This window comes from Phallusia mammillata, chromosome 5, assembly GCF_965637545.1.
Source record: "Phallusia mammillata chromosome 5, kaPhaMamm4.hap1.1, whole genome shotgun sequence".
Lineage (NCBI taxonomy): Eukaryota > Metazoa > Chordata > Ascidiacea > Phlebobranchia > Ascidiidae > Phallusia > Phallusia mammillata.
This window is the reverse complement of record NC_137256.1, coordinates 19,003,869-19,279,212: the sequence shown is the minus strand read 5'-3', so window position 1 is coordinate 19,279,212 and position 275,344 is coordinate 19,003,869. Positions and strand designations below refer to the sequence as shown.

General features: G+C 36.7%; 25 protein-coding genes, 4 long non-coding RNA genes and 1 pseudogene across 38 annotated transcripts; 24 read left to right on the top strand and 6 right to left on the bottom strand.

Moving 5' to 3' along the window:
• The first annotated feature begins 1,332 nt into the window (after positions 1–1,332).
• LOC145229663 (digestive cysteine proteinase 3-like) lies at positions 1,333–4,172 on the top strand. The gene is made up of 5 exons (XM_080094997.1): positions 1,333–1,399; positions 1,646–1,788; positions 2,157–2,261; positions 3,710–3,811; positions 3,981–4,172. The coding sequence occupies exons 1-5, from the start codon at positions 1,333–1,335 to the stop codon at positions 4,170–4,172; spliced, it is 609 nt and encodes a 202-aa protein (XP_079951123.1).
• Positions 4,173–9,873: 5,701 nt separating this feature from the next.
• Positions 9,874–16,830, top strand: LOC145229662 (cathepsin R-like). The gene is made up of 7 exons (XM_080094996.1): positions 9,874–9,937; positions 10,066–10,211; positions 13,707–13,853; positions 14,047–14,229; positions 15,791–15,983; positions 16,063–16,192; positions 16,710–16,830. Exons 1-7 carry the CDS (start codon positions 9,874–9,876, stop codon positions 16,828–16,830), a joined length of 984 nt encoding a protein of 327 aa, XP_079951122.1.
• A 2,001-nt stretch (positions 16,831–18,831) lies between these two features.
• LOC145229661 (procathepsin L-like) lies at positions 18,832–21,330 on the top strand. Its single transcript, XM_080094995.1, has 8 exons — positions 18,832–18,895; positions 19,093–19,235; positions 19,428–19,577; positions 19,733–19,909; positions 20,085–20,267; positions 20,441–20,639; positions 21,017–21,140; positions 21,225–21,330. Exons 1-8 carry the CDS (start codon positions 18,832–18,834, stop codon positions 21,328–21,330), a joined length of 1,146 nt encoding a protein of 381 aa, XP_079951121.1.
• Positions 21,331–41,532: 20,202 nt separating this feature from the next.
• LOC145230397 (cathepsin 8-like) lies at positions 41,533–46,590 on the top strand. 2 transcript variants are annotated; one of them, XM_080095823.1, is made up of 5 exons: positions 41,533–41,648; positions 41,716–41,763; positions 42,347–42,489; positions 43,087–43,281; positions 46,352–46,590. In XM_080095823.1, exons 1-5 carry the CDS (start codon positions 41,534–41,536, stop codon positions 46,553–46,555), a joined length of 705 nt encoding a protein of 234 aa, XP_079951949.1. In that variant the 5' UTR covers position 41,533; the 3' UTR covers positions 46,556–46,590. The 2 variants fall into 2 exon arrangements, with proteins under 2 accessions (XP_079951949.1, XP_079951950.1); XM_080095824.1 differs by lacking the exon at positions 46,352–46,590 and adding an exon at positions 43,453–43,936.
• A 4,550-nt stretch (positions 46,591–51,140) lies between these two features.
• Positions 51,141–52,096, top strand: LOC145229962 (cathepsin L-like peptidase). The gene is made up of 2 exons (XM_080095310.1): positions 51,141–51,271; positions 51,561–52,096. The coding sequence occupies exons 1-2, from the start codon at positions 51,174–51,176 to the stop codon at positions 51,673–51,675; spliced, it is 213 nt and encodes a 70-aa protein (XP_079951436.1). The 5' UTR covers positions 51,141–51,173; the 3' UTR covers positions 51,676–52,096.
• Positions 52,097–62,574: 10,478 nt separating this feature from the next.
• Positions 62,575–66,515, top strand: LOC145229659 (cathepsin 8-like). The gene is made up of 8 exons (XM_080094994.1): positions 62,575–62,638; positions 62,767–62,912; positions 63,052–63,138; positions 63,913–64,059; positions 64,239–64,421; positions 65,507–65,699; positions 65,799–65,925; positions 66,395–66,515. The coding sequence occupies exons 1-8, from the start codon at positions 62,575–62,577 to the stop codon at positions 66,513–66,515; spliced, it is 1,068 nt and encodes a 355-aa protein (XP_079951120.1).
• Positions 66,516–70,224: 3,709 nt separating this feature from the next.
• Positions 70,225–71,156, top strand: LOC145229658 (cathepsin 8-like). The gene is made up of 3 exons (XM_080094993.1): positions 70,225–70,354; positions 70,598–70,727; positions 71,039–71,156. The coding sequence occupies exons 1-3, from the start codon at positions 70,225–70,227 to the stop codon at positions 71,154–71,156; spliced, it is 378 nt and encodes a 125-aa protein (XP_079951119.1).
• A 1,823-nt stretch (positions 71,157–72,979) lies between these two features.
• LOC145229657 (crustapain-like) lies at positions 72,980–75,895 on the top strand. The gene is made up of 4 exons (XM_080094992.1): positions 72,980–73,046; positions 73,293–73,435; positions 73,882–73,983; positions 75,704–75,895. The coding sequence occupies exons 1-4, from the start codon at positions 72,980–72,982 to the stop codon at positions 75,893–75,895; spliced, it is 504 nt and encodes a 167-aa protein (XP_079951118.1).
• Positions 75,896–81,144: 5,249 nt separating this feature from the next.
• On the top strand, positions 81,145–88,375 carry LOC145229656 (cathepsin R-like). Its single transcript, XM_080094991.1, has 7 exons — positions 81,145–81,208; positions 81,337–81,482; positions 85,252–85,398; positions 85,592–85,774; positions 87,336–87,528; positions 87,608–87,737; positions 88,255–88,375. The coding sequence occupies exons 1-7, from the start codon at positions 81,145–81,147 to the stop codon at positions 88,373–88,375; spliced, it is 984 nt and encodes a 327-aa protein (XP_079951117.1).
• A 1,999-nt stretch (positions 88,376–90,374) lies between these two features.
• LOC145229655 (procathepsin L-like) lies at positions 90,375–92,873 on the top strand. Its single transcript, XM_080094990.1, has 8 exons — positions 90,375–90,438; positions 90,636–90,778; positions 90,971–91,120; positions 91,276–91,452; positions 91,628–91,810; positions 91,984–92,182; positions 92,560–92,683; positions 92,768–92,873. The coding sequence occupies exons 1-8, from the start codon at positions 90,375–90,377 to the stop codon at positions 92,871–92,873; spliced, it is 1,146 nt and encodes a 381-aa protein (XP_079951116.1).
• Positions 92,874–98,468: 5,595 nt separating this feature from the next.
• On the top strand, positions 98,469–101,625 carry LOC145229654 (crustapain-like). The gene is made up of 7 exons (XM_080094989.1): positions 98,469–98,532; positions 98,753–98,895; positions 99,010–99,117; positions 99,320–99,502; positions 100,190–100,382; positions 100,673–100,802; positions 101,496–101,625. Exons 1-7 carry the CDS (start codon positions 98,469–98,471, stop codon positions 101,623–101,625), a joined length of 951 nt encoding a protein of 316 aa, XP_079951115.1.
• Positions 101,626–106,108: 4,483 nt separating this feature from the next.
• LOC145229653 (cathepsin 8-like) lies at positions 106,109–109,402 on the top strand. The gene is made up of 7 exons (XM_080094988.1): positions 106,109–106,172; positions 106,335–106,477; positions 106,718–106,933; positions 107,084–107,266; positions 107,424–107,610; positions 107,771–107,966; positions 109,258–109,402. The coding sequence occupies exons 1-7, from the start codon at positions 106,109–106,111 to the stop codon at positions 109,364–109,366; spliced, it is 1,098 nt and encodes a 365-aa protein (XP_079951114.1). The 3' UTR covers positions 109,367–109,402.
• A 2,070-nt stretch (positions 109,403–111,472) lies between these two features.
• Positions 111,473–115,637, top strand: LOC145229515 (small ribosomal subunit protein eS7-like). Of its 2 annotated transcripts, none has more exons than XM_080094870.1 (6): positions 111,473–111,556; positions 111,911–112,064; positions 113,377–113,520; positions 113,938–114,002; positions 114,587–114,737; positions 115,539–115,637. In XM_080094870.1, exons 2-6 carry the CDS (start codon positions 111,918–111,920, stop codon positions 115,611–115,613), a joined length of 582 nt encoding a protein of 193 aa, XP_079950996.1. In that variant the 5' UTR covers positions 111,473–111,556; positions 111,911–111,917; the 3' UTR covers positions 115,614–115,637. The 2 variants fall into 2 exon arrangements, with proteins under 2 accessions (XP_079950996.1, XP_079950997.1); XM_080094871.1 differs by lacking the exon at positions 111,473–111,556 and adding an exon at positions 111,575–111,700.
• Positions 115,638–116,717: 1,080 nt separating this feature from the next.
• LOC145229514 (uncharacterized) lies at positions 116,718–119,263 on the bottom strand. The gene is made up of 4 exons (XM_080094869.1): positions 118,838–119,263; positions 118,293–118,392; positions 117,828–117,995; positions 116,718–116,939 (listed from the first exon to the last, which is right to left on the bottom strand). The coding sequence occupies exons 1-4, from the start codon at positions 119,092–119,094 to the stop codon at positions 116,778–116,780; spliced, it is 687 nt and encodes a 228-aa protein (XP_079950995.1). The 5' UTR covers positions 119,095–119,263; the 3' UTR covers positions 116,718–116,777.
• Positions 119,264–125,717: 6,454 nt separating this feature from the next.
• On the top strand, positions 125,718–139,738 carry LOC145228538 (uncharacterized). Its single transcript, XM_080093613.1, has 13 exons — positions 125,718–126,004; positions 126,556–126,675; positions 127,081–127,159; positions 128,609–128,767; positions 133,350–133,523; positions 134,029–134,109; positions 134,402–134,482; positions 137,098–137,192; positions 137,988–138,248; positions 138,480–138,665; positions 138,922–138,993; positions 139,081–139,123; positions 139,495–139,738. Exons 1-13 carry the CDS (start codon positions 125,768–125,770, stop codon positions 139,551–139,553), a joined length of 1,647 nt encoding a protein of 548 aa, XP_079949739.1. The 5' UTR covers positions 125,718–125,767; the 3' UTR covers positions 139,554–139,738.
• Positions 139,739–139,771: 33 nt separating this feature from the next.
• Positions 139,772–141,715, bottom strand: LOC145228542 (phosphopantothenate--cysteine ligase-like). Its single transcript, XM_080093617.1, has one exon. It carries the CDS (start codon positions 141,471–141,473, stop codon positions 140,529–140,531), a length of 945 nt encoding a protein of 314 aa, XP_079949743.1. The 5' UTR covers positions 141,474–141,715; the 3' UTR covers positions 139,772–140,528.
• On the top strand, positions 141,584–151,990 carry LOC145228539 (mitochondrial enolase superfamily member 1-like). 3 transcript variants are annotated; one of them, XM_080093614.1, is made up of 14 exons: positions 141,584–142,087; positions 142,265–142,373; positions 142,479–142,594; positions 142,872–142,958; positions 143,040–143,107; positions 143,236–143,306; positions 143,375–143,457; positions 143,528–143,562; positions 143,626–143,713; positions 143,992–144,126; positions 145,746–145,917; positions 146,562–146,661; positions 151,068–151,149; positions 151,210–151,990. In XM_080093614.1, the coding sequence occupies exons 1-14, from the start codon at positions 141,998–142,000 to the stop codon at positions 151,315–151,317; spliced, it is 1,344 nt and encodes a 447-aa protein (XP_079949740.1). In that variant the 5' UTR covers positions 141,584–141,997; the 3' UTR covers positions 151,318–151,990. The 3 variants fall into 3 exon arrangements, 2 of the variants coding, with proteins under 2 accessions (XP_079949740.1, XP_079949741.1); XR_013860094.1 differs by lacking the exons at positions 141,584–142,087; positions 142,265–142,373; positions 142,479–142,594; ... (8 more) ...; positions 146,562–146,661; positions 151,210–151,990 and adding exons at positions 148,005–148,583; positions 148,643–148,848; positions 149,061–149,608; ... (2 more) ...; positions 150,079–150,244; positions 150,311–150,472 and having other exon boundaries at positions 151,068–151,131; XM_080093615.1 differs by lacking the exons at positions 141,584–142,087; positions 142,265–142,373; positions 142,479–142,594; ... (9 more) ...; positions 151,068–151,149; positions 151,210–151,990 and adding exons at positions 148,005–148,583; positions 148,643–148,848; positions 149,061–149,608; ... (1 more) ...; positions 149,976–150,020; positions 150,079–150,136.
• On the bottom strand, positions 151,817–158,846 carry LOC145228540 (zona pellucida sperm-binding protein 2-like). Its single transcript, XM_080093616.1, has 10 exons — positions 158,676–158,846; positions 158,154–158,214; positions 157,265–157,436; positions 156,421–156,578; positions 155,883–156,051; positions 154,736–154,806; positions 154,317–154,485; positions 153,570–153,749; positions 152,600–152,708; positions 151,817–152,046 (listed from the first exon to the last, which is right to left on the bottom strand). The coding sequence occupies exons 1-10, from the start codon at positions 158,746–158,748 to the stop codon at positions 151,919–151,921; spliced, it is 1,290 nt and encodes a 429-aa protein (XP_079949742.1). The 5' UTR covers positions 158,749–158,846; the 3' UTR covers positions 151,817–151,918.
• A 1,372-nt stretch (positions 158,847–160,218) lies between these two features.
• Positions 160,219–165,822, top strand: LOC145228543 (armadillo repeat-containing protein 1-like). Of its 2 annotated transcripts, none has more exons than XM_080093619.1 (7): positions 160,219–160,444; positions 160,891–161,012; positions 161,395–161,498; positions 161,932–162,059; positions 162,399–162,515; positions 163,950–164,055; positions 164,447–165,822. In XM_080093619.1, exons 1-7 carry the CDS (start codon positions 160,304–160,306, stop codon positions 164,614–164,616), a joined length of 888 nt encoding a protein of 295 aa, XP_079949745.1. In that variant the 5' UTR covers positions 160,219–160,303; the 3' UTR covers positions 164,617–165,822. The 2 variants fall into 2 exon arrangements, with proteins under 2 accessions (XP_079949745.1, XP_079949744.1); XM_080093618.1 differs by having other exon boundaries at positions 161,929–162,059.
• Positions 165,823–167,025: 1,203 nt separating this feature from the next.
• LOC145228544 (enoyl-CoA hydratase, mitochondrial-like) lies at positions 167,026–168,344 on the top strand. The gene has a single exon (XM_080093621.1). The coding sequence runs from the start codon at positions 167,104–167,106 to the stop codon at positions 167,974–167,976; it is 873 nt and encodes a 290-aa protein (XP_079949747.1). The 5' UTR covers positions 167,026–167,103; the 3' UTR covers positions 167,977–168,344.
• Positions 168,345–168,420: 76 nt separating this feature from the next.
• LOC145228537 (NACHT, LRR and PYD domains-containing protein 12-like) lies at positions 168,421–186,739 on the top strand. Its single transcript, XM_080093612.1, has 19 exons — positions 168,421–168,490; positions 168,677–168,833; positions 169,048–169,126; positions 169,470–169,670; positions 170,248–171,662; positions 172,321–172,445; positions 172,925–173,100; positions 173,210–173,335; positions 173,954–174,148; positions 174,370–174,465; positions 175,172–175,243; positions 176,319–178,108; positions 178,540–178,698; positions 179,101–179,259; positions 179,578–179,739; positions 181,302–181,463; positions 181,926–182,087; positions 183,185–183,337; positions 185,376–186,739. The coding sequence occupies exons 6-19, from the start codon at positions 172,432–172,434 to the stop codon at positions 185,496–185,498; spliced, it is 3,549 nt and encodes a 1,182-aa protein (XP_079949738.1). The 5' UTR covers positions 168,421–168,490; positions 168,677–168,833; positions 169,048–169,126; positions 169,470–169,670; positions 170,248–171,662; positions 172,321–172,431; the 3' UTR covers positions 185,499–186,739.
• Positions 175,375–179,104, bottom strand: LOC145228546 (uncharacterized). Its single transcript, XR_013860096.1, has 3 exons — positions 179,021–179,104; positions 178,217–178,721; positions 175,375–178,018 (listed from the first exon to the last, which is right to left on the bottom strand). It is a non-coding gene; the product is annotated as an uncharacterized LOC145228546 (long non-coding RNA).
• On the bottom strand, positions 186,571–187,175 carry LOC145228545 (uncharacterized). The gene is made up of 3 exons (XR_013860095.1): positions 186,968–187,175; positions 186,686–186,739; positions 186,571–186,627 (listed from the first exon to the last, which is right to left on the bottom strand). It is a non-coding gene; the product is annotated as an uncharacterized LOC145228545 (long non-coding RNA).
• Positions 187,176–187,521: 346 nt separating this feature from the next.
• On the top strand, positions 187,522–192,150 carry LOC145229652 (uncharacterized; annotated as a pseudogene).
• Positions 192,151–218,898: 26,748 nt separating this feature from the next.
• On the top strand, positions 218,899–220,358 carry LOC145230037 (uncharacterized). The gene is made up of 2 exons (XM_080095392.1): positions 218,899–218,955; positions 219,045–220,358. The coding sequence occupies exons 1-2, from the start codon at positions 218,934–218,936 to the stop codon at positions 219,761–219,763; spliced, it is 741 nt and encodes a 246-aa protein (XP_079951518.1). The 5' UTR covers positions 218,899–218,933; the 3' UTR covers positions 219,764–220,358.
• A 1,031-nt stretch (positions 220,359–221,389) lies between these two features.
• Positions 221,390–224,157, top strand: LOC145229229 (uncharacterized). The gene is made up of 3 exons (XM_080094526.1): positions 221,390–221,867; positions 222,570–222,707; positions 223,013–224,157. The coding sequence occupies exons 1-3, from the start codon at positions 221,575–221,577 to the stop codon at positions 223,494–223,496; spliced, it is 915 nt and encodes a 304-aa protein (XP_079950652.1). The 5' UTR covers positions 221,390–221,574; the 3' UTR covers positions 223,497–224,157.
• A 2,576-nt stretch (positions 224,158–226,733) lies between these two features.
• LOC145229113 (NACHT, LRR and PYD domains-containing protein 3-like) lies at positions 226,734–249,300 on the top strand. Of its 4 annotated transcripts, XM_080094374.1 has the most exons (17): positions 226,734–226,980; positions 227,044–227,118; positions 227,248–227,320; positions 227,524–227,699; positions 228,006–228,131; positions 229,229–229,423; positions 233,471–233,566; positions 233,854–233,931; positions 236,050–237,833; positions 238,591–238,749; positions 239,191–239,349; positions 242,489–242,650; positions 243,266–243,427; positions 243,993–244,154; positions 245,802–245,963; positions 247,386–247,538; positions 248,160–249,300. In XM_080094374.1, exons 3-17 carry the CDS (start codon positions 227,310–227,312, stop codon positions 248,277–248,279), a joined length of 3,705 nt encoding a protein of 1,234 aa, XP_079950500.1. In that variant the 5' UTR covers positions 226,734–226,980; positions 227,044–227,118; positions 227,248–227,309; the 3' UTR covers positions 248,280–249,300. The 4 variants fall into 4 exon arrangements, with proteins under 4 accessions (XP_079950500.1, XP_079950499.1, XP_079950501.1 ...); XM_080094373.1 differs by having other exon boundaries at positions 226,734–227,118; XM_080094375.1 differs by lacking the exon at positions 228,006–228,131 and having other exon boundaries at positions 226,734–227,118.
• Positions 249,301–250,710: 1,410 nt separating this feature from the next.
• Positions 250,711–254,208, bottom strand: LOC145230238 (thiamine transporter 1-like). Its single transcript, XM_080095618.1, has 8 exons — positions 254,095–254,208; positions 253,573–253,718; positions 253,305–253,424; positions 252,859–253,126; positions 251,891–252,128; positions 251,459–251,651; positions 251,188–251,343; positions 250,711–250,859 (listed from the first exon to the last, which is right to left on the bottom strand). The coding sequence occupies exons 1-8, from the start codon at positions 254,206–254,208 to the stop codon at positions 250,742–250,744; spliced, it is 1,353 nt and encodes a 450-aa protein (XP_079951744.1). The 3' UTR covers positions 250,711–250,741.
• LOC145230239 (uncharacterized) lies at positions 252,106–253,598 on the top strand. 2 transcript variants are annotated; one of them, XR_013860610.1, is made up of 3 exons: positions 252,106–252,164; positions 252,906–253,005; positions 253,535–253,598. It is a non-coding gene; the product is annotated as an uncharacterized LOC145230239 (long non-coding RNA). The 2 variants fall into 2 exon arrangements; XR_013860611.1 differs by having other exon boundaries at positions 252,906–253,072; positions 253,535–253,587.
• Positions 254,209–260,822: 6,614 nt separating the features above from the next.
• Positions 260,823–264,241, top strand: LOC145230400 (uncharacterized). The gene is made up of 4 exons (XR_013860643.1): positions 260,823–261,591; positions 261,659–261,817; positions 261,887–261,955; positions 263,389–264,241. It is a non-coding gene; the product is annotated as an uncharacterized LOC145230400 (long non-coding RNA).
• The last annotated feature ends 11,103 nt before the right edge of the window (positions 264,242–275,344 follow it).

Below are 275,344 nucleotides of genomic sequence, written 5' to 3'. Positions count from 1 at the left end.
TATATAGGTCTTTGATGATAGGCAGTGTTTGTCAAGTTACTGTTTCATATAGATTATGTTTTATGATTAACATGTTTTATGGCGGATATTTTGTATCGTCGTTGTTGTGACACTCACTATATCGGCCAGATGGTCAATTTGTTTTCCTAAGTGATCAATGCTTCTTCATTCATTTAAGTAATTAAAGGCAATTTATGCACACAATCTTACAAGTAGTTATGTTACATGACACATGGATTTCCAAAATATAGGATATATCCTTGCGAAACTGGGTGACGATAATTTGGCATGTTGTGATAGGCATACTTTGGACATGCCCGTTTTTCATTTTAGTTTTTACAATAGCTTTTGTAACCAAAAAAAGTTAATGATTACAATTCTAAATATTTTGCACTGTAGCCTGTTGTCACAAGTTGTCAGAACAGTGTTACAACATTTGCATACAAATTCTAGCCTATTGTTGTCACTTGGAATATGAACCAAGTACTGTACGCCTGTGCCGCTCGTTGTCGGCCCCTACAAAACGCGGACGCGTGACAAACTCTGAAACAAAAGTTTGGTTGGTATCGGGTTGTCTTTCGACAGCCAAAGACGCGATGGAACCAATGTGGTACTCCTTGCGTTGCTGGTTGTTTAGGCCAAGCGTGAGTGTAACGCCAGGGTTGACACGCGAGGTAAACAGTCGGGAAGGGATTTGAAAACTACACGTTTGTTTCATAGCAGTATAACAAGAGGTTTGTAGCAGTTACTATGCAGAAATCGTTATTAAAATGAACAGTTAGAAATGTTGTTTAGCTTTCAGCGGATGGGACAGTGCAAGTTTTGCGCAATAATTTGAACCAGAGTTGTAAGTCGGGCCGGGTTTGGACTGGGTTCGGACCGGGCTCAGGCTTAGGTTTGGTTGAACAAACGGTTAATTCAGGCATGACTTTAAATTCTGTGTCCGTTGGTTTTTCAGATAAAATTACCCAACTAAGTAGCTAGTTGCTGGCCTTCACCCCATGCCCAACAGTCCTAATACGTTTTTAATTAAATTATGTACAGTAGTACGTTTTGTAGGCTTTATCTGAAAATACGTTATTTCTCGTTTGGTGACACGACAAAGGACAGTTTTCAGTTTTTGGACTGTCGTCTGATTGCCGTAAAGTAATAATAATAATAATAAAAACGCGGTCTTTGCATCCTACTTTCTGGTTATTAGCTGAGAAAAACCTTGATTGAACACCAAACTGTAGTGTGTGAAGTCATAAGCATATTGCCCAAACAAACATATAACGGAAATTTTTGAAGTACTGATGAAACTCGCTTAAAGAACACAAGAACGTTACAACAATGGAAACCGAACAACCTACTGCACAGCCACATTATATGACGTTTGATGAATGGACTAGAAAATATGGTAATGTTTAAATAAATTTAAAACTATATTTCGGGTTTACGTTTTTACTGCTGTTGCTTATAACCGAATTTGTTGCTTACCGAAAACGATAGCAATAAAAAAACAATTAGGGCCATTTATTTGACACATAAAACTGTTTTAGGAGCACAAACTCCACTAACAATTAAGAAATTATTGTAAAGATTTTGTAAAGGTAAAGTAGTCCACAAACGTGTTGGAAACATTGTGTCAAACCAATATTTTTAGTCAAGAAGTATGACAATGAGAGAGAGAAAAATGAACGCAAAAACATTTGGATAGAGAACCTCAAAAATGTCAAACAACACAACAAAGATTACGAGGATGGAAAAATCCAATATCGAATTCAACTGACTCGGTGGAGTGATCAGGTTTGATATTTAGAAACTATACAAGATAAACTAAAATGAATACACTTTCATATCTGGAATCAGCCTTAACCATCTATGCAGACCAGCGATCACGAAACACTCAAATATAAATTTTAGTACGACAGGATTATTGAAGGCGTCATACTGAATCAAATCGGTCTCACGAGCATTACCACAAGGGGAAGGCATAGGCTAGAGAACTCTAGCCTGTGGTGAGATTTTAATCTGCGACAAGAGCCTTCCTAAATTTGGCGCTCTTTATTGCAACGAAGGTTTCCATAGTTACAGTTGCCATCATAACGTTTATCAGCACGCAAGTAAATCGGTATACGCACAGTAGCAATAACACCAACAACTGTATCTTGCAGACACTGGAGGAATTATCATGGATGAGTGGTTCTGCGCCAACAATACCAGAACAAACTATGTTCCAAGAAACGTACATACCAAACATTCGAGCAAATGTTTTTTTGGTATGTTCTTATTGTCGTTTTCACCCTTAAAATCTTTTGATTTACGTCAGTGCTCTTTTTAATTTTTGAAGACTTTTTTGAAACACAGTATTCTCTTGCACTTAAGGTCTAAGGCAGGGGTTATTTTTATAGCGACCGGAAAAGTATGGCATGTCTAAAGTCAAGTGATGTGACTGTTAAATTTCAAATATTAAGTGACAAAAGAAAGCAATTTTTTGTGCACAATTGAAATTCAGGCCGCGTGCTGTAGTTTAGTGACTCCTGGCGTAAGACAGGGGTCGGCAACCTTTTTTACACTGCGGACCGGTTTTGAACCTGAAATTTTATCGCGGACCGGCCTTCGAAATAACTGCAAATATTTAGCAACAAAAACGCTTAAATTCGTTTATCATCGCCGGGATTCACGGGAAAAATGTTTCAAAGCGTTTACAGTGTTGAACATGAACATATCTGGCCGAAGAAAAGCTTGAGTTAAGAGGCTAAATATCATTTACCCAGAGAAAGTATCACCACTAAAAGTAATAGCCCCCGGGAGTGTCCTGGGTTCGAACCCCGTGAAAAAAATAGCCTACATCAGTGGTTCTCACACTGTTTTTTGATGCGACGAGTTTTCTGGACTTGCGACGCACCTGCAAATAAAAGTTAATGAGGAAACTTATTATTAAAGTGGAGTTTATTGATACAAAAACAAAAAGGCACAAAACGGAACTATTCTGCGACTCCCTTGGAAAATTGAAACGACGCACCACGCAGGGCGTCGCGACGCGCAGTTCGTCGGGACGCGCAACTACCGGCCTACAATAATAAGATTATAAGCGAACAATCGCATTCTTTTCTTAGTTAAGTGGAATAATTGTATGGCACAAAAGACCTGTGATATACATCCAAATTTTACTTTTATACCTCTAAATATTTTGCCACCATAAAATATTGCACTACAAAAAAGGCTTAGTTTGGAAGCCGCTTATTAAAGCCGATTTTTTGAAGGTATCAAATTCATTCTTCTCATCAAATGTCTTTATCAAAGTTATGAGTTATGGATAATTTCTTACTGTGGTTTCATTTCTCTAAAATCTCTTTGCCTGCTATCTATACCAGTGTTTTCCATCATAAAAAAAATTGTATTAGTCAATTGAACGGTGATATTTTCGGTAATAAGCACTCGCGAACATGTACATAACTGACAAAAAACAACAACCTTAAGTTAATTTACTCCGGGATAGTATACCGCAAAAACGCTCAGAATTAATTTGATTAGTGCCGCACTTTGTATATCATGGGAACTACTCAAAGTCGGTTTACTTCGTCACAATCAATATTAATGCATTGATATCTAATTACCCCATAAGATAAACAAGTTTTATCCTCTTTTGTAAATTAAACTACTATCTCTGTGGAGCGCAAGTGACGTGTGAAGAAATCATGTTACGCAAAAACTTTACGTATAGCGACGTGCTACTCTGGAACCAAGAGATGTTGATTGGCGCGAAAGTGAATGTACTCCAGTCAAGGATCAGCGCCGTACTCCTACCTGTTGGATATTCAGTGCAGTAAGTGTTTGAACGACAAGTTTTCCGCTTAACTTTTCCTAAACATAACAATCAAACAAAAGCAGTCTTAAGTCAACGAATAATGTGCAACACGCATTATCTGCACAAACTTTAATATGTTTTACTGCTAAAGATCAATATTTTTCCCTAAACTTTTGTCATGTTTAAGGTTTCCGCCGTGGAGTCACACAATAAAATTGTCAACGACGAATTGGTCGTTTTATCTGTACAGCAGTTGGTAGACTGCATTCCTGACGGGGATAGGCCAGGAGATCCTAGTCAAGCATTTGATTACTTGGTGACAAATGGGTCGATTCTTGAAAGAGACTATCGACAAACTTCCCCGTTCGAGGTGCGTTGAATTTAAGTTGAATTTATCCTTTTTTAAGGTCATGTTTTTTACGAACTCTTTGCATAGTTTATTTTGGACCTATGAGTTACAAAAACGCGTAACTTTGTGTAACTTTCCGTGTAAAGTATTTTAAGTTTGCAAACATATTTAACACAGGATACAATTGAATGCCCACAACATTAATTGACAGGTTGATATTTTCGAGAGATTAAAAGGAGATTGTATTACAGTCAATCAAACAAACTCAAAACTAATACTATGCGTACGCAACTGCCTTGGTCCAAATTCAATTTCTTTTGTATTTACGATCTAAATCAGTGATTCTCAAACGCGACTCACAGGGCCACATGCGGCTCCCAACATATTTTGCGGCTCGCACCAGACCTCAAAAAACCACCAAAGATTGCCATTTTGGCTTTCAAGAAAATAATCTTTAGTGATTTTCTAAGGCCCCGTTTTTTGCGGCTCCTTACACACTTAAAAAACTACCATTTGGCCCCGACAATAAAAAAGTTTGAGAACCACTAATCTAAATCAAACAATCACAAGTTTTATAAAGTCTGGAACTTAATTATATTTCCACTTGCCGAAACTTCCTGTCGAAAACAACAACGCATAGGCAAACCTGTTTGCTAATTTGCTAATTCGCACTCGTTTGTATACTAAACTTGTTTGGTTCTAATGTACACACACGCGCGTTTTTTCTCAAGTAAACATACATATGATGCCACATTTAAACACTTCCAGAATGCAATAAAAATCTTATCTCTTTTTTAGGGAGTAGTTTGAAGCCTAGACACTTTTGCCTATGCTGTTATTTTAAATTGAGGGAGAAACTGTTGGGTTTATGTCCGATGAGACGAAGATATGATGATTACATTTAGGCTTAAATTTTATAAAATGTACAATGTTTTACCTTTTATGATTGCTTGAAGTTTACATACACAGCAGCTTTAACAAACAAAATCTGTGACATCGAAACGTCGGCCTATTACAATAAAGACTGCTGGAAAAGCTAAATATTTTTTTTGAAAAATCTGTGATTACACTTTTGTACAACGTTAAAATGTTTAAAATTAAAACATTTTTATGGATTTAGCGTGGACAATGTCTCACAGCGAGAAAGGATGTTGCGGTGAAACTTACCGGATGGCGCTCTGTTGATGTTAACGGCCGAGAAAATCCAGAAGAAGCATTAGAAACTGCAGTAAGACGAGGACCGGTAGTTGCCATGTTGTTTTTTTCGAGTCCACAAAAATTAAGAGATTTTTCATCAAATGATAAAGGTAAATTGTGGGAATATTCCCCAAACGTAATCGTATGATAACAAATTGATTTTTTCGCTTAACTGAAATATCGTTGTTAAAAAGACATCTTTTTTGATTCCGGCCCTTACGACTTTAAATTATGTCATGCTGTGTTGGTGGTGGGATTCAGTGAGCAAAGCAGGACCAACACCGGAGTTGATAAATTCTGGATTGTCAAAAATAGGTGGGTGTCACAAAAGCGCAAGTATCTTTCACGATCTCAAATTTAAGAAATTGTAATTTTTGTGTGACGGAAAGAATCAGTTGGACGTAATAACCAGTGATACACTGAAGTTTCGGTTGTCCGAAACATTTTAGCCGAATATGTCGGTCGAAGTTTAGGTTTCGGCACGAACTTTTTTGAGAATTCAGCCGGAACCGAAGTAATTGAGTGTTTGAAATTAAAATTTTAAAGATCACAAATTTAGCTTATGGTTTGTGAAAGTTGTTTTGGAGGGTCATAAACGAGTTCCCTCTAAAATCGAACCCCAGTTTAAGAACCGCTGATCTAAATCATCATTTAAAATGATCTCATGTGTCGCAAAGCAACGCAAGTTAAAAAATACGATTTCTGTGTTTGTACGGTATAAAAAAGGCCACCCAAACTTAAACTTTTTAAAAAATATATTTTACGCAACCATGGTGTATCTATTTTTTGAAACACTTGCACTATAAATCACCACATTTAGCTTGGGTGTTCTTAGTTTCGGAACAAGCTAAACGCCGCCTAACAAGCCTAATTAGTCATTTGTGCATGTTTTTTTCTACAACCGTTTATGATTTGTTGATGATTAACTAGGCTATAACCCACACACAGACGGGTAGTTTGTGTAACACTTCATTGATTTTTTTAGTTGGGGCACTACTGAGCACAACTCTGGATACCACAAGATTGCTAAGGACAGAGGCAACCAATGTATGATAGCTGATAATGCAACGTATCCAATTGTGCGTAAAGTTTAATAAAACAACTCTGTATGATAGCTTTTTTCTGTATAATTATATTAGCTAGTTAGTATTATAGCTAGAATCCTTTCCTTACTAATTCGCTTCTGCAAACATGTAATTTATCGAGTAATGCAAACGTGTTCAATTTGATCACAAAATAAAATCACTAGATGTCGCTTTTTCTGAAAATTTGTTCTTGGTTTAAGGTAGCACCCAAATTTCCTGTGGCTAGTTACAGCATTTTCCTAAATAAGTCACTAAACGTTTCAACATAAATGTACATTCCAGTAAATATTGCACAAGTCCAAATTGGGCCGAAGTCTAATAAACCCTGAGTCATTTTGTAATTTAAGAGATCAAAATTCGACGCGTTGCAAATTACTGACAAACTAGACTGGAAATCAGTGGCGACGTGCGACAATTTTGTTTCCATTCCATTCGCTGTTCACAAAGCAGCACCAATTTGTTGGTAACCTAAGGTACCTGCATGTTTGTCCGGCTGGTTTTCTTATGTTACGTATTTCGTGTGGGAAACATGTAGCTTTAGTTTGCGGAATATTGTAAGAGGTGGAAATCGTTACAGGAATTGGATTAGAAACGGGATTGATTCTCAGGATTATTTTGTGCACTGCATTTGTAAGTACTGCGTTTGTTGGGTTAATGTCCCCGATATTCCATCAATCAAATCAGACCTGTAGGTCGGCTATAAATTTTCGGATCAAGTTAAAGTTTGAACGGCTTAAATTTGACCACAAACGCTGCGCTAAAAATGCCAAAAGATTTCAGTGATTGCAAGGTAAAATAACAAATCTAATCACAACAAGCATTGCTAATTTTATCGGATATGACGCACGGAATTATATTAGCCTATCAATTACCAATAGACCGAAATCCATCGAAATGAAAAGGATATCGTGTGTTGATTGAAAATAGACGCCTGGCAGTCTTGAAAGAACACGCTACTAACCTGTTTCAAAGCTAATATCGACCAACAAGCACATAATAGAACTTTTGTGGACGTTTTAGTCGGTTTTCTACAAAGGAACAACTTTTAAACATTCATAAACCTTAATGAAAATGACACATTACTTTTTGCGTTAACTTGTTATTGTATTTACTCAAATGTCGTCTTCTGTAGAGTTAGTGTTTTGGTATATCCTGGCATCAGTATTAGTTCTAAACGAAACAAGCTAAAGGAGCCTGAATCCAGTAGGTATAGATGAACAGTGGTCGCCCTTTTGTACAGCACCAACTGTAGACATTTAAAGTCAAGTTGGTAAAGCCACAAACCCTACAAACTTAAACAATTTTATGTTTAACGATTATGATTTTTTGTTTGACTAAATGAACTGGTAAGGCAAGATAACTCTGAGTACAAATTAAATTGTGACGCAGTAGTTTTGAATCGTTTCCGATGATTAAAAGTCGAAACGATATCCGGTTAAGTCTATAGTATTGAACGTAAGAACTTGGCCGGGAGCAGTAGCATAAAAACAATACTGATTGATTACAACCGATTTAAATTACTTTGTTTTTACAGTAGATTTGGTTTCTTTAGAAATGGTTATCAACTATAAATAACTGGTCGTTGTTACCTAAGTGAAAAAAAATACCTGCCTGCTGTGCGTTTACGCCTTATTGTTTGTGCATTACAAATCACGCGTCATCACCATTGAAACCATGGTTTAGTTTAAGGTTCCGCTTTTTGCTTCTGACAGCCTGACAGAACAGATTGAAATGCAGATAGATGTACAAACTGTGGTGTCGGGCGAAATTGGAACTTTGTATAGGCCTCGATCTAAAAAAGGCGTGTTTTTTTCTGTGGTTAATAATTTATATTTAGAGTTTTGAATTAAGTAGAGATACGTGCACCACCAGGCACGTGGCTAAAACATATCCGGAATATAGTAAAGTTCAAGAGTCGTCCAAGAATTCAGACAAGTTGTTCGACCGGAGAGTCAGCGACACCAAATCTAGGCTAAAACTGTAATTTTGAACCAACCGCAGATATATCCTTGCTTTTTGCCGATTTTTACTGATTTGAGGCTTCTATTTTAACAACGGTCGCTAATTTTATTGAACTACATCAGATATCGAGTTGTTACGTTGGTAGGCAACACGCGATTTAACCGTTTTTCTTTGTTGGTGGAAGCAATAGAATCAGAAATAACGATAAAGAAGTGGTATTTCTGCAGGTGTATGGGTTTTAGGCAGCTTATGGCTTCATATAAAAAAGTTGAAAATGCTTTAACACCACCGCACACCAGGGCAGTCTTAACGCATATGAAGTAGCTCCATAATCGTCAAACGTTTAAACATTTGTAAAATTTGCGTGGCATAAAAACGGGTGCTCCAACGTAATCAAGAGGGTGCTATAAGTATACAAACAGATCCGTTATTTGTGAAGAGCAGTTAACAGTTGGATATTAGCGTTGGTACGTAATGCCAAGTGATCAACAGCACTTGGTTTTTACTTAAAAATGGTGATTGTCTGTAAATAGCATTAAAACCAATATTTAGTTAACAATTGTTTGCCTTATGGTTACCTTATAAGTTTTAATGAATAATGAAACAACTAAGAACAAACAGCTACATCAAATATGTCCCGTGTTGTCAACATGAAATGCAAAGGTTAAGATTAGGGTAGATGCAACAGCTTTAATTAGTAGTTCTTTACATTTTTTACACTCCCGCTTTTGTGAAATTTATTTGTGCCGAAAACCACCAAATTGTAGTGACATAAAATCGATTTCACTTTTTACAAATAGGCCTAAACGTAAGTTTGGCACCATCCGCAGGTGAAAGGGTTTTTTATTTTTTTCAGTGCTGCTGCAAGTACAAGTTTATCGCCATAGTGCTGTTAAAATACATGACAGGACTTATTAAAAAGGGAAATTATTTACAAGGCCGAAACTTGTTTTCAATCATACAAAATAAAAAACGGTTGGAAATTTTAATGCCAACGATCTGCATCACTTGGTTTCACAAAAGAATAAAAAACGCTTGAAAGGGGTGCTTGACTGTAAACGGTTACGTGTTCCAGAAACCCAAAACTCATACAACATGTCCGTTGTACGCCTACGCCTTACAATATTTGATCACGTCACAAACATTGTAACAAAGGACTAGTTAATTATCGTTGGCCTCTGAGCTTTGTCAGCCGTGCGAAACACGTTTAAATGTAGTAAACAGTTGTGACGGCAAACAAGTAAGCCTGACGAAACGAGGAACTTGTAACTCTACATACCTAAATCTCACAGGTGGTTATGTGTTTGCCAAGTGCAATTGTTTAATTTAGCAATTAGTTAAGATATGGACGTCCTCTTGTAATTTATTGCTTATGTGTATCTAAAATCTATGATTTTTTCTTCTATTTTGATTAATAAAGCACTAAAAGTTGTACCTGTAAACGTTTGTATACATAAGACACAAAATTCTACTAGCAAGTGTTAATAATGGAGCAACTGGAAGATACAGAATCCTATTACATGACTTTTGAACAGTGGGTAAAAAAATATGGTAAGTTTAAATCGATTTTAAATATGTGTAAAATTACAGATGCTATGCCATAACTTTATTTATGTAACAAACACATTGACCGGCAAATTCAGTTTTCGCTTCGGTGTATGCAAAACAAATCTTTTTAGACAAGCACTATGATACTGAAGAAGTTAGAGATTCACGCAGAAACATTTGGGCGGAACAATCATTGAAAGTCAAACTACACAACTTAGAATATGATACAAGTAAAGAAACTGGTTATCGAATCCAACTGACTCGATGGAGTGATCAGGTAGGTTGCCTACATTTTACTCTCGGGTGTTTACAAATGTATGTATGTGTATGTCGCTGTGTACGCATTCGGCGCTTATGAATAAATCAAAAAAGAGGTGTTGCATGTGCGCTTTGACATAACAGTATAGCGAAAGAACTATCATGGTTGCGTTGTCAGGCACCACCCACTCTAGCGAAAGCTACTTTAGGAACAACGTTTGATGAGATTTTTTGGTAATAAACAAGATCAAGATGGAGATCTTGTGTTGTCATGCACCTGCATTTGTCAAGGCATTTGCAGGCAAGTAACGAGGTGAAAATGTTCGTTTTGGACTTTGTATTGTTCTGTGACGTCTTAATTGCCATTCTATGTTGCATCGCTGTAGCGAATTTATCAAAGAGACGTGGCCCCACGAAGCGAGCAGTTGTTGTTGAGCTGGGGTTGTGTCGTTTTGACTCCTAAAATTTAGTGTAAGTTTGAATTGGGTACCGACAGCCCATAATTGCAGCAAGAACAGAAAAGGCGTAAAAGTAGTTGCTGAACATTTGTTCTTTTTCCATTCCGGTCCGCGATAAAATTTTCTTTTTAGAACGATCGGCAGTTCAAAAAATGTTTTCGAAATTTGCATTAGCTTAAACATGCTGCTGCTTCAAGTGTTTCGTGTTTGCTGGCGATTATTTGTGTTTTTTGTGATCTCGTTAGCAGTGTATGGAAACTAATTAGCGAAGTACCTTACCATGGGTTAAAGTACAATGGCAACAAAAACATCAAGTGGTTATATAACAGCAGTGTAGGTTGTTGGCCTTTTTGTACAGCACCTACGTAAGTCACCCAAAAGAAAGTGGGTATAGCCAGAAATACCTACAAATTAGAATTAAGATGGTTGGGTTTCAGATTGAATTAAGATAGTTGGGGTTTAGGTTCCGCTTTGTGGTGGTCTGACACTCTAACGGAACGCATTTAGAAGCAAATAGATAAACAACCGCGGCACTCATTGGCAGATACAAGGCAGAAAACCCTTTACAAAGTTAGAAACCAAAGCTTAGATTGTTGTTTCGTTCTTTTGTGTACTTGAATTTGAAATCTACCGGTTAATTTGAGCCCGACGGACACCAAACCAACGGTAGTTGGCAAGTAATTACGTACATTTAAACATAATTCATATACACCAAAACAGTCGTATACCTGTGCTATTTGTTGGCAAGTAGCCTACTACACAAAATATACGTCAAGTTTTGAAACAAAAGTCAAAATAAACGTCAAGTTTTAAAACAAAGTCAAAAGATTAAAGTCACGGTATACTAACTGCTTATGCTTCACATAAGACGAGATGCAGGAAAATAGTATGTTTTAAATCAGATGTTGGTGACATATTGACTTTTTCGGTAACATATTTGTATTTTTGCAATGTTCGTTTTGTGGTTTGTTAAGTTGTCTTGTGATAGTGTTTGATATGGTGATTGTCACTACTGGTATTGAAACAAGATGTTCGTGAAAATATTGACTATTAAGTGGTGTGCTAAAAAAGTTCGAACCAAGATTTGAAATTGTCATCAGTCATAGGTATTTCAAATTCCTGTTGGTTTTGTAATTTTTTGTTATGTATTTGATGTTGCCTGAATTTCAGTAAGGCATTTAATTACCTTCACAACCACACAGCCATTTTTTCTTTGCACTTTTAAATTATATGATAACTGTATAAACCAGTTGAAGTCATGCAGTCATCTTGAACATTTGTATGGGAATGTTTCAAGGGCAATTTGTTACGTCACAAACAAGATTAAAACAACGTAAATATAGTGACCGAACAATCGCCTCTGTTTTTTTTACGTGAAAATGAAGCCACCTTCTGTCGAAGAATTCTTATATATTGGTCTAATTTTTGCTTATACAGTCACAAGATCTCGTATTACATATGATTGTAGAAATACTTTAAGCTCCTCGCGGTCTTCCTGAAACCGCGTGAGGGACCTCTAACGGACCGCGGACCCCACTTTGAGAACCGCTGTTTTACGTGGACAAAAATTGCTGAGTTGGCAATTTGAAAGAATTTGCTGACGCAGCAAATTATTGTCACCTTAAACGCCTATGCTTTGTTGCGCCACTTATCGGAAATTTCCAAACCTGGCTAATGTGAGTTCTTACGTTAGTAGTTCTACCAAAAACCGTGGCACGCACCAAAGTCAGGACACAAAAACCATGGCACGAACCAAAGTCAGAACATAAAAAGCGACTTGATTCTACGTTTGGCAAAGAACAATACCCAATACACCATCATAATGGATTTTATTGTTATGAAGTAACGAACGATTTGCGTGATGCGTAATAAATGCAACTTACTCGATGGAGTAATCTAGTAAATTATAAAATAAACAGCTTGTACTCTGGGGTATTTGCAAATACACGTACTTCCTAGGTTGTATGAGCGCCATATCTGTGATTACAGTAACAATTGTTGTCATGCAGAAAACGACGGAATTATCATGGATGTGTTGCCACTCACCTCCTAGGCCAGCGCAGGCTATACAATTTCACGAGGATCTTGAAGAGCCAATGCTGGTGGTAGGAATCTCGTTTGAATCAGTGATGCACTAAAGTTTCAGTTGACCGAATACGCCATTCTAGTGATAATTTGGTATCAGTCTAGTTCGGTCAAAATTTGGTGTTTCATACCGAAACGGAACTAAACGAAATGACATTATTCGTTCTGAGTAAACTTCGTTCCGTAACCTATATTTTCATTTCGTATCGGCCTGACCGAAATAAATTTATAACGGTATTTTTCGGTATTTCGTTCTTACCCAGCAATATTTCGTTGTGGTCTTTACAATTAACTCTTGAGCAAACTAAGAAAGACAGTTGCAATACACAACACTTGTTGTCGGATAATTGTTATCATAGTCACCATATGGTACATTTTTGGTGTTCATATTTTTTATTATGTCGCAACCACGTGAAATTCTCTTTAACTTTTTTTTGTTTAATGTCCCGAAAGAAATACCGAATTTAAAAATAACGGTAGTTCGTTCTGTTTTGGTGTTTTGAATATTTTTTATTTAATTTTTTCTCCGGTATTTGAACCAAAAATTATTTGTTCCGGTATAACCTAATTTCGTTCCATTTTGGTATGAAACACTGTCGTGACTGCTTCTGGTAACAAAAAAGATCGAATCGGATACACGCAAACTTCGATTTTGTCACCAAGCACTATGCGATGATAAACTCTTCAAAAAAAACTTTTTCGCGGCACATTTGCGATTCACTGGCACAGTACCAATGTGGTTGAGAAATTTTGTGTTTGGTACATCTCTTATAATACGATATTTTGTCATTACTTAAAATCAGTTTTTTCTATGATGCCTACAAAAAAAAACATGTACGAAATCCTGTATTTGCTGCTATAGATTTACATTTAACAAAAAACATCTTGTTTTCTTGGGGCGCACCTTAGCGTTTTTATGATGTTAAGCATGTACAAACCAAATGACTCCACTTGTCATTTTGACAAATCAGGAGCAAGCGGCACTGTTGACTGCAGGTGATGATGTTTTTGATGAAGATTTGTTACGCAATTTGCCAAGTGTTGATTGGCGCGTAGGTAATCACGTCACAGAAGTCAAGAATCAGGAGGAAAATCCTGTATGTTGGATATTTAGCGCAGTAAGTTACTCTACAACTACATTTATTTTTGCTGCTTTATCTCTCCTAAACAAGCACAAACAAACACATGATCATAAAAAGGGTCTGAAAAACGTACATATGCGTGGTAACAATAATATTTTCATAAGTTCCTGAAAATTAAACAGACGGTTGTATATCAGAAAGAGGTGACTCAACTTATGCCATTTTTCAGGTGTCTGCTGTCGAATCACACAACAAAATTCTCAACAACGAGTTGGTCGTTTTATCTGTGCAGCAATTGGTCGACTGCATTAACGGTGGGGACCAAGCGGGTCAAGTTTACCAAGCATTCAACTACATGGTGGAACATGGTTGCATTCGTGAAGAGGGTTATCCACAAACATCACCCTTTGTGGTTCGTTAATCTAAATCAGCTGTTCTCAAACAGGGGTCCGCGGTCCTTTTGGGGTCGGTGAGGCAATTTTGGGGGGTCCGCGAAAAAGTTGAAGTAATTCTATAATCTTGTTTGGCGTCAGTTTGTGCCACTGAATAAGTTTAAATCAAATTAGAAGTAAGAATTGACAGTCTCCGTTGCTAAACAATAGCTTTTATTGCATAACAACTAACATAAATACAATTGTTCGCACAAAATAGTAATGATTTTTTGTGTTTTTTGTGATGTCACAAACTGTCTTTGGATCATTGTTATGCGCAATTTCGCGTAATTAGCTGAAATCCTGCAATCAACTTTCGTTTTACTAAAATACACATTCAGGCTTTAGGATCGCGAGCCCTCGGAATGTTGGCAAAGGCTTTTAAAAAAATAATGAAAAATTTGAGAACCACTGATCTAAATGTTTCTTTTTGCATTAAAAAAAAATCAGAATAGGCTAAGTCTGTGTTCAGGTTTTGCCCTTCTATTAGACTTTTGCACATTCTTTCGTTTTGGTTAGATTAGCCTAGAGCCATATTTTAACTTTTTGCACAATAATGCGTAATTTAACTATTTGAGTTCTGCACATGTCAATATTTGTCAAACATTTTTTTCAGAGTCAAGATTTGTCAAAAATTTTCGTTTTTTGGTCAAAAAAATTGCCCTACTTATGACTTACCCCACTGGCTTCTAAAATGGGTAAATTTTTTCTGCCGAATTACATGAAAATTGACAGCTTGTAGAAATTTCTATTTATAGATGTCAATTGTTGTGTTTTGCCCTATAATCCGACTATTTACCCCTTCTGTCCTTTACAATCAAACCATGTCCGAATTTAATAAGATTTTGATAGTTTGTACTTTTTATTGCATAATTAGTTAAGCACAGTATGGACCACTGTGTTTGATTTAGCAGCACCAAACTTTCTCATGGTTATCTCTTGAAATGCATTATATACAACTTTGCATGTGTGGGGATCCATGGACTTCTTCCGGCAGAAACAAGCTTATTTAGGTTTAAAAAAAACAGTGGCGAATACAGGACCCAACATGAAATAGGCATAGGGAATATATCAACGTTTAAAAATATGTCATATGTCAGCAAGTTATACAAAACAAACAGAGAGGTTCTTTGCATACACTCTGAACGTGAGCAATTTGTAAATGCGAGCGAGTCTCCTCGGTGGTCTGCTACCCTTGACTTGGAATCGCATGGGCTTTTAAAATAAAAAAAGGAAAACAAAGTTAAGCTATGCAAAAGGGAAAATTTTGAACTTGACAATCACCTGACTATAAGAAAATGGCTCAATTTAATTGCTAATGTCCTGGGTAGACAAAAAAAGCAGGCAGTAAATTGGATTATGAAGGATGTTCTGTGATAAACGATTTGTAAACAAACGAACAATTAAGACCATTTGCTTCATGTCAGACTTTAATCTTGTTTCTGAAATTTTTTTAAGAGGATCTGTCAGTTCCTATGGGTTGCTAAAAACAGTTTTATCTCATTGTTTAAGTTAACACTGTTTTTTGCACAATGAATGTAGCGTGGGCCGTGTCAGACCGCAAAAAGGGAGGTTGCGGTCGAAGTTTTGCGATGGAAGTCCGTTGATATTAGCAACCACAGAAATCCGGAACCAGAATTTCAAGCTGCTGTTACAGCAGGACCAGTAGTGACCACGTTGGTCTTTTCCAGTTTGGACAAATTAAGAGATTTTTCATCAATGGATAATAATGAGGGTAAATGTTAGAAATACACTTTAAAATAGTTTAACGTCGTACTAAGTTTTGAAACAAATATTTCTTAAATGTTGTTTAGAAAATATTTTTTCCGATCCCGATCCCCACAATGGAAATAATGTGGCCCACGCTGTGTTGGTGGTGGGATTCGGTTCTCAACCAAACAGGAGAAACGATGGAATCGATCATTACTGGATTGTCAAAAACAGGTATGCGCTTTAATTATGACTTTTTTTCTTGAGGCTTAACTTATCATGAAACATTATTAATAAGGCGGTTAAGTTACTGACCCTAAAAACCTGGTGGCTGACCTAATAAATAATTGAATCATAGGTTATAAGTGGTTTTTAACCTTTTTCATACTGCAGCCAATTTTAGAAACCTTATGCAACTGACAAACTCCTTCCAAATTTCCGTTGTTTAATTACGGTTTACAATGTTTAACCTGTATAGACAGGCATGAAGACACGCATGAATAAACACAAATATATAACATAACCTGCCATCGTTGACGTAAAAATCTTATTCAACTTTACTACCTGTTTCACGTTTGTTTGTCGACACCGATACCCGGTGGCAGTTTCGTGGGGCTAATTATTATACTCCGCATAGACAGTAAAAGCATTCATTCTATTGTAATGGTTATAATTATTTTTTGGTTGCAATAATGACTAATATGCGGATGCTTACATTGTGTAACTAACAACTTATGTTTTTTTGTTTTAGTTGGGGTACTGAGGACCACTTAGGCTTTTTTAAGATTGCTAAGGACAGAGGCAACCAATGTCAAATAGCATCCTATGGAATGTACCCTGTTGTAAGAAGCACTGTGGGAACTGGTGTTTAGATAATATATATATATATATATATATTACAGGGTTGCCTAACCGTCCTTATTTCTAAGATTTGTCCTTATTTTGAAGGGCATTGTCTTTAAAAAATGTATTGCCCTTATTTCCCAGAAATGTCCGTCCTGACTAGTATAAATTCAAAGATTTATTTGAAAACGTTTGTTTTGTTTCGTATGAAAATTTAATTTTTCGGTTGTCCTTATTTTCGGCTCCGTGTCGATGGCAACCCTGTGTATATGTATAAAAGACACACAAAGTAGGAAAAACATAAACGGTATCGCAAAAGACACTTTGTTTGACTTTTATTGCTGAATTAATTGTTTGTAAAATGCTGATATTAAAATTCAATACAACAGACAGGGTTTGATTTTCTGTTTGTGATTGATTTTCGCGACATGCACCAACGCACAACCAATGTATTTGTTTAATTCAGGGTCCAGCAACCTTTTGATAATGGCAACAGCTTAGCGTACCAACACGATTGTGTGTTATAGTACTGATTTGTGCCAGCTGATGTGAGTAGTGGGCTAATTCCAGTTCAGATCTCTATGATATCAGTTATGAGTTTACGTTTATCTTAACAGATATATTCGTGTTTTTATTTCGCGTTTTTAGTACAATTAAATCATCACAAAGTGCAAAAGTCAACAACCGCAAGCATGAAACTTTTAAAAATGTGCAAAATTACAAAAACAAGTTGTAATATGTTGTCCTATATTTTGTTACAGCAAATAACTTCCAGAAGGGCACGTAAAGTCTGCGGACCCCCAACGCAATTTACCATAAGTCTTTTTATGTTTCACGTGTCTTGCATTATACCCTGTCATGCTGTTGGAGCATTTAAATCCGCCTTTACAGTCCTTTAAAATCAATGACCTTTCTATATTGTAGTGGCCAACGCATCGAATTGATAATATTTCTGGTATATATAACTTGACAAATCACTTGTCCTATAAAGTCTATTGTCCATGTGTGTTATGATGTCACAATAGGGAAGACAATCACAAAAAGTAATTGTTTTGGGGTAATAAACAGCGTGCACTCGTATGCAGGATTGTAAAAACGGTTGAGAAACTTAAAAATATTCTTCTGTTGGTTAATGATACTTAACATATTTCCCTCCATGGACCCACTGAAACCATCTCGCGGACCCCTCGGGGGTCCACGATCCCCAGGTTAAGAACCACTGCTTTATTGGCTTAAGATTGACTTTCGAGTAGCTGACATCTAGTCTACTACTCTTGCCCAAATATTTTTCGCAATATTAAATAATAAAGAACAACATGATATTCAGAGTCACAAAAAAGTTGCTTACCAGCACATTTACCTGATTTTAACGTGACTTGTCACTGCAAACTTTTCTTCTGTAACCTGACAGTCGGTAATGTTGCTTATTTTTTGTTTTTTAGAAAGGGGTTAAATTAAATTTATCTCGCTGTTTACAGTAGTAATGGTAATAAAAAGATCAAAATCCACTGGTATAGACTAAATCTGTTCATATCAAATTGGATTCATGTTTTCAATCCGTTTGCACTCTCTAACGTAAATTGTGATATTTATGAAAATGAAACTTGTTGTCAACTGGAGAAAATATTTTTGTTTTTCGGAGCAAGATAATACTATATAATTTAGGTTAATACACAAAACACGTTCAAATTAACGTTATAGTTAATACCACCATATAATTATGTCGTCAAGCCAACAACATCTTACGCCAACGTTAATAAACGTCATTATCACCCACAAAGTTTCATCAGCGTGTGGTTTACAGACGAGCACAAGAGCTAAGAAAACACATGTGACTGACCATGCACTAATAAGTTTTTAAACCCACACTGGAGGTTAAGAACCACGTTATATTACGTACAAACGTAGGTGAGAACATATGGAATATGATTGTTTTTTTCGGGCTATAAAACATGCGTCGCAACGCATGCATTAAGGCAGATTGAAATAATGTTTGTGTGCTGTATGGAATCCATGAGAAAAGCGGAACAATGACTAGTGCCTCAGACCAAGAACCACCGTACCTGAATTTTCAGCAATGGACAGAGAAATATGGTAAGATAAAACCAAACCTCAGTAAAAAAATCTATTGCGAACATTGTTATTAAAATATGCTTTTTATTTGCTTGTAATTTTTTACACCTCAATTCTTTTTGTGGAGTAATATCCTCCTGATCGAGTGTTGTTCTGGCCATTAAAAAGAAACAACATAAAAATATCCATTTTTCTTGCAAAATTATGGTTATGGGCAGATAAAAGATACGAATCTAACCAAGATGAAGAAGAACGTCAAAAACTTTGGTCGGAGAACCTGGAAATGGTGAAACAACACAACAAAGAATACTACGATGGAAAACACAGTTATCGAATTCAACAAACTCGATACAGTGATCAGGTAAGCTTTTTCAAAAACGACCAGCTATCGGATCAAAAAGATAGCCTTTCTTTACAAATTAATGCAATTTTCACAACATATAGTGTGTAGTTTATGAGTGACGCAGCACCTTATCTAGGGCTTGGTATCATTTGTCGCAGTTTAAGTTGCAACACAGTTTACGTTTTTTATATTTTTTTTACTTACTGTTAGTTTGTTATTTTTTCTGGCAAAACCACGATTACACGAACTTTTGTCCTGCAGAAAACAGAGGAGTTATCGTGGATGCGTTGTAAAGCACCACCATCACCAGCAGATGCTTGTGGTTTTGTTAGCTCAAACAGCCAAACGTCCCGCTGTTCAGTGAGTTTATGCTTGTTTGGTTGTTTCCACAACTTGTCAAACCTGCTTCTGCAGTTGTACCATCAATTTGTATTTAAACAAACGCGAAATAAACATTCTTTTATCCTAATGGCATTATTTCCTTTTTACATTTTTTTTACTCTGTTGTCTTGTAGGTGTTGCAAGGATTATCGCGGATTCATTTTTGGCTGATGTCAAAACTAAATTTTATAACAGAAATGTTTTCAAATCTATTAACTCCAAGCCCGCAATGTGTTAACTGGTATGAACGTGGCTGTGTCACTGGTGTGAGGGACCAGGAAAACACGCCCACGTGTTGGATATTCAGCGCAGTAAGCGTCAAATGTCTTTCTTTACACAGATCAGATACACAAACCTAACGGTAAAAATAACATTGTAAAATAGTGAAAAAAAGATTCTTGTGAATCTAATAAATCCAAAAATAACATTGTAAATCGGTTTAAAATAAAGTAGATGCTGTTACAAACAACTTTCATGATGTTGCAGGTATCAGCTGTGGAATCACACAACAAAATTGTCAACGGAGAATTGGTTGAACTATCAGTTCAACAGTTGGTTGACTGTATGCCTGGTGGTGATAAACCGGGACATGTTTATGATGCTTTTAATTACCTTATGAAACATGGTTCAATCCTTGAATCAGATTATCAGCAAAGCAAACCTTTTAGTGTAGGTTAAATGCAAACAAATTTGAAAGACTGTATCGTACAGTTTTTCTACGTTTACATAGCGAACAGTAAAACTAAAAAGTGGATTTAGAATGGGTTGAGGTTTTGTATAGGCCTAAATCCGCAAAGGCACTAAGCGGTTAAACATTTTATCCTTTTATTAAATTAATTTAGTGCGGCGAAGAGTGCAGATCAGCGGGGAAAATGGCAGCTGTCAAACTCATTAAATGGAAGTCAATTGAGATAAAGAATCCAGGCAATCCCGAAAAAGATTTGGAAACTGCAGTGGCACGTGTTGGACCAGTGGCAGCCTGTTTAATTTTTTCCAGTCGTGCCCAAAGTCATAAGCTGTATTCTATGTCCAACTTTCAAGGTAAGGAACAGAAATACGTTTTAAAAAAAGCTATTTTGGTACATGGACTAAATTGTCGTCAGTATATAGCGCAATTTAAATTACTTTATGGTTTAGAGCAGGATCTGTAACTTTTTCCAACTGGGGCAACACTGCCGAACTTTTATCAATCAGGTTTTGGTGGGCTGTCGGTTAGTTTTCGCGGTGTCAAAATTTTACATTGGTGTAGAAAGTTTAGCTTTTTTGTTACTTAACACGTTTAGCTTAAAACAAGCTTAAAATCGTTGCTAACTAATATTACATTTGTGACACACTGCATCTATAGTGAATAATATGCTTTCTATGTTTGTTTAAAACAACTTGTTTACTTTCCCGAATGATCATTTTATTGTTCACAGACATATTCTACGATCCGGGTCCTTGCAATGGTGACGAAGCTCATTCTGTTTTGGTAGTGGGATACGGTTGGCGATACGACCGGGAAAACATGGAAATTAAGAAGTATTGGATAATCAAAAACAGGTATAATCCTAAACTTTGCCAAATTAAGACAAGGGCGAATGTCATGTTAAACTAAACGAAGTAAAACTTTTTCTTGTGATACAGTTGGGGCACTGAACGTAGCTCCGGCTTCCACAAGATTGCTAAAGACAGAGGCAACAATTGTTGTATAGCGTCGAATGCCATGTATCCAGTTATAAGAAGAAAGTGAACGGCTATTTTTTGACCTGGGAATTTTTTTTGCTGTTGTCATTTTAAATTGCACATTCTTTAAAATCGCAATTTTGCTGTACGCGTACTTTTCCTGTTACAATTCCGGTTAATATTTGCCCTTAAATGTTAAATATTTGTGGTTTTAGAGTCTGCACCGATAAATGTATTTTTGGTGACACCCGTCTTTTTAAAGTTATGCCTAAGTTTTGTATTTACTTTATTAAGTTCTGAAATACAAAAATGTAAGAAAGTTTAGAAATGTTTGTCTGATATTTTCAAGCAGTTACAATTTTTGAGTGGTATCTTAGCTAAACATATTTTGCTCTCTAGAGATTAATTGTATTTCTCATAATGAATGAGTTACAATGTGGTAATTGTATATTACGTGTTAAGTGTGTTCAGATTTACTATTTTTTACGGGGTTCGAACCCAAGACACTCCTGGGGACGAATTCCAATGACGTTTTTTTAATGTATGTATTTTGGTCAGGCGCGCCGGACCATTCAGCCAGGTTCCTGCAGACTCCAATTTTTTTTTTGCTCAAGATCGACTTTTCGAGTATACGCCATTTAGTGGTCAGCAATTGCCAAAAAATCTTTCGTAATGTTAAATAACAAAGAACAGCATGATATTGATAATCAAATCACAATAAAGTTTACCAGCACATTTACCTGTATTTACAGCGTCTATAACAGCGGTTCCCAAACTGGGGTCCGCGGTCCTTTAGGGGTCCGTGAGGCAATTTTTGGGGGACCGCGAAGCAGTTGAAGTAATTCTATCATCTTATTTGGCGTCAGTTTGTGCCACTAAATAAGTTTAAATCAAAGTAGAATTGAGAATCGACTGGCTCCATTGCTAAACAATGGCCTTCATTGAATGACAACTATCAGAAATGCAATTGTTCGCGCACAATCGCAATGTTTTTGTCCTGTTTGTGATGTCACATGCTGTCTTTGGATGATTGTTATGCGCAATTTTGCATAACTAGCTAAAATCCTGCATCAACTTTCGTTTTTGTGGAATGCACATTTCGGCTTAGGGACCGCGAGCTCTCGAAATAATGGCAAAGGGACCGTTTTGAAAAAAATATGAAAAAGTTTGGGAACCACTGGTCTATAATCACTGCAAACATGTTTTGTTTATTGAACCATGCAGCTAAAAAGAAATTCAAACAAATAACGTGAGAGAAATCAAATTGTTAAAATAGGGCAGCATTTTGTACTTGGACTTTGTACAAAAATGTAAAAGAATGGGTAAAAAGGGTGTATATTTATCTGTTTTGGTTATCTAGTTTGTTGACGCTGCCCAGCGATTTAAATAAGTACACTTTTTTTAATGGACAAAAACATAACAAGCATTGTAACAAAGCATTTGACACAAGAGATAATTTAAAAAGAAGGAAATTTCTGCGAATACATAAAATGGAACATACAGGCTATATATCAGACTGTACCTTAAATCCTTTTTCTGGTGGCATGGGCACCGTTTATATCAGGGATCTTCAACCTTTTTGGCGCAATCGCCCCCTTTCCAAGGCACCGCCTCAAAATCGGCCCTCTATTAGATTGTTATTTGTACAAAAGTTTTTGAGCAGATGCGGGCGGTTAGCTTCGCCAAGCAACACGAAAGCTTTAATCAAAGCTTCAGTTAACAAATAATTTAATTGCTACTACAACACGCCAACTCTATTTCACGCAATTCTTTAAACGCATCTAAGAAAAATCTGTTCAATCATAGACAAAACAATATTACGATTATGCGCAAACAATTGCCTTCTTTTGTTGAAAAACAATGGGGCATTACTCAGTAGAGGAGAATCCTAAATGAGAAATCATAAATGTTTGGGAAGCGCTTGTGTAGACCAGTGCTCTTCAACCCGGGTATACTGTATACCCAAGTGTATTACGCAACAAAATTAGGGTATACAACTGAAGAAAGGTATACGAAGGGAATACAGCTGAGATCAGTGTTACTAAAGGTCACTATTGCGTTTTTATGAAATGCAGGTCGGCATTGTATCCTGAATTATGTAAGACTGACCTGCTTGTTGTCAATATTAGTGTGTCACTTTCTAGTGATGCGACGATACCAGGTTTTGAAGCGAGTACCGATGCCGAGTACCACATGTATATACTTTCGATATCGAGTACGATTACCGAGTACTTAAAAATCGTGTTATACTTAGTTGTGTATCACTGGCTAATTTATCTGCCGTGGCCGGGGTTAATGCGCTTGCAAAAAAATGTATACTCCACATTATAGCGAAAAAAATATAGGTAACCTGGCGGAACTTTTTCCCGATTTTGTCCTGTCGGAGCAACTATTGGCAAAAAGTTGCCCGTATTCTTATGGTGTAAATCGGCCTTGGATATCGAAAACTAAGATAAAATATTTCCACATCTAGTACGAGTATCGATACCACTAAAGTCGTTCGATACCGGGTACCGGATACCGGGTACTCGTCCCATCACCATCAGTTTGGGACTGTTGCGTCAGTAATGTGAATTATGAAGCAATAAGCACATACCTGGAGAGATTTTGCTTTTAATATTCTTGGAGTAAAGGATTGAGAAAAATGTCATTAATATCTGTACTGAAAAGCTTGTGCACCCCTGTAGGGTATACAAAGTTGCTTGAAAATTGTAAAAGGTATACAACAGAAAAAAAGGTTGAAGAGCACTGGTGTAGACCTATAAAAGCGAAACAAGTGTGAGATAAAGCTTGTCACCGTTGTATTCACAAAGTATGGCCTCTCACCAGTCAACCACACATAGTCTCAAAAAGGGGTGCCCTGTGGTTAATTGAATGCCCAACCTTGCTTTCCAGATCAAGAAAGTACAAACATTCCCCAGTAAACACAATGTATTCAATTGCTTGTAAATTAAAGGTAGCTGAATCTCACAGTTCTTGTACGTATTTATACAATTAGTAATGTTGGAATCGCCATTTTTTAAAGTCAAATCGCCCCCCAACTTCCAAAATTGTCACCATCGCCCCCTCGGTAGACGAAATCGCCCCCGTTGAATAAGTAGAGCGACTAACACTGAGCATAGGCTTAGGCCCGGTCTAACAACTTGTGGTAGGTGGCGCAACGGAGCATAGGCGTTTATGGTGCTATTACGGCAATTTGGGTTTAGGGTAAGAATAATTGCCGAGTCAGCACTATAAACGCCTATGCTCTGTTGCGCCACCTGCCTAAACTTTCATTTTCGCCCATACAAAACATCATAAATTAGCTATTTGTGGTATCTATAAAATGCGAGCCACGTTGTCTGCAAAATATTTCAAGTTTAGTAACGCTTCCACATTGTGAAAGTGATTTTAGTTTGTCAAAATTGAGTTCACTCGCATCAACAACACAAGGTTTAGTTAAAAACATCTACAAGAAAGGGGATTTTAAGTTCGGCCTGATTCAGTTTCGGCCCGCACCTTTTTAAGCGGGTTCGGTGCATCACTAATTAATATCGTAAAATATATGTTACGCCTAAATGCATCTTGAGCTACTTGTTCAAATATAGTTTAGTTAATTTATGATGTTTTAAATCGCGATATTGGAATTTTAGGCATTAACTCCATATACTAAGTTTTCGGTTTCGTCTATAAATATTCAAAAGTTTGGAACGAAAGCGAAACATTGGCAAAACGGCGTTACGTTTTAGTTAGGAAATATAATTAAACCAAAGTTATCAAATAAAGTATGTTATTTAAATGTGTCTGAAGAAAGGGGTTTTATTATTTATAGAGGTTCAAAGTACTGGTCCTGGGCCAGAAGTACACAGTGTGTTTGGAGCCAGCCAACTGTTCCGGTTTACTATCGTAAGGCCACTTTTCACTGCAGAGTTAAAGTTTAAAAATTTTAAATCAAAATGGGGACCAAACCAAGCTTAGTGCTTGTGTCGATCTGTTTTTACACAAGCCTTCAGAAGAGGTTGCTATGACCGCCTTTCGACGTCATTTACACCTACAAAAGTTTCACCATCGCATGGTAAGACATTAGTAAGAACCAAAAACACACATGAGACAGAACTACGTGTCGGTTAGTTTCAAACCCCACGCAATGCGCTAATACGCTGCATTGACAAAGCAAACAGAGGTGGTATTATTGCAATGTATTAAATCTTCCTACTTAAAAGTATCGCGTAATATTGTGGGTGGTTACTACGTACATATCTGTGACATATATTTGTCCTCAAAAGGTTGTGGCTGAAACCGAATATTTGGTCACAAGGCCGAATAGTTTCGGCCGAATCAGGCTGAACTATACGCGACGTTTCTGATTGCTGTTTTCCAATCAGCCTTGTGTTGTTGATACAGGTGAACTCATATATGACACTTCAAAACAACTTCTGAACAAACAATTATTAACATTGCAGACAACGTGTCCCGTGTTTTCTAGATGCAACATTTAGTTAATTACTGAACCGAAAGTGTTTAAACTGAATAGTATCGGATCCTCCAACAGGCAGCATGGTCGTCGACAACCACCGTTTATGCGACTAAATAACTACACATAATAAAAATTCAGAGTAACATTATCAGTCCATTATCGTGGAATATGTATTACGCCTAACTGGTTTCTTCAGTTCCTTGTTTAAATAGAAATTAGTTAATTTATGATGTTTTCAATTGGCGATATTGGAGAATAATAAGGCATTAATTCCATATACTCAAAGTATTCGGTATCGTTTGAATATTCAAAAGTTCGAAACGAAATCAAAACATTATGGCAAAACGGCATACTTAACCGAAATGTTTCGGCCAATTAAAACTTCGGTGCATCTCTATAGTAATTTATTTGAATATTAATTAGTTTGTAAAACTAGAATCATGTAAAAAATTGTAATAATGAACAAAATCATTTTGTTAAAATACGTGGACAAGTTCAAAATTATAAAAGTTTGTTTAGATTTAGAACGATACGTTATGGTTGGGAATAGAATTAAACCAATAACATATCATATAAAGTATGTTATTTAAATGTAAGGGATTTTATTTTTTATAAAAGTTCAATGTGCTGGTCCTGGACGATCTTTAGGCATAAGTATACGAGAAGTTATGAGCAAAGCAAATTATTATGGTATAAGTTCACTTTTTACCCCAAAGTTGTTTTACATGCTTCATTCAAAATGACAAATGTGTTTCATGCTCTGCATGTCGGAGTCAAACTTTACAAACTTAAAACAAAAATGGGACCAAATCAAGCTTAGTGCTCTGTTTTTTACACAAGCCTACAGATGTGGTTCTTATGACCGCCTTTCGACGTCATTTACTCCTACAAACGTTTCACCATTGCATGGATAAGAAAATAGTAAGAACCAAAAACACACATGAGATAGAACTACGTGTCGGTAAGTTACCTACCCAAAATAAGAAACCAGGATCCTTTGCCTGCATGTTGGATTTTTAGCGCTGTAAGTAACCGAAATAAATCTATACAACTTTTTAGATTATTAAGATAGTTTAAATTTCCTTTTACTAAGCCGCATAGAAATTTAGAAGAAAAGCATGCTTACTTTTGCCTCGCTACAGGTTTCAGCTGTGGAAGCACACAACAAAATTGTCAACAAGGAATTGGTTGAACTATCAGTTCAACAGTTGGTTGATTGTATGCCTGGTGGTGACAGACCGGGACATGTTTATGATTCATTCAACTACATTATGGAACATGGTTCAATAAGTGAAAGTGATTACCACCAGCGTTCCCCTTTCCAGGTCGAACATAAGTACTTAAGTTACAGTTTTGAATATCTACACTAGTTTTTATTTTTTGGTGTTATCTGTTTCCTGTCGCCCGAGATGTAACAAACTTAGCCACTCTAAGAAAGTAACAAACTTAGCCACTCTACGAAAGTAACAAACTCAGCCACTCTACGAAAGTAACAAACTTAGCCTCTCTACGAAAGTAACAAACTTAGCCACTCTACGAAAGTAACAAACTTAGCCACTCTACGAAAGTAACAAACTTAGCCTCTCTACGAAAGTAACAAACTTAGCCACTCTACGAAAGTAACAAACTCAGCCACTCTACGAAAGTAACAAACTTAGCCTCTCTACGAAAGTAACAAACTTAGCCACTCTAACGAAAGATCAGTAAATCATTTAGAGGCCAGCAACGGCCTGAAAGCAACACAAAAGGATCAACCTAAGGGCCATACCGTCTTATGTACGGTTTCCGTCCGAACTCTATAATTTAGCTAAAAACTGTCAAACATCGTAAAACTTTTTAACTAAAAATAAACAGAGTCAAAAGCGTGTAGGCTTTTTTGTTTAAAAATGATGTTTAATGTTATTTTGGTTTGTAATGTTTCTGCATTGTTTGAACTTAACATTTTTAATTGCGTCGTTGACAACGTTTCTTGTTTACAAAATTTAGCGCGGAAAGTGCCAGTCAGCAAATAAGGCAGCTGCAGTCGAACTTGCCCGATGGAAATCTGTTGCCATAAGAAACGAAAACAATCCGGAACAAGATTTGGAAAGAGCTGTGGCACGAATTGGACCAGTGGTTGCAACACTTATATTTTCAAGTCAAACCCAGCTGGAAAAATTTTCTGCGTCGCCGTACGATGGTAAAGGAGTAACAATATGCTTAATAAAGAGATAAAGAAAGGGGCTCTTCGTTAGATTTAATTTCATTTAACTTTACATATAACGTCATAAAGATTTGAAGTGCAAAATACAATTTCTCGGGGAAGGGATAAAGTGCGAAAATCGTTGATAAAAATATTCATACGCGTTTGACAACATGGCTGCATCTAGGACATTTAACAAGTGACAAATGAAACCGATTTGTTGCTGCGATCAACCCGATATTTCAATATTTTATTGATGAATGCTGTTTTAATATCGCGCAATATAGGTATATTTTACGATCCCGGTCCTTACAATTGGGGCCAAGCCAAGTATCATGCGGTGCTGGTAGTTGGATACGGTGTTCAGCGGAACAGTGCGGACAACGGAACGGAAAAATACTGGATTATCAAAAACAGGTATAAACCAAGTATATTCAGTTTTTTTTTTAGGTGGTAACCAAACATGACCAATTTCACAAAAATAATTATAATTGTTGTTTGCGAAATAACTACTTGCAACCGGCTCTACTGCCTATTTCTTTCATTAAGTTGGGTTATACTAAAATATGTGGAGAATTTGCATACTTTTGCACCGTTTTTTTTACGTGAACGTCAGTATATCGCTGTCGTTAATGGTTGCATTTTAAACCAAATTTACAGTGAACAAATATATAGCAAAATCTATTGATTTTAGGGCAATCGCCTCTCAAATTTTGTGTTTGTTGGTGAGAACTTTAGGGTACATTACAGGCCCAAAAGACGTACGCCAGTGTAAGTTTAGACTGTTTTTAACTGTATGCAACCAATGCAAAGTAGGCAAAGTGTAATAATACGGTTAAGATAAATTCTATTTCTATTGTCATTTTGAAACAAACAACATGGAGACACTGGCGACCGTCGCTAAAATACGGAGTTGCGGTACAGTCGTTAAATGCGAAAAAGTTGTGCATCCCTGATTTAGATAACAATAAAATTGCTTTTTTGTGGTAGTTTTATCCCCATGCAGTCGATGCGTTCTTTCTGTTGCAGTTTGGATAACCGTATGCTCTTGCTAATACGCTTTGCGATCTTTGTTTTAATGTTCAATCAGAAAATTTATTTTTGCTTTAGTTGGGGTTGTGGCGACGATGATGAAAACTCCGGCTACCACAAGATTGCTAAGGACAAAAACAACAACTGTTCCATAGCATCCTATGCAATGTACCCTGTTGTAAAACGTACTGGTGCATCTGCTGTATAGACATGTATTGTTAATGAGTTCCTCTCTTCTATCTACTCTTCTATATATTAATTACTATATCTGTAACTGTTTTTCCTAATGTATGATCACCGCAACATTTATTTAGGGCAGAGGTCGGGGACCGGTGTTTGCACTGCAGGTTCCTTTAAAGCTTAAATTTTATTACAGACCGGCTTTCTAAAACAACGAATGGTTGTCTATGAAAATTTATTTCACCTCATATAGGTTATTACAACATTGATTTAGTGAGGTTGTTTTAATCGGCTGAACCGGCACCGATGACTACCGACCACTGCTTTTAGAGTTTTTTTTCTTTGGTTCTATTTTCGGAAAACGTGATACCTTAGTTTAAAACTTATTTGCCTCATTTTGCGTCTTGCTTTTTTGTAGTAAAGAAAAGCTATTAATAGTAGAGCTAAAAAAATTGTAGGTTTGCAGTAACCCTACCTGTAGAGACATAAAGTTTTGAAACTTTTCCAATTTTTCAAAAAAGAAACTACTTCTTCCTGTGTTCAAATGTGTTTTTATATTTTTTACATCCTTTCCACACGTAGCCTACAAGTCATAAAAAAGAGATTGTAAACATTGAAAAGCTATTGTCTTAGTTTTTCAGTTGAGGTTGTGACGATAATTCCGGTTTTTAAAGGATTTGAAGGGTATAGAGCAGTGGTCTTCAACCTTTTTTAAAAGCGACCCCAATTTAAAAGAAAATTAAATCAGCATTTACATGCGACCCCATATTTTTCCGATAGGGACCCCATATTATTCCTATTTTCATGCAAATATGCCCGCTTAATTTTCAAGTAGACTTTAGCATTCCGAGTGCATTATTACGCTCAATGTTAGATCCTAAAATTTTGTTTAAATTTGGCCAAGCTAATTCGCGTTAAAGCCCACCAGTTTGCAGAAATCAGTAAATTTATGTATTTTTCCCTGTACCCGCTGCATTATTTTGGACACAATATGTCATTCATGGGGCTCTATCGCGTAACAATAGGTTGGACAACTTGTGGTTTATACAGATTATTGCACCACAATGATTAGATTGTGACACGAAGTACCAAGCTGTACAGCAAAACATGAGCAATGGCTGGGAACTAGAACAAAAACGTATCGTTTTTTGCTAATAAATTTAAACGCCAATTAATTGAATTTATAGCGACCCCCAAAAAAGTTTAGGCGACCCCACATGGGGTCGCGACCCACAGGTTGAAGACCACTGGTATAGAGTAGGGTTGCCACACGTCAGGATTTTCCCTGACATGTCAGGGAATTCATGGTTTAAATTTGCGTCAGGGAGAAATGTTAAAATGTCCTTAAAAGTCAGGAATTTAAGAAAAAAATATAGATATACTAAGAAATAAATGCACCAACGGAGAAAATTTCTGGTAGTTAGCTACAACCGCGTTCAAACCATGAACGTAAAGAGGTAAAAAACTGGGGGCGTCTAAAAATCCGCGTTAAATGCACAAATAAAAATCCGCGTCTCAAGAAAACACAGCGTTCGATGCTAACTTGGGGACGTGGGAAATTTCATTTGCTTTAACTGTGCACCTATAATATGCAAGGAACCAACTAACAACAAAAAGTCGAATTTCGTTAGATATAAAAACGTTTGTAAAGTGGTATTTCACGTCACAGTTTGTGGTTCTGCTTTTTTGTTTCGCTATGTTTGGGCCCTAATTTAGAGTCTGTTTTAATGAGCAAAAGTTGAGATTTCACCTTGTTCTGCACAAACATTCTTTTAGAGCAGTGGTTTTTAACCTTTGGATCGTGACCCTCTTTGGGGTTGTTTGCCATTTTGCTGGGGGGCGCGAAGGCTTTTGACAAACAATAAAAAAATATTTCTCTGCAATAAAAATAGCATTTATAAGCAATAAATAAAGTAAACTAGTCAATTTAAACTTATTCTGTGCTACACTATGACGATTAAAGAAAAACAAATGCTTTATTTCGTCACTATACAGAAGATAATTCAAGTACCACAACGCGGCGTGAGCAAACGAAAGTCGAAACAAGCATTAAAATTGGACAATACATGATTTCTTATACCAAGTAAAGCGTGCCAGTGTGATGTACCAGGATACGCAAGGGTTTGCAATATAGACAAAATGCAAAATCAAACACCTCTGGTAAATCCCGTGATTAGAATAAAAGCATACTCGGGTGGTATTTGTAGGTTCCAAGCGAAATAAATAAAAGGGAACTACCGCGAGTCACAATGGCTGCGTCTACTGTGTCATTTGTAGTTAACCAGGGCACAAAGAAACACGGGACAAGTTAGATCCAGTGTTGAGATCAACAGTGTAGGTGGTACATCCTTTCGCAGAGCGCTTTACACATCGAAAGGCCAGTAGGTGAAGCCATAAAACCGTACACTTGAATTAAGATGGTTTGAATAACGTAAGCAAGGTACGTTGACTGGAGTGCAAGGTCAAAGAAAGCAGGGCAACTGTGAAGCAACTATAGTTGAAATTTTTACGTATCAGAGAAAGAGTTTGGATCTAATTTAAGTCTTTAAGTGCGAATAACATGGCCATCAAAGTGTTGCTTATATTCTTAAAACAGGCTATTACATAAAAGTGTTGTTTATAAGACTGAGTGTTGTTTTTGATAAATGGTTTAAAAAAGGCTTTGTTGACATCTTTTAAACCTGCCAAAATGTAGTGTAATAAGAAACGAACAATATTCTACCAAAGTTGGCAGTTCAAACATTAAATAACCATAAAACATCAGAAATCCCCACAAGAACGTTTTTGCCTTGGCAGCCAAACAAGTTTAAGGCTTATAGTTTGTTGTTGCCTCTGTGATTCACTTGTCACGGGTTTGACTTTGAATTTGCTCTGACATTCGGTACAATCTAGGCCCGACCGTACAAATTTCAAATCCAACAGGGTGTGACCAGAACGATACAGCGTTCAACAAAAATTTTCCACTTGTATCGCGTGCTTTACGGTCGCACAACGAAACAAAAGTTTCTACGGGATCGGTGTTCTCCGGATAACGACCCTTACCATTTCAAAACACAAGAATTAATATACTTGGTAAACTTGTTTCCGACCGTTATAAACGTTAGACGGTATGAGCTGCTATTACGAAGTCTTGTCAAAACAGGTACCGGGCAGTTGAATAATAACGATAGTATATGTTATTACGCCATCTACATTTTATTGTTTCTGCAAATGGCTTGAATAAAAAAAAACTCAGAAAAGAAACTGTAAATAACCAGTTACAATGACCTTAGTCAGAAATGAAAAACTAGAACCTGCCTGTTACACGCCTATAAGCCTTATCATTGTTTGCCTGCACGGTTTACGAACGAAAAACAAACATTTAAACCAAAGTTTCGTTTAAGGTTCCGCTTTTCTGCTTCTGGTGACCTGACAGAGCGTATTGAAATTCAAATAAGTGTAACAACAAACTGTAGTGTCGGACGAAGGTGAAAACTTGTAGGCTGTAGGCAGAGTTTTTAGTTGCTAATGAAAGGTTAAATTGGATTTAGATTCGTATACCACCAGTAACACGTTTGTTTGTTTCTTTTTTCGACTTAGGAAGTTGGTAGCCTGTAGTAGCAAAACCGCTCCAGTTATTTGCTGAGAGAAACACAAGCGACCGCGAGATACGTTGCTAGAATTTACCAATAAATTAATCGAATTTAAGAGTCGTGCTGGAGTTCAGGCACGTTGTTCGACCATAGTGACACAAACTCTAAAATCTGTAATACCGACTACTAGTTATTTACATACTCACTGTTGATATTTCATGATGAAGATCTCGTCGTAGTTAACGTTTCCTAATCCGTTCATGTTTATTTATAAAAACACTGAAAAAAATTGAACCTCTGCCTGGGCACGTTACTCTATGGCAGGGACTCTACGGCAACCTTTTTTGCACTGCGGACCGTTTTCGAAAGTGAAATTTTATTGCGGACCGGTCTTCAAAAAACTACAATATTTAGCAATAAAAACGCTTGAATTAGTTTATCATCCCCGGGATACAACGGCAAAATTTTGCATTTTACCTGAAAAATTATACGGCCCGGTAACAAATTCCTCGGACCGGAGGTTGCCGACCACTGCTCTATGGTACTTACCCATTAAGCGAAACGTATATATTGCATTGCAGGAACACTTTTATTGAGTTATTGAGTGCAACACTTTTAAGGGGAGCTTATGGCAAAAAAAATCACACGGCCAACGAATCACAAACCGAGGCCACGTTAGCCTTGATATTTTGGTTACGACTGGGCAGAGTGACTGCACAAAACTTTCAAGGTAAAAACTGTCAAAGGTTTCTGAAATATTAATCTAACAAAAAAAAACATTAATATTGACTACAGAGCAAGATAAAGAACCACAATATTTATCGTTTGAAGATTGGATAAACAAATTTGGTAAGTAGCATATAAATTTTTGTTTGGCCAATAGATCGTCCGTAACGCATTTGTTTAACAGCCACAAAGCGTTTTGTTAACTTTTGTGCGTTGCTGTATAGACTGTAGCTGTGGAAATTTAAAAACACATTCTTCATATCATATCGAGTCATATCGATGTAATGTTTTTATGTGTTAAATTTGGCAATACTTTTTAGAGAAGTATTATGAATCAAAAGACGTTGAGAACGAACGCAAGATACTATGGGAAAAAAATCTAGCAATGGTCAAACAACATAACAAAGATTATTTTTCTGGAAAACAAACTTACCGCATACAACAGACTCGGTGGAGTGATCAGGTACATTGATTAAATATTGCAAAACTTATTATTGCTATCTCTCATTCGAATTTTGCACTCATTATATCGTTATATTATATCTGAGGTATAACATAACTCTTTGGTAATACATCTTTGGCATTGAAAATATTATTTGTATCTGTTCTAACTAACAGAACTCCAGCAGTAATTTTCTAAAAGCCCAAATTCATTGATACAATTATTGCAAAAATAAGTCGTACTTTTTGTTTAGTCCGCTTTCTTACATTACGACTTTTTTTCACCGCGTGACAGGTAATACTAATAACTTATTAAAAAGTAACGAGCAATTACAAATGATAACTCAGGCCCAGTAAGAACCTAAATCATTTACTTGATCAGATAACAACAAACATTTTAAAACATCATAAAATGACAAACAAAATTCAAACACCTTGTGATGAAGTTGGAATCGTAAAGTATATTTGATTTTCAAAGTTTTGGCAAGTTTTGATAAGATAGCACATTTAGTCGGGAAACATAACAAATCGGAAACACTTAAGTTCAAACAAAAAAAATGCACTTTTAGCTTTTTACAAAAACTTATGCGCACTAGCGATAAGGTTTCATCACCAGTTTCAAGTCTCCGGGTACTTTTGGCAGCATGTTACGTCAGATGTTTTGGTAGCATGTTACGTCAGATGTCTTGTAGAGTTTGAAAGAACTATCGTGGATGAGTTGTTTGATGCCCCCAATGCCAGCAAAGGCTGGATCTTTCCTCGAAAACCCAAGTTCAAATGTTACAGTGGAAACCCAAAATCCCAGAAGTGTTAATTGGCACCAACGAAACTGTGTTACGCCAGTAAGGGATCAGTACGACACGCCAACCTGCTGGATATTCAGTTCGGTAAGTGGTTTAAGAGGTTTCTAGATGTTTACCCAATTGCATTTCAAGTTAAAATACTTGCGTTTAATAGATTCACTTTTATTTTCAGGTGTCTGTCGTAGAATCGCACAACAAAATAAAAAACGGCAGATTAGTTGATTTATCTGTTCAACAGTTGGTGGACTGCATTCCCGGTGGCGATAGCGCGGGACATGTTTATGATGCATTTAATTACGTCAAAGAACGTGGTTCTATTCGTGAAATGGACTATCCACAAACCCGGCCTTTCAAGGTTGGACTCAGATTTTAATTTATCAATTGAATACGATTTGCGTGATTTTACCTGGTCTCGTTTACGATGAAAACAACCGCACTCAAACTTTTTTAATAAGCTATTGCTGCCAGGCATAATATCAAATTTATAGAGCTCTTCTGGCTAATGTAATTTTATTCCGACGTTTCGACGTCCTATGCAGGTCGCCTTCATCAGGGTAAATAAGGCCGAGTGTGATTAGTACAGTGCACGATAAACAAAGGAAAAAAGAATGAAACGCAAGCACGTCACAACGCAACGCAAAAACACTGCGCGATAGCGAATGAATGGGCTAGTCTGCAGATGCCTGTAGCACGCTGAAAACGTTACAAGGCCACCGCATTGATTTCAATGCGGCGTCTTTTGTGGCCCGGGAGCCTGACTACAGGAAAAGACTATTTCTTGAGTCATGGAATATTCACCAACGGGGCAACACAATGAACATCAAAACAGGCGTGATGCTTTCAGCGTGCTACAGGCAATCTGCTTAAAGATTAGAGGCCCAAATCATTCGTTATCGCGCAGTGTTTTTGCGTTGCGTTGTGACGTGCTTGCGTTTCATTCTTTTTTCCTTTGTTTATCGTGCATTGTACTAGTCGCATTCGGTGTTATTTACCCTGATGAAGGCGACCTGACAGGACGTCGAAACGTCGGAATAAAATTACATTTGCCAGAAGAGCTCAAAGCCTCTTTTGCTGATTTGTTTTTTCATAGTCAGTAACAAACTTTCTCTTTGCAAATTTAGCGCGGTGTCTGCACAGCAGATGGAAAAACTGTTGCGGTTGAACTAGAGAAACTTGTTGTGTTAAATTATTTGTGGTTATACCAGATCGGCACTTACACTTTATTTACATGATTTAACACTTGTAACCGAAAAAAATGGACTATCACTGTTATATTGAACAATTTTATTGACAAAGATATATTTTACGATCCTGATCCTATCGATTGGAATCGTGCCAAATATCATGCTGTCTTGGTGGTGGGATACGATTTTCAAACAGAGAACACAAAAAATGGACAAACAACTAACAGCTATTGGATCATTAAAAACAGGTATATTTTTATAACAATGACCTAGAATTGAACCACATAATTGAACATAAAACAGTTTTACCAAACGGAACTAACTAACATTAAAATTACGACTTGGTTTACTAGGTTAGGTTATTTGCAATGATAAGATATTTAACTATGGATCTATATAAAAGACCGATGTTTCAAAGTAAAACTGCAAGACATAATACGCCATCAAACCAATAGCAACGAATCTTCTAATGCAAATTAATGTGACTTTGTGTAGACGTTTTTAAGGCAATTTTCCGAAATCACCAACGTACGTATTTTATGTTTTAGTTGGGGTACTAAACACAATTCCGGTTTCCATAAGCTTGCCAAAGACAGAGGGAACAATTGTAACATAGCAACTTATGCAATGTACCCGTTAGTAAGACACGTAGATGGGCGTCGTAATTAATAGCAAGAGCACTGCATGTACGTATGTGGGAACCGAAGGAGCCCTGGAAACAAACGTTAAGCGTACTGTAACGAAAACGAATCTGTCAGCAAACATAATAATGATGTCCATCGTGTGGCTTCGAATGTTAGAATAAATTTCCCACCACGATGTCAATATTTCGCCACATTTTTGTTCCATTCCCCTGGTTGTTTTTTTATGGTTTAATTCTTTACTGTGGGGATAAACACGTAGTGCATTAGTAGTACAGTATCTTGTATCAAAACAAATCCATTCGCATAGCAGTAGGTTGATTAAGACCATAATTTTAGGAATTAAATGAGATGTCGAATTGCAATGGTGTTAGGCAACATGATGGTTTTACATAAACTTCAACAAAAGCAATAAACGGCCCCCAGTACGAATAAGCAAAACTAATTTTAAACTTTATAAAATTGGTCTTTGTTTTTCAGTTTCTAATTTGCATTCTATAGCAACTAATGCAGTGTACTTTGTTGTAAAAAGAGCTTCAAGCCTGGTATCTCTATCTATGCTACGTTACTTAAAATAGTTTTCTGTCAAAGTAATGCAATTTTCGCCATAAGTAATCTACTTTTAAATACATGTTTTGAAGCTATATGTATTTGTTTGAAAACTTTTTTGATCCCACGTGGTTTAAACTGTTGTTATTTTTAAAGTGTTTCTGTGTCTTTATTTTTGGAATAAAACGTTTTACTTCGTGACTTAAATGAGTTATCGAATTTAGGAGTAGTGCCAGAGTTCAGAAACGTTATTCCTTTGGAGCTTTAGTGCAAACAATGCAAGTAAACAGTCACCTCTTGCGTTACAATATAGATTATGACGTCATAAATATAGCTCATATTGGTCGTCAAGACTGTTTAGCTCATCTGTGGATCAAGTTTCACATATCCGGGCTTTTTGGACGCCATTCGATGGTTTCTGTATGTGGGACAAATTACCTTATTTGTACATAATAAATTTAAAAACAAAAACAAGCAGGTAGGCTAATTGGCGGCCGTTGGTGAAATAAGGATCTGCGATGCGGCCGTCTTAGCGAAAAGGTTGTGCACCCCTGCTTTAGAGGAAACATGGTGAACATTCAGACAAAATCTGGCGTAAAATATAATTTTTAACTTGACAGTTGGAAAATACAGTTTCTACTTCCGGACGTAATAAAGATTCCCTAATATTTTTTTTACTGATAGCCGTCAGGGTTTTCAATCTCATGAGAAACCAATGACTCGCAGGACAGATTTGAATGATTGTGTCTGGCTCTCACCGAAACATTAGTTTGCTTCTTCTTAAAACAATCACTTAATATTTTTGTATAGGATTTCTTCCTGAAAACGATGTTCTTGAACAGAATAATAAATTATTGGACATGGTTAGTAAAGATGAACATAAATACGTAACTGGGATCAGCACTACTATGCAGGCCAGCGATCACGGAACACTCATTTCTAAATCATGGTCCGCCGACTGATTTGGTCTGACGCCTTAGGTAGGCCTGGCGTACTCGAATTGTTAGACATAGATTACGAATTTTTTGTTCTTGAAATTTAAAAATCAAATTCAGTTTTGAAAATAATATTGTATGGTTCAAGAAAACACATTTTAAGTGCGCGACTTTTATGTCAATCAGATATAAAGGTTTCCAACCCTTGGTATCACAAGATCTTTCCCAAAAGTAGTAAGCATCTTGTTGTCAACGATCACTGATTATTAGGGCGATTATTTTTTGACCTAAAACGAAACATTTTGACCTACAAATTGAAAATTTTGACAAATTTTGACTTTAAAAAACTTTTTTTGACAAACTTTTGACCTATGAAAAATTCAAGTAGTTAAATTACACATTATTGTACAAAAAGTTAAAATATGGCTGTAGGCTACTCTGTAGAGCATAAGAATGTGCAAAAGTCTATCAGAAGGGCAAAAATCTAAACATAGACCTAGCCTGCTCTGAAAAGGCAAATGAGCCAATTAAAAATCACTGCCAAAAAACTGCAGCTAAGACACAACGAAAACTAATCAATACATTTGTCTAAACCAGCGGTTCCCAAACTGGGGTCCGCGGTCCTTTAGGCAGGGGTCCGTGAGGCAATTTTGGGGGAACCGCGAGGCGGTTAAAGTAATTCTATAATCTTATTTGGCGTCAGTTTGTGCCACTAAATAAGTTTAAATCAAAGTAGAATTGAGAATCGACTGTCTCCATTGCCTTTGTTGAATGACAACTATCAAAAATGCAATTGTTCGCGCACAATCGTAATGTTTTTTGTCCTGTTTGTGGTGTCGTATGCAGTTTTTCGATGATTGTTATGCGCAATTTTGCATAACTAGCACAAATCCTGCAATCAACTTTCGTTTTTATGAAATACACATTTAGGCTTAAGGACCGCGAGCCCTCGAAATAATGGCAAAAGGACCGTTTTGAAAAAAATATGAAAAAGTTTGGGAACCACTGGTCTACACGAAAGATACATGAAGTAGCATTACTGACATGGTATAAACTGTTTACGAATATATTTGACCTGTGTAAAAACTCGAGTTGCTGGTAAGCATTATGTGTTTCCATAATTTACTTGTTACTGTAGCATACCAGTTGTTGTCATCATATTGACCTGATTACCTTGCGTTGTGCATTGTATTGTTGCAACTAGTGATGTACCGAATCGGCTAAATTTCGATTCGGCCGAAACCGAATATTCTGCGGTTTTGCCAAATAAATTCGGCCGAATCAACCGAATCATTTATGATGTCACGCAAAGTCGTACGCTACGCGTTTGACGTGAAAAAAAAATGTTTATCTACCAGGCAGCGAGTGCAAAATAGTTGTGTTTCGTCCTTATTTCACTTCTGTGGGGTTTAAAATTGCCTTAAGCATGATTGGCAACCTGTCAATGAATTACTAATTTTTTTGACTACCGTGGGAAAAACGATAATGTGTTGAAAAAGATAAACATTGACGCAATTTTCGTTATGTTTGGGCTTTTGAAAGATTGCGTGGACCTTAATAAGCAGAAAAGACACGTTTAACGCTTTAAATTTGTGTTCGTAAAAGATTCGGTTTCGGCCGAATCGCAACAAATTATTCGGCCGAAACCGAATCTTTGCAAAAATGATCGATTCGGCCGAATAAATTCGGCAAACCGAATATTCGGTACATCTCTAGTTGCAACCCGGTTTATTTGCCGGTAGGTTGGTGTGCCAACTAACATCGTTACATATGCTTTGTTTGTCTGCAAATCATGCCATAGCCGATGTAGTGGTCGAGAATCAATTGGCATTGACCATCAATCAATCAATCAATTTTTTATTTGTTTCAGCGCCAAAATATAAATATGACATATAGGTAACACATGTAAAATAGGCATTGAAACAAAAAGGGTGCAGCTGGAGCAACAATTTGCTATAGAGAACCTAAATAACTATTTGTTTTCGCTGAATGGCTGTATAAAATGTGAACACAAGAAGAGAAAGAAAAAAAATAAGCACTGCGTTATACGGTCAATGTTTTTGTAAATGCATTAAGTAAATAATAACATGAATCTTTGTGAAAATACGGCTGTAACAATAAGTTCTTGACTCGTTGGGTATTAGTAAACGGTATTTGCGTCGCACAAGTAATTAACACCATAACACCCCGTGGTATGTAAATAATGCACCACGTGTGGTTCATGCCAATTGCACAGCAAACCTAGGAATTTTGAGGAATGATAGTCGCTCATATATATGTTGCCAGTATGAAAGATTTGCTGTTTCTCATGAAAGCTTTTAAGCCTGTTTTTTGGTGGTTATTTTATCTGGTAATTTATTCCAAACTGCGGTCCACTTGTATTTAAGTGTATTTTGAGCCCGACTTGATGAAACTTGTGAAACGAAAAATTTTTGTGTTGTAGCACCTCTTGTTGCACGTTGATGTATTGCTGATGTGAAAATGAAAAAAAGCCGAATGGAGTCTTTTGTTTATGAACTGAAATGCAAATTTTGCCAATCGATCTGCTGGACGAAATGGCTTGAATTTTAAAGCGCCCTTTGTGCGTGCATGGAGTTGGTGCATTTGCATTTTACTAACAAACTATGACTTTCAGAGTGCTCAATCAATCTATGAATACCAACTGGGTAATCAAAAGTCTTGGACAGATCAAAGTTTGGTACGTTGTTTCTGTACTGTATATGTTTTTGTGGAATAAAATTCTTCGCAGAAAACCGCGGTTATTGCGCGTGTCCTAAACTTGATCCAATAAAACGTATGTTGCTATCACAAGCAGGTTTTCCAGGCTCAGCTCTATAGGTGCCACGCCACATCCGTACTATGGTGTAAACATGACACTTTAGTTTATGTGGAACCAGGCCCAGCAAAAACCCCATCCCAAATGAGATGTTAATGCCGATATCACGGGCCGGTATCTTTTTCACTCGTTGTTTAAAACAAAAAAGGCTTCTAAAGGCGAAATGTGAGAAGTAAGCAGCGACAATTGACGAAGTTATTTGTAACGTAATATTTGGAAGGAACACAGCCTTGGATCATTTTGTATTAGCCTTTGTGGATAAAGGCTGTATGCTGTCTATATAAAGTGTTATAATAAAATTTGTTAACCTCTTATTTTAGAACGCCCTAAAATGAGATTAATGGAGTTAGATGTAAGTAAGTAGCTTGCGTCATTTGAATTTACTGGGTGACTGGATTATAACAAGAAATTTGGAAAATCTTATTTAGTTGCTTATAACATATTATTACGACAAAGGTAAGCAATTTCCAACAATTTATTTCTTTTTTAGTTTAATGAAATTTTACCTAATGTTCTTAATAGTATAGCAAATATTTCCGAAAATAAAGGTTTAACGTCGTTTTGCATTTTGCTGGTCTTTTTTGTATTCATATAAATCGTACTTTTTAAGTCTGTATTTAGTCATTGATAAAGTAAACCGTTTTGAACTGCATGTCATTAGGCCAAAAAAGCAAGTTTAAAGTGGTAAATGTGTTTCTAACGCGCCTAAAGGCTTCCTTGATGTATCACAGGTATGACAAAACACTTCCAAGAGAACGAGTTTATGCCGAAACCTGATAGCCAAGAGACACAGGCAACATGGGCCTTGATAGCTTGGTTAAGTCTCAGCAGGGTCCATCACTTTGAAGGTAAAAGTCACCTTAGGTTAATATTCCATGTCGACTTTTCGGGAATTTTTTTCTTATTTTTTTACAGAAGAAGAACCAAAATATTTATCGTTTGAGGAATGGATGAACAAATTTGGTTAGTTTACATTGGTGTTGAACTACAAATCCACTAATATCTGGCACGTACGGCGGCCAGCAAATGTATCGTCGGATCCTGGGCGGTACTGTGCGCAAAATCAAAATTGAGTCAAAGTCTACCATATCCAAATACAGGGGTCATAATGAGATTTTTAAACATTCCATGTCAATTTAGCTCCATTTACCTTAAACTTTTTTTCCGGTAGCGGGCCTTTAAAGCTCTTCTTCGAAGTCAGACCTTAGTAAAGCTATATTACAATGGTGCACAACACGCCATATAGGTTCTCCACTTTGCCCCCTAAATTGTATTAAAATGCATATGTCTCATAACATTAAGGCCAAATGACTTAATGTTTACATGAACCTTTAATGTTTCAGTTACTGTGACTATATGAAATTCACTACTTTTATTAAATTCTTTCGCTTAGGCTCATATGCTTATTAATGCCTAGAGACATTCGATCTGATCGCGTTGCCGTAAAACTAGTTTGGAGTCTGTAATAAGACATGCTACATATGAATAAAACAGATTTGATTCTGGAGAACGTTTTTGCTTTTAATTTTTTCCCCGTATTATTTAGACAAGGATTATAAAACGAAAGAAATCAGAACTAAACGCGAAAATCTTTGGATAGAAAACGTTGATATGATCAAAAAACACAACAAAGAATACTTGGCTGGTGAACACGGTTACCGAATTCAACTGACCCGGTGGAGTGATCGGGTAAATGTATATTGCTTTTAGTTTTTGAATGTCTTTTGGCTACCTAAACAAAGTTGTAAAGAAAAGTTGTATCCATCATATCCGCATTAACAGTCCAACTATTTCTATTTGTCAAGTTGTTACTAGGGCCCAGCCGATTCTAAACGTTAAATTACTTGGTACCAAGCGGTTAAACCATTTTTTAAGATTACGCTACAGTTTAATTTAAATCAACAACGTTTTGTTTTGAGGTTCATTGTATTGCCCCGTTGGTGAATATTCCAAGACTTCAGAAATAATCGTGCACTGTACGACGCGTATTCAGTGTTATTTACCCTGTATAGGACATCGAAACGTTGGTATAAAAATACAATTACCAGAAAAGCTCTATAAAGTTGATATTATGCCTAGCTTACATATATACACCCCTGTGTTACCGAACCGCTCCAGTTCCAGAGAGTCAGTTTCTGTTTCTAACTTTAAAAAAAACTGATTCCATAAACTCGCCGGCATATAACTTAAAAGTTGCTCTACAGATACCGGTGCGCAATGCATTGGACAAGCCGCGTGGTAACATGAAACTCAAATAGTACTCAAATACAGCATGTTTTTCTGTAGACTTTAGAAGAACGATCGTGGATGAGCTGTCAGATGCCTCCGATGCCATCTGGAGCCCGACCCACAATTCGCACCGACAACGTAATTCCTGCACGTCAAGCAGATAACCCGAGATCTGTTAATTGGCTTTTAAATGGTTGTGTCACTGCAGTGAAGAATCAGCATTATACGCCTACCTGTTGGATATTTAGTACAGTAGGTGTTTTGTGAATATATTCAATGTAAATTCGGTAATTATACCATAAGCTTAAGGTAAAACAAGATCCAGGTCCTAATAAGTAGCCTAAAATTATTTTTACTTTTGAGCATTGGTTTGGATTTAGAAATATATAAAAGGTGCTAAGTGCTATTTGATTTTGTCTTCAGATATCCGCTGTAGAATCGCACAACAAAATCGTAAACAGCAGGCTGAATGAGTTATCTGTTCAACAGTTGGTCGATTGCATACTGTAAGATTGAGGTCTTACGGCCTTTGCGTGTTCAGATTGGATATTAATTGCTCCAGAAGTTGATTGTTTTTGTAGTTTATTCGATTCTACTCAGAGCGAATCCACTTACATCAATTCAATGCAGTACAACAGAATAGTAGTACAAGTAGAATTAGACTGGAAGTAGAATGGAAGTAGAATAACGCTCGGCCTAACTTACTACGTATATATAGATCTAGACAAACCGTCAGTTATTTCAAATATTGTTTACCAACGCTCAACGGTTATGCAATATCAGGCTCTGAAGCTATTGTCCAACTTAACGGTCAGCATCTTAGCAACTCTCCAACCACTGCGCTTTTGTGGTGACAACGCAGTCTGAGTAAACACAAACAACTTCGTACACAACGAGTTAGTAGGGGGAACAAAAGACCGTTACTGCACTCAATCAATCGGCTGTTAGTGGACAAACATTATTTAGGGCGTTGGACAAGATATCAAAAGGGGCTATTCAAATTCAAACGGTTCGTTGCTAGTAAACAACGGCCAAAATTTCACTAGTGGAAAATCCATGAAATTAGCACAAATTATTAAAACTCAAAATTAATACGTTACAATATGCCCCTTGCCAGCAAATGTTTCACTTTATAATATCACAATACAAGAAAAATAAATCATAATGCAATATGAAAAAAAAAAAAAAAATTGTACACGTATTTTAGAAGAAAAAGACAACATTCGATTTTACACCGACAACCAATACGATACGCTTTTGAAAACAACGAATTTGCGTAACGCTCGCGTTCCTGGAAGTAGTTTTTCAATCCAGTGCGTATGTTGAGTTGTACGTCAACAGTGGTGTGGTGAAAATTTAAATGTCCTCCTTCTCTGAACAATGCGAAACGACATCCAAAGTTCACATCTGAAACAATAAAATAAAAAGACAGTATACAGAAAATACAAAGCTATATAGTAGTTTGCTTTGAGCTGGAACAAAATTTTAGGTTGTTTAAGATGAAATCACAAAACGTCACTAATTAAAAATCGCTTTTACTTTATATGTATGAATGCTTCAAAATGCAACAACTTGGCTTAAGGTGGGAGCAATATTCGCTAGATCCCATGGCTTTGCGTGGCAGCCAGCGGCCGGTATAGACATCTGGTCTATAATAAGTAAGGACAACCTGGTCTAGAATCATGAGGCATTGTGTATCCATTTGGAACGCCATCTAGCCAGTAAAGGTGTAGCAACCTTGTAATAATATGTCATGACATGAGTAAAGGCGCATCGCGCAACAATATAGGGCATTCAGCCTCGTGCAATGTAAGGTAAATCATAGCTCAAGTAGTAATTATGTTGCTTGCAGACAATGTGAAAAATATATACAACCGGGCGACTACGCGCAACTGCTAACGTATTTCTCAGAACCACGTAAAGGAATGTGTGCTGACCAGCAGCACGGTGTTGCTACTAAGAGCTAACTTTTCCAAACGAGGGGGGATTACCTTGAGAATAAAGTGTCTCAACTCTCAAAAATCGAGTCTCCACGAAGCTAATGGATACAGAGACAAGTAAAATGCGATAAATAATTAGATAAGTCTCGGAAATAAAAATTCGAATGATATGATGTGTTCACAGCGCTTAGCTCACTTAAAAACATAGTGATGGGGATAGAAAATGACATAATAACATAACATTACTGTTAGGCAAAGCTTGCAAAACAAAAATACATATGAAACTTAACTTTTGATTTTTAAATGAACATCCTTGAAGCTATTGTTCCGTTTCCATTTTCACATTCGTTTTCATACTCCTTTGACTTCATTTCAGAAGGTTTTTGTTTGGTTGAAATGTTTATCAGCTGCCGTTTCGTATTGCAGTTCGTTTGCAAGTCCTTCCTTTCGTCGGATTTTTGATAGGTAATTTCAATATATCACAAAAGGGCGTCAACAAATTGTAAGATTGAATTTAATTTTCTTGGTCAACGGATGAATCCAATCACGTCGCGGTCGCCAAATTGTATGAGATTGAAGGTCTTACAGCCTTTGCGTGTTCAGATTGGATATTAATTGCTCCAGAAGTTGATTGTTTTTGTAGTTTATTCGATTCTACTCAGAGCGAATCCACTTACATCAATTCAATGCAGTACAACAGAATAGTAGTACAAGTAGAATTAGACTGGAAGTAGAATGGAAGTAGAATAACGCTCGGCCTAACTTACTACGTATATATAGATCTAGACAAACCGTCAGTTATTTCAAATATTGTTTACCAACGCTCAACGGTTATGCAATATCAGGCTCTGAAGCTATTGTCCAACTTAACGGTCAGCATCTTAGCAACTCTCCAACCACTGCGCTTTTGTGGTGACAACGCAGTCTGAGTAAACACAAACAACTTCGTACACAACGAGTTAGTAGGGGGAACAAAAGACCGTTACTGCACTCAATCAATCGGCTGTTAGTGGACAAACATTATTTAGGGCGTTGGACAAGATATCAAAAGGGGCTATTCAAATTCAAACGGTTCGTTGCTAGTAAACAACGGCCAAAATTTCACTAGTGGAAAATCCATGAAATTAGCACAAATTATTAAAACTCAAAATTAATACGTTACAATACCCAGTGGAAATCGGGCGGGACAGGTTTATGACGCATTAAATTATGTTGTGGAACGTGGTTCTATTTCAGAAACAGATTATCCACAAAGGTTTCCATTTGAGGTTTGATGCAATAGTTTAAATTTAAAACCGTGTTAAGGTATTCAATGTTATAGTTTGTCAAAATAAACTTTTGCATTATTGAAGTCCTACACATTTTCATTTGTTCAAATTTAGCGTGGCACTTGCACATCGGCGGGAAAAAATATTGCGGTCAAACTAAGGCGATGGAAGTCTATTGAAAACAACCATCCAAGCAATCGGGAAAAAGATCTTGAAACTGCTGTGGCGCGTAAGGGACCAGTGGTTGTTACACTTGTCTTTTCCAGCGAAACCCAACTGTTTAAGTTTTCGTCCATGTCACATTTCGAAGGTAAATAATAAGTCTAATATGTATGCCAAATGTTACATATTTTATGTTGATGGCACAACTGGCTTTGCAATTTTAGAGTTCAATACCTTTTGCCGACTGCTCTAGACTTCCATTTTCACTTGCCACAGACAATTAGGGCTTGCTTTGACCTTAATTAGTAAGTAAGTAAGTTTATTTCGCACGAAATATTTAAACTACAAAAACAAAATAAATTGAAAAGAAGAATGTGGGGGGTAGCGAAAGACTCTGTGGTCACCGTGTCAGCTACCCCTTCTTACACAAAAATTTACACATACACATGCACGCACGCACACTGTACATACAGATTTATGAAGAATATAAGCATAAACAGTGGGGAGTTACCGGAATTTGTATGCAATGAACAGAAAAGTAGCGCAGTATTTAAGTACGTAAAGCAAAAGTTGTAATGACAAAAGTGCATGTAATGAAACAAGTGGTTGCGGTAAGCGAATGTAATTAAATTAAAACAAAAAAGGTGCATATGTGTGATTCAGCAAAAAGTAGAGTGAATGCTGAAAATGAATTTGATCTAAGAAAGCAATGATATGAAAAGTTTGTACAGAATGGCAGGAAAACGTAACAAGCATAAAAAGGTTTTTTACAATGCGTCTCAGATATATTTTACGATCCCTTTCCTATCGATTGGAACCAAGTTAAATTCCATGCTGTCTTGGTGGTGGGATACGATTTTCAAAAAAACAAGATGGGTAATGGATACGACAACTACTGGATCATTAAAAACAGGTAAGCTATTACTTTTAAGTAATTTAGACAGCATTAATTAGGCCTATTACTGCCTTACTAAGTTTACTGAAGTTCATTACTGGCCATTTTTTTCAGAAGTGGAAACGTAGCCTATTAGCATTATAGGAGGTAGATCTACTTTAGCCCGGTTATCAGAGTATCGAAATTGGCAGCCTACACAACATGGAATCATCTCCGATAGAACAAAGAAAAATATTGTAGCCTATAACTGGTTTCAAATATTTCTTGAGGGCATTGTACTGTTTTAGGTAGTCAGTTGATCGATACAAATCTACGTAGGTTTATTCGATTTCAACCGTACTTTACTACTTTATTCCATACCTTTGTTCTTTGTGTTTAGTTGGGGTACTGACCACACTTCCGGATATCACAAGCTTGCAAAGGACAGGGGCAACAACTGTGAAGTAGCATCCAAAGCAATATATCCCATTGTAGAGCGATCTGTTGAGACTGCTGTTTGAGTTTAAAACGAGTTTTGTTCTGTACCGTACAAGCGATAGTTTTTTTGCTTACGTATAATAGATCTTAAACTAAATATGTTTAATACAACAGTTAAATGCTAGCCCGTTCACAGTTAACAGTAACTCAAAACCTGGAGTTACGCTTTTTTGCAAATTTTCTAGCACAAGAAAGACAGAAAAATCGTAGGAATTTTTACGTCGGGTAAATAAGGTATTGATTTTAATTCAAGCGTCCAGGCCATAGAAATTGTGAAGTGACATATGCCTAATGATATTAACATTGTGAACAAATAAAAAGTATCTTTAATCCGGTATCTGATATTTTTTCCTCAGTTAAAACTTGGTTTTAAAGTTCATAGCTTTTAGAGGCTTCCTGGGTATGACCACTGTAGCACAACACCATAGCCATATCTACAAGGTCTTAACCTTTTGTCACGCAATACAAAACTAAATAAACAAAAGTTGTTGTGGCTGTGATAGGACGAAAGACAACCTGTCGTTACAAGTGATTTCGATACCCGGTGTAAGGTACGCTATCACGATATTACGCTTGTACGTTGATACATTTGTGCTCTGGTCTCGCTGTTGTTAACGCATCATTAAGGTCGTTTAGTTTAAGTAACTAGTAACATCATACAGACGTTGACAGTTATTGGCAATGCCACTCGTCGTTGAAGGACCAAGGTTGTTGAACTTTGAAGAGTGGACTAGAAAATACGGTACGTAAAATACTAGTTTGTTTTTAAAACATCAATTTGCAATACGATTCGGTTTTTGTTGTATAAATATCAGTTTTTCATTCCTTATATTATGCCAATAAATGACGTTTGCGTCTCGTCACAATGGTTCTTACATGTCTTTCACAGGTGGCTAAACGGTCTGTAGGCTAGTTTACAACTCGCAGCCTTAAAACAATTAAAACAAATCCAGTTGGCCTATATCTCACAAATTCGGCTGTGCTATGCGGGATGTTAACAACATGTGTTGTTTTTTGATGACGAGAACATTTTTAGACAAGAATTATAAATCTGAAGAGGATAAGAATGAACGCGAAAAACTTTGGAAGCATGACCTCAAAATGGTCCGTCAACATAACCAAGAATACTTGGATAAAAAACAGAGTTTTCGAATTCAGCAAACTCGCTGGAGTTTAGGTAAAGCTTTTTGTTACTAAATCACATTGATCTAAATCATAAGCACTCTTACATTAGAATCCTATTTAATTCTGTTTAAATAAAATACTGATGATCGATGCTATTAGGGCGAAATATGAATCTTAAAATCATAAGATCAGGTGACCTAATGTTTTTCATAGACATAGACCACTGAATTTACCAGTTTTTAGGAAACTTATTTTTTTCTCATTTGCAGTTTAGCTACAATATTACATAGTAAAAGACTAAATGTAATCTATATTTCATGTTAAGCAATGAGTAAAAATCAAGTTTGGGTCGGAGGCGAGTAAAGTCCCCAAAATAACATTGACTTAACTTTCTCACACTGCCAAAAAGGATTTTAAATAGTTTTACTCAAATTAAGGTAATGTGACAAATGACATAATAGACACCGTTGGTATAACTACGACACGGATTGTTTTCCACTAGACCAGTGGTTCTTAACCTTTTTTCCTTGCTGCACCCCTTTCAAATCACCAATCACTTTTCGCACCACCTTTCAAATCACCAACCAATTTTCGCTCCCCCTTGCGTATAATCGCTTAAATAGAATAGACCTAACCAACCTTAATGATTCAGCATCCCCGCACCCCCTAGGAACAGTTCTTGCACCCCCTAGGAACAGTTCTTGCACCCCTTGGGGATGCGTGCACCCCTGGTTAAGGGCCCCTGCACTAGACTGAGGAAGAATTGTCGTGGATGAGTTGTTTTGAGTCGCCCGACCAAGCTGGTGTACACCCGAGGGCGTCTATAGATCAAGAAATATACGGAACAAAATCGGAAGTTAGTTCCAATCCCACAAGTTTTGATTGGCGCAAAGTTGCCGGTTTCAACCATGTTACTGATGTTAAGGACCAACATGTAACGGGAACCTGTTGGGTTTTAGTGCCGTAAGTGTTTTGTCACAAACATATGAATAATGTATTTTTGGTTTAAAATTTCATACCGGTACGCAACAAAGCGAAAGGAAAAAACGTTATTCGTTCAGTGCATGTTATTTGTTTTGTTATTCGTTTTGTTACTGATATTTTCATTTCGTTCCCACGGTCTGACAGAAATAAATTTGTTGCGGTATTTTTCGGTATTTTAATTTGAACAAAACCATTTCGGTAAAGTTTATTCCTCTTAACCAAACAAATAAAGCAAGTTGCAACACAAAACAATTATTGTCCGGTGGTTATTTTATCTTTGGATCGATTATTTAACATTTTGGCAACGTAATTATATATATTTTGTTATTTCGTTCTGGCGTAACGTTCCGTTTCGGTATGAAACACTGATGAGGAAATTAGGAAAACTCTGTTACAAAATAGGACTATGAAAATACTGATACAGGTTGTTCAGTGGGTTGTAGTTGCTGAGTAACCTTTCTTGACAATAAAAGTTATATAAACAGTTCGAAAAACACCTCCGGTATGTTTAGGTGTCAGGCGTGGAATCGCACAAAGCTATTACAAACGGCGATTTGGTTACGTTATCTGTTCAACAGTTGGTTGATTGTATTGGTAGTGGGGATATGTTTCACGTGCTTTCGACTACATTCTAGAACATGGTTCCATTCTTGAAAGTGAATATGTTCAACAAGACCCTTTCAAGGTTGCGTGCCAACAAGTACCAAGAACTAAAACTTTTTTGTTTCTTTGTAGGTTTTAGTAGATTTAAGTATTTGACATGATGTAACATGGTGTTGCCGTGTTATTAACTAAATCCATGAGCTAAAAAATGCAGTATATTAAAATATAGATCGGAAACTGTGAATCAGATGGCAAACAGTTGACGGTGCGAATTGAGGATTGGGTTCAAGTAGGCAAAGGTCCCGTGGCTGTAACTTTATGGTTTCCAAATGCCGATCAGTTCCTCAAGTTTAAGAGACAGGCAAAAAAAATGCAGTGTGATACTTATCAATTGGAAAAATTTTGTTTTTAAAATCTATTCTATTTGAATAAGAACTGAGGATGCCATTATATCGGCGAAATCGATATTATTTATTTACAATACATTGCAACACGAAAAACACAGATTGATTTAGGTGTACTGAAAGCTTCAGTTTACTATAGTATTCGCTTAGCTTCACATGCAAACTATTTTATTTTGGTTTTTCCCTTATTGGTAAAAGTGCTAAACATACAGTAACATTCTATTTATGGAACTAAAGGTATTTTTCTAAAAGCCCATTTTTTCAGAAGATATTTTTACTGGTACAAATGACTACAAGGCAAACCAAAAGTTCTGCCATACCGCATTGGTCGTTTGCTACGGTTTTCAATCCAGAAACTGTAGAAAACTGGATTATTAAGAACAGGTAAAAAACAAAAACATATACTTAACCAACAAAGTTGTCACGACGGAAAGGCGGTAAAGAAATTATAGTTTCACAGTGTAAATAGTTTTTGGAACTTGGAGGTCAAACCGAGTCGGGCAAATTATCTTCCCAAACCGATTCAGAGGTTTGAGTGAGATACGATTTTTAAGTCAGAATTATAAAATATAATTACAAAAAACTGTAAAAATGGTTGTAATCAATATTAAAAGTGCTTGAAACAGAACATAACGAAAACAAAAGCTTCTTTTAAATTTTAATTTGTTTTCAGCTGGGGTTACAAAGAGGGAGAACAAACTTCTGGTTACCACAAGGTTGCTAGGGACAAAGGCAACAACTGTAAAATAGCATCTTGTGCAATGTATCCTGTTGTGCATAAAGTTTAATTAAACAACTTTATTCAAAACACTTTTCTATACAGTTATAATAACTAGCTAGTATAATAGCTAGAACCTTAGTCATGTGTGGGATGCTTATTAATTCTCTTACAAACGTCTAATTTATCAAGTCATGTAAATTTCATGCAATTTTGTCACAAAATAAATCACTAGATGTCACTTTATGTTAATATTTGTATTTGGTTTAAGGTTAGCACCCCAAGTTCTTGTGGTTACAGCATTTAATTTTCCTGCATAAGCAACTAAATGTCTCAATAAAAATGTGCTAATCATTCCAGTAAATGTTGCACGAAATATTGAAAGTGTACGGCCAATTTTGAATAAATATTGAAAGTCCAACTTTGGTCTTATAAAGCCGTTGTTTTGGTGTGATTTACAAACACATTTGCAAAATGGGAGATTTGCAATTTTTAGCCTACAGTGACCATCAAATAAGCTTTAACGAAAATTTAAAACGACACTTAGCACAAACAAGGAAGTACAAATCCCAATTTTTTCATTATGTTTTTCTTTATTTTTCAGTTTTAATTTGTAACCTGTATTTCTCAGTTGGGGTTTTACGAAAGTTTGGCTACCACAAAATTGCCAAAGGCAACAACTGTAAGATAGCAAATAGTGTAATGTGTCATGTTGTACGCCATTCCTGGCGTACAATCGTATGCAATGAGTATGCCATGATCGCTGGTCTACATCGACGCATCAGGGCAGATCCCAGTATGAATGTATTCAGCTTCAGGGCTAGTTCCTCTGCTGCGTTACTTGAAATAGATTTCATGGCTATATATAGTGTATAAGCGTCTACGTGTTGGGTAAGGTTATAGGCAACAGTGCCTGTAAATGTAAACAAATATTTTAGGAGTCACATCGGATATCGACTTGTTTTGTTGGTAGGCAGCATGATGATTCACGTGCACCTACACATATTATAACCATTTAACAACCGCTTGTCTTCCTTTGTTGATGAAGGCAATAGAATGATAAATGATATGAAGGAGCGGTGGTCGTGTAGAGGAAAGGGTTTTGCTAAGACTACTTAAGAGTTCACTTGAAGGCAGCAGTTTAAGTTTAAAAAAGCTAAACACGAGCACAGTTTGAACGCACATGAAGTATCTTCATGATCGTCAAACTTTTGGGACTGTAAACTTTTGTATGGTATTAAATGGTATTAAGGTGCTGCTGCCACTTTGATGTGACGATTGCGTAATAATAATAGTACTATAGGTATAAATACAGGTCTGCTTACACTTATGACGCTTACCATATTAACAGCAAGTTCAAAACCTGGGAACCAATACTGCGTGTCTATTGTCCGTCTACGTCTCATTGTTTGCTGTGGCAATTTAAGAATGCGACATGAATTTTAAAACCAGGTTTAGTATAGTTCGCCTACTGGTTTTGTTTGCCAGCTACCGGAACCCATTGAAATGTAAATCGTTGTGACGATCAACAAGGGAAGCCTCACAAAGAGAAACTTGTAACCGTATAGAATTCAATTTTACCGCTTGTACTTGTGTTTAGACCACCTGCGTTTATTTTAACGTAGGTTCTGATGTTGTCATGCAGTTTGTATTAATTGTCAATTTGCGAACACTTCAGCATTCAAGACAGATAAGTTGCGAAATCACGTAAACGGACGTTTTACGAGGCCTTCTTTTTGATGATTACCGTGATAGACGCTTTAGGGCTGATCCCAGTTATGAATGTACCTTCATCTTAATAAATTGCGGAAGTGCGCAATGTATGTCCAATGCTCCGTTTTAAATGTGTACAGCTAATGCACAGCTTCAAAAGTTAAAGTTTGATCTTTAAAAACGTTTGTAAAATCCGACAAAAGAGTCGACATTCGATAAGGATTAAAATGTTAGTAATGTTAGTGTAATGTTTGTTAGTTAGTAATGTTTTGTAAAAAAAAATATCGATTCTGTTTTAGTTACACTCACATTCAAAGTTTTACAGAAGAAAATGCAGCACCATATAAAACCATTTCTACTCGACCGACTAATTAGACTTTGTTAGCCTAAATTGCGGGGTAAAAACGACATGGCATAGCTTTAATCTACGATTAGGTAATATGCTGCTATAACAGCGGTTCCCAAACTGGGGTCCGCGGTCCTTTAGGGGTCCGTGGGGCAATTTTGAGGGGACCGCGAAGCGGTTGAAGTAATTCTATAATCTTTTTTGGCGTCAGTTTGTGCCACTAAATAAGTTTAAGTAAAATTGAGAATCGACTGTCTCCATTGCTAAACAATGGCATTTATTGAATGACAACTATCAAAAATGCAATTGTTCGCGCACAATCGTAATGTTTTTGTCCTGTTTGTGATGTCATATGCTGTCTTTGGATGATTGTTATGCGCAATTTTGCATAATTAGCTAAAATCCTGCAATCAACTTTCGTTTTTATGAAATACACATTTAGGCTTAAGGACCGCAATCCCTCGAAATAATGGCAAAGGGACCGTTTTGAAAAAATATGAAACAGTTTGGGAACCACTGTGCTATAACAATCAGAAAAAAAGAATTTAAAAAAACGTGTGTGACATAGCCTGATTGCACATATGAAGTTTGCATATAAGTGCAGTTAAAATAGGCCTGCATGTTTAATCCGGCCTTGGGGCGTCAGATACGAAAGCTGCAGACAAATATTGTTCCTTTTATATGTTGTACTCGAGTAACTATGTCCGTCAAAGTGTTGGAGCATCCCACTGATTTGGGGCATGTCTTTGAGAGTATATTGAACCCCTTGTCATATGCGTTCAGGTTCGGTTCGGGTTTACTTTGTTTTGTTTTAGAGGTTTGGGTCTGTTAATAATTTGAGCTAAATCATGGGTGCACAACCTGCGGTCGTACGGCCACATGCGGCCGCGGAGACGAGTTTGTGCGGCCGTGACCATGTATGTTAAAACACATGCACTGGCGGCCGTGACGTAACTAAAACCATTTTGCCAAATATTTAAAAAAAAAACAGATTTCTTGAGGCTGGAAAAGATATTACCAGCCTAGTAACTATATGCGTCAGACTTTCTATCAGCTTATTGTGTGCAAACAAGGCGAAAAAACAGGCACCGCAATCGTCACAATACTTTTATGACGTCATAGACAGTTCGTTCCGTTCAGCTAAACTTATGCACAAGTTAGATATTAGTAATCCGAGCATTTTAGGCGGCTTTAAATGGTATATGTACATGTGATATAAACTTATTTCTTTACATTAGTTATTTTGAAACAAAAAACAAGTTGGTGAAATACTATGCGGCCCGATTAGATTATAAACTTTTAAATGCGGCCCTTGCACTGAAAAGTTTGCCCACCCCTGGATACTCTATGGATGCTCATACTTATGTGCGAAAAAAAAACGCTGTTAAAACCAATGGTTAAGTGTAGGTCAGGGGTTCCCAACCAGGGGTACTCGTACCCCTTGGGGGTACGAGGGGGATACGAGATTCAACATCAAGGGGTACGAAGATCGTTGGGCCACACGGCAGCTTTTTAAACAGATTTCACAGTACAGTTTTATTTTGGTATTGTAAATGATATTGTGCGATTACGGTCTTTGCTTTAAACAAACGATTATCTACAAATAATTGTTTTTTATTTAGTAAGAAGCCTCATTGTCTCATAACAATGCTTTTTACTTGCTGCCAGCAATAAACAACAAAGTTAGGAAGAAACTGCACAGAAAAAGGACGCATTCAATGTAGTCTTGCTGTAAATCTTCTACTAACAGTTAATTTCTTTTTGTGTGAAATGCTGGTTTAACGTTTAATTGAGCTATATTGCGAAAGCAATTCAATTTAGCAATATATATCTGAAAAATTCCATCACATTTTTTTGGGGGGTACGAAGAATGCTCTGACAAGACAAAGGGGTACGAGCCACAAAAAAGGTTGGGAACCCCTGGTGTAGGTTGTTCGTCTATTTGTACAACATCAACGTTTGACATCAAAAAGAAATTGGGTACTACAAGAAATACCTGCAAATTTGAATTAAGATGGTTGGAATTCAGATTAAATTGTGACAAAACTCTAGTCAAAAAAGGGTCAAGAGCAGAAGGGCAATATTTTAGTTATCTTTTATGTTACTTGAGTTTGCGATCCAAAACGCTTAAAACGGGTGCTTAACTGTAAATGCCCAGTTACAGTCGAGCGAGCCAATGTTGCCTGCCAGTTGTTACGCCTATCGCCTTACGAACGCGTCACAGACATTGAGCGCAAGGTGGTTCCGCTTTTGCTTTTGACGGCGTCACGGAACGCATTTAAATGCAAATAGACAAACTTGGAACCTTTACAGACTTGAGCTCAAAGAGAAACATTTTTCTTTGTCTCTAAAAAAGTGTCAAACTGCGTTGTTTTTCCACCAGAGGTAGTATTATAGACGTCCGCCGCTCGTTGGCAGACACAAAGCAGTGAACCCTTTACAAAGTTTAAAACCAAAGCTTGGATTTCGCGCTTTGTTGCACTTGTTTGTTTTGACAATATACCGTTCAATCCGAGCCTGGCGGAACAAAAATTATCGGCGTTCGGTCGTGACCGCGACGTTGCAATGTCAGACGACTCACAGTTGGATTCGCGTATGGTATTTGAAACACAATGTGGAAAAAGACGCCATTTTAGTTTAAAGTCCGATGCAGTAATTTTTTTTAAATGATTCGCTACATTTTCTGACTCATAACAAAATTTGTGTCTTAAATTCGTACGCACGAAACAGCATTAACCAGCTCCACGTAATAAAAGGTTCGCGTTTGACTAACCGGGTTGCCCCGCGCCGTATTGACGACTAGTTTTACCTATTTTGTTACACATTGCTTTTCTTAGTTAGTAAATTTGTTGTTTAAGAATCCACTTATTTAAACAATTGATATTCATTGGTTAAGTTTCTTTCGTGATCATTAATTCTAAGCATTTGCCCAAAAATCTTGTCAAAACAGGTGCTAGAACATTTCCATGTAAATTCTAGCCCTTTGTTGTTACTTAGAATAGGAACCAAGAATCCATTATACGGCCAGATGTTCAATTTGTTTTCCTAAGTGATCAATGCTTCCTTGATTCATGTAAGTAATTAAAGGCAATTTTTGCACACAATCCTACAATTAGTTATGTTACATGGCACATGGATTCGCAAAATATAGGGCGTAGCCAGAGTTCAGACGCGTTATCGTAGAAATATGGTGAAGTTTGAAATAAAATCTGGCGTAAAATATGAGTTAGTACTGGTGAATAATACAGTTGCTATTTCCGGACTCATTAATGATTCCTTCTTTACTAATAGCTAGGGCGATCATTTTTTGACCTAAAAAACGAAAAAATTTTGACAAATTTTGCCTTTAAAAAACTTTTTTTGACAAAATTTTGACCTATGAAGAATTCAAGTACTGTAGTTAAATTACGCATTATTGTACAAAAAGTTAAAATATGGCTGTAGGCTAATCTAACTAAGAAGATGAGACCAAGTGTACAATTTAACAGCCACATTACCAGATTTTAAATAGGATTGTAGAAATACCATTTCTTGGCGCCCCTATAAAAATCGCCTCAAGGGCTAAGTTTGGAAAGACGGCGCTGGGGCGTGTAAACTATGCGGCCCGCGGGTATCATAATTAAACTTATCCGGCCCGCAGTGAAAAAACTTTGGTGACCACTGGTCTAAACGAAAGATACATGAAGTATCTAAATGTGTTGAGCATCACGCCATATCAACCAAATTATTTCACTCACTTGATGGTTTATGATTCACAATAAGTAGACAATAGGCCATTTGTAACGGTATAAAGTAGGCTACAAGGTGTAAAATGAAAAGTTCACTGACAGTGCAACCTTTAAAACACCACGACAATGCAGTTTGTACGCAATTTTAACTTTGTAAAAAATTTTGACTTTGTAAAGAATTTTGACAATTTTTACCTATTCTAAAAATTTCGACACATTTTTGACTTTTTTTGACAAGTCAAAAAATAATCGCCTTACTAATAGCCGTCAGGGTTTTCCAATCTCTTTAGGAACTAAAAACTCTGAGGCAGATTGGGTTGGTTGTGTCTGGCTCCACAAAAATATTGGTTTGTTTCTTTTTAAAACAATCAATAATTATTTTTTGTATAGGATATCGTTATGAAAACAATGTTCTTCAACAAAATAATAAATTGTTAGGCATAGTTAGTTGAGATGAACATAAATTCATAACGGATATCAGCCCTGCAGGCGCAGACCAGCGATCACGGAACACTCATTTCTATATCATAGTATGCCGGTTGAATCTAAATCATAGTAGGACCTATGCCAAATTTGTTTGTTCTTAAAATTTAAAAATCAAACTCAGGCAACATGATATTTCACATACACCTATTATTTCTTTATACAGCAATCGATATACCAACCGCTTGTCTTTATTTGTTAAAGAATGCGACAGAATGATAAATGATATAAAGGAGTGATGGTCCTACTTCTATAACAGAATAGGAATAGTAGGGGGAGAGTGGGGTGGGTTGTTACAAAATTTGTTTCGCTGCAATTTTGGGGTTAAATTATTATTCAGATCATCCTGATTTTTTGTATGAAGTCTGATATGCCCCCAAGTCTAGTAAACATGTTATTAACAAAATAAATTGGTACTTGTAAAAAAAATTATTCCATGTTTTCTGGTTGATGCTCTGTTGTAACAACTCACCCCATGGTGGGGGTAAGTTGTTACAAAACTTTAGGAAGGCTTCCACATCCACAAATATGACAATTTCTATTTCTTTTATTGTGTGTTGTGTAGCATAAATATAATAAAACCACTTTTACTCATCTTAACTATTTATTTTAAGTTATAATCAATTTATACAATTTTATTTATCGCGATTCAGAAATTCCAATCCAAATTTGCGAAATTGGTGACATCATTGTTTCTGAAGTGAACAAAACAGTTGTTTAGAGTCCAAAAGTAAACTTTTTGAAATGGTGGCAATATCAAGTATCTTGTTTTGCACCAATATTTTAGTTTCTTTCATAAAATAGAAGTCACATCATAAGCTTATGTACAATGTGAGTATTGTAATATCAAGTATCATTGTATGCCACAAATCATGTTGTTCATTAAAATAACAAAACAGATCAAAAGGTTTATAGAATGAACACAACACAGTTTACAATCAAATTCATTTTTAAAGTACTTTATGTCAATGAATTCACAAACTTTAACTTTTGACATAACTTTAACCATGGAATGAATGACATCCTATAGTCCTTACAGTTTCTTGTCCTCGATATAGTAGTAAGTTTTCAAACTTGGTCCAAAACCTGGATTTTACACACATAATTAACTTTTAAAAAAATTATGAGCTTGCAACAACAACATATTGTCACTAAATAACATTTTAAGCACATTATTTATTAACAAAAGTTAAGTATTACCTTTCTCAGGTCCAGATGATAATCATTGTTTCAGATGTGGGACACCTTGTAACAACTCACCCCACCAGCATGGTGCAACTTAAACCAAACTGGACTTAAAATTAGCTAAAGTTTACAACTTTATTTTTTTACAAGGGGCTAGCATACCACTATCACTTGACAAAAAAACTTGCTATATAGAATTTATTAAATTGTGTGCTTTAGGAGAGTCGACTTAGCTTAAGTCCAAAAATTTACTTTACACACCTCAAAATAGCAAAATTTGAGAAGTCGGCGAATACCCGCACAAATTTAACCAAATTTTGTCACGCAGGCCGTCCCGGATGTACCAACCGACATGCGTAATTCCAGCGGTTTTATAAAAACATAGCCGAAGTTATTCGCGTTGTAACAACCCGCCCCTGTAACAACTTACCCCACTCTCCCTACTATGAGTATACATACAGGTCTTTTCGCGCTGATGTAGTTTACCATATTAACAGCATTTTTTTACATTGACAAAATTTGTCTACTTAAGTCAAAAACCAGGAACCAATATTGCGTGTCTATTGTACGTCAACGCCCTATTGTTTGCTGGGGCAAATTGAAAGTGCGTCATCAACATTAAAACCAAGGTTTAGTTAACAATTGTTCGCACTGGTTTTGTTGGCCAGCTACCGGAACACATTGAAAAGGAAATCGTTGTGACGACAAACAGTGAAGCCTCACAAAAGAGGAACTTGTAACTGTACAGAATTCAGTTTTACAGCTTGTGCATGTGTATAGGCCAGGTGCGCTTATTTTAGCGTACGTGCTGATGTTTTCATGTAGTTTGTATTTAAAGCTTCAACAATTAAAAGATTCCCGTTTAAAATCTTTTGTAAAATAAAACAAAATAGTCGACTTTAAGAAAGGTTGAAATATTAGTAATGAATAATGAAACAACTAAGAACAAACAGCTACATCAAATATGTCTCGTGTTGTCAACATGAAATGCAAAGGTTAAGATTGGGGTAGATTGCAACAGCTTTAATTAGTGGTTCCTAACATTTTTTCCACTCTCGCTTTTGTGAAGTTTATTTGTGCCGAAAACCACCAAATTGTAGTGACATAAAAACGATTTCACTTTTTACAAATAGGCCTAAACATAAGTTTGGCACCATCCGCACCCATAGTCGCCTATCGTATACCTGTGCCATTTGTTGCCAAGTACTAGACAGAAAACCCGTTAAAAAAAACTTTTTTATTGTCGGGGCCAAATGTAGTTTTTCAAGTTTGTAAGGAGCCGCATAAAAACAAATGAAAAGGGATGCAAGATGTAGACATTTAAAGCTAAGTAGGTGAAGTCAAAAACCCTACAAACTTGAATGAGAATTGTTATGTTTAACGATAAGTAATGTTTTTTTTGACCAAAGAAACTGGTAAAGCAAGATAACTCTGAGTGCAAATTAAATTGTGACGCAGTAGTATTAAATCGTTTCCGATCATTAAAAGTCGAAACGATTTACGGTGAAGGTTATATTATTAACTGACAGAACTTGGTTGGGAGCAGTAGCAAAACAACAACATTAGTTGATACCAACCGATCTACATTATTTCGTTTTTACAGTAAATTTGGTTTCTTTTGAAATGGTTTTCAGCTATAAATAACTGGCTACTGTTACCTAAGTGAAAAAAGAAACAATAATATACCTGCCTGTTGTACGCTTACGCCTTATTGTTTGTGCTTTACAAATCACGCGTCACCCCCATTGAAACCATGGTTTAGTTTAAGGTTCCGCTTTTTGCTTCTGACAGCCTGACAGAACAGATTGAAATGCAGATAGATGTTCATCGGATATCGAGTTGTTTGGGTAGGCAACACGCGATTTAACCCCTCGTTTTTATTTGTTGGTGAAAGCAATATAGAATGAGAAATAACGATAAAGAATACCTGTGCCATTTGTTGGCAAGTATTAAACAGAAAACCTGTTAAAAAGTTTAAAAACCGAGCCTTAGTTTGTTGTGTTTGGCTGTATGCTCTACTTAGCTCAACGGTGTAGCTGGCTAGAAGCGCGTTTATCATCTATCCATCAATCGTGCCCTCACCTTTAGCGGGTTATTTTAACGGTTCAACGTTGCGCAGCTATTTCCGATATTTTAGCGCAATTATGCTCCTACGATTTGTGTCGCCCATCGAAATGAGTTCAAATTAACTCAACTTGGTGAATTCTTCATAGATAGCTTACATTGCCACTGGCACTCTTCCGTAACTTGATCCTAACGGTATGAATTCAAAGGCAACCAAGAGTAACGACAACGTTGGTCAGTGTGTGTTGAAGTTTGACAATTGAATCTGTGTTTATTGCCGGGGCCAAATGTAGTATTTCAAGTTTGTAAGGAGCTGCATAAAAACAAATAAATAAGAATGTAGGATAACAACAAGAATCTAAACAGAGAGACATAATACAATAAACAATTACCTTTGTACGTAATTATTCTGCATAGCAGATTGATTTGGTTGAATAGTGATACTGTTTAAATATGCTGCATTGTAAACTTTTTAAAATGGTAAATTTCTTTATAGTAAAAATAATCTTTAGTGATTTTCTGAGGTCGGGTGAGGGCTGCAAAATAAGTAGTTGGGAGCCTTATACGGCCTTGAGAGCCGCGGTTAAGAATCACTGGTGTAGGGCAGTGGTTCTCAAACTCGGTTTTCGGGGCCGCATGCGGCTCCCAACTACTTATTTTGCGGCTCGCACCAGACCACAGAAAACCACCAAGCATTGCTATTTTAGCTTTCAAAATCATAATCTTTAGCGATTTTCTCACGGTTTCGTTTTTTGCGGCTCCCTACACACTAAAAAAATACCATTTGGCCCGGACAATAAAAAAGTTTGAGAACCACTGGTGTAGAGTGTACCAGCTCGACGACGCGATAAAATCTTGAAAGCGCAAACGTTGAGTCGCATAATAACTTAAAATAAAGTAATAAACTAAGTAAACAAAATGACAAATTTAAATAACAGCGGTGGTGCTGCAGGTGAAAGGGTTTTTCATTTTTTTCAGTGCTGCTGCAAGTACAAGTTTATCGCCATAGTGCTGTTAAAATACATGACAGGACTTATTAAAAAGGGAAATTATTTACAAGGCCGAAACTTGTTTTCAATTATACAAAATAAAAAACGGTTGGAAATTTTAATGCCAACGATCTGCATCACTTGGTTTCACAAAAGAATAAAAACGCTTGAAAGGGGTGCTTGAGGTGCTTGAAATAGTTGTGACGGCAAACAAGTAAGCCTGACGAAACGAGGAACTTGTAACTTTACATACCTAAATCTCACAGGTGGTCATGTGTATGCCAAGTGCAATTGTTTAATTTAACGATTAGTTAAGATATGGACGTCCTCTTGTAATTTATTTCTTATGTGTATCTAAAATCTATGATTTTTTCTTCTATTTTGATTAATAAAGCACTAAAAGTTGTACCTGTAAACGTTTGTATACATAAGACACAAAATTCTACTAGCAAGTGTTAATAATGGAGCAACTGGAAGATACAGAATCCTATTCCATGACTTTTGAACAGTGGGTAAAAAAATATGGTAAGTTTAAATCGATTTTAAATATGTGTAAAATTACAGATGCTATGCCATAACTTTATTTATGTAACAAACACATTGACCGGCAAATTCAGTTTTCGCTTCGGTGTATGCAAAACAAATCTTTTTAGACAAGCACTACGATTCTGAAGAAGTTAGAGATTCACGCAGAAACATTTGGGTGAAACAATCCATGAAGGTCAAACAACACAACATAAAATATGATGCAAGTAAAGAAACTGGTTATCGAATCCAACTGACTCGATGGAGTGATCAGGTAGGTTGCCTAGCTTGTACTCTCTGTTGTTTACAAATGTATGCGTGTGTCGCTTTGCACGCATTACGTGCTTATCAACAATTAAGGAAATGAGGCGTTTGCATCCGACATAACAGTAACACACACTGTTGTCTTGCAGAAACCGGAAGAATTGTCATGGATGCGTTGTCTGGCACCTCCAACTCCAGCAGGAACTCAGGCTTTTCAGAACGACCAATTATGTCTGGTAACAGAAATCATGCGTAAATTGGTGATGTACGAAAGTTTGGGTTGACAGAATACGCTATTTTAACGTTTAACTATTTAGACCAGCGGTTCTCAAACTTTTTCATTATGTTTTCAAAACGGTCCCTTCACCATTACTTCAAATGCTCACGGTCCTTTAGCTGGAAGGTGTAACCGTTTTGCATGACATAGTACACCCACCCCTTTTTTCGAGACACCCGTGTTATCCATTAACAGCACACGTAATGTTGTTCATGTAATTCATATTCTAAAGTGGTTGAAAGAACACGGGCAACAAATTTAGTACTTGGTGTTTTAAGAAAGGTTGTGATACCTACAAAATTGTATAGAATTTTTTTCCAAAATTAACATCCTATTTCAGGGGTGGTCAACCTTTGTTACTGTAGGGCCAATTATAAATGTCAAAATTAGACCGAGGGCCGCACATGTGCATCACACAAAGTGATTTTGCTTTGTTTCTTACCAAACATACTTAACTACAAGTTTAATTCGTGTTTGATTCTAGCCACATTTGCCAGATCGCAGAAAACTAGCATCAGGCGCATTAATCAGCTCAAAATATGTAATAGTTGGACTCGTTTGACAATACTTTTGAAATCCAAGCGTCTCTGCGGGCGCACAAGCTTTATTGAAGGGCCGCATGAGGCCCGCGGGCCGCAGGTTGCCCACCCCTGTCCTATTTTTTTCGAGTGCATTTTTTAGGATGTTGCGAACCATTAAAACAAGTAACTCCAAGCAATTTTTGTCATATCAGGACCGTGGATTGACAATTTCGGAACCTGATAGTGTTTTTGATGAAGATTTGTTACGCAATTTGCCAAGAGTTGATTGGCGCGAAAATGATCATGTAACTGCAGTCAAGAATCAGCAGAGAAAACCTGTGTGTTGGATATTTAGCGCAGTAAGTGACTTAATTCACTATCTTAGTTTGTGTTGCTCTTTGTCGGTTAAAGAAAGAACAAATTGCCACACAAGAGTCTGAGAACACGAAATCTGTGTAATAAAATGATATTTTCATACCTTGAGTTTCCCTAAAAAACTGAAACAATTGCATATCAGAAAGCTCTCTTCTTGTCTCAGGTGTCTGCTGTTGAATCACACAACAAAATTGTCAACAACGAATTAGTCGTTTTATCTGTTCAGCAATTGGTCGACTGCATTCCTGGAGGAGATAGAGCAGGTCATGTTTACCAAGCATTTAACTACATGGTAAAACGTGGTTGCACCCGTGAAGAGAATTATCCACAAAACTCACCCTTTGTGGTTCGTTTAATCTAAATATATTTTTTTAAAGATCTATTTAATACAGTGGCTTAAAACTTTTCGTGCTTTTAAGTGTTGATGCTGTTTGTACAGGTTTATGTACTGCATCACCAATGGGTGAGAGGCTCTCACTGAGAGCATATCCAATTATCGTTTCCAGCATGGGATAGAAGATTCATTTGAATCAAACACAGATTAGATACAGGCCATAAAATAATATGTTAGATTTTCGTTTGCCCTAAAATGTACGAAAAAAGGTTGTGGTCCCAAGGCGTTGCATGAACACATCACGCACTTTCTCGCGGTTACCAGCTGTATTGACTCCCACGTTTAAGTCGCAGTACGCGGTTCCGTACGACACGTGACATCATAACATAGGGACAACATCCAGAGTTAAATACCTTACATCAAAGGCGTTATGCAAAGCAAACTGTTTCAATTTATTCTAAATAACTAATAGGGAGTTGGCAACGGGCTTTCAAAAAATTATAATTTATTTCTTCGTTCTAACTTCTCCCAATAGTGTTATTGCATTGAAAACAGATGGGGCTGCTTGACATCATAAAACAACACAATACAAGTTATTTTTTTCAGAAAACTATGACCTGTCGGCAAATTTGATCACATAAATTTTGCCGATTTTAGGAAGTTACTCAAGGCAAACAAAGAGGTCCTCGGCAGCCACTCGTGGACAATATGTGAAGAGCTAGCTAACACTGTTTCCCTGTGGTGGTCGCCTGGGGTCGTATGGGCTTTAAATAATAATAAAAGGAAACTAGTATAAGCTCTGCAAAAGAAACAAAAATTGAAATGAAAAATCACTTGACTATGAGTAAGGAAGTGGCTTAACGCAATTGCTACTTACCTGTGTGGACTAATAGAAAAATCTTACGAAGGATATGTTCTGTGGCAGATTAAACGATTTGCAAAACCAATAGCAGACCCTTTGCCTTCTGCCCAATATCAAATTTTAATCTTGTTTGTGAAATTTTTTAGGGGGGCGTTAATTACTTTGTTACCCTTTTGCTAAAAGCATTTTTATCTCATTGTTGAATTCAGCAATGTTCTTTGCATCATGAATTTAGAGTGGGCAATGTCTGAGTGTGGGAAAGGAGGTTGCAGTCGAAATTAGCCGATGGGAGTCCGTTAATATTAGCAACCACCTAAATCCGGAACCAGAATTTGAAACTGCTGTAACAGAAAGACCAGTAGTGGCCACGTTGCTCTTTTCGAGTGAAGAAAAATTAAGCAATTTTTCATCAATGAAAAACAATGAGGGTAATGTATGTTAGAAATACACATTAAAATTGTTTTTTTTTCGTCGCACTAAGCTCTAAACAAAATTTCTTAAACAAACAAAAATAAAACGTTGTTTAGAAGACATCTTTTTCGATGCTGGCCCTTACGTCAGCGGTGTAGCTCACGCTGTGTTGGTGGTGGGATTCGGTTCTCAACTAAATAAGGAAAACACTGGAATCGATAATTACTGGATTGTTAAAAACAGGTATGATTCTTAATTGACCTTGTGACCTTTCTTAAGGTTAAATTTTATCAAAATGCGTTATTAATAAAGGTGTATATGTTACCCGAAAAGGCATGGTGGTCACTAAATTTTTGAATTATAGGCTACCTGTGGTTTTTACCCTTTCTCATATCACGACCCATTTTAACAACCTAATGCCTTCTAAATATATCTGTTGTTTTATTTACACTATAGCTTGTTAAAGTTTGATTTCAGACAAAACCAAAGGTTCAAGCTAGTTATTTTAGTTTCCTTGCACAATGGCCAAATATGTCATACTACACTGACATGCGACGTAAAAATTAATGGTGTGTTTTCGTGAAGCTAACTATACACATAGTCAGTAATCTGAAATCCGTCTTAATAAAGTTTTCATATGTGTAGTTTCATTTGTTGTTAAAATACGGATTCTCACATTGTGTAACTAACAACTTATGTTTTTGTGTTTTAGTTGGGGTACTGAGGACCACTTAGGCTATTTAAAGATTGCTAAGGACAGAGGCAACCAATGTATGATAGCATCCTATGGAATGTACCCTGTTGTAAAACGCACTGCTGGAACCGAGGTGTAGATGAAAAATGCAAAGAAAGAAGCACAAATTAGAAAAACACCGACGGTTTCGCAGAAGGATACTTCATTTGACTTTTAATGCTGTATATCAGTGGTCTTCAACCTTTTTTAAAGGCGTCTCCAGTTTAATAGAAAATTAAATCAGCATTTACATGCGCCCCTATTTTTTCCGATGGGGAGAAAAATGTTTCAAGTAATGCCGAAACTGAAACTATTTTAATGAAAATTTGCCTACTTAATTTCCAAGTAGACTTTAAATATTAGCAGCAGTATTAGTATTACGCTGTGTGTGCAGTATTACGCTCAAATGTTAGAACCCAGAAGTTCTATTTAATTTGGCAAACCTCATTCGCGTTAAAGCTCGCCAGTTTGCAGAAATCAGTAAATTTACGTATTTTTTTCTGAACCCGGTGTATTGTTTTTGACACAATATGTCATTCATGGGGCTCTATCGCGTAACAATGGGTTGGACAACTTGTGCTTGATATGAATTATTGCATCACAATGATTAGACTGTGACACGGGTACGAAGCTGTACTGCAAAACATTAGCAAAGGTTGCAAACTAGAAAAAAGCCCATCATTTTTTTGGTAATAAACTTAATTTATAGCGACCCGAGAAAAAACGCCAAAAAATTAAATTTATAGCGACCCGAGAAAAAGTTTAGGTGACCCCACTTGGGGGCGCGAACCACAGGTTGAAGACCACTGCTGTATATATTGCTTGTAAAATGCTGATTATATCATTCATTACAAAGTGAAGGTTTTTAAATTTAGCTTCTATTGCTGGGTGGCAGTGGCGGCTCGTGCCAAAAATTTCTGGGGGTGCTGCTCCAATTTTGAGCCTTTATTGGACAAATATAAGTTGGCAATATATAGAAAACCCACATTTCTAGTTTTCTAGTCATTGTTTTGTGTAGAAAAACAAGTAATACAAATCTTAATTAGCAGCTCCATTGTGACGTAATGGTTGTTACGCAATAATGTACACGGGTGTAAACAGCAGACGGTATCATTTGTGTACTTTGTTTACTTGCACAGCGATAGGCCAAACTCAATAACGTGCAGTAATAATGTGGCACAAAAACACACGTGACACAGACTCGAAACAAAGCGGTTGTAAATACGGTACTACACAACAACAGTATATAGAAAAAAATTATTAATAAATGAGTCGAAAAAGGTCGAAGTATATCAATTGGTCAACAGTTAAGTAAAACTGGTTATAACAATGACTACTAACTGACACACTTGCTATTCAGTCATTAATATGGTACGTCATGTATCATTTAAGTACCTTATAGCCACAGTCAGCATTTTCAACGTATTCCATTACACGTCACATATTATAATTGCCACACACAAAAATAGCCATAAAGCTTTTTATTTCTATCGTAACTGACAAATTCAACAACCACATTACATTTGTGTCAGAACTTGTTTATTCAACATCTTTTCTTAATTTTTGTGTACAACTATTAATTGTTTGTACGTTTCTTAACTGCGAAACTTGCTGCTTTAGTTGGTGGCAAATAGCTTATCATTCCTTTTTTGAAGTACAAAACTCTGCAAGCTTTGAAAATTACAACACTCTCACTTACATTTAAAACATATTATTAAACCTTGTGCTTCTATTTTACAACCAAAATGAATCATAAAGCTATAGTTTAAGCAAAATAATTGATAGCTTCTTCCTTGATTTCCAAATGACAACCAAGAAACTGTTTTTTTTTTCTTTTTAGTGCTATCACCGCAAATGCAAGTCGTTTTGGAAATAATTGTGTTCCTTAGAAAAGTTTGCACCCTTTTCAGCGTTGAAATCCTTTTCAAGAACCGTCTTGCCTTTGAGAGACTTATGGAAATTGCTGGCTAACTGGTTTTTCCTTTAAAAGTTTCAGTAACTTTTCTAAGAACAGGATATGTTTGAGGGTTACTACTATCTCCCCTGTATACAGTCTATAGCAGTGGTTCTCAAAGTATGGGTCGCGACCCAAACATGGGTCGCACAGGGTAAAAAAATGGGTCGCGCACACAATAGCCTTCCCACTATACTGTTTCGCACACGGCGATTGTAACGTCATAGCACGGGAAATAATAGGATAAGTTAATCTTGCGTTAACTGAACTTGGCCATGTGACAGTTAGCGTTAGAGTATGAGTAATTATTCGTACAAGGAAATAAAATACATTTTTTGTTGTTTGAGGCTTGGGTCGTGAGGTGTTTATAAAACTCAGATTTGGGTCGCGTTCAAAAAAGTTTGAGAACCACTGGTCTATAGAATGTTCATTCTTAAGAAACATTTCCTGTGAAGCAATTTAGCAGCTATTGTTTAAAGAAACATAACATGTCCATGATATCAATACACAAGATTGCAATTGGTTGCAAATACTGTCCACAACTCCACATGGTGTGTTAAGAAACCAAAACTTGAAATTGTCATCACTAAGATATTTCAAAATTCCTGTTGCTTGTGTTGTCATCACTCAGGTATTTTAAAATTCCTGTTGCTTGTGCAATTGTTTGTTCTGCATTTAATATTGCCTGAATTTCAGTGAGGCATTTAACTTCACAGTGTGAGTAGTTCTTGTGGTTGCTTATTCCTGCATGACATATTTGGAATAGAAGATGTTTTATCCCAGTTTTCTTACCATTTAATCCGGTTTTTATTATAAAGGTTAATCGTGACTTTTCAAAGTGTTAGATGGCCTTTTTCTTTTTCAATGTGGTAGATACACTTTCTAATTCAATGATAACTGCAAAAACTGAAGCCCACTTACAGTCATCTTAAAAATTCACGACTAACCTTCAAACAAATAAATTAACATGGCAAAAAATTGTTTAACTGTACTCTCAGTCGAACTTAGAATATAGCAAACGGGTTTGGTTTCGGAGCACAATATAGACCCGGAACAGACAACACAACTACAGCGGCCGTTTCACACGCTGCGTGATTGGTGGAGCTGCGCGAGCAGCAGCACCCAGTCGCCTATTTCGCCCGGCATGTAGCTTTTCCAACTGCGCATGCGCACAAGTGCAAAACGTCACGATTCGTCATGAAACTGGAGCTGCAGTTCCACCATAGATAACATATTAATGCCATAATTTTTTTTAAATGAAAAAAAAGCCGATCAAGGCGAAAATTATACTTAGGAATAAAAATAAGTATCATGAAAGTTATCTGTATTGTTGTGGTAGGAATATTAGGTGAAAATATCTAGGGGGTGCTGCAGCTCCGCAGCACCCTAGCACGAGCCGCCCCTGCTGGGTGGCGATTTTTTAACACTTTCACCTTTTGTAATAATAAACTGTTCTTTATTTTTTCCTTTATTTTTCACTCACCTACGTGCACTTATAATCGTTTTGTACTGGCGTTTACTGATTATTGAGCGCAGCGTATTGAAATTGGAAATACGTGTTGTTTTACGCCGGTGTATTTTATCGCTTTTACTTAAACAAGGCGCCTATTAGTGAAACCAGTTTGTGGTCTTTCTTTGGCTTAGTGGTGAGCCGTTATTACAGGGTTCGGGCCGTTTCCGAATTCTGGTTTTTGAGGTATAGAATTAGGCTTAAGGGATTGATTGGAATTTAACATCGCCACTAAAAGATATTTTAGCCGAATTTCCAAAGCTGCGGAAGAAATTCCGTAACAATACCAAGCGCGGAAATTGCGATTCAGCGTCGAAAAAAGTTGCTGTCGAACTTGACCCTTCGATGAATGCCGAAGTAAATCCTTGTGAACGAGATCTTGAAACTGCCGTGGCTTGTCATGGCCCTGATGCTGTCACGCTGTTGTTTCCTAATGCTGTCCAACTCACGAAATTTTCCATGACTAATTTCGAGGGTAAAACAGTAAAACAATTGAAAAAAAAACGTTTTTAATGTGAACATAAACCTTTAAAATGTACAAAATACACGAATCCCATTAGTATAATTTCGAACAATTTTCTAAAATTTGTTTGTAAAAGCTATATCAAGCTTGCGTGATGGCTTTGCCTTTAATCAAAAAAGTTATGTCGCAAAATTACGTATGTTCAACACTTTTAGTATAAGACGTAAGCTAAACTATGTGTACCTAAAATTACAGATGTGTTTTACGAACCCGGTCCCTACGATAACAAACAAATTGAAGCCCACGCTGTGTTAGTGGTTGGGTACGGCGTTCAACGAAACAGGGCAGACACTGGCTACGAAAAGTACTGGATCATTAAAAACAGGTTTGTATAGGTATGACTTTTAATTGCAAAACTGAATATTTGTGCAAACAAATTCAAAACTGTCGAATCTAGGTCAGTAAAATGTAGTCAAAAGAATCAGAATGCCTGTGTCTACCAACTGTTTAAAATCCAATCAAAACACTAGATTTACGTTTACGGGCAACTATACTTTTGAGATTGTATGCTTCTGCTGTAAACATATACAAAGAAAACGAATTGTACACCAAAGAAAAGAAAAAAAAATATTTACATTTTTGAAGTATGCCAACAGATGTATAAGACTTCCAAATCAATAACACTGTATGTTTTAGTTACGGTGACGACGAAAATACCGGTTACCACAAGCTTGCCAAGGACAGGGGCAATAACTGTTACGTTGCTTGTTGTGCAATGTACCCTGTAGTGAAAAAAAATTGCTCTCGTGACTAGGTCGAGTGTTAATTTAAGTGCGACGACCATTTTTTAACACAATATTCATTCAAAAATAACATGCGGCTTGTTCTATGTTAATTAGGCGTATTCTGAAGTAAAATGTAAATTATTCTAACTGATCCATAAGATCAGTGGTTTTGATCCGGTTAATATGTCAATTTATATACACTGTGCACATTTTGAGGTACGCGTGTAGCCTAGCCTACATAAACGGCGACTTAAACTTTTTTCCAATAGTGCGTTTTTCGCTGTTTCTGCTCCGAATAAGGTCAAATAACATTCCCTTTATCAAGAGGTGTGAAACAGGTAATTTGACCAGACACGGCCCGTTGAGCAGATTTTGGTTGCCTTTATTACTCATATGCACTTTATTTCGCCATTTATCGTTTGTTTTTCCCTTTTGTATATTCTGCATTGATTGCTGCGTTGAACTGTAATATCCCGCTCATTTTCTTTGTTTTCGATTTTTGCTCCAATCTTGCACACCTATATAGGTCTTTGATGATAGGCAGTGTTTGTCAAGTTACTGTTTCATATAGATTATGTTTTATGATTAACATGTTTTATGGCGGATATTTTGTATCGTCGTTGTTGTGACACTCACTATATCGGCCAGATGGTCAATTTTTTTTCCTAAGTGATCAATGCTTCTTCATTCATTTAAGTAATTAAAGGCAATTTATGCACACAATCTTACAAGTAGTTATGTTACATGACACATGGATTTCCAAAATATAGGATATATCCTTGCGAAACTGGGTGACGATAATTTGGCATGTTGTGATAGGCATACTTTGGACATGCCCGTTTTTCATTTTAGTTTTTACAATAGCTTTTGTAACCAAAAAAAGTTAATGATTACAATTCTAAATATTTTGCACTGTAGCCTGTTGTCACAAGTTGTCAGAACAGTGTTACAACATTTGCATACAAATTCTAGCCTATTGTTGTCACTTGGAATATGAACCAAGTACTGTACGCCTGTGCCGCTCGTTGTCGGCCCCTACAAAACGCGGACGCGTGACAAACTCTGAAACAAAAGTTTGGTTGGTATCGGGTTGTCTTTCGACAGCCAAAGACGCGATGGAACCAATGTGGCACTCCTTGCGTTGCTGGTTGTTTAGGCCAAGCGTGAGTGTAACGCCAGGGTTGACACGCGAGGTAAACAGTCGGGAAGGGATTTGAAAACTACACGTTTGTTTCATAGCAGTATAACAAGAGGTTTGTAGCAGTTACTATGCAGAAATCGTTATTAAAATGAACAGTTAGAAATGTTGTTTAGCTTTCAGCGGATGGGACAGTGCAAGTTTTGCGCAATAATTTGAACCAGAGTTGTAAGTCGGGCCGGGTTTGGACTGGGTTCGGACCGGGCTCAGGCTTAGGTTTGGTTGAACAAACGGTTAATTCAGGCATGACTTTAAATTCTGTGTCCGTTGGTTTTTCAGATAAAATTACCCAACTAAGTAGCTAGTTGCTGGCCTTCACCCCATGCCCAACAGTCCTAATACGTTTTTAATTAAATTATGTACAGTAGTACGTTTTGTAGGCTTTATCTGAAAATACGTTATTTCTCGTTTGGTGACACGACAAAGGACAGGTTTCAGTTTTTTGGACTGTCGTCTGATTGCCGTAAAGTAATAATAATAATAATAAAAACGCGGTCTTTGCATCCTACTTTCTGGTTATTAGCTGAGAAAAACCTTGATTGAACACCAAACTGTAGTGTGTGAAGTCATAAGCATATTGCCCAAACAAACATATAACGGAAATTTTTGAAGTACTGATGAAACTCGCTTAAAGAACACAAGAACGTTACAACAATGGAAACCGAACAACCTACTGCACAGCCACATTATATGACGTTTGATGAATGGACTAGAAAATATGGTAATGTTTAAATAAATTTAAAACTATATTTCGGGTTTACGTTTTTACTGCTGTTGCTTATAACCGAATTTGTTGCTTACCGAAAACGATAGCAATAAAAAAACAATTAGGACCATTTATTTGACACATAAAACTGTTTTAGGAGCACAAACTCCACTAACAATTAAGAAATTATTGTAAAGATTTTGTAAAGGTAAAGTAGTCCACAAACGTGTTGGAAACATTGTGTCAAACCAATATTTTTAGTCAAGAAGTATGACAATGACAGAGAGAAAAATGAACGCAAAAACATTTGGATAGAGAACCTCAAAAATGTCAAACAACACAACAAAGATTACGAGGATGGAAAAATCCAATATCGAATTCAACTGACTCGGTGGAGTGATCAGGTTTGATATTTAGAAACTATACAAGATAAACTAAAATGAATACACTTTCATATCTGGAATCAGCCTTAACCATCTATGCAGACCAGCGATCACGAAACACTCAAATATAAATTTTAGTACGACAGGATTATTGAAGGCGTCATACTGAATCAAATCGGTCTCACGAGCATTACCACAAGGGGAAGGCATATGCTAGAGAACTCTAGCCTGTGGTGAGATTTTAATCTGCGACAAGAGCCTTCCTAAATTTGGCGCTCTTTATTGCAACGAAGGTTTCCATAGTTACAGTTGCCATCATAATCTCAAAAAACGCAAACTTATCAACCACGTTACTGTCAGATATATCTCAAAAGGGTCGTGGAACTCCTTTTCCCGGCCACACGTTTATCAGCACGCAAGTAAATCGATATACGCACAGTAGCAATAACACCAACTGTATCTTGCAGACACTGGAGGAATTATCATGGATGAGTGGTTCTGCGCCAACAATATCAAAACAAACTATGTTCCAAAAAATGTACAAACCGATTCGAGCACATGCTAAGAGGGTATGTTCTTATTGTCGTTTTCACCCTTAAAATCTTTTGATTTACGTCAGTGCTCTTTTTAATTTTTGAAGACTTTTTTGAAACACAGTATTCTCTTGCACTTAAGGTCTAAGACAGGGGTTATTTTTATTGCGACCGGAAAAGTATGGCATGTCTAAAGTCAAGTGATGTGACTGTTAAATTTCAAATATTAAGTGACAAAAGAAAGCAATTTTTTGTGCACAATTGAAATTCAGGCCGCGTGCTGTAGTTTAGTGACTCCTGGTCTAAGACAGGGGTCGGCAACCTTTTTTACACTGCGGACCGGTTTTGAACCTGAAATTTTATCGCGGACCGGCCTTCGAAATAACTGCAAATATTTAGCAACAAAAACGCTTAAATTCGTTTATCATCGCCGGGATTCACGGGAAAAATGTTTCAAAGCGTTTACAGTGTTGAACATGAACATATCTGGCCGAAGAAAAGCTTGAGTTAAGAGGCTAAATATCATTTACCCAGAGAAAGTATCACCACTAAAAGTAATAGCCCCCGGGAGTGTCCTGGGTTCGAACCCCGTGAAAAAAATAGCCTACATCAGTGGTTCTCACACTGTTTTTTGATGCGACGAGTTTTCTGGACTTGCGACGCACCTGCAAATAAAAGTTAATGAGGAAACTTATTATTAAAGTGGAGTTTATTGATACAAAAACAAAAAGGCACAAAACGGAACTATTCTGAGACTCCCTTGGAAAATTGAAACGACGCACCACGCAGGGCGTCGCGACGCGCAGTTCGTCGGGACGCGCAACTACCGGCCTACAATAATAAGATTATAAGCGAACAATCGCATTCTTTTCTTAGTTAAGTGGAATAATTGTATGGCACAAAAGACCTGTGATATACATCCAAATTTTACTTTTATACCTCTAAATATTTTGCCACCATAAAATATTGCACTACAAAAAAGGCTTAGTTTGGAAGCCGCTTACTAAAGCCGATTTTTTGAAGGTATCAAATTCATTCTTCTCATCAAATGTCTTTATCAAAGTTATGAGTTATGGATAATTTCTTACTGTGGTTTCATTTCTCTAAAATCTCTTTGCCTGCTATCTATACCAGTGTTTTCCATCATAAAAAAAATTGTATTAGTCAATTGAACGGTGATATTTTCGGTAATAAGCACTCGCGAACATGTACATAACTGACAAAAAACAACAACCTTAAGTTAATTTACTCCGGGATAGTATACCGCAAAAACGCTCAGAATTAATTTGATTAGTGCCGCACTTTGTATATCATGGGAACTACTCAAAGTCGGTTTACTTCGTCACAATCAATATTAATGCATTGATATCTAATTACCCCATAAGATAAACAAGTTTTATCCTCTTTTGTAAATTAAACTACTATCTTCTGTGGAGCGCAAGTGACGTGTGAAGAAATCATGTTACGCAAAAACTTTACGTATAGCCACGTGCTACTCTGGAACCAAGAGGTGTTGATTGGCGCGAAAGTGGATGTACTCCAGTCAAGGATCAGTGCCGTACTCCTACCTGTTGGATATTCAGTGCAGTGAGTGTTTGAACGACAAGTTTTCCGCTTTACTTTTCCTAAACACAACAATCAAACAAAAGCAGTCTTAAGTCAACGAATAATGTGCAACACGCAGTATCTGCACAAACTTTAATATGTTTTACTGCTAAAGATCAATAATTTTCCCTAAACTTTTGTCATGTTTAAGGTTTCCGCCGTGGAGTCACACAATAAAATTGTCAACGACGAATTGGTCGTTTTATCTGTACAGCAGTTGGTAGACTGCATTCCTGACGGGGATAGGCCAGGAGATCCTAGTCAAGCATTTGATTACTTGGTGACAAATGGGTCGATTCTTGAAAGAGACTATCGACAAACTTCCCCGTTCGAGGTGCGTTGAATTTAAGTTGAATTTATCCTTTTTTAAGGTCATGTTTTTTACGAACTCTTTGCATAGTTTATTTTGGACCTATGAGTTACAAAAACGCGTAACTTTGTGTAACTTTCCGTGTAAAGTATTTTAAGTTTGCAAACATATTTAACACAGGATACAATTGAATGCCCACAACATTAATTGACAGGTTGATATTTTCGAGAGATTAAAAGGAGATTGTATTACAGTCAATCAAACAAACTCAAAACTAATACTATGCGTACGCAACTGCCTTGGTCCAAATTCAATTTCTTTTGTAAAAAAAATCTTATCTCTTTTTAGGGAGTAGTTTGAAGCCTAGACACTTTTGCCTATGCTGTTATTTTAAATTGAGGGAGAAACTGTTGGGTTTATGTCCGATGAGACGAAGATATGATGATTACATTTAGGCTTAAATTTTATAAAATGTACAATGTTTTACCTTTTATGATTGCTTGAAGTTTACATACACAGCAGCTTTAACAAACAAAATCTGTGACATCGAAACGTCGGCCTATTACAATAAAGACTGCTGGAAAAGCTAAATATTTTTTTTGAAAAATCTGTGATTACACTTTTGTACAACGTTAAAATGTTTAAAATTAAAACATTTTTATGGATTTAGCGTGGACAATGTCTCACAGCGAGAAAGGATGTTGCGGTGAAACTTACCGGATGGCGCTCTGTTGATGTTAACGGCCGAGAAAATCCAGAAGAAGCATTAGAAACTGCAGTAAGACGAGGACCGGTAGTTGCCATGTTGTTTTTTTCGAGTCCACAAAAATTAAGAGATTTTTCATCAAATGATAAAGGTAAATTGTGGGAATATTCCCCAAACGTAATCGTATGATAACAAATTGATTTTTTCGCTTAACTGAAATATCGTTGTTAAAAAGACATCTTTTTTGATTCCGGCCCTTACGACTTTAAATTATGTCATGCTGTGTTGGTGGTGGGATTCAGTGAGCAAAGCAGGACCAACACCGGAGTTGATAAATTCTGGATTGTCAAAAATAGGTGGGTGTCACAAAAGCGCAAGTATCTTTCACGATCTCAAATTTAAGAAATTGTAATTTTTGTGTGACGGAAAGAATCAGTTGGACGTAATAACCAGTGATGCACTGAAGTTTCGGTTGTCCGAAACATTTTAGCCGAATATGCCGGTCGAAGTTTAGGTTTCGGCACGAACTTTTTTGAGAATTCAGCCGGAACCGAAGTAATTGAGTGTTTGAAATTAAAATTTTAAAGATCACAAATTTAGCTTATGGTTTGTGAAAGTTGTTTTGGAGGGTCATAAACGAGTTCCCTCTAAAATCGAACCCCAGTTTAAGAACCGCTGATCTAAATCATCATTTAAAATGATCTCATGTGTCGCAAAGCAACGCAAGTTAAAAAATACGATTTCTGTGTTTGTACGGTATAAAAAAGGCCACCCAAACTTAAACTTTTTAAAAAATATATTTTACGCAACCATGGTGTATCTATTTTTTGAAACACTTGCACTATAAATCACCACATTTAGCTTGGGTGTTCTTAGTTTCGGAACAAGCTAAACGCCGCCTAACAAGCCTAATTAGTCATTTGTGCATGTTTTTTTTCTACAACCGTTTATGATTTGTTGATGATTAACTAGGCTATAACCCACACACAGACGGGTAGTTTGTGTAACACTTCATTGATTTTTTTAGTTGGGGCACTACTGAGCACAACTCTGGATACCACAAGATTGCTAAGGACAGAGGCAACCAATGTATGATAGCTGATAATGCAACGTATCCAATTGTGCGTAAAGTTTAATAAAACAACTCTGTATGATAGCTTTTTTCTGTATAATTATATTAGCTAGTTAGTATTATAGCTAGAATCCTTTCCTTACTAATTCGCTTCTGCAAACATGTAATTTATCGAGTAATGCAAACGTGTTCAATTTGATCACAAAATAAAATCACTAGATGTCGCTTTTTCTGAAAATTTGTTCTTGGTTTAAGATAGCACCCAAATTTCCTGTGGCTAGTTACAGCATTTTCCTAAATAAGTCACTAAACGTTTCAACATAAATGTACATTCCAGTAAATATTGCACAAGTCCAAATTGGGCCGAAGTCTAATAAACCCTGAGTCATTTTGTAATTTAAGAGATCAAAATTCGACGCGTTGCAAATTACTGACAAACTAGACTGGAAATCAGTGGCGACGTGCGACAATTTTGTTTCCATTCCATTCGCTGTTCACAAAGCAGCACCAATTTGTTGGTAACCTAAGGTACCTGCATGTTTGTCCGGCTGGTTTTCTTATGTTACGTATTTCGTGTGGGAAACATGTAGCTTTAGTTTGCGGAATATTGTAAGAGGTGGAAATCGTTACAGGAATTGGATTAGAAACGGGATTGATTCTCAGGATTATTTTGTGCACTGCATTTGTAAGTACTGCGTTTGTTGGGTTAATGTCCCCGATATTCCATCAATCAAATCAGACCTGTAGGTCGGCTATAAATTTTCGGATCAAGTTAAAGTTTGAACGGCTTAAATTTGACCACAAACGCTGCGCTAAAAATGCCAAAAGATTTCAGTGATTGCAAGGTAAAATAACAAATCTAATCACAACAAGCATTGCTAATTTTATCGGATATGACGCACGGAATTATATTAGCCTATCAATTACCAATAGACCGAAATCCATCGAAATGAAAAGGATATCGTGTGTTGATTGAAAATAGACGCCTGGCAGTCTTGAAAGAACACGCTACTAACCTGTTTCAAAGCTAATATCGACCAACAAGCACATAATAGAACTTTTGTGGACGTTTTAGTCGGTTTTCTACAAAGGAACAACTTTTAAACATTCATAAACCTTAATGAAAATGACACATTACTTTTTGCGTTAACTTGTTATTGTATTTACTCAAATGTCGTCTTCTGTAGAGTTAGTGTTTTGGTATATCCTGGCATCAGTATTAGTTCTAAACGAAACAAGCTAAAGGAGCCTGAATCCAGTAGGTATAGATGAACAGTGGTCGCCCTTTTGTACAGCACCAACTGTAGACATTTAAAGTCAAGTTGGTAAAGCCACAAACCCTACAAACTTAAACAATTTTATGTTTAACGATTATGATTTTTTGTTTGACTAAATGAACTGGTAAGGCAAGATAACTCTGAGTACAAATTAAATTGTGACGCAGTAGTTTTGAATCGTTTCCGATGATTAAAAGTCGAAACGATATCCGGTTAAGTCTATAGTATTGAACGTAAGAACTTGGCCGGGAGCAGTAGCATAAAAACAATACTGATTGATTACAACCGATTTAAATTACTTTGTTTTTACAGTAGATTTGGTTTCTTTAGAAATGGTTATCAACTATAAATAACTGGTCGTTGTTACCTAAGTGAAAAAAAATACCTGCCTGCTGTGCGTTTACGCCTTATTGTTTGTGCATTACAAATCACGCGTCATCACCATTGAAACCATGGTTTAGTTTAAGGTTCCGCTTTTTGCTTCTGACAGCCTGACAGAACAGATTGAAATGCAGATAGATGTACAAACTGTGGTGTCGGGCGAAATTGGAACTTTGTATAGGCCTCGATCTAAAAAAGGCGTGTTTTTTTCTGTGGTTAATAATTTATATTTAGAGTTTTGAATTAAGTAGAGATACGTGCACCACCAGGCACGTGGCTAAAACATATCCGGAATATAGTAAAGTTCAAGAGTCGTCCAAGAATTCAGACAAGTTGTTCGACCGGAGAGTCAGCGACACCAAATCTAGGCTAAAACTGTAATTTTGAACCAACCGCAGATATATCCTTGCTTTTTGCCGATTTTTACTGATTTGAGGCTTCTATTTTAACAACGGTCGCTAATTTTATTGAACTACATCAGATATCGAGTTGTTACGTTGGTAGGCAACACGCGATTTAACCGTTTTTCTTTGTTGGTGGAAGCAATAGAATCAGAAATAACGATAAAGAAGTGGTATTTCTGCAGGTGTATGGGTTTTAGGCAGCTTATGGCTTCATATAAAAAAGTTGAAAATGCTTTAACACCACCGCACACCAGGGCAGTCTTAACGCATATGAAGTAGCTCCATAATCGTCAAACGTTTAAACATTTGTAAAATTTGCGTGGCATAAAAACGGGTGCTCCAACGTAATCAAGAGGGTGCTATAAGTATACAAACAGATCCGTTATTTGTGAAGAGCAGTTAACAGTTGGATATTAGCGTTGGTACGTAATGCCAAGTGATCAACAGCACTTGGTTTTTACTTAAAAATGGTGATTGTCTGTAAATAGCATTAAAACCAATATTTAGTTAACAATTGTTTGCCTTATGGTTACCTTATAAGTTTTAATGAATAATGAAACAACTAAGAACAAACAGCTACATCAAATATGTCCCGTGTTGTCAACATGAAATGCAAAGGTTAAGATTAGGGTAGATGCAACAGCTTTAATTAGTAGTTCTTTACATTTTTTACACTCCCGCTTTTGTGAAATTTATTTGTGCCGAAAACCACCAAATTGTAGTGACATAAAATCGATTTCACTTTTTACAAATAGGCCTAAACGTAAGTTTGGCACCATCCGCAGGTGAAAGGGTTTTTTATTTTTTTCAGTGCTGCTGCAAGTACAAGTTTATCGCCATAGTGCTGTTAAAATACATGACAGGACTTATTAAAAAGGGAAATTATTTACAAGGCCGAAACTTGTTTTCAATCATACAAAATAAAAAACGGTTGGAAATTTTAATGCCAACGATCTGCATCACTTGGTTTCACAAAAGAATAAAAAACGCTTGAAAGGGGTGCTTGACTGTAAACGGTTACGTGTTCCAGAAACCCAAAACTCATACAACATGTCCGTTGTACGCCTACGCCTTACAATATTTGATCACGTCACAAACATTGTAACAAAGGACTAGTTAATTATCGTTGGCCTCTGAGCTTTGTCAGCCGTGCGAAACACGTTTAAATGTAGTAAACAGTTGTGACGGCAAACAAGTAAGCCTGACGAAACGAGGAACTTGTAACTCTACATACCTAAATCTCACAGGTGGTTATGTGTTTGCCAAGTGCAATTGTTTAATTTAGCAATTAGTTAAGATATGGACGTCCTCTTGTAATTTATTGCTTATGTGTATCTAAAATCTATGATTTTTTCTTCTATTTTGATTAATAAAGCACTAAAAGTTGTACCTGTAAACGTTTGTATACATAAGACACAAAATTCTACTAGCAAGTGTTAATAATGGAGCAACTGGAAGATACAGAATCCTATTACATGACTTTTGAACAGTGGGTAAAAAAATATGGTAAGTTTAAATCGATTTTAAATATGTGTAAAATTACAGATGCTATGCCATAACTTTATTTATGTAACAAACACATTGACCGGCAAATTCAGTTTTCGCTTCGGTGTATGCAAAACAAATCTTTTTAGACAAGCACTATGATACTGAAGAAGTTAGAGATTCACGCAGAAACATTTGGGCGGAACAATCATTGAAAGTCAAACTACACAACTTAGAATATGATACAAGTAAAGAAACTGGTTATCGAATCCAACTGACTCGATGGAGTGATCAGGTAGGTTGCCTACATTTTACTCTCGGGTGTTTACAAATGTATGTATGTGTATGTCGCTGTGTACGCATTCGGCGCTTATGAATAAATCAAAAAAGAGGTGTTGCATGTGCGCTTTGACATAACAGTATAGCGAAAGAACTATCATGGTTGCGTTGTCAGGCACCACCCACTCTAGCGAAAGCTACTTTAGGAACAACGTTTGATGAGATTTTTTGGTAATAAACAAGATCAAGATGGAGATCTTGTGTTGTCATGCACCTGCATTTGTCAAGGCATTTGCAGGCAAGTAACGAGGTGAAAATGTTCGTTTTGGACTTTGTATTGTTCTGTGACGTCTTAATTGCCATTCTATGTTGCATCGCTGTAGCGAATTTATCAAAGAGACGTGGCCCCACGAAGCGAGCAGTTGTTGTTGAGCTGGGGTTGTGTCGTTTTGACTCCTAAAATTTAGTGTAAGTTTGAATTGGGTACCGACAGCCCATAATTGCAGCAAGAACAGAAAAGGCGTAAAAGTAGTTGCTGAACATTTGTTCTTTTTCCATTCCGGTCCGCGATAAAATTTTCTTTTTAGAACGATCGGCAGTTCAAAAAATGTTTTCGAAATTTGCATTAGCTTAAACATGCTGCTGCTTCAAGTGTTTCGTGTTTGCTGGCGATTATTTGTGTTTTTTGTGATCTCGTTAGCAGTGTATGGAAACTAATTAGCGAAGTACCTTACCATGGGTTAAAGTACAATGGCAACAAAAACATCAAGTGGTTATATAACAGCAGTGTAGGTTGTTGGCCTTTTTGTACAGCACCTACGTAAGTCACCCAAAAGAAAGTGGGTATAGCCAGAAATACCTACAAATTAGAATTAAGATGGTTGGGTTTCAGATTGAATTAAGATAGTTGGGGTTTAGGTTCCGCTTTGTGGTGGTCTGACACTCTAACGGAACGCATTTAGAAGCAAATAGATAAACAACCGCGGCACTCATTGGCAGATACAAGGCAGAAAACCCTTTACAAAGTTAGAAACCAAAGCTTAGATTGTTGTTTCGTTCTTTTGTGTACTTGAATTTGAAATCTACCGGTTAATTTGAGCCCGACGGACACCAAACCAACGGTAGTTGGCAAGTAATTACGTACATTTAAACATAATTCATATACACCAAAACAGTCGTATACCTGTGCTATTTGTTGGCAAGTAGCCTACTACACAAAATATACGTCAAGTTTTGAAACAAAAGTCAAAATAAACGTCAAGTTTTAAAACAAAGTCAAAAGATTAAAGTCACGGTATACTAACTGCTTATGCTTCACATAAGACGAGATGCAGGAAAATAGTATGTTTTAAATCAGATGTTGGTGACATATTGACTTTTTCGGTAACATATTTGTATTTTTGCAATGTTCGTTTTGTGGTTTGTTAAGTTGTCTTGTGATAGTGTTTGATATGGTGATTGTCACTACTGGTATTGAAACAAGATGTTCGTGAAAATATTGACTATTAAGTGGTGTGCTAAAAAAGTTCGAACCAAGATTTGAAATTGTCATCAGTCATAGGTATTTCAAATTCCTGTTGGTTTTGTAATTTTTTGTTATGTATTTGATGTTGCCTGAATTTCAGTAAGGCATTTAATTACCTTCACAACCACACAGCCATTTTTTCTTTGCACTTTTAAATTATATGATAACTGTATAAACCAGTTGAAGTCATGCAGTCATCTTGAACACGAATTACCTCTACAATAACTTTGAATCTTGAGTAAAATAAATAACTTCAAATCTTGAAAAATAACTTTTTAACTGTAGCCTACTCATTATCGAACTAATGAATGTGGTACTTGCTCTGGCATACAATAGACGCAGAGCGGACAACAAAACTAGCGCTACATCACAGCGTGGCAAAATAAAACTGCTGAAATACCAATTAGAGTTAGTTTGTTTCTTTTGAAATATTTTCATAACAAAACGCAGAATGAATTTAGTTTACTTCTGTATGATCACTTTGTATGGGAATGTTTCAAGGGCAATTTGTTACGTCACAAACAAGATTAAAACAACGTAAATATAGTGACCGAACAATCGCCTCTGTTTTTTTTACGTGAAAATGAAGCCACCTTCTGTCGAAGAATTCTTATATATTGGTCTAATTTTTGCTTATACAGTCACAAGATCTCGTATTACATATGATTGTAGAAATACTTTAAGCTCCTCGCGGTCTTCCTGAAACCGCGTGAGGGACCTCTAACGGACCGCGGACCCCACTTTGAGAACCGCTGTTTTACGTGGACAAAAATTGCTGAGTTGGCAATTTGAAAGAATTTGCTGACGCAGCAAATTATTGTCACCTTAAACGCCTATGCTTTGTTGCGCCACTTATCGGAAATTTCCAAACCTGGCTAATGTGAGTTCTTACGTTAGTAGTTCTACCAAAAACCGTGGCACGCACCAAAGTCAGGACACAAAAACCATGGCACGAACCAAAGTCAGAACATAAAAAGCGACTTGATTCTACGTTTGGCAAAGAACAATACCCAATACACCATCATAATGGATTTTATTGTTATGAAGTAACGAACGATTTGCGTGATGCGTAATAAATGCAACTTACTCGATGGAGTAATCTAGTAAATTATAAAATAAACAGCTTGTACTCTGGGGTATTTGCAAATACACGTACTTCCTAGGTTGTATGAGCGCCATATCTGTGATTACAGTAACAATTGTTGTCATGCAGAAAACGACGGAATTATCATGGATGTGTTGCCACTCACCTCCTAGGCCAGCGCAGGCTATACAATTTCACGAGGATCTTGAAGAGCCAATGCTGGTGGTAGGAATCTCGTTTGAATCAGTGATGCACTAAAGTTTCAGTTGACCGAATACGCCATTCTAGTGATAATTTGGTATCAGTCTAGTTCGGTCAAAATTTGGTGTTTCATACCGAAACGGAACTAAACGAAATGACATTATTCGTTCTGAGTAAACTTCGTTCCGTAACCTATATTTTCATTTCGTATCGGCCTGACCGAAATAAATTTATAACGGTATTTTTCGGTATTTCGTTCTTACCCAGCAATATTTCGTTGTGGTCTTTACAATTAACTCTTGAGCAAACTAAGAAAGACAGTTGCAATACACAACACTTGTTGTCGGATAATTGTTATCATAGTCACCATATGGTACATTTTTGGTGTTCATATTTTTTATTATGTCGCAACCACGTGAAATTCTCTTTAACTTTTTTTTGTTTAATGTCCCGAAAGAAATACCGAATTTAAAAATAACGGTAGTTCGTTCTGTTTTGGTGTTTTGAATATTTTTTATTTAATTTTTTCTCCGGTATTTGAACCAAAAATTATTTGTTCCGGTATAACCTAATTTCGTTCCATTTTGGTATGAAACACTGTCGTGACTGCTTCTGGTAACAAAAAAGATCGAATCGGATACACGCAAACTTCGATTTTGTCACCAAGCACTATGCGATGATAAACTCTTCAAAAAAAACTTTTTCGCGGCACATTTGCGATTCACTGGCACAGTACCAATGTGGTTGAGAAATTTTGTGTTTGGTACATCTCTTATAATACGATATTTTGTCATTACTTAAAATCAGTTTTTTCTATGATGCCTACAAAAAAAAACATGTACGAAATCCTGTATTTGCTGCTATAGATTTACATTTAACAAAAAACATCTTGTTTTCTTGGGGCGCACCTTAGCGTTTTTATGATGTTAAGCATGTACAAACCAAATGACTCCACTTGTCATTTTGACAAATCAGGAGCAAGCGGCACTGTTGACTGCAGGTGATGATGTTTTTGATGAAGATTTGTTACGCAATTTGCCAAGTGTTGATTGGCGCGTAGGTAATCACGTCACAGAAGTCAAGAATCAGGAGGAAAATCCTGTATGTTGGATATTTAGCGCAGTAAGTTACTCTACAACTACATTTATTTTTGCTGCTTTATCTCTCCTAAACAAGCACAAACAAACACATGATCATAAAAAGGGTCTGAAAAACGTACATATGCGTGGTAACAATAATATTTTCATAAGTTCCTGAAAATTAAACAGACGGTTGTATATCAGAAAGAGGTGACTCAACTTATGCCATTTTTCAGGTGTCTGCTGTCGAATCACACAACAAAATTCTCAACAACGAGTTGGTCGTTTTATCTGTGCAGCAATTGGTCGACTGCATTAACGGTGGGGACCAAGCGGGTCAAGTTTACCAAGCATTCAACTACATGGTGGAACATGGTTGCATTCGTGAAGAGGGTTATCCACAAACATCACCCTTTGTGGTTCGTTAATCTAAATCAGCTGTTCTCAAACAGGGGTCCGCGGTCCTTTTGGGGTCGGTGAGGCAATTTTGGGGGGTCCGCGAAAAAGTTGAAGTAATTCTATAATCTTGTTTGGCGTCAGTTTGTGCCACTGAATAAGTTTAAATCAAATTAGAAGTAAGAATTGACAGTCTCCGTTGCTAAACAATAGCTTTTATTGCATAACAACTAACATAAATACAATTGTTCGCACAAAATAGTAATGATTTTTTGTGTTTTTTGTGATGTCACAAACTGTCTTTGGATCATTGTTATGCGCAATTTCGCGTAATTAGCTGAAATCCTGCAATCAACTTTCGTTTTACTAAAATACACATTCAGGCTTTAGGATCGCGAGCCCTCGGAATGTTGGCAAAGGCTTTTAAAAAAATAATGAAAAATTTGAGAACCACTGATCTAAATGTTTCTTTTTGCATTAAAAAAAAATCAGAATAGGCTAAGTCTGTGTTCAGGTTTTGCCCTTCTATTAGACTTTTGCACATTCTTTCGTTTTGGTTAGATTAGCCTAGAGCCATATTTTAACTTTTTGCACAATAATGCGTAATTTAACTATTTGAGTTCTGCACATGTCAATATTTGTCAAACATTTTTTTCAGAGTCAAGATTTGTCAAAAATTTTCGTTTTTTGGTCAAAAAAATTGCCCTACTTATGACTTACCCCACTGGCTTCTAAAATGGGTAAATTTTTTCTGCCGAATTACATGAAAATTGACAGCTTGTAGAAATTTCTATTTATAGATGTCAATTGTTGTGTTTTGCCCTATAATCCGACTATTTACCCCTTCTGTCCTTTACAATCAAACCATGTCCGAATTTAATAAGATTTTGATAGTTTGTACTTTTTATTGCATAATTAGTTAAGCACAGTACGGACCACTGTGTTTGATTTAGCAGCACCAAACTTTCTCATGGTTATCTCTTGAAATGCATTATATACAACTTTGCATGTGTGGGGATCCATGGACTTCTTCCGGCAGAAACAAGCTTATTTAGGTTTAAAAAAAACAGTGGCGAATACAGGACCCAACATGAAATAGGCATAGGGAATATATCAACGTTTAAAAATATGTCATATGTCAGCAAGTTATACAAAACAAACAGAGAGGTTCTTTGCATACACTCTGAACGTGAGCAATTTGTAAATGCGAGCGAGTCTCCTCGGTGGTCTGCTACCCTTGACTTGGAATCGCATGGGCTTTTAAAATAAAAAAAGGAAAACAAAGTTAAGCTATGCAAAAGGGAAAATTTTGAACTTGACAATCACCTGACTATAAGAAAATGGCTCAATTTAATTGCTAATGTCCTGGGTAGACAAAAAAAGCAGGCAGTAAATTGGATTATGAAGGATGTTCTGTGATAAACGATTTGTAAACAAACGAACAATTAAGACCATTTGCTTCATGTCAGACTTTAATCTTGTTTCTGAAATTTTTTTAAGAGGATCTGTCAGTTCCTATGGGTTGCTAAAAACAGTTTTATCTCATTGTTTAAGTTAACACTGTTTTTTGCACAATGAATGTAGCGTGGGCCGTGTCAGACCGCAAAAAGGGAGGTTGCGGTCGAAGTTTTGCGATGGAAGTCCGTTGATATTAGCAACCACAGAAATCCGGAACCAGAATTTCAAGCTGCTGTTACAGCAGGACCAGTAGTGACCACGTTGGTCTTTTCCAGTTTGGACAAATTAAGAGATTTTTCATCAATGGATAATAATGAGGGTAAATGTTAGAAATACACTTTAAAATAGTTTAACGTCGTACTAAGTTTTGAAACAAATATTTCTTAAATGTTGTTTAGAAAATATTTTTTCCGATCCCGATCCCCACAATGGAAATAATGTGGCCCACGCTGTGTTGGTGGTGGGATTCGGTTCTCAACCAAACAGGAGAAACGATGGAATCGATCATTACTGGATTGTCAAAAACAGGTATGCGCTTTAATTATGACTTTTTTTCTTGAGGCTTAACTTATCATGAAACATTATTAATAAGGCGGTTAAGTTACTGACCCTAAAAACCTGGTGGCTGACCTAATAAATAATTGAATCATAGGTTATAAGTGGTTTTTAACCTTTTTCATACTGCAGCCAATTTTAGAAACCTTATGCAACTGACAAACTCCTTCCAAATTTCCGTTGTTTAATTACGGTTTACAATGTTTAACCTGTATAGACAGGCATGAAGACACGCATGAATAAACACAAATATATAACATAACCTGCCATCGTTGACGTAAAAATCTTATTCAACTTTACTACCTGTTTCACGTTTGTTTGTCGACACCGATACCCGGTGGCAGTTTCGTGGGGCTAATTATTATACTCCGCATAGACAGTAAAAGCATTCATTCTATTGTAATGGTTATAATTATTTTTTGGTTGCAATAATGACTAATATGCGGATGCTTACATTGTGTAACTAACAACTTATGTTTTTTTGTTTTAGTTGGGGTACTGAGGACCACTTAGGCTTTTTTAAGATTGCTAAGGACAGAGGCAACCAATGTCAAATAGCATCCTATGGAATGTACCCTGTTGTAAGAAGCACTGTGGGAACTGGTGTTTAGATAATATATATATATATATATATTACAGGGTTGCCTAACCGTCCTTATTTCTAAGATTTGTCCTTATTTTGAAGGGCATTGTCTTTAAAAAATGTATTGCCCTTATTTCCCAGAAATGTCCGTCCTGACTAGTATAAATTCAAAGATTTATTTGAAAACGTTTGTTTTGTTTCGTATGAAAATTTAATTTTTCGGTTGTCCTTATTTTCGGCTCCGTGTCGATGGCAACCCTGTGTATATGTATAAAAGACACACAAAGTAGGAAAAACATAAACGGTATCGCAAAAGACACTTTGTTTGACTTTTATTGCTGAATTAATTGTTTGTAAAATGCTGATATTAAAATTCAATACAACAGACAGGGTTTGATTTTCTGTTTGTGATTGATTTTCGCGACATGCACCAACGCACAACCAATGTATTTGTTTAATTCAGGGTCCAGAAACCTTTTGATAATGGCAACAGCTTAGCGTACCAACACGATTGTGTGTTATAGTACTGATTTGTGCCAGCTGATGTGAGTAGTGGGCTAATTCCAGTTCAGATCTCTATGATATCAGTTATGAGTTTACGTTTATCTTAACAGATATATTCGTGTTTTTATTTCGCGTTTTTAGTACAATTAAATCATCACAAAGTGCAAAAGTCAACAACCGCAAGCATGAAACTTTTAAAAATGTGCAAAATTACAAAAACAAGTTGTAATATGTTGTCCTATATTTTGTTACAGCAAATAACTTCCAGAAGGGCACGTAAAGTCTGCGGACCCCCAACGCAATTTACCATAAGTCTTTTTATGTTTCACGTGTCTTGCATTATACCCTGTCATGCTGTTGGAGCATTTAAATCCGCCTTTACAGTCCTTTAAAATCAATGACCTTTCTATATTGTAGTGGCCAACGCATCGAATTGATAATATTTCTGGTATATATAACTTGACAAATCACTTGTCCTATAAAGTCTATTGTCCATGTGTGTTATGATGTCACAATAGGGAAGACAATCACAAAAAGTAATTGTTTTGGGGTAATAAACAGCGTGCACTCGTATGCAGGATTGTAAAAACGGTTGAGAAACTTAAAAATATTCTTCTGTTGGTTAATGATACTTAACATATTTCCCTCCATGGACCCACTGAAACCATCTCGCGGACCCCTCGGGGGTCCACGATCCCCAGGTTAAGAACCACTGCTTTATTGGCTTAAGATTGACTTTCGAGTAGCTGACATCTAGTCTACTACTCTTGCCCAAATATTTTTCGCAATATTAAATAATAAAGAACAACATGATATTCAGAGTCACAAAAAAGTTGCTTACCAGCACATTTACCTGATTTTAACGTGACTTGTCACTGCAAACTTTTCTTCTGTAACCTGACAGTCGGTAATGTTGCTTATTTTTTGTTTTTTAGAAAGGGGTTAAATTAAATTTATCTCGCTGTTTACAGTAGTAATGGTAATAAAAAGATCAAAATCCACTGGTATAGACTAAATCTGTTCATATCAAATTGGATTCATGTTTTCAATCCGTTTGCACTCTCTAACGTAAATTGTGATATTTATGAAAATGAAACTTGTTGTCAACTGGAGAAAATATTTTTGTTTTTCGGAGCAAGATAATACTATATAATTTAGGTTAATACACAAAACACGTTCAAATTAACGTTATAGTTAATACCACCATATAATTATGTCGTCAAGCCAACAACATCTTACGCCAACGTTAATAAACGTCATTATCACCCACAAAGTTTCATCAGCGTGTGGTTTACAGACGAGCACAAGAGCTAAGAAAACACATGTGACTGACCATGCACTAATAAGTTTTTAAACCCACACTGGAGGTTAAGAACCACGTTATATTACGTACAAACGTAGGTGAGAACATATGGAATATGATTGTTTTTTTCGGGCTATAAAACATGCGTCGCAACGCATGCATTAAGGCAGATTGAAATAATGTTTGTGTGCTGTATGGAATCCATGAGAAAAGCGGAACAATGACTAGTGCCTCAGACCAAGAACCACCGTACCTGAATTTTCAGCAATGGACAGAGAAATATGGTAAGATAAAACCAAACCTCAGTAAAAAAATCTATTGCGAACATTGTTATTAAAATATGCTTTTTATTTGCTTGTAATTTTTTACACCTCAATTCTTTTTGTGGAGTAATATCCTCCTGATCGAGTGTTGTTCTGGCCATTAAAAAGAAACAACATAAAAATATCCATTTTTCTTGCAAAATTATGGTTATGGGCAGATAAAAGATACGAATCTAACCAAGATGAAGAAGAACGTCAAAAACTTTGGTCGGAGAACCTGGAAATGGTGAAACAACACAACAAAGAATACTACGATGGAAAACACAGTTATCGAATTCAACAAACTCGATACAGTGATCAGGTAAGCTTTTTCAAAAACGACCAGCTATCGGATCAAAAAGATAGCCTTTCTTTACAAATTAATGCAATTTTCACAACATATAGTGTGTAGTTTATGAGTGACGCAGCACCTTATCTAGGGCTTGGTATCATTTGTCGCAGTTTAAGTTGCAACACAGTTTACGTTTTTTATATTTTTTTTACTTACTGTTAGTTTGTTATTTTTTCTGGCAAAACCACGATTACACGAACTTTTGTCCTGCAGAAAACAGAGGAGTTATCGTGGATGCGTTGTAAAGCACCACCATCACCAGCAGATGCTTGTGGTTTTGTTAGCTCAAACAGCCAAACGTCCCGCTGTTCAGTGAGTTTATGCTTGTTTGGTTGTTTCCACAACTTGTCAAACCTGCTTCTGCAGTTGTACCATCAATTTGTATTTAAACAAACGCGAAATAAACATTCTTTTATCCTAATGGCATTATTTCCTTTTTACATTTTTTTTACTCTGTTGTCTTGTAGGTGTTGCAAGGATTATCGCGGATTCATTTTTGGCTGATGTCAAAACTAAATTTTATAACAGAAATGTTTTCAAATCTATTAACTCCAAGCCCGCAATGTGTTAACTGGTATGAACGTGGCTGTGTCACTGGTGTGAGGGACCAGGAAAACACGCCCACGTGTTGGATATTCAGCGCAGTAAGCGTCAAATGTCTTTCTTTACACAGATCAGATACACAAACCTAACGGTAAAAATAACATTGTAAAATAGTGAAAAAAAGATTCTTGTGAATCTAATAAATCCAAAAATAACATTGTAAATCGGTTTAAAATAAAGTAGATGCTGTTACAAACAACTTTCATGATGTTGCAGGTATCAGCTGTGGAATCACACAACAAAATTGTCAACGGAGAATTGGTTGAACTATCAGTTCAACAGTTGGTTGACTGTATGCCTGGTGGTGATAAACCGGGACATGTTTATGATGCTTTTAATTACCTTATGAAACATGGTTCAATCCTTGAATCAGATTATCAGCAAAGCAAACCTTTTAGTGTAGGTTAAATGCAAACAAATTTGAAAGACTGTATCGTACAGTTTTTCTACGTTTACATAGCGAACAGTAAAACTAAAAAGTGGATTTAGAATGGGTTGAGGTTTTGTATAGGCCTAAATCCGCAAAGGCACTAAGCGGTTAAACATTTTATCCTTTTATTAAATTAATTTAGTGCGGCGAAGAGTGCAGATCAGCGGGGAAAATGGCAGCTGTCAAACTCATTAAATGGAAGTCAATTGAGATAAAGAATCCAGGCAATCCCGAAAAAGATTTGGAAACTGCAGTGGCACGTGTTGGACCAGTGGCAGCCTGTTTAATTTTTTCCAGTCGTGCCCAAAGTCATAAGCTGTATTCTATGTCCAACTTTCAAGGTAAGGAACAGAAATACGTTTTAAAAAAAGCTATTTTGGTACATGGACTAAATTGTCGTCAGTATATAGCGCAATTTAAATTACTTTATGGTTTAGAGCAGGATCTGTAACTTTTTCCAACTGGGGCAACACTGCCGAACTTTTATCAATCAGGTTTTGGTGGGCTGTCGGTTAGTTTTCGCGGTGTCAAAATTTTACATTGGTGTAGAAAGTTTAGCTTTTTTGTTACTTAACACGTTTAGCTTAAAACAAGCTTAAAATCGTTGCTAACTAATATTACATTTGTGACACACTGCATCTATAGTGAATAATATGCTTTCTATGTTTGTTTAAAACAACTTGTTTACTTTCCCGAATGATCATTTTATTGTTCACAGACATATTCTACGATCCGGGTCCTTGCAATGGTGACGAAGCTCATTCTGTTTTGGTAGTGGGATACGGTTGGCGATACGACCGGGAAAACATGGAAATTAAGAAGTATTGGATAATCAAAAACAGGTATAATCCTAAACTTTGCCAAATTAAGACAAGGGCGAATGTCATGTTAAACTAAACGAAGTAAAACTTTTTCTTGTGATACAGTTGGGGCACTGAACGTAGCTCCGGCTTCCACAAGATTGCTAAAGACAGAGGCAACAATTGTTGTATAGCATCGAATGCCATGTATCCAGTTATAAGAAGAAAGTGAACGGCTATTTTTTGACCTGGGAATTTTTTTTGCTGTTGTCATTTTAAATTGCACATTCTTTAAAATCGCAATTTTGCTGTACGCGTACTTTTCCTGTTACAATTCCGGTTAATATTTGCCCTTAAATGTTAAATATTTGTGGTTTTAGAGTCTGCACCGATAAATGTATTTTTGGTGACACCCGTCTTTTTAAAGTTATGCCTAAGTTTTGTATTTACTTTATTAAGTTCTGAAATACAAAAATGTAAGAAAGTTTAGAAATGTTTGTCTGATATTTTCAAGCAGTTACAATTTTTGAGTGGTATCTTAGCTAAACATATTTTGCTCTCTAGAGATTAATTGTATTTCTCATAATGAATGAGTTACAATGTGGTAATTGTATATTACGTGTTAAGTGTGTTCAGATTTACTATTTTTTACGGGGTTCGAACCCAAGACACTCCTGGGGACGAATTCCAATGACGTTTTTTTAATGTATGTATTTTGGTCAGGCGCGCCGGACCATTCAGCCAGGTTCCTGCAGACTCCAATTTTTTTTTTGCTCAAGATCGACTTTTCGAGTATACGCCATTTAGTGGTCAGCAATTGCCAAAAAATCTTTCGTAATGTTAAATAACAAAGAACAGCATGATATTGATAATCAAATCACAATAAAGTTTACCAGCACATTTACCTGTATTTACAGCGTCTATAACAGCGGTTCCCAAACTGGGGTCCGCGGTCCTTTAGGGGTCCGTGAGGCAATTTTTGGGGGACCGCGAAGCAGTTGAAGTAATTCTATCATCTTATTTGGCGTCAGTTTGTGCCACTAAATAAGTTTAAATCAAAGTAGAATTGAGAATCGACTGGCTCCATTGCTAAACAATGGCCTTCATTGAATGACAACTATCAAAAATGCAATTGTTCGCGCACAATCGCAATGTTTTTGTCCTGTTTGTGATGTCACATGCTGTCTTTGGATGATTGTTATGCGCAATTTTGCATAACTAGCTAAAATCCTGCATCAACTTTCGTTTTTGTGGAATGCACATTTCGGCTTAGGGACCGCGAGCTCTCGAAATAATGGCAAAGGGACCGTTTTGAAAAAAATATGAAAAAGTTTGGGAACCACTGGTCTATAATCACTGCAAACATGTTTTGTTTATTGAACCATGCAGCTAAAAAGAAATTCAAACAAATAACGTGAGAGAAATCAAATTGTTAAAATAGGGCAGCATTTTGTACTTGGACTTTGTACAAAAATGTAAAAGAATGGGTAAAAAGGGTGTATATTTATCTGTTTTGGTTATCTAGTTTGTTGACGCTGCCCAGCGATTTAAATAAGTACACTTTTTTTAATGGACAAAAACATAACAAGCATTGTAACAAAGCATTTGACACAAGAGATAATTTAAAAAGAAGGAAATTTCTGCGAATACATAAAATGGAACATACAGGCTATATATCAGACTGTACCTTAAATCCTTTTTCTGGTGGCATGGGCACCGTTTATATCAGGGATCTTCAACCTTTTTGGCGCAATCGCCCCCTTTCCAAGGCACCGCCTCAAAATCGGCCCTCTATTAGATTGTTATTTGTACAAAAGTTTTTGAGCAGATGCGGGCGGTTAGCTTCGCCAAGCAACACGAAAGCTTTAATCAAAGCTTCAGTTAACAAATAATTTAATTGCTAGTACAACACGCCAACTCTATTTCACGCAATTCTTTAAACGCATCTAAGAAAAATCTGTTCAATCATAGACAAAACAATATTACGATTATGCGCAAACAATTGCCTTCTTTTGTTGAAAAACAATGGGGCATTACTCAGTAGAGGAGAATCCTAAATGAGAAATCATAAATGTTTGGGAAGCGCTTGTGTAGACCAGTGCTCTTCAACCCGGGTATACTGTATACCCAAGTGTATTACGCAACAAAATTAGGGTATACAACTGAAGAAAGGTATACGAAGGGAATACAGCTGAGATCAGTGTTACTAAAGGTCACTATTGCGTTTTTATGAAATGCAGGTCGGCATTGTATCCTGAATTATGTAAGACTGACCTGCTTGTTGTCAATATTAGTGTGTCACTTTCTAGTGATGGGACGATACCAGGTTTTGAAGCGAGTACCGATGCCGAGTACCACATGTATATACTTTCGATATCGAGTACGATTACCGAGTACTTAAAAATCGTGTTATACTTAGTTGTGTATCACTGGCTAATTTATCTGCCGTGGCCGGGGTTAATGCGCTTGCAAAAAAATGTATACTCCACATTATAGCGAAAAAAATATAGGTAACCTGGCGAAACTTTTTCCCGATTTTGTCCTGTCGGAGCAACTATTGGCAAAAAGTTGCCCGTATTCTTATGGTGTAAATCGGCCTTGGATATCGAAAACTAAGATAAAATATTTCCACATCTAGTACGAGTATCGATACCACTAAAGTCGTTCGATACCGGGTACCGGGTACCGGGTACTCGTCCCATCACCATCAGTTTGGGACTGTTGCGTCAGTAATGTGAATTATGAAGCTATAAGCAGATACCTGGAGAGATTTTGCTTTTAATATTCTTGGAGTAAAGGATTGAGAAAAATGTCATTAATATCTGTACTGAAAAGCTTGTGCACCCCTGTAGGGTATACAAAGTTGCTTGAAAATTGTAAAAGGTATACAACAGAAAAAAAGGTTGAAGAGCACTGGTGTAGACCTATAAAAGCGAAACAAGTGTGAGATAAAGCTTGTCACCGTTGTATTCACAAAGTATGGCCTCTCACCAGTCAACCACACATAGTCTCAAAAAGGGGTGCCCTGTGGTTAATTGAATGCCCAACCTTGCTTTCCAGATCAAGAAAGTACAAACATTCCCCAGTAAACACAATGTATTCAATTGCTTGTAAATTAAAGGTAGCTGAATCTCACAGTTCTTGTACGTATTTATACAATTAGTAATGTTGGAATCGCCATTTTTTAAAGTCAAATCGCCCCCCAACTTCCAAAATTGTCACCATCGCCCCCTCGGTAGACGAAATCGCCCCCGTTGAATAAGTAGAGCGACTAACACTGAGGCCCGGTCTAACAACTTGTGGTAGGTGGCGCAACGGAGCATAGGCGTTTATGGTGCTGTTACGGCAATTTGGGTTTAGGGTAAGAATAATTGCCGAGTCAGCACCATAAACGCCTATGCTCTGTTGCGCCACCTGCCTAAACTTTCATTTTCGCCCATACAAAACATCATAAATTAGCTATTTGTGGTATCTATAAAATGCGAGCCACGTTGTCTGCAAAATATTTCAAGTTTAGTAACGCTTCCACATTGTGAAAGTGATTTTAGTTTGTCAAAATTGAGTTCACTCGCATCAACAACACAAGGTTTAGTTAAAAACATCTACAAGAAAGGGGATTTTAAGTTCGGCCTGATTCGGTTTCGGCCCGCACCTTTTTAAGCGGGTTCGGTGCATCACTAATTAATATCGTAAAATATATGTTACGCCTAAATGCATCTTGAGCTACTTGTTCAAATATAGTTTAGTTAATTTATGATGTTTTAAATCGCGATATTGGAACATTTTTAGGCATTAACTCCATATACTAAGTATTCGGTTTCGTCTATAAATATTCAAAAGTTTGGAACGAAAGCGAAACATTGGCAAAACGGCGTTACGTTTTAGTTAGGAAATAGAATTAAACCAAAGTTATCAAATAAAGTATGTTATTTAAATGTGTCTGAAGAAAGGGGTTTTATTATTTATAGAGGTTCAAAGTACTGGTCCTGGGCCAGAAGTACACAGTGTGTTTGGAGCCAGCCAACTGTTTCGGTTTACTACCGTAAGGCCACTTTTCACTGCAGAGTTAAACTTTAAAAATTTTAAATCAAAATGGGGACCAAACCAAGCTTAGTGCTTGTGTCGATCTGTTTTTACACAAGCCTTCAGAAGAGGTTGCTATGACTGCCTTTCGACGTCATTTACACCTACAAAAGTTTCACCATCGCATGGTAAGACATTACTAAGAACCAAAAACACACATGAGACAGAACTACGTGTCGGTTAGTTTCAAACCCCACGCAATGCGCTAATACGCTGCATTGACAAAGCAAACAGAGGTGGCATTATTGCAATGTATTAAATCTTCCTACTTAAAAGTATCGCGTAATATTGTGGGTGGTTACTACGTACATATCTGTGACATATATTTGTCCTCAAAAGGTTGTGGCTGAAACCGAATATTTGGTCACAAGGCCGAATAGTTTCGGCCGAATCAGGCTGAACTATACGCGACGTTTCTGATTGCTGTTTTCCAATCAACCTTGTGTTGTTGATACAGGTGAACTCATATATGACACTTCAAAACAACTTCTGAACAAACAATTATTAACATTGCAGACAACGTGTCCCGTGTTTTCTAGATGCAACATTTAGTTAATTACTGAACCGAAAGTGTTTAAACTGAATAGTATCGGACCCTCCAACAGGCAGCATGGTCGTCGACAACCACCGTTTATGCGACTAAATAACTACACATAATAAAAATTCAGAGTAACATTATCAGTCCATTATCGTGGAATATGTATTACGCCTAACTGGTTTCTTCAGTTCCTTGTTTAAATAGAAATTAGTTAATTTATGATGTTTTAAATTGGCGATATTGGAGAATAATAAGGCATTAATTCCATATACTCAAAGTATTCGGTATCGTTTGAATATTCAAAAGTTCGAAACGAAATCAAAACATTATGGCAAAACGGCATACTTAACCGAAATGTTTCGGCCAATTAAAACTTCGGTGCATCTCTATAGTAATTTATTTGAATATTAATTAGTTTGTAAAACTAGAATCATGTAAAAAATTGTAATAATGAACAAAATCATTTTGTTAAAATACGTGGACAAGTTCAAAATTATAAAGGTTTGTTTAGATTTAGAACGATACGTTATGGTTGGGAATAGAATTAAACCAATAACATATCATATAAAGTATGTTATTTAAATGTAAGGGATTTTATTTTTTATAAAAGTTCAATGTGCTGGTCCTGGACGATCTTTAGGCATAAGTATACGAGAAGTTATGAGCAAAGCAAATTATTATGGTATAAGTTCACTTTTTACCCCAAAGTTGTTTTACATGCTTCATTCAAAATGACAAATGTGTTTCATGCTCTGCATGTCGGAGTCAAACTTTACAAACTTAAAACAAATATGGGACCAAATCAAGCTTAGTGCTCTGTTTTTTACACAAGCCTACAGATGTGGTTCTTATGACCGCCTTTCGACGTCATTTACTCCTACAAACGTTTCACCATTGCATGGATAAGAAAATAGTAAGAACCAAAAACACACATGAGACAGAACTACGTGTCGGTAAGTTACCTACCCTACGCAATGCGCTAATACGCTGCATTGCCAAAGCAAACAGAGGTGGTATTATTGCAATGTATTAAATTTTCCTACTTAGAAGTATCGCGTAATATTGTGGGTGGTTACTACGTACAGGACTGTGACATATATTTGTCTCCTTTGGCTATAAAATGTGCATCACAACAAATTCAAAGACAGACTGGAAAACTGTTTGTATGCAGTGTAACCTGTTTCAATTATGTACGAAAGAGAAACAATGGCAACGGTACAAAATCAGGAGCAGCCGTACATGAACTTTCAGCAATGGGTTAAAAAATTTGGTAAGCTTTTGATTTTGTGTACTTTTGTATTTCAAACTCCATTAGGTGTCCAGGTTTCGGCGTTAATTTTTTCAGTCTTAAACCATGCAAAAAAGCTTTACGTTGCATTAAATATAAAATTTACTTAATCAAAATTGAAACTCTATGCACCAACTTCTGGAAACAAAGAGTGTTCGCTTGACAAAAAAATAAACTAGAAACAAACTAATTTGTATCGCAGAAAAGAAATTTGAGTCAAGTGAAGAAGAAAAACGACGTCAAAAAGTTTGGTCGGAGAACCTGGAAATGGTGAAACAACACAACTCAGAATACATGGAAGGAAAACACACATTCCGAATTCAACAAACTCGATACAGTGATCAGGTAAATGATGTTTAATTCAAAGGAGCACAACTACTCTTTGTGATAATTTACGCTTTCCTCAAAAGTTTTCCTGTTTTTTTCAAAAGAGGGCAAATAACGTTTACTGTTGTTCAGACCAGCAAAGAGCTGTCGTGGTTGAGCTGTCGAATGCCGCCCATCTTAGCAAGTTGTACAGTTGACAATTCAAGCTCAGGTGATGATGGTGAAGCTTATGAAAGCCCAGTAAGCGTTGACTGGCGCAAAAAAGAGTGCGTTACCAAAATAAGAAACCAGTATCCTTTGCCTGCATGTTGGATTTTTAGCGCTGTAAGTAACCGAAATAAATCTATACAACTTTTTAGATTATTAAGATAGTTTAAATTTCCTTTTACTCAGCCGCATAGAAATTTAGAAGAAAAACATGCTTACTTTTGCCTCGCTACAGGTTTCAGCTGTGGAATCACACAACAAAATTGTCAACAAGGAATTGGTTGAACTATCAGTTCAACAGTTGGTTGATTGTATGCCTGGTGGTGACAGACCGGGACATGTTTATGATTCATTCAACTACATTATGGAACATGGTTCAATAAGTGAAAGTGATTACCACCAGCGTTCCCCTTTCCAGGTCGAACATAAGTACTTAAGTTACAGTTTTGAATATCTACACTAGTTTTTATTTTTTGGTGTTATCTGTTTCCTGTCGCCCGAGATGTAACAAACTTAGCCACTCTAAGAAAGTAACAAACTTAGCCACTCTACGAAAGTAACAAACTCAGCCACTCTACGAAAGTAACAAACTTAGCCTCTCTACGAAAGTAACAAACTTAGCCACTCTACGAAAGTAACAAACTTAGCCACTCTACGAAAGTAACAAACTTAGCCACTCTACGAAAGTAACAAACTTAGCCTCTCTACGAAAGTAACAAACTTAGCCACTCTACGAAAGTAACAAACTCAGCCACTCTACGAAAGTAACAAACTTAGCCTCTCTACGAAAGTAACAAACTTAGCCACTCTAACGAAAGATCAGTAAATCATTTAGAGGCCAGCAACGGCCTGAAAGCAACACAAAAGGATCAACCTAAGGGCCATACCGTCTTATGTACGGTTTCCGTCCGAACTCTATAATTTAGCTAAAAACTGTCAAACATCGTAAAACTTTTTAACTAAAAATAAACAGAGTCAAAAGCGTGTAGGCTTTTTTGTTTAAAAATGATGTTTAATGTTATTTTGGTTTGTAATGTTTCTGCATTGTTTGAACTTAACATTTTTAATTGCGTCGTTGACAACGTTTCTTGTTTACAAAATTTAGCGCGGAAAGTGCCAGTCAGCAAATAAGGCAGCTGCAGTCGAACTTGCCCGATGGAAATCTGTTGCCATAAGAAACGAAAACAATCCGGAACAAGATTTGGAAAGAGCTGTGGCACGAATTGGACCAGTGGTTGCAACACTTATATTTTCAAGTCAAACCCAGCTGGAAAAATTTTCTGCGTCGCCGTACGATGGTAAAGGAGTAACAATATGCTTAATAAAGAGATAAAGAAAGGGGCTCTTCGTTAGATTTAATTTCATTTAACTTTACATATAACGTCATAAAGATTTGAAGTGCAAAATACAATTTCTCGGGGAAGGGATAAAGTGCGAAAATCGTTGATAAAAATATTCATACGCGTTTGACAACATGGCTGCATCTAGGACATTTAACAAGTGACAAATGAAACCGATTTGTTGCTGCGATCAACCCGATATTTCAATATTTTATTGATGAATGCTGTTTTAATATCGCGCAATATAGGTATATTTTACGATCCCGGTCCTTACAATTGGGGCCAAGCCAAGTATCATGCGGTGCTGGTAGTTGGATACGGTGTTCAGCGGAACAGTGCGGACAACGGAACGGAAAAATACTGGATTATCAAAAACAGGTATAAACCAAGTATATTCAGTTTTTTTTTTAGGTGGTAACCAAACATGACCAATTTCACAAAAATAATTATAATTGTTGTTTGCGAAATAACTACTTGCAACCGGCTCTACTGCCTATTTCTTTCATTAAGTTGGGTTATACTAAAATATGTGGAGAATTTGCATACTTTTGCACCGTTTTTTTTACGTGAACGTCAGTATATCGCTGTCGATAATGGTTGCATTTTAAACCAAATTTACAGTGAACAAATATATAGCAAAATCTATTGATTTTAGGGCAATCGCCTCTCAAATTTTGTGTTTGTTGGTGAGAACTTTAGGGTACATTACAGGCCCAAAAGACGTACGCCAGTGTAAGTTTAGACTGTTTTTAACTGTATGCAACCAATGCAAAGTAGGCAAAGTGTAATAATACGGTTAAGATAAATTCTATTTCTATTGTCATTTTGAAACAAACAACATGGAGACACTGGCGACCGTCGCTAAAATACGGAGTTGCGGTACAGTCGTTAAATGCGAAAAAGTTGTGCATCCCTGATTTAGATAACAATAAAATTGCTTTTTTGTGGTAGTTTTACCCCCATGCAGTCGATGCGTTCTTTCTGTTGCAGTTTGGATAACCGTATGCTCTTGCTAATACGCTTTGCGATCTTTGTTTTAATGTTCAATCAGAAAATTTATTTTTGCTTTAGTTGGGGTTGTGGCGACGATGATGAAAACTCCGGCTACCACAAGATTGCTAAGGACAAAAACAACAACTGTTCCATAGCATCCTATGCAATGTACCCTGTTGTAAAACGTACTGGTGCATCTGCTGTATAGACATGTATTGTTAATGAGTTCCTCTCTTCTATCTACTCTTCTATATATTAATTACTATATCTGTAACTGTTTTTCCTAATGTATGATCACCGCAACATTTATTTAGGGCAGAGGTCGGCGACCGGTGTTTGCACTACAGGTTCCTTTAAAGCTTAAATTTTATTACAGACCGGCTTTCTAAAACAACGAATGGTTGTCTATGAAAATTTATTTCACCTCATATAGGTTATTACAACATTGATTTAGTGAGGTTGTTTTAATCGGCTGAACCGGCACCGATGACTACCGACCACTGCTTTTAGAGTTTTTTTTCTTTGGTTCTATTTTCGGGAAACGTGATATCTTAGTTTAAAACTTATTTGCCTCATTTTGCGTCCTGCTTTTTTGTAGTAAAGAAAAACTATTAATAGTAAAGCAAAAAAAAATTGTAGGTTTGCAGTAACCCGACCTGTAGAGACATAAAGTTTTGAAACTTTTCCGATTATTCAAAAAAGAAACTACTTTTTCCTGTGTTCAAATGTGTTTTTTACATTCTTTCCACACGTACAAATCATAAAAAAGAGATTTTAAATATTCAAAAGCTATTGTCTTAGTTTTTCAGTTGAGGTTGTGATGGTAATTCTGTTTTTTAGGATTTACAAGGGTATAGAGTCGACTACGGTCGGAAACTATGTGATGTAATGTAGCCATTGGTGACAAAGGGGACTTAATGTAGAGCCCAAGACACCCGACTTAGATCTTAAAAAGTAACCAAAACATGTTTAGAACACTTTTTGTTATTTTGCTTATGATCAGCCTTTCGACTGTTTTAATATATAGAGTTCATGTAGATTACAGGTTTATCGTTACAACACATTTTTCGTTACCTAATAAAATCAAGGGGAGAGTCTGTTTTGATGAGCAAAAGTTGAGATTTTACCTTGTTCTGCGCAAACATTCTTTTAGAGCAGTGGTTTTTAACCTTTGGATCGTGACCCTCTTTGGGGTTGTTTGCCATTTTGCTGGGGGCCGCGAAGGCTTTTGACAAACAATAAAAAAATATTTCTCTGCAATAAAAAAGCATTTATAAACAATAAATAAAGTAAACTATTCAATTGGAACTTATTTTGTGCTACTCTATGAAACAAATGCTTTATTCCGATTAAAGAAAAACAAATGCTTTATTTCGTCACTATACAGAAGATAATTCAAGTACCACAACGCGGCGTGAGCAAACGAAAGTCGAAACATGCATTAAAATGGGACAATACATATGATTTCTTGTGTGATGTACCAGGATACCCGATGGTGTACGGAAACCGAATAAGGACCAGGCTTGGATCCTTGTTGATTCCAGTGATCATAAAAAAGTAAATTTTAGAGGGTCCCCAGTTACATTTGATTGCTATCTTATATCCTTGACAAAAACCCACATTACCTATTTAGCAATTATATATTGCGAAAAGTTGCGTCACATGCGCGGTGAACAACCAGTACGTAAAACTGGACAGGTAAACTATGCGGCCTGCGCGAGTCATTTTTCAACTTATCCGTCCCGCAGTTAAAAAAAGTTTGGTGACCCCTGGTGTAGAGGAAAAGGTTTTGCTGAGACTACTTAAGAGTTCACATGAAGGCAGCAGTTTAAGTTTAAAACAGCTAAACACCAGCACAGTCTAAACGCATATGAAGTATCTTCATGATCGCCAAACTTTTGGGACTGTAAATATTTGTGGGACAATACCACAGGTGCTGCTGCCACTTCGATAACAGAATAATAATAGTACTATGGGTAAACATACAGGTCTGCTTGCGGTGATGAAGCTTACCATATTAACAACAAATTACCATATTAACAGCCAATTCAAAACCTAGGAACCAATACTGCGTCTGCGTGTCTATTGTCCGTCCATACGCCTCATTGTTTGCTGTGGCAATTTAAAGAGTGCGACATGAATTTTAAAACCAGGTTTAGTTAATAATTGTTCGCCTACTGGTTTTGTTTGCCAGCTACCGGTACCCATTAAAATGTAAATCGTTGTGACGATCAACACAAAAGAGGAACTTGTAATCGTATGGGAATTCAATCTTACTGCTGGTTTGTGTGAGGGCCAGGTGCGTTTAATTCGGTGCATTATAGAAGTTTGTCAGTTAGTTTGTCACAATTCTCAAATTTGGTAACACTTCAGCATTCTAGACAGATAATTTGCTAAAGTTTGTTTTATACTTCAATAGTTTCAATATTTAAAAGATTACTTTTTAAAATCTTTTATAAAATAAAACAAGTCGACTTTAAGAAATGATTAGAATGGCATTAATGGCTAATAACAACAACATAATATATGTCGCGTGTTGTCAACAGGAAATGTAAAGGTTAAGATTAGGGTAGATTTCAAAAGCTTTGATCAGTGACTTTACCACTCTTACCCCAGCTTATATGAAATTTATTTGTACCGAAAACAACCAAATTGTGGTAAGTGACATAAAAGCAAAATCAACATCACTTTTTACAAATAGGCCTAAACATAAATTTTGCACTCTATCCAGTGCCCTGCTTCAGTGCGTTGTATCCTAGCCTAGGAGTTTCACTTTTACCGTTACTTGAACTATCTTGGCTTGAACCCGTGTGCAAATAGTTAGGCGAGAAAATCCTAAATTGAAATTAAATTGTGACAAGTTTAACGCCACTTTTACAGATGAACTGGTATGGTGTTGTTGGAATACTGCTATACTCTGCAAACATGCGTTTAGCGTGAAACATGTATGACGTCGCTTATCATATTACAAACACGAGGATTAATTAATTAAGTAGGCCCGATGCATTTCGCTAACAACGACGTAAGTTGTTACATCATTCATTTTACATCACTTTGTTTTTCCAGAAGGATAAGAAATCCGTTTCGAAAAAGTGGTTAACTGTGAATATAACCGATAGAGTTAGTTGGGTCAGAAACAGGAACCAATACTACCTGTCTATTGTTTACCCACGCATTTGTCTGTCGTACAATTCACGAACGCGTCACAAACTTTGAAACCAAGGTTTAATTTATTGTTCCGCTATTCGCTTCAGTGGTTTGTGACGGAACATTTTAATAGGTGGTAGAACAACCTAGGACGTGGTGGGAGGCAACAAATCCAAGCAATAAACACACTATAACAATTAAACCTAGAAATCAACAGTGAAGGTCGTTTGTCCTTTTTTACAGCACCATCGGTAGTCAACCAAACGCAAAGTGTAGCCTACAAACTTACATTAGCTCATTTAGATAAACGCAAGTATCTCTTACGGTCTATTTTTGGGATCTGTTCATGTTTTGTGTGGCAAAAAGAACCAGTTGGACTGAATTCAGATTTAATTGTTTTGCGATTAGAAAAATCTTGTCGAAATAGAGCCGAGGGCAGAAAGGTATAGTTTTCCATCACACCACTTGTTTGAATAAAAAGCACTGTTTAGAGTTTAGAAAAAGGGGAATGAACATGTTGCTTTGCTCAACACAAGGCTTAGTTCGTTGTGTTCCGCTCTACTCTCTACTTGTTATAGAATGAATTGACTTGCCACTGACACTCTTTCGTAACTTGATCCCAACGGTACAAATTCAGGCAACCAAGTGGAACGACAACGTTGGCCATTTAATCGGTGCAGAGTGTACCAGCTCGAAAACGCGATAAAATCGTGAATGCGAAAATGTTGAGCCGCAATATAACATAAAGTAATAAACTTTTTTGAATAGAATGGTTGGAATAGAGGACAGGTTTGCTCGCGTTGATGACACTTACCATATTAAAACAAGGGAATTAATTTACATTGCCGAATCTTGTTTCCAATCATTTAAAATCAAAACGGTTAGTGGCAATGCCCATGTGTAAATCATTGGTTTTACACAAGTCACAGGGAACGTGTTTAATTCAGCACATAAGGTTAAGATCTGTACGCTTTCGTTTGTTTCTAATCTATAATTTGGTAACATTTATCAGTAAAGGCTTCAATTTTATTTATCTTATTTTCATGATTTAAATCACTTGTTTTTGTACTTCCGCTTATAAGAGGTGCTTAGCTGTAAATAACCAGTTACAGTTACCTGGGTTAGAAATGAGGAACCGATACAGCGTGCCCGCCGTACGCCCACGCCTTATTATTTGCCTTTGCAAATCAAAAACGAGTCACAAACGTTGAAACCTACGGTTCGTTTAAGGTTCTGCTCTTTCGCTTCGGGTGGCCTGACAGAACGTATTAAAATGTAAATAGGTGTAATAATCAACTGTGGTGTCATACAAAATTGAAAACTTGAATTGGTAGTTTCAGCACATATAGGTTAAGGCCTCATAATATTTTGTTTTTCGTCTAAAGTTTGGTTACACCACATAGGCTTGATTAAAATTCGTTCCTTTGCACACAAAAAACGCATTTAGACTAATAGGTTGCTGAAATTGAAAAAAATATCCGTGTTTAACTTCAAGCAATATATTGTTTATATACATCAACCATTTCAAAAAGAAGGTTTTAGCAATGGAAACCGCCAAACATTCAGAACCAGAATATATGACTTTTGAAGACTGGATTGGAAAATACGGTAAAAATATAACTTTTTGTGATACCAGTTGCTAGAAAGAATGTGTTATACAATAAAATCGTACTACACCATGGTTTTAACGCATTAATAGCTGGGAAACAAAACATTAGCAAAAATTACAAACACATTGATAATATTGTGCACTGTGGCATGGGTTTTTAGAAAAAGAATATGATTCTCTGGAAGTCCAAAATGAACGTAAAGACATTTGGAACCAGAACCTCGAAATTGTCAAACAACATAACCAGGAGTATGAAAAAGGACAACGTAGATACAGAATACTGCAGACCCGATATAGTGATCAGGTAAAGGTAAACTTATGAAGTGGCAAATGAAAATTATTCGTTTTTACCAAACAACTTAACTAAAGTTTGAATAAATGTTCATTTATATTTTCGCTTCTGTTAAAACATTTAAACGAACTTTTAGTGATTTAATGTTGTTGCCATAAGTAATGGGATTTGTTTCCAAGTCTTAAGTTCAAACAATACATTGGTTGACTTAGTGTATGCACAGTTACAGCAACAGCAACCGTTGTCATACAGAAATTGGAAGAATTGTCATGGATGAGTTGCAAGCCGAAACTGGTAGTGGGGGCTGCTGCATTTTCTGAACTAGCACATGATCAACACGAACCACCAGGGGCTGACAACGAAACTGGAGCTATCCCTGAAAGCGTTGATTGGAGAGAACGCGATCCCGATTGTCTTACAGAAGTTAAAAACCAATATCCATTACCTGTTTGTTGGATATTTAGTGCAGTAAGTGTTTAAATCAGTGTATGAACGACGAAGTTAATGTTTTTACCGTATTAATGAAATCAATGTCTCCATGTGCCAAGTTTAAAAAAAATCACACGGTTTATCTTAAAACATGAAAATAAGAATCTAACACCTTTTTTCGTTTGTTAGGTTTCCGCAGTGGAATCGCACAACAAAATTGTTAACGGCGAACTGGTTAATTTGTCTGTTCAACAACTGGTTGATTGTATGGATGGTGGGGATCAGAAAGGACGGCTTGATATCGCATTTCACTATATTGCGAATAAAGGTTTAATCCGTCAAAGTGACTATCCACAAAGTGCACCTTTTCAGGTTTAACTTAATTTATTTATTTTAAACTGCATTTACAAGGAATTTGAATTTAACTTTATGTAACATGCACATCAATAAAATTGCGAAATGGTGTTTTTTCATTTATTAGACACAACCTTTGTCCTCCAATGATGTTTCTTTTTTAAAAAAAATTCAGCGTGATAACTGTAAGTCGGAGGGAATGAATGTTGCAGTCGAACTCGACCGGTCAAGGTTTAATTATGTTAGGGAAACGGAAGAAGATCTGGAAGCCGCTGTGTCTCGCCATGGACCGGTGTGTGTCACGCTAAAATTTTCTCATCTTCTCCAGCTGCACAAACTTTTGGCAATGTCAAACTCACAAGGTAAATGATATCCCAGCCGTTAAGTTACTAAATATGTCGTCTGAAAAAGTAGATTTAAATGTTTACTTTTGTTTGTCCAACTTTTGGCATTGCGCGTTTTTTAAATAGGCCTATTTCACTTGCTATCCACTTGTGACAAGGTCAAATGAATTTTAAGCAGAAATTGTACCCATTAAACTGCATTCATTTTACATGTTGTTTAAACTTGATGCTGGAACAGAAATATTTTACGACGACGGTCTTATTCCATGGAATGAAAATGTCGTTGAATATCATGCTGTGTTAGTGGTGGGGTATGGCTATCATTCAGAGGGTGATGGCACTGGTACCGATAGGTTCTGGATTATTAAAAACAGGTAAAGAACATAGTATAGTTTTTTAATGTAACGTCAGGAATCTGCGCGCCTGGTACCGCGCTGGCGTCACACTAGATCAGTGGTTCTTAACCTTTTTTCTGTTGTTACCCACAAACTGTTTTGATGGATATCAATTACCCCTTTTTAGAAAAACATCGCCTAATATAGCTTGCAATCCAAAATAAACCCACAGAAAAACAAAGTCATTATTTATTGTACATTCAAAGGTTCATTTCAAATGCAGTTAATGGGAAGGTTGATACTGCTTTTTAGCTACTAAGCATGCAAATCTGATTATCAAGAATCTAAAGATAACTATTACAGAAAATCTATGTTACCCCTTTTAAAATGCCCAATTACCCCTTTGGGGGTAATTACCCACAGGTTAAGAACCACTGCACTAGATCATAAATCAAATTTCTGGAAACGCGTGAATTGTATTTGAGCACGTCAACACGGTAATCACGTTCACGTTCACAATTTTCTGCGAAGAAAACATTCACTCAAGAATGGAAATCGTTTTTATGCCAGCAGAAATAAAGCTTACCAGAGTTTTGGACCAGGGTATCACATATATAAATATCTTGACATCAAAAGCATTCTGCAAACATAAAAACGTATCATTCAAATGTACGGCAATAGGCAACTTTAATGCACAGCTCAATTCAATTCAATGTTTTATTTATTTGTGACGCTTTGAAATTTAAATAATTGCACAACCAAAATAAAACGAACGTAGTAACTGCGCGACCGGGTCAGTGAGAGCCAAACATTGGCCATCGAGTCACTTGACCCGTTACTATTCACTTAATAATTAAAAGGGGAAGGGACGGAGGGTAATAAATGGATAAGTGGAATGTTGCAAAGGCAACATTAGTCATTCTCATTAGAGTTATAAAGTTAGCATTACCATCTATTAATGACAAACAAATTATATTTAGTCACTTTCATTACTTTATCCAAAGTTTGCAAACTTATATAAGTCAGCAACTAACGAGTAACGAACTACACGTGGTCCAAACTTTTATGTAGAATTTGCTCAATACTAAACGGCCAAAAGCACAGTGGAGAAAAAGAAATTACAAGGGTATTGTTACGTCATTGGGGATTTAGGTATTGTGGTGCAATCACACCACGCGAGATGTGACGTTGGTATACGGTTGAGTGATTTACGATGTTACTTTAACCATAAATTTAACCGAAAATAAAAGCAAAGGCAATATGATACTAATTTTTAATATAAGCGAATGATTTTAGACTTTTTAAAGCCTGCAGTGTCTTTGTATTTCAGTTGGGGTTGTGACAATAATTCCGGTTATCAGAGAATTTGCAAAGGTAGAGTCGACTTCGGTCCGAAAGTATGTGATGCAATGTATCCAGTGGTGAAAAAGGAGACATAAGGTAGAGCCCAAGGCGCCCTGGATCTCAAAACTAAACAAGACAAATTTTTGAAACGTTTGCTGTCATGTTTCATTATTTTGCGCTTTTGTGATTGTTTTTTAGTCAGAAAAAAATCAAGGTATATAATCCACTATTTTGGCCTTGTTTTTAATAAAAGTGGTTGATCAGGAGAATTTCAGTTGTGTTTCTAATGCAGGGGTGTCCAACCTTTTTGGCCAAAGGGCCACATGCGGTTTCCGATTGCGCGGGCCACTTGAGTGTTACTGCTAATTTGGAATCTTAGAAATAGCTGTCTTATAATTTCTAATTAAAATCCTCACACCAAAATTCTAATCTTAGAAATGTGTATTATCCTCGTTTATAATCAAAAGAACAATAAACACACCAAGATATAGTTAAGTCAACAAAGGTTTTCCCACTTGTTGACATTTCAATGTTAAGTTTGGACCTGATTTTCTGTAATAAGCTTGGCAATATTCGGTAAGACTGACGATGGAGCAATGTGAAGCGATTTTTCCGTATGGCTGTCAGAAATTACTGATCTTACAGGGGATTTGAAGTCACATGTCAACATTTCTTAGAAAGTTCTGTTGGCGTTACTTGCTTTTTGTTTCCTGTTTGGCATAATTTATATCACTGCAGAGTGCAAAAGATGTTTACTGCTAAATGCGTTTTGCGCGAGTCTCTGATACCAGATGTATCTCAATGAACAAAGATACTTACTGACTGACTCTTCAAGCACGAGTCAGATTGTGAAGTAACAATGTAGAAATTGTGATGCGTAACAATGCGCGTTGTGACGCAACAAAGGTAACTTGAACAGTTGTGTATTACTTTATTAACAAAGAAATAAAGCAAACAATAAATGTCAATTTTTCGAAATGAAAGTTCGCCAAAAATTACGTAGGCCAGTGGTTCTTAACCTTTTTTCCTTGCTGCACCCCTTTCAAATCACCAACCAATTTTCGCACCCCCTTGCAAATCACTAACCAATTTTCGCTCCCCCTTCTGTAATTGCTTAAATAGAATAGACCTAACCAACCTTAATGATTCAGCATCCCCGCACCCCTAGGAACAGTTCTCGCACCCCTTGGGGGTGCGTGCACCCTAGGTTAAGAACCCCTGACGTAGGCGATTTAGTTGCCAATATGAGTCATTTCAAAAAATACCACGCGAGCCACTCAGAATCTTCCTGCGGGCCACATGTTATGAAAGCATGTTATATACGTGTTTTAAACAACTGCAGCTACCGCAAGTTCGTCGCTACCACCAGATTAAGTCACAAATAAAATATATTGCTTGATTTTGTATGGTATACCGGAAGTTTGGGTTACTCGAATTTATAACTAAAAAAAAATGTCAAATATTGTAAAAATAGATTAAAATTCAAACGCCCAACGCACAAAAATATTTTTCAGTACACAAACACGTTTAATGCATATTTAAAAAGTGTTTTTTATGCGTTGAAACTTCGTTATTGTTCACTTGATGGTCAAAATAAGTGTAGAATAAACAGTTAATAAATAACTTTCGTCCATTAAGAAACATTCAGCAAATAGCCTATACCAGTGGTCGGTAACCGCCGGTCCGCCAGTAGTTCGTTGCCGGGCCGTATGTTTTTCAGGTTAAATGCTTTAAAACATTTTGCCCAAGTTTTCCGGGGATGATAAACTAATTTAGCCGTTTGATCGCTAAATATTTGTAGTTTTTTAAAGGTCGGTCCGCGATAAAATTTCAGTTTTAAAAACAGTCCGCAGAGCAAAAAAGGTTGCCGACCCCTGGCCTATACAACCGATCGGATTGCTGCTTGCATGGTGAGGAGAAACACAAATAGTTTGGTCGAATTTAACAAAACTGCCAAATAGTCGGTTTTAGTCGAGTTTTATTTCAGTCGTTTTAGTACATATGTATTTCTTACATATGCACTCCATTTTTAAAATGACAAAACGACTACTGACACCGTCGGTGACGAGTAAAATCCACAATCGTTTTCAAAAAGTAATTAGTCTAAACGCACATTATTCTTATACAATGTACATATTTGTGACTTACAGCCTTCACGTGGCTCTCAAATTCTCAAAAGTACTTACCGATTAGTCAGTACTTTTTTGTTTCTATAGTCCACAAAACACACAATTCACATAGAAATCAAAAGCAGTCCTCTTTTACGGTCGCCGTGTCGGCTAAAGGTAGGCATTAAAACCAGATTATTTTTATCGTTATAAATCTTCCTCTGTGACATAACAGGTGCTAAAACAAAGCACATTTGTACCCATTGTAATGTCTAGTTTAATAGTTGTAAGTTAAAGAGTTCGGCAAAGTAATCAGTCAAGGTATAAATCATTAAGAAAAGTTTGCTTTTTTGCCATTAAAATTCAAGTATCTACCCTTGTTTTACGGTAAAAAGCGGGTAAATAGCATACATTAGCACCTGAATTTTGTGAAAAATGTTGCTTTATTGTTTAATGAATATTTATGTATATTTTTTTAAACAAACTTTTCATCTAAGTGTTACTAAATGCATGTTTTATATATTTTTTCAGCTTCAAGATGTTTAGTGTGGGGGCAAAGATCATCAAACCAAACAATGAAAGACCAGATGAATTTGAGACTTCCATATCTCAGGCTATTCTCGAGTTGGAGCATAATAGTGACTTGAAGACACATTTACGTGAACTTTACATAACTGCTGCCAAGGTGAGTAAATCCATTTTATTCAGGCGTATGTAAATACTGCATGGCTGCTGTGCTGCAGAGTATGGCAGCTGCACAAGCTTTGGTTTTTAATTTTTTTGAGTTGTTGCTGAAATTTGCACCAAAGGCTCTTTAGTTGCCCTGCCTTGACCTATGTCGCTTGCAGTGTGTCTGCATAAACTGGACTTGCACAAGGATTTAAGGGACATGTTGGTCCTGTACACTCGAGATCTTGTCGGAAATTGCCAGGGTTGGGTAACGAGTCCTATCAGTCGAGTCTCAAGTCAAGTCAGTAGGGGTTCGAGTCACAAGTCACAAGGGGTTAGAGTCTCAAGTCGAGTCAAGTCAAATGAGGTTCGAGTCCCAAGTCGAGTCAAGTCATTAGCGGTTCGAGTCAAGACAAGTCCCAAAAGGTTTTGCAAGGAAAGGCTAAAGGTTTAGATAGTTAATCTATTTGAATGCTTCATCTCGACTTTTTAACCTTAAAATTGGACACCGCTTAATTACAGTGAACATATCCCACCAACGTCCCTTTCTTAGAGTAGGGTCAACTTCAATGAAAAACGTTAATTGACACTCATTAAACAGTGTGGAAAAGAAAGTCAATCTGTTCAAAGGAGTTTTTCAAAACTAAAAATTTAAATTTTACTGCATGCGCTTGAGCGTTTGTTCAGTAATATAAGCACTTAAAAGCAAATACATAGCCTTGACATGTACTGCATTCGATTACCTTAACCCAAACAATAAGTACAACGCTTAATGCCAGCGTAAGAAAGTTTGTGCATGTACAGTAGCAGCGACTTCGTTACGTTAAAATTAAGCAAAAACAACTTCGAATAGCATAGTAAATTGCTGCTGTTGTTCAGTTGAAGCCAACTGAACAGGTTATTAATTATAAGAAATTTCCATTTTGTTGGTGAAAGAACGAGTCCGAGTCAAGTCTCTACTGAGACGAGTCCAAGTCAAGTCGAGTCTTTTCACAATTGAGACTCAAGTCAAGTCTTTTAAAAAGGTGACTCGAGTCGAGTCACTGACTTGAGTCTCCCCATCACTGGAAATTGCCATGTTCTGCTAACTGGCACAGTGGCCGAGTGTTATTTACAGACTGCCTTTTATTTCCTACATTTGTTACCTAAACCATGCTGTATATTTTTTTCGAAAATACACTAAGCATGTTTTTAGCTGATAATAGCCCATGATTACATCAAACATGTGGTTTTTACTTGTAACATTTTTACACTCATAAAATTTTAAATAGATATGAAATTTGTATCCCATTTATTTGTTACTTAAATAGTTTCACTTTTGTACACAGGAAGTTGATGTTGGTTCTGGTCGCAAAGCTGTCATCATCTTTGTCCCTGTCCCTCAACTCCGACAGTTCCAGAAGATCCAAGTCAGACTTGTTCGTGAGCTGGAGAAAAAATTCAGCGGAAAACATATTGTTTTCATTGCACAGGTACTTACACTGCTCTTATACAGTGTCATTTATAATAGTTGCAATCAATTTACCACAGGTAAAAAACATCATTGTGCTGCAAATAAACATGGTTTGTATTTCTGCAACAGGACATAATATTTTCTTGTTGTTTTCAACCCTCTAGCAATAGGTAATTTCCACCTGTTGGGTGCCTAGTTATAACTTTTTGTGATTATTGCTTTTCATGTGCAGACATAAATACATTTTTTAATCTCACATTTGATCCTTTTTTAACTTTGTATTGATTTGATGTGGTCAATATTGTCCACATTTGTGGCTGTAATACTTCCTGCTACATGTAAATAAGATATAAAATGTATACTTAGGTTATTTGTTCTATTTTTTCCTTTGTCTTCGTATTTAAAAGTAAACATGATTGTTTGCTTTTTTGAACAGAGGAGGATTCTTCCCAAGCCAACCAGGAAGACAAGAATCAAGAACAAGCAAAAGCGGCCAAGAAGGTTACCCTTTTGTCACAGCAATTAGTTTTAAAAATGCCAACTACCACTAACACCACTTAAAATTACTCAACCATTTTTTAGTGCCTTTGAACTAGTGATGGGACGATACCAGGTTTTAAAGCGAGTACCGATACCGAGTACGAGTACCACATGTATATACCTTCGATACTGAGTACTTAAGTGTAGTGTTGTACTTAGTTGTATATCACTGGTTAATTTACCTCCCATGGTCGGGGTACAGGCGTGCACACACACATGCCGAATACATGATAGAGAAAAAGATATACTTAATCTGGCAAAACTTTTTTCCACTTTTGTGCTGTCCGAAGCAAATATTGGCATAAAGTTGCCCGTATTTATATGGTGTAAATCGGCCTTAGGTACTCGCATGTGGTATCGAAAACTGAGACAAAATATTTCGATACCGAGTACGAGTATCGATACCACTGAAATAGATCGATACTGAGTACCAGGTACTCGTCCCATCACTACTTTGTACCCATTAAATTTGTCCATGGGAATTTTTTAAGCTGTTTGTTTTACATCTCAGTATTAGACCTAAAAATTCAATTTGTTGTTCACAGTCGAACTTTGACAGCTGTTCATGACAACATCTTGGAAGATCTTGTTTTCCCTGCCGAGATTGTTGGCAAGCGAACAAGAGTCAAGCTCGACTGCTCGCGCATCATTAAGATTCATCTTGACAAAGCTCAACAAAACAATGTTGAACACAAGGTTAGCTGATCATTTTTTTACTTTACCAACTGATACTTTCCATACACTTCTGCCTTTACAAACATTGTTTTGTGTTTAGTGATTTTGCTCCTGTTGGCATAAATGCCTTTTTTCACCATAATTATTTCAACCCAGTTTGGCTCAGTGTTGCCTAAATGGACTCTTTTTGACATCAAATGTGGGTTGTGCTTTTTTGGATGGACAAGCCAATATATTTGTAAAAATAACGTTTCGACAATCCTTATTACACCTCTTATGGGTGTGGGGTTCTGTGAACAAGAGGTTGGCTTTTTATAGGTCATTTTTTCAATGATTTACACTGGTAATATCTTCAGATTACAAAATATCCTCTTGTGCTTGCTGCACATGAATTTATCGTTTATGTAATATTAAGTGATCACTATAATAGATCTACTAACATAAAAACTCACAAAAGACAAAGTTTACTAAATGCCGCCTGGTGGTGTAAAGAACATTTCCGAATATTTAAAAGCAAAATGTGGAAAACTGCTGAGGATTGGGTGAGGTTTTTCGATAAAATAAAAATAACAATGAAACTAACCCATAAACGTAGTTCTGAACGTCAAATTCAGTTAAAACTCATTCCCAACCAGAAATTCCTCAACCCTATCCAAGTCTCACTGTTAGTTTAAATAACTGTGCTCATTATGCCTTCTATCAGTACTCAGTAGTTGTAAACTTGTGAGTCTATAATATGTTAGTAGCTTTACCGAACATGTGCCATTGATGAAAGTTGTGGCTGCTACCACATGTTATTGATGCTTGTTGTTATGGTTACAGACGGACACCTACTCCGCTGTCTACAAAAAGTTGACGGGAAAAGACATTGTCTTCGAGTTTCCCGGCGGAATTTAAATGAATAAATAACCCAATCAAAAATGTCATGCCTTTGAGTTTATCATTTAACAGACTAGAGTTCAGTGTGGTTGATTGGTATCTTATTAATGGTGATGCACCTAATCGGTTAAATTCGGTTCAGACCGATAGCAAATATTTGACAGTTTTGCCTGATCAAAAAATAATAATTACGACGTCACTCGAAGTCCTACAGAACATAAAAACAGATGTTTTACCACCAGGAAAACGGTTGCTGTGATTTTTGCGGTTGTCTGCGAATGAACTAATCTTTTGTCTGAAGGTGAGCAAAAGAAACATGTTTTTAAAAATTATAAACGTTGACGGCTTGATGTGATTTTAGTACATGTGCAATTTGAAAGATGGGGGGTACCCGAATAGGCAGAAAAGATCTGTTTGAAAATAATTTTCGTAAAAGATTTGGATTTGACCGAATCGCAACAAGTTAATCGGCGTATACCCGAACTTGGGTGTAAATAATGATTCGGCACACTAGACTGCTTATTACCAAAAATCATGTTTAATGCTCCAAAATGTGATACACATTACATTTTGGCTGAAAAAGTTGCAGTTTTAAGACCACCAAACATTTTATGTAGTCCGATGTGGAAAGGTAAAAGTAGTTTTACATAGTACTTCAGTTTATAGGTACCCTAACTGTTTGACACAGGACATTACAAATGTTGCGATTATAACTAATTACCTTCGGTAATTATTGCGAACAATAAAATATGCCATGTAAAAATCGCATCAAACACCACATCATTGCCACGTGGTCAGGTGTCACTTAATCTATCCACGTTATAATTTTTTTTGGCGTTCGAATCCCGATCAGGGTTTTCAATCTGAACGTTGGTTAGGCGCCCTAGACGATTTGGCTAAGTTTCAGCCCAATCCAGTTTTTTTCACGGGGTTCGAACCCAGGACACTTCCGGGGACGAATCCCGATCAAGCTTTTTCATGTCTGTGTGGGTCAGGCACCCTGGATCATTTGCCTAGTTTAGTATCTGCCCTTATCCAGGTTATAAAACCGCTACTCATTTTACATCGCTTAACTGCGTCACCTAGTGTTACAACATTGTAACCTGCTATGGCGTCAAATGCTTTGTGATGCAGGCGAAAGGGTGTATTGATGACAAAACAACGAAAAAATGTGTGTGAAAATCATTGTGACGAAACAGTAGACGACTGATCCGGATGCGTGACATGTTGTGTGACGTCATGAGGCTCTCGGTGCAGCAGAGGTTGCACCGCTGTTACGTCATAACGTCGTGGCGAATCCGATTGTGATGCCTCTTTTATTGAAAGACCCCTCCATAGCCGTTCCTGCACAAAATATTTTTTATTTAAAAATCTGTAAAACTATATTGTTTGATACGCTGCAGACAGTACACACTGTTTCGACCCACGAAGTCTTGCAGTGCAGACTGTGCAGCTCATGACGAGAGTTTGGCCGTGAGGGCTATTGTAGCCATCCAACGGCACTCCAGTTTGTTGGCCGACATCACTTTTTTGGTTGCCAAGGAGTTCCTTGATCATTGTGAGCCAGTTTCGACTGTGGTGTATGATCAGTTGTGGCATCGCACAGAATAGGCGAGGCATGGTTTCTAAGACTTCTTATCCCCAACAAACTGGAGTGTCGTTGAATGGATACATTAGGCAATGTGGCCAATCTATCGTTACCAGCTGCACTGATGAGACCTTGTAAGTCGAAACAATGTGCATTGTCTGCAGCTTATCATCTGTTGGCTTGATCCTTTTATTTTTTGTTTGACTTTATAAAGCTGGTTGAACAAACTCTTTTATTGGGCATGCAGACAGCTTTAAAGAACATTTCATGCTGCTTAATGTTATGCTATTGTTTCTTGCGAAAAATCGATATGTCGGATTACGAAATCGTGGCTTGTAGATGACTTGCTTTGAAGACAGACATATATCGATTGTTCTTACTAACAAATCGCGGCAGTACAAAGAATCCTTTGAGCACCAAAACAGCTGCGTTTTTCACGCGATGTAATTACAATGCAACATTTTTGTTCTGTTTTGTGGTGATAATTTGTCTATTTTAAAAAAATGTCTTTTGGGTAGAAAAATATAAGCTCTTAAAATGCCTAAACATAGCAACAGTTTGGAAAACTATTTGTTAATTGCAAGAAAAAACGCTGGACTGTTTTTACATTACTTTTAAAAGACTTAAGAGAAATATATAAATACCTGAAATTCGTTCCGCTCCAGTAGTTCCTGCTTAATCTCGATGATTCCAAGTCCAATGAGAACAACACAAATCGCTGCAACGATTCCGCCGATACAAAACACTGATGCCCCGCAAATCATCATGACGTAACTTCCCCATACCGGCATTTTCCCCAAATCGTCGGTGATCTGTCAATTTAAATGTTAATTGGGCGTTGTTGGTTAAATAGCCCTACAGCCGAAACCGCACAATAGCATTAACTTTTGCTGGTTTATTTCGCAGTTAAATTGCAACTAAAGCGCAAAACTATTCGCGTGTTGTTTCAATAGCAAGTACAGCTGTTGTTACAATACGTTACCGTTATATTTGACATTATTTTCTTGGAAAACAATTGTTGGAAACTCCAATATTCTATCTACTGTAAAAAACAGAATCCAAAAGAATATTTTCGAGTTGAAACTAGTTGTTTAATTATAAGGTCATACCTGTATAGTTCCGGCAAAACTGCACAGCAAAATCACGAGACCACTAATAGCCAATAGCAAGCCAGCAACGCACGTCACACAAAGTGCTAATCGTTTTCGCCTAAAAAATTAAATCAACATCCTCGGTTAGTCATTGTGCTAAATGCAATGCAATAAAACAACCAATAAAAAGTGTTGGGAAATGAACTACATATGTTCGTCGTTACAACAAGTTTTCGTCAATAAAAAGTGTTTCTTAATGAAGCACGAAAAAAAGTGTTGGAAAGCCAGTTGTATGTGCAATGTTTACAGAAATTACAGTGTTGTTTTGCGTAACAAATCGATAAATTGTGTTTAGCCCAGCTGACATCGCAGCTTTCCAACCAATTGCCAGATGTTTTTTTTCTATTGACGTCAAACTGTTAGTGACGTACACGCTTGACTAAATCCGATGCCAAAAACATAGAAATGCTTTCAAACTAGAGGCCTGTCGAAACCAAAACTTACTTCACATTTATGCAAACATACCATTTTAACCTTTCGTTTAATCAAGTGTAGTTCCTTACTTTTGCCTTTTTTCGATCTCATCTGGGACTATCAGTTCCTTTCGACACAAAGCAACACCTGCGCAATCCTCATAAAAATGATGCAGATAGCTTCGTACACCAAATCTCTGCTCTCCATCTTCTGTACAACTTGATTCGATGTCCGAAGTTGATTTAGACCGACAGCTCATGGAACATTCTGGTGGCTTTTTTGACTCCTCGAAACTCTCGTGCTCTTTTTCAGCCCCTTTGGTTGCTTCATTTCCACAGATTTTCATTGTTAAGTGACTTGAAACAGTCACATGCTTTCACTGATTTGTGAACAAACTAAAAAAATGCCTGGTTACAAAACATTTTGATGTCACATAAAACAAGTTGCCCCTTTTAACGATTTTTGACAACGCTATACTTAGAGTCCGTCTATAAGTATGTGTACTAAGCTAGCCTGTTGATGTATGCTCTATTATAGTATGCGCAAAACTATGCAAAAAGCTGCATTTAAATGCTCCCAGAAAGCATTAATGATGCAACATAGCGCCTTCGATAATTCCAGAAAGTTAACAAGCCTCTCACTCAGCTTACACGCGAAAAGTTAACTTTTCAACTTTGTGTTTTTATCCTTTGTTAATACTCTTTTTCCGCAATTATGATCATTCATAGTGATAACTTGTCACCTATACTGTGTTAAACACTTACAGAAACAAGAGCATACCCTGTCAATACGAACTCAGTCTGAAACTGCGTTGAAAACCTTTGCTGACACCAGCTGCGGTTTGGATGGTTAGTTATTCAGGTATGGAATGGCCGAAATGCTGAGCGCATTAATAAATCAGCAGCTAGGGAAAAAGAACAGCAGTGGAGGGTGTTAAAGTCTCGGCATAACTGGTCATTGCAAGGCTTACACTGGACCCTACAGCACTGATTTTGATTAATTTTTTCGCAATGAACTTTTATTAGGCGTAATGCCGAAACTTGAAGCCTTACATGTGAGTAATATAGGTATTAATATCAAACCTTTGTTGTGTAGCTTCAATCAATATTTTACTCTTTACTGACAAGCAAAAAGATGTATTACAAAAACTTCCGCTTCAACTATTTAGTCAAATATCCTGGCTACATCTTTTATCAGCTAAATCTTTGTGGTTCTCATTGATACAAATCTTAAGACAGTTACACGTTTTTCACAAAATGAATCAATTAATATTGTACAAAATCTAATCTAACAGGTTGCTTATAAAGCCATCAGAAGGTAGTGCACTATTAGCAACAACAGTGCACAGTCAATATTTCCAATGCTCTTCAATCGATACCTACTGCACCGAAGAATAATCGCTAATTTAAAGCGAGGGTGGCAATCGATTCAACCCAAATCTCGCTCATTTTTCTTTCTCTTTCGATTATGGTGACGTCACAAAGAAGGGTGCTGATCGATAACCCTACAGTCACGCAGGTCGGTTTGTTTTCCATAGATCTGACGTAAATTCTGTTTAAGAAAAGCATCCTACTGTACCCGATCGATTTTATGCCGGACGCTTCTTTTGTCAAAATGCATAAAACACAATTTGACAAAGGATTCAGTCAATTCTATAGCATTGTTAGGCTTCACAAGGCCAACAATATGCAACCGAGCTTGAACTTGGCTTCGCCAATCCCGCTAAGCGTTTTACTATCGCTTTTTTATTTGGGTATTATATTGACTATAATACTTTTTTTGTCGCATGCTTAATTGTATTGTACGGTTTCTAAAACAAATGAATAATTTATTAATAGGCCTAACTGATAAAGTTACATTTATGACTGTTTTTTCTGAATTATCCGCGATCTTTTTCCTTTTTAACTATAGACCAGTTGATCTCAAACTATAATGATAAGTGAACACCGCTGAACTACAAGTTTGCTTTGCAAATATCTTTTTCGTGTGTGAGGAGTTGTGGTACCCAGTCCGAAGTCATTTTAATCGCCAGGACGACCCAAAAGTCTTGTTTGAACTGGACATTTTATAACAAAGCGGCTACTTCGTGACCAGCCTACCGTAGACTCAAGACCTTGAGGTTAACGACAAAGACCCCAAACTTTGTTGGCCTATTCTCGTCATTTATACGATAAATTCAAAATACCTGTGCGCGCAACCACATTGGGAATTTCTGACCTATGTCGTTGCCAAGCTGGTGCGCCGCACTAGGACCCGTAGACTAAGAGTCCCCATGACACTGAAAATTAAAAATTGTAATCGGATTTGGGCATTTTGTGTTGTTGCATCAAAGTTAAAAATTATTGCTGCTTATTGCCGAGTAGAGCGTTGTGGATTTTCCTTTTGACAGAAATGAGGGCCCTTTTGGTAACGACTGTTATTCCAATAGGGTTTGAAATACGTCTCGCACCAGCACATTTTCCGTCTCGGGCCTTGCGCGACACGCAGTGTGTAAAATAATAGATAAGTTATCTATGGTAAAATGCACTAATTTATCTCGTCTTGGGCCTGACTTCGACATAATATCTCACACACGAATAACAGCTGATGGAAACGATCGATTACCCCAAACCAGTAACGGACGAGAAAAAAACACTGGTTTTGGTGTCAGAGATTGTGTCACCCCAGAGTGTTTTAACTTTTATTATCACACTTTTTTCAACATGTACCTGAAGTTTTTGTGGTTTGGTAGTACCTTGATCGTATCACAGGGCCCAGGGGCGCTTTTCATTTGGAACTTTTGTGGTGATGCCGGTATCGGAGAAATTTGTCACGCTCATGGGATTGTAGTAACCGGGGGTTGGCAAAAATTTTTGCTTTGATTGAGTCAATTTTTGTGTGTAGCTTCTTATTGTTAGTAATGCCAAGTAACTACTAACGCTTTGTTCTGTTTAATTTTATAGGTTTCTTTTGTACGTTTCAAACTTAAAATTAACAAAACACTTCTGTTTAGAGGGACATAAATCGGTTAGAACTCAATACATTTTAAACTGTAATAATTTTAATTTTAAGGGAATGAACTGGACAACTGGAAAGGTGTTTATACCATATGTAGCGTAAAGGCACTTGGAATGAACCTAAGTGCCAGAATCCGTTTATCATCAAAATACAAATAAGTAATTGCCTATAATAATATCAGCGATAGTCTGAGACGCTGAGACAGTGTCCTCGTTTACAAACTATGAAAGCATGTTAAAGACTTTGTATGCCAACTTTTTGTATGTGGTTGAGATTCGTAAAAAAAAGTGATCTTTACAATTTAAAACACAGGTAACATTAACTGCTCTCTGCAGCTATTTTGTTTGTTTAATTTTTAACCTTCGTTGGCTGACAATGCCTGCTGACTGTGTTATGTGAACAATGAGTTCAAGTTGACCTGTTTGATTGTTGAAATCTATCTAATCAGTTTCTATTTTTTTTCACTTCAGAGGCTTTGTTTTAGTGCAGCCCATTAGGAAGCAACACCACTCAAGTTTCTTGCTCAGGGAAACACATGTGGCCAAAATGAGATTAGAACTCACAACCTTATGAACACATGTTGCCCTACCCACTTAGAAATCTTGGGGACTGCAGTAAAGAAGTTGCACTACACCTAATTGCAAATGTTGCCAAGATAACCGAGTGCTTGCCTTGTGTCCTCAAGGTTGTGGGTTCGAATCCTACCTCAGTTGCTTGTGTTTCCCTGAGCAAGAAACTTGACTGACATTTGCTCATGCTCAGTGGTTCACGAACTCATTTGAGATTACTACTGCCCAAGTAGAAAAAATAAAATAAAAATAATTTAAAGGACTTGCAATAAAACAGGCACCTCGAAGGTGAACACACATTGTGAGCATAAAGCATTCAGGCATTGTCTGCCACTCAGGATAAAAACAAAACAAACTGACAAATTAAAATAATGGGTAAAATGACTTATTAAACCAGTCCTAAACTGACAAAAGTGGCAATGTCTAGGCATGCTAGGTGACAAAATATTTCTTTGAAACAGCATTTTTGGGTGTACCATTAACTTGTTCACTATGTTTTCCAACATAGAAAGCGGTCTGCTAAATGATTAGAATATATTGGATTAATTACTTGATTTTAAATATACATTAAATTATTTCTGTAACTTGTAAGTGAAAACAGTCAAGGCTTTATTGTATTGTTTTCCCACAATAGGTTGGTATCTGATTTGTTGTGAATGTTACCAATAAGCATTGTTTGTTAAGGGCTTTACATTCCGTATCGAACTATTACATTGAAATGATAAATTAAAGTGTTACATTGCTTGTTTTTATTTTTTAATATGCAACAGTCTGAAAATCCACCCTACATGCACCAAACACTCTCAGTTTTTTGCATAATATTGAGATCAGCTGGCGAAAACCACTATTACTTACAAAAAAGCTGGCAGACAAAGTCATTACCACTTGGAATTAACAAGTGAAATGACACACATAATTTGAAGGTTGCTGACCTCAGCATTTCAGCAATGTTAGCATGTGTCCAGAGACAAATTGTTCTTCTTGTTACAACCCTGTATTACTTTGAGTTGTTAGACCAGCATTAGACTCATGTTTTCCTATTCAATTTCATAGCCTTGTCTCCCTACCATTCCCAATCAAATCATTCACCAAGTCTTCCAGATTGACTTTAATAGAGGTAAAGTTGTGTTCAATTCTTGGTTAACATGTTTTGTCAGCATTTATCTTGGTGCGAGGTATAAATGCTAAATTAGTTATATTATAAAATTGCTGGATGTTCTAACCTGATTGCACTTCGCAGCGATATTTTTACATCTTAAAGAGCAAAAAAAAATACGAATGCAATTTCCTGCAATAGGAATATAAGTTAAAAATGCATAATCAGGTTATTTATAGTGTACATGCTTGTAGTTACCTTGAGAATCCTCCATATTATAAGTACTTACTCAGTCATTCAGTTTAACCTTTCTAGCCCTAATTTGTAGAGGCTATATCAAATTTCCTCATGAGACCATCCCACACCCTTTGCAGTACATAAATTAGGAATAAATAGGTCCTACAGATTAAAGTACAAAACGTCATTGGGTAATATGCCACATATTTGTGATAACAAAAAAATGAAAATATTGAGACCAAATTTGGTGTTTTTTGTCATATTAACTACACTTAGATCAATGTCAAAGTTTTTTATGTCTTTGAGCAAATTCATACATTTGTTGTGTGTAGCATTAATTATAAATGATGTGAAAACTTAAATACAGTATTTGCAAGCCAACAAGTTTGGTAGTAAAATTCAGTGCATTCAATTCAACATTTGCAATTTACTGACATTTTAAAACAAAAACCATCATGCACAAGTATACAATAACAGTCCATTCTTTGTTTAAACCAGTCAAACACTTTTTTGATATTCGCCACAATGGTTGATTCAAAAACACTGTTTCGCTAAAACAATGATGACTAAAAATGCAGTTCAAATCTAAAATACAACTTGACTTATAAACATCACCTTCAATACAAACTTTTTATGCCACTTCTATCACATATAAACTAACTAGGATGTTATGTAATCATAAAATTGGCATCAGTTACCGCTATTGCATTGGGTATTGGGCCCCAAGGGTATAAACATGACATGTGTATAATCTGCAGCATGTGCTGTGTGTCAAAAATGGAGTGATAAGTGAAGTTTGGTGGTGTGTTATGCACAATCGATTTATGAATGTTATTTATAGCATGTTTTGTTATGAGATAATAAACACAAGCAGTAATTGGTATGTGGAAGTGTTTTGTTTTCTGCTGTGTAGTTATCACCAAAATACAATAGTAAAGCTTCATAGTAAAGTTGTATTCTGAGCTTTTATGTGTCAAACGTATTTATTTGTGACAGTGCACTGACAAGTTAAAATGTGAACAAGTATTTTGATCATTTGACATCCCATTTTCTTAAAACAAACTGTTTTTTTGTGTCAAACAGGGTTGGGAAATCCACAAAACGATTTTCCAACTCTGACTACACTCTTTTGAAACTTGATCCAATGGCAATCTAGTTTGTTGGGACTACCAGCTGCACTGGTGAGACCTTATAGGTCAAAACGGTCAAAACAGTGTGCACTGTCTGCAGCTTATGCATTTATTTTGATGCATAACTTAATATACTTTTTTATAAATAAGGTTTACCAATGCATAAGGCATAACTTTTTATCACATTTTTTGGTTGATTTAATAATACTCTATTGGAACCTCAAAATTTGTACCCCTGTCTGTCATGTTGTAGGTAGTGTTTTTAATATGATATCACTATGCTTCCTGTGTGATGCCAAGTAATGCATGGCAACTTGTTTGTGTTTAGATCGCTGGTCCGATACAAATGTTTGTTGTTGTTGTTTCGACTAGCTGATTAACTGTACTGGTTTCTGTGGCATGTACTAATTAGTTTTGATGATGGCAGTTTTCACATTCAATTTGTGCAGAAATTTGGTCATTTGGCGCAGGATGTTAAAACTTGAAATTTGCACAAAAAATGTTTTTACATTGAGTGTTAAAAATTTAATCATAACCATTACAGCCAAGGTACTAGTGTATATAGAATACATCGTTCAGATGTTTCGACAATCTCTGCACTGATGCAGTACCTTGGCAGTAATGTTTATGATTAAATTACTTTTCAAGTCTGTGTATAGTGTTCCTAAGTGTTAAAAATGTATTTACAAATTCAAGTCATTGAGTATAGCCTGCAGTCCTAAAGACAGACTTTTTATATTTACATAAATTTGCATGTTTTCTATTGTTGACATTACAGCACAGTGCCAGTCTGAACTAACAGTAAAATGCCGGCAACAACCTACAAGATATATATTTAACCACAAAAGGCACCAAGTGCATTGTATAAAACCATATCAAAGACTAGCACATCTAAATGGCGTTGCTATCCTTCTCTTACCTACATTCTGTACATTACAATTTCTAATTGATATAGTTTACATTTTTAGGTTTATAGTAACTACAGGCATCATGCAAATGACAACCGCCACCATTCGGCCATATATCCCAGTTTTGGCTGTTGGTGCCTTCTTTTTAACTCTAATTTTTATTCTGCTTAAACTCATCCAAAGTCGTCGCAGCCGCAAGTCTCTTAATCGTGATGGCTTCGGAACAAGTCTTCATCCAACAAGGGACAGTTTGGTGAAAGGAAACAACAAGAAAAAGCGAGGAAAGAAACAACGACCAACTGATATATCCGGAAACCAGGTATTGGTTGGTGGCTATGTTGAATAATTAAAACAAGATGAACAAATTGAACAGCCTTAGAAGTGAAGAAAATGGAGATTGTTCCTAAAAAAATATTTCCATAGATGTAAGATACTGTACTTTTAATTGTAAGCATTTATGTTTATAGAGTGTTTTCATAGATGAACCTTTTAGCTTCTGCATAGACAAAAACGTTTGCAAGAAGTGGCAGTTGATTTAAACAATTAAAAACTTCAAAAAATTTTTTCTAAAGATGTTAGATACTGTCTTTTAAATTCTAAGCATTTTTGTTTGAACAGTGTTTTCATGAATGATCTTTTTAGCTTCTGCATGGAAAAACAAGTGTTTGCAAAAAGTGACAGTTGATTTGACAAACTAAAAACTTACTAAAACATTTCTATAGATGTTAGATACTTACTTGTAAATTTAAAGCATTTTACTTTAAAGAGTTAAACATTTATGTTTTCATAGATAAACCTCTTAGCTTTTGCATGGACAAAAAATATTTGTAAGAAGAAACAAATGATTAAAAGAACTAAAAAACTTTTTAGAAACCAATTGAAAGATCTGAGGTGGAAAAAAGTATTCAAAATAATCAAAAAAATAAAGCTTCTACTCCAACGCTTGAAAATGGAGATGCCAAGCAACTAAAAAAACTTGACAAGAAAAAGGTAGCAATTAAACCCCTGTTTCCAAATCTAAAAAATAGCTACATTTTTAATCGCCAATGTTGCATTTTTATCCTAAAATTCACGACAGTTATAAGTTTAAAATAACATTTTTTTAAAATCAATTTGATTATCTATACACAAACAAAAGTAATAGTATAAAAGCATTGAGCCAATTACATGATAAGCTGCAGACAGTGTACCCTGTTTCGTCCTAGGAGGTCTCATCAGTGCTTCTGGTGACGAGAGATCAGCCATATGAGCTAATACAGACACTTTACGGCACTCCAGTTTGTTGGAAGTAACAGGCTGAAAAGCTATGCCTCACCAACATGTTCGTTACCACCACTGGGCATAGTATTAGTAATACTAATAGTATTCAATAACAAATTTTGTTTGCAACATTAGAACAAGGGCAAAAAGAAGAAGACTCAAGTTTCCGAAGAAATTTCTACAACCTTTGAAAACACATCTCCTTTAGAAGAAGGTTTGTATATTTGAAACATATAATCTCAATATATTGACTGCTGGTTAGGTAGTTCTTACATACTTAACTTGACAGTCAAATTCCAATTTTGCTAAGAGCAACATACAATACGGCAGCGGTTTCTAAACTAAGGTCCGGGGGCCTCCAATGATTCGTAGTGTCCGTAAGGAGAAAAAAGTATTTCTGAAATTTTCTGTACATAATATCAGATTGTGCAACTGCATAAGCCCGGGGTCAGCAAACTTTTTTCACATCGGCCGGATAAGTTTAATAATGATTCGCTTGGGCCGCATTATTTACTAGCCTTAATGTCGCCTTTCTAAACTTGCCCCCGAGGCAATTTGATCCAGGCCATAGTTTGGTGACCCCTGGTATAAGCAAATATGTGACAGGGCATAATCCTTCACATATTCAAGTGACAAAATAGGCCAGGGGTGTCCAAACTTTTTTTAACGGGGGCCAAATTTTACCAGGTAAAGACGCCCGCGGGCCAACGCTTTTTCAGAATTAAGACACAAATTTACAGGATTTAAGGAAATTTTGTGATTTTGTTGAGTCAGCACCTTCCTTTTTGTCGGTAAATGAAGTTCCATGGAAAGCTTTTGCATGATGTAGCCTCGCCAAAACCCAAAAACTTAATCCAAAGTTCCAAACTATGGCGGGCCATTCGCAACACAATTTAAAAAAAACAGCCGCGGGCCACTAAAACTGCTGTCGGGGGCCGCATTTGGCCCGCGGGCCGCAGTTTGGACACCCCTGAAATAGGCAATTGTTTGCACACAATCTTACTATTGTTTTAATTTTATTTTTGACATAACAAATTGCTCTTGAGTCATTCCCATGCAAGACAATCTTATGAAACTAAACAAAATTCATCCTGCATTTTGTTGTGGGATACTTTCACAATGACTAGTTTCCTTTTCAGTACGAAACAACCAACGGTCGTGAAAGTATATTTACTAATTTTTGCTTAGACTCCAAACCACTTGGTCTTTTTCTAATACAATAAATCTGGGTAATGAATTATGCAATTTGCCAATCATTTTTATGCAATTAACCCGAATGTGGAATCAAAATAATAGGCTTTTAGGATTCATAATCCCCATTCAAATAGGTAGTACATGTAATAAACTGTTATGCAAAAAGTATGCATTTGCATATATTTCACCAAGCATGTGTTAAATGCTGGATATGGAATTGAAACCTAAAATTACTTATCATGCCATGAAAACTCACCTGGCAGCCAAAGTTATCACATATGCCAGGGGTTGCCTTCCCCTAAAGTACAGTATATTAAGTTGTGTCATTTTTATGCCTGCTGTGCAGTTATCTAGACAAGCAAAAATGTAATGCGTTTCAAAAACAAAATCTGCTGAACATCATATTTTGTATTGAGTTGGAGACTTCCTTCCTTTTGAGCCATGCGTTTATGTTTTTCATTTTATTCAGCTGGTGAGTGGAAAACTGTTGGAGTGAAAGAACCGAAAACGAAACGTGAAAAGAAAAAATCAACCGACATCACAGCTCTATCAACACCTGGTGGAGAAACCAGTAAACCTGTGTATATTCCTCAGTACGCTGTCACTTCACTTCCGAGCACAGCTAAAGGTACAATTTGTGCACATTATGTAAAGTTTTAATACCAAATAAAAGCAATATATTTATCTTTGTTCATTTTAGTGCTAAAATTGCTCTTTTTTAGATGTTGGCATTTTTTAAGTTTGCCTTTTTAGTTTTAACAGTGAAAAAGCTCAAATTTTTTCAAAAAAAAAATAAACAAAAAATGCATTAATTCCAAAAATCAATCCTTATTCATAGGAGCCTAATATTTGAGGTAATGTTACCTAAAATACTCTTTGGCATAAGATTTTACTTAAAACTCAAACTGACCCAATCGTGGTGAAACATACAAGGAAATGTAGTGAAACATATCATAGTCACTGTTTCCAAAATATCAGCACTTAATAATGTACTTCATCAGAAAGATAATTTGTCAGTTTCTGTCTATTTGTGCCAAAAAATTAAATCTGTAAGATATGTCTAATTGCTGTTTTTTATGAACATGTCCAACAGCAGTTATGTAACATAAGTATATGATGCAGGCAATTTACTGGTAGACATCATTTAACCAAACACAATAAAAAGTCTGTCCTGCTTATTTTTGGCACCAGCTTTATGTCTTAATTGAACCATGCATTATAATTGTGTATTAAATATTTACAAGCAAAATTTGCACAGAACCTAATGTTGTATCTATTTCTACTTCACAAAAGAGCCTAAATCATAATGTCAGCTCTTATGCAAATTTGGTAAATAGCACCCCGTGTGGCAGGATTTGTAAAATGTTTTTACCACTGGGCATTGCTCTGGGCATATACTGCTTGACAAAAAATGTACCTCCCATAGGCCAGTGTACAGTAAAATATTTGTTGATAACACACATATATACATATACAACAAGCAAACATTTGCCATTAATAATGTTGGGTGTTGTACAAAATGTATGTGCATGTGATTAATTATAACAAAAAGGTTGTGATAAAAGATACGCCCCAAATACCTTTTCGTATTTTAGTTGTTAGATAATGCATGTTTGCATTCACAATTTTTTATTAAAATGTTCTTGGATTTTTTTTAAAATTTTACAAAAACATTTTGACCTTTTGGAATGATTTGTCAGACTATTTGCCAGTCATCAAATTAAAGGTTGGGAATTACTAATTCAGGGGTTAAAAGAATGGTTTCACACAAAACAGTAAAATCCTTTTCTTTTGATAAGCATTCCATTATAAAAAAAAAATCCAAAGATGTCAATGTTGTCAGTGGTGGTTTACTGTAAAATGATCAAGCATCTGGTTTACCCAACATATAATAAAAAAAACAGCAAAAGATCTATGCATTTGTGTAATAAAAGTCATCTGCAACAAAAATACATGGTTTTATTTTTGCAACGGCACTGTTTCCTTTCATAAGATACAGTGGTTTAGGTTCACCACAAGCCAATGTGGTTTTAGCTGTTTCAGCATAATGTCTTTCAGTAGCTCATAATCTGCATAGGGCTGTCAAATCGCTTGAACGGGCGCTGGCATCATGATGAGGAAGGACCAGACACTTTTTCCCAATTTCCACCAATTGAAATAGGATTTTGTATTCATGCCTGGGCAGCTATTCACGCTAGGATTGGGAAACCCAAATTTGGCTGCAAACCCTTCTTGTATTGACCTTTTTGTAACAAAAAATACATGATTTTAATCTGCACAAAAAATTTTATCACATTAAACTTTGTCCTACATAGTTAAATTTGATTTACTGTTTTTAATGATGCTATAAGACAGTTGGTACCAAATATGTTTTAACGCGACTCAAAAAGTTCTAAAACTTAACTTTCTGATTCCTGCGACTTATGTATGTGCACAGGGTTGCCATTGACATGGACTTTAAAATAAGGACTACTGAAAATTTAAATTTTCATATGAAACAAAAAAAATGTTTTTGAACAAATCTTTGCATTTATATGAGCTATGACATATCACATGCCCCATTTTTTGCCACAAACAATCTGTTTCCAGCAAATCTTGTTCGTAGAAAATACTTTGTGCATCTCACGAAAGCTCAGGTCTAGGTTTACTTTTGGCCTACTTGTAGAAATTTGACTTGTAATTGTTGAAAATAAGACAAAAAAGGACTCAGGTCAAAAACAAGGAAATTTCTTAGAAATATGGACAATAAAATTTTTCTAAGACATTGCCCTGTAAGATAAGGACAAGTCTTAAGAAATAAGGTTGGTATGCAACCCTGGATATGCATATTTATCTGTTAAACTGTGAAGCTTTGACAAAAGGCAGTTTTCATGAAACATACTATGTCAGTTTCGCCTGAAATAATTTGGTCTTTTGACCAAACTTTTCCAATTGGGCACCGAATACTGCATTAACAGGTTAAAACAATGTGTAAAATTGTATTTGTGCAACAGTATAAAGCCAAGGGAAATAATAAAGACTATGGGACAAAGTTCAAAATTAGATGTCCTTGTTACAAAAACAGGCACCCAAGGAAGGTGGTCTAGCTTAGGATCTTGACCCACAGTTTAGGAAACAATGCTATAAGATTCCTCAGAACAATTAACTTCAAGTTGATAATGTATAGATATCCTTTAATGTAGTGGTCTGTGAGTCTTGCAACAGAATCAACAAATATGCTGTTTTGGGTTTGCAAATTAGATTCGGACATAATACTGTACTTTTGAATGAAACAATTAAACAAACCCCTACTTGGTTTTGAAGCTCATGTCTTTAATAAATGGCCCAAATTTAATGTCAAAAAATCTGTTTTAATTCACTTTGCAACGGAAAAAAAATGACTTAGATGTTGTCAATAATTTTTTTTATTTTTTTAACCAGAGTTTACATTTTTTTGCTGTTTTGCAGTTCAATTGTAATTATTGGTCTTTTTAACAACTTTTGGGGTCAAAATAAATAGTAAAAATCTCCATATTATTTGACTCATTGTTTGTTGCTTCATTTTTGTTTTTCAAAGCCTGTATCTTAGGCAATTCATTTAAAAAAATGTCAAATTGTCAGCAATTTATTTTGTCATCTCAATTTATCATCAGCTGCCCGAATTCCCCACTATTCCTGTAATAACAGTCATAATAATTTTACCACATGCAATGTTCGTTGTTCGTCATTAGTACATAAACGGACATCCCAACAGCCCTTGTCACACATATCCTTTTCAAAAAAACGTCAAGCGGCATCGCTAAATTATTCCTGACGCCATTTTGTACCTGAGCCCTCCAATTTCCTGCTCTATGGCCTTCATATGTTTATTGCTTTGTATAAAATGCAAATAAACATTCCCTAATTGTCCACTACTTTGAAATTCAGTATGTGTATTTTTGAAGCTCTGGCCTATTGATCAGTACAGAATGACCCTCCACAGACATTTATAGTGTTTATAAACTTGTTTTAATTGATATTTGACAATAGGTCTGGTCTGTTTGACTGGCAGTATTTTTATCTGATAATTTTTCTAAAAGATGGTTACAATACATTGTAAAAAAGCAAAACCAAAGAATTTTGCCATACATTTTTATGTTTTAATTCTTGGAAAATTAACCTTTATTTACGGTAAAAGGCAAATTAATCATTTTAATACTAAACAGTTATACTTCATTGTAGCATGCAAAACTTTTATTGCACTGTTTGCCCATTCATATTCATACCAATTTCAAAAATAAAGCCACATATGTCCTTTTGTGAACTGAGTACTGATCATTTAATCAATTTAATGAATCACACTATTTTGGCTCTGCAGTTACTGATTGTTTACTAATTTACATAGAGGTAACCCCAGGACTTGTTTTGTGAACAACAAATTGTGGTAGCTACTGCAGTTTGTACAGTTTGACACATTTTTGGTTTGTTTGACTTCCAAAGGCAATTTGCTATGATTAATGAAAAAATGAATAAATTAACTCAAAAAATGAATTAAAAGAAATTAAGTATATATGTTTTAGTTTTTTTTTGTTTTTTTTTTGTTAAATTGCTTGTCAAGTTTTTAGTGTACAAAATTTTCATCCCTTTGTGTTTCTACTGATTTCCAAAGTGTTGAAACTTGCAAAGGGTACACTTGGGTAGCAAGCAAAGGGTACACTTTACAGTCGCCCATAACTTTTAATAGTTTAGGCTGGACACTATTATTCTCATGCAGTGTCGTGACTAGCGTAAAGTTAACAGTGCATGTGTGCAGGAGCATATGAGCTCTGCTTAATAGCATCCTTCCTTAGCACTATTAGGCCAAAAAGGAAGACCCCCTTCTGCGCGCAGCAGTATGGTTAAGAAGACTGTGTGCCAATAGCGATGTAATTGCTAAAATGTTGCACGGTTTTTGATGGTAAAAATATGAAAAGTTTTAAGTTAAAATAGTTGATTTTTTTTGCTTTTCGTTGGTGGATGAATGCAAGTCTATTGGATACTACTTATAAACGTTGATACTTTTGTGTAAAGCAAAGGTGTGTAATAATTGAAACTGTTTGCTAACACTTTAAATAAAATTATTGAAAGATGTTTTATTAACTGTGAGTGTATTTAGTTTTTTTTTTTTACCATTTTTTGCAAGGAGAGAGTACTATTTTTATGTTAACTATTTGGCTAAAATTTTGACAATTGTTTTGTTATTCTGTTATCAGATGTGGCTCCACGTTTTGCGAAAGCAGCAGGGGAGGAATGGACGGAAAAGCGTCACACAACCTCGTCCCATCCGAGCAACCCCAAACCCACCATAAGTCGCACCCCCATCTCCCAAGTGGTGATTCCCCAAGCTAAACCTGCCTCGAACTGGTTGCCACCCACTTCTATATCTGGTAAGTTTTACAGTCATAATATTTGTTGAAAGATTAATTCTATTTAAGTGAGGCAAAAACTAGAAATGCATTTTAAATTTGTGAAATTAACATTTAAATGATAGCTCACACTGGAGTTAAACGTTTATCACCCTTTTTAGTATTTTTGCAGTTTTTAGGCATGTTAAATTAAAAAAAAATATTATGTTCGCTTTTACTGTTTATTAAAAAAATGCGTTTTTTACCCAGTAATCCACTAATTTTGAATAATGCATTGCAAGATTTTTTGTAAATGACAGAACCAAATAGCATATAAAACCATCAAGTCTATAGATGATAAGTAAGCTACAGACAGTGCACACTGTTTCGACCAAAAAGGCCAAATGACATTACCTACAATTTCAGCTGTAAAAATGTATAAAAGTAAAATTACAGTTATGGCACTTGATCTGACTATAACAGTGACATAGTAATACATGTACTTGATTGCACCTTTTTGTTCAAAGCCTATGTCCAATATGTTTAGGTTTATGGGACGCTGATGGAAAACTTATGACAACTGCTCTCACCACGAGTGCTAATCCTTCATGGAGCCCATCAAATGAAGGTTAGATATAAAAAAACTACATTTCACAAAAATCCAACACACCAATGCCTAAAAAATATGTGTAAAGTGCGAGTAACTATTTTCTTAACAATGAAATCTCCTTTCAAGTAAAGCAACTGCGACGATTCAGGCTCATTAAAATGAAATCAGGAAATTTCAGCGTAAAAACCCACTAAATCCGTTGCTATATTTTACTTGTTAAACCATCGATTTAGTTGTTTTTACACTGAAATTTCCTGTGTAAAGTGCTATTCGGTTATTTCTCATGTAGGACTATTGTTTTCTTTTTCAGTTATTTTAAGCAAGCCGGAGGAAATTAAACGATGGTCAAACGAAAGTTCTAACACAGTGACTTCAACTTGGACGAATCAAGGTCGGTAGACATTTTTGACCTATAGAAATAATACTTCCTACATAAACTCCGTTGTGTAGTTGGCAGTGCCACGCATTTACACAATTTTTTTTACAATATTTACGTACTTTTATTGCATAAAACTTTAGTTTAAGTCCATTTGATTGGATCAAAGATTTTAATTGCGTTTTATCATTTTTTTAGTGTTTGTTTAAGACCTAGCAGTTTTTCACACTTAATAAATACGCACAGATGTAAAACAGTTTCGCAAGTCGTTTGAATAGGCCACAGCCTAAATATTTCAATAAATGACTGACTTTCCGTCTAATTTCCAATAAAAAGTACAGTTGCCTGCGCATTTTACCCGTAAACCGTGATAGAAAATCGTTTCAAATGTCGGGTTTGCGTAACCAGCATTACAGCACCCTCTGTCCTGCTTTCAAACCAGTCGTGCTGTAGACCTTAGATCGTCCTTAATTATTTGACACTGCGCGGTGTAACAGGAAAACCTTATACGGAGGCGCTGAGTTTCCCGTTGGGCAGGCAGCAGTACAGCAAGTCCAACTTGGTTCCACTTAGCGTTACCGGCGCCACGGGGGTACCCCTAACCCCTGTGTGTACCCAACAGTGGACCCCTAATCGTTTACAATGTAAGTGGGTCCCGGTTTTTGTGACTACGCGTGGGTTGCTTGAAAAATGAAAATAATCGGAATTCGTTTTTACAACAACAGATTGTACGTGATTTTTTTGTGTGATTTAAACTAAACTATTTTACCCCAGCGTGAATTTACGTATATGGAGCAAGCTTTCTTTTGCATTTGCGCTTTATGTAATATGTGTATTGGATTAACAGTGTGCAACCAAGCACTAACTTTTTTTTGAAAGCCGCTGAATTCAGTTTTGGCTTCTTAACGAATTTATGGGAGTGTTTTAAATTGTAGCCCGTTGATACTGCTTCATTAAAACTGTGCAAATAATACAAAACACTAATACAATAAAAACCTATGCTGGTTTGGTAGTTGCGGTTTCAAATGTCTTTTCGGCCAAAAATCGGTTTTGTACATTGAAACAGTGCGACAAATCGACCTTGTTGTTGTTTGTTTTCGGCCTAAAATTCATGTTTGATACAAATGATGGACAAACTCGTATTCCAAATCTTGACCCCCAAAAAAGCTCGAGAAAATGTTTTGTTTGGCACTTTAAATCAACTTTAAAAATGTATGTGCAACAAAACACACGAAAGTATTTTAGACTGCAGAGAGCTAATTGCTTGTGTTTTAATTGGTCAGTTGACAAACAGTTTTATTTGTTTTCCGTTACTTTTTCCAACATCAACCGATATTGAAACGGTGAAAGAATCAAAACAACTCTGCATTGATTATATGGGTTTAATAAAGCCTTTTTGTATAATAACTTACTCAGTTAGGCCAAAAGCGGTAAGCATATTACGTAAATATATTAAAGCGATTCTTTAAAACAATAAAAAATATTTGTTTGGTGTACCACTAAATACTTAGGGTTGAATAAACCTTTGTTTTTGACAAGTTATTAAGACCAACAAAAGGAACTTGATTTAATCATATGGTTTCAAATTTATATTTACAAAAACAAATTCTTCAAAAGTAGTTTTGGTGTACCAGTAAAACTCGTTAAATGTGCTTTGAAAGTCGTACAGGCCTAAAAACATTCGCACCTTTATAACACAGCGGGTGTGTATAAAAGCTGTACAACACATGATAAGCACGTTAAGCTAATCACCGTTCCAGACGGGCAAGGCAGGTATAGGAAGACGTATTATGCGCGTATATTCAAAAAGAAAGGCTTGCAGCGGAGAGCAAGTCGTTGAAAATCCCTTTGGCAGCAGAATCTAGCCTTTCTCTGGGCCGCAAAGAGGAAATGTGTTAGAGCGCTTGGTGTCAGATTAATCGAATGATTGCCACTTCCCGCCAAAACGCGCTGCCTTTTTCACCGCTATATTATTCAAAGTGCCACCACACCGTAATATAATCACCCTATACGTCCGAGGTTTCAAATATTAGCTGCGCGTTTTTTCAAGGCAAGGTCTGGGTATTTTTTGCTGTACGTGAATTTGGTGCTTTAGTGAGGTATTTTTCAGCCTTAAGAAATGTAAATAGTTGGTCAGTTTTAGAAATCACTTTTGAGACGTATTTTGAACACAGAATCAGGATGTAAGATTATTAACAAGGTAATTATTGCGTTTACTAATGCTTAAGTTTAATGTATATCTTTTTGTTTAAAACACAATTTTTCCCGTTTTTAACAAAAGAAACCAGAGCATAGACATTTTTTTCGCGCGTTATCTTGTTTTGATGCTTAAGCGCATCCAAACATAAGTACACTTTTTAAACCCCAACTAATTTTTTGTGTACCGTTTTTAGTCAGTTAAACTGGTATTTACATGTGAATCTCTCAAAGAAGCACCCAAGTGTCCTTCCTAATAATTCTTCGTTGCGTAATATTCGCCGCGTCAAAACAGCAACGCCGCCATTTTGTTTCGAGCAATACCGCTTCACCACCGATTTTCGAGTTTATCTTGTTTGTGGTTGCTATTAACAACCTTGGACGTCCTTGACAACCCCGCAGACACCTTTGTTTAACAATTAATATTTTCACAGGGTCTTCGGCTGTGACGTCAGCGCGTTGGGGTTCCGGTTCGTCGATCACCGAAGACTGGGTTCACGTTAATTCCGCATCGTCGTCATACCAACCGGTAAGCTACATTACGAAAGTGTGACGTCACTGTGTGATGACTTCATAGCTCCAATGTGATGTCACTGTCTGATGACGCCATAGCTACTGGTTGTCGGACGTTATATGAAGATGTAAGCTATTCGTCGTCCGAATTGAATAGCTATTCGCTTCATATGCGGTCCTTCAACTCCTTTCGCATCACTCATCCTCCCCAAAAATGACGTCATAGCATCATGACGTGACCACGGGCGGTGACGACCCGACGAAACTTCAGATGGTGATTCGTGGTTCCCGTGGAAACACTCTGGTGTTCCGTCATTGGTCGTCTCTCACCCATTTCCCGGTTGACGTTCCCGCTCGCCCACGCACGTGGTCAATTGCACTCGTCTGTACCGCCCACTTGTGACGGCGGGCGCCGAAGGCAATCTACCGCGTGGTGGAGCACTTCACCATTAAATTCAAATTTGCAAGCCGCGTCACAGGCTTGCGTTTCAAGCAGCGCGCTTTTTGTGGATGCCGTCACTTGAAACCCAGGACCTGTTGACGCGCCTTTGCCCTATCAACCAAGTCATGTTTAACTATCTCTTAGAAGTTAATAATTGGGTTTGTATAATCTGCAGAGAGCACACACTGTTTCTAACTATAAGGTTTCATCAGTGCAGCCTGGTGACGAGAGATCGGACGTAAGGGCTAGTGTAGCCATCTAACTCGAAACAGTGTGCACCGTCTGCAGCTTATCATCTATTGACTTGATGCTTTTACTTTAAGTTTGTATAACAATGACATAATACTGAAGTATATTAAATATTTCCAGAGCCCACTGCGACAATGGTCGGGAATTCGAACTGGTTCCCATGCTAACCCTCCTGTAGTCGCCCAAGAAATGATGAAGCGCGAAGAATTTTTGTTGGAGCCCGAAGGTTACAGCGTACCTATCCCCGATGACCCATGGAACCCTGATAACTTCGAAAAGGGGGCTGAGGGTGACTGGGAAGCCCCTGAAGCAAGCTGGACAAACACCAACGAAGAATGGGAAACCCCAAGTGTTGAAACGAAACCGAAACCTTCCTATTTTGTAAGTTATCTGGAGTTTTTTCGTTTGTTTATCGTGCACTGTATCTAGTCGCATTCAGTGTTATTTACCCTGATGAAGACGACCTGTATAGGACGTCGAAACGTCGGAATAAAATAACATTTTCCAGAAAAGCTCTATGAACTTGATATTATGCCTGGCAGCAATAGCTTATTCATTTATCTGGATTTTATAAAAGTTCAATATTTGCAACATGATCTTCTGATTATTTAGGATGAATCAAGCGACGATGATCGGGCCCATGTGGCGCCACCTAATGGTCAACAAGCTTCAGGAAACGCTCAAACCTCGGTGGTCGGAGCTGGTCCCAATTTTGGATCATCAGCCAATCAAAATGTGAATAAAAAACAACGCCGACGCCGTAAGAAGAAACCAGCCAACTCACAAGACTCTATTAACGTAAATTGATGTTATAGTGTTTTTTTTTCCATTTACAATTATCCCGATTCTCTAATTTTTTTACATTTAAAAATAATATTTTGACGAAAAACTGGAAAAATTTTCTGACGACCTGACGATATAATAAAAGAAATTGTCTTACATGCAAATACTGGCTTAAATTTTTGTGCTTAGAATAATTAAAAAGCATTGTGTAGGCTACTTAAGAATAATATGAATGTAAAAACAGTCATTTATCGGTTGCATTTTTTTTCAGGGTACTGAAACTGATCTGACAGGCAAAGACAATGAAGATGCTGTGGAACAGGTTGAAACTGTCAAAGAAAAGGTAGCCTAAAATCCATCAAAAATTAGCTATTTAGCCCACAAAATATGCAAAAATAACAAAATTACAATACTTTTTTATTATTTATAGGTTACTCAGGAAATTTTGCCAGCAGAGCAAAACCAAACAGGAGGTAAATATTTAAGTTCCTACAAATTTAGTAATAAACGTTTGCATTTGATTTTTAAAGAACAGAAAGTTTAATTCCGGTCGAATATGCCGTGTTGGTGATATTTCGGTTTCAGCCTGAACTTTTGTAAAAATTCGACCAAAACCGAACTTTTCGACTTTGACTGATGTATGTTGATTAGCGACTTGACTTGCATTACTAACGTATGATTCGTTTTTAGACATCTGTTTGGTCATGCTTTCCCATTAGGTTAGGTTTGCCGAAATTCGGCCAAAATTATTTGGCCGTTTGGCCGAATATTTGGCTTCGAACCGAAGGGGTTCGGCGAATTACATATTTTACAGGAAACTTAGGCTAACTGTGATTCTTTTTAGACACTGATTGGTCCAAGGCTGGAAAGAAGAAAAAATCTCGTGCTCGTAAAGATGATTAAACCAACATTACTGGAAACATCATTAAACAATATTTCCCCTGAAAACATATTTTTTTAAATCTGCTTATATTCTTGCACATGTCAACGTGAAATGACGTTTGACACCCAAAATAGGGAATTTATTTAACCGATGCATTTATTACGAGTGTGTTTGCTTAATAAAGTATCTTGACATAATACAACAAGTATTCTTGACAAAAATGATTGAGGTAAAGCAATGTTCTTGAGTTGAGTTTATTTCGCTAACTGAGTAAGAAAACGAAGCCCGCACTGAAACGTTTCTGCGAAGTGATGAAGGTTTACTGCGTACTCGCACGGACTTTACTACGAAAAGTCAATTAATTAAAAACATAACTGTCAGAGTACTTGTGTATATACATCGTGCAGACGTTTCAACAATCACCCATATCTCCGGTACTTATCTTTTCGTCAACGCTACCCATCTAATGGCAAGTTGCGTGTTGTTGTTTGTGTATCACTCAACACACCATGCATTCACCTTTTTCTCCTAAGTGCTATGTATACCCGGATCTTATTCGATCAACAATCTGCACTGAAGATGACAACAGTGATTGTTAAAACGGTCACATAGTGTATTAATACAGATAGACAAGTACTCTAATATATATAGACATGTATATATAGCCAATATATATAGATGAGTACTATGATTTTGATTAGATTATGTAAGGAATGTTGAAAGCTAAAGAGTTTTTTACAAAATTGCATGGACAAATCAATGATTGAAACATTGTCGGTGTAGATAAATCCTGTTAATCACATGATCTGTTTAATTGCATAGAAATTGTAAATCTTATGGGCTATGGCCAAGAAAATGGTATGGATATAATTGCATAAAAAAGCATGGCAAATTGGTCATGTAATAAACTGGATTCTTCTGTACTGGGTACCTATACCATAAATGCATATCTATAACATACAACACAATTTTTTTTTATATTGGTTAAAAACAGGTCATTTTATTGTTGACAAATATGAATCATGGAGACCTGTTAAAAATGGAACAAGTTTGCTTTCAATTTCAACCCTATTTTTAATGTCATCTTGTGATAATTCAATTACACTTGACATTTGCTCAGAAATAACAGTTACTTGTTGGGATTTTGTTTTTAGTATATTAGCCACAACAACATGTTGACCATATTTTTTCAGTGAATCAACAGCCTTTTGTTGCAAAATGGTGGCATCAGTTTCTAATTTAAACGATATTACAAATGCACAATCAACCCAATTTTTTGTAAGATGTCTGATTAATTTAGGCACCGGTTGTAAATTTATTGTCAATCCTTTTGCAGCAATTTCAGACTGAATTTTATGTTCTGGTAGTTCTTTATATGGAACATAAAAATCAGAAACAGCTGCGGGCAAATAAACCATTGCCTTTGATTTCAAAGGCTTCATTGCAAGGCATAATGCATGCAAAAAGTGCAAGTATTCATCCAATGTTACAAACTGTATTGGTAGAAACAAGTTTTTTGAAGTGTAAGCTTGATAATCTCTTATTCCATTTTTTATTTTTTCATCGTCATTTTCAAGATAAACTTTTCCACTTTCTTTGTCAATTTGCAAACATTGAAGCAAGCGTTCATTTGAGTTTTCACATGGTAAGTGTCTTGTAAAAGGAAAAAAGCTGTTTTTTCGATAAAGAAAAATTACAGCATATTCTGCCTTCAGAAATTCTTCAGCAGAAGCAGAACCACGCCATCCAGTGCTAAAATTATCTAAATGCCGAACACGATTTTTTTCCAATGGCACACTGGTCCCACCAGATGTTACCAACACTAACTTCTTTGTTTCAGCTTTTTGACAATTTGTTACAAACTGTACTGCTTTTGAATGAACCTCATTCAAGGTTTTTGGTTTGTTAAAAGAGTCTAAAATACTGTCAGTTTCCATCATAGATCGAGCTCTTGAAGTTTTGTAACTTCAACTGTATATTTGTTTCAAAAACATTCAGCCATGAATCTAAATCCTAGAAAATATACTGGTCAAAACAAAAACAGAGTTTTATTTTGCATATTTTGAAACTTCCCCCGCAAGAACTTGAAAACAGCTATGTCTACGAGATTAAGGTACAAGAGAAACAAAATGTTTCGTTCGATGTATACACCTTTAGAACATTCATAAACTATAACCTTTTTATTTTATATTTGGAAGGAAAATGAGTAAACATTTTTTATCATAAAAGTTATGGCTCATATCAATTTATTGAACGTAATTTTCTTCAAGAATATCTAGTTTGGGATTGTACCTTTACCATTTCATGCAAACAATGCAAAAAAGTGCTTGCAAAAGTAGTAAAGGTCGGTTACATTACATCCGCCCGCGCCATGGTGCGTTGTTTGTTTGTAGAGAATGTAAATGACTGACTAAGGTTTCAAGTCAGCTAGTGATAGTGTTCAAAACAGCTTTTGCAAGCCATAATGTCTTTGATGCAAGGATCAGTTAGTAAAATAACCGTCAGGGACGTAAGATTTCCAACTTCACTGGAACATCATGGATCGGACGCAATGGTGGGAATTGTTGTTTAACAAAATGGCATGACAGTGTGCGATTAAAATTGTTGTGTTTAATATTATTGTGCGCATGCAACAGATTTTGCGTAGTACAAATTCTATGCCGAGTTGTAAAATAATGATGTCGTTTATGTGAAGTTTCGTGTTGTTGTTTTGCTAACGTCATGTTTTTAGCATGGAGAAGTTGATTATTCAGCAGTTTACGTAATAGTGGAAACAGATGCAGATGATCAAATAACTGGACACGGCCTCACTTTTTCGCTTGGACGTGGAAACAATATTTGTAAGTTTTATGTGCTGTTAAATCCTTATGTGTAACTCAGAAAACATGTTTACCTAACCGTGTTCTTGTACTTTTCTTGTACCCAACCGTGACACCTTGTTTTAGTGGCAAAGGCAGCGGAGGTAATCAGCGGCCAGATTACTGGTTGTCGAATCGCCGATATTTTTGGCAACTTTGGGGTGTTTTGGCGTAAAGTTACTCAAGAAGGACAACTCAGATGGGTATGTTTAAGTTGTAAAAATATCCTTTGCCCTGCTGTCGCGCAGATTTGTCGTTGGTATGGATTAGTTTTGCATTCCATGTCTGGTTTCACATGCATAAAATGCACAGTGGTGAGCAGAGATGAAAAACCATTTCTCACAATAATGCCTGACATTTTAAACCTTTTATTGCCTGACTGCATAGAATTTGTTTGTCTCGCTACTTGAAGTGCATAGGTAGGCTATGCTTGTCTTTCATGGGAACAAATAAAACCTTACGTCTTACATCGTTTTGCAGCTCGGACCGGAAAAAGGTGTCGTACATATGGCGGCGGCGGGAATATTTAATGCACTGTGGGATCTGTGGGCAAAACGGGCCAAGAAGGTGATTTCATTTACTGAAAAACGGTGATGTCAAATTTTTGACGATTAGCTAATACGTTTTGATCAACGGGTTTGTTTTCAGCCTGTGTGGAAACTGCTAGCTGACATGACGCCAACTGAAATCGTAAATCTTGTTGACTTCAGTTACATGTAAGTTTCATAGCTTATATATAGCTTCTTACAAGCAACGTTAATCGCAGCGTATCATTTGGTAAATGTAAGTTCAAGCAAAATGTCAGTTTTAAAATTTTATTCTCGATGTTGCTGTTGTTGCTTAGAACCGATGTTTTGACCAAAGAAGAAGCTCTGAAGATTCTAGAAGAAAACAAACCCACCCAAGGTGAAAGAGGTATGTTCATTTCCATCCTAAAAAACACCTTTGGTCGTTGGAAGACAATAAAAAAAATTCTTTCGCAGAGAAACTGTTGCGTTCTGGGGGTTTTCCTGCATACACAACTTCCATCGCTTGGCTCGGATATTCCGACGAAACCCTTGTACAGGTAAGCACGTCATGTGCCGTGACGTAATAATGACGTCAGGTTTTTCGTGACGCTTCGTTGTTTGTTGCAGAAATGTAGGGAGGCGTTGGACGAAGGTTGGACCAAGTATGTATGACTTTGCATTAGGTGACTTGAATGACGTAATTTTGATGACGTCATGTATACAAGGTTTAAGATGAAGGTGGGAGTGGATGTGGCGGATGACAGAAGAAGAAGCAAACTCATCCGGGATCAGATTGGATGGGAAAATCAACTGGTAATTTTATTATGTATATTCAGCACGAGGTATTGGGACTATGCGGTCTATTAGGCTAAAGTGGGACTTTGTTTTGGAGATATATGTTAATTTTTTTTGCGTTAGCTTAAAAGCCCTGCAATAAACAGGTCAGAAAAGTTCTTTGAGTCTTTATAAGCGCTGATACGTTGTAAGGCGGCCTTCATGTCCAAAATAATTCCTTACTTTTGGACAAGACTATTACTACCCTTTTTAATATCTATACCAGTTTTCTTTAAGTTATAACGATGTGCTTGTAGATGATGGATGCAAACCAACGGTGGGACGTAAACGACGCAATCGAGTGGATGAAACAACTTGCTGAGTTTCGTCCAGTTTGGATTGAGGAACCCACGAGTCCTGATGACGTACTTGGTCACGCTGCTATCGCAAAAGCAAGCCTACTTACTAATTTAACATTTGGTGGAATTAGTCCTTGGGTTTTATCGGCGTCTAATTATACAAAATAGGATACTGTTATAATTACAAATGCACCAAATTTTAAGTTGGCCGGAACATTTCGACTGTGTATGCCGTTTTGACCATGAACTTTTTGATTGTATGGACTCAGTCTATATCAGGGGTGGGCAAACTTTTCAGCGCAAGGGCCGCATTCAAAAGTTCTTAATCTTATGGGGCCGCATTGTATTTCACCAACGGTCCCCCAATTGCTTGCTTGTTTTTTTCCATAACTGGTGTAAAGAATTAGGTTTATATCATGTATATACCATTCAAAGTTGCTTAAAATGCTCATATTAATAATTTCTGACTTGGTGCATAAGTTTAACTGAACGGAGCTAACTGTTTATGACGTCATAATCGGTATTGTGACGATTGCGGTGCCTGTTTATTCGCATTGTTTGCAGACAATAAGCGGATAAAAAGCCTGACGCATGTGGTTCTTAGGATAGTAATCTTTTTTTCAGTCTCACGAAATCTGTTTTTAGCAGTTTGAAAATCAAAATATTTGGCAAAATAGTTTTAGTTACGTCACGGCAGCCAGTACATGTATTTTAACATACATGGTCACGGCCGCACAAACTCATCTACGCGGCCGCATGTGGCCGTACGGCCGCAGGTTGTGTACCCCTGATTTAGCTCAAAATATTAACATAGTATATTTTCAGCTATGTGCAAATATGTTTGTTGTCACTTTGTTTGCACAAACATTGGTTGAAACGCTACAATTAAATAAAAAATAAAGCATTTGTTGTAAACATAGCATTTGTTGCAACATAGGCTGCACCACGTTTTTTTGTTAATAAATTCCTTGCGCCAACATTAAACAAAGCGAGCCGCTTTTAGTATCCATCTTAAGTGTCGTGGTCTGTGTTAATGATTCTAAACCCGTGTTTAATGTCCGTTTGCAATGTACTGCAACGACCTAAACTTGATCCAAAGTGACCAAAGTTTTGGCGTCAACAGTACAAAGTGGGCTGTATTTGAAAACTTGAATGGCTTTTACTTTTATCGAACGAAGAAATTGTTTCAAGTGAATATTTGCATGATAACGTGGCAGAAACAGCAGACCAATTCACGTAAACACCCCCGGTATTTTTCAAAACTACGCCTGTGGTTATAATACTATTCAGCGTTGCTCGGAAACTTTCTCTTTAAAATTTCCCAACATTTGACGGGCCGCATGAACTCCTTTGCCGGGCCGCATGCGGCCCGCGGGCCGTAGTTTGCCCACCCCTGGTCTATATAGTTACGATCTACCTTTTCTTTGAAACTAATTGGCATTTTGTCCATCTACCATATTTAAAAAGTCGTGCTGGCGTGTTATAAACGTTAGGTTCAGTCTAAAACATCCATAAGAAGAGGATGATTGACGAAGCAACAGTGCTTTCTAATCGGAATCAATCAACAAATAGTTTAAACGATATATCAAACCCGGGTTGACTCGTTTTTACCACATAAGAACGCCAGTATTGTTTTTGAAAAACAGTAAAGTTTAAAATAAACAACTACTGTATACAGAATAACCATATTTTTGGTCCTTTTATCTAATTAGGCTTTGGAGCCGTTTAACATTGGAGTAGCAACAGGAGAGCAATGTCAGAATCGTGTTATCTTTAAACAACTCTTGCAAGCGAAAGCTTTAAAGTTTCTGCAGATCGATTCATGCCGAGTTGGTTCAATCAACGAAAACATCGCAATCCTGCTCATGGCAAAGAAATTCAACGGTAATGCAACACCTATTTTATAGGTCACATATCTTTTTGAAGGTCATAAGGGTGTTTCTCTCAGGACAGTCTACTCTAGAATGTTTAAATCAGTGGTGGGATTCAGACGGCTCGCACCGGTTCTAGAACCGCCCCACAAATTTTATGAGACCAGCGAACCGGTTAGCATTACTGGTTACTGTCAATATATATTTTTTTTTAACAAAACCGACTGAAAAATATGACTTTTGTGATAGAACCAGCTGACAAAAAATTTGAATCCCACCACTACGGTAATACAACACTTAAAATCGTTTTGTAAGTCATATGCCTTTTTAAATAATGTATCTCACACAGTTTAGAATGCTAAATGTCTGTTTTATGTCTTATTAATTTTACAGAAAACACACCCGAAAACTTATTTTACTTTGACTATACTTTTTGCGTATTGTGATTTTCGTGTCTAGCTCTCATGCATTGTTTGTGCACCGCACTTTGACAAATCTGTCGTCGGGCCGTTGTCTTGCATTTACTGATATTTTCCACAGTATTATGACTTTTTATTAGGGTTGACATTATTAAGGATAATTAATACCTTTTTTTATAAAATAGGAGGTGGAAAAAAGGCTAAAAATGTAATGAACCCTGTTAAACTTTTTGTTTAGTTCCTGTTTGTCCGCATGCTGGTGGAGTGGGTCTATGTGAATTAGTTCAACACATCGCCATGTTTGATTTCCTCTGTGTTTCCGCTACTACTGACGGAAGGTGGGGTCCAATGTACAATATTTAATGTCTTCTCCAAATTTTTGTGTTTAGTCTAATTATCTCAGCCTAAATGGCCAGATTGCAAAATATTTAACGTGGTGGAAATAAACCTTAAAATCCTTTACAATTTTTTTTTACATTTTCTCAGGCTCTAAGTTGGGGGACGAATCCGAAATTTTATTGAAATAACGCCTGAATATAGACCCCAAAGTTAAACAAGATATAATTACGACACAAATGTGGCCAATTGCAAAGTTGTGTCCCAATCAAGTACCTTTTAAATCCCAAATCTGACCCGACTTACAACTCTAATTTATTCAATCATGGATGTATGATTTACCAACCAACCCGACCAAAATGAGCGAATCTTGTTGGTAGAGAACAATTTATGAAATAAAATATTATTGGAGCTATACTTATTTATTTATGACCAGTAAAAATAGACACCCATCAACGAAATTCTTGAACATTGCTAAGTACACTGTAAAAAAAAGTCGTAAATTTTACAGGTCTCGGCGCCGTAAAATTTTTACGTGTTGACACGTAATATTTTTTAACGGGTAAAACGCAGTAAAAAATACGGATTTTTAATTGTAATATTTTTTTACGGACAAAATGAAGTAACATATACGGGTTTGAAACGTAAGATTTGTTTATGGATAAACTACAATAAAAATTACGGATTTTGAAGTGTTATATTTTATACGAACAACCATAAGCAATAAAGTAGTGGTTCTTTTTTATCCTCAAAAGAATAGGTAAAGCACTTGATCAATTCTTTATGACAGTCAGCGTTTATTCCCGTGAGGTAAACTATTGTGGCCACTCACGAGGGCCGTTACATAAGATTATCCCATTGTTACGTCATTATTTCCAAAACTTTTGTCTCGATTTCCCGCTCTAAAAAAGTTGTGTTGGAACATGTGAGTTTGGTTAACTTTGAAAAAGGTTTGTTTGTATTTTGTACTTACATACAACAACAAACGTTTAGATGAGAATGATTTATTTGCTATATTGCGTCACCCTTTTTTGCGCGAATTAAAAAAAATCGCAAGTCTGTTTTTATCGTTGTGAATTATGCGGCAAAATCACATGGCGCGCACTCAAAAAGTGTCGGTTGTTTTATTAGTTTACATGCGAAGTAAGTATTGAGACAAATTGATCATATTGTGTTTAAGTTTATTTTATTGTTAAGTTAAGTTTATTATTCTCATAATAATTGTTAACAGCTTACATTAAATATCATAGATTTGTTGTTTAGTTTAGAGCAATGTCAGCAAAAGTTAAACAGCAAGTTGTATATCAGAAAGTGTAACTTTTTCTGCTGAAATTGTTCAGAGTGTGAGGAATAGTGGTTTAAATGTTTTAAATTGTGTGTTTGTTAAGTCTGCAAAGATTAGAGATACTGTTTTTGAAACTTCTATGTATGTTGCTTTATCTAAAGTTGAAAGTGATCTTCATCTGGCTAATTGTAACATTGTTTATGACTAATTGTAACATGTATTTGGTTGTTCGCAAGGAGTTTGGTTATTTATATCCCCATTATGGTGTTTATGAGGTATATACATCAAATGTTCCAACAACAATAATTTCTGTATCAGTAAACGACTTGATGAGCAAATTCCCATTTTATATTTATTGCAAAAATGCAACCAAGATATTGGTGTTAAACAGTCTGCTTTATTTTAATTTTGCAGGAAATTATTTCTACTTTTAAACCCTAAGAATGAATGCTCTTCTGATTAAAGTTTTGCCAGAACTGGGTAAAGATGCCACTCTTTTGCAAAATTCTGCAACGTTTTTGGAAAAGCTTGGTGTATTAAAAAAGGAAGATTTTGAGCACGTTGAAGTTTGTGATTTACTTGAGCAGTTTAATCTGGTTCAAGCAAGGAGAATTCTTAAAGCCACAAAACCACCTAAATGTAAGGCTATTTAATACTTTGGAGTTAAATCTGACAATAATCCTTTACCTCAATTTCAGCTTTAAATGTGTCCTGCAGCAGCACTGAATCATTGTCAGAAGATAGTGGTTTGTCTGATAGTGGTACTATGCAATGGGCATACGACTTTCACATACCATGGGAAAAATGTTGTCCAGCAATGATTGAAACATTAACTAAACAAGAAAGACCGACTGCTTCACAAACTAAACAACTGGTACATAAAATCATTGAAGATGTTTTAAAGGTACTTATTTAAAGTTTTTGATTTATATACTTGATTTAATTACCAATTAAAAAAGAAGTGTCCAGTATTACAAAACATAGTCCTTAACTTAGTAGGTGTGATTTTACACATAGTTTTTAAGAGAGCAATACTGTAAGTTTTAAATATCTGTGTATATATAAATATATATTGCTGTGCACCATATTTATATGCTCGTCTATACTTATGCTTAGATTACTGACAGGCCTGGCAGAAAAAACTTAGAGAGAATTGCTGTCAAAATTGTTGAGAAGTACCCGCTCTCATTTAAAGATGTTATAGGGAGTATTGCAATTGGAGATGGCCATAATTCTTTGACAAATCAACTATACTATCGCTGGGAAAATGAAGTACGTAAACAAAAAAGAATAAACTCTGGTTCCAGCTCTTGTAGTTCCACAACATCCCCAAAAAGAAGTATAAAAGCACCATATGGTTTGGTTAACTGGAATCCAGATCCAGATTTGGCTAAAAATGAGGAAACATTGAAGTCTTGGCTGATAACGGAATTCAAAAAGGCAACTGTTGATGATACACAAGTTTTTGATTTGATGAAAATTTTGTATCCACGACTACGGCAGCTGATCAATATGGGGGTCCCTGTGCAAAAAGTCCTAGATGAATGGCCCTTTCTGATGAAGCCAAAATTTATGTTGCAACATTATGACAATCTAATGAACAAAATGGATACATTTCAGATGCTTCCAACTCAAATGGCTTCCTGCAGTCTTAAAATTTACAAGTAAGGTTTTTTATTTATCATAGTGACACTGACAATCTTTAGGTGATGTACATTTGTATGTTTGTTTCAGAGCATTAAAAAGAAATGAAAGTCCATCTGTTGCTGCAGTTGTTGTACGCATAAAAGCCCTCTGTGATGTGTGCGGAAACAAAACCCCAAGAGGAAAAGAGGTCTTTTCTTTGCTAAGTGCATATTTCAAGGAGGACACAAATGTTTTGTTTAAATGCTATAAGGTTTGTTATGCAAGATATACCTTTTTGTTTTGGACTGCAAAAGTATGAATATATATATACCTTTTAATTCTTTTCAGTTTAAATTAATTACATTTTTTTCAACTTTAATTTACAGGATGAATTTATGATGACAGAAATTCTCCAAGAGATCCCTCCCACACCCTTCCTGATTGTTTTTGGTATGAAAATTGTGTGAGAAAAAACACTTTTTTGTTGTAATTACCTTTTTGTGTGCAGGTGATTCTGTTTCATGCAGTGAAAAAATAATTGTTGTGGTTGAAAACACTGTGATGTTTTCAACTGACAACTTTTTCATGGCCATGTCTTGTGTATTTTGCCTGTACTACATCTACAATATGAGTTATCCCAAAAATGGGGAAGCGACTTTGGAATTTATTCAAAGGTATTATAGTATTGCTATGTGATATGCATAATAACCATCAAAATAAATTATGACTCTGCTTTGCAGGTACATTGCCATGATAAATGTGACTGGTACAAAAAGCAACAAGAGACGAAGATTTGCTGGCATTAACCATAAAGTTTTGAAACTTGTCAAACTCATGAAATCATAGAATGTGCCAATATTGAGTTGTGTCATTCAAGATGACAGCTTGCTGCTTACTGTAGGGTACAGTTAAACAGTTTTGTGTTTGGGTTTTTCAATTTTGGTGTGCTCTTTGTTGTTGTTTTTTGGGTTTCAGCAAAATTCTGCTGTGCTTTCAAATAGCAAAATTGAACATATCCTGTATTTACTGCTGCTTTGTATGTCCAGTGACTTTTACTTCTTCGTTATACGCCATTGACTGTCCTTACCAGTATGTTGTTCATTCTGTTTGCCACAGTATGTTGGTAAATAAACAACTATTTGTTTTAGGTTGTTTTTGTGATGTATTAAAGTTAGCAAAAATTTACGTGTAAAACTACTGGAAATATTTAAACGGTCACGTCCGTAAAATTTACGGAACATATTACTTCATATTTGCACGTAAAATATACGGTAAAATATGTAGTGTTATTTACTGTTTTAGCGGTAATAACTACGGAAAAACAGTTAAAATTACTGCATATTTACCTGTATTTATTACGTGCAAATATGAAGTAATATGTTCCGTAAATTTTACGGACGTGACCGTTTAAATATTTCCAGTAGTTTTACACGTAAATTTTTTTAACAGTGTATATCTGTTCATGTCTTTACTAAAACGCAAAATCGTTTATACCAGGGTGTGTGAATACGTCAACCACCTACACGAACATTTCGTTTACCCGGTGGATATGAGGAAAAACAGCTACATGCCACCAAAGGTATTGTTTAAATAAGTTTTGTTTATAACGGTTACTATGGTTACCTACTGTGTCGCTCAGGATCCGGGCTACTCTTGCGAAATGAAGAGAAATTCTCTCGATGACTACGAGTTTCCAAACGGTCGGATCTGGTCAAAGTTGATTTCCGATGGAAAGTTTAAATTGTGACGTAATAGTTTTGACGTCATCGATGTTGCGCAATCGCCTAAGCTTCAATCGTGTGCTTTATCATCAATTTTGAAGTTTTACTCCTGATCATGAAACCATATGTAAGTTATGTTCTTAAAAATTCTGATCTACGTCTGTTTTCAAAACGAACATTTTGCAGTATTTTGCGTATTGTATGATTTCGTTTTCAAAATATAAGTAAACTACAACTAGGGGATAGATGAGGTGCCGTTTCAATTAGAAATTATTTGAACTTTTTTTGTCACCCATCCTTTGAACCTCAATGTTTGTGAAACAAAATTACCACTACTAATTAAATCATTAAAAGGCGTTGTATCATCTGGTCTTATCAGCTGCTTTTAAATCGGCTGGTATCCCAAGAATTCCCATATGGTAAGGCACTGGCTAGAAAAATCTAGCCTGCGGTGGGATATATTCATTCATCACTACCAATTACGCATTTTTTTCTCGTTCGTTTGCAATTATGTTATTCCGTATAATCCTTTATTACTTGCGCAATATACACCGAAGCAAAATCGCCAAAAAGTTGTTCAAAATAATTTTACATCACATAAAACACAATTGGAGTTTAAGACAAAATTTATATGTGTTGATGGATTTTGCTGAGTAATGCTACGATGCAGATAATTCCCAATACAATCAAGAAAATGTACGGAGCATGACTCATCTGTTTTGGTTCCACCCGGTCTTCTATCAGTAATTCTTCAACTGGGGAAAAGAAAATACTTTATTACAACATGTGAGGGCATTAACTTAAACCTTTGTGCGATAGACCTAAATAAAATTTGCTAAAAAGTAACTTTGGCTAATTAATACGGGATAACCACAAATCTAAAAAGATTCTATATCTGGGGTCGGCAACCTTTTTTCTTTTTTTAAAAACTAAAATTTTACTTCAAATTTTTTTTTACTTGAGGCTTCAAAAAACTACAAATATTTAACAATGAAAAAATTAGTTTATCATCTCCGGGATACATGGGCAAAATATTTTAAAGCATTTAACCTGAAAAATTATACGGCCCGGTAACGAATCCGACCACGTTCTATATGATCTAATCTAAACGTTATATACTTTAATCTATTATTAAAGTTTACCACCCACCGACAAAAAAGTTTACAAACAGCCAGAATTTTTGTTCGTTAAAAAGTTTGCAATTCAAAAGTCGATTACTTTACTAGCGTGTTAGTCGCACATTCCTAAACAGTCAACCTTTTTTTAAAAAACTTGTAACATATTTCAAATTAAACCATCAACACGAACCTTCAACGCATGTTTTTCCATCTTCCATGATAGTTTGAAATCCCGGGCAAACACAGATGACGTCACCGTAGCCGTTGATTGCGCAGTCGTGGGAGCAGCCTGCGGCCACCTGAACAAAAACAAAGTTTTAATTTGCCTCATTTGAACTCCAAGTCGTATTATTTAGTAAACGTTACAACAAGGCAGGACAAAGCTTGTTAGTCTTGTAACTTTCCATTAGGTTGCCTATAAACTATAAAGGACCCCTATATCAAACACTTTCTGGCAATACATTACTTTATCGACCTTCTGCAGTTTTGTAATTAGCAGTTCACTACTTAAAATATTCGGTTGTATTCAGGGAGTCGAGCCGTAACTGAACCCGAACCCGCGAACGGATCTCTGCGATTTAGTCTATTAAACATAAAACTAACCCGAACTTGTTTAACTTGTTTGGCGTTGAATCAAATTTGCAACGTAAAAATTCAGCCTCTATTACTTCTTGTAATCACCACCACAAAATTTCTTGATTTCAAACAATATACTAAGGCAGAGGTCGGCAACCTTTTTTGCACTGCGGACCGTTTTTGAAAGTGAAATTTTATCGCGGACCGGTCTTCAAAAAATTACAAATGTTTAGCAATAAAAACGCTTAAATTAGTTCGTCATCCCCGGGACACATGGACAAATTGTTTTTAGCATTTAACCTGAACATTGTACGGCCCGGTAACGAACTCCTCGCGGACCGGTACCGGGCCGCGGACCGGCGGTTGCCGACCACTGTACTAAGGAATACGTGTGATAAAAGCTACAGGGCGTTTCAAAATGACGAATTATAATGTGTTGCGCAGCCGAAATTCTTTTGGAGTTTGATAAGGCCGTGAAAATAATGGGTAGAATTAAAGTTAACCCAATTGGAATTTCTTTACAGCCGCTATGTACAATTAGATCCTTAAACTTTTTATTCATAAATAATTCCAAAAACACTTGCCTTGTCGCACTCATTAGCAATCTTTGGTTTAAACACAACTTGTCGGGATTTTGGTGGCACAATGTTATCCATCTCGTGTTGTGTGTTTGCAACCGCCAGTGGACCAACACTGACGATTTTGCTGTTGTCGTCACTTTCGCTGACGTCACCGGGTAATGCCCGCTTTTTGCGAGCGCAGAACTGGAAAATGGTTTGGTTTAATAAGTGCGAGTTGCCTAAACTCGTGAATTGTGCTCTTTATAGACAACAGTAAATGTCATAAAAAAGTTATAAGATTTAGGACTATCCGGTATTAATTATTAGTTTGGATTTAAAAAACATAAATTATAATAACGTGTCGAACGAATATCGAGACCCTAAACATTAGCGTTTGTAAGAAGTTGACAAGTGTTGTGAAGTGTTTGAAAATGTAAAAAAAGAACCTTCATTAACTTTGTCAAACACTGTTTATAACCTTTAATTTATTAACGGGGTAGTCGGGATTTTTTGTTCAAAGTTTGTGTAATTTATAGAAAGTTTTATGGGAAAATTAATTGAAATTCAAACAACTTAAAAATATAACTTTGATGTCATTTCGCTGAGCATGCTATAACTATAGCATAGTCCAACGGTTTTAAGACCATCACTTTCACGCAGAATATAATTTATTAAATAAACTAAAAAAATTGACCTCTGCAAGAATTTACTGTTGCTCAAAGGAATTACCTGTAACTCTAGTTCAAGAAACGATAGAATTTAAACACTTACTGGTGCAATACAATCAGTGTCGAGTGGTGTACCACAAACACTCATATCGCAGTGCACGAAAATCCGTTGGTCAATCGGCTCAATTCCGTTCCATGTAAATGCCCTGAACGCGAAGTGGTAGTGACGAGAAAATTCGAAACCAAAAGTCCGCGAGTCCGAATAAGGGCAGCTGTAAAAGTACGGAAAATGCATAAATCCAATGTTTTCAGTAAAACAATTTTGTGATTTTTTGGTCAATACATTGCTTGAAGGCGTAACGGATGTAATGCCGATTTCAAGTAAGGATTCTAATGTTCTGTTACGTTTTTTGACGTCACAAATGAACACTATTTATATGTTGCGTAAACAAAATAAAAATTGAAGTTGAAACATCAACTGGTGTTATTCAACAACGCTAAAACGAATTGAATTTTACTTACCCGTCTTTTATCAGGTTATATTTTGGATACGAATATGGATCCCTATCTGAAGTTGCCCAACACCGGTCTCCCTGTTATGTAAACACATTCATACGTTACTTCGTAACTTAATGACAAAAAGAAAAAAATTGGAAATTAGCAATAAAAGTATCATCCGGAAGGGGGCGCTATAGATGTGATTTAATGTTTCGTTTCAATTTCACAAACACGGACTGGAACTAAATGTTTCGGGGCGCCATACCAATATTCAGGCGTAAAAAACTCATCGGGATTCGTACTTTCAGCTGGGCTAAAACCCGTAAAAATGGAACAAATGAATACAAACACTTATACATAAATATAGCCGTCAACTTTACTGTTTTTTCAATGTCTTTTGAGCACAAAAACGTTTACCCAAAAATCGGTTGCTTCTAGTGGCTAAACCGAAAACAACCAAATCAGGATTTGTAATGATCCTGTGTGTCCGCGTTTCACAGACAAACGACTGACATTTGCTTAAAACCAGGCCCAAACCTAAATTAATAAAGTAAAGCCCGTATCGACTCACAACCCAGGTGTAGGCCTACCTATAATGCATCACAATTAAAATTGATTCCTTAATTTGCTCCCAGTGCAAAACGTCGCCTGGCTTGAAATTTCTGTAGTAGTTTCTACTAGTGATGTACCGAATCGGCGAAATTTCGATTCGGCCGAAACCGAATATTCGGTGGTTTTGCCGAATAAATTCGGCCGAATCAACCGAATCTTTTATGACGTCACACGAAGTCGTACGCTACGCATTTGACATGAAAACATAAGTTTTTCTAACTGGCAATTAGTGCAGAATGGCTGTGTTTCGTCCTAAATGTAGTTCTGTGGGGTTTAACATTGCCTCAAGCATGATTTCCAACCCGACAATAAATTACTGATTTTTTGCCTGCAATGGCAAAAACGATACTGTGTTAAAAATATAATAATTGAGGCAATTTTCGTTGGTAATAAGCAGAAAAGACACGTTTACCGCTTTAAATGTGGGTTCGTAAAAGATTCGGTTTCGGCCGAATCGCAACAAATTATTCGGCCGAAACCGAATCTTTGAAAAAGTGGCCGATTCGGCCGAATAAATTCGGCAAACCGAATATTCGGTACATCTCTAGTTTCTACCAACCTGTAGATATATATCGTTCTCTACGTCGTTGAGCCAAATGGAAACATAGACCCATTCATTGACTAGAACCAAGTCGTTGGGAAACGGGTCACTAAATCCATCGTCCGAGAAGAAGCTTCCATCTGCATTAAAGTGCACCAACACAGGGTGTACTACGACTTGGTGATGCCTACAAAGAAAAAAACCTATTAGTTTAATTAGATGGATACAAAGGAGTGTTAAAAAATCGTAATGTGTCTACGACCGGAGTTTTACTTTCATCGGCAAATATCTATAGGCTACAGTTTTTAAACCTTTGTGTTTAAACAAGTTTCCAGATTAAACTTTTATGCTGCCCTTCAATAAATAAACGTATTTTTCAAAGTTATATTCAAGGATTTTTCATAACGGTTTTTGTTGCATAATTTTTACAATTTAATTTTTTTGCAACCTACTTTACAATGTTACAACGAATTTGGTTCACACAGCAAGATATAGTAAACGCACTATATTAATGAAACCGTAAATTACGTCATGAAGGCATTATGACGTCACATACTTGGGTACGGGCATAAGAGGCTGCACATCCCCCTGCAAAATGGTTTCGTAGGAGCAGCATACGCGGATGAATATGCAGGAATCTCGCGAAATGACACTAGTCGTGGTGGGAATGACCCTGATGTAGTAAGTCACCTTTCTTACTGAAGAGTCGACAGCCTTTGAACAATATTGTAGAATAGATGTTAAGTGTAATAAATAAAATGATACACTTTTATACTGGTGTTGTATAAGACAGCGGTTCCCAACTAAGGTAACACGTCACCCTGAGATGCAATCGCTCAGGGATTTTTTGTCACTTTCGTAATTACGTTAAATCTTATTGCCTTGTTTGGACATTTCTATGCAAGTCCAGTTGCCAAGTTTTTTTTTTTCGAGCGATTAATGTTGAGTTGAGTTCATTTAAAAGAAATAAAACATAGCGACACAATTGCACTGAACAATCACCAGCCGGAAATAGCTGCGTAACTTTAAGTTATGGGGCTCAAAAAAAGTTGAGGGCACAATTGGTGGATCATGATTAAACGCGTTGTAGCCACAAATGTTTTTGGTAACAGTACGGGCTAGGTTTTTGGCCTTGTACTTTTCGGGTTCGGACCTGCTTAGGAGTCTGAAGTAACAGTCTTTTTTAAGTATTGCCAATGGCACAATGCTTGTTTTACAAATTATTCAGTACGATTGATTTTAGAAAATTAGTGTTTTGTTTTGTCAAAACATTCTGAAAGCTAATGTAAACGGCGCTGTTTACCTGATAAGCAACTGTGTGTACGTATTTTCCAACAATTCAAGACACCATTAATTTAAACAGCTTATAATAACAAACAAGACATGAAATGTTGACCCACCTCAATATTGGCTGCGCATTCTCCAAACGAACCACTCAACCAAAACTGATATCCCATACCAGTTTCTGTTGCAGTGCAAGCCGGTTCTGCGTCCATATCTGTATCACTGTCTACCAGAATCACGCTGTCAATGCTCCCAATGCCAGCATTGTCCAAATAGTCGTACGAAATACTACAATATATGTTTTAACTTTTTAAACAGTGTTATTGATGATCGTTTTTAAAATAAAAACCCGCACGTGAGTTTTGTTATGCATTTGTATTGTGTTTCAAAAACGGTCTTTTTTAAACTTTTTTTTCTTGTTTTATTCGTACAGTTTTGTGTTTAATAATATTACATCACAACTAATAGTAGAATAGACCCATTTGACCTCTAAAGACCCCCGTCATATAGTTACAATAAACACGTTAAAACTTTTTGCAAGTAATCAAAACTCTAAGCCAGTGGTCGGCAACCGCCAGTCCGCTAGGAGTTCGTTTGGTCTGCTAGGAGTTCGTTACCGGGCCGTATAATTTTTCACGTAAAACGCCTTAAAACATTGTGCCCATGTATCCCGGGAATGATAAACTAAATTAAGCTAATTAATAACAATTTGTTAGAGACCGGTCCGCGATAAAGTTTCAGTTTCGAAAACGGTCCGCAGTGCTAAACAAGGTTGTCGACCCCTGCTCTAATTAAGCGACTCGTCTTTTGACGAGTGTAACTGGCCAAACAACACAAAAATACAATAAAAACGACCTTTGGTTCATTAAACCGGTCGACTGGCAACGTTAAGCACTAGAAAAGGGCGTTTGCTTTAGAATTTTTCTTAATTTTACGAATTCTATTATGGTGCTCAAAGGTTTCTCCGTTTATATGTGATTAGGTCTCGTTATGGACAATACTTACAACATGGAAGGATGGGGTGAACAACGAACCGAATCATTTCCTAGTTGGGGCAGCTCCGTCACTAAAAAGACAAGCTGGTGTTATTGCATACTTTTTAAGATGTTAAAATACTTCTTTTTTAAGTTCTACGGTACATTTCCACGTCAGTCAATATAGTCCTAGTAGTACATAGTTGTGAGATGTGCTGGCTTTTCTACGCGGTTTTGCACCGGATTTACACCGGGTTCTGTTTTTAGTTGAAATAAAACGGGCTAAATTCGGACCTGACTTTAATCTAAGCTACATTTGTGTAGAATATTTAGCGTGGTAAATCTAACTTTCGGGCCTAATTTGGTTTTGTTTCATCAAAATTTCACATTCCGGCCGTCTTCGTGGTTTTATATTTGGGCCGGATTCGGGATGGAATTTCAGGCCCACTTGCAACTCTGTGGTACAATTATTGGTATTGACATTTTTATGGTGCTGATTTGTATAGTCTGAAAACATTACCGAAAACTCTTCGCATCTATAGCTGAAACGTACCTGATTCTGCGTTTAAAGCTCCCATCCATCCAGCACTAAGGATCACACCGATCCATGCCGACAGCCTAAACATCACGGATCTACGCTCTTCACTTAATGTGATGCTAAGATGTTAAGAATCATATAGTACAACTGTAAAAACCAAACAATTTAAAAACTGCGTCGATTTTCTAATTGCTGTTAGGTATAAAGAAGCTGCAAATTAAGACTCAAACATAAAAAATATCCTTTGCTTTCGGTATTTTAGAACTTTGCGCAGCCAGCCTATAGGCAAATAACCCCTGTTTAAAAAATTGATGAAGACATATTTAATTAATTCTTTATTTTAAACTTAATATTTTTCAGTATTACGCAAAAAAACAGTTTATCATTTTCCTGTTGCTACAAGGCACATTTTTGCCTGTATTTGTAAAAAAAGCACAACCACATACTCATACAGTGTACATTAACAACATATACATCAAGCCTTACACATTTAACACATATTCATTGCTCCATACACCTGCCGTACACAGCGTCGAATTAGAACGGGTTCGGTCGAAACGGAAACGACTGCGTCGCGAGATAAAGGAACAAACCCCGATTATTATGATTCATCGGAAACAATCGTACATCGTGGCTTAATGGATTGTGTTAACTACGCTTGTTACCTTTACAGTAATGCGCCAATGTGTTTTGTATGTGCAAATTTGATTTGTTTCAACGCGATCTGTGCACTGAAAAACCAGCAAACTTTGTTGGTAGTTTAAAGAATACGATTACCAGTATTGAGTTCTAATCCCTTGTCGGTCTTTGTGACTCCTCATTATACATTTTAATCCACTGGATACGAATGTTTTGACCAAAATGACAGTCGTCAACATTTAAACAGGGTACTACACAAAACTGCAAATTGTTTTGCGTTGATAAGCAAAACTTACAAACATTGTAATTTTGTTCAGTACAACTGCTCATGTGATTTCAACGATGATTTTTTATGAGTGACTTCGTCTTTGTGTTTTTTGAATTAAATAATTAAGTATCGATAAAAGCAATAGCAATTCGGAAACAAACAAACTACAAATATACAACATAGTGTTTTTTTGGTTTAATGTTCCTCGCAGTCGTATTAACTGCAAACCGCTCATCCGAAGCAAGAAAAATGTATGATGTCTATGGATAAATGTAATGCAGTTTTGTTTTGATCGGGAGGTCACGAAAAAATTCGTTCATTGCAGTCTTTCATTACTAATGTTTTTTTGTGTTGTTGTTTTGGATCTTTATGTTTTACACAGCTGTTTTTAATTCCAGCAAACAAAGTTGTTTGACATTTTGCGCTAAAAGATACTAGTACAGTCCATCAAAATGTTTGTTAAATTCTGAGAACATTTTACAAACTCATTTAATGTTCTAAAAATAGTATTAATTACTAATTAGTATAGGTTGCTTCAATATTCTGGTAAAGCCTGTTGTTTAATAAACATACTTCAAACCAAGAGCATAAAGTAGACACTAGACAACGAAAAAACAAGTACAGTAATTTATTTGCTTTTGTATTTTCATTGTGTTTGTTTAAACAGGAATCTTTCAGTCTTTTCAGTGGTGTGATTTTCCTGGTGGTCTGTCCATAATGGTAATTTGCTAGCACAATGTCGTCAACAACTTCTCTGTCAATTGTGAAAGAGCTTCGACGATTAGCTCAAAATCCTGCGCATCGAGAGTATTTGTTACGAAATGATGTCAACTCAATATTAATATTTGTTGATCCTGATGAACATACTCCAGAAGTGGTGGGTAAAAGCAGTGTAAAATTGATGTGTTTTTAATAATTGTCATTTAAAATACACTGGTGTGCAGGCTTTGACCAGGCTTATCTAAAATATGCAAGCGACACAATGTGCTGAAATAAAGCATGTTAAAATTGTAAACATTCAGGGCTGTTTGGGTCAGGGTTTGTAATAACAAGATGCATGTTTTGGAGCAGCCTGCTTTAACATACATAATAAACCATTTTTAAACTATAACATTTTTTGTGACATATTTGAACTTAACATCAAATAGGAAATTACAGAAGCTGTCCTTATTTTGAACAAAACCAAATAAACAGGCAAATCATGTGTTTTTGTGTTTCCTATGTTTTTAGTTGTAGTCTTGGTTGTGCACCAAGTTTTTTTTTTGCTACTGACTTTTTGCAAAAAAGCTTCAAACTTGTGTTAACATTGCTTATGTGTTATAGGTGACTGAAGCATTAAACGCTCTGCAGTACCTGGCAGAGGAGGCGGCAGAAAATGAAGCCACAAAAAATTCCATGCGTTCCACCATAGGTTTAATGGAACTAATGAAAAAGATTGAACAAAGGTAATGTGGCAATGTTGCTGTGTTGGCTTAAAAAATCGCTCTTTACAACAGTTGACAGTTTGTGTCATGCAAAAGGCTTTCATAATATCACAAGACTATCATGACTTGTCAAGTAAAGCAGTGTTATCTTAGCATTACATTAAATGTCAGGTTGAGTTGCTAATATATATGCCACACTTTTACAATTACAACAACATGATAATGTGCTGTATTTGTTCATTTTCTTGTAATTAAGATTCTAAATCAAAGTAAAAGTGACAAATGTTTAAATGCTAATTTTTTTCTGAACCACAATATTCATTTTTCTGGCAAATCTAAAAGTTGGAAACCTAAATGTTAGGTCTTGCTCAGATTTAGAGATTTAAGGTTGATATATTTACAGGGAAGGCTTTGCCGTTGATTGCAAAGCGATCGCAATGAAAATCCAACATTTGCTTCGACCAAGCAGAATGGAAACTAGGAGCAGCAAAAAAGCACAAACATCAGGTTTACTGTCTAGAAATATTGCTGTTACCATTTAATATTATTGTTATGTTTACCCTTGTATTTAAAAAACTCTTTGTTACTACTTTTTAAATGCTGTTAAATTAAACCAGGGCTTCTCATTAGGTTAATATTACTCACCATTGGAACAAAAATGAAATTAAAGTTACTGCTCCACTTCCAATTTTAATAAAATTTCAAATAGTTTTAAATGTAAACAGTAGTAAAATATATAATCTTCAGTTAAAATTATTGTTTTCAGCAGGATAAGGTCTTTTATTTAACATGCATGAAAAGGGTTACTTTGTCTGTCCAAAGTTTTCTTGTTAATGTTCATAAACAATAATGGCATCACATTAATTTTGAAGCTTTTATCTGTGGCATATTTTTTGCATTTGTTTTAATTAAATAATGACATTTTTTGCTGATTTAGCAGATTCTGGGGTGATGACCCGAGCTGGTGGAGTTAGAAGTGGGAGAAAAAGCAAAGACTCATTAAACTTTCTTGGAGGAAACAAAAAAGCAAAAGTAATCACTTTGCAAATCAAAGGCCTTGTTGACCAGGTATGTATTTCCACCAAAGCAATAAGCATCAAAATAAACTTTTTTTACTTTTCCTTCCATATGCACACTTTAACAATAGCTTTAGTGCTTGGGTCTGGTCTCTGATTGCTGTTATTATAACAAATGCCAATTGTGTGTGGATACAACTATAGAAATACATATTCGTATGTGAAACAACACAGTTTTATTTATGTGCATTAATTTTTATTGCAAGATCAAACATTTAACTTGACAACCTGTTTTAGGAAATACAGGTTAAGTGCTATAAGATTCATTCTTTATGAACATATTTTCCAATGCCACTTCAATTTTTTTATTGTGTGACAACTTGTGTTTCAGGAAAGAAGACAGAAATGTGTCGACCAACTGGTCCGGATTAAGGGCGTCATATCTCTCACTTTTAACATGCATTTGCAGAGATGCACTGTGAGAGCAAAAGCTGAACTCTCTGCAGAGGTATGAATTAAATTTTCACCCTCAAGAGAGTCAAACTGTACTGCTTTGAGATATTAGGTCAAAAAAATTTTTTTTTTAAAGTGAAGACATCGATCAATAACAAAACCAGTATAAGAGATTAAAAAAGTAAAGGCCCACAGTTTTGTTTATTTTTCTTTATTTGTTTTAAAATAAAAATTTATTAAAATGGTCTTACAAGCTTTATTCTACAAACCAATGATAAACTGTTTCTGGACATGTGACTTAAACCTACACAGTTTAATTGAAGACACACATGCTGATATCAAAAGCCTATGTTTAATCAATACTGTATTAAACTTCTTAACTGTGTAGAAAAACTTACTTGACTTTGTATGTGTATAAAATTGCTGATCTTGAGCCACTTGATTAACTTAAGGATTAAATTAGGTTTTTCACATGATATGATCCTTGTCATGTCAAAGAGCGTTGACATAATTAATTGTTTGTACAAATCCACAATGACTTTATTGTTTTGAGGATTAATTACACCATTGTATTACAGTCCCATAGTTTAACTCTCTCCTTTTTTAATTCCATTTGTCATGTTTTGTGTTTTTTTATGTACCAACATTTTAATATAGTGGTTCTTAACTGGTGGGAAAATTCCCCCAGCAAGGAATTATGTGCATGCAGAAGGAAATTGTATTAGTCAATGGTACCTAAATTGTTGTTATAAGTTTACTTTAAGATTTTAGGTATTTCCAATTGAATAAAAAACATTATTGTAAATGTATGGCACAAAACAATATCATAAAAATAACAGAGGGGCAAGTTCAAACTTCATGATTGATTGTAGTGGGAAACCACACCAAAAAGTTTAGGGACCACTGTCTTAATAGGTTAAGAACCACTATGTAATCTTTTTGTGTGTAGTGTATATTTTTTAAATCATTTGCCTTACCTTGAAAATAGAAGTATTTTTTAGTATCTTAACCTGTCCTAAAAGTATATTCTCTGGTATCTGTTCTTTCAAGGGTGTTCATTTGTGTTTGAAATCTCACTAACACTAAAACTGGATACGGTCTAAATTTTAATGCAGAATATGTTCATATGTCGTGATAAAAGTTAGTTTTTAAATAATTTATTTCGACTGATAAGATATTCTAACTAACTATTTCTATGCATTTAAACTTTTTTCACCGATAGTGTGATACCATGAAGATTAAAACGGAGTGTAGTTCTCTGGTTGCAGTCAGTTGCTTAAGACATTTGATTAAAATTTTCAATTTATTATCTTTGGGCCTATTATGTCTTTGTATGCGTTTTTGTCCCATTTTTTGGCACTGCATTTTTCCCTTTGAAGTATTCTAACCCTGATGAAGGTGGCCTTAACAGGAGATTAAAATGTTGGTTAAAGTAACAGATTTGCCAGAAGACCATTATTTGTTCCCTAAACTTTTGTCTGTTTTTCAGTCATTAGCCTCCGCTGTCAAGAAAACACAAATAATGGAAGCTTGCCAAGTTTTAAAAGATGACGAGGGAAAAGAAATTTTGGTTCCACTCGAAAGCAGAGTAGATGGTAAATTTGATTTCCAATTTTTTGTCAGTAGTTAAAAAAATTATCTTTTTTGTAACTTTTTGCTATGATGAATTTTTTTTTGTAGTGGCCGTAAATTATTTTAGTGTACACAAAAAAATTAGGGGGTTAAGATAAAAAGATAAAAGTATTGTCCTAAAAATTACATGATCGCTTTGTTTACCTTTTAATTGCTGAATCACCTTTCTGGTTTTTAGTGCCTTTTCACATAACTCTTGATATGTTTTGGTCTTTACAACCAGCAATTATCACCCAAGACTGCAAAAGCATCTTTGTTAAGAATGACTCACATATTTTTGCGGATAAAAAAATCTACATGCCAAAATGCACTGTTAACATAAATGTGTTAACTTGTTATTTGGTGGATTTTCAGATACTGATAACAAAGAACTGCCACCTTACTTGGACGAAGAACCAGCTGAATCGCCTTTAAAGGAGGATAAAGCTATTGCAAGGCCTGACTCTGCAGGGACAATTGGTTCTTACGCTAGTTCATGGTTTGGGTCGGTTATCACTGCCGTTAATAAGAACCTTTACTGGTGAAACACTTACTTACACCATCTAGTGTGAACACATCGAGCTGTAAATATTAAGCATCACACACACAAAACACAGCTGCTAAAAAAGGTTGCATTTGGCTTGTTGAATTCCTCAGTGTGATACAAATGGTTTGCTCAGAAACTGAAATTCAACAAATGGAAGTGCTCAGCTGTCAAGTTCAAAAATGTTGGATAAATTTTACCTGTAGTTTCAAATTTGTTTGGTAGGAACAATGCATAAACTTACCAGAAGTCTATGCATTTCAAGAGTCAAGGAGGCTATCAACAAGTGTTGGGATTGAAATACAGTTTATTTAAATTAAACCACAGTAAACCTTGGTTAAACCTGATACGGTTATCCTGGATTTTCGCCTAACTCAGAATCAAGGTCCAAACAACTTGTACTATGGTAAGGCTTTAACTAATCAACATTGGTTAGTCCTGATCTTTGACTAATCCTGACAATTTTTTGGTTGCAAACAAGTCCGGATTAACCGAGGTTTACTAACCAAGGTGATAGTTTTGGTGTTCAGTCAAACCTCATAAAATTAAAACCTTTTTATCTGAACCAATTGTCCAGAAATGTGTTTGTTTCTCTAATTTAGCAAAACATGAAACATTGGTTTTTAAATTTCATCCCATACAAACTTCAAATATAATGTTTAATTTTGCAATGTTACAATGTCAAATGTATACTTTTGCAAGATTTAAAGAAATGAAATACCTTTGGTCTTGCCTTGCATTACCTGTAATGAGCATAAATATTTTACATTGCAGTTTTGATTGTGTTTACCAAATTTGTGTTGGCTATTAACATTGCATTTGGCATTTTGTTGTAATAGAATTCTGTGATAAAATGTTGCAGATATTGCAAAATAACACAAAGCTGCTCCGGGTAACATATATTTTAATGCAATACTAGTCAATCTATACCTCGAGCGAATTACAAAAACGTAAAACAAAAAAGTGGGTTAGTTGGTTGAACAAAACTTTTTTAAACTTGCCTCAACCGTACCTACACTACCTATGAAGTGAATTACTTTTAACATGGAAACAATTTAAAACTGAAGTTTTAGGTGTTGCTGACATTTTTGTTGGTCTGGATTTTTTGCTGTAACAGCTCTGGTGCTTTTTGCATGTTGTGTTTCACGTCACCTATCTTTCATCTGGTATTGTACCTGATTTTACAACATGACGTTTATAACATTCATATTGCGTGATGAAAAAATCCTTTGCTCAAAAAAAGGTCTTGAAGTGAAGATAAGTAAACTTATGCCAGGGGTAAACATGTGTTAGTATGATGTAACAGCCAAAAGTGACCGCATTTACAAATTTAAGTGACCGCGCACATGTTTAGTTGAGTTAAGTTGTTGTTTTTTTCTCCGCTCGATACAAATCGTAGCAGCATAGTTGCGTTAAAATATTCAACTAACCGGAAAATGCTGCTCAACGTTGGGACGTTAAATAAAGCGCGACGAGGGTGAGGGCACCTGGTGGATGTTAAACGCGCTGCAGCTATGGCGTTACTCTAAGCGTTATATGGCAGGGCCTCACATTAGAGGACGAGATTGATGCGTTAGAGTTAGACATATATGGTATTTGTACGCCCACGGACGAAGATTTTGGCTTCCAAAAACTGACCTACTTAGAAAGAAACGGATGTTTTACAGCAAGAGAAAGCACCAATTCGGTTGTCAGACTTGGTTTCGGTTAACAGTTGACACTAAAAACGTGTCGGTCGAAAATAGCGAAAAGATTGTGCATATCCGCCTACAAAAAAGAATCGCAAGCCCTGAAGTGCTGTATGTACAAAGATAGAAACAGTACTCTATTGTGTCGTAACGAGCAAATTCGTTCGCATGTATAGAATTCGTTATTTGTATTTCTCGCTTTTGAAGTTGACAGAACGTGAAAGTGCAAACAGAAATCGTTGCCAGTTGTAAATTGAAGTCGAAAGTGTAGTGAAGGTAGGAAATTTAGGCAGAAAAAACGCATATCTTAGTGACGTAAAAAATAAACTTGTTTCTTTGGCATCATAGATACTATAAAACCTATGATAAAACACATGTATGTTGGCATTTACGATTGTAATTGTAATGAAAAACAGTCACGCACGAGTAGTATTGCATGCACCAATGATCACAGCAACTCAGCAATCGAAAAACATGCGTGGAGTCGTGGACTAAATAATCATTGCTAGTTGCTACTGTTGCAAATAAGTATTGTAACACTGTATTTAGTATCTATGGTAAAAATTTGCAGTTTAGATTTCAACAAAAATAATGCAAAATAAGTTTTCTTGAGTAGAAACAGACAAAACATGCTTGTAGGTTTAACATTAAAATATGATACGGTTTAATGCCTTAATGGGATGTTTTTTATTAAAGAGGTATATTGTTTCCTTATTTGGTTTTATTTCTATGCCAATGCTATTTGTTTGTTTAAGTCAATAACAGATAACGCCTGAATTTCTGAATTGTTTAAAAACAAAATGTCTGGTTTGATAAGTACAACTTTCCGCAGTCTATTAAAGAGTGGTGTTCTTGCAAAGAACCAATCATTTTTTTACTCAAATTCACTAAAAGCATACACCAACATCTTGGTGGACAAAAAGGGGGAAAATGGATGTGTTGGCTTCATTCAACTTAATCGGCCAAAAGCTCTTAACTCGTTGTGTGATGCCTTGATCAATGATGTTAATGATGCATTGGACAATTTTGAAAAAGATAATGAGGTTGGCTGTGTTGTCATTACTGGAAATGAAAAAGCATTTGCAGCTGGTGCAGATATAAAAGAAATGCAAAACAAGACCTATGTAGACTGTATAAGTGGAAACTTCCTTAATAGTTGGACAAAAATTACACAAAACAAAAAGCCAATTATTGCTGCCGTCAATGGTTTTGCTCTTGGTGGGGGCTGTGAACTTGCTATGATGTGTGATATTATTTATGCTGGCGATAATGCTCAGTTTGGTCAGCCTGAAATTTTGTTAGGAACCATTCCCGGGGCTGGTGGAACCCAGAGGCTGCCAAGAATGGTTGGAAAATCATTAGCAATGGAAATGGTTCTCACTGGAAATCGAATTAATGCCCAGTCTGCGCTCCAAGCTGGTCTTGTCAGCAAAGTTGCAAGCAAAGAGACAATCGTTGATGAGGCTATTAAAACAGCTGAAAAAATATCTAAGAATTCAAAGTTAATTGTTGCAATTGCAAAAGAAGCCGTGAACACAGCTTATGAAACCACTTTGGCTGAGGGAAACCATTTTGAGAAGAAGTTGTTTCATGGTACTTTTGCAACAAAAGACAGAAAAGAGGGAATGTCAGCTTTTGTGGAAAAGAGACCAGCAAATTTCAAGGACGAATAAACATTTTTATTAGCAATGCCCCCCGATTCTCTAATCATGTTCCATTTAAATTGTTAGTTTTTCCTTGCTTATGTAATATCAAGAGCGTTGTGCCAGACAAAACTAAAAATAATGTAGTAGCTTATGTGTGGTTTGATACTTACAATTTTGTCATTATCAGTTGTGGTTTGTTTATGGATGTTAACAACTTTGTGGTTGTTGCAATTTGGAATAGAGAACTTATTTATCACTCACTATTCTATTTAAAGTTTATTAGAATATAGCTGTTTTGCAAAATGTTTAGGTACAACCTTTTTTCGACAAAATTGTTCATAAATTCTGGTGTTGTTTTGCCTATTTTGTACAAAAATAATTTTATTGATTTGCAGTGATATTTGGGACAAGTTCCTGTGAATGCAGTTTTGTCCACTTCTAAGTTATTGTGTTCATTACTTAAAAGAGTTAGCAAACAGTCTAATAATGTTACAAATTTTGTTTCATTTTGAAGTTGGGAATTGCTGTCATTTAATCTAAGGTAATAACTTCAAGTTGAACCCAGTTCATGTTATGTGTGTTTTCCGAAAAGTTAAATAAAACAATTAAAATATCTTGTTCAACAAAATTATGATCCAGCTGTTTACATGAACACATTTAAAGAACATATTTGGTTGGTTCAGTGTCAACTGATTTTAGTCCTGAACTTGCACATTTTATGTTTCAGTCCCTTCATAACATGTCTGAAGATGATCAAGATGTTACCTGTCACTGTTCCATATGACATATCTGAACATGAATTTGCTGGAAGTCGTTGCTTTGATTTAAAAAAGTCAAACTATTTAGCATGAAGAACACCATCATACAAAAAAGTAAAACAAAATGTACACAATTTATTCTACTTTTTAAGTTTAACCATTATCTATAACTACACTATGCAACTCAAAATAACATGTGATACAATCATAATACATGTAAAGTTTATTTTTCAGTTAGAGCATATTATTAAGTTGGTCTAAAAAACTTTGGTTAGTTTTGACACTTTGTGGTTTTGTACCAAGAGATCTTCTGTTGTGAAATGCCATTGTTATATTGCAGGCAACTTGGAACAAAAAAAATGAATAAAGTGCTAAACAACCAGTTTGTTATGTGAAGAAAAAACCAAAAGAAATAAACTGTAAGTCCTCATAAAAATAGTTTTTGTAATTTCCTAATCATTTAAAACTGGGTACTGTTCGCTGTTCAAAAGATTTAGAAATCCTATTGGGCTAAATTAAAGTAATTTGAGGCAACAAGGATTTTCTTCTTTGTTAAAACATTGTGTACATTATCTATTGTAAGTTACATTAAGGTATTTTTACTGGTACTTTAAATCTTTGTCTGTTGTCATTTGCTGTTATTTGAGAGTCATGAGAATGTTTTTGAGCCCGTAGGTGATCATTTTGTTAAATATTTTTAGCCAACATACCCTTTTATTTCTCCTTAGTGCTGTAGAAATCTCAGTTTATCTTTGTTTTCAGATGAGATGTTTGAACCTATTCCACAATGCTGTTGGTGACTGTACAGTACTTTTTATAGCTGGTTGCCTCAGCAATTTTAAAATCCTTATCCTTAAAAATTGTGGAGCATCATATGTTTGACAAAAAAGGTTACAAAGCCAATTAGGAAGGTTTACCAAAACCACATGCCTTTGCCACAATGTGGTTTGTTAATTTGTTAAGGTATGTAATATTATTTGTCTTGCTAAACTTTTTTATTGTATTGAAACAAGCTTGGACACAAAAAGTCCACCTAAAGCTGATAAGTAAACTGTTGGAGAAATTGGTGTTTTTTTTCTGTTTTTTGACAACCTAATGTAAACATGCTGAAGATGTAACAGTAAACAAAAGCATTCTGTTGTTTTTACCAACTAGTCTTTTGCATCTTATAATGATCTCACCATACAATAACCTCACAAATTTGCACATGCATTTGTTTCTGCCTGTAGAAACAACTATATTTTAATTGCCAGTAATGATGAATGATAGGGATGCAATAAGGGGAGAAATGTGTAACCAGTGTAGGTATAGCATTGTACAGCATTTTCAGTGTAGGTATGGCAAATGGTGCATGTGTAAAGCGAATAAATAGGACGTGTTCCATATAAATTGCAAATGTACACGGAAGTTTTATGTCACAAAAGTGTTCAGATAAATGGTGTGGTAAAAACCAATAAACATTTGGTAAACCAAAACACTACAGTGTAACACTGACCAGTACAGTGCAACACAGTCTTTCAAAATTGACGTTTTTTGGCAGGTTAACAAGTTTGGAGAGAAAATGCGAAAAAAGAAAATCTCAGTTGTATTGATGGTTCCACCTCTTGGTTTTGTTTTCATTATTTGGATTAAGGGCAAGAAGTAGTAAAAGAACCACTTTTAGTTAAGTCACTTCAAAAATCTTTTATAATATACGTATATGCACACACACTCAACAGTTTTTGTGTGCAGCACTGCAGTTTGTGTCAAACACAAACAATCTTTAAATTAGTATGTGATGAACTATTGTTTTCATTTTTTCACTTTATTGCAAGGCTATGACATTTTTTGCACATTTTTCTTGTTGCTACACGATTTTTGTATTTTTTTGGTTTTTGCAGCACTGATGCTTGTTTTAAATCATGTTTTATCTTTGGCACTAGCAAATTTCTTTTTCATCACCTTTATTATATGCACGCACCAACTTTACTGTCTTTAATGCTGTCACTTCTATGTTTTGTTGTTGTATATTAGTATGCACCACTAGCAATATGCAAACCTTTGTGAATGGTAGTAGTTTTTGCACTTGTTTATACACAAGCTATGCTTTAAACCAAACTGGAGTTGAGCATAAATTTTAGGAGTTGTTTTTGGGAGTTGTATTAATTTTAGGAGTTGTATTAATTTATTAAATTAACACAGACACCAGAAATAACTATAACCCTTTTGAATTCTTGAAATGCATTTTTGTAACTAAAACGCTAACATTTTATGTAACTAAAAAGCTGTTTAAACTTTCTGATTAAGTTGCCAATAAAATGTGGTCGATAATGTCAAGGAAGTATTGGACAGTTTTGAAAAAGACAATCAAATTGAGTGCATGGTCATTACTGGAAATGAAAAATCATTTGCTGGTGTAGATAAAAGAAATGCAAAACTAGACCTCTGTTGACTGTATAAGTGAAACTTACCTAGTTATTGGACAAAATTTCACGAAAAGAATTCTGCTGATAATGGCACCATTTCATGGGATGGGGTATAGTAGTATTAGTGCACAGTTTGGTTCTAAAACTATGACAAATGCACTCCAAAAGAAGTTTAGGGAAAATAGTGAAATGGTAAAAAATAAGGCTGTGGCGACTTCACAAAGTCATGGTTACTGCAGCTTACTCCTAATGAAATGATTTAATGTACCTGTGTAGCTTTGTGGAAAACTCTTAATGTCATGATTATGTGTTGTGGTTTATTTCAGAATAGGTCTTTGAACATAATGGTCTACTGTCATTAAATATCTGTTTTGGCTTAAATGTTAATCAGGGCAAGTGTAATTACACTGCTACAAAAGAATTCCTACGCAGTGTAAAACAAATAGCTGGCATTGTCCTGAATAAAGTACAGTAATCTAAGCTTTTGTTTCAATGCTGACTCTTTTTATGGTTAAAGGTGTGTAGAATGTCTATAACATGAGACTAACAGGTGAGCAGTGAATTTAAAACCTTTTCAGTTTATTTGTACCATTGTTGCCCATCAATGGTTTCTTGTAATTTTACGGCTGTTTGCTGTTCACTTTAGGACATATTGTGGTTCCGTTTTTCAAAGAATGTAGTTTATCATGTTTGAAAGCAATAAAGTAACTGTATACATTACAGTTTAGGCCAGGGGTGGGCAACCTTTTTTACTGTGGGGCCAATTACAATTGTCAAAATTAGATCGCGGGCCGCACCTGTGTATAGCACAAGGTGATTTTACTCCGTTGCTTACCAAATATGCTTAAATATAAGTATAATTTGCATTTGATTCTAGCCACAGTTTGCCAGGTCGCAGAAAACTAGCATCAGGTACATAAATCTGCTTAAAAATATGTAATAGTTCGACTCGTTTGCCAGTACATTGAAATCTAAGCGTCTCTGTGGGCTGCACAACCTTTAATGAAGGGCTGTAGGTTGCCCACCCCTGGTTTAGGCAGTTGAAAAACTTGTGGAATCAAACAATAATAAATAATTGTTATCAGATAAAACTGGATAAGAAATTTTTTTTTGTCATGAATTATCCTTGCATTGAAATATTAATAAAACTACAAATGATTTTAGCCTTAATACGTTTATCAAACAAAATAGCCATTTTTTTATTAAAGTGACCGAATGTTCGGCTGACTTTCTTGTCCCTACTCCTCAAACATAAGGCAAACTCATTCTGAAGAACAACACTAATACAAGTTATTAATTTATTGCTGCTCTCTCGGACCATGTCTAAAACAAGGTGATTATGATTTGTTGTTATTGAAAGTTTATAAAATGAAAACAGTTAAACTATAATAAATACACATTATGTTATGCCTACAAATTGTTCTACTAATCAATCTGGACAAAAATGCTTTTTCAAAACTCATTTAGGGTTTATATGGAGATATTTAGAACAATTTAGAAGGGTTTATTTTAAAAAAAAGCATTAGGTCAGGTAGTTTTGTGAATCTTTTAAAATTTTATACTTAGGTATCTAATTTTTTCTGACAATGGTGTGGGACATTTCATCAAAAAATGGATTTAAATCAATCAAAGTTAGATTATGCTCTTGCATAGTTAGGTTATGATTATGCCTTTATACATGTTACTAAACAGGTCAAAAAAGTTTCTCCAAACAGTGCACAGTCCCAAAATCTGGATTTAAATCAATCATAGTTAGATTATGCTTATGTATGGTTAGATTATGATTATGCTCTTTCATGTGTTACTAAACAGGTCAAAAAAAGTTTCTCCGAAAAGTGCACAGGATGCGAAAAGGACATTGGCCAAAGTCAACATCTTGCCTAATAATTGGCCAGAGTATCTTAGAAAAATTGGATTTTCAGACATTGCAGTGGATCGATATCTTAAAAAAGAAGATTCTGTAACTCCATATTGGATGAAACTAAAAGGTGTTCAAACCACTTTTTAGAAAGTGTAGTTTTGCTTTTGGATTTAATAAAACTTTATTCACCATTTCATGGGCTTAAAACTCACGCATCCATATTTGTTTCACAATAGAGAAACTAAGCGACTGTAATGAAGGGATAGAATTATGTGTACAGCATGAGGTGAACAACCAGAAAAGAAATGAAAAAATTGATGACATTTTAGTGTCCAACCATGTAAAAAAGTGTTATGTGAGAAGTAAGTTTTAATGATGCTAATGGATACATTTGTTGACAAAAACTGGCAATGTTTTTGCAACTAAAGTTTTGTGTCAACCTTTTTTCCAGGTAATTTACACCTTTTAAGCTTTTTTAAATGTATTGCTGCACAATGAAACCTGTTTTAAAACATGTTCAAAAAGAGTACCATATTTTACAGACCATAAAGCGCACCCGATTGCAAGGCGCACTGTCAATAAATTGCTTTGATTAGTTTTTTGTTTATACATAAGGCGCACCGGGCTATAGAACGCAACGTATTTTAAGGAGTATGGGTTACTGTATAAAGCTCATTAAACAAAGCAATAAAGCACTACCTGGTCCATACATTAGACGCACCGGCTTATAAGGCGCACAATCAATTTATGAGGAAAAAAAAGGAATTAAATTGCGCCTTATGGTCCATAAAATACGGTACTAGTTTTTTGTCTTTCTCTTTCGTGTTTGACTTCTTATTATTGACTGAAAACATGCTTCAAAAGTACTTGATTCGCAGAAAACATTTTATTCCTGTATACCCAATCCCACTAAATTTATTTTAGTTTCTTGACAACCATTTTAAATGCATTTCTTTCTTATGGTAAATGATGATTTTTAGATCGAAATCGAGCTTGGTTTTTGTATGACTTCTTGAGTCAATATGCAAATCATGAATACATGAAACATGATATTGCCCAGATGAAGTTTGAACTTACTGACCCCCAATTGTCTCAAATTGAATGTGACTATAGAGGAAACTCACTTGAGCAAAGATATCAAATGTTGTCCACTTGGGTTAGGGCAAACAATCTAAGTAAGTGTTGTAATACAAAGCTATAATATTTGGAATAACTTGGTGGTCAAACTGTCCCAGTAAATAGTTGAAATAAAATTGTATTTTAATTGACTGAAGGTTGGATTTTTGACTGGTTTTATGTAGAACGGTGCAATAGTCCCACTAGCTGCCTGACTTAAGTTGACACCATACTTTCTTATGCTTATTTCCAAAAATAATTAACTTTTCACTTTTTTTAGCTAAATTGAAAAAGATTGCAAAAGCATTAGAACAACTTGACTTGGTTGCTCCTAAGATATACAAAAACACATTAAAAGCTGGATCGTCTTCACAAGGTATGTAAATAAGATTACATATATTACTACACAGTGTGTATCAAACCACTGCAGGAAACATATGGCTCAGAATTGCAATTGGATAAAAATGCTGCATAGACTTTGAATTTTGACCTAACACTGCAATTATGTAATTACTATGTCTTTCATATTTGGCAATTGCTATAGTTGAGCCTATTTGTCACCTTTTGACCACTAACATGAGTACAATTTCATGTATTGGACATTTTGTGACACAGTACTGGTTTATGTGTATTGCTACATTTGACTTCATAGCCCCATCAGTTACATCACTAGCCCTCTAAATTGGTTTCTTCTGAAAACCATCAATAAAAATTGTTGGCAAGTTTAAAATCTACCTTAGGAGCAGATACATACTAGTTTTAATTAGATAATGAATATAATAAAGCTGCTACCATTGGAATATTTAAACCTTTAAACTTTGTCTTGCTTAATAGTCATGGAAAATATTATTTTAGCTTTGGCCAAATTTATGGAAAATGCATCTTGCAGAAAACTTGGTTTGTGTCTGTTGGTTTAATTCATTTTAATGCACTTAGTAAGAAATCAGCAGATAGGGCGGTATGGCATTTAAAAATAGTTTTGGCAAATTCTGTCACAGAAGATTTAGGTTGTTGGGCTAAATTATTCAGACAAGTGTACAGGGTATGCTACAACATCACATTTTGAAATTTATTTCAAATAGATTCAAGCAGTGAAGAACCAGGTTTTGATATGTCTTCAGATTCATGTGATGATGATTTATCAACACAAAAAGGTACACTGTTATTATTAAACCAGTAACTGTCAAAAGTTTTGCACAGGTATTGGATAAAATTTGAAATTGTACTACTGATGATAATGCTCATGGTTACTAGTTTGGTTGTTGGTAAAGACATGCCAAACCAACAAAGTATAGTCAATCATGTTTTTTCATTGTTTTAAACTTTACCATTTTGTTCAGTGAATCGCAGTAAAATTCGAAGATCCAAACAATAACAAATAGCGCCAAATGAAACAACACCGATACCAAAATAAGACCCAGTTCACCAACAATTAATATTCCTTTGCTAAGAATAATTCACACTAATATGCGTAACAACGTCAAATTTATGGTAAATGTTTAAACACAAATGAAAAGACACATCACAGCAACATGATTTTGAAACAGTATATTCATCATGATAATGTACCTAATTTGTGTACTTATGTGTTTTATTCTCTGGAACAGTGGTCACCAAACTACGGCCCGCAGGCCGGGTCCAGCCCTCGAGGTCATTTTATCCGGCCCGCGATCACATTTTTTGGTTTGCCAAATCGTAATAATAACTTTGTAACATAATTTACTTTTCACAAAAATTTCACTGTCACGTTATGTACAATCAAAATGACCTAGTTTTGTAGGATTAGAATGCCCAGGATTGATCCAAACCCAGTTTGTTACATCACGGACAAGACTACAAGTGTTAATTGTGCACAAACAATTGCCTTCTTTTGTTACTTGCGATGTAATATACCAGCATTTGCTCGTACGCTGGGACTAACTGTACAATTTACAGTCCCATCACCATATTTTAAATGGGATTGTAGAAAGACCATATCTTGGCGCCCTTTTGAAAAGGTGCCTCTTGGTCTTAGTTTGGAAAGACAGCTAGGTCATGTAAACTATGCTGCCTGCGCAGTGAAAAAAGTTTGGTGACCCCTGCTCTAGAATATAGTGATTTTATTTGCTTTAATATAATTTCCACTAGCTTATGTAAGCATTAATAACTTTTACTTCATTGCACAAACTTTCAGTTAATTTACTAACAACAAAAAATTGCAAACTAACCAAATACTTTAAACTGTTGCAGAAACGAAAATTTGTACACTCAAACATGCATGCAAACAATCTGCTTTAGTACAAAATTGTGTTCATGATTCTGTGCCTTTACAAGTAATGAAAAAAGAAAATATGAGCCAGGAAAAGTTTGGAAATTCTACAAGCTGGTCATTTAGGCAACAAAGTGATAAAAACAATATAACAGCTGAAAACATTTTTGACAAGGCAGCTTATACATGTGATAAGAAAGCAAAATCATCACAAGAACCAGTCTCAAAATATCAGAAAAACAATGTAGGTGTGGTAGGAATGGCTGGTATTGGCAAAACCACCTTTTGCAAGTCAGTCCTTAAAAACCAGGTTGAGACTCACCCTGAATCATTTGTGTTCTACATTTCAAGCAGAGATCTCAACTTCAAAAATAAGACGAAATACAATGTCCTAAAGTTTCTTCTGGCATCCACTGTTCATGACTATGAACACAGTCCCGATTCTGATAAGTTAATACTGAAGAAAATCAAGCAATCTTCAGACACACTGATTGTCATTGATGGCCTTGATGAGGCCAAGCATAAAGGAAACTTTTCGGAATATCCATCTGCTCTGGAATTGTATGATGAAAAGGAAAGTGCTTACAACATCCTGATGAATCTCTTAAATGGTCGTCTACTTCCTAATGCTAAAAAGCTCATTGCTGCTCGACCAGTTGCTTTCCAGAAATTTCACCCAGAATGTAAGCCTTTGTTCATGGCACAGGTTTTAGGTCTTAGTCCAGAATCTCGACAACTTCTCTGCAAACAGGTATGTGAGACTGAGGAGCAACAAAATCTTGTTCAAAAAGTTCTTGAAACACAACCCACCATATCAGCTTTATGTTTCATTCCAATGTTTTGTAAAATGATTGTACAATACATGCTTGGAAACCTCAAGACAGATAAAGACCTGGAGAAGCCAATCTCAATCACTGATATTTTTGTGGAACAACTGCATCAGTGGCAAATGCGACCCCGGTTTGAAACAGACACGATACATCTTAAAAATTTAGCAAGGCTTGCTTTTTATGGTGTTAAGAATCATCAGTTTCAGTTCACCAAAAATGATTTGGCTAAATATAATTTGAAGTTTGAATCTATCGAACAGTTTATGTGCATGAATGCGAAAACTCAAGAACCTGGTTTGTTTATATTGGATGGAAATGTAAATTACTTCTTTATTCATGCCACGTGGCAAGAGTTTTTAGCTGCACTTTATCTAATGGTGTTTGCCCCCAGTGAAGAATTCTCTTTAAATGTTAAAGAGTTAATGCAAGAAGTTCACTGGGAAGTCGTAACCCGCTTTTTGTTTGGGTTTTGTCAGCAGCAAACAAAAGCAAAGCTTGAGGTCATATTTTCTGATGCCCAGGTTGCTGAGGATAGGGAAAGTCTGTTAAAGTCAAATTTTTTAAGTCTTCTTCCAAATTTGTTGAGCAGCTTGCATGCAGATTTTCCGGTTTCTCCGGCTGATTATTACAAAAGTCAAAAAATGAGGGATTTTGCAACAGAGTTTTCTTACAGAGAAAAAGATTCCACCCTTTTTAACATATGTAGTTGGGCATATGAGGCACAAGATAATGGTTTAACTAAGGTTGTTGCTAATTCCCTCCCATATTCATTGTTCCTGTCAAGAGAGATTTTTCCGCATGAAGTTATTTCATTCTGCCATGTTCTCAAAACTGCTGACAAGGCACTTTTTCTAAACATTGGGGATTGGTTAGAGAAAGCCACTTTTCCTGGAAATGGTCTACAAATATTACTGAGCATTGTTCAACAATCAAAACACAAAGTAAGTTATGAAACATATGCATTTTTTTTGTGATTCCCTTTAGTTTTTTTTAACACTTCACCCCCTTTACACAAAAAGCTAATAAAATAGCTTTGTAGATGTACTTACAATCATTTGTCAATGTGCCAGTTGGCCTATTTACTGTGTAATCAACTGTTCATGGTTATATGTTGATAAAGCCTTTTCGCGTCATGATTTACTTCCATGCATTCCATTCTTTTGGGCGCCATGTGAATACTGTTATGTCAGAAAATATTTTAAATCGTACTAAAAGTTATTGTGCCAATAAAAAGTCTCAGATAAAGTTTTTGATAATTAAGATAAAATTATCTTTGTAACCACTTTAAAAAGGATGGTAATTGTTTATTTTATGACAATAGTCATGTGTTTAAACTTGGGTTTGTGCATTTACCTGTAAGTTTTGTTGACAGGTTAAGAAGTTACATGTGAAGAATGTTGACTTGGTGGTGGTTTTTGGTGTTATTTCGGAAATGCTTAATGAGATCACTGAACTGACAATGGAAAATTCTAATTCACCAACTATATTGTTGGAAAAATTAAGTGATGCCATTTCAGAACGTAAAATTCATGTATGCATTTTCAAACTGTTTTTCTAAATACAATTTTTAAAAGGCCAAGTCAGTTTCGAAAACAATATTGTAAAAATCAACATTTAGGTCGGTGGTTTCCAATTTTGTTTATGCATGCCTTATCTTATTACCTTTAGGAAAATAATGTGCCACCATGCAGTGTAAATATGTAAATCATATCATCTATATACTGATTAACCTCAAAGCTTTGAAAGTATGATGTTTTTACCCTGACAGTTGTTCCCAAAAAAGCAAAACCACACAAAAGAATTGATGGCAGGCTGTGCCATTAGTAGTGGTTGGTAACATTCTGGCCACATACCTGATTTCTAGCCTTTCATTTGTTGCAGGGATGACATGTCAAGTAGTACAATTTTATAACCAATACATTTTTTTGTGCAGTTGTCTTATCTTTCTTTAACAAATAATGACCTAAACGGTGCTGGAACATTTCTGAAAAAATGTGTTTCTGCTGTTTCTGCGCTGGGACTTGATGGTTGTAACTTGCAGGCTGATGATTTTGTTTCACTAAGCAGAGCTGTAGTAAAACGCAATACAATTGTAAGTTTTTTACATTATTTAACTTAAATTCTAAAAACACTTTATAATTTTACCTTTTATGCTAATATTTAATATAATGGATGTATTCTTGCAAAATATGTATCTAACAATTTGACAAATCAAACCTGTATGCTTGCTGATATAGTTGTTCTGGTTTGATACCATGCACTATCATTAATAGTTTGCAATGATAAACTTCACTTTTTCCCCTTCACTTTACCATTTATGGTCCACGACCACTCTGTTTATAACACTGGATTCATGCATTTTACAAATATGCAACTGTGAAGAGTGTGACAAATACCAAATTTTTGGCAGATGGATTTCATTGACTTGAGTGAAAATGAGATGTCAAAGAATGCTTTGGACATATTGGCACCAAGTGTTCACAAACTTAATGGGTTAATCTTAAATGGATGTTCAGTAAACGATGAAGGTCTTGAACAACTGTGCTATGAAATTCATGAGCGACAAATGGCAGTTAGTTTGAAATTTGTTACAAATTGATGCATGTATAAAGCTTAGTTATGCGACCATAAACAACCATGTTTTTAGAAATCTGGTTCATTCCGAAACCACAGTTGATTTGCATTACGATGTAGTTTGTAGGGCTGTTATCAAATAAAGGTTTTTAATTTTTCAAATAATCAAATCATTTTTTTCCTTTCAAATCAAATAATCAAATAATTCAAATAATTTAGAATACCTAATACATAAGGCCCAGAGTCATTATTAAATAAGGATAGTTAAAATTACTAAACGAATTTTGTAAGCTCTTAGTCCAGGGGTGGCCACCCGGTCAGAGCCTAAGAGTCACATTTTTTGTTGTGTTACCACAAAGAGCCACATTATACACATGGGCCCACATGTTCATTGCTTCGACAAAAAAATGTTACGCAAAAGATCTTCCCTGCCAAAAAAACCTCACTAATGCATATACCACCGACAACCGCTCAATGCAAACCCAAGACAAACTGCCCATAAAATATAATGCCGTCATAACCCAAGAAACAACCGATTGAAGCATTATTTATTTTGGAACACATTGTTGTGGTATTGGTGTTGCTTTGTGTCTCATTCGCATTGTACGCAATAATAAGCAATCATTCATTGTTCAACAATTGAATTTTTGCCATCTTAATCAAGCCATTTGCCACATAAGGTTGCAGTTTTAAGGCAAGGTTTGTGGCCACACTGATAAAAAGTGTCTTTAAAAGCAAAATTGTTATAGCCTTACTTTGAATTTCACGATTTTAGTACCAGATCGCCACATACTACCCAAAATATACACAGTGGCCCCAAGCCGCGACAACGACACAAGAGCCGCATAAAACCAGGCAAAAAGCCTCATGTGGCTCACGAGCCGCGGGTTGGCCACCCCTGTCTTAGTCATTAAATCTAGGCTACACCTTTTTTCTGTTTAAAATAATAAATTAGTACAGATAGAGACATGCTTCAGTTACTCTCTGCAATTTAGCAAAACCATATGTTTTTCCGTGTGTATTTTTTCACTTTATTTCAGCTTTTTCTTGGATACTTGCTAAAATGAATTGCGATCTACAGTATAACATTTTATTCACTTGCTTGAATAATTTAATTATTGCTGAGTATAGCTAATACCGGAATGAACAGTAAATTGTCATCCTTTTTTATCCAACATTTTTGGGGAAGGAGTAATGAACATTAATATAAGGCTGAAAACATTTGTTGCAATGCTTCTGTGTAACCGCAATTTCATAAAAATGTCACCAATGTGTTCAAGTAAATTGATTTTGCACATATATCGAGGTTTAATGCATAGAAAAAAAATTATTTGATTATTTGAAATGTGTAAAAAAATATTTGATAAATTTTTAAATAATTAAAAATGTCAAATATTCAAATAATTATTTTTTTGATAACAGCCCTAGTAGTTTGTGTTTATTTTCCAAATTTTAAAAGACATATTGGTTCTGCTATTACTAAAAAATGCAGAGATACAATGTTTAAAATTAGGTTCGCAAAATGCTTTTCTTTTTAGCTCACTTAAGTTTATGTTGCAGATGGATTTATTTAGTTTAGGCAGAAACAACATTGGGTTGATTGGTGTGAATCATGTCTCATCTTGTGTTCACAACATATGTCAAGTGTATTTAAATGCATGCAATTTGACTGGGGCGCACTTACAAGGATTATTTGCTGCCATTCAAAACTTGAAACAACCTGTGAGTTGACAATTAACTAATATATATGAACCAATGACCAGATGATTTTTACTCAAGGGTAACTTTAATTTTGCTTTTAAGCAGTGCTTAATGTCACCAACAAATTATCCTCTTCCTAAAGAGCTTGTCTGATCCAGTTTGAAATCTTCAATAAATTTGGATGACAATTTTACAGCTGGCTGTTTTGGTCATGTAGATGTGCCATCAGTTTCGTTTGACCCACACATTACTTTTTGTATTGTAATTTACTTGCATTAAATGGTTTCTATTTTTGCAGATAGTAGTTGGGGAGTGTTAACAGCCTTATGACATCAGAGGCATTAACAGTGTTGCTTAAAATGCCTCTAGAGGTCAAAATGTTTTTGATTAAGACAAAATTTTACGGGGTTTTAAAAAAAATCATAGTGTATGTGTAATGACGATATGTGCTAAGCCAATCTTTTGGTTTGATTTGCTTTGCAGTTAAAGGTGTTAAGTATTGGCGGCAACCAAATGAATTCAAAGAATGTCCAAATGCTTGCCAAATGTGTTCATAAAACAACAGGACTTGGTATTAACAACTGTGGCATGAATGCTGATGCTGTGAAGATTGTGTCCAATGAGTTGAAATTGCGCTTTGAACCTGTATGTACAGTTTTATTAAAAACAATTTTATGGCTCGTTAATTCATTTGTTTTTGTATTTTGTAACTTTCTACAGTATATACTCGCAGATAGGTCGCAACTTTTTCCTTATATTTTTAAAAAAAAAGATAGGTGCGACCAATCCGCTCAACATAAATGCAAATCGCCACCAAGTCGGAACAAAATTTAAAGTTTTCGGCTATTGCAAGTACCGTATTTTCCGGCTAATAAGCCGACTTTCAGGACCTTACGTTTTTGACCTAATTTTCTGGGGTCGGCTTATTGGGCGGATTTGTTGAGAAAAAATGTAAACATATTTTGATTATATAAAGCCCTACAAAAAAACAAAATAGGAAGTTATCTATGCAAAAAAGCTAGGGAAAGGGCCTTTTAAATCCCTAGATTTTCAGTGCGAGTCAACTCTAAATTAAACTTTTTTAACACAAGACTAATAGTGCGTAACATGGTTATTTAACCCCGGTACTGACCACTGTGTTTTACCTTACAACACTACGCTTTCTCATGGTTATCTCTTGAAATGCATTATTTTCAACTTTGCATGTGTAGGGAACCATGAGTTTTTTGCCTGCAGAAACAACTAAAGTTATAAAAGACGGTGGCTAATGTGGGACCCATTAGAAATTAAGTATAGGGAATTATTTACATTTAAAAATAGGTTATAGTGTATATGCAATGGCAAAATGTGCTAAGCCACCCTTCTAGTTTCTACAATAACTTATTGTTTGCAGACACTTGTCTGATGTTTAAAGCAAATTAGCTAAAAAAATATTTTGGTTCAAACTTCAAATATTTTCTAAATTAACAAATCACATTTAACCTAACATGCATTTATAAAAGGTTATGTTACATACACAAATAAAGTTTAGGTTCAACCTACATGGTGAGAGGTGACCAGTACTACCTTGCTTAAATTAAGTTTTTGTTATCACCGTATTGTGATTGAACCCTAGTCATTGCTAACAAATACAAAGTCTTTCATAGTGGCTTATTAGCCAAAGGATGACAATACCTTGGGGTGTATAACATAACATTTAATAAAATATTATTTTTTGCATCTAAATGTCTGTATTTTTATAGATGGATTTGTTATGGCTGCCTGGCAACAACATTGGTGATGAGGGTGCAATTGCTCTGGCTGGTTGTTTGGGCAAAGTTGAAAGGCTTTGGATTTCAAAACATGAAGTGACATCAGTTGGTACAGAAGCATTACTAGATGCCAACCGTACATGGGTGAGGAAAAAAATTGTATAAACCAAGGGCTAAACTTTTTTTACAGCGAGGCGGATAACTTTTCTGTTCCGGTCCGTGGCCACATATATAAGGTTCCCAAAATAGAATCTGCAAAGCGATTTTAGCGAGACCTAGCTGACTGCCTTTTCACATAATCTGTAAAAGTTTATGAGTCGATCGAATGAAATGTAATTTCACGGAATTGCTATAAATTAAAACAAACAATTTAAATACTGTCCCGGGTTGTGTGAATTGACTGGCGGGTTTGTTTTAGATTTATTCATAACAATGCTGCAGTATGAATGTGCCGACTTCATTCGAGGTGCATTAAAATAGAACTAGAAAGGTGGCTTTCTCAATATACTTCCATTTTATATATTCTATATCCTATTTACCAATACTATACTACTATACAAATTATTTGATCTACACTACAGTTCTACACATATAATTGTTTTTGCAAACATAAACGAATGGGTCCCCACACGTATATTTTTACAGATTTACGGTAAACAAATGTTCCGGTTATTTTTAGATTCTTAAGGACAAATTATTAGAAAGCATCCCAACTAAAAAAAAGTTTTGTACATATTCTTTTTGCGTCATATATTTACAAATACAGTAAAAAAGAACGAAAAAAATACTGTCAATTTAATCTCTTGCTTCGACCTTAATATTGTCGTCCAAGGTCAGTTTTTAAACACAAATTTTCTTAGAAAGCCTTAACTGTTGCATTACACGCCGAGCGGCTGTTTAATGACCTTCTGACACCGTTTTCAATAACACTCAGTCCTTGGTGTTCAACAATACCGTTTTGCCTTATTTTTACATGACTTAAGTATTGAATCTTGAATTGATTTATCAAAAATTAAGAAGTTGCGTTATGACGAAAAATCGTACTTAACTGTGTTTGTAATACCTACAAACTGACCTTTAGTGACCCGTGGTCATGCCGCGGTCTAGCTGAATTTAAAGACCATTATCGGCTTTTAAAAAGTCAAATTTATTTTTTCATTTTGATGTTGATCAACAACATTTTGCTTGACAAACACGAAACCGAAGCAACCTTCGCCAAAACTGAAAATGCGCTGATTTCTTCGAAACGACTGTCTCGTAAAACAACTGTCTGTACGTCAAGTTAAGCTCTCCCGCTTTGCACTAAAACGCATTAGGGTTACTCCCTTGGGACTTTTAACTGACTGACAGTGTCCACATATTATGAGTTGTAAAAGTAACGATGTGGTCGATTAAGGCAAAATTTTAAATACTAAACGAGTAACCTACTGCAAACAATTGTTTAAAATTTCAGCACATTAGGGCTTGTATTTGTGGCCTAAAACTAAAATTGATTATTTCGGGGTTCAAAGGGGTAAAAACTGGATGTATCGAATAAAAAGTAAGAAAGTTCTTTAAAATACCTTACAATGCACCAACCAACAAAGCATAACACTCCTAGATAATTATGTACTACAGTCAGTACAGCCGTTATAAATATTTTACGCTTCTGGGGCCTGTGGGTGAACCGCTGAGTCATTTGGGGTCAAACTTCAGGAGGATCAAATTTGGATCAATAGCTAACATCTGTGTAAATTTGAATAAATTTAAAGCACTCTCTCTTGACCAAACGCGTATAACAAACCAGCGTTGGACAGAAACGGACAAACTGACAAAAGAAAAAAAGTACGGACAAAAATAATATGTGTCCCCTTCATGGAAGGGGACCCATAATATCCGTATGTACGAATACGCTGCTTTAGACGAGGGTAAAAGAAAGAAGGCAATCTGTCCAGTTCGCTGTAGGTATAGCCGACCGAGTGATTACATAGTCAAATGCTTTATCTCTCTTTGTCCTGAATAGAATAATAAAAAATAGCTTGTGTGAATAGGCAGTTTACCGCGATTAATTCAAAACTATGTACAGAAATTTAATAAACCCCGAAGTAGCTTTATATTTCTGTATTAAAACGCAATATAACAACTGTTTTACTTGGTCATTGTTTGCACCTGGACTTTCTCATTGGTAATGGTTATGTTGCAGAAACGGCGACTTTATGGTTTTGAACATGTCCTCGAAGACGAGCTTTACAAAACAAACATTGGTATGGCTGAGATGGCTGGCGAAATTTTTGAGCCAAAAAAGAAACGTCCCAAGTTCAACTGAAACTACAGGGATCGAAGTCACTATGCCTTTGTACAGAGCGTGAAGACTAAATATCTTAAAGTAGTGTAATATGTTTGTTTACTAAAGTGCATCGCATGCTGTTGGTTTATTCCAGCGGATCCCAAACTGGGGTCCGTGAGGCAATTTTGGGGGGACCGCGAAGCAGTTAAAGCGATTCTATAATCTTATTTGGCGTCAGTTTGTGCCACTAAATAAGTTTAAATCAAAGTAGAATTGAGAATCGACTGTCTCCATTGCTAAACAATGGCCTTTATTGAATGACAACTATCAAAAATGCAATTGTTCGCGCACAATCGTAATGTTTTTTGTCCTGTTTGTGATGTCACATGCTGTCTTTGAATGATTGTTATGCGCAATTTTGCATAACTAGCTAGAATCCTGCAATCAACTTTCGTTTTTATGAAATACACATTTAGGCTTAAGGACCGCGAGCCCTTGACGGTTGCGGCTAGCGATGTCAGCGCCGGCGGTAGTTGGCGGATTTGCCGCGTAACGTTTGGCGCGACGTTGACCCTTCACACCGGCAATGCGGTTGGCGTCAACGACTTTTGTTGCTAAGAAAACTGGGTCAACGTGCTCGACATATTGAGTGTTTCTTCGTCTTAAGAAAGTTGATACGAAATTCTGTTTAGTTTATATTGTGACAAAATATAATGTTGATCGTCATCCCACTGTGTAATGTTTCCAAAATCAATTGCAACAGCAATATTGGATTTAGTTTACTTCTGTCATTGCTGTTGAAACACACTTTCCTGTTTTACAGACACTTTATGTTTCAAAGTTGGCAATATAGAAGCAATACCTTAAATGAACACAATTTAGAAAACACAAGATTGCAGAAATGCAAAGAAAACAATCATATAACAACACACAAAAAAGCTTAAATGTAAGAAGATGCATGTACATAAACTTGCACATTGTTGCACAATCACAATGATGCTAGATGGTGTCAATTGTGAGGAATAAAAGTTGTATTCGTTGGCTTGTGGCATCTCTTTCTCTGAAGTTTGTAACTTCACCATTTTGCCATGTGACGTTTGATGAAGTTTTCATAGGGAAATTGCTTTCTATGGTCAGACAAACATGTCACAAATTCATGTCTTAAACTCTGGAAACATATGAAACAGTTATTAGCAGAAACTACATTTTTATTCAAGTATACCAACCTGGAAATCCATACACAACAATGACTAGTTGACCACCCAAGAATAATCAAAAAGCTGCTGTAAACAAAAGCTCTTGAAACCACTGGTAATAAAATTTTAGTATGTTTGTGTCCAGTATTTGATTTTGAACTGTTTACAAAAAAATTAAACGAGCATTACAAACTAATTTGCTAAAAACTTCCAAAAAACAATTAAAACAAGACAATTTGTACCAATACTATCAGTACTTCATTGACTCCATTCTTATTTTTCTGGTAAATAACAATAAAGCAATCCACCTACAAACAAAAAGACCGAAATCACGCAGAAATGTATCGTAAACAAGTCGAACATCCGCCGAATATCAAGTTTTTCATCCAGCAGTCTAGCGCGGCTGACGGAAAAGTTAAATCCGAGTTAACTTTGCCGTCAGCCGTTTCAACCGAGAAAATCACGCCGTCACGGCAAGTCGCTGTCTGGTGTGAATACCCCGTCGCTTGCCGTCGAACGCAAAAACACGTCGCTATCCTCCAACCGCGTCTGGTGTGAATCTTGCTTTACAATACTCATACAAAATATCGAATGCCTATGGTTACTGGGCTAGCATAAAAATTATTTCCATCTTATTAATACCATTAAGATCAGCTTTTCAAAAATGTTTCGATTAATTCACGATTAGTACATTTATGCACCGCTGATTTAGATATTGTGCACCGCTGATTTAGATAATAATTAAATTTAAGCAGTAAACCGTGTACCTGAGCTCGTGTGATTGACTCCCGCACAAAGTCAGCGTCTGTTTAAAGCACTATGTTAGAGCACGTAAACAACAGAGTGGCATTATCATCCAAGTTAAAATGCGACAGGAAATGTTGCAGACAAGTTGAAACCAGATCATTTGACAAACAGCTGTTGCTAAATTTGGACCGATTATTGTAATAACCGCTGCCAGAGGCTTGTTTTTTATCGGGTGGTTTTGCATTAATGAAGAAAAGGGATCTGTGTATTCAGGCAACGCGAATACGAAAGTAGGTAGTTTAACAATTACTACTGTGAAAGCTGAAACGCTTGACTGCAAACAAAATGCAAAATTTGGTACAGTTATCAACAAAATGACGGAAGGTTTTTGGAGACTGTCCACACCTGTAAAAAAAAAAAGCTGAGTTAGACAAAGTGTTGGTGCAGTATTGGAGACAACAGAAAATTCCAGTAAAAAGATGGAGAAAAATGGAAAGTGTGGATATTATAAGTGAGTATGACTTTCGACATAGCGGCAATGTGAATTTTTCTGTATTTTAGTCCCGTGAAACTGTCATATTTCTACTGTCTAAGAGTAGGCTACTTAGTTTAGGGTTAGCAGACATCCGGAAATTGTATTATTGTGTATTGTTGAAAAGAGACACTGTAGTTTAAGCAAACTTTTTATCTGATACACATCTGTGGTTCCTCCCATTTACTTGCTTATTTTGCCGGTTAATCCCATTCTAAGTGCGGAATACTGTTTACAGCATAACCTGACTATTTCTGTCATTTTAATGGGAACACTTTTTTACAGTTTTTTTAGATTCAGTTCCACATAGTTCATGGCCAAGAGTTGGAAGTTGGTGCAATCCTAAAGGAAGCCAACCCTGTTGCAGTGATAGTTTACGCGGAACATGCAGTAAAGTCTCACCACAAACTGTTATCCGTACGCAGTCAGCGAGTTTTATTCTGCGAACAGTTTAATGAAAGATACTATAAAAAGTTGTAAGGCGCCCCTAACTCTAAAGCAGGGGTCTCCAACACGCGGCCCGCGGGCCACATGTGGCCCGCCAGGCAATTTTGCGTGGCCCGCGGCGTTATTAGCAAATGAAAAAATAAATTATTATATTGTAACATTTAAGCATGTGTTTGTTTTATTCAACGTGTAAGTATTTCACAATTCAAAATTATGTATCACTAAGTTAAAAATACCAAATTTAACCTTTGTGATACATTATTATTATTGTGATGAAATAATGCAATCTTATCCTGATCATCAAAGCGATAAGTTAAAATCCGTTAAGTTTTTTGTGTCTACTATTTTCGTTTAGCTTAGGGATAAGAAACTTTTAAGTTCATGAAGGCCAAGCAACATTTTGTTGACGCTTATGTGCGCCGCATTGACTTTTTCAGTTGCCTATAGGCAGGGTTGCCATCGACTTGAAACCAGAAATAAGGACAACCGAAAAATTAAATTTTCATACGAAACAAAACAAGCGTTTTTGAACAAATCTTTGCATTTATACGAGCCATCACATATCATATGCAATATTTTGGTCAGAAACAATCTGTTCCAGCAACCCTTGTTCGTAGAAAATACTTCGTGCATCTCACAACAGCTCAGGTCTAGGTTTACTTTTAATTGTAGCTGGTATTTGACCAGTAATTGTTGAAAAAAAGACAAAAGAAATACTCAAGTCAAAAATAAGGACATTTCTTAGAAATAAGGAAAATGAACTTTTCTAAGACAGAGCCCTTCAAAATAAGGACAAATCTTAGAAATAAGGACGGTATGGCAACCCTATAGGCCAGGGGTTTTCAAACCATTTCATTTACATATCAGACGCAATTTTTCGCGGTCCACGATGAATTCAGTGATAAAACCAATTAAACAGCTGAAGCTGCTAAAAGTAATTTGAACTTTTACCACTCCAGATTTATTTTACTTAAATATTATCAATTGGTTGCGCATATCAATGATCTAAGAGCGGGTTGTGACATCATAGACAAAACTATACATGGAATTGTGCACAAACAATTGCTTTCTTCGTTGATTTTTATGACATGCAAGTAAGATTGTAAAGTCAAGAGCCCTTGGAGGTCAACGAAAATAACGCCGTTAGCCACTAAGGGACCATGAACTATCTAGTTTGGAAACATCTGGCGTGAAGTGGTAATTCCACACTATTGTAATCTAACCACATATTGGTAGCGTGCAGTATCAAGGTCTTTTAAGAACATTTTGACATGTAAGACTACATGTGGCCCGCGGCCTCTAGAAAATTTGAAAATTGGCCCGGGACAACCGTTGAGTTGGAGACCCCTGCTCTAAAGTACATGCCCCAAACCTGGCCCGAATCCAATTTGTTTGAAGATATGGCCCAAATTTTAGATTTACCTAAAAAAGATTTAGTGATTTAAAAACTTAAAAAAAAAATTAAAAAAAAAAAAAAAAAAACTTAAATTTTTTTAGATTTAAGTGAAATTAAGACAAAAATGTGACCAACTGAGAAGTCAGACCTAAACCAAGTCCGTTTTAATCTACCTTTAGGCCCAAGCCTAGCCCGACGTACAGCTCTGTACTGATTTAAATTACGGCAATGTGTCTATAGGTGCGTGGACACCCGACTCTGTAAACATGCCGAGCTTTCAAATTGGATTACAAACGACCAAAGTTGCACTTGGAACAATTACGTTGGCGAAGATGCGTGTCCAGTGATTGAACGCTCCCCATTCAAGGATATTTACTTTATTGGAGATACGTTTATGCGAAATATGTACATGGTTTTGTTAATGATACTTGCCAATGATTTTGAGAAAGGTGCCTGGACTAGTAATATGACGAATCAACAACGGGAGCTTTGTGTTGGAATGAACACTCTTTTTTATCCCGCTTGTCGACCACTGGCTACGAACGACCAAAAACTTGTACAGAAAAGCTGTGTAGACAAAAACTTTAACGTGAGTTTTAAGTGGTGGCCGAATAACTCGAATGCTAGGAAGTTTGTAAAGCTTATGCAAAATCAAAGCGGAAAGCGTGGATCGCTGCTTTTGTTGGGAGTCGGTTATCATGACGGTTCGGAATCAAAACATACTTTGAATTATTTTGTGCGGGCAGCAATACAAGCAGTAAGCCGATTTTATAAAAACACCTCGGTTTCGCATGAACATCGCGGGCCCCGAATTGTTTTTGTATTTCCTATGCCACAGGGACTTTTAAAGCCAGCAAAACACTTTTTCTTGCAAAACAACAATAAAATCGACATTTTTTTCAAAGAGATGCGGGCATACCTAAAATCTATAAACGTTACATATTTGGACTTTCGAAATTTAGCAAAAAACGTGCACAGTTTTGATGGGACGCATTATGGACTGGCTGTAAATGTTATGAAAAACCAAGTTTTGTTGAATGGGTTGGATGCCATTATTAAAGTAAATGTACGCGTACTATCACAGCCTACTATTTCAACACGCAAATGGTCTACATTTTTGGGTCGTTTAGTAAGTGCAGCCAAGCATTTTACTTGGTAACTTTCATTTTTTTGTGCTACGGTAATTATGTGAGTCTACTCTGTCCATAACTTTTTTATCATTTTGCTGTTATTTTTTTCTGATTTGATAACTGTCTGTTACATCTTATTTGCCACGAATTGCCGATTTCTATTGATTCCAGCCTTTCCTTATTACAGCTTGTGTTGTAATCTATTGCGTTGTGTGACGTAATAATCGACTACCAGTTTTGTGCAATAGCGAAACGGGGTTAGTTCTCTACGCATTTTTATGTTGTTTCGCTGTAACGAATTGTCGAGGAGACGTGGCCCACGCGGCTGAGAAGCCTGCAGTTGGAGTTGGTGTTGAGCGGTGGTTGTGTCGCGACTATATATCTGCGCTGCTTGATTTTTTTTCGTTTTACTCTTTTAATATCATTTTAATACAAGTTAATTTGGGCACTGACAGCCCGTTATTGCAACAGAACTGAAAAAGGGCGTAACATTTACTCCCTCCGTTTATCACAACAGTTGGGAAGATTCGTACTGTAATTCCGCATTTAAAACGCTGTTGTGCTAATGTCATTTTTATGCAGAAACTGTTTCCTATCGTCGCCTACCGTCTCCTTTGCACTGCGTTTGATGCGTTTAATGTTTAAAATGATCTACGAAACACCCTATCTGCGTGGACAGCTTGTTGGAGGCCTTTAGAAATCGCGTTTAAATTCTCCCCCCGTGTAACGATCCGGGCATAACCGAGCGCGTTCACGGGACGTTACTGTGTCGTAAAAGAGTTGACTTGAATAACATCATAAAACTCAGTTTCAAACATTCATCAGATACTAGCTTTTAGGTTTAGGCGGTTTCGGCCAATATTATTTTGCCTTTAAACTTAATTGTTCTGGGTCAAATTAATGCTTCAGAGGCAGCCCCACATTGGTGTGATGCAGTGGCAACCCTCTTTATGTGTGGAATAGAAATTAACGATTTAAACATGCATAAATATTTATTTGGGTGGAATGCGTACAAACTAAAATCAGAACTTTATTTACGTTAACGAATTTTTTTGGTATTCAACCTTGTAGATTGATCTCTTTGCCAGGTATCGCCAAATTTAAACCTAAAGATTCATTTATATAGACAAGCTTAAAAAATAGTCTGTATTCGCAATACACTTTCCTAAAAGCCTAAAACTCAAAATCTATAACAATATTATGCTTTTAGATTGAAACAATTATGGTTTTGTTTGGTGTTTGAAGTCACGCGAGGTTCTTAAAAGAGTCGCAGGTTAGCGATCAGTGATAATAATTAATAAAAAATAATGGAGTGAATCGGGTTTTAAATTATATATTCTTTAAAAACGAACAACCACACTTTTAAGAATTATTGCAATTTATTTGTGTCGCGTTAGTTGTCACAAGATTGTAAACATAAGAAGTTTTGTCTTAGCTCGCAGAAGACTCTGACCTGTACAGCATGACACTTTGGTATTTTCTATTTTTTTCAACAAAAGTTTAGCCGCCTTGCTGAGATGTAGGCTATAAAAGTCGATGGTAATATGAGACTGTTGGTTCACCGGCTGAGGGCATCGACGCCTGGTTGTTAATTTTGACAGAAACATGCGCTTAAAAGTGAATAGGCTACTTGGCCTTGACATGTACTGCATTCGACTACCTCAACCCAAGCAATAAGTACAACACTTAATGTCAGTAAGAAAATTTGTGCATGTAGGCTAGTAGCAACTTCGTTACGTTAAAATTAGGCAAATAACTTCGCATCGCACAGTAAATTGCTGTTGTTGTTTGGTTGAAGCCAGGGAGTCGAACCGCTTGTCATATGGGTTCAGGTTCGGTTCGGGTTCACTTGGTTTTGTTTTTAAGGGTTCGGGTTCGGTTCAGGTTTTTAAAAATGTTTATTTTCGGGTTCGGGTTTTGTTCCGGTTTGGGCAAATTATCCGGTTCGAACCGGTTTGCGGTTTTTAAACCGGTTCAAACTTTTATTTGTTTTCATTTAATTCTAAAATCATCTGTCTGGCCTTATCAAACTCTAAAAAAAATTTGCCCGTGCACTGTTATTTTTGACACGCCCTATAAGTGTTATCTCGCGTATTCTTCACTGCGCTGTTTCTTAAAAATATCACAAAATATAAAACAGACTGCATTTTTTACTGGTTCGGTTCCGGTTCGGGTCCAACGCCAAACAAAATATGGGGTTCAACTCCGGTTCGGGTTTTTGGAAAATCGTAATTAGCGGTTCGGGTTCGGTTCGCGTTTAATGAAATTAACCGCTCAAACCGGTTCGCGGGTTCGGGTTCAGTTCCGGTTCGACTCCCTGGTTGAAGCCAACTGAACAGGTTATTAATTATGAGAAATTTCCGTTTTGTTGGTGAAATAACGAGTCCAAGTCCGAGTCGAGTCTCTACTAAGACGAGTCCAAGTCGAGTCTTTTCACTACTGAGACTCGAGTCAAGTCAAGTCTTTTAAAAAGGTGACTCGAGTCGGACTCGAGTCGAGTCACTGACTCGAGTCTCCCCATCACTGCAACTTTGTATACAATTATTCAGTTACCCTAGTTTTTATGCGGTATACAGTAGGGTAAGAGATTGCTAAATGTGCCCCGAAATATTTGCTTTGGTACAAAATGCGAAATTGCGTGACCACGCTAGAACTCCATTTTACACAATATAGTTGCCAAAAGCAGTGCCATCGTTACACAATAAATTGCCAATTATATGCTTTGCACGAGTGATTTTTAGCTTGTTGAGTTCGTCGCAAACAAAAATGCAACTTGTTATTGTGCCACGATCGGAAAAGTCTTCAGTCTTGTATCGTGCCGCAAAACTAAGGATTTCATACTTCTCTCTTTAATTTCGAACTTAACCAAAAAGTTCAACAAAAACATCTCTTTGAAATGTTGGAACTTGCTTAAATGACAAAAGGCCTGAAATACATTGTTTTTGAAGAAAAGACAAAAACTGGCGACACAAAGATACACAACACCTGACAACTTCATCTGGTACAAATTGTCTTCATTATTTATTAGCATATGTAAGACAAAAATAAAGAAACAAACTGATTGACAACTTCACCAATTGCGTGAACATCTTTTTGCGGCAACATTGTTGTCATTTCCCATGTGTCAATATGTCCAACATAAGGTAAATCTGAGAAATAGCGCCGGAGTATTCGATCTGTTCTCATATACAACCACTCGCTAAGTGGTCCTTGTGAACTTCCGCGAAAACGAATTGTTCCACGAAGAAATATTTGAACATTTGGAAGGCGTTTATGCAAATCAGTCAGGGCGTTTTTTATCCCTGCTGCCCGTTGCATTATTACAGATGGGTCATACGGTAAGAAATGTGCACCAATATTAAACACAATTACAGTGCTCCGGTTGCCTGTGATCGCACGCAATGTATCAACAATGTATGGTCGACTGATAGGAGGACCTGGGTTGTGCAATGGATTTCCGTGTGCCCTGTAGTACACCTTAATGTCTTTCACAGTATTGGATCCATTGCGGGGCATTGACCAAAATTTCCCTTTAGAACTTTTTTGCGAATCAACAATTTTCGATGACGAAGCCAAGCCGCCAAAATACCATTGTCTCATGGTGGAGTCACCAATGAAATAAACGGATTTATGTTGCAAGCATTCTTCAGCTTGCTTTAGGTTTTTCAGGTGGTTATTGCAAAGCAGCGAAATCCATTCACGTTGGTTATAATACCCACTTGGCATATCATTCTTTCCATCCACAAAACGTTTCATTCCTGTTGATATATCGCATTTCTCGTAACCTGTTGGCATGTCTTTAGCGTGACCGCTGGCAAGAAAAGTTGTTCCCGAGTTTTTTAGTTCGACTTGCCAAGTGACATTTTTTTTAAACAAGGGTTCTTTGCCGAGTACACTTCCGTAATTTTTTGTAATTTCAAGCATTGGGATTTGATACGGACATGTTACGTTGTCTGGCTTTTCGCAGCTCCACGTTATGCCATCCTGGGGTCGAGAGTAATCGCACTTGGGTGACCCGGAACTAAAAAGGGCGTTAATTATTATTGGTATTATATAGTAGGCTACTTTATGCAAGACATCACTTGCAAATTTGGTCTTAAATTGTGAAGAATAAAAGAAAGACGGTTTTGTCGTCGTCGTCAATGATAAGGTCGACTGGTGTAATCTACAGTAGTGCTGTTCAACTTTTTTTGGTTTGGTGAACCCTTAAAGTTGTTGTGACAAACTCATGCACCCTGTTTATTTGAAAGGTAAACTGAGGTAAAAAGCGATATGAAAAATCATGCATATCATCATCAACCGCCCTAAAAAATTAAACATCAGCATTTTTTAAAATACAGGTTCATTTGTAGTTTATACATTAGTTGAAACCTACACCTTTTTGTTAATATCCTGAAAGTCAAATATTAAAGGTTCATTAAAAGTTTGTGATGCATCCTTGTATACCTTTTCGTACTGGTGCACCCCATACATTTTTTGTTGCACCCTAGGGTGCACCGTGCACACCGGTTGAAGAGCACTAATCTACAGCACTATAGATGTTCAATAGAACAAAATAATCAATGGATATATAAGACGACGACGAGTATTAATAGATATAACTTTGATTGGAAGCAACTAATCAGATATTGCTTTACACCAGGGGTCACCAAACTTTTTTCACTGCGGGCCGTATAAGTTTAATATTGATTCGCGCGGGCTGCATAGTTTACATGCCCCAGCGCCGTCTTTCCAATCTTAGCCCTCGAGGCGATTTTTATAGGGGCGCCAAGATATGGTCTTTCCACAATCCCATTCAAAATCTGGTAATGCGACTGTAAAACTGTACAGTCTCATCATACAAGCAATGCTTGTATATTACGTCACAAGTAACAAAATAAGGCAATTGTTTGCACACAATTAACAATTGTAGTCTTGTTTGTGACGTAACAAACCGGTTTTGGATCAATCTTAAGCGTTGTAATCCTATGAAACTAGGTAATATCAATTCTACATATCGCGACAGGAAAACTTTCGTAAGGAGTAGATTAATTTTTGAATGTTACAAAGTTATCAATACGATTTGGCGAACCAAAAAAATGTGGTCGCGGGCCGGATCTGGCCCGCGGGCCGTAGTTTGGTGACCCCTGCTTTACACCATTTCAAATTTGTTACTTCACCTTGTGGTGACATCACACTTGGCGCTGGAACCGTTTAAGAGTCGAGCAAGAAATCCTCGTTGTTTGTTAACCAAGGTCGCTCGGCGTTTGATTAACTCCACTACTGCTTCGCTTGCGTGAACAAGCTCAATTATTAACTTGCAGCGACCAGGCCAAGGAATAATCGTGTTCCAGTCGTAAGTTCCGTCTAAGTTATCCTTCACCATTACTGCTATTCCATCTTTCGTAAGTTGTCTATGATCTGTGAGTCTCACTAACCTAAAAATATAAACACACAAAACTTTGCTATACTTCTTCGTTTGAGATCAAGCAAAAACAACAACAAAATGGGCACGCATAACTAATTGACATCAGGTGGAAAAGCGCAGTGATTTGCAACTGCATGATGCAAAAGGACAAGACTATGATCAAACAATTTTATTGAATACTAATGGACGTAAATACATGCGATTACAGTTTAGATATTTATTTAAAAATACATCACACGTACATTACTGCAAGTATGCCTCGGGTTTGTAAGTGACTGAACAACAACGTTGAAATAAAAAAGCTGTGATTACCTTGTTTTGTTTTTATTTTTGTAGGCCATTATTTTTTCTGTGTTTTGTTTTCATGAATGTATGTGCATAAAACGAGTTGCAAGTCAAAAACAAATTCAGGTTCGGGCCGGGTTTCGGGTTTGGGCTCCAATTTCAGGCCGTTTTACAACTCTGATGGAGCTTAAGCAACAAACACACAACTAAAACTGTCGGTTAAAAATGTTTGCTTTAGATTTGAAGACTTTAGGTTATAGGCTGAGCCAAAATCGTCACTAAACGGGTAAATAAACAAAAAAACACTACCTTGCACGAAAGTGATCTCCACCATGTTTCTTTGCATTTCCATGAAAATCCTTAGCTTGAATGCTACCAACTAACTTATCACCAACCTTAAGATTTTTAGAACCAGGCAATATTATGACAGATGATTTTGGGTCTGTTGTAAGTTCAATATCCACTGGCCACTTGACAATACCCTGCTCAATTTTGTTCAGAAGATCGTCAACTTCAGGCAGGTATGTTCTCCATTCCCGACTTCCAAACTGACTTGAAAGTTCTTTTATCCGTGAAACTTTTACGACTGTGCTTTGTGGTTGGTATACAATAGTTTTGATGGTATCCGATTGTTTCCAATGAAACGTCAAGCTTACAAAAACAATGATTGACAATATGACAAAGATGTGAAACTTATGTGCTGACATCATTTTGATCCAGTTTAATAATAGAGTTTGATACCTATTGCTTGTTGTTAATGTTAATATAAAGTAGGCTACACATCTATAACAATTACAACTACGTTTATCTGTATACGTGCACTGTAAATTTTTGGAGTCGAAAAAAGTGGCAATTACAAATACACGTTGGCTTGTTGCACCCTATGGTGTGTCTTTCCAATGCCCCTCTTAAGTACGACGTGTAGATTTTCACGCACAAATATATTACACTCCTGCAAAGGTGGAAAACTACATGCACTTGAACATGTACTGATGATGACAACAGAGATTGTCGAAACGTCTACACCAGGGGTGGGCAAACTACGGCCCGCGGACCGCATGCGGCCCGTCAAAGGAGTTTATGCGGCCTGCCAAATGTTTCCGAGTAACGCTGAATAGCACTATGAGCACAGGCGCAGAGTTTTAAAAATACCGGAGGTGCGACTTGCCGTAACCTATACCATGTGCAGTATATGTACCCGTTCGATACTTTGGAACTTAACACAGATACTTTCACGTGCTTTAGCCTGTTGTTTCTGCCACGTTCTTATGCAAATTGTCACTTGACACAACTTCTTCGTTCGATAAACGTAAAAGCGATTCACGTTTTCAAATACAGCCCACTTTGCACTGTTGACGCCCGAACTTCGGTCACTTTGGATCATGTTTAGGTCGTTGCAGTACTTTTTGTTTAATGTTGGCACTCGGACTTTATTAACAAAAAACGTGGTTCAGCCAATAATTTTGCGCAGGGGTGCACAACCTGCGGTCGCAATCTATTTTGCTGAACATTTTGATTTTTAAACTGCTAAAGCAGATTTCGTGGGACTGGAAAAAAATTTAGCAGTCTAAAAAATTTATCAGATTAGCAGTCTAGTAACCATATGTGCCAGGCTTTTTATCCGCTTATTATGTGCAAACAATGCGAAAAAACAAGCACTGCAATCGTTACAATACAGTTTATGACGTCATAAACAGTTAGCTCTGTTCAGCTAAATTTATGCACAAGTTAGAAATTGTTAATCAGAGCATTTTAGGCCACTTTAAATGGTATATATATATATGATACAAACCTTATTCTTTGCATCGATTGTTTTAAAACAAAACAACAAGCAAGCAATTTGCGGTCGTTGGTGAAATACTATGCGGCCCGGTAAGATTATAAACTTTTGAATGCGGCCCTTGCACTGAAAAGTTTGCCCACACCTGGTCTACACGATGTATTCTATGTACACCACTACCTTGGCAATAATGTTTATGATTAAACTACATGCACTTGTGTTTAATATTAAAGTGTTCTCCATTAATGCAAAGTTATCCATTAATGCAAAAAATGTTTAATAATAGGCAATAAAAACAATGCACATTGTATGCGCTTAAGAGGCAATGAAAGCAACTAAACCGCATGATTTTGCACTTTCACTGTTTTTTTAACGTCGTCTCTAAAATATGAGTAGAAGCGCCAAGTTAAAACCCCAGTTGTGAAGTTTCCGCTTGCATTGGCAAATGGTAGTCACAAGATTTACACTTAAAATGTTATGTTACGTTCCAAAAATTCAAAATTACCTTTACAAAATGGTCCACTCACTAGAAATATATACTTTCTGAGCCTGCACAAAAAAATCACTTGTGTTCTAAACACATCAACTGGTAAGCTTATAACAACTCTATTATAACGGCGTAGCTGCAGCGTGTTTAGCTCTCGCCATCATTGTGCCCTCCACTTTCATGCGCTCCGTAAAACTGGTTTCTGGTTTCGGCTTGGTGATTGTTTTAGTGCAAACGTGTCGCTATGTCGTCTTTCACCAACCGTGTCCTACCATAAGGTGTACACTATAATTATCTGTTTTGTTCAAAGTCTGTATAAAACACAACTTGTCCAACGTAACTAGACTACCTACGTTGTATATAAAATTTGATTTTGTTTAGGTCAAATTACGCAGCTGGTAACTGATTGATCCGAAGAAACTAAACAGAGTTACAGCTCATTTTTTTACGTTAAACGCTGACGTAACGTTTGTCAAAAGTCTAAAATTATTTATGCGTATGATCGACCATATATCTTTCATACTTTTACAATGTGGGTCACCCTGTTGGGTTATTGCAACAAAACGCGACCCCCTCCGTTCGTGCTCTTTCAAAACATATGAAAATACAACGCGTGTTTCTGTCAAGTTTAACAACCAGGCGCCAATGCCCTCAACCGGTAATAAAGCCAGTCTCATATTACCATCAACTTTTATAGCTACATCTCAGGAAGGCGGCTGTCATACTGTGCCAAAGACGCACAAGTTAGCCAACTTTTGCAAGCTAAGACAAAACTTCGTACCTTTTCATGTTTAAAACCGTTTAACCTGAAAGCAACATAAAACTAAAATGCTTAACTCAATCGTCCTGATCCTTAAAGGTGTGGTTAACGCATTTATAGTTGGCCTATATCGTGTTCCACAGCAAAATTAATTCATATTTATGCTGTCCCGCACATGTCGCTTTAAATATGTATGTACATCGATTAACATTTGTTTTGCTAGACATTTGGTATTTAAACTGGTCTAAAAGAGTTTTGAGCGCTGAAAAACATATCTGTCGACAAACATATGGTAGACTTTCTGCAGTCGCTTTAAAGCATTAAATCGACGTACATTATGCAAAAAGAAATTCACAAACCAACTATGATTTCCACTTTTGACACTATACACATCATTAAATCTACCTCACAAAAAGCGCAGAATTGAGCAATACATAATGCCACAGTCATCACCCGTAAACCCTATACGATACTTATCATTAGTATCTGTCTTGAAGCGTTTTTGCGGATCAACCGCAATAGTTTGTGTACATTAAACGTTACATTATAATGACAAATAATACATAAAACTACTATATAGAGACACAATAATGGTCATTTAGCCTCCTTAAAAATTCTCGAAATTTTCACGTTGAATGTGGCAAATGTTGTATCAGACAAAATTTTACATCAATACCAGGTAACAAAAGAACAATGAGACAATAAAAAACGGTAAACCTAATAAGTTTAAAAGAGAACTGCTGTCGGCCTCCAGCAAGCAGCAGTAGCCTATATTCTAAAAAAAAATCTTTGTTCACTGCCTACGAAACGATGGAAACAGTTCAAAGCCTACGAAACGATGGAAACAGTAGATTCTAAAATTATGAGACTATTCTTATGGCCTAACACTTTTGAACCCTGGTCGCACATAAGTAAGACAAAAAGTCCCGTAATTAAAACGCACAGATCCTTATTTCAAAGTGACTGTTTATAGTACGTTGATATTGTAGGCCTATATCAGGTGTGCACAAGCTGCTGCCGCGGAAATGACACATTGAAATCATGTTTTTTTTCTGGGTAAGGTATCAATTGGGCGGAACGAAAGACAAACCGCTTTAAACAATTAAACACAAGCAAATCTGGTGTGGGCCCTAAGCTAGGTCTGGGCAACACTCAATCAAAAAAAAAAGATTACTCGTTCGCTAAACACCCAAAACGGTCCATACTTACTGTGTTTCAATTCCACTTTTTTTCTATACAACGCTCATACACGAGATTCATCCTTGTTGCAAGCACAAAAAATAAATTTACCGTATACCAGTACGACATTGATCACCATACAACCCTTTTCCGATCCGGACATAAAGTTCTTTAGTTATCTGGGCTGCGGGGTCCGTAGACGGCGCATCAATACTAGAAAATACACATAATCGAAAACGCTATAATTGAAGTGTATTTTTTGGCATAATGATCAACATAAATGTTTAAATAGCTAGAGAGCAATTTACGCCCGTGAGCTCCACTTTGTATACAATTATTCAGTTACCATGTAGTTTTTATGCTGTATGCACTTGGGTAAGAGATTGGCAAATGTCTCTTACCCAAGTGCATCCCGAAATATTTGCTTTTGCACAAAATGCGAATTTGCGTGACCACGCTATAGAACTCCATTTTACCGAATACGGTTGCCAAAAGCTGTGCTATCGTTACACAATAAATTGCCAATTATATGCTTTGCACGAGTCATTTTTAGCTTGTGGAGTTCGTCGCAAACAAAAATGCAACTTGTTATTGTGCCACGATCGGAAAAGTCTTCAGTTTTGTATCGTGCCGCAAAACTAAGGATTTCATACTTCTCTCTATAATTTCGAACTTTACCAGCCTTGAATACATTGTTTTTGAAGAAAAGACTGGCGGCACTAAGATACACAACACCTGACAACTTCATCTGGTACAAATTGTCTTCATTATTTATTAGCATATGTAAGACAAAAATAAAGAAACAAACTGATTGACAACTTCACCAATTACGTGAACATCTTTTTGCGGCAACATTGTTGTCATTTCCCATGTGTCAATATGTCCAACATACGGTAAATCTGAGAAATATCGCCGAAGTATTCGATCTGTTCTCATATACAACCACTCGCTAAGTGGTCCTTGTGAACTTCCGGTAAAACGAATTGTTCCACGGAGAAATATTTGAACATTTGGAAGGCGTTTATGCAAATCAGTCAGGGCGTTTTTTATCCCTGCTGCCCGTTGCATTATTACAGATGGGTCATACGGTAAGAAATGTGCACCAATATTAAACACAATTACAGTGCTCCGGTTGCCTGTGATCGCACGCAATGTATCAACAATGTATGGTCGACTGATAGGAGGACCTGGGTTGTGCAATGGATTTCCGTGTGCCCTGTAGTACACCTTAATGTCTTTCACAGTATTGGATCCGTTGCGGGGCATTGACCAAAATTTCCCTTTAGAACTTTTTTGCGAATCAACAATTTTCGATGACGAAGCCAAGCCGCCAAAATACCATTGTCTCATAGTGGAGTCGCCAATGAAATAAACGGATTTATGTTGCAAGCATTCTTCAGCTTGCTTTAGGTTTTTCAGGTGGTTATTGCAAAGCAGCGAAATCCATTCACGTTGGTTATAATACCCACTTGGCATATCATTCTTTCCATCCACAAAACGTTTCATTCCTGTTGATATATCGCATTTCTCGTAACCTGTTGGCATGTCTTTAGCGTGACCGCTGGCAAGAAAAGTTGTTCCCGAGTTTTTTAGTTCGACTTGCCAAGTGACATTTTTCTGAAACAAGGGTTCTTTGCCGAGTACACTTCCGTAATTTTTTGTAATTTCTAGCATTGGGATTTGATACGGACATGTTACGTTGTCTGGCTTTTCGCAGCTCCACGTTATGCCATCCTGGGGTAGAGAGTAATCGCACTTGGGTAACCCAGAACTAAAAAGAGCGTTAATTATGATTGCATATTATATAGTAGGCTACTTTATGCAAGAAATCACTTTGGTCTCACGCAAATTTGGTCTTAAATTGTGAAGAAAAAAAGAAAGACGGTTTTTTCGTCGTCGTCAATGATAAGGTCGACTGGTGTAATCTACAGCAGTGAGCTGTTCAACTTTTTTTGGTTTGGTGAACCCTTAAAGTTGTTGCTACAAACTCATGCACCCTGTTTATTTGAAAGGTAACTGAGGTAAAAAGCGATATGAAAAATCATGCATATCATCATCAACCGCCCTAAAAAATTAAACATCAACATTTTTTTTAAATACAGGTTCATTTGTAGTTTATACATTAGTTGAAACCTACACCTTTGTGTTAATACCCTGAAAGTCAAATATTAATGGTTCATTAAAAGTTTGTGATGCATCCTTGTATACCTTTTCGTACTGGTGCACCCCATACATTTTTTGTTGCACAGTAGGGTGCACCGTGCACACCAATTGAAGTGCACTGATCTACAGCACTATAGATGTTCAATAGAACAAAATAATCACTGAATATATAAGACGACGACGAGTATTAATAGATATAACTTTGATTGGAAGCAACTAATCAGATATTACTTTACAACAGGGATCACCAAACTTTTTTCACTGCGGGCCGTATAAGTTTAATATTGATTCGCGCGGACCGCATAGTTTACATGCCCCAGCGCCGTCTGTCCAATCTTAGCCTTTGAGGCGATTTTTTAGGGGCGCCAAGATATGGTCTTTCCACAATCCCATTCAAAACTTGGTAATGCGACTGTTAAACTGTACAATCTCAACATACGAGCAATGTTTGTATATTACATCACAAGTAACAAAATAAGGCAATTGTTTGCACACAATTAACAATTGTAGTCTTGTTTGTGACGTAACAAACCGGCTTTGGATCAATCTTGAGCGTTGTAATCCTATGAAACTATGTAACATCAATTTTACATATCGCGACAGAAAAACTTTCGTAAGGAGTAGATTAATGTTTGAATGTTACAAAGTTATCAATACGATTTGGCGAACCAAAAAAAATGTGGTCGCGGGCCGTAGTTTGGTGACCCCTGCTTTACACCATTTCAAATTTGTTACTTCACCTTGTGGTGACATCACACTTGGCGCTGGAACCGTTTAAGAGTCGAGCAAGAAATCCTCGTTGTTTGTTAACCAAGGTCGCTCGGCGTTTGATTAACTCCACTACTGCTTCGCTTGAGTGAACAAGCTCAATTATTAACTTGCAGCGACCAGGCCAAGGAATAATCGTGTTCCAGTCGTAAGTTCCGTCTAAGTTATCCTTCACCATTACTGCTATTCCATCTTTCGTAAGTTGTCTATGATCTGTGAGTCTCACTAACCTATAAATATAAACACACCAAACTTTGCTATACTTCTTCGTTTGAGATCAAACAAAAACAACAACAAAATGGGCACGCATAACTAACTGACATCAGGTGGAAAAGCGCAGTGATTTGCAATTGCATGATGCAAATAGACAATTATGATCAAACAATTTTACTGAGTAATCACTGGGCAACAACAAAATATTTATTTCTTGGTGTCTGTAATGTTTTAACTGATTTTGACTAATTCTAGTGCCCTTCAAAAATGTAATCGGTTTATCTGTGTCACGTCTAGTTTTCCTGTTATGGTACATCCATGTTTGAAAAACCATCTATATGTATACACAATAGTGAAACTGGTTTTGAGTATTTTGTTTGGAATTAACGTTATTAGGAACAAAATTTCGAATTTAATTTTAAATATACAAGTGGACACCCCTAACAAACAAAATTCAACACAAAAACAAAATAAAAGTATTCAAATTTGTAAGTTATCAGATATAGGCCTACACATGTACTTTTGTAACTTTCGGAACTGACGGGCAGGAATATCGTCCCGTTTAATTGACCAACAGCAGTTAGCCAGGACCACACTATTCCCTCTTCCCTGACACGTTTCGTTTTACTGATATCCTGTTGGAACCTTTCAGCTTAATTCTCATCATTTATATCCCCTACTTTAGGAAGTGTAGCTTTATACTCATTTTAGTACCGAATTTTTTTGACCGCTCAATAACTTAGTTTTGTACTGTTTCTAATAATTTCAGTCCCTTTCTACTGTTTTTGTCCATTACTGCAACATTCCAATCAACATTAGATAAGTGGAGCCGATTGCTTGTCCTAAAACCCCAACGCCACATCGAAGTGTGCGAGATATGCACATTTCATACAGATATTTTTTTCTTTTTAGTTGTGTTGTATGCATATTCACCAGTAATGTTGCATAAAACATCGTGGTAATTTATGCAACACCTTATAGATAGCCTAGCCACTTTTAATTTGAGTTTTACCACCTTGCTTTACTAGTCTGAAAATCACTCCATACGACACGAATAGTTTAAAGTTACCACTAGCCTGCACCAACCATTTTTAGACAGAGCATAAGCATAGAACACATATTCATGCTATGAAACTGACTGCACCGTAGGAAATGGAAGTGTATAATGTAACAAAACTTTAACAAACACATAAAAGCGTGATTTTAAAGTCATTAAATCAATATGGTCATATATTTTGACTTTGTAAATAACTTAAAAACTTGATCTGATTGAAGAAAACCGTAATGATTTTTGAAATCACTACCCCAAAATTAGTCAATATCAGTTTTAGCAATAAAGACACCAAAAATTGTGTTGGCCAGTGAATGGGCGTAAATACATGCGATTACATGTTTATATATTAATTTAAAAATGCAGCATACGTACATTACTGCAAGTATGCCTCGGATTTGTAAGTGACTGAACAACAACGTTGAAGCAAGAAAGCTGTGATTACCTTGTTTTGTTTTCTGTTTTTGTACGCCTAATTATACTTTTTCTGTGTTTTGTTTTCATAAATGTATGTGCATAAAATGGGTTGTAAGTCAAAAACAAATTCAGGTTCGGGCCGGGTACCGGGTTTGGGCTCCAATTTCAGGCCGTTTTACAACTCTGATGGAGCTTAAGCAACAAACACACAACTAAAAATGTCGGTTAAAAAATATTTGCTTTAAATTTAAAGACCTTATAGGCTAAACTAAAATCGCTAAACGGGTAAATAAACAAAAAAACACTACCTTGCACGAAAGTGATCTCCACCATGTTTCTTTGCATTTCCATGAAAATCCTTAGCTTGAATGCTACCAACTAACTTATCACCAACCTTAAGATTTTTAGAACCAGGCAATATTATGACAGATGATTTTGGGTCTGTTGTAAGTTCAATATCCACTGGCCACTTGACAATACCCTGCTCAATTTTGTTCAGAAGATCGTCAACTTCAGGCAGGTATGTTCTCCATTCCCGACTTCCAAACTGACTTGAAAGTTCTTTTATCCGTGGAACTTTTACGACTGTGCTTTGTGGTTGGTATACAATAGTTGTGGTGGTATCCGATTGTTTCCAATGAAACGTCAAGCTTACAAAAACAATGATTGACAATATGACAAAGGTGTGAAACTTATGTGCTGACATCATTTTGATCCAGTTTAATAATAGAGTTTGATACCTATTGCTTGTTGTTAATGTTAATATAATGTAGGCTACACATCTAAAACAATTACAACTACGTTTATCTGTATACGTGCACTGTAAATTTTTGGAGTCGCAAAAAGTGGCAATTACACAAATACACGTTGGCTTGTTGCACCATATGGTGTGTCTTTTCAATGCCCATCTTGAGTACGACGTGTAGTTTTTCACGCACAAATATATTACACCCCTGCAAAGGTGGAAAATTTCATGCACTTGTGTTTAATACTAAAGTGTTCTCCATTAATGCAAAGTTGTCCACTAATGCAAAAAAATGTTTAATAATAGGCAATAAAAACAATGCATATTGTATGCGCAACGAAAGCAACACAGCCGCATGATTTTGCAACTTTCACTGTTTTTTCAACGTCATTTCTAAAATATGAGTAAAGGCGAGTTCAAAACGCCAAGTCAAAACCCTAGTTGTGAAGTTTCCGCTTAAATTGGCACATGGTAGTCACAAGATTTACACTTAAAATATTAGGTTACGTTTAACAAATTCAAAATTACCTTTACAAAATGGTCCACTCACATAGAAATATATACTTTTATATACTCTGAGCCTGCACAAAATACACAAAATCCATCACTTGTGTTCTAAACACATCAACTGGTAAGCTTACAACATATAACGGCGTAGTGGTAAGCTTACTCATCTGGTAAGCTTACTCATATAACGGCGTAGCCGCGTTTAGCTCTCGCCCACCATTGTTCCCTCCACTTTTATGCGCTCCGTAAAACTGGTTTCTGGTTTCGGCTTGGTGATTGTTTTGGTGCAAATGTGTCGCTATGTCGCCTTTCACCAACCGAAATAAACTCAACTCAACTCATTAATGGTTTACAGTTCAAAAGTTTTTTTTCATCTTTTAAAAAGTACAGACTTTATTAGATGTTACTACGACGTTTAAGCAAAAGTCAACACAAAACTGAAAAACAAGTATATTTCACAAAACAAAAACAAGCGACAACTAGAAATTATCCTGGCGGTTTGGCACGGCAACGATAAACCATGTCCTATCGTAAGATACTCTGTACACCAACCACCTGTTTGCCTAGGTGAAATATGGTTGCATAGCTGGTAACTGATTAACCCGAAAAAACTGAACAGAGTTACAGCTTATTTTTTTACGTTAAACGTTGATGTAACGTTTGTCAAAAAGTCTAAAATTATTTATGACAGTTATTGCTTGTACAAAAAGTGATTGAATGCTTATGGTCAACCATATATCTTTCATACTTTTACAATGTGGGACACCCTGTTGGGTTATTCCAACAAAAGGCGGCCCCCTCCGTTTGTGCTCTTTCAAAACATATGAAAATACAACGCGTGTTTCTGTCAAGATTAACAACCAGGCGCCAATGCCCTCAAACGGTAATAAGGCCAGTCTCATATTACCATCAACTTTTATAGCCAGATCTCAGAAAGGCCGCTGTCATACTTTGCCAAAGTCATTCTTCACAGTACACAACCATACTGCAAAAAACTATTTTTAACCTAGATTTTAAAATTTGGCCGATGGAATGAAACTGTAACTACGTTGTTTTACCTTTGAAGTACAAATGCGGTACAGTTTATGGTGTTCTGCGAGCCAAGACAAAACTTCGTACCTTTTAACGTTTACAAACGTGTGACAACTGACGCGACCCACTAAAATTGCAGGGCTAATGGCGAGCCGGTATTCGCGCGATACCCTTAATGCTTTCACAAACACAAAAGGCGTATAAGCTAAATTTTTGTTCTTAAAAAGCGCAATTAAACTTATCAAATTGGGCTCCAGTCGCACTTAATAAACCGATAAAAATGAGACCATTTGGCAACAAATATTGCCACAAGAAAAGAGCACCTTACACAAACACCGACCAAACAAGTCTGCCGGATCATAGTAACAGCGCCCTTAGGGAGTTAAGGGGTACCACGAGTTATTCCAACGGTTGAACAAACAAATAAGAAAATGACCCGCAACATTACAATAGTAGTAGTTTCTGACAGTGCAGCCAACCTCTAACTGCTGATATGTATTTATAGAACGTAGGCTTGTAACCGTGATGTGAAAACATACGTGAATTCGCGTGGGCCAAATTTCCGGGTAACTTAGCAACTGTATCGTATGTATTGTATGCGTTTACCAAAACATATTTGTATAGTATTTGGGTCTTTTGAGACGTGATTATTTTGCAGCGGACTAGCAATATGACGTAGCTACAAAAGGAATAGAATTACGGATCAAATTACTGTCGGTCCAACAGCGCATAACTGTTTAAAGTTATAATTTAAATGCTATAATTATTTCCTACAACAGTGGTTCTCAAACTGTTTAACTTTTTTACTTAAAAGTCTTTTTCAACCAACGTTTTAAAATTTTACGGAGTGAAACAGTGACAAGACTGTTGTACTTTTGAAATACAAAGACGGCACAAGTTAGCCAACTTTTGCAAGCTAAGACAAAACTTCGATTAAAACCGTTTGACCTGAAAGCAACATAAAACTGAAATGCTTAACTCAATCGTCCTGATCATTAAAGGTGTGGTTAACGCATTTATAGTTGGCCTATATCGTGGTCCACAGCAACATTAATTCATATTTATGCTGTCTCGCACATGTCACTTTAAATATGTACGTACATTGATTAACATTCTTTTAAAAGACATTTGGCATTTAAAGTGGTCTGAAACCGTTTTGAGCGCTGAAAAACATATCTGTCGACAAACATACGGTAGACTTTCTGCAGTCGCATCAAAGCATTAACTCGACGTACATCATGCAAAGAGAATTTTACAAACCAACTATGATTTCCACTTTTGACACTATACACATCATTAAATCTATCCCACAAAAGGCGCAGAATTGAGCAATACATAATGCCACAGACATCACCCATAAACCCTATACGATACTTATCATTAGTATATCTGTCTTGAAGCGTTTTTGCGGATCAACCGCAATAGTTTATGTACATTAAACGTCACATTACAATTACAAATAATACACAAAACTACTATATATAGGCACAGTAATGGTCAATAATACCTTTAATCTAACGCATTTTTCCTACTCTTCACTGTATGTTTGTGTTGATTTAAACACGGAATACATTGCAGCACAGCCTTTTCGTTTTGTTAATTAATGACCGTGATTTGGACAATCTCCAAAAACCTTACGTCAGTTAGCCTCCTTAAAAAAATCTCGAAATTTTCACGTTGAATGTGGCAAATGTTGTATCAGACAAAATTTTACATAAATACCAAGTAACAAAAGAACAATGATACAATAATAAAGGCTAAACCTAAAAAGTTTAAAAGCTGAGAACTGCTGTCGGCCTCCAACAAGCAGCAGTAGCCTATATTCTAACACACAAAAATCTTTCTTCACTGCCTACGAAACGATAGAAACAGTTCAAAGGCGCAGATTCTAACATTATGAGACTATTCTTGTGCCTTAACACTTTTGAACCCTGGTCGCACATAAGCAAGACAAAAAGTCCGGTAATTAAAACGCACAGATCCTTATTTCAAAGTGGTTGTATATAGTACGTTGACATTGCAGGCCTGTGTCAGGTGTGTACAAGCCGCTGCCGCAGAAATGACACATTTAAATAATCGGGATTTTATAGGCAAGGTATTAATTGGGCGGAACGACAAACAAACCGCTTTAAACGGTAAACACAAGACAATCTGGTGTGGGCCCTAAGCTAAGGTCTGGGCACACTCGAAGAAAAAAAAGATTGCTTGTTTGCTTAACACCAAAAACGGACCATAGTTACAGTGTTTCAATTCCATTTTATTCTCTATAATGCTCATACACCTGATTCATCCTTGTTGCAAGCACAAAGAATAAATTTACCGTTAAAATACCACAGTACGACATTGATCACCATACAAGTTACAACCCTTTTCCGATCCGGACATAAAGTTCTTTAGTTATCGGGGCTGCGGGGTCTGTAGACGTCACATCAATACTAGAAAATACACCTAATCGAAAACGCTATACCTGAAGTGTATTTTTTGGCATAATGATCAGCATAAATGTTTAAGTAGCTACAGAGCAATTTACGCCCGTGGGCTCCACTTTGTAAACAATTCAGTTTACAGGCAACCGGAGCACTGTAATTGTGTTTAATATTGGTGCACATTTCTTACCGTATGACCCATCTGTAACAATGCAACGGGCTGCAGGGATAAAAAATGCCCTGACTGATTTGCATAAACGCCTTCCAAGTGTTCAAATATTTCTTCGTGGAACAATTCGTTTTACCGGAAGTTCACAAGGACCACTTAGCGAGTGGTTGTATATGAGAACAGATCGAATACTCCGGCGCTATTTCTCAGATTTACCGTATGTTGGACAGATTGACACATGGGAAATGACAACAATGTTGCCGCAAAAAGATGTTCACGCAATTGGTGAAGTTGCCAATCAGTTTGTTTCTTTATTTTTGTCTTACATATGCTAATAAATAATGAAGACAATTTGTACCAGCTGAAGTTGTCATGTGTTGTGTATCTTTGTGCCGCCAGTTTTTTTCTTTTCTTCAAAAACATTGTATTCAAGGCCTTTTGTCATTTAAGCAAGTTCCAACATTTCAAAGCGGTGTTTTTGTTGAAATTTTTGGTAGTTCGAAATTAAAGAGAGAAGTATGAAATCCTTAGTTTTGCCGCACGGTACAAGACTGAAGACTTTTCCGATCGTGGCACAATAACAAATTGCATTTTTGTTTGCGACGAACTCCACAAGCTAAAAATCACTCGTGCAAAGCATATAATTGACTTTATTTTTTGTGTAACGACTTTATTTTTTGTGCAATTTATTGTGTAACGATGGCACTGCTTTTGGCAACTATATTGTGTAAAATGGAGTTCTAGCGTGGTCACGCAAATCCGCATTTTGTACAAAAGCAAATATATCGGGGCACATTTAGCAATCTCTTACCCAAGTGTATACCGCATAAAAACTATAGGGTAACTGAATAATTGTATACAAAGTGGAGCCCACGGGCGTAAATTGCTACATATTATGCTGATCATTATGCCAACAAATAAATGTCAATTTAAGCGTTTTCGATTTGATGTATTTTCTAGTAATAATAGCCTACCAAGGAGGAGTCGAATGTGCCGTCTACAGACCCCGGAGCCCAGATAATTAAAGAACTTTATGTCCGGATCGGAGAAGGGTTGTATGGCGATCAATGTCATACAGGTATTTTAACGGTACATTTATACTTTGTGTTTGCAACAAGGTTGAATTAGGTGTATGAGCGTTATAGAGAAAAAAGTGGAATTGAAACACAGTAGGTATGGTCCGTTTTTGGTGTTTAGCAAACAAGTAATCTTTTTTCATTAAGTGTTGCCCAGACCCACACCAGATTTCCTTGTGTTAAATTGTTTAAAGCGGTGCGGTTGGTCGTTTCGCCCAATTAATACCTTACCTAGAAAAAAAAACATTATTTAAATGTGTCATTTCAGCGGCAGCGGCTTGTACACACCTGATATAGGCCTACAATATAAACATACTATATACAACCACTTTGAAATAAGGATCTGTGCGTTTTAATTGCTGGACATATTTTTGTGTTGCCACTCCGTAAAATGTTAAAACTTTTGTTGAAAAAGACTTTTACGTAAAAAAGTTACAAAGTTTGAGAACCAACAATGTAGGAAATAATTGTTGAATTTAAATTTTAATATTTAGCAGTTATGCGTGCTGGATTTACCAAGTGCTGGATTAACTATTAGGCAAAGTAGGCACGTGCCTACAGGCCAGTTAAAAATCCAGGCCACTTTCCAACAACGATCTTTGTGACAATGATTTGGCAACACTGATAATTCTGTTTTTTTGGTTGGCAACCCTGATTTTCGGGCCACTTATAAAATGTGCCTACAGGCCAGCAGACCCTTAATCCAGCACTTGGACCTACAGTAACTTGATCCGTAATTCTATTTCCTTTAGCTACGTTATATTGCTAGTCCGCTGCAAAATAATCACGTCTCAAAAGACCCAAATACTATACAAATATGTTTTATTAAAGGCTTACAATGCATACGATACAGTTGCTAAGTTACCCGGAAAATTGGTATACGTGGATTCACCTATATGTTTTCACATCACGGTTACAAGCTTACATTCTATAAATACATATCAGCAGTTTGAGGTTGGCTCCACTGTCAGAAACTACTACTATTGTAATGTTGTGCATAATTTACTTATTTGTTTGTTCAACCGTTGGAATAACTCGTGATATATACCCCTTAGCTCCCTAAGGGCGGTGTTACTGTGATCCGACAGCCTTGTTTGGTCGGTGTTTGTGTAAGGTGCTCTTTTCTTGAACATTTGTTGCAAATAGTCTCATTTTTATCGGTTTATTGAGTGCGACTGGAGCCCAATTTCATAAGTTTATTTGCGTATTTTAACTACAAAAATTTAGCTTATACGCATTTTGTGTTTGTAAAAGTATTAAGGGTATCGCGTAAACTATTTATTGGTTATACCGGCTAGCCATTAGCCCTGCAATTTAAATGGGTCGCGTCAGTTGTCACACGTTTGTAAACATTAAAAGGTACGAAGTTTTGTCTTGGCTCACACAACACCATAAACCAGGGGTGTCCAACACGTGGCACGCGTGCCAAAAGTGGCACGCAGAGCATTTAAAAATGGCACGTGGGCCTTTGCACATTCAGATAGTAAACATTTGTCACGCAATTAAATTTGTTTCTGTTGATTCTTCTTGGCCTTTATTCTAACCTCTGTAAAGATCACCATTGGTAAAGTTACACAATCCACTAATTAAATTGTTCGTTTTTGACAAAATTTTTAGCCTTCTTGCCATATGCGTAGAGCTTCAAAAAAATGCCAGGGGTGCGACTTTAGATCAATGACGCCGATACCTTCTGTGTTTTAGCCTGTAGTTTCTGTCACATTATAGTCACTTGATACATTTCTTTGTGTGGTTGGGATGTTTGCTGTGCGTCCAATAACGTATGCACATACCAAAAGGACGATTTACCGAATCAGTCATTTTAACAACGATTTAGTTTTTAAAGAACTTGTCACGCAGGAAATAAAAGTAAAACCAATTCACGTTTCAAATATAGCTGACCGAAACTTAGGTCATCTTGAATCAAGTTTGGGCCGTTGCAGTGCTTTGCAAACGGACATTGAACACGGCTTAGGAATCGGTAATGCAAACGTACATAACAACATCTAAAAGCGGCTATAAACGCCTTGCATTGTTTAATGTTGGCCCATGGAATTTATTAACAAAATAATTACAATTTTTTTTTAAGAGAATTATTGCGCCACATAATACTAAAACGTTAGTGAACGTGCCATGTTTATGTCGCAATAAAATGCCCGTTTATTTCGAAACAATTGTAATTGTTGCTTTTCAACCGATGTCTGTTCAATTAATTACGTGACTACAAACGCATTTGTGTTCAGTTGGAAAAGCATTTTTAACCGACGTAACTTGAACAAAGATAAGTTTTTGACGCACACAAAGTACTCCGGTGCCCCATTTTTTGTTAATCCTTTAGTAGGGTTCTACATATTGGCCAAATATTCGGATTGAGCCCGGGCCGTTAAGACGTTTAAGACATGGTTTGTCAAAAAGTACCAAAGGCTGGCACGCGAGTATATTTTAAAACCAAAATTGGCACTGCGGTGTGTTCGAGTTGGACACCCCTGCCATAAACTGTACCGCATTTGTACTTCAAAAGGTAAAACAACGTACTTACTGTTTCATTCCATCGGCCAAATTTTAAAATCTAGGTTAAAATAGTTTTTTGGAGTATTGTTGTGTACTGTGAAGAATGACTTTGGCAAAGTATGACTGTAATGAGCGAGTACGCACATTGTTGTTTTCGTTGTCTTATTTATGCACCGATAATAATTAATGTTTTCATAAGTTCGTTACTTACTTTTCACAGGTCTTTTTCTAATGATTTTTCACACTCTTTGTTTTGATGTACTTTGTTTTCACAATGTTGCTAATATGTTGTTAATATTTATCACGCACACTTTTGTTAATGTCTACCACGCACATTTTTATTTAACGTTATATTTATTTGTGTTTGTATTTGCATTTCACTTTACGTAATCACACATTTTAATCTACCGCTCCATTCTCTTCCTTAATCAATTTGCTGTCTCGCACCAATGATTTGGACGTCGACGTGTCGCGCTTGTATGTTGTGATTGGACGTTGAGATCATGTGACTTTGCACTCGCCATGTTTCGTTTTCGATTTGAGGCAGTTCTCGCCTGGGCCTCGTGGTGTTTGTAGCGTTGGTGTTGTAGTTGGAAAACGTGGTGGCGTTGTGTTGTATCGTATTGAAACTGTGGAGGTTGCTAACGTTTTTGCTATTTTATATTATATTAAACCTGTTTTAGTTGAGGCCCTGTTCGGTGTGACCATCTCAACTTTGGCTTTAGCGGTAAGCCGTTAGTGCAGGGTGACCTGGTTTTTACCAAGTTAGGGGCGGTGATCACGCTATATTTGTGGTCAGGGTTGGGTAAGCTAGTTTTATTTAGTAAAAGATAACTCTCTCGCCCTTCCCCAAAATCTTAGGAGGCCAAATTCGGGATCACTTGACTAATTTCGGTTACATTTGGACCCTGCTACCGCTTGTAGGTGGTCACTCCGTGGTGAGAACTCGATTTTGTATGCTTTTAGTGTTTTGCAGTTTTACTTTTTAACATGGCTTTTAACGTTTTTATAACTCCTCCGCGGTATACGCCTGGAATGGATGTAGATGGGTTTATAACGCAGTTTGACTCGTACTGCAACAGCGTGAAGGCATCGGAGGAAGTAAAGCGCCACATGTTTTTAACAACCATTGATGACGACTTGCGTTGGTCAGTGCAAGGAAAGGACAGCTGCGTGTTTGAACTGACTTACGAACAGATCATTGAACGTGTAGGAAAGTTAAACAAGAGCGACGTGATTTTGCACCAGACGCGGCGGCAATTGCCGCAGGAATCTAACAAGGAATTTGTCTATGCTTTGAAGGCAATGGCAGACAAAGCATACCCTAAGGACGAGTCAGCCTGAAACGAAGTGTCGTATTCCTTACTATTGCTTGGTTTAGCTGATCAGTCAGAGGCTATTAACATTCCTAAACAGCTAGGATACAAACGTGACTTTTGGTCTGAGGCCGAATGTGTGATTGGAACTACGAGCCAGGATCCATTACCAGTAATGCCGGTTGAAAAAACGTTGAAAAACGACCCACAACTTCAGCTGCTTGAGGACCTCGGGAAACAATGGCAAGACGATTCTAAAGCGCTGGCTGACGCAGTTTCGGCGCTCCAAGCTGACCTAAAGCAAATTCGTGATGAGGTGCGTTCAGGACCCAATCAATTTCCAGCTGGGCGATATCGCCCGGGGAGAGGCGTCTTGAAAGAACAACCCCGATGCTGTGGTGAGGTTGGTCATTTACGTCGGTTCTGCAGATATGGTGAGCAATACAGTGGTGTAAGACGTGATAGAATGTACCAAAGTTTTACGTTTTCTAAACCACGTGTCCACAGACAGAGACTGAGAGCACCAAGCAAACCCTTAGGACCTTCCAAACCTACATCGGCCGGTCCTGACCGTAAGCATATTGTTAAAAAGACATTACCCCGGTTTGTTAATATGATGACAGGAGGTGTTGTCACTTGTGCATTGGTTGACACTGGTGCCTCCGTTACCATTTTGAACCAACGCGTGTGGGATGTTATTAAAGAAGATGGTCGACAGCAAACTGGTTCCCCTCGGGGATGACGAATACCTCTCGGGAGTCACGGGAAGTCCATAAACGTTTTGGGTAAAGCCACTATCTCCATTAAATTAGGAGATTTAGATGTAAGTTCTGTTGTGTACGTGGCCACAAGCTTACCTTATGACTGTATCCTAGGTCTGGACTTTTTGCAATCGAAAGGCTGCAGTATATGTTACGAATACAATTTACTAACTGCGGGTACCGCACAAGTTTCTTTGTTGACCTCTCCAATTGTGCAAACAACCAGAGAGGTATGCCTCGTGGACACCATCAGCATTCTTATACAGAAATGGATGTGGACGGACGATACGTACCTCACGCTGACAGTAAGACTATTCCTACTTTTTCCGTGTTAGTATGCCGTAACGAGGAGTTTTGTGAACGGACGGGTCTACGAAGCGCTAACTGTTTGGGCGTAGTAGAAGGTAGTAAAGTTAAAGTTCGTCTGGCTAACTTTAGCGATGAGACAATCGATGTGCTTGATGTGACCCGCATAGCTACAGTTACACCGGTGCATGCTTATGGTCACATTGATAGTCTAATAGATGAATGTTGCGGTCAAAGTTCCCATGATAAATGTGTATGCAAAAATGCGTGGCGTTCAACCACAAAACCACAAAGGTTGACCAATGTGTGCATTGTTCGCAGAAGGGTCAAGATGAAAGTGTACCGAACGACGGAGAACACTGGAAGGCCGTCCGAGACGGAGTTACCATCGGCTCGGGGATCAATCCCAGTCAATTAAATGAAGTTTTGAATCTTCTACGCCGTCACCAGAAGGCATTTTCGACAACTAGTTCAGACCTTGGACGAACCAGTAGTTCGCGCCACGTTATCGACACCGGCGATGCCCCACCTGTTCGTCAACCACCACGACGAATGGCCCAAACCCATAAGCAACAAGTGGAGAACATGATTGGGGAAATGCGAGAACAAGGACTGATTCGCCCTTCGACACCTCCATGGTCCAGTTCCATTGTTTTGGTGAAAAAGAAAAGTGGTGAGCTACGCTTTTGTGTTGATTATCGTCAGGTGAATGAAGTTACTACGAAAAATAGCTATCCGATACCGCGGATCGATGACAGCCTAGATTAGACGAAATGTCCGGTTCCGTATATTTTTCGACGCTAGACCTAAAATCCGGCTATTGGCAAATACCGATGGACGAACGTTCACGAGAAAAGACCGCATTTGATAGTCACATGGGCCTTTTTGAGTTCAACGTCATGCCGATGGGCTTATGTAACTCTGCGGCTAGTTTTCAGAGGTTAATGCGAATTATACTGCAGGGCATTGAATGGCAGGGTGCGCTGGCATATCTGGATGACATCATTATTTACGCCAGGAGCTTCGATGAACATATGCGTCGTCTGGAGGATGTTCTACTAAGGTTGATCAAAGCTGGGTTAACCCTCAAACCTTCGAAATGCGACCTGTTTAAAGATGAAGTGCGACTCCTCGGTCTCATTGTCTCAAAGCAAGGTATTTTATGTGATCCCGATAAGGTTCGGGCTGTCAAAGAATGGCCGATTCCGAGGAGTGTAAAGCATGTGCGTCAATTTGTAGGCTTAACATCTTACTATCGAAAATTTGTAAAAGGCTATGCATCTATTGCTGCTCCCTTACACAAATTAACTGAAAAATGCTGCCGTTTTATATGGACTGATCAATGTCAACAAGCGTTTTCATCATTAAAACTAGCGCTTACCACAGCTCCTGTGCTGCATTATCCAGATTTTACCAAGCGGTTTGTGTTAGATACCGATGCCTCCGATAATACTGTTGGTTGTGTTCTTGGACAGGTAATCGATGAAAAGGGGCGCGTGGTAGCATACGGAAGTCGAGCTCTGAGTAAAGCGGAAAGACATTACTCCACTACCCGTAAAGAGCTATTAGCAGGAATTTTTGCCACCAAACTTTTTCGTTGTTACTTGTTGGGCAAAAACTTTCTTCTTCGAACAGATCACTCGTCGTTACGATGGCTTTGGCGATCTCGCGAATTGTATGGTCAGTGCGCACGTTGGGTAGAACACTTGGCCGCTTACCATTTTGAGATGTCTCACAGACCAGGAGCGAAACATTCGAATGCCTACGCATTGAGTGTTCGTGAAGATGATGGGTTTCCGTATGTGATCGTGGATGGTGGAGCACAGACCGAGGTATTTTCAGTCGATTTAAGAGATGTATCCGGGTATAACTTGTCGACGATTGTAGAAGCCCAACACACTGATCAACATCTGAATCCGGTGTTATCTTGGGTTCAGCGAGGTATTAGGCCATCGTTTCGCAATGTTAAGCATCTATCAGCCGAGTCCAGGCATTTCTGGAGTGTTTTTAGCAAGTTAACATGTCGTGATAATATGCTGTTTATTAACGATGACTGTGTTACTCAGGCTTCTGAAGAAGTAACCAAACTCGTCGTACCCATCTCCATGCGGGAAGATGTGTTAGCCGCTTGCCATGACATGGCGCTTGGTGGAGGGCATTTGGGCATCGCCAAAACTTTAGGGAAAATATCTGAACGTTTTTACTGGTTTCAGTGGAGGAAGGACACCGAGGCACACTGTCGGAGATGCAACATGTGCAATATGAACAAGAAACCCAGCACGACCATACGAGCACATCTGGTACCTTCACAAGAAGTGCGACCAATGCAAAGAATCGAGATCGATGTTTTGGGACCTTTGCCTCTGACCAGGTTAGGGTATCAGTATGTTTTAGTTTCCTGTTACTTGTTTACCAAGTATGTTCGAGCATGGCCGATGCGACACCAAAGTGCTCATGAAACTGCGGGTATTTTGTTCCACAGGTGACTTACGGTCCATGGCGTCCCGGAGATTATACACTCTCACCGTGGCGGGAACTTTGAAATCGAACTGTTTGCAGAACTGGTGCGGTTGATGGGGTGTACTAAAAGCCGCACGACAGCTTACCACCCGGCTGGGAACGGCGGCGTCGAAAGAAATAACCGTACGATCATTGCGATGCTTCGCAACTATGTACAGCGCGATCCCAAGAGGTGGGACGAGGCGTTATCGGCGGTCGTGGCCTCATACAATGCTAGTCGTCACGAAAGTACTGGCTTATCCCCACATTTTCTGTTGACAGGTCATCAACTGCGCTTACCGGCAGACCTCATCTCGTCGCGATCAACAAGGGCTACCCAGCCATTCGTGCATTTGGAAGCATTGCGGTCCCGACTATTGCTTGCGGAGGAGGTCGCACGCGAAACATTAGAAGTGCAGAGGCAACAAATGGAGCAACGATACAATAAGAAAATCTATGGCGCACCATTACGAGAGGGTGATATCGTCCTTCTGGAAAACACGGTTGTGGCAAAAGATGGTTGTCGTAAGTTTTTGCAACCTTACAAAGGTCCCTTTAAAATTGTAGCAACACAAGGCACAGTTAATTATGTGATTCAGGACGAACAAGGTGCGATTCAAACTGTGCATTACAACAGGTTGAAAAACGTCGACATGGAGTACAACAGACAAGAAGAAAGTGGCGAAGAAAATCCAACAACCGAGAACAATGTCCCGCAGGCAGGGTGTCACTTTTGGGTTCCAACTGCCCATGACAACAGTGCTATGCAAAGAGCGACGGGGCGTGAGGAAGTTGAAGACGAAGGCGCTGAAGACGAACCTGTTGAAAGCGAACCAAGTGAAGACGAAAACCATGAAGACAGCGGCAAGGGAAATGCTGCGCCCGTCGATGATGATACCGGATTGGGCGCAGACATACAGAATGTGGCTGAACGATTGGAAGATCTGCGACCGAGGCGAAATCGGCGACAAACTGTATTTTATCCTAATGTCGAGTCCTAACGGTGTAGGACGTGAACTGAGATGGCGTAATGAGCGAGTACGCACATTGTTGTTTTCGTTGTCTTATTTATGCACCGATAATAATTAATGTTTTCATAAGTTCGTTACTTTATTTTCACAGTTGTTTTTCTAATGATTTTTCACACGCTTTGTTTTGATGTACTTTGTTTTCACAATGTTGCTAACATGTTGTTAATATTTATCACGCACACTTTTGTTAATGTCTACCACGCACATTTTTATTTAACGTTATATTTATTTGTGTTTGTATTTGCATTTCACTTTACGTAATCACACGTTTTAATCTACCACTCCAGTCTCTTCCTTAATCAATTTTCTGTCTCGCATCAATGATTTGGACGTCGACGTGTCGCGCTTGTACGTTGTGATTGGACGTTGAGATCATGTGACTTTGCACCTGCCATGTTTCGTTTTCGATTTGAGGCAGTTCTCGCCTGGGCCTCGTGGTGTTTGTAGCGTTGGTGTTGCAGTTGGAAAACGTGGTGGCGTTGTGTTGTATCGTATTGAAACTGTGGAGGTTGCTAACGTTTTTGCTATTTTATATTATATTAAACCTGTTTTAGTTGGGGCCCTGTTCGGTGTGACCATCTCAACTTTGGCTTTAGCGGTAAGCCGTTAGTGCAGGGTGACCTGGTTTTTACCAAGTTAGGGGCGGTGATCCCGCTATATTTGTGGTCAGGGTTGGGTAAGCTAGTTTCATTTAGTAAAAGATAACTCTCTCGCCCTTTCCCAAAATCTTAGGCCGAATTCGGGATCACCTGACTAATTTCGGTTACATGACAGCCGCCTTCCTGAGATGTGGCTATAAAAGTTGATGGTAATATGATACTGGCTTTATTACCGGTTGAGGGCATTGGCGCCTGGTTGTTAATATTGACAGAAACACGCGTTGTATTTTCATATGTTTTGAAAGAGCACAAACGGAGGACGTCGCGTTTTGTTGGAATAACCCAACAGGGTGTCCCACATTATAAAAGTATGGAGGATATATCGTTGATTGTAAGCATTTATTCGCTTTTTGTACAAGCAATAACTGTCATAAATAATTTTTAACATTGTAACAAACGATGCATTTGCGTTTATAGTAAAAAAGTGTATAACCCTGTTTAGTTTTTCGGGTAAATCAGTTGCCAGCGACGTAACGATATTTCACATAAGCAAAAAAGTGGTTATTACAGTATACCTTACAGCAGGACACGGTTCGTAGTTAAGCACAAAAGGCGAAAATCTTTCTTGCCTTTGTAGTCAAAAAGGGCAATAACTTTGAGTATGCCGAACCATCAAGATATGTTCTAGTTGTCGCTTGTTTTTGTGTGTGTGAAATAGACTTGTTTTACAGTTGTTGTGAGCCTGTACTTTTTAAAAGATGAAAAAAACTTTTGAACGGTAAACTGTTAATGAGTTGAGTTGATTTCGCTTGGTGAAAGGCAACAAAGCAAGATAATTGTACTAAAACAATGACCCAGTCGAAAATAGCTGCGCAACGTTGAAACGTTATAGAGGGCATTGGAGGAACTATGTGCGCTGCATCTCATAGAGTTGTAGTGAGCTTACTAGTTGATTTAAGTATTAAAAACACAAATGATGTATTTTTTATGTTGTGCAGGCTTACAAAGTATTTATTTCTATATGAGTGGACCATTTTCAAAAAAAATATGTTTGAATGTTTGAAACGTAACATAACATTTTAAGTTAAAAAAATCTTGTGATGACCATATGTAAATCCAAGGAGAAACTTCACAACTGGGCTAACTTGGCGTTTCAAACTCGCCTCTACTCACATTCTAGCGATGACATTGAAAAACACAGTGGAAGTTGCAAAATCATGCAGTTTGGTTGCTTTCGTTGCATCGTGCCTTGTTACCTGGCATCTGTATCAGTTCTTGTCTAATCAAACGCTTAGCTACAATCAATCTGCAACTTTTGACGAACTTAACCATATGACGGAAGGTTTTTGGAGATTGTCCACGCCACTTAACAAAACAAGAAAGGCCGAGTTGGACGAAATGTTTGTGCGGTACTGGAAACATCAGAAAATTCCAGTAAAAAGATGGGGGGAGAATGAGAAGTGCGGTTACTACAAGTAAGTCCGACTTTGGACAAAAAAGGAATCAGTATTTTACGTTTTAAATCGTTAAAGATGCTTAAAAACCTCAAATTTAGTCTCACAACAGTATTACCCACAACCTATCGATCTAGGTTCTCTTTATACTGTTTGTCAGGTTGTGCGATTACGATGCCGGAAGTTTAACATTAATAACCAGGCCTTCTTGTTATAAAGGGTAGAGCTACTAACGCCATAACGAGAATCACAACTTCGCTTTCACAAGGGGCGTAAAGAGCTGAATTTTTATTTAGCGGCTATCAATGGGTTGGGTTGGGAAATATTTACATAAAATGTTTACACTAGTAACTATTTTTTGGGGTTAGTTTTATTGAATTTTAAGTGCAAATGCCATACCCCGACCCTAATAGCCCTATAAGCATTTTTTTGAGATATAACCAATCAAATTTGGGGTGTGATTCTTGTTATGGTGTTAGTAGCTCTGCCGTTATAAAGACTTATTTACATTTTAGGGGTAGGTAATTATTCTTTAAACTGACATTTTCATGTTTGGTTTATTTGCATGTTATCAGTAACAGTAAAGTTACTTCAGTAAAAGAAACCAAAAGTAATTGGGCACATGTACAACTGAATCTTCCTGTGGGGCAGATTAGTGTCATTAGAAACTTGCCTAAACGACTTATGTTATACATTTAGTGGCAATATGTTTTTATTTTACAGCTTTTTAGATTCAGTTCCACATAGTTCTTGGCCAAGAGTTGGAAGTTGGTGCAACCCCGAAGGTAGTCACCCCTGTTGTAACAATTACTTGAATGGGACATGTGGCGAAGTCTCAAATCAAACCTGCAACTGTTCTCAGTAAGCAAAAGCTATGTTCCATCGTTCATCTTCTACACACATTAATATTATCATTAAAAAAATCTTGAAAGCTAGATTAACCAAGTTGAAGTGTAAGCTTGTTAGACTTTAAAGAACCATTATAAAATTTCGTTACGTTTTTCGTGATTATTTCAATGCCTAAAGTGTTCCGCGGCTTAAAAAGGTTGGAAAACTCTGGGTTACTTCACACAGTGTGAAGTCACTCCAAACCTGGCCCGTTTTCAATTAAACTTTGTCCCGCCCGGTTTAAAGCAATGGTTTAATTTACGACAATGTATTTATAGGTGCGTGGACACCCGACTCTATGAACATGCTGAGCTTTCAAATTGGATTACAAAGGACCAAAGTTTCAGTTGGAACAAATACGTTGGCGAAGATGCGTGTCAAGTGATTGAACGCTCCCCTTTCAAGGATATTTATTTTATTGGAGATTCGTTCATGCGAAATATGTACACGGTTTTGTTAATGATACTTGCAAACGATTTTGAGAAAGGTCCCTGGACTATTAATATGACGAATCAACAACGTGAGCTTTGTGTTGAAATGAACACTCTTTTCTATCCCGCTTGTCGACCACTGGCTACGAATGGTCAAAAACTTATACAGAAAAGCTGTGTAGACAAAAACTTTAACGTGAGTTTTAAATGGTGGCCGAATAACTCGAATGGTAGGAATTTTGTAAAGCTTGTGCAAAATCTAAGCGGAAAGCGTGGATCGCTACTTTTGTTGGGAGTCGGTTATCATGAAACAATTTTACCTGCAAAATAACAATAAGATCGACATATTTTGCAAAGAAATGCGGGCATACCTAACATCTATAAACGTTACATATTTGGACTTTCGAAATTTAGCAAAGAACGTGCATAGTTTTGATAGTTTTGTTATGAAAAAACAGGTCTTGTTAAATGGGTTGGATGCCCTACATAGTTAAAGTAAATGTACGCGCAAAGAAAGCATAGCTTATTTTCTTCAATATGCAAATAAATTTTGAATTTTTGGGTAATTGCAGCCAATCTTAAGTTTTTGTTCTCTACTGTTTTTCTATAAGTTAGCATAATTATTGTTGTCCATATGTTTCAAAGTCCGTATAAAACACTTTGACTTCGTATGTTCCGTACGTGTTGGCTACTACAAATCTTGTATTTTATGTTTCTTTACTTGTAGGCTATATTTGTTTACACTGTTACCATAAATACTACACTATATGGAAAATACTAGTGAAACTGATACTGTACTATATGGGACATATACTATAAAACTTTATCATTTATATAATGGGACGGTTTCTATTGGTTTGGGGCTTTGGGTAGAAAAAAAGACAATTTATATGCGTTGTCATGTTCGTCTTCTTGTACATGCTTATGTTGCGACGTAACGTTTGTGCTTTTCCTGTGTCATACACTCAACTGCAAATAAATGGCAAATTTTATTTGAATGCTGTTTTTCTGCTTTTCCATATTGCAGCTGTTTTTTTGTTCCAATATGCAGCATTGCCTTAACCCAGTGGTTCCCAACCTATGGGTCGCGACCCAAAGTTGGGTCGCCTGAACATTCTGTTGGGTCGCTTGTTTTAGTGACAATTACAGCATCTACTTTTTGACGCCGCGTAGCGTTACTTTTATATTACCCAGGGCTTAAAATTGTTGCCCAACAATAACCTAATTCATCACAACTTGTCGTAATAATGTTTAAAACTGTTTGTGACGTCATAAAGTAATGTGTTAGCTCACAATAGAGCGTTGCCTGGCAAATAATGCCTCGATTCAGCTCCAAGTTCGGAATAAATGGAAATGTTTGGTCGTAAAAAACAACAGCGTTCGTTCGTTATAAGGTTATTGATTTGCTAAACTGGCGCAGTAATTTTTTTTTAAAAAAAACTTTCCTATCTTACAGACAAAATACAACTAAAATAACATGTCCATGGGTCGCGAGAAATCACAAAACTAAATTTTGGTAAGTATTTGGGTCGCGTTAAAAAAAGGTTGGGAACCACTGCCTTAACCCACAAGAACCAAACGTATTTATGTACATAAAGTAAAAAAAGAGAAATGCACGAAACAGAGTCGTCTAGTGGTGGAAGATCTGACTGGTAAAAAGAGTTTGATTTGAGAATGACTGAAGATGAAAATAAATAAACGCTGCTTAAAGACGTAAAAAATGTTGATGGAATAAGTCACAGAAACAATGTAAAAAATGCAAAAAATCTTATTTTCCGTCGCAGGAGTTTTAATTATTCGAAAGCTTTAAGTGCAAATAAATTTATGTAGGCTACACAGTAGTCATTTTTTTTGTGTTTGTTGCGCCGTATGTAGAAAATAGTGACTTGGAACTGGATTTGTTCCGCTACCGCAAAACCTAATATCCTAAAACACCTACAAACTTTTATGTCCGATTTTTGCTTGCGTATTTTCTTGCCCGCAACAAGTGAAAAGAGGTGAACAACACGGCCGCCTTGTCCCCACAAGCTTGTGGGTTCTAATCCTCTCTCGGTTTCTTGTGTTTCAAGAAGAAAACCGCTTTTTATCTTAGCTAAATTGTGAATTAGCTAAATTGTTTACCAGGCTCAGTTTTGTGCCTCCAATCGTTGTTTATGTGCGAAATTGTTGTTTTTAATAGACGGGATCGTCATACTGATATTACTTGGTTTAGGCTAGGCCTATATACATATTTTTACTGCACTTTTAGGCTACCTTGAGCTTAATCGACTTGACAACAAAACAATTACACGAACACTGCTAAAATGCTCATTTTAGCACGAAAGTGGTGTTTTTGATGCACGCAAAGATTGATTATAGAAATTCCAGCAAAGTTGTACAAAGATGTCCAACATACATTTTAGCCTACGAAGTCAATAAAGCAACGCCCACCCGACCAACATGAAAATGGGTAAAAGGCAAAGCAAATCAGGAAGCGTTGTGGCGGGGTCAACAATCGAGTCCAAATTTGTCCCGATTTTTTGGTAACAGTAAGCGGGTTTCATGTTTAGACACTCAAACCACAAAACAAGCGGGGACTCGTCCTGGACCCAAACGTAACATAAAAAATGAGGCTCGAGTAACAAATCTGTCATGGCATGTATTTTTTTTGATGCCGCTTTACGAAGCTAAGGCCGCGTTCATAAGTTTTGGTGTAACGAGAAATCGCGTCACTCTGTTTGCTTTCGTAAGCGTATTAGCTTCGGATAAAGTTTAAAGTTCAATTTGTAATTGTTTACCAGCCCACTTCACTTTGCCGCCTACGTGATGAAAATCATGTTTCGTTGTTGCAACCTAAGTAAAGTTATGCCAAAAGTAACAAATTGCTTTGTGAATCAAAGTTTAGTGACCATAAAAGTTTGATTATACTCCAAAACATAGCGAAACCCTTGAAATGAAATAAACGTATTTGGAAAGTAAGCTATTTGGTTTTTGAGAGATTAGGCCTTCCACACATTAAATTCATGTCAACATTTTTTTAATTCAACCAATAACAAAATTGCCATCAAAAAACGGTAGACATCAGGGATATCTCAAATTGCAACGTTTTGACAAAACAATTGTCGTCAGCAGTACCAACTGCAAAATAAGCAAAAACTGCAAAGTTCGCAGTGGGATAAATATTTATTTTGCTTAGTGCGAACCAAGACTCTTGAATGTGCTGTCTTTAATTCCATCGTATTATTAGGATATTTTAATTGAAACTCATGTCCAAATTTGTCCCGATTTGTTTGCTTTATCAGCTTTGCCAATCAATTTGTATTGTTTTTTTAACCAGCGCAGTGTAGGCTACGTCATGAAAAACATGTTTTATTGTTACAACTTATTGTACAACTAAGTTAAGTTTTAGGGTCCACCTGATTTGTCATATATGTTGCGAAAAATGAAAAGAACGTTTTTAAATCGTGGTTTTGCTTTTTTGTGGAAATTACGCATATCTTTTTTTCCTTTGGGGAAAAATGTCATCCAATCACCCATCAGATAAAACCCTTTTTTGTTTTAAAACGCGCGGGTTTTAAATTGTGCGGCAGTGTGTAGAGTGGCCATTGGCGGATGAATGAAATACCCAAAAAAAAGTACCAACAACATGTTGGGTTGATGCTAACTTAGGCATTTTTTTACTCAACCTATATAGCTTGCTTAGACGACTGGATGTGGATGTACCAGATATCAAATGCAGAAATATCTTTTGATGCTCCGACAAAGTTTATTGTTCAATATGAATATGCTGAGTGAGCGTTTTTTTTTTCTATTTTTGAATGAAGAGTGTAATCAAGGTAAATCATTAACTTAACCCCGCCCTTGCCAGTGTAAGTACTCGTTGTATACTTCCGCTTCAGACAAGAAACATTTTAGGTGGCAGGACTGTCTTATTTGTTGAAACAAAAAACATTTTGCAGCTTTTTAGTATACAGGTAATTATAAACATATCTTGCTCATTGTGTTTTCCTATAATTGAAGATGTGTTTTTTTATTTGCATGCATCAAAAAGTTTGTTTTAATAACATAACCACAAATAATATAGATTCAATGTTTTATTGCAGGGCAATCGACATAATTTTACCCAAACCATTTATAGCGATCCAGTCCCAAACTCAAAAAAGTTATGCCAAAAAGGTAAAAATAGCTGCAATTTGTTGACCTATTGTATTAGTAACAGTTTACTTTGCTACTTTTTTACTACTTTTCTGTACTGGTAATGCCTAACCGTTATAGTTACAAAAAGTATGTGAATAAAAAACAAAATAATAAATGATTTGGGATTTATTTTAAAATTACTTTCAGAAAATCTGTTGATATGTATTTTGTTTACTTATCAGGTCAAGAAAAGTTTCCCCCAAAGAGGCTGAGGACGCCGCTAAATCATTGGCCAAAGTCAACATACTACCAAACAATTGGCCAGAGTATTTGAGAAAACTTGGATTTTCTGACAGAAAAGTTGAAAGATATGTCAATAAAAAAGGTTCTTTGACCCCATACTGGATCAAGTTAAAAGGTAACCCCTTTATATGTTTATGTTTGTATGTAAATTACCAATAAACACATGCAGTTTTCAAATGTTTTGGCCATATGTCATTAAAAAGCCTTGTTGCTCTTGATCTGTTCTTTAATTACTTATTAGTCGCCTTGGTGAAGGGAACATACCAGTACTTTTCTTGTGCTTTTTTTCCATATCTATATATAAGGGGCAGGGAGTATTCATGTTTGTTTTTTTTCCTTATAGCACTTTTGGTTTCCATGAACATAATTTAATGTTTTGTATGTTTAATTTATGTTATTTAAACAATTTTTGTACACACAGGAATGCATAGTGAATTAAGTGTGGGTGTAGAAAAACTAGTGCAATATGAAGTAAACAGACAAAAAAGAAATAAACAAATTGATGAAATTTTGGTTCACAATCAAGTAAACAAGAATATTATTAGAAGTAAGTTTTCTGTTTTAAATTTAACTACGTAGTGGTGTTTGTCATTGCAATTTGCCAAACATTATGTCCTGATTACCTGTTTCTCCAGGGTATTCAATTTCTAAACCGTAGAAATTGTCACATACATACAGTTGCAATTTTAAAAGTAGTATCAGTATTTCTTACATAAAGTTCATTATTTCTTGGTTTTTAATCAGACTTGTCTTAAATGAGCTGATACACTGCGAGAATATGTCAATATACAAAAAACAAGTTTCTATCAATTAAGTCTAATTTTGTTTGTATGAAATGCTGTTTATGAAGCATGTTTAAAGTAGGATACTGAACCTTTTTTGATCAGGGGTGTCAAACTCAAACTCAGTCCGTGGAGGCATTCTTAGTACCATTAACCAACAGTTCAACATTTTTAAGTTTCCGAACCATTTTTACAATCCCGTGTACAAGTGCAAACTGTCTATTGTGACATCACAACACGTATTAACAATCAAATTTATAGTGAATGTGTTTCAAGTATTGTACACCAAATAATTTATCTCTTTGTTGCTTTAAAGGCTACAGTACAGAACTTTATTGATATTTAGGCACTGTGAAGTTTGATTAAAATTCTGCCCCAAAACAGCGAAAGTAATTACGTATAATGCAGGAAATGAAAAACAAAACTAAATTACTTGGGGGGTCCGCTTACCTATAAACAGACCTGCGTTTTTTTTTTTTTAAATATTCTTGTAAATAGGTGTTGCTGACTTAGTATTTGAACGTTTTACCTTTAGTGTTTTTATTATTCTTTTCTTTTTAGACGGAAACTCACGTTGCTTAAATAGGTGAAATTAATATTTCTGTTTTATAAATAAAAGTTTACACTGGCACCGATTGTATGCCACCCTTTTTGAGTATAATTTGTATATTGTTGTCAGTAATTTTTGCCCAGAATCAGCATCCTCATTTGCTATGTGCTTTTCAATCACCTTGTATTAACCATGTTGCTACAGCATATTTAACATATATCAACCATTCTTATTTTAGTGTCATTGTGCTATTAAAAATTTTATTGTATCTTTTACTCACGAACTCAACATGTAATTTGAGTTTACTTTTAGATCGCAATCGAGCTTGGTTTTTGTATGATTTCATCTGTCACTATGCAGACAATAACTTTATGAAACATGACATTGGTCGAATGAAGTTTGAACTTACAGACTCCCAATTGTCACAAATTGAATGTGACTATAAGGGAAACTCACTTGAGCAAAGATATCAAATTTTGTCAACTTGGGTGAGAGCAAAGAATTTAAGTAAGTACTATGTTGTATGTCATGAGTACTGACACATTGTTTTTTCATATAAACTAGAGATGTTTTTTACATAAAACTTATTATAATTCTCCCATGTTTTATGAAGCATAGTTGATCCTCTTAAATTTTGACCTCAATTGTCCAGTAGTTTACTCTCAGGCCCTCAAAACATTAAGTTTTAAACCAGTTATACTTGATAAAGTACATGAAGTTTCATACTGTGTTGCTTGATGCTTTGCAAAGAATTTTGCAGAATTTTGTAACTTTGAGTTAATGCAGGTCAGCAGAATCACATTGCAAAATGTGTTAAAATTTTTTATACCCAGGGACGTATCCAGAAATTTTAACAGGAAATTTCCCTCATGACACTCTATGACAGGGGTGGGGAACCTACTTAGTACTGCGGGTTGCATGCATTGCGCAACAGTTTCAGGCGAGGCAAATATTTAGTTATTTTCCCATTCCGTGTAAAAATACCCAAAACACACAAGTGGTTTTATATTTCATCCCTCCAAATTTGATTTTTTCTTTGCTGCTACATGTTTGCAACAACACCCTAGCTCAGGGGCCTCCAACCCGTGGCTCCGGAGCCGCATGCGGCTCTTTGATCCCTGTGATGCAGCTCAGTTTTTGAATTTACCAACTGTTGTACATTTGAATAAAAATTATGTGCAACGATTATGCCGAACACAAAAGTCGAACACGAAAATTGAAGTGCAATAGCATGACTGTGCTTGTTGTAGTTACCTGCAATCCCGTCTCTATACCATCAAATATGACGTCTGAAAGAGGCAAACTGGTGGCGCACAGGTTAATGCACAATATGAGACAATACTGTTTTTGTTTGCAGTGTGTGTGTGCGTGTAACAATAGCTGTTTGTTAATTGTTTTGTAACAAACGCGTTAACAAAAGAATAAAAATCTGCAAAAACAGAATATGCAGCGCTACCTAAATTTGTTTTCTCTGCTGACTAGTATACCAGTGTGTCTAATATGCAATGAAACACTAGCTAACAACAGAAAGTCGAATGTCATAAGACTAAAAACGTTTTGCATTTTATTTTAAAACGGCTTTGTGGCTCCCAGTGTTTTTTTTACTACATGAAACTGGTCCGAGTGGCTCTTTGAGTAGTAAAGGTTGGCCACCCCTGCCCTAGCTCTATTACTGATCTGTTTTGTTTTCAAGAATATGTTTTAATTAACAAAATAAGGATCGCACGCTAATCGCTTTCAACTTTAAAATAATACTAACAACACATGGAAAATGATTTGTTACTGCAAGGAGAGGTAATCCAGTGAACGTTACGTCACAATTATCGCAAGCGTGTAATGTGGAACGCGGAGATATTGAATATAAAATACTAATAATGTCGAAGTCATTTCTAGGAAATCTTGGTACATAAACATTGTACTGTTTTTTATGCGGTGTACTTAAAATCCAACGGGGGCCACATTAAAAAGGCAAGACAGGTTCCCCACCCCTGCTCTATGATGTCCCTATTTCCCTTTTGGAAAGTTTCCCATATGCATGTAAACTGGAATCACATGTCAAAGGCCAGTAGTTGTTTCGTTGCCTATTTCACTTTCTTGTTCAAAACACTGCTTTATGCAACAAAGCGCTTTATCTGAAAGTGTAAGTAGGCCCAAACTGAAAGTACCAGACTGAAACCCAAAACAACTTTGGCACTTTCTACAGCTCATTGCCGAGATTACTGAGCAAAATTGCAGCTGCAAGATAGGCATGCCTGTTACATATTTAAAATCTCTGCTTAAAAAAAAACAGACAACAACTTGTAGGACTGACCTCCTTTCAAAAATGTCAATCCACCTGTTAAGTTGCGCAATGTTTTAAGTTGGTTACTATAAAGAGCATAAACTGTGCCTTTGGCAAGTTACAAATTTCGTATGTGGCTTACTGCTCCTGTGCGACCTGCAAAAACTTTCTGCTTTCAATATTTGAGTTGATTTCAGTTGGTATAGCCCCAAATATGATTCTAAGAGGCCAGTATGTGTCTGCTGCGAAATTACAGGACTTTTTCATGCTTTGTGACTAAATAACTGTGTAGCCCGCCAAGTACTTAGCAAACCCTAATGTGGCCTTTCTTCCAGCCATGGACAACCCTGGTCTAGTTTACTGGTTGCCTAGAAAACTTTTAGAATTTTAGCTCAAGTGTGGATCCCGATGTTAAATGCTCTGATTGCTGTTATAAACAAGTTGCTTCTGTTCTCAGACTGATAAGGAACTACTGTCTTTTGTATGGTGTTTTTACGTCTATATATATGTGTTCTCTAATATATTTTACTTTTGCATGTTATATTCTTCCAAATGTGTAAAACACCATATAAGTTTTTATGGGTCCCCTTCCCTGAAGGGGACACATTGATTTTACTCAAATTGTGTTTTTTTATTTCTTTTTTTTTCTCCCCAAAGTTTGTCCGACTCGTTTTTCCATCAAATGTTTGATGGATTTGGATGAAATTTACACAGATGGTAGATGTAGTTATGTAGATATGCATCCCACTTTGTTTTTGTTGATAACCCCAGTATTTACCCCGCTAGCCCCCTAAAATGGGTATTTTTCCCCTGAAGTTTGTCTGACTCATTTTTCCATCAAATGTTTGATGGTTGTGGCTGAAATTTACACAAATGATAGATGTAGTTATGTAGATATGCATCCCACTTTGTTTTTGTTGATAACCCCAGTATTTATCCCGCTAGCCTCCTAAAATGGGTATTTTTCCCCTGAAGTTTGTCCGACTCGTTTTTCCATCAAATGTTTGATGGATGTGCCTGAAATTTACACAATGGTAGATATAGTTATGTAGATGTGCATCCCACTTTGTTTTTGTTGATAACCCCAGTATTTACCCCGCTAGCCCCCTAAAGTGAGTATTTTTCCCTGAAGTTTGTCTGACATGTTTTTCCATCAAATGTTTATGGATTTGGCTGAAATTTACACTAATGGTAGATGTAGTTATGTCGATTTGCATCCCATTTTGTTTTTGTTGATAACCCCAGTATTTACCCCGCCCTCCCCCTAAAATGGGTGTTTTTACCCCAAAGTTAGTCCGACTCATTTTTCCATCAAATGTTTAATGGATTTGGCTGAAATTTACACAGATGGTAGATATAGTTATTTAGATGTGCATCCCACTTTGTTTTGTTGTTAACCCCAGTATTTACCCCGCTAGCCTAAAATGAGTGAGTTTTTATGCAGTGTCAGAATTGGCTGAAAAAATGGATTTCTTGTATAGTATGCCATTTATAGGTGTTGATTGTTGTGTTCAACCCTGTAGTCCTAACATGTACCCCACAAGCCCCTAAAGTGTAAAACGTATTTGTATGTTACTGCGCATCACAATTGAAAGATTTCTTTTGAGCGATAGTGTTACAAGGGCAACCAGTTGTATGTTGCTCGTTGGTGGGTTGCTTGGTGATCGTTTTTGCACCATAGCAGTTAGGGGCTTGTTAACAGCCCTATGACGTCAGAAACATTAACGGTTGTTGCTCAAAACACCTCTAGTGGTCGAAATTTTAAACATTGGCGGATTGGGCTGAAATTTTGCAGTACTATTGATTAGGTCGTTGTGGTTTTTATGTATTTTTTAATTTGTGTGTCGAACCCAATTAGTTGCCCTACTAGCCCCCTAAAATGGGTCAGTTTTTTAAAACGGACATACTTCAAACAATATCTGGGGTTAAATAGGACATACTTCAAACAATATCTGGGGTGAATCTAATTTTATAGTTTGTATTCTACATAGTATTATTATTATTTAAGCCCAGTGCCGATCACAGTGTTTTACCTTACAACACCCGACTTTCTCATGGTTATCTCTTGAATTGCATTATTTACAACTTTGCTTGTGTGGGGACCCATGAGTTTTTGCCTGCAGAAACGACTAAAGTTAAAAAAGATGATGGCTAATGTGGGACCCAATACAAAATAAGCCTAGGAAATATATTTATGTTTTAAAATAGGTTATAGTGTATGTGCAAGGGCAATATGTGCTAAGCCACCCTTCTAGTTCTTTTTTCTTTTTCAGCTAAATTGAAAAAAATAGCAAACAAGCTTAATAAACTTGATTTGATTTCACCTGAGATTTACAACCTCAAGTCAAAAATGGGATCTTCATCTCAAGGTATCTTGCCTCATTCAAAAACCATATATTTTTAAGACTGCAACATGAAACTTGCACAATCGTAGTGTAAACTTTTTAAAGTACAGTAACAGTTTAAGTTAAAAAAAAGCTACATTGCTGCTCTTTCTTTTTACAGGCAAACCAAATTGGTTTAATTAAAGAGTAGTATGACAGTAATTACCATTTGCACAAATTTTATTTGTTGCGTTGAAAGAAATGTTTTCTTTGCTCATTTGCTTTAAATTCTTTAAAAACAAACCAATAAAGGATTTTTTTATGCTTATTAGATGCTGATACCAGCAGTGAGTCATCAGATTCATACATTTCTTCAGAATCAAATGATGAAGAAATCTCATCTGAACAAGGTTGTACCTTTCCTTATTCTTTTATGATAATTGGTACAGATTGCATCGAAAGCAAATAAAAAAATATGAATAATTACCCCATAATGCACAGATGTTAATGCCGTCAAACAAAAAAAGTTGTTACTGCTTTTACCCATGAATTCCCAAGCTTTTCATAATATTACTGAAGTGCTGAAAACACAAGCTTAAAATTAATTTAAATCTGACATTTTAAGTTGAGCTTATTTCAAAAGAGCGCACACATACCGTATTTTACGGACCATAAGGCGCAATCTAAATCCTTTTTTTCCTCATAAATTGATCGTGCGCCTTATAAGCCGGTGCGCCTAATGTATGGATCAAGTAGTGCTTAATTGCCTGGGCTACACTCAAAACCAGTACCGATACTATCATTATATAAATAAACCACCATCTTACACAATAAACTATGGTAAACGCAACTACTAACTGTGATTTTCACAGCTTTATGAGCTTTATACGGGACTTTACTGAGCTTTATACGGTAACCCATACTCCTTAAAATACGTTGCGTTCTATAGTCCGGTGCGCCTTATGTATGAACAAAAAACTAATCAAAGCAATTTATTGACAGTGCGCCTTATAATCGGGTGCGCTTTATGGTCCGTAAAATACGGTACACAAAATACCATTTTTGGGTTAAACAACAAATCTTTGCAGAAAAAGAGAACAAAAAATTCATTTAAACTTGCATCAAAAACAAACATAAACAAAATAGAAACAAAAACAAAAACAGAAAAACATTAAGAAAATGGATGCATTTGTCAGTGCAGCTTACTTCTTTGCATGACAAAAGCTTGTTTTAATCTCCTGCTACCCTTGCAAAAATGTGAAAAAATGGCAGCAGTACATGCACGAGACAAATTATTAAACGTTATATAATAGAAGCTTGGAAGATTTTAAGCAAACAAAACACTGCAAACAAAGAAAATTTTAAAAATACCTTTTATATTTGATTTTATCAAACCACGTTTTAAGCATTAACACTGATGTGGGCAAACACATGTTAGAAAACACTGTTTTCTGGCGAATGCTGGTTTGTTCCAAACAATTGGTTTTGAAGTTTTTTTTCAGATTAACACATACCATATTTATCTCAAGGTTAACCCACCTGTTCAACTACATTCTTAAATGCAAACAACATCCAAAACATGTAACTTTTCAGTACATGACCCGGGAAATAAATAGTTTGTTGGTTGCATTATTGCAAAGATTTTTTACAGAAATTACTTCTAGTTGGTAAGAATGGAAAGTATTTTGCAATGAAATCTGACAATCAATATCTTGTAATATATATATTTCTTCTAATGGCATATTCAATTCCTATAAAAACTACAAGATAAAACATCAATAAAATGGAATAAAAGTAAAAAAAACTCACTGTCGCTACAAACTAGTTAGACAAGCAGCGTTTGACAAGCTGACCCAATAGAAAATCAGGTCTTATCTTTGTCAGGAGCACCTGTCAGAGCTTTGATCACAATTGTGCAGACAAAAATAGATGAAACACTGAGTAATGGAAAATATGTAACAGCAAAGAATAGCAACTGAGCAACCATTATTGCAACGTTTGCAACCAGTGGTATATTTGCGGGTATGGGGCAAGAACAGTAACACAAAAGTGATACAATAGTGGATTTTGGGGCAATATCACAAAAACTTTCAGAATGGTAATAGAAGCACCAGTTGACTTGAGCTTTCGCTTGATAGATCTACGTCGGGACTTTTGACGAAGGCCATCTTGAAGCATTCTTTTCCTTTTTCATAAATGGCGGAATGCTTTGAGGAGAAATGTTGACATAGCAAGAGTTATCAGTTATAACTGTGTTTGCTAAATTGGTTTGTTGGTTTGAAGTGTTCCTGTTGGTAGAATTATCCAACCAGTGCATACAAAATTTGTCATAGAGCTTCAATAGGGCAATTTACAAATTTAAATGTTGAACTCTTCAGTCTTCCCATTAAAAATTTCTAGATATGTTCTTACATACCACCTACATACAACAGCCCAAAAATGGCACAAAAAACTATTAACAAAATACAACATGCCTAAAATTATAAAAAGAAGCATATCTAACCAGATATGTTCAAAAAACATTTCAGAAATGAAAATCAGTGGACTCAAGCATGCATTGCAGAATTCAATCACACCCAAAAATGGCCAACAAGCAACACTTCCTTTGCAAGTAACTAAACAAGAAAATGTAAAACTTGAAAAGTTTGGAAATGCCAGCAGCTGGTCTTTCAGAAAACTAACTGACAAAAGCAATATAACTGCTGAAAACTTGTTTGATGAAGCTGCACGCACTTGTGCAGAGAAAGCAAAATCATCGCATGAAGCAATTATCAAACCACGACACAACGTTGCTGGTGTCACTGGAATAGCTGGTGTAGGCAAAACCACTTTTTGCAAGTCAGTTGCTAAAAAGTGGATGAAGACGCACCCTGAATCATTTGTGTTCTACATTTCAAGCAGAGATCTCGACTTTGAAATGAAAAAATACAATGTCCTTAAGTTTCTTCTGGAATCCACTGATGACTATGACCATGAACACAGTCCTGAATCTGATAAGTTAATACTGGAGAAAATTAAGCAATCTTCAGACACACTGATTGTCATTGATGGTCTTGATGAGGCAAAGCACAAAGGAAACTTTTCTGAATATCCATCTACTGTAAAATTGTATAATGAAAATGAAAGTGCTTACAACATCCTGATGAATCTGTTAAATGGTCGCCTACTTCCCAATGCTAAAAAGCTAATCGCTTCACGGCCATTTGCATTTCAGCACTTTCATCCAGAATGCAGACCTTTGTTTATGGCACATGTTTTAGGTCTAAGTCCAGAATCTCAAATTCTTCTCTGCAAAGAAGTGTGTGAAACTGAGGAGCAACAAGTCATTCTCCTGAAAGAGCTGGAAAAACAACCCAACATATCTGCCCTGTGTTTCATTCCCATGTTTGGAAAAATGATTGTTAAAAACTTTTTTGAAAACCTGAAATCGGGCAAATCAATAAGATCAATCTGTGAGATTTTTATGAATCAATTTGAGCATTGGCAGATGAACCCTCAATTTAAAACAGATGTTCAACTCATACCCAAACTGGCAAAACTAGCTTTTGATGGAATCCAAAATCGCCAATTCCAGTTTACCCACAAGAAATTAATGGAATATGACCTCGATGGTAAATCTATTGAATCTTTTATGAGTGTACATACAAAAAGCTCAAAAGACCCAAATCTAATGATTCTGGATGGTAAAGAAGTGTTTTTCTTTATTCATGCCACATGGCAGGAGTTTTTAGCTGCACTTCATCTCATGGTGTTTGCATCTAATGAAGAATTCTCTGCTAAAGTTGTAAAGATGTTTAAAGAAGGTCATTGGGAGATTGTCACCCGATTTTTGTTTGGTTTTTGTCACCAGCAAACACAGGCAAAGCTTCAAGCTATATTTACTGATTCTCATGATGTCAGAGATAAAGAAAAACTTTTCAAGTCCAAATTTCTTAGTTTTCTTCCAGATATGTTGGAAAAGTTACCTGGTAATTTTCCGGTTTCTCCAGCTAAATATTATAGTGATGTAAAATCATTAATAATTGCTGATGAATTTAACTCACATGAAAATGATTCCACTCTTTTCAACATATGCAGTTGGGCATATGAAGCCCAAGATGATGATTTAACTAAGGCTGTTTCCAATTCCCTGCCAAGTCCATTGTTACTGTCTGGAGATGTTCTTCCACACGAAATAGTCTGTTTCTGCCATGTCCTACTAGCTGCAGAAGGGCCACACATACTTAATGTTGGAACTTGGCTTAAGCCAGCAACTTTCCTCGGAGAAGGGCTGCAAACACTGCTAAACACAGTGCAACAATCAAAGCACAAAGTAGGTGTAGAAAACTGCTGTGTGTTTATTTAATGGAAATAGTGTATTTGTTTGGTAATTATATATTTTCTGATACTGATAAATCTGGTTTATTGCCAACTGTTAATTTAGGAATCACAAATCTTTAGCCAATCTTGTGCTAAAACAAAAATCTGGTTTATTGCATGTTCTGGTTTATTGACCAAAAAGCTTGGCACGTATGATATGCAATCTACTAACTTACTTGGGGTTAGGGAGGTTTATGTGTTAGACGGCTTTAAATCGTCTGCTCAATATTTTAAAGATTTTGCCTTCCACTTTAATTTTTACACTTGACAGTTTTTGGCAAACACATGAAAGGGGTTTGTCCTAAAAATAACTTGAAACATTTATGACACAAACGTAACTTCTTTTGAATAAAGTGCATTGACAAAAACACAGTAGTTCTATGTTGCAAGTTTGTGAATGTAAATTTTCTGTAAAAGTTTTCCAATGGTTTTTTAATGTTTATTTTAATGTCTGCTTTTTCAAAATAAATATGACTTTTCTTAAATTTGTCAAAAAAACTTGAAATTTTCTAATTTCTACTCTGAATTGTCCAACTTCTACCTTGTTCAAACGATTTTTTTGTGTATAAAGTTGTGATGATGTAAAATTTAAATTTACTGGGAAAGCTTGCAGGACAATAATGAATTTAGTTTTTTGAAAGATAGCTTTACTGGAGGCTTGCTGAAATTTCATTATTTTATTTAAAAGAGTTACTTTTTTGTGTTGGCAGATAACAAAGTTACATCTGACTGACATGGATTTGCTTGAATATTTTGATGATATTTTTGAGTTATGTCCTGACATCAGTGAGCTCACACTGCAATACTGTGGTTTATCTTATACATTTATAAAAGAAATGGTTGATTTTATTGGACAACATAAAATACATGTATGAAAATTGTTATATATGTACCATGCAAGATTTGACTTGACCTGTATAGGCTACAATATGAAAACCATTTTGACAATTAAGTCATTAATTTTTTTACATTTGATTTGACATCTTTTTTGAGATGCATATATTATCTGTTAAGTGTTATGGAACATATGGGTTGTTATGTCTTATTCATTAAAAACATTCCTTTTATTATTTACTGTAGTACAGTACATCATAAAATAAGCATGTATAATAATATTTTGTCACAACAGATATATTTAATTGAAGGGAAGTATGAGTTTTTTGCTATTTTGTGTCATATGTTTACAAGCCAGAAAATATAGCTTTACAAGCCTTTAGTTTATAAATAATTACAATTATAGTAAGTATATTGTTAAGAAAGTAAGATAGTTACAAATTTCTGTTTAATTTAACAAAAGCTTTGTTTTGTAGTTATCTTTTCTTAATTTGTCTTGGAATGATCTTAATGGTATTGGACAGCTCCTGGACACATGCGCTGACACAATTCCTATGTTATGGCTTTGTAACTGCAATCTGAAAGATGATGATTTTACATCATTAAGTAGAGCTTTAAGAAAAAGAAATACAAATGTGAGTTATTCTTTCAGAACTTGTTCGTAAGTGTACATTTGTACAATAACCTAGCTACATAATATAATAACATAAAATAAATTATAATATTCTAAAATCTTGTATTAGTGATATGTTATCAGACCATTTTAAGTTAGACTGCCCATTTTATTGGCAAATTTGATCACTTCATATTTTTTACTCAGTTCTCTTCTTTATATCTTAGGCATCAGAATATCCATAGTATCCTAGACACCATCAGTTTACCAAATGATTTATATTTGGGATTGTCTGATAATAATTCTTTAAAGACTGATGCCGATACCTATTATTAGTAGACAAAAGGATATCTGTTTCATCACTTAAAAATAGTTCAAAGGCTAGAAACTTAAGATTACTGTAGGACACTGTACTTAAAACATTGCCTCAAGTCATTTCTAGGAGAACCAAAAAAACAAAAAGTTGCTAAAACTAAAATATAATGTAAGAAATATGCTTTCATATTAGGAGTAGTTATTTTTCCCAATAAAAAAAGAATACCATGTATTATTGGTGCCTGTATTCAGCCTCAGTTTCGAATATATGCATGCTTGATATGTATACTTAACACAATATCGCATTTAACAGTGTCTCTACTTGGCGGTTTGTGACATTTACATTGCAAAACTACTCTGTTGCTTATGCTTGCCTAACGACACCCTAACAAAAATGTTTGTTCTTTGTTTTCTGATAATGTATTAGGACAAAATATTGAAAGGTTCTGGTTTTAGTATTAGCAATTAACTGTGAAGCAATAAATTTATGGTCACAACTAACTGATACAAAAAGCCTCTCTATGACATATATCAGTATAATTGGATGATAACCCTTATCATGCCTTGCATCAAGCAGAAAATAATGATAGCTTTGTCACTTTTTTGATATTCTTCACTGCTGGTGTATCCAGTTTGCATATAACTGTACACACTGGCGTAGAGTACGTGGGTGCAGGGGTCCCGCGCACCCCCGGCCTTAACCTTTGTATAACGTCAAAATTGCATCTTTGTTCAAGTTACGTCGGTTAAATAAAACGTGTTGCCAGCTAAACAAATGCGCTTACATTCACGCCATTGATCGAACAGACGTCGGTTGAAACGTAACAATTGTAATTGTTTCGCAATAAATGAGCTTTTTTAATGCAACATAAACATGACTTATAGACTAACGTTTTAGTATTATTTGTCGCAATAACTCTCTGCAATAAAAATAAACATAAAAATAGTTAATATATTGTTTCCTAAGCCGAGTTTAATGCCCTTTGGCAAAGCTCTGCAACGGCCTAAACTTGTTCCAAGGTGACCTAAGTTTAGGCGTTAACAATACACAGTCGCCTATATTTAAAACGTGAATTGCTTTACTTTTATTCCCCGCCGTAACATGTTACTTTAAAGTTAATTGTTGTTAAAATGGCTGATTCGGCAAATCGTCCTTTTGTTACATCAGATGTTATCAGATGAAGAGCAAACGTTCCAATCGAACCCACAGAAATTGCGCCAAGTGACTATTTGCAAATTAATGTGATAGAAACTACATGGTAAAGCACGTAAAAGGTGGACCGAAATTTGGTCTTGTATGGGTACAGATACTGTATGAGGTATAGGCATCGTTTTTGGAAGATCAAACGGCACACCCCCGGTATTTTTTAAAACTCTACGCCTATGACTGTACACTTGTATCTTGCTAGTCAAATATAGTGGATGGTTATATGTTGAAATAAAAATTAACTACTTGTCTATGCCAATTGATTTGAAACATAGTTTGGGTCCCCTTTCCTGAATGGAACATGTATTGTTTTTGTCAGTATTTTTTTCTGTCTAATGCTGGTTTGTTTTATGTGTTTGGTCAAGAAAGAGTGCTTTGAATTGATTCAAATTTGGACAGATGTTAGTTATTGACTCAAATTTGATCCTCCTGAAGTTTAACCCTGAATGACCCAGCGGTTCACCAACAGGCCCCCCAAACGTATTTTTTTAAACGGCTGTACTGACTAAAGTACATGGGCTAGGAGTTTTCTGCTTTGTTGTTTGGTGAAATGTAAGGTATTTTAAAGTATTTTGTTCCTTAAAAAACTATTTACCCATTTTCACCCCTTAACCCCAAAATAACCCACAAGAAAACTTCAAATTTAGTCATTCACAGGTTTCTGATTAAGGTGGTTGAAACCAGAGTGGGAGTGCTCAGCTTGCGGTCTGGACAGACATTTTACGAGACAGTCGTTTTGGTGATTAGAAATCAGCTGTTTGGCGCAGTAATGCTACGTCGTTTTATTAAGTTATCAGGCACATTTTCAGTTTAGGCCTTAAACGACAATATCAAGGTGAAAGCATGACATTAAAGTATTTTTCCTGTTTTTTTGTAATTGAATGACAATAATGATGTAAAAAACTACGGACTAAACTTTTAAAGTTGGGTTAATGCTTTCTAAAAGTTTTTCCATAAGAATCTAAAAATAACCAGAACATTTAAATCCACACAAACGTGCATGTGGGGACCCATTACTTTTTGCTTGGAAAATCAATCATGTGTGTAGATCAAATGATGTGTATAGTAAAACGGTAAATAAGATATAGAATATATTAAATGGAAGTATATTAGAAAGTCACCTTTCTAGTTTTATTAGCTCTTGCAACAGATTCATTATAATTGACTTATTTGCATGAAACATATGTTATATAACTTAAGGAAGTAGAATTTCTCACTATGAACCTTGTCTAAAATGTAAAACAAAAACTTTTTGTGTTCTATTAATTTGCCAAAGGCTGGGATTAAACAATTCAAGAGTTAATTTTACTTTTATTTTGTATTTTTATGTGATAAATTCATTGCACCATGTTCTGTGCATATAATCCTTTGTAGAGACAAAATTTAAGTTGACATGTAGTAACTGTGCAAAATGACTCCTACAGCTCTGTGATATTCTTTGCAACAGTAACTTAAAATAGTTTTTTTTTCATGTATTATCATTAATAATATATTATCCCACTTGCTTTTATTATCCCATGAGGACATTTTACAAAATGTTTTTTTTGTGCGGGTGCAGTAGAAATACATTTGCAGATAGGTTTTAAAACTGGGTCAATGTGTTCCTGGCAATAATTTAAGTGTTACTTAACAACTGTAGATGGTTTGGCTCAACTTGAGTGGGAATGAGCTGTCACAAAATGCTTTGGAATGTTTGGCACCAAGTGTTCATCGACTTGATGTGTTGGAATTGAAAAACTGTTCAGTCAGTGGTGACAGTCTAAAACAACTATGTCATGAAATTCTCAAACGACAAAAACCCGTAAGTTGAGCAAAACAAAAAGTTTTCTGATAATGTATTCAGGTTTAAAAAAACAATGAAAGCTGTCCGGCTAGTTTAAACAAAACTTTATTATAGCTTTATTACATTTTTTTCATATTCTTTCATTGCTGGTGTACCTAGTATTTATGATGTGTGTACAACTGCATACTTTGTAACTTGCTAGTCAAATATAGTGGATAGCTTTATGTTGCAATAAAAATTTGTGAGTTGTGTATGCCACGTTATTTGTAACATGATTTTCTGCTTATTTTAATTAGCTCTGGCAACAGATTCATTATAGTTGACTTGTGTGCACAAAACATACATTACGGATCTTAAGAAAGTCGACATTGTCCAATGTGAACCATGTCTAAAACACAAAAATACTTGTTGACTCATACAGCCCTTAAATATTGTTTGCATCACTGTTCTATACATTTTGTTGTTTATTATCAGTAACAAATGTACTTAGCCACATGCAACAAATTGCTCGGAGGACATTGTAGAAATCTTTTTTGTACATATGCAATAGAAATGCATGTGGAAATAGGTTTCAAAACTGGTTCAATGTGTTCCCAGCAATAATTTTAGTGCTACATAACAACTGTTTAACAGATGGATTTGCTTAACTTGAGTGGGAATGTGCTGTCACAAAATGCTTTGGAAAGTTTGGCACCAAGTGTTCATCAACTTGATGGGTTGAGGTTGCACGGCTGTTCAGTCAGTGATGACGGTCTAAAACAAATATGTCATGAAATTCTTAATCGACAAAAACCCGTAAGTTAATGAAATAAAAAGAGGTATTTTCTGACAATAAGAAATAAATGAAACATTTTGGCCCTGTTCGTATGTAAGAACCAAAAAACTGACTGTGCTAATAGGACTCTCTATTGAGCTGTTTTGATTAACACCTACAGCACAATGTAGTTGGAGAAAAAATCAAATTTAACTGACAAATTCAGTTAAGAAATGCTTAAATTGTTTGCTTAACCATGCCTAGTATTGAGACCTGATACAACAGCTATACAAGGCTTTTCATTCAATAATTAGTTGTCAGTAAAGCATCAATGTAACAACCGAAAGGCTGAAACGGAATAATCACTAAACGGTTTTTGAGGTCATATTAAAATGATTTATTCACAATAGACATACTTCAGGTTCAAATTTTCTTAACATGCATTTCATTCTGTTTTTTTTTCTTTTTTGCAATTTTTATTACAAAGTAAGAATCACCTTATTACTGTAATATGACACTTATTAACAGGAAAACAGTTATATGCGAAAAGCTAATTTCATGTTTAAAATCTTTCTGGGACTTACATGTCCGCTTGTTCATTTGTAGATGAATATGTTCTTTCTAGAGGATAACAACATTGGATTGATTGGTGTCAGTGAAATGTCAACTTGTGTCCAAAACATACGTCAGCTGTGGTTAGAAAATTGCAATTTGACTGGTACTTGCTTAAAACCATTGTTGTCTGCAATTTTAAACCTGAAACAACAAGTGAGTAAAATATGAAATTATCATAAGAATTGGTTAAATTAGGTTTAAGTCCTGAATCACCTAAAATGCAGCACCATTTACCCAAACTATATGTGTTAATTTAAATTCATGCAAATAACTTTCCTTATTTTTTTCTAATTTAAGTGGTGTCATATTTGCAGACTTGGCTATTAACAGCTTAACTTTTTTCATAAAATGTCAGTTTAAATATAGGTTGTCTTTCCTGAATAGGATGAGTTATGTTTTTGTCTGAACACAGACATTAGGGCAGACAGTGGGGTCATGCCAGGTGGAATTGACAGATTTACCAACCTGCTCTGCTTAGTGTATCATATTAAACAGTGACTTTGTGGCATCAACAAATGTTCTATCAGACAAACTTAAAATTATATTGATTCAACTGCAACTGTTGTCTTATTTGAAAGACATAAGATAAAGCAATGCAGTTTAATTTGTAGAAGTCTTTAGGTGCTTGTTCTGCCCAATCATTAACATGATTCGACTTATTAAACACTACTTAATTTCCATATCTTTCTACTGAAATGTAGTTGCTAAAGAAAACAACAAACTGCATTTTACCAAAACTTATAAAGCAGAGGTTCCCAACCTTTTTTGCTGCTCGTACCCCTTTGTCAGGTCAGAGCATTCTTTGTACCCCCAAAAAAATTTCTAGGGATTTAGCTATAATAAGCTGATTTAACAACACTAAAAGATTTAGCTGTCTTAAAAGAAAGTGGTTTAAACTATTTATTTATTTTATTAAACTTTCTATCCAAGAATAAAATTAGGCTTTTATTAGATTTTTGCTGTTCCAGACTTCTATACACAGCAGCAGTGTTTAAGTGTTACATAACGTTTAGTAGTTTAATTTTAGCTGTTACGCGAATCAGAATGGTACTGACACTTTATGAAAAAAATGAGGTGTACTTTTTGCTCCGCCTTCCCCTACTTTCTCTAGTACTAAAGGTGGATAGTAGACCGTGTGTGGCAGATTCACAACAAGACTACATTGAATGCCTCCTTTATCTGTGCATTTTATCCCTAACTTTGTGCTTTGTTGTTTATTGCTGGCAACATGTAAAAAAAGCATTGTTATAGGACAATGAGACTTCTTACTAAATAACAACAATTATTCGTAGATAGGTTTTTTTAAAAAGCAAAGGCCAAAAAGGCATGATATATTTACATGTCCAAAATAAAACTGTAGTGTGAAATCTGTTTAAAAGCCGCTCTGTGGCCAAGGGTCTTCGTACCCCTTGATGTTCAATCTAGTACCCCCAAGGGGTACGAGTACCCCCAGTTGGGAACCCCTGTTATAAAGGGTCATACAGGTTATTGTCCATTTGGCTAAAGGCACAAAGTTACTGGTGACAGAAGACAGTTTTTTTCTGGGAATAAATTTATGAAATGCGATTCAATCTTTTCACTAAATTCTTTTTCCAAATGTAAAAAAATGAATGCAACATATTCATGCCGTTACCAATTCGCATATGCATGTGTGTACACATTCATTTCGCTCACTGAAATATTTATATTTGTTAAAACAATTGTACCTGTTGTTGTAAGTACAAGAATTTGAGGTAAATCAATAAATAGAACATATTTTTGTTCAGTTTTTAAAAAATGTGTAAAAATTGGTGTTTACAGATGAAAACGTTTAGTATTGGTAACAATAAAGTTGGCTCAGAAATTGTTCCAATGCTTGCCAAATGTGTTCATAAAACAAAAAGACTTGACCTTGACAACTGTGGAATGAATACTGATGATGTGAAGGTTGTGACCAATGAGGCAAAATCTCGGGATGAACCAGTATGTAGATTTGTGTTTGTAGAAAAAAATTATATGTAAGATTTAATTAAAAGCAAACAAATGTTTGTTACATAACTTTTAAACATGGTTGTAAGTCGTATATAAAACATATAACTGTTTACTAAATGGTGTTGTTGCAAACCACTACAGCATTCCGTGTCAGATATTAAATAGTTACCGTTAAGACTAACATACATTTGAATTATACCATATCACTTCGGTAACAGAGCAAATATATTTTATATTGTAAATCTTCCCACAACATAAGTGATAACTTTATGCAATATGGATGTGCATAGTATAGACGGAGAAATAATAATAGAATGTCTTAACTTTGAATTAGAGTAATTTTTTGTTCAGGGCTCCCTTCATAGCTTTCCACTACTGTAAAACTGTGCTTGTTTTTTTAGCAGATATTTACATCAATTTTTGTGATCCTATTTGCAAGGTGAAAATTTTAGGATCTTTTTTGGTGCATTCTATATCACTAACATTGCAACTTGTCATCTAAATTTGTTGCTTAGTTTGAAAATAACCTGTTTATAGATGTAAGGTAAAATTTGTGCATTCTGTAGTAAATGAATGGGTACCATATGCAGTCTTAACTCACATGGATATCATACAGCTTCACCATCTTGCCATAACAGTTATCTTCTGTTTAGAAGCAATACAGAAAGTTTTTGCAGCTACTAAATTTCATAAAAGTAGTTACTTAAAAAAGTAGATTATTACTATCCTTATTGAATTTATCTGCGTAAAATAAACAAACCACAACCCTAACATATATTTGTTAGCGAAATATATTTGTTTGTTTTTTTGAAAAACTGACAACTGATTTTAACCTGGAAATAAAGATTTCCCAAAATGTGTGACAACCCAAACACTGTATTTGTCACATTTTTATATACATCTTGTAATTTTCTGAAAACATATTTTGTAGATGACATTGTTTTTGTTTTTTTTAGCTAAAACCAACATACACTTGACTCATATCTTTATTTGAATAAGAAAATATATTATGTTGAGTTATTTTGTATAGAACCTGTTCAGTCTGTGCTCGCTTAATAGCTTACCGACTTTTCTTATCACTGAACTTATTATTCTTGATGTTTTTTTGATACAGATCAATTATACATTAATTTTTGCCTGGTGCATATACTGATCCTATTTACAAGACGGTCCTAAGTTTGTTTAGTGTATGCTATATCCTGAATATTTTAACTTCTAAATTTGTTTTATTACTTCAAAACTGCCTTTTTTGTGTGATACAGGTAGCTGTTGAAAAGCAGGCTATTACAATCCTTATTAAAATCTATCAGTTCAAAATAAAGAAACCACAGCTAAATCATTATAGTTGTCAAATTTCAAATACGTTACGTAATTTACTTAAAATGTATGTTGATGAAATCGTTGACCCTGTAGATGACATCCTTGACCCTGAACGAGAACAAGTTTGGCGATGAAGGAGCAATTGCTTTGACTGAATGTTTGAACAAAGTCGAAGTTCTGTGGCTTAAAAACTGTGACATTACTTCAGTTGGTGCAGAAGCTTTATGGAAAGCCAACCTTAAATGGGTGAGTAGAACATGACAGTTTTCGTATAAAGTTACAATTTCTTTGTCAAAAATATGATACACTGAAAACATGCTAACTATTTGAATAAACCAGTCATGGAATTATAGTTTACCAGCAAACCTTTTGTAACTAAACAAATTTTTAAACATTTTATTACTGTGTGGTATGAGAGGCAAAATTAACCCATCCAATTCCAGTGTTTGTGGAAATATTGGTTAAGTTTCTTGTGCTGGTAATTGTAAATGGTTAAAGTGAGATTAAAAAAGGTGGTTGTGCATAAAACTCAACCATCTTGGCCAAACATTTGCCACTTTAGTTTACTAAACAAACCACCCTAGGATTGTTCTACTTTCTGTTACCTACCAAATCTGTAATGTCTCATCACAAAATCTGGTCACTAAATACAGTTTTGACACAATGGCAGGCTCACCCTTGGGGTTTTTAAACTTTTGTATTGCAATATTTATATGAATGCTAAGAATTAAAAGGCGACCCTTTGATTTCACCAACCTTTGATTAACTGCATTTGTCATTTACAACTTGCATATTGTTGCATGATCGCTATTATGGCCATTGTTTGTACATATTATAATCTAAGTGTCAACTGTTGGTATATTGCAGAATCGTGAGATATTTGGGCTTGACTTTGAGTTTGAAGAAGTTTCTGAAACAAGCTCCAGCAGTGACGAGATGGCACCTGTTGTTACAAGGCCAAAAAAGAAGCGGCAACGAATCAGCTAATTTTTTTGTACCTGAAGATGTATACTGCACTATGTAAACAAAAGGAAAATGACCATTCACTTAAACCTGCACATCTTTAGCAAGTTCCTGGGCCTAATTTATCTTATTAAAAATCTTTCACCGGCACTTGGTTCCACTACCCTTTTTCCTTTCCACACAAGTGTTTGTTGAAATCACTTTTCAATTTATAAGGTTTATGTTTTTAATGGTACATGGAAACCTAAGGCTATGGATAACACTCGTGGGACTTTCCACATTAAAGCACTCCACTAAAATTGCCATACAATTTCATAGGGTGGAGTATTGTATTGCTACATTTGTTCTCCTGTACAAATTAGTATTGCCTCCATGTACAGAGTAGTAACCCTGACCTGCTATGGTCATTGCGTTTTGTGCTCAATTTTATATTATGTTAATAGTCTTTTGTCAAAATATATGTTTTGATCTGTTTATACATGTTAATAACTGTTTACTATTAATCAATGCTAAAAAATGTTTAAAATGTTGTGACTTTTATACTGTCTTCATATTGTCCAAATGTGTCATTTCTACTGATAACATTGACCAAGATGTGGAATCTTCAATGCTTATTGTGTTTTTTAAAGAAAAATATGCAAATGTCAATTTTTGTTTGCTGGCTCCCAAACTGTAGTCACATCACATCGCAAAAGTGGGTCACAAGGACATTTTCAAAATTATACAGCTATTTGGAGAAAAACTTTAGCATTTTGGTGTTAAAAAGATTTAGAACTGCTATACCAATCCGCATGTCTAAGTTGTGTTCTGTTTTTTAACATTTTTTTCCTTATTGGCCATTGTTTTTGCAGTAGTAGTAGTTTTTTTTGGCTGTTGTTTTTTATTCCTATAGTAGTTGTAACCAGATACTTTGTGTCCCCGTAACATATTTTGAGTTACTTTTCTTTATGGTGTATTTAAATTTGTTTGTCATATAAAGTGCTCAAATCAAATTACATCTGTACAGAAGAGTAAAAATTACCAAAATATAACATTCCCCATAGTTGCACAGATTTTCTTTTTTGGTAAGCATCTTGTGTCAATAATCACTAATTAACTTTCAAAGTACTGCAGAGGTATAGCAGCAGTTGTATCTAACTTGTTCAACACACATCTGTTTAATGGTAAAATCATACATGTTAGTTACACTTGTTAGTAAAATAAGAGGTATTAGTTAGTTATCTTTAGTTGATTTGTTCAGACTTGACCCTGTGGTACACTCATATGCACTTAAAATAAGGAATTTTTAAATAGCTTTATTTACTGAACTTTGTTGGTGGGTGCATTGTAAAGTATTTTAATTCGCCTTGGTTGTTCTGGCGAAATGTGCTGCATTTTCAACAAACCATTAGTATTGTGCATTTAAACTGTTTCTTTAAGATTTTCCACTTTTGGACATAGTATGCTGATGTAGGGATGGTCCTGTCTATAAAAAATGACGTTAAAAGACAACTTAAATGCTATGATTTATACATTTCTGGGAGCAGGAGTCATTCCAACTTTTAAAGTTCGGTGATGTTGTGGTTTACTTGGGTAGGGCCTGCATAAAAGTGATTTGCTGATTTATAGATGTATACAAATTCCTTGTGAATATACAAATACTAATTTACCAACCTAAAACCTTTATAAAAAGTTCAAACTTAGGTGCACAGCGCATGTTAATGGGAAGGGTTTATTTCGCTTAGTAAAACAACCAAACTTTGTTTACATAAGACTGTTGGTATTATAATGTCTCTTATAATATTTTCTCTAATATGATTAGATACATCGTAAATGTTATTTGTTTACAGATCAAAACTGGTGCATGTATAACTCTATTCCCAAATATTCAAACACCCTTTTGTTACAATGTATTTGACAAATGACATCAGAAATTAACACACACCCTCACCAAAGAAAATATTCTGTTAGAAAAACATGAAGCAACAAAAGAGGTGGTAATCAAAGTATGTAAAAAAATAGCAGAAATACATGATGCACTTTTATAGTTTATATATAAATTTGTATTTGGAAGGTAGTTGGTAGTGACAAAGCAAAGATGATAAATAGAGATTTTGTGCAACCTTATAACTTGCATAGTTGGTATTTATGTGGTGGTTTGTTTGTGGCTAATGTTTGAGGAGTTACAGGCTCACATTTTCAGTCAAAAGCTGTTTATATACAGCAAACATTTTTGTTACATAAAATCAATAAAACTAAAACTGCCGATGAAACTCAAAAAGTAAAGCTGTTAGACTTTGAAGTAAATTTCATTTTTAAACAGAATAAGAATGATTTTCTTTGTTTTGTTTATATTGCTGCCACAATAACAGCAAATTGACTTTCTAAACAAACTGATCGTTTGTAGTGGTTTTGCAGCAATATATATTTGTGGAAAAAAGGGGTAAATTGTATCTTTTTAATTGACCATGGTAACATACTAAATATTTAAGAACAACAATTATTTTTTATGCTTCTGGGGTTTCATTTATTTTGTCACTTGGTGGATGACTTTGGCATCTGTTCTTGACTAGGAAAAATAAACCATGCCCAAGGAAAATGATGGAAACAATTCCGAAATAGCCACTAAAAATAAAAAATAAAAATGCATTGACCATGGGCCCAATTACACACTGATGTTTTTGTACTTGATTCTGTTTACAGTTAATGTTTTAAGTTTGTTCATTGAAAATAATATATTGTGTCGTATTGCATAAAACACACAACAACTATTTCGCTAAACTTATTATTGGTAGTAAACTCACTGCATCTATGTTATTTCATTAACTTTACATCAGCAATTAACACAAGTGTAAGAGTAATATTAAAAAACTAAAATGAATAATGCCACAATTAATGTCCAGGCTTCATTCCTGAAAAATAAAGTAATGTATCCTACTTGCATATGCTTTACCTGTATACAATAAATTGTGTTTCAACATTCAATGCCAAACCCACTCTATCAATGAGTATGATTGTAAGAATTGTATTAAGGGCAACAGCTGCAAATGTATTCACTCCAAAAACCAAAGCAAATCTTTGCGTTGTGAGTCCAACAGCTAACTGAAACCTGAACATATTAAAATTTAGTTGTCAACAACCTTTATGGCAGTTTTTTTACGATGATGGATAAATTAAGCCTAATAAAACTTTTTATGTCATCTGTAGCATCTGATTATACTTACTGAGCAATTGTGATGACAAAGTTATAAAGGAAGATGAAGAGTATATAGGCAACATAGCAAACCCAAATGTTTTCTGTCCAATACATCAACATAAGAAGGCCAAACTTTAGCAGGGAACAAACACCAAGGACCATTTCTCCCCATGTGGTCCAGTTTAGCTTGATGAACCCAACCGAAAATGCACCCAAGGCCCCTGTTTCACAAAATAAAAGATACAGGCCTTAATTTGTAGTGTGGAACAATATTTTGGATAAACCAAATTCCTGAGGTAAATATTTGTAGTATGTTTTTTTAGGGTGATTTTTTTCAAAAAAATGTAAAATGTGTTACTAATAAAACAAAAATGTTAATAAGCTTACTTGCAGCAAGATTTTATGGCTCTTAAGAAATGCATAAAGTCTCAATACACAAGACCTTAATTTGTGCTTTTACCTAAAACGGTTGCAATTGAGTCCACAGCTCCATTGTATATTTCACCCTGATCACTTGGTTGAATTGTTTCCCACAGATTCTGTATGTAATTAATCACCAGCAACCATCCACAAGTGGACAGTGCCCACCATGCTGACCAACGAAGCAGTACAACATTTGTGTAACAATCTTTTACATCAATCCATAAATTGTGTAGAACATTTTTCCAGCCTTGAGTTTTAGTTTGTGCAGGGGTGTCCTATAGAATGTCAAAACAAAATGGTGTGTACACAAGGTAAGAAAGTTAATTGGCATTTGTACTTATTAACTTTAGTTGGAACAATACTGCTATTGTAAAATACAAAAATTTAGTCTTGGCTTAAACCAGTGCTTTTGAAATTTTCTTGCATTTGTGTATGTCAGTGGTTCCCAAACTATGCGCCGAGAAAATAAAAATCAATCAAGTAGAGTAGTAGTACCAGGTGCTTAGACCACTAGGCCAACATGCTCCACGTCTCTGAGATGTTCAACTAGGCTATTTAACTATGAGAGTGACCTATATAGCGGCTTTATGACCTCATAGTTAGTGCCTTTGTCAGCTAAAAAAATTATTCAAATGTTTGAAGTGCGCCAAATAATTTTTGTTTTTTCTAAAATGCGCCTTAAAAGAAAAAAGTTTGTGAGCCACTGGTGTATGTACTGACAGCATTCAAAAAATATCAAATGGAGGCAGAAATGCTTAAATTACATTAGCACAAAGCACTGTGTAAAATTTTCTGCAAATTGTAACATATCTTATTGCAACTGGAGTACGGTAGTTTCTAAAAACTGTGCTTACCTACCATTTAGAAACAACTAGTTTAAACCTACAAGATTATAAATAACAATCTGCAATCATTACTTTTAACCCATAAACTTGAACCAAAATTTTGTGTCTTATTATATCTGGATTCAAACCATGCTTAGCTCCAGTTAAAAATGTAACCTACTTGATTTCTAAGCGATGTTCCTGTATCTGTGTTATCCGTATCTTTAGATTCAGCAAAAAAGAAGAGTGACTTTGGTGGCATTGGGAGAAAGAGAGAGATAAAGAAGCCGATGGTTACATTGACAAGTGATATAACATTGAGATAAAGGTAATCCAAATCAGCCAGGGACACCAAAAGTTGAGCAAGTAATGATCCAAAGAAAAGACCAAATAAGGTAGTGGCCCGAACATAGGATGTCACACGCTGGTAATGCTCCGGTTTTACAATGCTGTGTAAAAAATAAATATTGGGTTAGTGGTTTTAGAATGTATGGGAAAGTTTCCACGCTTGTGTTTATATGCACTGGTATAGGATGCAACCTCATGTTAAACACTGTTTCTGGTTGCCCACATTAGGCCTAATTCATAACAAGGTACACCAAATACATGCAAACTGATCCTACGAACCTATATATGTAAGAGTAATATCCAATTTCTCCAGCTGTTGCTATTCCATAGCAAAATTGCATTAACTGGTTCAGTGGAACACCATTTGCAAAGACAAGCAACAGCCAAGTTGATATATACCTGAAGTAAATATTTTGGCTTTGAGGAGTAATACGTTCATACTTTTAAATTTATCTTTTTAAACAAGATTTGAGTTGCACTAAAACTAAACTGGAATTATATTTTGTTAGTAACAACAACTTCAACCTAAATGTTCTAATTGACCCACCCAAGGCCTTGTAAGATGATGACAGGTTTGTACTTGAGGTAGTCAGTAAGCAGAAATACTGGCAACAACAGAGCAAGGTAGGAATAAATCCAAACAGGATAAATTGCATTAACTACTTCCTCTTCTGTAAGATTTTTTCTTGGACCCTGAAAAAGATTAAACATTTGGTATGTACGTGAACAAAAATTTTGTATGTTTATAAGTCTGTTCTTGTCTGGGTCATGTCTTAACTGTTTTATGTTAAAATGACCTAAAAGGTGTCTAGTTTTTTTATTAAATGCTATAATCATGTTAATGACAGTTGCATAAATTTTGTCAAAGATTTAGTTTTTTAATAACTAGAACATCTACATTTAAAATATGTGTGTGCATTGTGTATTATCCTGATTTTGCTTTTACTTTGCAAATTAAGGCATTTTTTAATTACATAAATGTCACTAAAATGTGGTGCAAACTGAAAAGTTTTGAAAGAACAGAAAACACTGTGTCTCTTTTACTTAAAGCTTTTTTAGATTTATTTACCAACAGATAAGGTGTGAGGAATGATTCAGATGGCTTGACGTAGGTAAAAAATCCATAAGTGCACAATAAAAGAGTTGGCCTGATCCATGCCCTGTCCACAGTTGGGACATCCATTGCACAACTATATCATGTAAAATAAAAGCCAGCAAAAAATGTCTGAAACCCAAAATTTACAATTGTCTGTTTTAAGTACACAAGGATTGTTATTAAATTCAGAGGTTAATGGTTCAAATTGATTTGGTTCTTCCAATTTGTTAACAAAAACGCATTGTAAATAATGTCCAAAATTATAACTGCTTTTAAAAGCAAAAAAGTCTAGCCAACATTGTAGTTAAATATTTGAAATAAAAATTCACCGTTCAAATGTAATTATGCAGTTGAACTTTCACAACTTTGTGACCCGGAGTTTTTTTATGTTATGTTGCTTGTGTGCAATAAACAAAACGCCTATTTGGTGACCGGTAGTAACGTTTTGTCGGTGCAACACGTGCGTATTTTTGTTTAAAACAGGGAAAATCCCCACATGCGATGCACCGTTTCTCCAGTTTGAATGATATTTTTGGCGTTTTAATTTTGTTGCGGTTTGGCAACATAATGTTTTATTATTACTATGTGTGGGTTGTATATCGTATAACTGATACAAATGCACTATTGGGTCGTTACCTGTTGATCTGGGCGTTTCGGGTTCCGAAGATAAATATGAAATGTGTAAACACGTTTACATGATATTCGTCATTTTACTTCTTCAATCAATCAATCGATTACGTTTATTTTACTGTCTCTAACCTTCTATCAGTTAAGAATCACAGTACGCCAGGCCCATCGAAAGCGTCGTGGGTTCGAATCCCACCGCAGGCTAGATTTTTCTAGCCTACGCCTTGCCATATGGTGGTGAATGCTTGGTGATCAGCTGATTCGGCATGGCGCTTTCAATGGCCCTGGCGTACTGTGATTTATATATGAGTGTGCCGTGATTATTGGTCTGCATAATAGACGCTTCAGGGCTGATCCCAGTTATGAATTTATGTTCATCTATCAGTTATGATGTTATTGATGGGCTCTATTTCCTTTTGAGTAGGCCTATATCAACGCACTGGTTTTGCTTCTGCATTATTGCACTGGTGATGACAATTGTTTTTGTGGAAACGAGTAGCTAAATGTCAACTTTTTATTTTACGTCTTGGGCAATTTTGTTTTTAGTAAACATGGTTGTTTTATTTAGGAAAAAAACTAACAATCCACAGAAATGTATTTTTTAGCAAAGCGGTGGAACATGACGCCAGCTAGGGGCTGGTTTGGTTGGAAGATTACTGTTTATTCCGTTTACAATTATAATCTAGTAAAACTATTTTAACTTGACGTAACTTTAATGCAATGAACGGGTTTCGGCAACAAATAAGATCAACTGGGGTTCTGATACATAAATATTTATTTAGTTCCAGCTCTCACATCATACATTATTGTTTACCAAAATGTCGCTGCTGAAGCTCCTCACTTATGTTTACCAAATCGCATTGCTCCAGACCAGGGTTAAACTCTAAATTGAAACCACTGATTCCAGTAATTTCAATATCTAATAAAATTGATCCAACGGACTAACAATATATTAGGCAGCTCTACGGCCAACTTTTTGTGATCATAACAGATATGGACAGAGCTGTAAACGGGCATTAAATTGGCGCGACCATCGAGAATAAAAAACTTTTGCACGTTGTTTTCAGTTAAAACAATGAGAATGGTATTGCACTTAACGCATGGTTGGCATAAAAATCACTAAACCGCGAAGCATTTTCTGGTTTGTAATTCGTACTGCAGGCACGATTTTTAAGAGTTAGGTCCACTTAAAAACAAAGGTAGTAAAAATGAGCAAATCGAACAAAACATGAACTTGTTTTGGTGGTTTCGCTAAGAAGCAGCCACACAATGCAATAGTAGGCTAAATGCTTTTGGCTACATTTAACGCCTTCTTGGCTACATTTGACCTTAATTGACCAACAATTTTCTGCACTATCAAGTAAACAAAACTTTGATCATAAAGTTTCAGAAATATGTTACAGATTTTTCGGGTCGCAATCACCTCACTGTCTTGTGGCACGCGGTTCTAAAAAATCCTGCTTTGCAAAATGTTGGATAAGAATGCCTTCTATTGACAAAACACTGCGTGTGAACTCAAAGTTACGGTTGACAAACTCAAAATCAACAGTGTGGTTTAAAATTCGTGCAGACTTCTCACATTCCGATTCAACGGTTTCGTTTTCTTCTGAAAGCCTTATTTTGTTACTGCAAATTTTGCGTGAATAAAATTTGCTACCAGAAAGCGTGTGTAAGCTATAGTGTTTACATTTAACTATATGTAAACATTATACAGAAATGGCTTTTTTATTGTCAGTTTTTGCACAGCGGTTATTGTTGGAACATTTGCTTAAAAGATACTAGAAATCATTTTTGTGCATGTTTTAATTACGACATGCCTGCTATGTTTTTGTTCAAATTACGTTCCGAGACTGCCTCAAAATTTTAAACGTCGTTTAGCATTTTTAGGGCGATCTTTGATATTTCTGCCACAGCAACAATATTTATCTCCCCAGCTCGCAACAACTCGAGCGGAAAACTACTGCAGGGCCCATGTCTTCGTTCCACCCTATAAACACGGTTGCCGTTTTTACCGCTTTCTGTAGTCCGTTTCTAGGGCTTTTCACACAAGTGCAAAAATGTGATCTTTGAAATATATCACACATTTTCAGAAAATGCCACAAATAATAAACACAATTGGATTTTCCAATTTTCTGTTTAACCGTCAAGCTGTTGTTTGGTTTTAGGCAACATTTTTGCACACTTTTTTTCTGAAACTTGACCAGCAATAAAGCATTTATGTAAGTACATCAACATTTAACAGTTTACCTCGACCTTTAATGTAATCATTTCATTTCGCCAACCTTCGTAATGACATCCAGACGTTGAGCCACAGATGTTAAGGAGGTAAGTGCCCAGATTACAACTAATTAACACCACCCCGCATTTACGGAACAAGAACTTTGAGTGAATTTAGAATCACCCTGATCACCATGCACGTTTTCGAAAAATGCGCCCACATTTTAGCACCTGTACATTTTCCAAATATGTGCACGATGTACCCATAAAAAAGACAAACCTAGTAAAGGTCTAGCCAAGCAGGCTAATATTTAGAAACGTGAATGTGCAAAGAACAACGTTGTAGTCCTTTGGATTAATGTGTACGTGGAGAAGGAATGAAAAAGTCTTCTAGTGTGGTAGCTTTTCTCTTAGGAACATCAAATATTTAAATATTTATTTTAAAACAACATATTTTTTGCTTTGTTTCAATGCAGCCAGACATTTAACTGCTTGTGCATGTGTGTCATTACATCACCTGTGTTTGAAGAGAAAGAAGAAGATGGCAACTAAAGTAAACTTTTCGTTTCGTTTGGTCCCGCGTAGGCCCTACTATTTTTTGCCATCGTTAAACGAAATGTGCACTAGCAATTCACCGCCTGTTTGGTTTGTTCCTTTAAATCTATGGCATTCGCGATTAGCCTACTTGTTGTAGTAGACAGGCATGTAGCGATGATTCGCTGCCTAAATAGTTTGTTATTAATTGCCTGCACAGCTAAATATTTGGCCTGAAATACGCTCCATAAACTGTAGGCTATTCCTCTCAGCTCACCACGATGTTTACTTCCCACTAAGCCAATGATTTTTGTAATACTGTTTCCAGTGTTGCTGTTTTTTAAGGTAACGTATATTGTACTAATCCTCTTTTTTCTGAAGCTTTACGCTTTCTATAGGATTTGTACAAACCGAAAAGTGCACATTTTATCTCATGCTTCGGCTTTCTTATGATTCATTTTGTCCCTCCAAATTAACTAAAAATTAAATCATGGTAAAAAGTGTGTTGGTGTTCATGAGGTTAATATGTTTCTGAGCACAAAAGCTAAAATCGCACTCGACGCCAAACATTTATGCGTCATAAACCCCTCACCCAACGCCTCCACATGACCGCACAGCGGAAATTCGTCTTTTCGTTTTCTGGCGTCATCGGATTTGATTTTCGAAACACTTTATTCAATACTACTATTACCAGGCGAAATATTATTGTCGATAACTTAGCCTAGTCTAAATAAACAGATTTGAAAAATAGCCAACCTAATAATAAACTTAAACCAATGCGCCCGCTGTTTTAAAATCGCACTTTTTTGAACCAATCAGAACCGATGCGACCAAGCTTCGGCTTGAAAATTTGTTGTTCTTCATGGGGAAACCCCAAATTTTGCAGCGAAAAGTAAACAATACTGAAGTGATAAAAATGATTTGACAATACCAAACCATTATATTTTCCTGCTTTAGTTGAATACTATATTTTAAGTCAATACATTGCTTAAATCAAAAAACAAATATTTTTCTACTAAAATTGATGCACGTTTTTTGCATGTTATGTTAATCTGTATCGGATTCAGCCAGCGACAATTCGTCCGTCGTAACTTAAAAATGGCAACGACATATTGTAAAACTCTATTTTTAACAACTAGGCGCAAAATTTGGTGTACATTATAAATTAGCTGGCAATTTATTTTTCCAAAAAAATATTTGCGAATTTAATTTCGAACGCAACCATCGATGGTGCGCGCCTACACAGCGAACGGTTTCGCAACGTTTTGCCGCCACAGATTTTCATTTTGCTCTGAATGAAGTTGGACGTTTTATGTGGTGAGTTTTCTTTGAATAATTGGTTTGTTTAAACCTAATAAAGAAAGTAGCAATCAGCAAGTTCACGTTAAGAAAAGCATGGAACTAAAAATATAGTTGGTTATTTCATGTCTTATGCTACTCGAAAACTTTACATTACATCTAATTATGTGTTTTTTACAGGCCTACGTATTTCTGCGATGTAACCAAATTTCAATCAACCACAACATTGACCAACCAACATCTCAACTTCAAAATATTTAACTGTATGTAAACATAAGAGTCTGTCATGGGCCAGCCGGGTTGACGGAACTGTTAGGTGTAACTTAGGTTAACTGGCGCTAGGGATGAGTGACCTATTCTTTGTCCGAGGAGGATCCGTGGAGGAAGTCTTTCTCGGGTAAAGAAGGGTCCAAGTCGGTAGGAGTGCTACTATTGTCAGTAAGTTGGCGCTAGGGCAAAAACTAGAGTAGCACTTATTAACTAAGATTAGGCTAGATAACATAGGTGGGGTACGTTTGGGATTCGCGCCACATAGGGAATTTGGATTAGATCGTTTTCTAGCTAGGTGTGGTGCGTTGGTAAATGGCTTTAGCTAATATAAGGTGCGCATAGAAACACGGCCTGGGCATGGCCTCCACCGCATTGCATTGGCCGCGGTGCAGACGTGACGTAGTAAGTACATCGCTACTCCCAATGATACCTCAGGCCCGTGAGCTGGAGGGGGCCGGCATAGCATTTAGCCCGAAAAGTCCCGTGAGCCACCCTGATAGGGCGCAAACTGTTGTTAAATTTCCCAGCCCTGCGTTTGCGTAATTTATTTGGGTCCCTGCAGGGGGTTCTCGAAGGGCAGGGATCAGTGATACACTGTTGTTGAGTTATACGCTGTAATCATCACTGAACCCTTTTAAACAAACCATTGCGCCTTTGTTAACTGTAATTATACGGATGTTGTGGATTTTTTTGGTTTTGACCAGCTTTTGTTGTTCTTGCTTGTATTTCCTTTTCACTTGTTCTGAATAGAAAATTTGAACTAGATATTAAGCATGGATATAACTCACCTGTTTTGTCTGTGTAAAAATGTCTTCTAGATTCAAATGCCCTTATAAATGCCCCATATCCCACTTTTGCTGGTCAAGCCTATTTTTCTTGTGGATTTAGATTAACTTAAACTACAGTTCCGTTTCCTGCTTGGCCAGGCCACCCAGTCATCATGGGGCAGTGGCTGTTTGGGTGGTTGTAAAACATGACAGACTTACTTTCTACTTTAATAGGCTAATTTGTGGCGGTTGCAGTGCAGTTAGTTGAGGTAAGCTCATTTTGTATACTTTTGCGTCAGCCGTGCAGGAGGTGATGGTGGTTCTACGCTTTTTTCAGGTTTATCTCCGAAATGTGCTAATCAACTTCTTTATTGATGCTGTGACCAAGTGCAACTGCCAATAATATTATTGTAACCTGAAGTTTTTACCTTGCGCTTTCCCTCTTTCATCAACAAAAATGTGTGACGAGTGCACTTTATCTATCCTTCAATTTCTTATAGTTAGACCAGTTCTTGGGGGGTGTTGTGCCTTTTACATCAGCCAAACAGGTTCTTATTATTGTGTCAGTTTATTATTTGTCGCTCTCAACCATCTGAACCACCATCGCCAAGTGTAAGGAAAGTAGTTGAAAAATCAGAATTGAAATCTTGGTTTCAGATATTTTACTTCATTCCAGGTATGTATTATTGTCTTACATTCCAATTTGTTGTTCAGTGTAAAACCATTTGCTTTATTTTCAGGACTTGCTGTTGATTGAATGATGTATCAATTTGTTATGATTTAGCCAAAAAAATGCCATTGTGCATTCCTGCAACTTTTGAAGGTATTAACTCTTATTTGTTACATAAAATATTAATGTGTTTTTACAGGTTTTAACAATATATTTTACTCGTTTTTGCAGCTATTAACATTACACTAAAGTTTTAGATATTTTGCAGGTTTTAACAATATCTTTTAATCCTTTCTGTAGCCATTAAGCTTTACAGATATTTCGCAGGTTTAAACAATATATTTTTATCATTTTTGCAGCTTTTAGCATTACATTAAAGTTTTAGATTTTTTGCAGGTATTAACGTTAGATTAAATGTTTTAGACATTTTGTAGGTTTTATTACTGTGCCTAATTTGATGACACAATATCTTTACTGACCCTTTTACAGGAATACCATTATCTTTTTGCAGTCATTACCATTGTCTCACTCTTTGTAACAATATCTTTCACTAAGTTTTTAAACTATTTGTTCAAAACTATTTTTGTTTTTACTTGGTTTTAATGTTTTGTTTTTTTTCAACAGATTTAGGGTTTGCTTTTTGCTGATTTACAGTTTTTGTTTTGCAGGTTGTTTTAGGGCTCTTATATGTAAAAAATACCTTGGTTTTTGTTTTGCAGGTTTACTGTTTTATCACAGGTTGAGTTTTAAAGCTTAAGGTTGGGTTTTATTGGTTAACTGGGATGGTAACTGAAAATATAAGTTAACTGGATTTTTATTTGCAGTTTATAATACAGTTTGTTTTGCAGGTTTTCCCTTTTTTCAGGTTTTATAGGGTTTCTGTTTTTTACATGTTAATCAGGTTGTTTGCGTGTTTGTTGTTTTTTGTTTTGCAGGAGCTGTGTTTCCTATTTTTTTCAGATGTATGGTTTTATAATTATGTAGACTTAGGTATTTTTAAGCAAGTATATGTTATTGCATGTGGACTTCGTTGTGTTTCTCAAAGGTCTGATTTTCGATTGGAATGTGAATTCAACATTAAAGCTTGTAAGTTATTCTTTTGCACATTAGCAATCCAACTCTTATTTGGCAAACTTTATTACTGTTGTTTCAGATGTAGCATCATTTAAACCAAGAAGTACGGAGAAGCCGAGCAGTGATCTTCAAGGCCGAGCAGTTAATCATCAAAACTAAGTGTTCCTGTCATTTCTCCAACATTGTGTTTCTCCGAGGTCTGATTTTTAATTGGGATGTGAAATTAACATAAAAACTTGTAAGTTATCATTTTGCACATTAGCAATCCAACTCTTGTTCAGTAAACTTATTATTACTGTTGTCTCAGATATTACATCATTTAAACCAAGAAGTGAGGAGTGGCCAAGCAGTGATCCTCAAGGATGAGCAATTCACGGTAAAAACTAAGTGCATTTCCCCAACAAATACAGAACATCAGTTAGTTACAAGGCATGCAATTTGTTTTAATGCTTGATACAGAGCAGTAATGTGCAAATGCAGTGGTCTGCGGAAAGTCAGTTGTGCAAAATTAAATAGGGCTGAAGTGCCAATAATTTTTCTATGTTTATTGGTTTGCATATGTGCATAAATTCAATGTACACCAAATTGTCGCAGAAAGTCAAAATATTGTGCCCACTGTCACATGAAGTAATGCACTGTTTAGTAGTTGATATTACAACTGTTACTCATCTAAAATGTGAGTTAACAGACACATTCTAGGTCAGAAGCAGAACCAATATTGCAGTGAGGTGTGAAGGCAAAAATTCCTAAGTGTTTTAGCCATTATTATAAATTGCTTAAAGCTGTTTTTGCGCAACAATATCATTAATTTATCATGTGCAGTTTAGGTTCTGGTTTTAATTTTTTTAAGCTTTTAAACCTTGTTGATTAAGTTATATAACTTGTTAAGTAATAATTAGGTTTTGCATAAGTATACATAGATGTTGTTGACGAACATAAAAGGTCAAAATATGAACCACATGTCTCCAAATAAACTCTTTTTTTCATCTTGGCCAAATGGGTTTCTGTCAGTATAGGAACTGGGTACCTATATATTGTGTTGCATGCAAAAGCAATAATGTTACATAGTCAAATTAGGTATATGGCAGGGGTGTCAAACATGCAACCCATGGGCTGTGGGCCCTCCCAAGCATTTTTGTGTGGCCTGCAAAGTACCTTGTTATGAGTTTACTTTAGAAGGTATATGTTTTTGGCGGAATACTCTGTCATACCAGTGAGTTCACATGATACATTCATTCTCTTTCTCTCTCATTCTCTGATATCAAACATTTAAATAAGATAATCGAAATAATCCTTCTTTAGAATTAGCCATTGCGATGGTTGTGTCATCGTATTCCATTGTTTTTAGACAAAGCAATAAAGCGCCAGTTGGTTCTTTCACACTGCTACACAGTAAATAAGTTTGTTATTTATTACAATATTTTTTTAATGTAGTTAATGGCCATTTTACTTTTAATCATGCAATTTAGTTGTTGTCATGTTATAAACAAATGACAAATGTTTCAATAGTGCAGCCCTCGACGTTATTTGCGTTTGACACCCCCTGGATATAGTATGTCATCAAATAGGATAAAGAATAGCAAGCAATATTATGCACAAACCATTTTGTTAAATTAAATACCTTATAAAACAAAACAGTTGTTAGAACAGGTTGGGCATGTTCCATGATCTGTTACGGCACTCAAAAGTTGTGCTAAAATTTAAATAAATATGAAAGTCTTTTTTTGAACTTTATATTATTGTTTTTATTTATTATTTGATACCAATTAATTCCTTGTTTGTATTTTAACCTGTACTTTTGCATTTTAGACCATGCCACCTGTGAACTAGATGGTAAAGACATACCGATTCACAAGTCAACCTTGTTCCATGGCTGACTCGTCATACCTTGGACGAACCAGACTTACAAAGACACATATGTGCAGATGGCATGGAGTACAAGCTTTATTGGCACAAAACAGAATTGGATTAATTTGATTCATTAAAAATCCAGGGATACTTCATTGCACTCATTCATTTGCAAACATGGAACAGTTTTTTGTCCTGATTTGTTAACGTATTAACACTTTGTGGCTATAGATCAAAAACCTTAATAATGAATGCAATTTGATTTTGGCTTAAAACTGCTTCGCTACAACTGATGTGCCATTTATTTGTACTTGTTATTAGTGATGTACCGAATCGGCTAAATTTCGATTCGGCCGAAACCGAATATTCGGCGGTTTTGCCGAATAAATTCGGCCGAATCAACCGAATCATTTATGACGTCACGCGAAGTCGTACGCTACGCGTTTGACGTGAAAAAATGTTTTTCTACCAGGCAACCAGCGCAAAATAGTTGTTTTTCGTCCTCATTTCAGTTCTGTGGGGTTCAAAATTGCCTTAAGCATGATTGGCAACCTGCCAATGAATTAGTAATTTTTTTGACTACCGTGGGAAAAACGATAATGTGTTGAAAAAGATAGTTTCGTTATGTTTGGGCTTTTGAAAGATTGCGTAGACCTTAATAAGCAGAAAAGACACGTTTAACGCTTTAAATTTGTGTTCGTAAAAGATTCGGTTTCGGCCGAATCGCAACAAATTATTCGGCCGAAACCGAATCTTTGCAAAAATGACCGATTCGGCCGAATAAATTCGGCAAACCGAATATTCGGTACATCTCTGCTTGTTATGTTTCCATCCATTTACACGGTTATTATTTTGTTTGTTTATCTTGTTTTAATGCTTTTCAACAGAGCTGTGTCACTAACAACCATTGCCACTTTATGGATTATACAACAATTGGCAAGGCCGTGTTTAAATCTACAAAATTACATATGTTATTGTATTTTCCGTCTCCAAAATGTCCACATGGTATTTTCTTAACACAACTAAGTTCACTCCTGATCAACTGCCAAAAGTACATTTGTGTAAATTTATGTTTGTAAACTCTACACACACCATGCTATTTATTTCAGCATAATCTGTTGTTTATATTTTTGTCACATCTTTAATATTATTACATAGTTACATCCTGTTTAATGGCAATCCACTTACACTATAGGTTATACTAGACATATACATGTGTGTTTCCCAATTTCGTTCCCTTATCAAAATTCCCTTATGCGGCATTCCAACATAATTGTTTCAGCATGCAAACTGGTGAAGATTCGAATGATTAACAGCACTTCTGTGTAAGATTCTGAAAGATAGGGCTTACGAAAAGAATTTAATGCATAAAAAAAAAAAATTAAAAACCTTTTGAATAAAACTTTTAAACCAATTGTTTATGTTCTGTTAAACACACTAATTAACCTGGGCTATTTGTGTTTCAATTATATGTAACATTTGCATTAAATTGTCCATAATAAATAGTGAGAAAAGCCATTTCCTGGCTTTAGTTTTTTATTATTGTCACAAAATTGTTTAGTCTTATTGCCATTTTAAATCCATTTTGCCAGCATTTTCTGTATAACTGAATCAGGCACACACTTCCACCAGTATATGTTAGCCATAAACGTGTTATTTATAAGTGTTACAACTTCCATTTGATCTTTTTTTCCTTGTGCCACATTTGTTATGTTGTTAATCAAGAATAAAAGTGAAACAAGTATGTTCGAGGCATCGTTTAATAATTTAAAGCAGACCAGACATGGAATAACATGAACAGCAATTTAAATATTGAATATGAAAATCCGTTAATCGGATAGATAAACTAGTGATGCACCGAACCCGCCTCAAAAGGTTAGGGCCGAAATCGACCAATGTTCAATGTTTCATCAGTTTAAATAAAAGTTTAAAATACTGCAAACACATCCGTAGCGTTTTCATTAAATTATACGTTTTAATGGCCTGTGGATAAAGCACTGGGTCAAATTCTAAAAGATTCTACTTTAGATAACCCAATATCACGTGTTCAATTAATAATAAAACAAACTGGTTGTAAACATCCGCTTTAGACAAAAAAGAAAAAAAAATAGCGACGAAAACAGTGTTTGGTACCTTACAATGAAAGGACGCACAATAAGAGTAATGCTTGTGACACCGTGATATTATTTTTGTTCGATTTGTTATTAAACGGCACAAAGATGCTATTTCAGTGATTAAGATATTAAATACAGTTTAGTTGTAGGCGAAGGGTTGAACGTCAAAACAAAAGAACTTACAATGCGGCGCAAAAGTCAATGAAGCATTGACCATTGATGCTAAATATATAATAGTCCAACGCAGTTTTTGTATTTCGTTGAAAGCATAATTTTATAACAGAACGTTATACAGGACGAAATAAATGTTGCCCAAATTACCAGAGCGAAAAAAGGGCATTTAAGATGTAGGAAGGGACCAAAAATCCGTTTATTTTTATTCCGGTATTTCGTTCCGGACATTATAAAAGACTTGATAATAAATTGCAGCGTTGTGTCAATAATGATAAAGCTCGATGTTGTTTTTAAGTATAGTCTGTTTAATTTTTAGAGATAAATGTCATGTGAGGTTATAGGCTAACTATCCACAAAGTTTGTGTGGTGTAGGATGATTGTTGTTTGGTGTAACTTTCCTTCAGTGTTCGGAAAGCCTTAATTGTTGTTGACATCACGGAAAGATATTCTTTTGTTAAGACCGAAATTCAAAAAATTGCCGTTAAAACAATTTGGTCGGACTGAATGTAATGAAAAAAAAAAAAAAAAACTGAAAAGAAACAGCGCAAAAACTAAAATAGGTTGCACAGAACGAATCAGGTTTTTTTTGTTTAGCTTCGTTCGGGTATGTACCATTGGTTGCAACGATCTCAACTTTTTACCAGAATGCTTGTCTCCTTTTTTTGAAGATTTAATGGATTTAGATCAGGAGCAGGTGAAAGTTTATTAAAAAAACAAACAAACAGGGACGAAAAGATATTTTCCTGATGATGTAAAATATAACAAACATAGCATTTATAAAATAAGGATGTGACATAAAAAACGACTTTTCATACTCTCCAAACTTTTCCATTCCGGTTCAAACCTAGATTGCGGTGCGAAGAAGAAAGAAACGTTAAAATGAAAAAAATCTGCAAAAAAACACTAACAGATTTTTGAGCCTCATAAATAAAACACTGCAAAATTACAGCATCCCAATCAATTAAGGAAACGAGCCAAACATCCGCAAAACAGAAACAAAATACTTATTGATGCAAAAAAAAAATCTTGTCGAATATGACGAAATTGGACTCCTATTAAATAACATCTCAAAATAGGGAAAGCACCAATTGGTGGTAATCAGGAAACCAGAAAAAATCATTCCGAAAAAAATCAAGAAAATCGCGCTACCTGGCGTTGTCAGTTTGTTCGTTGCAAACCACAAGTGGCAACCAACGATGCCCAACAAACAGTAAGCTGCTCGGTGTCTTCGCTCAGGTTCAGCGGGAGAACACCGGTGGAAACATCGGCCAAACGTCGGCGACCGCCTGCTGGAAAATGGAGTCTGATGTGGTTATGACATCGACTCCCCGGTGTTTGGCACGCGGCCTGCTCCAAAAACGAGTCGTGACAAGGAGGACAAGTGATGGAGCTAGTCGATTTCAGCGACTAAGTTCCATCCAACAGTCTTGTGAAGAGCGACCTGCGGACACAGTGCGCGTTTCGACTTGGTGCATTCCCGCGTCGAAGCAGTCACTCACGGCACTAAAAACTATTCAACCGTGTCAACGTAGCGACCACGTGATTGCATAAAAATGAGTTCACCGGAAAGATAACCACAAACAGAAAATATGAACATCTAATGAAGTAGCGCAAGTTTTAGGGCTGGAGTGAAGCTCGTTCTGACGTCAGAGCTCGGGAATCGACTTCACAGCCGGTTCCAGAGCAACGACGCCATTCTGTTTCGACAGCAACGGGGACGAGTTGAGTTGGCTTCTGTTTGCAGCGCCGGCCTCTCGGCTTACTTGAGAGGATCGGTGCTGGGCCCTGTGCTCGGCACCGTTCCTCTCTCTTGCTCGAGAGGATCGGTGCTGGGCCTTGTGCTCGGCACCGCTCCTCTCTTGTAGCAAGTCGAGGTGTTGGGCGTTGCCCGGGTCCACTTGGGCGTGGGGATCACTAACCATGATGTCGTCGGACCACTTTTTGTCGTCCGTGTTGGGCTGCTGCTGCGAGGCGGCGGCGGCGGCGGTCCCCCCAAAAAATTCGGAAACATTTTTACGTAGCTAAAGAGTGCAAGGCTCTTTGATACCAAGCCCGCTCACAGTAGCCAACCACAGCGGGAGCAAAAGCATCCTGCTAGACGGCTTCTTCAGCAAGAAAGGGGAGCAATGCTGAAGCACTTAACCCCAGCACTGCGCCCTCCCTCGCCCTAGGGGAGCGGAGCTGGTCCGTAGCTTGCCAAGAGACGGTGGTACTTCAGCAACGCAAGCTTCCACGTCACCGCAAAGCAAAGTGCGAAGCACTTGCTAGGCAGTGACGGGTTAGCCCCGAAGCATTAAGACTACGCCTCCCAAAGCTTAAAGAAAAAGGAAAAATTGGCCCTTTTCAATTCCACCAACAAACTTCTATTTGTGGTTTGCGGGAATGTGCTGCAATTGTTCGAACAGAAAACGTTTTGTCACGTGAGCAAATGCATATAAACAACAGCAAGCCAGCGACGTGGCATTAGGTGGTAACGTAGCGAAGGGGTGTCGCAATTGCGCTGGCGAGCGCGTCTGCACGCCCAACGGAAAGCCCTCACCACAAGTAGACATCGTATCAACACGACCGTCTAGCGGGCATTGGGCCGTTCGTTTTCCAGCGGCACCAGTTGGGACGACTTACAAAACAGAAGTCGCACCCAACGACGCCCAACAAACAGTAAGCTGCTCGGTGTCTTGGCTCAGGTTCAGCGGGAGAACACCGGTGGAAACATCGGCCAAACGTCGGCGACCGCCTGCTTGCCCGACATTTTGTGTTTGTGGGTGCACCACAAACACTGGAAAATGGAGTCTGATGTGGTTATGACATCGACTCCCCGGTGTTTGGCACGCGGTCTGCTCCAAAAACGAGTCGTGACAAGCAGGACAAGTGATAGAGCTGGTCGATTTCAGCGACTAAGTTCCATCCAGCAGTCTTGTGAGGAGCGACCTGCCGACACAGTGCGCGTTTCGACTTGGTGCATTCCCGCGCCGAAGCAGTCACTCACGGCACGAAGAACTATTCAACCGTGTCAACGTTGCGACCACGTGATTGCATAAAAATGAGTTCACCGGAAAGGAAACCACAAACAGAAAATATGAACATCTAATGAAGTAGCGCAAGTTTTAGGGCTGGAGTGAAGCTCGTTCTGGTTGTTTCGACAACTCGGACGTCGGCTCGACCCCAGCTCCGTCACAGGTGACGTCAGAGCTCGGGAATCGGCTTCACGGCCGGTTCCAGAGCAACGACGCCATTCTGTTTCGACAGCAACGGGGACGAGTTGAGTTGGCTTCTGTTTGCAGCGCCGGCCTCTCGGCTTACTTGAGAGGATCGGTGCTGGGCCCTGTGCTCGGCACCGTTCCTCTCTCTTGCTCGAGAGGATCGGTGCTGGGCCTTGTGCTCGGCACCGCTCCTCTCTTGTAGCAAGTCGAGGTGTTGGGCGTTGCCCGGGTCCACTTGGGCGTGGGGATCACTAACCATGATGTTGTCGGACCACTTTTTGTCGTCCGTGTTGGGCTGCTGCTGCGAGGCGGCGGCGGCGGTCCCCCCAAAAAAATTCGGAAACATTTTTACGTAGCTAGCTAGCGATGATCAATAAATAAGACAAATGATAAAAGAGTACAAGGCTCTTTGATACCAAACCCGCTCACAGTAGCCAACCACAGCGGGAGCAAAAGCATCCTGCTAGACGGCTTCTTCAGCAAGAAAGGGGAGCAATGCTGGAGCACTTAACCCCAGCACTGCGCCCTCCCTCGCCCTAGGGGAGCGGAGCTGGTCCGTAGCTTGCCAAGAGACGGTGGTACTTCAGCAACGCAAGCTTCCACGTCACCGCAAAGCAAAGTGCGAAGGGTTAGCCCCGAAGCATTAAGACTACGCCTCCCAAAGCTTAAAGAAAAAGGAAAAATTGGCCCTTTTCAATTCCACCAACAAACTTCTATTTGTGGTTTGCGGGAATGTGCTGCAATTGTTCGAACAGAAAACGTTTTGTCACGTGAGCAAATGCATATAAACAACAGCAAGCCAGCGACGTGGCATTAGGTGGTAACGTAGCGAAGGGGTGTCGCAATTGCGCTGGCGAGCGCGTCTGCACGCCCAACGGAAAGCCCTCACCACAAGTAGACATCGTATCAACACGACCGTCTAGCGGGCATTGGGCCGTTCGTTTTCCAGCGGCACCAGTTGGGACGACTTCCAAAACAGAAGTCGCACCCAACGACGCCCAACAAACAGTAAGCTGCTCGGTGTCTTGGCTCAGGTTCAGCGGGAGAACACCGGTGGAAACATCGGCCAAACGTCGGCGACCGCCTGCTTGCCCGACATTTTGTGTTTGTGGGTGCACCACAAACACTGGAAAATGGAGTCTGATGTGGTTATGACATCGACTCCCCGGTGTTTGGCACGCGGTCTGCTCCAAAAACGAGTCGTGACAAGCAGGACAAGTGATAGAGCTGGTCGATTTCAGCGACTAAGTTCCATCCAGCAGTCTTGTGAGGAGCGACCTGCTGACACAGTGCGCGTTTCGACTTGGTGCATTCCCGCGCCGAAGCAGTCACTCACGGCACGAAGAACTATTCAACCGTGTCAACGTTGCGACCACGTGATTGCATAAAAATGAGTTCACCGGAAAGGAAACCACAAACAGAAAATATGAACATCTAATGAAGTAGCGCAAGTTTTAGGGCTGGAGTGAAGCTCGTTCTGGTTGTTTCGACAACTCGGACGTCGGCTCGTCCCCAGCTCCGTCACAGGTGACGTCAGAGCTCAGGAATCGGCTTCACGGCCGGTTCCAGAGCAACGACGCCATTCTGTTTCGACAGCAACGGGGACGAGTTGAGTTGGCTTCTGTTTGCAGCGCCGGCCTCTCGGCTTACTTGAGAGGATCGGTGCTGGGCCCTGTGCTCGGCACCGTTCCTCTCTCTTGCTCGAGAGGATCGGTGCTGGGCCTTGTGCTCGGCACCGCTCCTCTCTTGTAGCAAGTCGAGGTGTTGGGCGTTGCCCGGGTCCACTTGGGCGTGGGGATCACTAACCATGATGTCGTCGGACCACTTTTTGTCGTCCGTGTTGGGCTGCTGCTGCGAGGCGGCGGCGGCGGTCCCCCCAAAAAAATTCGGAAACATTTTTACGTAGCTAGCTAGCGATGATCAATAAATAAGACAAATGATAAAAGAGTACAAGGCTCTTTGATACCAAGCCCGCTCACAGTAGCCAACCACAGCGGGAGCAAAAGCATCCTGCTAGACGGCTTCTTCAGCAAGAAAGGGGAGCAATGCTGGAGCACTTAACCCCAGCACTGCGCCCTCCCTCGCCCTAGGGGAGCGGAGCTGGTCCGTAGCTTGCCAAGAGACGGTGGTACTTCAGCAACGCAAGCTTCCACGTCACCGCAAAGCAAAGTGCGAAGCACTTGCTAGGCACTGACGGGTTAGCCCCGAAGCATTAAGACTACGCCTCCCAAAGCTTAAAGAAAAAGGAAAAATTGGCCCTTTTCAATTCCACCAACAAACTTCTATTTGTGGTTTGCGGGAATGTGCTGCAATTGTTCGAACAGAAAACGTTTTGTCACGTGAGCAAATGCATATAAACAACAGCAAGCCAGCGACGTGGCATTAGGTGGTAACGTAGCGAAGGGGTGTCGCAATTGCGCTGGCGAGCGCGTCTGCACGCCCAACGGAAAGCCCTCACCACAAGTAGACATCGTATCAACACGACCGTCTAGCGGGCATTGGGCCGTTCGTTTTCCAGCGGCACCAGTTGGGACGACTTACAAAACAGAAGTCGCACCCAACGACGCCCAACAAACAGTAAGCTGCTCGGTGTCTTGGCTCAGGTTCAGCGGGAGAACACCGGTGGAAACATCGGCCAAACGTCGGCGACCGCCTGCTTGCCCGACATTTTGTGTTTGTGGGTGCACCACAAACACTGGAAAATGGAGTCTGATGTGGTTATGACATCGACTCCCCGGTGTTTGGCACGCGGTCTGCTCCAAAAACGAGTCGTGACAAGCAGGACAAGTGATAGAGCTGGTCGATTTCAGCGACTAAGTTCCATCCAGCAGTCTTGTGAGGAGCGACCTGCTGACACAGTGCGCGTTTCGACTTGGTGCATTCCCGCGCCGAAGCAGTCACTCACGGCACGAAGAACTATTCAACCGTGTCAACGTTGCGACCACGTGATTGCATAAAAATGAGTTCACCGGAAAGGAAACCACAAACAGAAAATATGAACATCTAATGAAGTAGCGCAAGTTTTAGGGCTGGAGTGAAGCTCGTTCTGGTTGTTTCGACAACTCGGACGTCGGCTCGTCCCCAGCTCCGTCACAGGTGACGTCAGAGCTCGGGAATCGGCTTCACGGCCGGTTCCAGAGCAACGACGCCATTCTGTTTCGACAGCAACGGGGACGAGTTGAGTTGGCTTCTGTTTGCAGCGCCGGCCTCTCGGCTTACTTGAGAGGATCGGTGCTGGGCCCTGTGCTCGGCACCGTTCCTCTCTCTTGCTCGAGAGGATCGGTGCTGGGCCTTGTGCTCGGCACCGCTCCTCTCTTGTAGCAAGTCGAGGTGTTGGGCGTTGCCCGGGTCCACTTGGGCGTGGGGATCACTAACCATGATGTCGTCGGACCACTTTTTGTCGTCCGTGTTGGGCTGCTGCTGCGAGGCGGCGGCGGCGGTCCCCCCAAAAAAATTCGGAAACATTTTTACGTAGCTAGCTAGCGATGATCAATAAATAAGACAAATGATAAAAGAGTACAAGGCTCTTTGATACCAAACCCGCTCACAGTAGCCAACCACAGCGGGAGCAAAAGCATCCTGCTAGACGGCTTCTTCAGCAAGAAAGGGGAGCAATGCTGGAGCACTTAACCCCAGCACTGCGCCCTCCCTCGCCCTAGGGGAGCGGAGCTGGTCCGTAGCTTGCCAAGAGACGGTGGTACTTCAGCAACGCAAGCTTCCACGTCACCGCAAAGCAAAGTGCGAAGCACTTGCTAGGCACTGACGGGTTAGCCCCGAAGCATTAAGACTACGCCTCCCAAAGCTTAAAGAAAAAGGAAAAATTGGCCCTTTTCAATTCCACCAACAAACTTCTATTTGTGGTTTGCGGGAATGTGCTGCAATTGTTCGAACAGAAAACGTTTTGTCACGTGAGCAAATGCATATAAACAACAGCAAGCCAGCGACGTGGCATTAGGTGGTAACGTAGCGAAGGGGTGTCGCAATTGCGCTGGCGAGCGCGTCTGCACGCCCAACGGAAAGCCCTCACCACAAGTAGACATCGTATCAACACGACCGTCTAGCGGGCATTGGGCCGTTCGTTTTCCAGCGGCACCAGTTGGGACGACTTACAAAACAGAAGTCGCACCCAACGACGCCCAACAAACAGTAAGCTGCTCGGTGTCTTGGCTCAGGTTCAGCGGGAGAACACCGGTGGAAACATCGGCCAAACGTCGGCGACCGCCTGCTTGCCCGACATTTTGTGTTTGTGGGTGCACCACAAACACTGGAAAATGGAGTCTGATGTGGTTATGACATCGACTCCCCGGTGTTTGGCACGCGGTCTGCTCCAAAAACGAGTCGTGACAAGCAGGACAAGTGATAGAGCTGGTCGATTTCAGCGACTAAGTTCCATCCAGCAGTCTTGTGAGGAGCGACCTGCCGACACAGTGCGCGTTTCGACTTGGTGCATTCCCGCGCCGAAGCAGTCACTCACGGCACGAAGAACTATTCAACCGTGTCAACGTTGCGACCACGTGATTGCATAAAAATGAGTTCACCGGAAAGGAAACCACAAACAGAAAATATGAACATCTAATGAAGTAGCGCAAGTTTTAGGGCTGGAGTGAAGCTCGTTCTGGTTGTTTCGACAACTCGGACGTCGGCTCGACCCCAGCTCCGTCACAGGTGACGTCAGAGCTCGGGAATCGGCTTCACGGCCGGTTCCAGAGCAACGACGCCATTCTGTTTCGACAGCAACGGGGACGAGTTGAGTTGGCTTCTGTTTGCAGCGCCGGCCTCTCGGCTTACTTGAGAGGATCGGTGCTGGGCCCTGTGCTCGGCACCGTTCCTCTCTCTTGCTCGAGAGGATCGGTGCTGGGCCTTGTGCTCGGCACCGCTCCTCTCTTGTAGCAAGTCGAGGTGTTGGGCGTTGCCCGGGTCCACTTGGGCGTGGGGATCACTAACCATGATGTTGTCGGACCACTTTTTGTCGTCCGTGTTGGGCTGCTGCTGCGAGGCGGCGGCGGCGGTCCCCCCAAAAAAATTCGGAAACATTTTTACGTAGCTAGCTAGCGATGATCAATAAATAAGACAAATGATAAAAGAGTACAAGGCTCTTTGATACCAAACCCGCTCACAGTAGCCAACCACAGCGGGAGCAAAAGCATCCTGCTAGACGGCTTCTTCAGCAAGAAAGGGGAGCAATGCTGGAGCACTTAACCCCAGCACTGCGCCCTCCCTCGCCCTAGGGGAGCGGAGCTGGTCCGTAGCTTGCCAAGAGACGGTGGTACTTCAGCAACGCAAGCTTCCACATCACCGCAAAGCAAAGTGCGAAGGGTTAGCCCCGAAGCATTAAGACTACGCCTCCCAAAGCTTAAAGAAAAAGGAAAAATTGGCCCTTTTCAATTCCACCAACAAACTTCTATTTGTGGTTTGCGGGAATGTGCTGCAATTGTTCGAACAGAAAACGTTTTGTCACGTGAGCAAATGCATATAAACAACAGCAAGCCAGCGACGTGGCATTAGGTGGTAACGTAGCGAAGGGGTGTCGCAATTGCGCTGGCGAGCGCGTCTGCACGCCCAACGGAAAGCCCTCACCACAAGTAGACATCGTATCAACACGACCGTCTAGCGGGCATTGGGCCGTTCGTTTTCCAGCGGCACCAGTTGGGACGACTTCCAAAACAGAAGTCGCACCCAACGACGCCCAACAAACAGTAAGCTGCTCGGTGTCTTGGCTCAGGTTCAGCGGGAGAACACCGGTGGAAACATCGGCCAAACGTCGGCGACCGCCTGCTTGCCCGACATTTTGTGTTTGTGGGTGCACCACAAACACTGGAAAATGGAGTCTGATGTGGTTATGACATCGACTCCCCGGTGTTTGGCACGCGGTCTGCTCCAAAAACGAGTCGTGACAAGCAGGACAAGTGATAGAGCTGGTCGATTTCAGCGACTAAGTTCCATCCAGCAGTCTTGTGAGGAGCGACCTGCTGACACAGTGCGCGTTTCGACTTGGTGCATTCCCGCGCCGAAGCAGTCACTCACGGCACGAAGAACTATTCAACCGTGTCAACGTTGCGACCACGTGATTGCATAAAAATGAGTTCACCGGAAAGGAAACCACAAACAGAAAATATGAACATCTAATGAAGTAGCGCAAGTTTTAGGGCTGGAGTGAAGCTCGTTCTGGTTGTTTCGACAACTCGGACGTCGGCTCGTCCCCAGCTCCGTGACAGGTGACGTCAGAGCTCGGGAATCGGCTTCACGGCCGGTTCCAGAGCAACGACGCCATTCTGTTTCGACAGCAACGGGGACGAGTTGAGTTGGCTTCTGTTTGCAGCGCCGGCCTCTCGGCTTACTTGAGAGGATCGGTGCTGGGCCCTGTGCTCGGCACCGTTCCTCTCTCTTGCTCGAGAGGATCGGTGCTGGGCCTTGTGCTCGGCACCGCTC

Coding starts and splice junctions, on each gene's coding strand:
- LOC145229663 (XM_080094997.1), top strand. CDS start 1,333: ATGGAAACCGAACAACCTACTGCACAGCCACATTATATGACGTTTGAT. Junction 2,262..3,709: donor TTCGAGCAAATGTTTTTTTG/GTATGTTCTTAT, acceptor CTTTACGTATAG/CGACGTGCTACTCTGGAACC. Junction 3,812..3,980: donor CCTGTTGGATATTCAGTGCA/GTAAGTGTTTGA, acceptor GTCATGTTTAAG/GTTTCCGCCGTGGAGTCACA.
- LOC145229662 (XM_080094996.1), top strand. CDS start 9,874: ATGGAGCAACTGGAAGATACAGAATCCTATTACATGACTTTTGAACAG. Junction 13,854..14,046: donor TATGTTGGATATTTAGCGCA/GTAAGTTACTCT, acceptor GCCATTTTTCAG/GTGTCTGCTGTCGAATCACA. Junction 15,984..16,062: donor ATCAATGGATAATAATGAGG/GTAAATGTTAGA, acceptor AATGTTGTTTAG/AAAATATTTTTTCCGATCCC.
- LOC145229661 (XM_080094995.1), top strand. CDS start 18,832: ATGACTAGTGCCTCAGACCAAGAACCACCGTACCTGAATTTTCAGCAA. Junction 19,236..19,427: donor AAACTCGATACAGTGATCAG/GTAAGCTTTTTC, acceptor ACTTACTGTTAG/TTTGTTATTTTTTCTGGCAA. Junction 19,910..20,084: donor CGTGTTGGATATTCAGCGCA/GTAAGCGTCAAA, acceptor ATGATGTTGCAG/GTATCAGCTGTGGAATCACA.
- LOC145230397 (XM_080095823.1), top strand. CDS start 41,534: ATGACAAAACACTTCCAAGAGAACGAGTTTATGCCGAAACCTGATAGC. Junction 41,649..41,715: donor CAGGGTCCATCACTTTGAAG/GTAAAAGTCACC, acceptor ATTTTTTTACAG/AAGAAGAACCAAAATATTTA. Junction 42,490..43,086: donor TGACCCGGTGGAGTGATCGG/GTAAATGTATAT, acceptor GTTTTTCTGTAG/ACTTTAGAAGAACGATCGTG.
- LOC145229962 (XM_080095310.1), top strand. CDS start 51,174: ATGACTACAAGGCAAACCAAAAGTTCTGCCATACCGCATTGGTCGTTT. Junction 51,272..51,560: donor AACTGGATTATTAAGAACAG/GTAAAAAACAAA, acceptor ATTTGTTTTCAG/CTGGGGTTACAAAGAGGGAG.
- LOC145229659 (XM_080094994.1), top strand. CDS start 62,575: ATGGAGCAACTGGAAGATACAGAATCCTATTCCATGACTTTTGAACAG. Junction 62,639..62,766: donor ACAGTGGGTAAAAAAATATG/GTAAGTTTAAAT, acceptor AAATCTTTTTAG/ACAAGCACTACGATTCTGAA. Junction 65,926..66,394: donor TACTGGATTGTTAAAAACAG/GTATGATTCTTA, acceptor TTTGTGTTTTAG/TTGGGGTACTGAGGACCACT.
- LOC145229658 (XM_080094993.1), top strand. CDS start 70,225: ATGAATGCCGAAGTAAATCCTTGTGAACGAGATCTTGAAACTGCCGTG. Junction 70,355..70,597: donor TTCCATGACTAATTTCGAGG/GTAAAACAGTAA, acceptor CTAAAATTACAG/ATGTGTTTTACGAACCCGGT. Junction 70,728..71,038: donor TACTGGATCATTAAAAACAG/GTTTGTATAGGT, acceptor TGTATGTTTTAG/TTACGGTGACGACGAAAATA.
- LOC145229657 (XM_080094992.1), top strand. CDS start 72,980: ATGGAAACCGAACAACCTACTGCACAGCCACATTATATGACGTTTGAT. Junction 73,047..73,292: donor TGAATGGACTAGAAAATATG/GTAATGTTTAAA, acceptor CAATATTTTTAG/TCAAGAAGTATGACAATGAC. Junction 73,436..73,881: donor TGACTCGGTGGAGTGATCAG/GTTTGATATTTA, acceptor TGTATCTTGCAG/ACACTGGAGGAATTATCATG.
- LOC145229656 (XM_080094991.1), top strand. CDS start 81,145: ATGGAGCAACTGGAAGATACAGAATCCTATTACATGACTTTTGAACAG. Junction 81,483..85,251: donor TGACTCGATGGAGTGATCAG/GTAGGTTGCCTA, acceptor TTGACAAATCAG/GAGCAAGCGGCACTGTTGAC. Junction 85,399..85,591: donor TATGTTGGATATTTAGCGCA/GTAAGTTACTCT, acceptor GCCATTTTTCAG/GTGTCTGCTGTCGAATCACA.
- LOC145229655 (XM_080094990.1), top strand. CDS start 90,375: ATGACTAGTGCCTCAGACCAAGAACCACCGTACCTGAATTTTCAGCAA. Junction 90,439..90,635: donor GCAATGGACAGAGAAATATG/GTAAGATAAAAC, acceptor GGTTATGGGCAG/ATAAAAGATACGAATCTAAC. Junction 91,121..91,275: donor GCCAAACGTCCCGCTGTTCA/GTGAGTTTATGC, acceptor GTTGTCTTGTAG/GTGTTGCAAGGATTATCGCG.
- LOC145229654 (XM_080094989.1), top strand. CDS start 98,469: ATGGCAACGGTACAAAATCAGGAGCAGCCGTACATGAACTTTCAGCAA. Junction 99,118..99,319: donor GTGAAGCTTATGAAAGCCCA/GTAAGCGTTGAC, acceptor GCCTCGCTACAG/GTTTCAGCTGTGGAATCACA. Junction 99,503..100,189: donor ACCAGCGTTCCCCTTTCCAG/GTCGAACATAAG, acceptor TACAAAATTTAG/CGCGGAAAGTGCCAGTCAGC.
- LOC145229653 (XM_080094988.1), top strand. CDS start 106,109: ATGGAAACCGCCAAACATTCAGAACCAGAATATATGACTTTTGAAGAC. Junction 106,173..106,334: donor AGACTGGATTGGAAAATACG/GTAAAAATATAA, acceptor ATGGGTTTTTAG/AAAAAGAATATGATTCTCTG. Junction 106,934..107,083: donor TTTGTTGGATATTTAGTGCA/GTAAGTGTTTAA, acceptor TTCGTTTGTTAG/GTTTCCGCAGTGGAATCGCA.
- LOC145229515 (XM_080094870.1), top strand. CDS start 111,918: ATGTTTAGTGTGGGGGCAAAGATCATCAAACCAAACAATGAAAGACCA. Junction 114,003..114,586: donor AAGCAAAAGCGGCCAAGAAG/GTTACCCTTTTG, acceptor TGTTGTTCACAG/TCGAACTTTGACAGCTGTTC. Junction 114,738..115,538: donor AAAACAATGTTGAACACAAG/GTTAGCTGATCA, acceptor TTATGGTTACAG/ACGGACACCTACTCCGCTGT.
- LOC145229514 (XM_080094869.1), bottom strand. CDS start 119,094: ATGAAAATCTGTGGAAATGAAGCAACCAAAGGGGCTGAAAAAGAGCAC. Junction 117,996..118,292: donor GTTTTGCCGGAACTATACAG/GTATGACCTTAT, acceptor TTAAATTGACAG/ATCACCGACGATTTGGGGAA. Junction 116,940..117,827: donor TGGAGCGGAACGAATTTCAG/GTATTTATATAT, acceptor TATTTTGTGCAG/GAACGGCTATGGAGGGGTCT.
- LOC145228538 (XM_080093613.1), top strand. CDS start 125,768: ATGCAAATGACAACCGCCACCATTCGGCCATATATCCCAGTTTTGGCT. Junction 134,483..137,097: donor TTCAACTTGGACGAATCAAG/GTCGGTAGACAT, acceptor ATATTTTCACAG/GGTCTTCGGCTGTGACGTCA. Junction 139,124..139,494: donor AGAGCAAAACCAAACAGGAG/GTAAATATTTAA, acceptor GATTCTTTTTAG/ACACTGATTGGTCCAAGGCT.
- LOC145228542 (XM_080093617.1), bottom strand. CDS start 141,473: ATGATGGAAACTGACAGTATTTTAGACTCTTTTAACAAACCAAAAACC.
- LOC145228539 (XM_080093614.1), top strand. CDS start 141,998: ATGTCTTTGATGCAAGGATCAGTTAGTAAAATAACCGTCAGGGACGTA. Junction 142,374..142,478: donor TGGACGTGGAAACAATATTT/GTAAGTTTTATG, acceptor ACCTTGTTTTAG/TGGCAAAGGCAGCGGAGGTA. Junction 142,595..142,871: donor AAGAAGGACAACTCAGATGG/GTATGTTTAAGT, acceptor ATCGTTTTGCAG/CTCGGACCGGAAAAAGGTGT.
- LOC145228540 (XM_080093616.1), bottom strand. CDS start 158,748: ATGTTTAGGCTGTCGGCATGGATCGGTGTGATCCTTAGTGCTGGATGG. Junction 158,215..158,675: donor AGCTTTAAACGCAGAATCAG/GTACGTTTCAGC, acceptor TTGTCTTTTTAG/TGACGGAGCTGCCCCAACTA. Junction 156,052..156,420: donor CCTCTTATGCCCGTACCCAA/GTATGTGACGTC, acceptor TTTTCTTTGTAG/GCATCACCAAGTCGTAGTAC.
- LOC145228543 (XM_080093618.1), top strand. CDS start 160,304: ATGTCGTCAACAACTTCTCTGTCAATTGTGAAAGAGCTTCGACGATTA. Junction 162,516..163,949: donor AAGCTGAACTCTCTGCAGAG/GTATGAATTAAA, acceptor TCTGTTTTTCAG/TCATTAGCCTCCGCTGTCAA. Junction 164,056..164,446: donor ACTCGAAAGCAGAGTAGATG/GTAAATTTGATT, acceptor GTGGATTTTCAG/ATACTGATAACAAAGAACTG.
- LOC145228544 (XM_080093621.1), top strand. CDS start 167,104: ATGTCTGGTTTGATAAGTACAACTTTCCGCAGTCTATTAAAGAGTGGT.
- LOC145228537 (XM_080093612.1), top strand. Junction 178,699..179,100: donor TTTCAGAACGTAAAATTCAT/GTATGCATTTTC, acceptor TTTTTTGTGCAG/TTGTCTTATCTTTCTTTAAC. Junction 183,338..185,375: donor TAGATGCCAACCGTACATGG/GTGAGGAAAAAA, acceptor GTTATGTTGCAG/AAACGGCGACTTTATGGTTT.
- LOC145230037 (XM_080095392.1), top strand. CDS start 218,934: ATGTACAGCGCGATCCCAAGAG. Junction 218,956..219,044: donor GTACAGCGCGATCCCAAGAG/GTGGGACGAGGC, acceptor TTCTGTTGACAG/GTCATCAACTGCGCTTACCG.
- LOC145229229 (XM_080094526.1), top strand. CDS start 221,575: ATGACATTGAAAAACACAGTGGAAGTTGCAAAATCATGCAGTTTGGTT. Junction 221,868..222,569: donor GAGAAGTGCGGTTACTACAA/GTAAGTCCGACT, acceptor TTTATTTTACAG/CTTTTTAGATTCAGTTCCAC. Junction 222,708..223,012: donor CAAACCTGCAACTGTTCTCA/GTAAGCAAAAGC, acceptor ATGTATTTATAG/GTGCGTGGACACCCGACTCT.
- LOC145229113 (XM_080094374.1), top strand. Junction 229,424..233,470: donor GGTGAGAGCAAAGAATTTAA/GTAAGTACTATG, acceptor TTTCTTTTTCAG/CTAAATTGAAAAAAATAGCA. Junction 247,539..248,159: donor GGAAAGCCAACCTTAAATGG/GTGAGTAGAACA, acceptor GGTATATTGCAG/AATCGTGAGATATTTGGGCT.
- LOC145230238 (XM_080095618.1), bottom strand. CDS start 254,208: ATGGATGTCCCAACTGTGGACAGGGCATGGATCAGGCCAACTCTTTTA. Junction 252,129..252,858: donor GAACATCGCTTAGAAATCAA/GTAGGTTACATT, acceptor GACATTCTATAG/GACACCCCTGCACAAACTAA. Junction 251,652..251,890: donor CTCAATTGCAACCGTTTTAG/GTAAAAGCACAA, acceptor TTTGTGAAACAG/GGGCCTTGGGTGCATTTTCG.